Raw genomic sequence first — 288,358 nt, 5'->3', positions numbered from 1 at the left:
TTCTGAGACCAGTAATGTTGAAATAGTGCTTCTGTTCAAATGAAGTGAAATCTAGCCCAAATCTGCTCAAAAGCTTCTCTCTCTGTGAGTTAGAGCTGCTTCATTCAATGTTCAGTGCAAATCTTGCCAAACTGAAAGATGCTTATGTCATATGAAATAAAATGATTTCTGCAATGCAGTGAGACAGTTTTTAATGTGTTAGAAGTTCCCTTTCGAAAGGGAACTCTACACTACGTCAGAATGACGCTTTGGGGGAACGCCTCAGGCGTGACAGGTGTCTGAAATCACTATCAAATCACGGCAATCATAATGACCGGCGACAGCCCGTGAATCATTAACGTGAATGATTAACGTGCGACCTGCAAGTATAAAAGGGAGCCTTGCAAACATGACAAACATCTTTACGTCTTCAGGGACTGTCTGTTTGATATCGCTGGAAAATTCGGCAAAGAAAATGAAACGCACGGAGAAGGCTGAAAGCTTCAGGAAGTGTGCGGATCCGTGCCCAAGGTATTTGACGCCGGGTGATTCACACGAACTGTGCGTTCTCTGTCTGGGCAAAGAGCATGCACAGGCGGCTCTTGAGGGAGCTGTCTGTGCAAACTGTGAGCGTTTTGCTTTGAAAACGCTCCGCTCTCGTCTAGCCTTCTTCTCGAGTGAGGAGGGCTCACCATCTGTACCTCGTGGCTCAGTACCCGCTCGCGCTGAGGCAGAGCGGCGACTCGCGTCATGGGGTTCCCAGAGGGATCTCGCCGATCGTCTTGAGAGGGGTGTTAACCTCTCAGATGATTCGGCGGATGACGAGGGTGAGTTGCAGGTGGATGACGAAGAGGATTTTTCTCCTACTGTTCCTGCAACAGATGCTCTTCAGGACGGGCAGGTGATGGATGAGGAGGAGGTCATTCAGGTGGACCCTGAACCCTCTCAGCCACCCTGCCCCGTGTATGCTGAGCTGCTGGATGTAATGGAACGCGCCACTGACAGGTTGCAACTGCCATGGCGGCGCGTTAGGGGAGAAGTTGTTCGTGGCAGGCTGGACGATCGATTTCTCCCCGGCCATAGACCACCAGCTCAGGCGAGCCTTCCATTTCTTCCTGATCTCCATACTGAGATCGAGAGGGCACGGAAGAACCCATACTCTGCTCGGATCCACCGACATCAGCGGGCTAGTTTCGCTGATGTTGAGGGGATCGGCGAGTATGGGTATATGTCGATGCCGCCCATTGACGAGACGTTTGCGAACCATCTCGTGTCTGGGCGGGCGTCGACACTGAGTGCTCCAGCCCTGCCATCCAAACCGCTCAAGACCACAGCGCGTTTGAATGGCAGAGCATACACGGCAGCGGGTCAGGCCGGTGCTGCCCTGCACACTATGGCGGTGTTGCAGGCGTACCAGGCCGACCTGCTGGGGGATCTCGACCAGGGGGCAGGGCTGTCCCCTGAGGCGGTGGCTGAGCTGCGCCGCACCACAGATCTTGCTCTCCGGGCCACTAAACAGACTGCCGCTTCGATCGGTCGATCGATGGCGGCAATGGTGGCCACGGAGAGGCATCTGTGGTTGAACCTGGCTGGCATCGGGGAGAAAGAGAAGGCCTTTCTCCTTGATGCACCGGTTTCGCCCTCTGAACTTTTTGGCACCTCCGTGGAGGCGGGGGTTGGAAAGTTCAGGGAGGCGAAGGCGCGCTCAGCGGCGTTTAAGACCTGTATACCGCTGAGATCCGGATCCGAGCCCGGACAGGCGGGAGAGCCTGGCCCTTCACGACCTGAGGGCCGTAGACAGGGCCAGAGAGCTAGTGTCGCCTCTCGTGCACCCCCTCCATGTAGGAGCAGGTCACAGAGGAGGCGTGACTCCCGCAGGAAAAAGAAGGATCTGAGGGAGGTGATCCAGTACAAACGATCACAGCGTTAGTGATGGATCATCTCCTGGAGGGCTGTTACTATCCTAGCCCTCTCCTCTTTTTCCCGACTCCCCAGGCGTTTCTTACACCAGGCCTGGGGCTGGGTCTAGGATGAGAACAAGGTTCTGGTGGCCCGCCTCGGCTTGGTTGGTGAGAGCGCCTCTTTCAGGCATGTAAAGTGATGGCCCCCAGGTTCATAGAGAACTCTCTGGCGAGTCTTCACTCTGCACGCCGCAGGTGAACTGGTTGGTTTTTAATATAATTTCTGTGTGTATACTAACACTGATTTGTATTTCTCTACAGACCTTGTTCCCTGTATAGACCTAGGGAGTCATTCTTAGAGGAGCAATGAGGTAAGGTATTGGAACTTCAGGGCCCTGAAGCCCCCCCCCCAGCTTGTGGCTAGAACGATTTAGGGAGAAGCTCAAAAAAAGATTTGACTCCCGTGTGAGTAGGTGATGGCCTTCCTGTCATGACATTTTTATGCGTGGTGGGCCACCACTCATTTCTATGTTAGCCTCAGGGCTTTAAGCCGCCTAGGGGTAGAGTAGTTGGTCTTCCTAAAAAAAAAAACTTTTTTACTTTAGGTTTAGACTGACGCTGGCGCTTCAGTTAGATCTTATGTCCTACCTTTCGGTTTGTGACATTGGTATCCTGAGTACTTCGCTCCCCTGGCAGTAGGTTGAGTGTTTCACAGCCTCTCAATCAAGTAGGCTGTGGCTCCTCTGAGCCCTCAGGTAGATCTATGCTTGTAGGTCGGCCCTAACCCGGGCCGCCTCTGTAGCTGGCCTAGGCTATGTTTGGGATGTTGGAGGCGTTTTGCTAAGTATAGCTGCCGCATTTTATTATGTGTAGGCTTCCTCCCCGAGATTTCAGCCTCCTCCCTTAAATGGGAGTTGTTGGCCAAAGCCCGCCCCTTTCACTGCATTCAGGGGTGATAGAGTAATGCAGGGTGGTAGTTGAGGTATGATCCTTCAGGCGGGTCAGGCTGTCTTTCGCTCTGCGATGTGATAGTTTGCCAGACCCTGCCGAACAGAGCTACTTGTTTTTAGGCCTCTAGAGCTGGCTCCACTCAGCCCATTGAGCTGAACCGCTCGGACGATGGGTGAAAGTTGGTTGGCTTGCAAGCAAGCTCCGCTCCCCCAGGCTGGGCACAGGACAAATCCCTGTCACCCTTTGGAGCCACTTGCAGGCCCGCTCCCTGTCTAACATTTCAGGGGCATATGGTGTTACTCCCCCGCTAACGCAGGGTAGTTTTGAGTAATCCATTCTCAGCTCTGTATTATCTACCTCACACCATGATGGCTCCGGTTGAGCAGGGAGTTCTAACTACATTTCATTCCGGTATTTGAACTCCGCTCCCTTGAAGCCAGAGCATTGCCATGAGCTGATGCCCTTGCACTTAGTAGGTAGGCCCTTAAAGTGGGGCCTCCACTAGGCAGAGTGGCGTATGTTGTACTCCCCTGCTATGAGGGTATTGCTTTTTGCTGAGTACACTGCCTTTGGCAATGTGATTAGGTACCAGGATGCTGTAAGCGCTGTAGTAACAGTTTTTCTGCCTTGAAGGCTGCACAGTTAGGTAGTAGGCCCCAGCAGGCCTCCTTGACTGGGTAACCCCTAAGATAGGGCTCCTAGGCCAGCTCACCTTTGGTGGTTGGCCCTGGTAGTTTGGGCAGAAGACTCACTACCGAGTAGTAGGTCTTAACAGGCCTCCTCGGAGGTGGGTCACAACATTGTGGAGCATACACTAGGTCAAAACTTTAGGAAAGTTTTTTATTAGTATGGTTCCAGCAGTGTTCATTAAAGTAGCAGAAAGACTCGCTATCAGCTAGTAGGCTCGACCGGGCCTCCCTGTTAGGCGAGTCCCCAGCAGCAGTACACATCCAGCTGATTAGACCGTTTCAGGAAGTAGGCCTCTTCAGGCCTCCCTGAAGATGGGCTCCCACATTTTTTGTGGAGATCAGATAGTAGGCTTTACTAGGCCTCCCTGAGGGCTGAATCCCTCATACTGTGGTACTAAGTGGCCCTGAGGTTGAACTATCAGGTAGTAGGCCTCATAAGGCCTCCCTGAAGGCAAAGCCCCATAGACAGTCAACTGGACTGCCAGTATGGCCCACTGTCAGCTGTGGTTTTCAGGTAGTAGGCCTCTCCAGGCCTCCCTGAAAGTAAGCTCCTTCATGTCATGGTTCTCTGGTAGTAGGCCTCACCAGGCCTCCCTGGAGTTGAGTTCCAACATACTTTGAGTTTCCACTTAATGTGGGTTTTCTGGTAATGGGTAGTAGGCCTCTCTAGGCCTCTCTGTAAGCGAACTCCTGTGTACTGTGGTAGGCTTCACTAGGCCTCCCTTAAGTTGAGCTCCCAGGTTTTGTGGTTGTCATGTAGTAGGCCTCTCCAGGCCTCTCTGTAAGTGAACTCCCATGCGCTGTGGTTATCAGGTAGTAGGCCTCACTAGGCCTCCCTGAAGTTGAGCTCCCACATACTGTGGTTATCATGTAGTAGGCCTCTCCAGGCCTCCTTGGAAGGTTAGCTCCCACTTACTGTGTGTTCCACTGAGCATGGTTTTTCAGGTAGTAGGCCTCTCCAGGCCTCTCTGAAAGTGAGCTCTCACGTTTTATGGTTATCAGATAGTAGGCTGCACCAGGCCTCTCTGATGGTGAGCTCCCACATACTGTGGTTGTCAGGTAGTAGGCCTCTCCAGGTCTCCCTGAGTAGTTTCACAGTGGTGCTGGGTTTTGTAAGCTAGTGGCCGCTTACTTTCAGTTTAGCAGACCTTATCAGGCAGCTACCAAAGGTGAGCTTGCGCCCTGGCTCGACTCAAGTTTTTATTCTCTGCTACGGGTTCCCTCCTGGAACCTCTATCTTGCTACAGCCTGGTTGCCTACCAGGTAGATCTAATGCTCCCCTCACTGAGGGTCAGTATGAGTATGTGGTCTCCTGAGTCTGATCAGTCGGTCGTAGGCCTCTCATGAGGCCTCCCAGTTAGATCAGTCCTTAGGCCCTCACAGGCCTCCTTAGTGTTTTGAAACACAAACACTGGGTTGATCCGTGGATCGAGTAGAGAAACTCCCCTCGCTGGCAAGGGTTGTAATGCACTATGCTGAGTCATACTCTCCAGGATATCCCGTCTCTGAGATCCGGTCCGAGTGGTTCACTGCCTGCTTCGCAGTCCCTTGGGTTGGATGCCTTCCTAAAGGCAAGTGTCCAGAGGCTCTGTCTTCGGACAGACAGGAAGTGGCCAGACTATAGTGTCTTGTATGGTGACACCAGGTCAGGCCTGCCTGGTGGCATTTCAGGTGGCACGTTCCCCTGAATAGTGACTGGCTGGGGTTCCCTCAGGTTCCCTAGCCACATTCCCTAGAAGGGACCCCTTCTAAGAAGTTGAAGTGTGGTCCTAGGCCCTTGAGCAGGCCCAGGTAGACCTTTCACTAAAACTATGTTTATGGAGGTTTTTCTGTGGTATCATATAGCTTGGGCTATGACCGTAGGGAGTGCTGTCACTGACAGCCCAGTGTGACCTGAGGGTGAGAGGTTCTAGCGTTTCGTTTGAATTTGCTAGTTCTGTCAGTTGTCACTGCCGCTTGGCAGGCACTCCCCTTAGCATGGTGGCGTTGGTATATCGTTCCCCAAAGCGTCATTCTGACGTAGTGTAGAGTTCCCTTTCGAAAGGGAACGTCTCAGGTTACGGCTGTAACCTATGTTCCCTGAGAACAGGGAACGAGACACTACGTCTTCCTGCCATGCCTCGGGGCCTGCCTGCAACAGTCCCTTCAGACGATAGGATGTTTGTCATGTTTGCAAGGCTCCCTTTTATACTTGCAGGTCGCACGTTAATCATTCACGTTAATGATTCACGGGCTGTCGCCGGTCATTATGATTGCCGTGATTTGATAGTGATTTCAGACACCTGTCACGCCTGAGGCGTTCCCCCAAAGCGTCATTCTGACGTAGTGTCTCGTTCCCTGTTCTCAGGGAACATAGGTTACAGTCGTAACCTGAGACGTTATATGCACAAAAACATATGTTAGGACTTCAATGCTCAAGATTGTCAATTTACAGGTTTCTGAGACCAGTAATGTTAAAATAGTGCTTCTGTTCAAATGAAGTGAAATCTAGCCCAAATCTGCTCAAAAGCTTGTCTCTCTATGAGAGAAAGCTGCTTCATTCAATATTCAGTGCAAATCTTGCCAAACTGAAAGATGCTTATGCCTTATGAAATACAATGTTTTCGCAATGCTGTAAGACAGTTTTTAATGTGTTAGAAGTTATATCCACAAAACCTTATGTTTAGGACTTCAATGCTCAAGATTGTCAGTTTACAGGTTTCTGAGACCAGTAATGTTGAAATAGTGCTTTTGTTCAAATGAAGTGAAATGTAGCACAAATCTGCTCAAAAGCTTGTCTCTCTGTGAGTTGGAGCTGCTTCATTCAATGTTCAGTGCAAATCTTGCCAAACTGAAAGATGCTTATGTCTTATGAAATAAAATGATTTCTGCAATGCAGTGAGACAGTTTTTAATGTGTTAGAAGTTATATGCACAAAAACTTATGTTAGGACTTCAATGCTCAAGATTGTAAGTTTACAGGTTTCTGAGACCAGTAATGTTGAAAAAGTGCTTCTGTTCAAATGAAGTGAAATCTTGCCCAAATCTGCTCAAAAGCTTGTCTCTCTATGAGAGAAAGCTGCTTTATTCAATATTCAGTGCAAATCTTGCCAAACTGAAAGATGCTTATTCCTTATGAAATACAATGTTTTCGCAATGCTGTAAGACAGTTTTTAATGTGTTAGAAGTTATATGCACAAAAACTTATGTAAGGACTTCAATGCTCAAGATTGTCAGTTTACAGGTTTTTGAGACCAGTAATGTTAAAATAGTGCTTCTGTTCAAATGAAGTGAAATCTAGCCCAAATCTGCTCAAAAACTTGTCTCTCTATGAGAGAAAGCTGCTTCATTCAATATTCAGTGCAAATCTTGCCAAACTGAAAGATGCTTATGCCTTATGAAATACAATGTTTTTGCAATGCTGTAAGACAGTTTTTAATGTGTTAGAAGTTATATGCACAAAAACTTATGTTAGGACTTCAATGCTCAAGATTGTCAGTTTACAGGTTTCTGAGACCAGTAATGTTGAAATAGTGCTTCTGTTCAAATGAAGTGAAATCTAGCCCAAATCTGCTCAGAAGCTTCTCTCTCTGTGAGTTAGAGCTGCTTCATTCAATGTTCAGTGCAAATCTTGCCAAACTGAAAGATGCTTATGTCTTATGAAATAAAATGATTTCTGCAATGCAGTGAGACAGTTTTAATGTGTTAGAAGTTATATGCACAAAAACTTATGTTAGGACTTCAATGCTCAAGATTGTAAGTTTACAGGTTTCTGAGACCAGTAATGTTGAAAAAGTGCTTCTGTTCAAATGAAGTGAAATCTTGCCCTAATCTGCTCAAAAGCTTGTCTCTCTATGAGAGAAAGCTGCTTTATTCAATATTCAGTGCAAATCTTGCCAAACTGAAAGATGCTTATTCCTTATGAAATACAATGTTTTCGCAATGCTGTAAGACAGTTTTTAATGTGTTAGAAGTTATATGCACAAAAACTTATGTAAGGACTTCAATGCTCAAGATTGTCAGTTTAAAGGTTTCTGAGACCAGTAATGTTAAAATAGTGCTTCTGTTCAAATGAAGTGAAATCTAGCCCAAATCTGCTCAAAAGCTTGTCTCTCTATGAGAGAAAGCTGCTTCATTCAATATTCAGTGCAAATCTTGCCAAACTGAAAGATGCTTATGCCTTATGAAATACAATGTTTTTGCAATGGTGTAAAGCAGTTTTTAATGTGTTAGAAGTTATATGCACAAAAACTTATGTTAGGACTTCAATGCTCAAGATCAGTTTACAGGTTTCTGAGACCAGTAATGTTGAAATAGTGCTTCTGTTCAAATGAAGTGAAATCTTGCCCAAATCTGCTCAAAAGCTTGTCTCTCTATGAGAGAAAGCTGCTTTATTCAATATTCAGTGCAAATCTTGCCAAACTGAAAGATGCTTATTCCTTATGAAATACAATGTTTTTGCAAATGCTGTAAGACAGTTTTTAATGTGTTAGAAGTTATATGCACAAAAACTTATGTAAGGACTTCAATGCTCAAGATTGTCAGTTTACAGGTTTTTGAGACCAGTAATGTTAAAAAAGTGCTTCTGTTCAAATGAAGTGAAATCTTGCCCAAATCTGCTCAAAAGCTTGTCTCTCTATGAGAGAAAGCTGCTTTATTCAATATTCAGTGCAAATCTTGCCAAACTGAAAGATGCTTATTCCTTATGAAATACAATGTTTTCGCAATGCTGTAAGACAGTTTTTAATGTGTTAGAAGTTATATGCACAAAAACTTATGTAAGGACTTCAATGCTCAAGATTGTCAGTTTACAGGTTTTTGAGACCAGTAATGTTAAAATAGTGCTTCTGTTCAAATGAAGTGAAATCTAGCCCAAATCTGCTCAAAAACTTGTCTCTCTATGAGAGAAAGCTGCTTCATTCAATATTCAGTGCAAATCTTGCCAAACTGAAAGATGCTTATGCCTTATGAAATACAATATTTTTGCAATGCTGTAAGACAGTTTTTAATGTGTTAGAAGTTATATGCACAAAAACTTATGTTAGGACTTCAATGCTCAAGATTGTCAGTTTACAGGTTTCTGAGACCAGTAATGTTGAAATAGTGCTTCTGTTCAAATGAAGTGAAATCTAGCCCAAATCTGCTCAGAAGCTTCTCTCTCTGTGAGTTAGAGCTGCTTCATTCAATGTTCAGTGCAAATCTTGCCAAACTGAAAGATGCTTATGTCTTATGAAATAAAATGATTTCTGCAATGCAGTGAGACAGTTTTAATGTGTTAGAAGTTATATGCACAAAAACTTATGTTAGGACTTCAATGCTCAAGATTGTAAGTTTACAGGTTTCTGAGACCAGTAATGTTGAAAAAGTGCTTCTGTTCAAATGAAGTGAAATCTAGCCCAAATCTGCTCAAAAGCTTGTCTCTCTATGAGAGAAAGCTGCTTTATTCAATATTCAGTGCAAATCTTGCCAAACTGAAAGATGCTTATTCCTTATGAAATACAATGTTTTCGCAATGCTGTAAGACAGTTTTTAATGTGTTAGAAGTTATATGCACAAAAACTTATGTTAGGACTTCAATGCTCAAGATTGTCAGTTTACAGGTTTCTGACACCAGTAATGTTGAAATAGTGCTTCTGTTCAAATGAAGTGAAATCTAGCCCAAATCTGCTCAGAAGCTTCTCTCTCTGTGAGTTAGAGCTGCTTCATTCAATGTTCAGTGCAAATCTTGCCAAACTGAAAGATGCTTATGTCATATGAAATAAAATGATTTCTGCAATGCAGTGAGACAGTTTTTAATGTGTTAGAAGTTATATGCACAAAAACATATGTTAGGACTTCAATGCTCAAGATTGTCAGTTTACAGGTTTCTGAGACCAGTAATGTTAAAATAGTGCTTCTGTTCAAATGAAGTGAAATCTAGCCCAAATCTGCTCAAAAGCTTGTCTCTCCATGAGAGAAAGCTGCTTCATTCAATATTCAGTGCAAATCTTGCCAAACTGAAAGATGCTTATGCCTTATGAAATACAATGTTTTTGCAAATGCTGTAAGACAGTTTTTAATGTGTTAGAAGTTATATCCACAAAACCTTATGTTTAGGACTTCAATGCTCAAGATTGTCAGTTTACAGGTTTCTGAGACCAGTAATGTTGAAATAGTGCTTCTGTTCAAATGAAGTGAAATGTAGCACAAATCTGCTCAAAAGCTTGTCTCTCTGTGAGTTGGAGCTGCTTCATTCAATGTTCAGTGCAAATCTTGCCAAACTGAAAGATGCTTATGTCTTATGAAATAAAATGATTTCTGCAATGCAGTGAGACAGTTTTTAATGTGTTAGAAGTTATATGCACAAAAACTTATGTTAGGACTTCAATGCTCAAGATTGTCAGTTTACAGGTTTCTGAGACCAGTAATGTTGAAATAGTGCTTCTGTTCAAATGAAGTGAAATGTAGCACAAATCTGCTCAAAAGCTTGTCTCTCTGTGAGTTAGAGCTGCTTCATTCAATGTTCGGTGCAAATCTTGCCAAACTGAAAGATGCTTATTTCTTATGAAATAAAATGATTTCTGCAATGCAGTGAGAAAGTTTTTAATGTGTTAGAAGTTATATGCACAAAAACTTATGTTAGGACTTCAATGCTCAAGATTGTCAGTTTACAGGTTTCTGAGACCAGTAATGTTGAAATAGTGCTTCTGTTCAAATGAAGTGAAATCTTGCCCAAATCTGCTTAAAAGCTTGTCTCTCTATGAGAGAAAGCTGCTTTATTCAATATTCAGTGCAAATCTCGCCAAACTGAAAGATGCTTATGCCTTATGAAATACAATGTTTTCGCAATGCTGTAAGACAGTTTTTAATGTGTTAGAAGTTATATGCAAAAAAACTTATGTAAGGACTTCAATGCTCAAGATTGTCAGTTTACAGGTTTCTGAGACCAGTAATGTTAAAATATTGCTTCTGTTCAAATGAAGTGAAATCTAGCCCAAATCTGCTCAAAAACTTGTCTCTCTATGAGAGAAAGCTGCTTCATTCAATATTCAGTGCAAATCTTGCCAAACTGAAAGATGCTTATGCCTCATGAAATACAATGTTTTTGCAATGCTGTAAGACAGTTTTTAATGTGTTAGAAGTTATATGCACAAAAACTTATGTTAGGACTTCAATGCTCAAGATTGTCAGTTTACAGGTTTCTGAGACCAGTAATGTTGAAATAGTGCTTCTGTTCAAATGAAGTGAAATCTAGCCCAAATCTGCTCAAAAGCTTCTCTCTCTGTGAGTTAGAGCTGCTTCATTCAATGTTCAGTGCAAATCTTGCCAAACTGAAAGATGCTTATGTCTTATGAAATAAAATGATTTCTGCAATGCAGTGAGACAGTTTTTAATGTGTTAGAAGATATGCACAAAAACATATGTTAGGACTTCAATGCTCAAGATTGTCAGTTTACAGGTTTCTGAGACCAGTAATGTTGAAATAGTGCTTCTGTTCAAATGAAGTGAAATCTAGCCCAAATCTGCTCAAAAGCTCGTCTCTCTATGAGAGAAAGCTGCTTTATTCAATATTCAGTGCAAATCTTGCCAAACTGAAAGATGCTTATTCCTTATGAAATACAATGTTTTCGCAATGCTGTAAGACAGTTTTTAATGTGTTAGAAGTTATATGCACAAAAACATATGTAAGGACTTCAATGCTCAAGATTGTCAGTTTACAGGTTTCTGAGACCAGTAATGTTAAAATAGTGCTTCTGTTCAAATGAAGTGAAATCTAGCCCAAATCTGCTCAAAAACTTGTCTCTCTATGAGAGAAAGCTGCTTCATTCAATATTCAGTGCAAATCTTTCCAAACTGAAAGATGCTTATGCCTTATGAAATACAATGTTTTTGCAATGCTGTAAGACAGTTTTTAATGTGTTAGAAGTTATATGCACAAAAACTTATGTTAGGACTTCAATGCTCAAGATTGTCAGTTTACAGGTTTCTGAGACCAGTAATGTTGAAATATTGCTTTTGTTCAAATGAAGTGAAATGTAGCACAAATCTGCTCAAAAGCTTGTCTCTCTGTGAGTTGGAGCTGCTTCATTCAATGTTCAGTGCAAATCTTGCCAAACTGAAAGATGCTTATGTCTTATGAAATAAAATGATTTCTGCAATGCAGTGAGACAGTTTTTAATGTGTTAGAAGTTATATGCACAAAAACTTATGTTAGGACTTCAATGCTCAAGATTGTCAGTTTACAGGTTTCTGAGACCAGTAATGTTGAAATAGTGCTTTTGTTCAAATGAAGTGAAATCTTGCCCAAATCTGCTCAAAAGCTTGTCTCTCTATGAGAGAAAGCTGCTTTATTCAATATTCAGTGCAAATCTTACCAAACTGAAAGATGCTTATTCCTTATGAAATACAATGTTTTCGCAATGCTGTAAGACAGTTTTTAATGTGTTAGAAGTTATATGCACAAAAACTTATGTAAGGACTTCAATGCTCAAGATTGTCAGTTTACAGGTTTCTGAGACCAGCAATGTTAAAATAGTGCTTCTGTTCAAATGGGGTGAAATCTAGCCCAAATCTGCTCAAAAACTTGTCTCTCTATGAGAGAAAGCTGCTTCATTCAATATTCAGTGCAAATCTTGCCAAACTGAAAGATGCTTATGTCATATGAAATACAATGTTTTTGCAATGCTGTTAGACAGTTTTTAATGTGTTAGAAGTTATATGCACAAAAACCTATGTTAGGACTTCAATGCTCAAGATTGTCAGTTTACAGGTTTCTGAGACCAGTAATGTTGAAATAGTGCTTCTGTTCAAATGAAGTGAAATCTAGCCCAAATCTGCTCAAAAGCTTCTCTCTCTGTGAGTTAGAGCTGCTTCATTCAATGTTCAGTGCAAATCTTGCCAAACTGAAAGATGCTTATGTCATATGAAATAAAATGATTTCTGCAATGCAGTGAGACAGTTTTTAATGTGTTAGAAGTTATATGCACAAAAACATATGTTAGGACTTCAATGCGCAAGATTGTCAGTTTACAGGTTTCTGAGACCAGTAATGTTAAAATAGTGCTTCTGTTCAAATGAAGTGAAATCTAGCCCAAATCTGCTCAAAAGCTTGTCTCTCTATGAGAGAAAGCTGCTTCATTCAATATTCAGTGCAAATCTTGCCAAACTGAAAGATGCTTATGCCTTATGAAATACAATGTTTTTGCAAATGCTGTAAGACAGTTTTTAATGTGTTACACTGTAAAATGTAATTAGTTGACCTTACTTAAAAAAAGTATGCAAACTCATTGCCTCAAAAAAATTAAGCAAAGTAAGCTTAAGATTAGTGAGTTAGAAAAGCTTGTTTATTTTAAGTGTGCAGTACTAAATCAAGTAGTACCACTAACACGTTTTTTTATGTTCATGTAACTTAATAGACATGCTTCGTGTTAACTTAATTTGTTCATTTAGTGTGGATTGCTTGATATAAATTTAACCCCACTTAGAAATACTAAATACCTACAACTTAACACTTTTAGTTCTGCGCACTCATTTTTCAAGTTCACTTAAATTAAAGAAACCAATTTCCTTGAATGGGTACTTGTTGCAGCTGCCCAGGTTTGGGTCCAACCTGTGTCCTTTTTTCTCTCCCCCATTTCTTATCTATTTTTGCTGTTACTATCTAATAAAGGCAAACACACCACAAACATATACTTTAAAAGAACACTCACTTGGTTGATTCAGCTCCATACAACATTTATTCAATGCACATTCAAGTACAAACAGCAGCTAAACAACAAAATTGTTGTTTGATTTAACTGTAGAAAATGATATGGAAAATATAAAAAATAAAACCACATTTCTGTGAGCTAATAACAGTCTCCCAATATTAAACAGGTAAACACCTGATAACTACAGGACTTCAGTGCATGGAAAAATCAGTGCATTTCTGATAAAAACTGAAAGTACAACAAATACTTTTGTTTACCAAATTGAACAGTCCAAAAATTAAACCAACACAAAGAAAAACATCACTCCTTGGGGTTTGTATTTGTACTACATTAAATTAAAACTATTAAAAGTTTTCCCAAAACACAAATGTAAACTTTGCAAACAGCTCTTTTTTCCACCATTAGCATACCTGCATAACATGGTACAGACTTCAATGGAATTTTTCTTTTTTTTTTAATTGAGATTGTAAATAAGCATGAACAGTTGCATGAAAGCATCAAACTTTCTCTGATAACAGGAGAACATTAATGGCTGCAAAGCTTACAAAGTGCTATCTGACAGCTGACGGCTCTTTACTGTTCTAACCCAGAAGACTGTTCTTCAGAGTTAACAGTTTTGGTGGGAGTTTTTTCTTTCCCAGTCCAAGCATCACAGTCTGAATGAAATTGAGTGTATTTGCCATGCATTTTGGGTAATCCAAATGCAATGCACATGTAAGGCCAAACAACAGACAAACTGCCTGAGGCAAGTTTTTAATATGATCCATGACAATACCTCCCTCCAGAATGATGTGGAGATGGGCTGGAGGTCAACTGAGCTTTGACCCTCATGAGGACTATCTTCACTGACAACTGTCAGCACACCAACAGTGATGCATTCTAGGGCCTCGTCTCTCGTTGTATCCTACAAAGACACACATTCTTCAGCATTGCAATTTATGCGATTCTAAAACATTTATTTTTAGTGTTGTAATGTTATCAGAGAATATGGCTTTAAATATGTTTTCACACTGGATTGTTACAATAAAGCAAACTAAATATATTTGGTATGATTAAACTAAAGCTATGGAGATACAACAAGGTCTATACATTCTTGAACAGCGACACTGACTTTTCAACCTAGACTCCTACTCCTTAGATTTGAAATTAATGAATGTGTATAACGTTTATGTGGAAAATTGTATTTACTGGCTGTTTACATATCTCTCAGATTAGTTGTAGAGGTATTGCTATACAAAATACATCAGTCACTGTACAAAATGTATATTGTATATCGAGCAGATAGAATTACATCTTCTATGTCAACACAGGTATAGTTTTATATTCATGCAGACAAACTTTTTCTTATGTGCAAGTACTTACAGAGCAGGTCTTGTAGAATTCACTGGAGTCATCACAGAGTAAAATGGGAATGCCTTTGAGGACAACAGAGCGAAGTACTGTCACGTCTGGTGTCTAATGATACACAGAGAGAGAATAGGCCAGTTAACAGAGTAATTTGCAAGACACAAGAAGACAGGAAATAAAATAGGCTGGTCTGGATCGGCTCATTTAGAACATGATTGATGAACTATCATAGAGATCAAAAGCAAAATGAACCTACTTACCATCCAGCTCATGTGCTGCATCAGCTCCCTGAGTTTCTGGCCAACAGTTCCCTTCTTTGTTTTGAAGAGTTCGATGAAACGTGGCGTGTACTGGTCCAGAGCCTCAAAAAAGTCTCCCTCAAGATTCTTACTGGCGATTCTATTAAACTCAGCAAACACCTGAAGTAGAGAGAGGGGTGGGTGGGTAGGGATGGAGAGGTGGCGGAAATCTACACCTAATCTACATCTAATACAGAGGTATTAACATTCCAACAAGAGTTTGGATTTCTAGCCACACACCTTGATTTTATTTTTGATTTGCATTATTTTATTGGTTGAGAATCAAAATAGCTTACCTGTCTCTCTGTGAAGAGTGCTGGCCATCGTTCAACCATGGTCTGTACAGCAGGCTCTTTTTTTACAATTTCTTGTCTGCGTAGTGGAAATGATTGGTCCATCATTTGTGAAATGAGAGTGGCATTTGGTTGTTTTTTCTTCATTTCTTCCACCAGAACCATTCTGGCATTTCCAAGACTTGTTTCATCATGTCCTTCAGGTAAGTTAGGAAGGTAGTTTGCTTCACCTCTTTTTGGCCGTTTGAGATTCTTGCTTGAGGATTCTCCCTCTGGGTTGCCTTTACTTCTTTTGCCTCCATTGATTGCTACATCCTCACATCCAGCTTTTCGAAGCTTTGTGCGATAATTGGCCATCTTAAATTTAAGGCTGTTTTTCCAGCCATACCATTTGTGTGGTCCAGGCTCAGCGAGGCAGGGGTATTTGCTAATCAGTGCTTTTGCAACACTGCTGAAGTCATCATCTTCAGGGTAAGCCTTGAAACGGTACATCGTCTCAGCAAGCTTTTCTAGGATGTCATGCTTCATATCTCGTGGTAGAGTCATACGTGTTTCATCTTTCTTAAAGGCAAGATCTGCCTGTCTGAGCCTATACTCAACATCTACTGAGAAATTGGGTATGTCAAATAAGTCTGGCCACTGTTGTCTTAGCGATGGTGATGCTCCTACAGTCGACACGATCTCAGTGTCTTCTGTGCTGCACTCAGTGTCTGATGTTGTGGTGGGTGATGACAATGCATTTAAATGGAGAGTCACAAGAGGGATGATTTTGACTGTAGCTCTTTCAGGTAAATCAGTTATTTCAGTCAAATTGCAGAGGGCATTATTGAAGTCTTGATCTTCATACTGCAGTTTAAAGTCATACTGTAGTGACAGTTTATCCACCAGTTGCACTTTGAATTCTTCAATGGACTGTGGTCTCTTATTTAAAGTCAACTTCCTTATATCATCTTCAGCGATGATGACTCTCAGCAACAACCTCTGGTCCATTTTGATAACCGTTGACTCACTCAGCATAATATGTGCCGTTTAAGTGTGACAAGCTGCTTGTCTCCAACCCTGTAAAGTGAAATCGGGAAAACATCATTTAGTTCAGACAACTGAGTGACAGAGAACGTGGACAAATGGCTACTACAGAGCTCGTATGCTCTAAGATGCTCATTGTACCATGATGTCATGAGTCTGCTGACAAATATTATGTCTGTATTGATCACCACAATCTTTGCTATCTGTCTGAAATCGGGGAGCCCTGAGCACGATCCAACGGAAATAACCATATTAGCACTGTACTTAATGCCATCTATGCAAACAGAAGCTGCTACAAGGACTGTGTTCTGGTAGTTATTCATGAGATAGAGACAGTTCTTCACATTTTCAGGAAATGAAGCAACAATTACAGACTTCACTTTGTTAATTTCAACAGATGGCTTGAAAAAGGAGGTAGCAGCTAAATGGAAGGCTATCATATGCTGGTGTCTGACAGCTAAAGTAAGGGGTAAGTTCTTGAAGTTGTGAATGTGACGCACAACTTTCTTGAAGAACTTGTGTTTGCCTTCAAAACGCATTGTCCACACATCACACAAAGGACCAAAAGTTTGAATTAGTTGAGGGTAGTGCTCAATGTAGTGGTGCTTTGGTCGTAGCTTCTCGTTCGGGAAAACCTTCTGAAATATCTCTCTATGTTCTGCAATCTTGCAGTCAAGAAAGCACACTGACTCCTCTGAGAAGCTTGCAGACACTGACAATTCCACTACATCTTTTAAGTTCATTAAAACCTCCCAGGTTTCATCCCCCTCAGGAATGTGATGACCTATCAGTAGTGGCAGAAGGCGAAGGAGTGTCCAATTTTCATGACTATTTCCTCCAATTGTTCCTTTGGAAGCAAAGTTCTTTGCGATGAGCTGGGGTTGGTTTGTTCTGTCTGAAAATGTATATGGAAACTTTTTAATAGCCACATTCAGGGTTTCAAGTGAGAAGTATCCCTTTGTTATTAGTGTCTTCAAACACAAGGCCAGTTCAACCGGAACAACACCCTCCAGAAGATCATGCAAAAGATCTGGAGGATAACCATTGGCAACATGAAAATGTTCCAAGCTTTCACTAAGTGGGCAGCTTCTTTTAACGCCATATTGTTGAGCCATGGTAGGATCCTGCAATACATCTTGCACCTGTCTATCATGATTTTCTTTTGTTCTTGGTTGAAATGAGCCTGTCCGCACTTCCTTGTGTTGTATTTCTTCCCGTGTGGCCATACAGAATCGGCACATCTGACTTACTGTGAAGCTTTCAAAGAACCCTCCCAAAGAATGGGCAGCTAAATTATCTGCTGCAACAAATAATACTGTGCCTTTTATGCTGGCTCCTAACTGTTCAACATATACACCCTGTTGCTCAAGAAAAACAAGGTCCTGAATAAGTGGGCGGAGAATTTCACCATAACCATGGTCTTTGAGACTGCTGACCTTGAAAAGTACAGCAAGCTGGATGGTATGAAGAGAGGAGCGATATTTAGGGTGTAGATTTCCAAGTACCCAGTAAATGGCACATAGCTTGTGTTTCTTTCTGGAGGTTCCCAAGGGGTTAGCCACCTCAAAATCATCTATGTACAAGTAAAGAGCAATCCTGAATTCTTCCTCTGTCAAGAGAGAATTGTTTTTAAACCGAGAACCATCCCTGTGAGATCTGTATCCTTGTGACAAATTTGTCTCAGGTGACATGGCCTTATCTAAAATGTCTCCATTGTTTAGTAATGTCTGCAGCATTTTTAGTATGGGAATATACACAACTGTCTGCCTGTCATTTTTTAGGACAAACTCAACAGGCGTTACCACTGAGAATTCTTTTGAAATGTATGATGTTCGCTTGCTAGTGGTTGACAATGTCCCCCCAGTAGAAGTGAATTTCAGGAATAAATTATTCTCAGTAAATACTTCAGCTATGTCACTCACTAAAGAGTCCTCAACATCTCCACAATGTTGATTTAGTATTTTTCCAACAGATGTAAGTAACAATGGCTGTGAAAGCACAGAAATTTGGTTGATCTGCTCTATAAGTTCTTGCAGGGCATTTTCAGAGATGTTAAGAATTGATGACATTTTCAGAAAAAGAGCAGCTACATTATGTTCCAACTGACTCTCCAGGTTCTCCACATCTTCAATGAGCTCAGTAACCTCAAACTCAACCTCATCAGTTTCAGGGGCACTATCCTCGGGTGGAATATTTATATGAGGTGAAGGTTCCTCAAGTTCATTATGTGACACAATTTCAGGTTTGAATGCCATCTTATCATGGTCTTGATGTTCTTTGCTTTTATGTGCATTAAAAGTTGAATAAACATTGCTCTGAAAGTTACAGCCTTGATATGGACAAGAAACCTTTAGCTTCAGCTTCAAATGTCTTCGTAAATGGGTAAAAAAGTCAGCTTCAGTGCACGGCTCCACGAAGTCACACAGGTGACAATGGAATGCAGTTTCACCCACGTTCCCTAGGTCCTTTTGAGTGTGCCATGTTGATAAATGGACTTTGAGTGCATTGAAAGATTTAAATGTGCACAGGCATTCCTTATGAAGGCATGATATTGGTGATATTCGAGTGTGGCACCCATGTTTTAAGCGGTAATGCTTAAGTAAGTAGCCCCTCTTTTCAGCACAAAATGTGCAGTACTTACACGTCCACTGCATAGGAAACAGTTTGTCTCTTTGAAAATGGGTATGATGGGCTATAAGTCGAAACCACAGTATCTATAGAGACAGTCCAGAAATACTAATTACATCAAATAATTGAAATTCAAAATATGCACAAAAAATTCTGTATGATGAAATATACTATAATGATGAGTTAATTTTAACACACAAGAAAGATTTCATTTGATTTTTTTTTTTTGCTGTAATCCAATTGCTCTGATGTAAGCATACATTGTACTTTAGCATGCAATAATAATACAGTTATTATTTTAAAATACCTTTTATTGCTGGGACTATTGAATGCTTAAGCCTGGAAGGGGACAAGTAAAAAAAAATACAGCATTTTAACACAACCATAGCTCACCACAACTCACATACAAGTACATGTGAAAACTATAACATAAGCCTATAACCCACAAAGACAGTTCTCAGTATTAAAATGTACATATGTACAAGATGACCTTAAAGAATAATGTAAGCCACTGAGTATGCCAGCAAATACATTCATAACAGGCTATGATAAACGGAGTGTAAAGATCTTTTCAGACAGGGAGACACTCTACTCTTCTGTACCGAGTCTGATCTAGGTACTACACATGGTAACCATGGAAACGGCACGCTACTAATATCGACTAGTGTTAAGTGCGGAGTGTTAAATAAAATAACATTAAGTTAACGTAGTTGACTGTGGTGATATCCCCAATCATATGTCGAAACACAGTGGTAATCCTGTCTTTGATAAAGACAGACTGTTATTGTTGGTAGCTAAAGTTAGCTGATTTAACATAATCCTAACTTTACAGCCTATCTTAAAATAAAATGATACATCCAGACTTGTTCTGATGTTCTGCCTGAGTTATAAACAACAGTAATAAAGCTTAGTAAACTCACAAACCGCCGAGATCAGTTGGTCATCATGCTAGTCAGTACTCGACAAAAGGTATTGGCATGGCAGGTGGGCGCGGGCGCGGGCACGTTCGCATGACGAGCACGCCCGCGACCGTTACACTAAAGTTTTTCCTCAATTTGAACGTGACTAGTCTTTAAAGTTACCTATTTTCAACACCGATGAAGTTTTGGATTGAAAAAATAATGAAGTATTGACCAAGTTTCATCAAAATATAGCCACATTATGTCCATGTTAGTTAGCTAGCGTTAGCCGACATTACTACACACACATCATTACTAGCAAGCATACACTGGCGCTGACTTAACGTACAGAAACAAAACGGTCTGCACAAGGGTAAAATATTTACTCATCAAATGAGTGTGCCAAGCACAAGAATCGCTGTTATGATGAAGATAAACACAAGTGCCGTTGAAGCGATGTTTAGGTCCAGCTCCACCTGGTCAGTTGCGGGCATGATGTGACATATCTGCAAAATTACGAATCCCGCCACGCGAAGACCCGCCCTACGAAGCAGCTTGATTGGTTGGGGTTAGGCATTTCACCTGGAGTGGTTAAGATTGGTCAGGGGATATGACCTGTACAAATCAGGTTACGTTGACTTGTCTAAGCATGGACGCCTGACCAATAGTAGCTATTGAAGGGCGGGGCCATAGTGGTGAACAAATCGCCGTCTAGCATAGAGAGAGGACTGATCTGCGCATGTCCACAGATCATAAACTTACTTTTTCTAAATTAATCTAACTCAAGCAGACTGAGCTGGTGAGATTTTTCAACCTCAAAGTACAAGTAACTTACTAAAAGCAAGTGTTAATAGCAGGTTGATAAAAACTGATTAAAGTCAAATTAATATTTTTAATTAAATACCATGTTTGCATTTACGGTGTAGAAGTTTTATCCACAAAACCTTATGTTTAGGACTTCAATGCTCAAGATTGTCAGTTTACAGGTTTCTGAGACCAGTAGTGTTGAAATAGTGCTTCTGTTCAAATGAAGTGAAATGTAGCACAAATCTGCTCAAAAGCTTGTCTCTCTGTGAGTTGGAGCTGCTTCATTCAATGTTCAGTGCAAATCTTGCCAAACTGAAAGATGCTTATGTCTTATGAAATAAAATGATTTCTGCAATGCAGTGAGACAGTTTTTAATGTGTTAGAAGTTATATGCACAAAAACCTATGTTAGGACTTCAATGCTCAAGATTGTCAGTTTACAGGTTTCTGAGACCAGTAATGTTGAAATAGTGCTTCTGTTCAAGTGAAGTGAAATCTAGCCCAAATCTAATCAAAAGCTTCTCTCTCTGTGAGTTAGAGCTGCTTCATTCAATGTTCAGTGCAAATCTTGCCAAACTGAAAGATGCTTATGTCTTATGAAATAAAATGATTTCTGCAATGCAGTGAGACAGTTTTTAATGTGTTAGAAGTTATATGCACAAAAACTTATGTTAGGACTTCAATGCTCAAGATTGTCAGTTTACAGGTTTCTGAGACCAGTAATGTTAAAATAGTGCTTCTGTTCAAATGAAGTGAAATCTAGCCCAAATCTGCTCAAAAGCTTGTCTCTCTATGAGAGAAAGCCGCTTCATTCAGTATTCAGTGCAAATCTTGCCAAACTGAAAGATGCTTATGCCTTATGAAATACAATGTTTTTGCAATGCTGTAAGACAGTTTTTTATGTGTTAGAAGTTATATGCACAAAAACTTATGTAAGGACTTTGATGCTCAAGATTGTCAGTTTAAAGGTTTCTGAGACCAGTAATGTTAAAATAGTGCTTCTGTTCAAATGAAGTGAAATCTAGCCCAAATCTGCTCAAAAGCTTGTCTCTCTATGAGAGAAAGCTGCTTCATTCAATATTCAGTGCAAATCTTGCCAAACTGAAAGATGCTTATGCCTTATGAAATGCAATGTTTTTGCAATGCTGTAAAGCAGTTTTTAATGTGTTAGAAGTTATATGCACAAAAACTTATGTTAGGACTTCAATGCTCAAGATTGTCAGTTTACAGGTTTCTGGGACCAGTAATGTTGAAATAGTGCTTCTGTTCAAGTGAAGTGAAATCTAGCCCAAATCTGCTCAAAAGCTTGTCTCTCTATGAGAGAAAGCTGCTTTATTCAATGTTCAGTGCAAATCTTGCCAAACTGAAAGATGCTTATGTCTTATGAAATAAAATGATTTCTGCAATGCAGTGAGACAGTTTTTAATGTGTTAGAAGTTATATGCACAAAAACATATGTTAGGACTTCAATGCTCAAGATTGTCAGTTTACAGGTTTCTGAGACCAGTAATGTTAAAATAGTGCTTCTGTTCAAATGAAGTGAAATCTAGCCCAAATCTGCTCAAAAGCTTGTCTCTCTATGAGAGAAAGCTGCTTCATTCAATATTCAGTGCAAATCTTGCCAAACTGAAAGATGCTTATGCCTTATGAAATAAAATGTTTTCGCAATGCTGTAAGACAGTTTTTAATGTGTTAGAAGTTATATGCACAAAAACTTATGTAAGGACTTCAATGCTCAAGATTGTCAGTTTACAGGTTTCTGAGACCAGTAATGTTGAAATAGTGCTTCTAATCAAATGAAGTGAAATCTAGCCCAAATCTGCTCAAAAGCTTCTCTCTCTGTGAGTTAGAGCTGCTTCATTCAATGTTCAGTGCAAATCTTGCCAAACTGAAAGATGCTTATGCCTTATGAAATACAATGTTTTTGCAAATGCTGTAAGACAGTTTTTAATGTGTTAGAAGTTATATGCACAAAACCTTATGTTTAGGACTTCAATGCTCAAGATTGTCAGTTTACAGGTTTCTGAGACCAGTAATGTTGAAATAGTGCTTCTGTTCAAATGAAGTGAAATGTAGCCCAAATCTGCTAAAAAGCTTGTCTCTCTGTGAGTTAGAGCTGCTTCATTCAATGTTCAGTGCAAATCTTGCCAAACTGAAAGATGCTTATGTCTTATGAAATACAATGTTTTTGCAATGCTGTAAAGCAGTTTTTAATGTGTTAGAAGTTATATGCACAAAAACTTATGTTAGGACTTCAATGCTCAAGATTGTCAGTTTACAGGTTTCTGGGACCAGTAATGTTGAAATAGTGCTTCTGTTCAAGTGAAGTGAAATCTAGCCCAAATCTGCTCAAAAGCTTGTCTCTCTATGAGAGAAAGCTGCTTTATTCAATGTTCAGTGCAAATCTTGCCAAACTGAAAGATGCTTATGTCTTATGAAATAAAATGATTTCTGCAATGCAGTGAGACAGTTTTTAATGTGTTAGAAGTTATATGCACAAAAACATATGTTAGGACTTCAATGCTCAAGATTGTCAGTTTACAGGTTTCTGAGACCAGTAATGTTAAAATAGTGCTTCTGTTCAAATGAAGTGAAATCTAGCCCAAATCTGCTCAAAAGCTTGTCTCTCTATGAGAGAAAGCTGCTTCATTCAATATTCAGTGCAAATCTTGCCAAACTGAAAGATGCTTATGCCTTATGAAATACAATGTTTTTGCAAATGCTGTAAGACAGTTTTTAATGTGTTAGAAGTTATATGCACAAAACCTTATGTTTAGGACTTCAATGCTCAAGATTGTCAGTTTACAGGTTTCTGAGACCAGTAATGTTGAAATAGTGCTTCTGTTCAAATGAAGTGAAATGTAGCCCAAATCTGCTCAAAAGCTTGTCTCTCTGTGAGTTAGAGCTGCTTCATTCAATGTTCAGTGCAAATCTTGCCAAACTGAAAGATGCTTATGTCTTATGAAATAAAACGATTTCTGCAATGCAGTGAGACAGTTTTTAATGTGTTAGAAGTTATATGCACAAAAACTTATGTTAGGACTTCAATGCTCAAGATTGTCAGTTTACATGTTTCTGAGACCAGTAATGTTGAAATAGTGCTTCTGTTCAAATGAAGTGAAATCTAGGCCAAATCTGCTCAAAAGCTTGTCTCTCTATGAGAGAAAGCTGCTTCATTCAATATTCAGTGCAAATCTTGCCAAACTGAAAGATGCTTATGCCTTATGAAATAAAATGTTTTCGCAATGCTGTAAGACAGTTTTTAATGTGTTAGAAGTTATATGCACAAAAACTTATGTAAGGACTTCAATGCTCAAGATTGTCAGTTTACAGGTTTCTGAGACCAGTAATGTTGAAATAGTGCTTCTAATCAAATGAAGTGAAATCTAGCCCAAATCTGCTCAAAAGCTTCTCTCTCTGTGAGTTAGAGCTGCTTCATTCAATGTTCAGTGCAAATCTTGCCAAACTGAAAGATGCTTATGCCTTATGAAATACAATGTTTTTGCAAATGCTGTAAGACAGTTTTTAATGTGTTAGAAGTTATATGCACAAAACCTTATGTTTAGGACTTCAATGCTCAAGATTGTCAGTTTACAGGTTTCTGAGACCAGTAATGTTGAAATAGTGCTTCTGTTCAAATGAAGTGAAATGTAGCCCAAATCTGCTCAAAAGCTTGTCTCTCTGTGAGTTAGAGCTGCTTCATTCAATGTTCAGTGCAAATCTTGCCAAACTGAAAGATGCTTATGTCTTATGAAATACAATGTTTTTGCAATGCTGTAAAGCAGTTTTTAATGTGTTAGAAGTTATATGCACAAAAACTTATGTTAGGACTTCAATGCTCAAGATTGTCAGTTTACAGGTTTCTGGGACCAGTAATGTTGAAATAGTGCTTCTGTTCAAGTGAAGTGAAATCTAGCCCAAATCTGCTCAAAAGCTTGTCTCTCTATGAGAGAAAGCTGCTTTATTCAATGTTCAGTGCAAATCTTGCCAAACTGAAAGATGCTTATGTCTTATGAAATAAAATGATTTCTGCAATGCAGTGAGACAGTTTTTAATGTGTTAGAAGTTATATGCACAAAAACATATGTTAGGACTTCAATGCTCAAGATTGTCAGTTTACAGGTTTCTGAGACCAGTAATGTTAAAATAGTGCTTCTGTTCAAATGAAGTGAAATCTAGCCCAAATCTGCTCAAAAGCTTGTCTCTCTATGAGAGAAAGCTGCTTCATTCAATATTCAGTGCAAATCTTGCCAAACTGAAAGATGCTTATGCCTTATGAAATACAATGTTTTCGCAATGCTGTAAGACAGTTTTTAATGTGTTAGAAGTTATATGCACAAAAACTTATGTAAGGACTTCAATGCTCAAGATTGTCAGTTTACAGGTTTCTGAGACCAGTAATGTTGAAATAGTGCTTCTAATCAAATGAAGTGAAATCTAGCCCAAATCTGCTCAAAAGCTTCTCTCTCTGTGAGTTAGAGCTGCTTCATTCAATGTTCAGTGCAAATCTTGCCAAACTGAAAGATGCTTATGTCTTATGAAATAAAATGATTTCTGCAATGCAGTGAGACAGTTTTTAATGTGTTAGAAGTTATATGCACAAAAACATATGTTAGGACTTCAATGCTCAAGATTGTCAGTTTACAGGTTTCTGAGACCAGTAATGTTAAAATAGTGCTTCTGTTCAAATGAAGTGAAATCTAGCCCAAATCTGCTCAAAAGCTTGTCTCTCTATGAGAGAAAGCTGCTACATTCAATATTCAGTGCAAATCTTGCCAAACTGAAAGATGCTTATGCCTTATGAAATACAATGTTTTTGCAAATGCTGTAAGACAGTTTTTAATGTGTTAGAAGTTATATGCACAAAACCTTATGTTTAGGACTTCAATGCTCAAGATTGTCAGTTTACAGGTTTCTGAGACCAGTAATGTTGAAATAGTGCTTCTGTTCAAATGAAGTGAAATGTAGCCCAAATCTGCTCAAAAGCTTGTCTCTCTGTGAGTTAGAGCTGCTTCATTCAATGTTCAGTGCAAATCTTGCCAAACTGAAAGATGCTTATGTCTTATGAAATAAAACGATTTCTGCAATGCAGTGAGACAGTTTTTAATGTGTTAGAAGTTATATGCACAAAAACATATGTTAGGACTTCAATGCTCAAGATTGTCAGTTTACAGGTTTCTGAGACCAGTAATGTTAAAATAGTGCTTCTGTTCAAATGAAGTGAAATCTAGCCCAAATCTGCTCAAAAGCTTGTCTCTCTATGAGAGAAAGCTGCTTCATTCAATATTCAGTGCAAATCTTGCCAAACTGAAAGATGCTTATGCCTTATGAAATACAATGTTTTTGCAATGCTGTAAAGCAGTTTTTAATGTGTTAGAAGTTATATGCACAAAAACTTATGTTAGGACTTCAATGCTCAAGATTGTCAGTTTACAGGTTTCTGGGACCAGTAATGTTGAAATAGTGCTTCTGTTCAAGTGAAGTGAAATCTAGCCCAAATCTGCTCAAAAGCTTGTCTCTCTATGAGAGAAAGCTGCTTTATTCAATGTTCAGTGCAAATCTTGCCAAACTGAAAGATGCTTATGTCTTATGAAATAAAATGATTTCTGCAATGCAGTGAGACAATTTTTAATGTGTTAGAAGTTATATGCACAAAAACATATGTTAGGACTTCAATGCTCAAGATTGTCAGTTTACAGGTTTCTGAGACCAGTAATGTTAAAATAGTGCTTCTGTTCAAATGAAGTGAAATCTAGCCCAAATCTGCTCAAAAGCTTGTCTCTCTATGAGAGAAAGCTGCTTCATTCAATATTCAGTGCAAATCTTGCCAAACTGAAAGATGCTTATGCCTTATGAAATACAATGTTTTCGCAATGCTGTAAGACAGTTTTTAATGTGTTAGAAGTTATATGCACAAAAACTTATGTAAGGACTTCAATGCTCAAGATTGTCAGTTTACAGGTTTCTGAGACCAGTAATGTTGAAATAGTGCTTCTAATCAAATGAAGTGAAATCTAGCCCAAATCTGCTCAAAAGCTTCTCTCTCTGTGAGTTAGAGCTGCTTCATTCAATGTTCAGTGCAAATCTTGCCAAACTGAAAGATGCTTATGTCTTATGAAATAAAATGATTTCTGCAATGCAGTGAGACAGTTTTTAATGTGTTAGAAGTTATATGCACAAAAACATATGTTAGGACTTCAATGCTCAAGATTGTCAGTTTACAGGTTTCTGAGACCAGTAATGTTAAAATAGTGCTTCTGTTCAAATGAAGTGAAATCTAGCCCAAATCTGCTCAAAAGCTTGTCTCTCTATGAGAGAAAGCTGCTACATTCAATATTCAGTGCAAATCTTGCCAAACTGAAAGATGCTTATGCCTTATGAAATACAATGTTTTTGCAAATGCTGTAAGACAGTTTTTAATGTGTTAGAAGTTATATGCACAAAACCTTATGTTTAGGACTTCAATGCTCAAGATTGTCAGTTTACAGGTTTCTGAGACCAGTAATGTTGAAATAGTGCTTCTGTTCAAATGAAGTGAAATGTAGCCCAAATCTGCTCAAAAGCTTGTCTCTCTGTGAGTTAGAGCTGCTTCATTCAATATTCAGTGCAAATCTTGCCAAACTGAAAGATGCTTATGTCTTATGAAATAAAACGTTTTCTGCAATGCAGTGAGACAGTTTTTAATGTGTTAGAAGTTATATGCACAAAAACTTATGTTAGGACTTCAATGCTCAAGATTGTCAGTTTACATGTTTCTGAGACCAGTAATGTTGAAATAGTGCTTCTGTTCAAGTGAAGTGAAATCTAGCCCAAATCTGCTCAAAAGCTTGTCTCTCTATGAGAGAAAGCTGCTTCATTCAATGTTCAGTGCAAATCTTGCCAAACTGAAAGATGCTTATGTCTTATGAAATAAAATGATTTCTGCAATGCAGTGAGACAGTTTTTAATGTGTTAGAAGTTATATGCACAAAAACATATGTTAGGACTTCAATGCTCAAGATTGTCAGTTTGCCCAAATCTGCTCAAAAGCTTGTCTCTCTATGAGAGAAAGCTGCTTTATTCAATATTCAGTGCAAATCTTGCCAAACTGAAAGATGCTTATGCCTTATCCTTATGCCTTTTAGGGGAAGTCGTGGCCTAATGGTTAGAGAGTCGGACTCCCAATCGAAAGGTTGTGAGTTCGAGTCCCGGGCCGGCAGGAATTGTGGGTGGGGGGAGTGCATGTACAGTTCTCTCTCCACCTTCAATACCACGACTTAGGTGCCCTTGAGCAAGGCATTGAACCCCCAACTGCTCCCCGGGCGCTGCAGCATAAATGGCTGCCCACTGCTCCGGGTGTGTGCTCACAGTGTGTGTGTGTGTTCACTGCTCTGTGTGTGTGCATTTCGGATGGGTTAAATGCAGAGCACAAATTCTGAGTATGGGTCACCATACTTGGCTGAATGTCACTTCACTCACTCACTTCACTTATGAAATACAATGTTTTCGCAATGCTGTAAGACAGTTTTTAATGTGTTAGAAGTTATATGCACAAAAACTTATGTAAGGACTTTAAAGGGAAGTCGTGGCCTGGTGGTTAGAGAACCGGACTCCCAATCGAAGGGTTGTGGGTTCGAGTCCCGGGCTGGCAGGAATTGTGGGTGGGGGGGAGTGCATGTACAGTTCTCTCTCCACCTTCAATACCATGACTTAGGTGCCCTTGAGCAAGGCATCGAACCCCCAACTGCTCCCCGGGCGCCGCAGCATAAATGGCTGCCCACTGCTCCGGGTGTGTGTTCACAGTGTGTGTTCACTGCTCTGTGTGTGTGCACTTCGGATGGGTTAAATGCAGAGCACAAATTCTGAGTATGGGTCACCATACTTGGCCGAATGTCACCTCACTTCACTTCACTTCACTTCACTTCAATGCTCAAGATTGTCAGTTTACAGGTTTCTGAGACCAGTAATGTTAAAATAGTGCTTCTGTTCAAATGAAGTGAAATCTAGCCCAAATCTGCTCAAAAACTTGTCTCTCTATGAGAGAAAGCTGCTTCATTTAATATTCAGTGCAAATCTTGGCAAACTGAAAGATGCTTATGCCTTATGAAATACAATGTTTTTGCAATGCTGTAAGACAGTTTTTAATGTGTTAGAAGTTATATGCACAAAAACTTATGTTAGGACTTCAATGCTCAAGATTGTCAGTTTACAGGTTTCTGAGACCAGTAATGTTGAAATAGTGCTTCTGTTCAAATGAAGTGAAATCTAGCCCAAATCTGCTCAAAAGCTTCTCTCTCTGTGAGTTAGAGCTGCTTCATTCAATGTTCAGTGCAAATCTTGCCAAACTGAAAGATGCTTATGTCTTATGAAATAAAATGATTTCTGCAATGCAGTGAGACAGTTTTTAATGTGTTAGAAGTTATATGCACAAAAACTTATGTTAGGACTTCAATGCTCAAGATTGTCAGTTTACAGGTTTCTGAGACCAGTAATGTTAAAATAGTGCTTCTGTTCAAATGAAGTGAAATCTAGCCCACATCTGCTCAAAAGCTTGTCTCTCTATGAGAGAAAGCTGCTTCATTCAATATTCAGTGCAAATCTTGCCAAACTGAAAGATTCTTACGCCTTATGAAATACAATGTTTTTGCAAATGCTGTAAGACAGTTTTTAATGAGTTAGAAGTTATATGCACAAAACCTTATGTTTAGGACTTCAATGTTCAAGATTGTCAGTTTACAGGTTTCTGAGACCAGTAATGTTGAAATAGTGCTTCTCTTCAAATGAAGTAAAATGTAGCCCAAATCTGCTCAAAATCTTAGCTCTCTGTGAGTTAGAGCTGCTTCATTCAATATTCAGTGCAAATCTTGCCAAACTGAAAGATTATTATGCCTTATGAAATACAATGTTTTAGCAATGCTGTAAGACAGTTTTTAATGTGTTAGAAGTTATATGCACAAAAACGTACTCGGTTACTAAACGTAACCTCGGTTCTCTCTAGAAGAGCGAACGAGTACTGCGTCTTAGCTAAGACGCTACGGGAAAAGTCTCTTTTCACGAAATACTGAAGCAAAAAATTATCCTTAATTTTGTATTTTTGTAAAGCGCATTTGCAGCAGTACACAGCCATAGGCGAGACGGCTCGTTCGCTCATTGGCTTGTTCTGCGGCAACTGCACAGCCTATCGAGCGCGGGCTGATGCAACATCAGACCAATAAGGGCGCTTCGCGCCCTTCTTGCCACTTCCCGCCGAAACGGGTGTGGCCCAACCTATAAAAGGAGCTCGAAAAGGCTGACTCACCTGATTTATTTCATCGCCGAAGCGAACCAGAGTGAATCGTGCGCACGGCAGAGAACGCAGTACTCGTTCGCTCTTCTAGAGAGAACCGAGGTTACGTTTAGTAACCGAGTACGTTCTCTTACGAGAGCTCTCTCGTACTGCGTCTTAGCTAAGACGCTACGGGAACCCAATGTAAAACGCCGTGCGCGCAGGGATCACACACCAATAAACCTGAAGCAACGCCCAGGATTTACAGTGCACAGTCACCTGAGGGACTCACAGAGAGTCCAGGACAGAAAAGGGAAAAAGCCCTCCGTCCCATATCTAGCAGCATCCGTAGATGCGGCAATATGACGTCACACAGCCGAGGCAAGGCCTGACCAATGTGGCAATGCGGGTCTTACGCAATACTGCCCATATAACAGTCGGCAGCGCATAGCGCTCGTGAACTCAGAATTCCCCTCAGGGCCCTGATTCGCCTATACCGACAGCAGCCTTGCTTGCAAGGCGGGAACCTCCAGGTTATAGAACCTGATAAATGTAGACGGCGAGGCCCAACCTGCCGCCATACATATATCCTGCAAGGAGATCCCAGTAGACCACGCCCACGACGAGGCGATGCCTCTTGTGGAGTGTGCTCTGACGCCCAACGGGCACTGAAGGCCCCTGGAAGCGTAAGCTAACGCTATGGCGTCAACTATCCATCTGGATAGAGTCTGTCTCGAAACAGCCATTCCCTTGGAACGCCCACCGAACGAGACAAATAGCTGCTCCGTCTGCCGAAAGGCAGCAGAGCGAGACACATAAGCTCTTAAAACCCTGACAGGGCAAAGAAGACTCGAGTCTCCATCCTCCCCTGACACCGGCAGGGCAGACAGGGCAATAACCTGAGCCCGAAACGGTGTGTTGAGGGATTTCGGCACATAACCGTGCCTAGGTTTGAGTATGACTCTTGAGTCATTGGGCCCAAACTCCAAGCACGACTGGCTCACCGAGAGCGCGTGCAAATCACCCACACACTTCACAGAAGCGAGAGCCAACAAGAATACTGTCTTGAACGACAGATGCTGAAGGCTAATCGATTGGATAGGCTTGAAAGGGGGACCTTTCAAGGCCTCCAAAACCGCCGCGAGGTCCCACATAGGGACTGACGGAGGTCTGGGAGGATTCAGCCTCCTAGCTCCTCTGAGGAACCGGATGACTAAATCATTCCTTCCTATTGACTGACCGGACGCCGTTTCAGAAAACGCCGCGATGGCAGCCACACAAACTTTGAGCGTGGATGGGGCTCTGCCCTTATCCAACAGCTCCTGAAGGAAGGAGAGGACCTCCGTCACCTCACAACTAAGGGGTGAATAACCTCGAGCTGTGCACCAGCTGGAGAACACCGACCACTTCGAGGCATACAGACGTCGTGTCGACGGAGCTCTAGCCTGAGTGATGGTATTTAGCACTCTCACTGCGAGATCAGCGGGTAACCATTGAGTGCCCATACATAGAGGGACCACAACTCCGGTTGAGGGTGCCAAATCGAGCCCCTGGCCTGCGAGAGGAGGTCTCTCCTCAATGGTACCGGCCACGGGGCGACATCTGCTAACTGCATCAAATCTGGGAACCATGGTTGGTTCTTCCAAAGAGGTGCTACAAGCAGTATTGAACATCTCGTTTCTCTCACCCGTTCTATCACCTGCGGAAGGAGGGAGACGGGAGGGAACGCATAAAGCGGGCAGCACGGCCATCTCCGTGACAGCGCGCTTTCGTTCTTGGAAAAGAACGCGGGGCAGTGAGCGTCTTCGTGGGACGCAAAGAGGTCCACCTCCGCCATGCCAAATCTCTGCCACAACAGCCGGACTGTTTGCGGGTGTAGAGACCATTCGCCCGTAGGAACATTGCCTCTGGACAGCCTGTCTGGACCCAGATTCTGCAGTCCAGGCACATGCACTGCTCTCAGCGAGCACACGTTGCGCTGAGCCCAAATCAGGAGGCGTTCCGTCAGCCTGCACAGGTTTCGGGACCCGAGACCGACCTGGCGATTTATGTAGGACACCACGGACATGTTGTCCGAACGGACTATGACGTGGTGATCCTTGATATGGGGACAAAAGCGCGTCAGCGCGTTCTCCACTGCCAGCATTTCCAGGCAGTTGATATGATGGAGCTTTTCCCATTCTGACCATAGGCCAAAGGACGGTCTGCCTTCGAGCAGCGCTCCCCATCCCGAAGTGGAGGCGTCCGTCGACACCATTTTCACACACGGGGAAGTCCCCAGGCTTACACCTGATCGGTACCAGCCGTTCGCTGTCCAAGGTGCTAGAGCCGCAACACAGCTCTGATCGACCTTGAAATGCAGCCGGCCAGACGCCCACGCTCTGCGCGGCACCCGAGCCTTCAGCCAGAACTGCAGGGGGCGCATGCGGAGCAGGCCCAGCCGCAGAACCGGAGATGCTGAGGCCATGAAACCCAGCATCTTTTGACAGTGTTTGAGCGACACAGTCGCGCCACAGCGGAAAGAACTCGCTGCACGCTGAATGCCCATCGCGCGCTGTGGTGACAGCCGCGCCGTCATGGAACACGAGTTCAGAACTATACCCAGAAACAGGATCGTCTGACTGGGGTTCAGCGAACTCTTCACCCAATTGACACTGAGGCCGAGCTTCTCGAGGTGATCGAGTAAAACGGCTCTGTGGTCCATGAGCTCCGCTCATGATCGGGCCAGAACCAGCCAGTCGTCCAAATAATTCAGCACTCGTGTGCCTCTGAGTCTAAGAGGAGCGAGCGCTGCATCCATGCACCTCGTAAACGTACGAGGAGCTACGGACAAGCCGAATGGCAGGACTGCAAACTGGTATGCCTGGCCCTCGAAGGCGAATCTCAAATATCGCCTGTGGTTTGACGCTATCTGTATTTGAAAATACGCGTCCTTCAGATCTATTGACATGAACCAGTCCCCTCTGCGAATCTGCGCGAGGAGCTTCCTGGTCGTGAGCATTTTGAAACTGCGTTTCATCAATGCCTGTTCAGCTGTCTTAGATCCAGTATGGGCCGGAGACCCCCGTCTCTCTTGGGCACCAGAAAGTATCTGCTGTACAGCCCCCCCTCGCTTTGAGACACAGGCTCTACAGCCCCTTTGCTCAACAGTTTTGATATTTCGGCCCGAAGTATGTGTGCTACTTCTGTTTTGACCGTAGTTTCGACGCGCGCTGAAAAGCACGGTGGGCGTCGAGAAAACTGTAGCGTGTAGCCTCTCTTTATAATGCCTAGCACCCAATCCGAAACCCCTGGAAGCACTGACCATGCATTTGCATGAATGGCTAAGGGCTGGATGCGAAACGCGCTCTGTTGACTGGGCAACGGCGGCGCTCGAGTGTGCTGCGCATCTGAGGCGGGGAGCGCGCTGATCACAGCGGGCAGATCGCTCTTCCTCGACCCCGTTCCGGCGCTTAACCGACTGGAGGGAGGCTGAGCGGGTCCCGTGGGGCTCGATATATCTGCGAGTAACCGTGGGCTGCATGTGTGCACTTTCACCACTTTAAACTCGCTGTCTGCCTGTGCAGAATGTACGTGCACGGGCCTCGTTTTTACAGAAGCCCCGCGCCGTATGTGACATAGTGTATGTGGGCACTGGGAAGTGGGCACGTTTACTATGCGGCGCGCTCGACCGATCTGTGTCGATCTTATGTGCGCTAGCCCTGTGTGCAGGGCTGTGCTTATATGTGGAGATGGGCACTGGGTAGTGGGCATCGTCACTGCATTTATAGCACCATCGGCCGTGGCCGGACGAGCATGCACGGGTTTCGTTTTTACAGAAACCACATGACGCGTGTGACATAGTAATTGTGGGCACTGAGGGGTGGGCACGTTTACTATGCAGTGTGTGCGACCGACTTGAGTCGACATTATGGGCGCAGGCCCTGTGTGCAGGGCTGTGCTTACATGTGGAGATGGGCACTGAGGAGTGGGCATCGTCACTACATTTATAGCACCATCGGCCGTGGCCGGACGAACGTGCACGGGTTTCGTTTTTACAGAAACCACATGACGCGTGTGACATAGTGATTGTGGGCACTGAGGAGTGGGCACGTCTACTATGTAGTGCGCGTGATCGACTTGAGTCGCTTTTATAGGCGCGAGCCCTGTGTGAAGGGCTGTGCTTATATGCGGAGATGGGCACTGAGCAGTGGGCATCGTCACTACATTTATAGCACCATCGGCCGTGGCCGGGACACCAGAAATTACACCTTTTTCGGGAAATATCTGGGTAGCCGTGATAACGGTTTTCGTGTGCAGGCAAGCGGGCAACCGTACAGGCTTGCGCATTGCAAACAACGCTGAAATAGTCACAATCTCTGGAAACTGAAACAGCGGCGCGCTTAGGTGAGAGCCCGGCCGCAGCGGAACTCGTACACCGGCGCTTCGATGAAGCAGCCATCGTGTGTAGTGCCGACGCAGCGTCATGCAGCATGCGTAGATGGCTTTCCCAGGATGGCTTCGGGGCTCCCGGCCTCACCGTAATCCTCTGCCGCGGTCCCCGCGGCGCGGGACGACGGCCAGTAGAGCGAGAACGGGGGTCTCGAGCTGCGTTGCCGAAGCTGTTGTGATAACGGCTTTTGTGTGCAGGCAAGCGGGCAACTGTGCAGGCTTGCGCATTGCAGAAAACGCTGAGACAGTCACAATTCCTGGAACTGAAACAGCGGCGCGCTTGGGTGAGAGCTCGGCCACAGCGGAACTCGTACACCTGCGCTTCGATGAAGCAGCCATCGTTAGTAGCGCCGACGCAGCGTCACACAGGAGGCTTTAGATGGCAACACCGCTTTTGCCGCCGTCCAGCAGAGGGCGGACAAAGGTGCGTCGCTATCGCCTGTTCCACCGGCGGAAGTGAGTGGTAGTTCCTGTTTTTAGCATCATCAGTGTGGAGAATGCTAGTGAGACAGACGAACGAGTTCGTGCTGAATATGGAGCGTTCCAAGCCTTCGCCACCTCTTCGTGAAGCTCAGGAAGAAATGAGGCGGGCTTTGAGAAGTACGCTCATCCGAAAGGGAAATACCATCCAGCCGGGAACGAGAGGGGGGGGCGCTGGTGCAAACCACTCGCGGCCGAGACTCATCGCGGCCAACACGATCATTCGCCCCGGCTCCTTCTCGATGTCAGCTCGTCTGCTGGGCTTCTGAGCAGAAGGCGCGAGATCCTCGGAGCTCGCCCAGCCCTCACTGCCCGAAGCTAGCAGAGAGCGCGTGTCCTCTTCCCCCGACGCGGCCCTGAGATCGACTTCCTCGGACGACGCGCCGGCAAACAGCGGGCGCTGCCCACCGGGAAGCGATGCAGGGGGGGCCGGTGAAGCAGGGCGAACCGGCGAGCTCGGTTGAGCTGAAGACGGTTCCGGAATCCGCTGGAAGCGATGCTTTTACGGCGCCTCAGCGCAGCGGAGAATGCAGGCTCAGAGAAAAAGGCCAAGCGAGTCCTCAGAGTCACCATGGCAACAGCTCGCAGTGGGGGCATCCGCCGTCAGCGAGCGAGCGCTGCATGATCTTCACCCAGGCAGGAGACACAGATGACGTACCGGTCTCCCTCGCTGAGTGGGGCTCTGACGAGCCGCAGGAAGGCATCTTAAAAAAGACGCGAGCTCTTTTACGAGTGTGTGTCGCAGGGCGAACACACACACACACATAAAGAACAGCTTGTATATAACAGGATTGAAAGGATATAGGCGCCGGATAGCGCAGCAGGAACGGCAATGGAAGGCGGCGATGCCAGCAGCTTCAGAATGGCTCGTCCTGCTGATGTGCTTTCTCAGACGGCGCTTGCTTCCTCCGTGATCCAGCGATGCGTGAGCTTCGCTGAAGAGATGAAAAATCAGGTGAGTCAGCCTTTTCGAGCTCCTTTTATAGGTTGGGCCACACCCGTTTCGGCGGGAAGTGGCAAGAAGGGCGCGAAGCGCCCTTATTGGTCTGATGTTGCATCAGCCCGCGCTCGATAGGCTGTGCAGTTGCCGCAGAACAAGCCAATGAGCGAACGAGCCGTCTCGCCTATGGCTGTGTACTGCTGCAAATGCGCTTTACAAAAATACAAAATTAAGGATAATTTTTTGCTTCAGTATTTCGTGAAAAGAGACTTTTCCAGTAGCGTCTTAGCTAAGACGCAGTACGAGAGAGCTCTCGTAAGAGAACTTATGTTAGGAATTCAATGCTCAAGATTGTCAGTTTACAGGTTTCTGAGACCAGTAATGTTGAAATAGTGCTTCTGTTCAAATGAAGTGAAATCTAGCCCAAATCTGCTCATAAGCTTGTCTCTCTATGAGAGAAAGCTGCTTCATTCAATATTCAGTGCAAATCTTGCCAAACTGAAAGATGCTTATGCCTTATGAAATACAATGTTTTTGCAAATGCTGTAAGACCGTTTTTAATGTGTTAGAAGTTATATGCACAAAACCTTATGTTTAGGACTTCAATGCTCAAGATTGTCAGTTTACAGGTTTCTGAGACCAGTAATGTTGAAATAGTGCTTCTGTTCAAATGAAGTGAAATGTAGCTGAAATCTGCTCAAAAGCTTAGCTCTCTGTGAGTTAGAGCTGCTTCATTCAATATTCAGTGCAAATCTTGCCAAACTGAAAGATTATTATGCCTTATGAAATACAATGTTTTTGCAATGCTGTAAGACAGTTTTTAATGTGTTAGAAGTTATATGCACAAAAACTTATGTTAGGACTTCAATGCTCAAGATTGTCAGTTTACAGGTTTCTGAGACCAGTAATGTTGAAATAGTGCTTCTGTTCAAATGAAGTGAAATCTAGCCCAAATCTGCTCATAAGCTTGTCTCTCTATGAGAGAAAGCTGCTTCATTCAATATTCAGTGCAAAACTTGCCAAACTGAAAGATGCTTATGCCTTATGAAATACAATGTTTTTGCAATTCTGTAAGACAGTTTTTAATGTGTTAGAAGTTAAATGCACAAAAACTTATGTTAGGACTTCAATGCTCAAGATTGTCAGTTTACAGGTTTCTGAGACCAGTAATGTTGAAATAGTGCTTCTGTTCAAATGAAGTGAAATCTAGCCCAAATCTGCTCATAAGCTTGTCTCTCTATGAGAGAAAGCTGCTTCATTCAATATTAAGTGCAAATCTTGCCAAACTAAAACATGCTTATGCCTTATGAAATACAATGTTTTTGCAATGCTGTAAGACAGTTTTTAATGTGTTCTAAGTTATATGCACAAAAACTTATGTTAGGACTTCAATGCTCAAGATTGTCAGTTTACAGGTTTCTGAGACCAGTAATGTTAAAATAGTGCTTCTGTTCAAATGAAGTGAAATCTAGCCCAAATCTGCTCAAAAAATTGTCTCTCTATGAGAGAAAGCTGCTTCATTCAATATTAAGTGCAAATCTTGCCAAACTAAAAGATGCTTATGCCTTATGAAATACAATGTTTTTGCAATGCTGTAAGACAGTTTTTAATGTGTTAGAAGTTATATGCACAAAACCTTATGTTTGGACTTCAATGCTCAAGATTGTCAGTTTACAGGTTTCTGAGACCAGTAATGTTGAAATAGTGCTTCTGTTCAAATGAAGTGAAATCTAGCCCAAATCTGCTCAAAAGCTTCTCTCTCTGTGAGTTAGAGCTGCTTCATTCAATGTTCAGTGCAAATCTTGCCAAACTGAAAGATGCTTATGTCTTATGAAATAAAATGATTTCTGCAATGCAGTGAGACAGTTTTTAATGTGTTAGAAGTTATATGCACAAAAACACATGTTAGGACTTCAATGCTTAAGATTGTCAGTTTACAGGTTTCTGAGACCAGTAATGTTGAAATAGTGCTTCTGTTCAAATGAAGTGAAATCTAGCCCAAATCTGCTCATAAGCTTGTCTCTCTAAGAGAGAAAGCTGCTTCATTCAATATTCAGTGCAAAACTTGCCAAACTGAAAGATGCTTATGCCTTATGAAATACAATGTTTTTGCAATGCTGTAAGACAGTTTTTAATGTGTTAGAAGTTATATGCACAAAAACTTATGTTAGAGCTTCAATGCTCAAGATTGTTTCCTCAGAACGTATTTCATGTGATACAGGGTGGCAGTTTACAGGTTTCTGGGACCACTAATGTTCAAATAGTGCTTCTGTTCAAATGAACTGCAAACTAGCCCAAATCTGCTTAAAACCTTCTCTCTCAATGAGAGAAAGCTGCTTTATTCAATGTTTAGTGCAAAACTTGCCAAACTGAAAGATGCTTATATCTAATGAAATAAAATGTTTTTTTTGCAATGCAGTGAGACAGTTTTTAATGTGTTAGAAGTTATATGTACAAAATCTTATGTTAGAGCTTCAATGCTCAAGATTGTCAGTTTACAGGTTTCTGAGACCACTAATGTTCAAATAGTGCTTCTGTTCAAATGAACTGCAAACTAGCCCAAATCTGCTTAAAACCTTCTCTCTCAATGAGAGAAAGCTGCTTCATTCAATGTTTAGTGCAAAACTTGCCAAACTGAAAGATGCTTATGTCTAATGAAAAATAATGTTTTGACAATGCAGTAAAACAGTTTTTAATGTGTTAGAAGTTATATGCACAAAATCTTATGTTAGAGCTTCAATGCTCAAGATTGTCAGTTAACAGGTTTCTGAGACCACTAATGTTCAAATAGTGCTTCTGTTCAAATGAACTGCAAACTAGCCCAAATCTGCTAGAAAACTGCTTCATTCAATGTTCAGTGCAAAACTTGCCAAACTGAAATATGCTTATGTTTTATCAAATATAATGTTTTTACAATACAGTAAAACAATGTTTAATGTGTTAGATTTTATATGCAAAAAAAATCTTATGTTAGAGCTTCAATGCTCAAGATTGTCAGTTTACAGGTTTCTGAGACCACTAATGTTCAAATAGTGCTTCTGTTCAAATGAACTGCAAACTAGCCCAAATCTGCATAAAACCTTCTCTCTCAATGAGAGCAAGCTGCTTTATTCAATGTTTAGTGCAAAACTTGCCAAACTGAAAGATGCTTATGTCTTATGAAATAAAATGTTTTTTGCAATGCAGTGAGACAGTTTCTAATGTGTTAGAAGTTATATGCACAAAATCTTGTTAGAGCTTCAGTGCTCAAGATTGTCAGTGTACAGGTTTCTGAGACCACTAATGTTCAAATAGTGCTTCTGTTCAAATGAACTGCAAACTAGCCCAAATCTGCTTAAAACCTTCTCTCTCAATGAGAGAAAGCTGCTACATTCAATGTTTAGTGCAAAACTTGCCAAACTGAAAGATGCTTATGTCTTATCAAATATAATGTTTTTTTACAATGCAGCAAAACAGTTTTTAATGTGTTAGAAGTTATATGCACAACATCTTATGTTAGAGCTTCAATGCTCAAGATTGTTTCCTCAGAACGTATTTCATGTGATACAGGGTGGCAGTTTACAGGTTTCTGGGACCACTAATGTTCAAATAGTGCTTCTGTTCAAATGAACTGCAAACTAGCCCAAATCTGCTTAAAACCTTCTCTCTCAATGAGAGAAAGCTGCTTCATTCAATGTTCAGTGCAAAACTTGCCAAACTGAAAGATGCTTATGTCTAATGAAATAAAATGTTCTTTGCAATGCAGTGAGACAGTTTTTAATGTGTTAGAAGTTATATGCACAAAAACTTATGTTAGAGCTTCAATGCTCAAGATTGTCAGTTTACAGTTTTCTGGGACCACTAATGTTCAAATAGTGCTTCTGTTCAAATGAACTGCAAACTAGCCCAAATCTGCTTAAATCCTTCTCTCTCAATGAGAGAAAGCTGCTACATTCAATGTTTAGTGCAAAACTTGCCAAACTGAAAGATGCTTATGTCTTATCAAATATAATGTTTTTTGCAATGCAGTAAGACAGTTTCTAATGTGTTAGAAGTTATATGCACAAAATATTGTTAGAGCTTCAATGCTCAAGATTGTCAGTTTACAGGTTTCTGAGACCTCTAATGTTCAAATAGTGCTTCTGTTCAAATGAACTGCAAACTAGCCCAAATCTGCTTAAAACCTTACTACTGAGAGCACTACTGTTTAGTTAGTGGTTCTTGTGAAACGATGCTAAAACAAGCCCACATATGCAAAACAGCTTATCTCTCAGTGAGAGAATGTAGCTTTTAACAATGTTAACTGCAAAACTTGCCAACATGAAATATCTCTCTGACTAAATAACTAATGTGTTTTTTGCAATGCAGAAAAACGTCCCAAGGTTACGAATGTAACCCTAGTTCCTTGAAGGAACGAGATGCTGCGTCAAGCGCTTTGGGGAACGTCCCTGACGAGACCGACTCTGAATATCGTGTGCAATCCATCCATCGGAAAGGCGTGACGTCACGGGCGGGGTGACGTAGCGACAAGGAAGCTATAAAAGCACGTGCCGTGCAGCTGGCCTCAGCTTCGAGTAGGGAAGCAAGCGCCGGCAGGGGTGCCGGGAGTATGGCTCTGCGACGCAGCGTATCGTTCCTTCAAGGAACTAGGGTTACATTCGTAACCTTGGGACGCTCCTTTTCAGGAACTCGAGCTGCGTCAAGCGCTTTGGGGAACGATGTGCCCACGCTGCCAGACTTCCAAATCCCTGCCTAGTGTGTATCCGAAGAGCACAGCTAAGACGAGAGAACAGAAGAGCCAGGCGTGGCTCGCATGTCAAGATCGTAGAATCGGACAAATGTAGAGGGCGTGGACCACCCCGCAGCGTTGCAGATGTCCAAGAGGGACACACCTGCTGAGAAGGCCTTAGAGGCCCCCATACCCCGAGTAGAGTGAGCCTTGGCCCCCAAAGGAGGGGGAAGACCAGAGGACTCATAGGAGACGTTGATAGCCTCGACTATCCAACGACTAAGGGTTTGCTTGGTGGCAGGAGAACCCTTGTTAGAAGGACCATAGCAAACATGCAATTGGTCGGAATTTCTCCACAGGGCAGCTCTGTGGACGTATGCGTCCAGTGCTCGCACTGGACACATACAGTTTAGCTTCTCTTGGTCTGGCTCCCGAAAGGGAGGAGGACAGAAGGCCTGCAGTATGATAGGTTGTGGTGTAACAGAGGGAATCTTCGGAACATAACCCGCTCGAGGGTATAAGAATGCTTTGGCCATACCAGGGGCAAAGTCTAAGTAGTTAGGGGCCACCAAGGGGCCTAAACCTCTAATACCACAACCAGGCCCCACGGGGGAATACGGGACCGTACTTTAGGTCTCAGCCTCAGTGCACCGTGAAGGAAACGTGTAACTAGGGGGTGTCTACCCACTGGCTGACCATTGAAAGGGACATGGTAAGCAGCTATGGCCGCCACGTACACCTTTAAGGTGGAGTGAGTTAACCCCGCAGAGAGTCTAGCTTGTAGAAACTCCAGAATTGTACCAACTGGGCAGTTAACAGGGTCAAACTGGCGGTCTTTGCACCATGAGGAGAAGAATTTCAACCTCAGGGCGTTTCCTCGTAGAGGGAGCTCTGGATTGGAGGAGGGTCTCAACAACCTCGGTTGAGAGACCGGAAGCTATGAGCTGTGCCCCCTCAGGGGCCACACCCACAAATTCCACAACTCCGGGCGAGGGTGATATATTTGCCCAGCGCCTGAGAGAACAGATCTGTCCTGATCGGAATCTCCCACGGAGAGCCGTCGAGGAGAGATCTGCGAGCCATAATGGGCCCGACCAGAACAGGGCTACTAATAACAGACGGACCCCGTCCCGGCGTACTCTCGCCAGAACTCCCGGGAGCAGAGCAATAGGGGGAAATGCGTACAGACGAAGCCTCGGCCAGGTCTGTACCATAGCGTCCAGTCCCAGAGGAGCTGGATGAACTAGAGAGAAACCGAGGGGACATTGCGATATCTCTTGAGTCGCAAAGAGGTCCAAAAACTCTCCAAATCTACTTCACCACCTCGGGGTGAAGCCCCCCCCGGGCCTCGGCCCCTGTCTCGACAGTATGTCTGCTCCCACAGTCAATCTCCCAGGAATATACACTGCTCCGAACAAGAGGAGTTTGTCCTGGGACCACAGAAGGATCTGGTGTGCCAGCTTGTACAAGGGGCGCGAATGCAGATCTCTCTGGTGACCGATATAAGAAATCGCCAATGTGTTGTAGGTGCGCACCAACACATGGTGACCTCTCAGGTCTGGGAGGAAATATTTCAATGCTCGATGCACAGCTAGAATCTCTAGACAACTGGTATGCCATGCCAGATGGCGACCGCTCCACAGAGCGCGGGCAGGGTGGCCACTCATGACCGCACCCCAACTGGTGAGGGACGCGTCTGTCGCTAGCGTTACACGGCGACAAGGAGCTCCCAGCACCGGGCCCTGATTCAAGAACCAAGGTTTCTTCCATATGTCTAAGGCACGAAGGCATCGCCGCGTGACCTTGATACTTCGTAATGGATTCCCCCTTGGGGAAAATCCCTTGGTCTTGAGCCACCACTGTAGGGGTCTCATGTGCAGGAGGCCAAAAGGTATCACGTTGGACGCAGCTGCCATCAGCCCTAACAATCTCTGGAATTGTTTGACAGTGAGTGACTGGCCTTCTTTGACTCTCTCGACTGATGTGAGGATCGACTCGATCCGAGCAGGAGACAGACGTGCCTGCAACGTGGTCGAATTCCACACTACGCCTAGATAGGTGGTTCTCTGAACTGGAGAAAGTACACTCTTCTTGGCGTTTAGTCTCAAACCCAGCTCCCCCATATGTGCGAGAACGACATCTCGATGTCGAACCGCCATTTGCTCTGATTGAGCTAAAAAATCAACCAATTGTCGATATAGTTCAGAATGCGGATGCCCTGCATACGGAGGGATACCAGAGCCGCATCTACACATTTCGTGAACGTGCGGGGTGAGAGTGTGAGGCCAAAGGGAAGTACTCAATATTGGTAGGCTTTGCCCCCAAAAGCGAACCTCAGAAACTTCCTGTGTTGTGGAAGGATGGATATGGAAGTATGCGTCTTTGAGATCTATTGTGACAAACCAGTCCTCGGATCTGATTTGAGCTACAATCTGTTTGACAGTGAGCATTTTGAACTTCAGTGACATTTCTGTGAGGTTTAGATGACATAAGTCTAGGATCGAACGCAACTCCCCATCCTTCTTTGGAACTATGAAATACCGGCTATAAAACCCGGACTCCCTGTCTAGAGGAGGGACCACCTCGATGGCCTCCTTCCTTCCTTAAAAGGGTATTCACTTTGTTCCATAACCAGAGCCTGCAGGAGGCCGACTATTGTCTTTCTACTGTGCACAGGACCCATTGAGATACATTGGCAGTAGTTTCCACGCTGCTAGCTAATGTACTAAGGGAATCAGTCTCTCGAGACTGATCTCTGGAGTAAGAGGCCCCCGAAGGGGAGGCGAGCATCCCAGCTCCGCTACGCTCAAGGGCGGAAATAACTGAGTAGTGCTCGCTGGAGGCCGCTGCACCCTGAAACTCCGGCAGGGTTGGCAGACCCACCTCCCGAGGGCACTGAGGTGAGACGGGCACCGTGTAATGAGGTGGACACCGCTCTGCCCCAGTAGGGGCTGCCCTCTGTAGTCGTGACCGAAATGCGTCATGTCTTCCTGGCCGTGGACCTCCCAGCCTGAAGTACTCCAATTCGGATTCGGATTAGGCTGAGAAGTCACTGGCCCAGAGCGTTGCTTCAGCCTCTGGTCCCATTTTTCCTTAAGCGGGGAACACGGGCGGCAACGCTCTGTTTGTACGTGGAGGGGGCCCAACAGTCCCTCCAGTACATCTAACTTCATGAGTCAAATAACTGTCATTATATTCCTCAGAATTTAATGAAATCAAACAATCAGACAAGTAAATACGGTCTGGATTGGGATACAATACACATTGAGTGATATATTGAACTTCTCAAAGTTAGATAACAGTCATTAGATTCCTCAGAATCTAATGCAATCCAAATTCCTCAGAATTTAGTGAAATCAAACAATCAGACAAGTAAACACGGTCTAGATTGTGATAAAGTAAACATTGAAGTGATAGAACCAACTCCTGCTTATTAAATGGAGTTAAAATAACCAGACACGCGGTCGGGTATGGAAAAATTCACATCAAAACTGAAAATGATGTAATACACGCGTTGCCTCGAAAGCGCGCAAATAGCTTAGTCACACAAACAATATTAATCCCCTCGAAGATTAAATAGCTGTTCACTAACGCTGCCCATATAATGTTAGGTATAACACTGTTTGTTTTATACTGTGCTTATGCAACTTTATGTTTGTGCAACTACAAGCTCGCCAACGCCCTCCGTGTCAATCTCCTTGGAGAAAGAAAGGCGGAGCGTCAAGCCCGACGCTCGGGGGGAAGAGCCGAAGCTCGGGATTCCAAACCCCGGAATCAGGCAGTTCTGGTGGGTACGGTAGGAGATAAGGACGTGCCCGTCTCCATACCTTCCAGCAGATCGATCTGCGAACCCAACGAATGCCGGCGCGGCTTCGCCTCGGCGAAAGCGGAACCGGCATCGTGAGGAACGCTTGCGAAGGCTCACTTCTCGAAGAGAGCCCTCCGGGATCGAAGCGTCCGCATTGGCATTCGTTCACAATGCGGGCAGTCGGCCCCCTCGAGAGCTGACTCAGCGTGCTTCGATCCCAGGCAAGCCACGCACAAACTGTGTGTATCCCCACGCGTAATGTAGCGAGGGCAGGGAGGAACACACAATCTATAACGTGGCTTGGAATCGCCTTCAATATGTTGGTCTTTGCTTTTACTTTTGGCATATTGAGCTGTTTTAGCGATCTTTTAATGGCTAAGGGACAGACAACAATAAATAGGACCAACGGGACAGACTTTGACATGCACACACAGAGCGCTTGCTGACAGAAGTGAAGCTGAGGCCAGCTGCACGGCACGTGCTTTTATTGCTTCCTGGTCGCTACGTCACCCCGCCTTTCCGATGGACGGATTGCACACGATATTCAGAGTCGGTCTCGTCAGGGACGTTCCCCAAAGCACTTGACGCAGCTCGAGTTCCTGAAAAGGAACTGTTTTTAATGTGTTACATGTTCTATGCACATAAACTTATGTTACAGCTTCAGTGATCAGGATTGTCAGTATATAGCTTCTGAGAGCACTAGTGTTTACTTAGTGGTTCTGGTGAAACGAAGCTAAAACAAGCCTACATATGCAATAGAGCTTATCTCTCAGTGAGAGAATGTAGCTTTTTACAATGTTGACTGCAAAACTTGCCAACATGAAATATCTCTGACTAATGAACTAATTTGTTTTTTTGCAATGCAGAAACACAGTTTTTAAAGTTTTACATGTTCTATGCACATAAACTTATGTTACAGCTTCAGTGCTCAGGATTGTCAGTATAAAGCTGCTGAGAGCACTAATGTTTAACGTGTGAAACGAAGCTAAAACAAGCCCACATATGCAATACAGCTTATCTCTCAGTGAGAGAATGTAGCTTTTTACACTGTTAACTGCAAAACTTGCCAACATGAAAGATCTCTCTGACTAATGAACTAATGTGCTTTTTGCAATGAAGAAACACAGTTTTTAATGTGCTACAAGTTCTATGCACATAAACTTATGTTACAGCTTCAGTGCTCAGGATTGTCAGTATAGATCTACTGAGCACTAATTTTTAGTTAGTGGTTCTGGTGAAACGCGGCTGAAACAAGCCCACATATGCAATACAGCTTATCTCTCAGTGAGAGAATGTAGCTTTTTACATTGTTAACTGCAAAACTTGCCAACATGAAATATCTCTCTGACTAATGAACTAATGCGTTTTTGCAATACAGAAAAACAGTTTTTAATGTGTTACATGTTCTATGCACATAAACTTATGTTACAGCTTCAGTGCTCAGGATTGTCAGTATAGAGCTACTGAGAGCACTTATGTTTAGTTAGTGGTTCTGGTGAAACGATTCTAAAACAAGCCCACATATGCAATACAGCTTATCTCTCAGTGAGAGAATGTAGCTTTTTACCATGTTAAATGCAAAACTTGCCAACATGAAAGATCTCTCTGACTAATGAAGTAATGTGTTTTTTGCAATGCAGAAAAACAGTTTTCTAATGTGTTACACGTTCTATGCACATAAACTTATGTTACAGATTCAGTGCTCAGGATTGTCAGTATAAGAGCTTCTTAGAGCACTATTGTTTAGTTAGTGGTTCTGGTGAAATGAAGCTAAAACAAGCCCACATATGCAATACAGCTTATCTGTCAGTGGGAGAATGTAGCTTTTTACAATGTTAACTGCAAAACCTGCCAACATGAAAGGTCTCTCTGACTAATGAACTAATGTGCTTTCTGCAATGAAGAAACACAGTTTTTAATGTGTTACAAGTTATATGCACATAAACTTAAGTTACAGCTTCAGTGCTCAGGATTGTCAGTATAGAGCTACTGAGAGCACTACTGTTTAGTTAGTAGTTCTGGTGAAACGATGCTAAAACAAGCCCACATATGCAATACAGCTTATCTCTCAGTGAGAGAATGTAGCTTTTTACGATGTTAACTGCAAAACTTGCCAACATGAAATATCTCTGACTAATGAACTAATTTGTTTTTTTGCAATGCAGAAACACAGTTTTTAAAGTTTTACATGTTCTATGCACATAAACTTATGTTACTGCTTCAGTGCTCAGGATTGTCAGTATAAAGCTGCTGAGAGCACTAATGTTTAACGTGTGAAACAAAGCTAAAACAAGCCCACATATGCAATACAGCTTATCTTTCAGTGAGAGAATGTAGCATTTTACAATGTTAACTGCAAAACTTGCCAACATGAAAGATCTCTCTGACTAATGACCTAATGTGATTTTTACAATGAAGAAACACAGTTTTTAATGTTATACAAGTTCTATGCACATAAACTTATGTTACAGCTTCAGTGCTCAGTATTGTCTGTATAGAGCTCCTGAGAGCACTAATGTTTAGTTAGAGGTTCTGGTGAAACGATGCTAAAACAAGCCCACATATGCAATACAGCTTATCTCTCAGTGAGAGAATGTAGCTTTTTACAATGTTAACTGCAAAACTTACGAACATGAAAGATCTCTCTGACTAATGAACTAATGTGCTTTTTGCAATGAAGAAACACAGTTTTTAATGTGTTACAAGTTCTATGCACATAAACTTATGTTACAGCTTCAGTGCTCAGGATTGTCAGTATAGAGCTACTGAGAGCACTAATTTTTAATTAGTGGTTCTGGTGAAACGAGGCTAAAACAAGCCCACATATGCAATACCGCTTATCTCTCAGTGAGAGAATGTAGCTTTTTACAATGTTAACTGCAAAACTTGCCAACATGAAAGATCTCTCTGACTAATGAACTAATGTTTTTTTTGCAATGCAGAAAAACAGTTTTTAATGTGTTACATGTTCTATGCACATAAACTTATGTTACAGCTTCAGTGCTCAGGATTGTCAGTATAAGAGCTTCTTGGAGCACTGTTGTTTAGTTAGTGGTTCTGGTGAAACGAAGCTAAAACAAGCCCACATATCACATCAGACAGTGCACTATAGACCCCCTGAGGAACAGTTCCACCCATTCTCTACCATAGGAGAGGAAGAATTGTATAAACTTGTTAAATCATCTAAACCAACAACATGTATGTTAGACCCTATACCATCTAAGCTCCTAAAAGAGGTGCTTCCAGAAGTCATAGATCCTCTTCTGACTATTATTAATTCCTCATTGTCATTACTATATGTCCCCAAAACCTTCAAACTGGCTGTTATTAAGCCTCTCATCAAAAAACCACAACTTGACCCCAAAGAACTAGTTAATTATAGAGCAATCTCGATTCTCCCTTTTCTGTCCAAGATGCTAGAAAAGGTGGTATCCTCACAATTATATTCCTTCTTAGAGAAAAATGGTATATGTGAGGGTTTCCAGTCAGGATTTAGACCGTATCATAGTACTGAGACTGCTCTCCTTAGAGTTACAAATGATCTGCTCTTATCATCTGATCGTGGGTGTATCTCTCTATTAGTTTTATTGGATCTTAGTGCTGCGTTTGAACCAATTGACCACAACATTCTTTTGCATAGACTTGAACACTTTGTTGGCATCAGTGGAAGTGCATTAGCATGGTTTAAATCATACTTGTATGACCGCCATCAGTTTGTAGCAGTGAATGAAGATGTATCCTATCGATCACAAGTGCAGTATGGAGTACCTCAAGGCTCAGTACTAGGGCCGCTACTCTTCACGCTTTATATGTTACCCTTGGGAGATATCATCAGGAAACATGGTGTTAGCTTTCACTGTTATGCTGATGATACTCAGCTCTATATTTCTTCGCAGCTCGGTGAAACACACCAATTTGAAAAACTAATGGATTGCATAGTCGATATAAAAAACTGGATGACGAGTAATTTCTTACTGCTAAATTCTGAAAAAACAGAGGTGTTAATTATAGGACCTAGAAACTCCGCTTGTAATAACCTAGAACACTGTCTAAGACTTGATGGTTGCTCTGTCAATTCTTCATCATCAGTTAGGAACCTTGGTGTGCTATTTGATCGCAATCTTTCCTTAGAAAGCCACGTTTGTAGCATTTGTAAAACTGCATTTTTCCATCTAAAAAATATATCTAAATTACGGCCTATGCTCTCAATGTCAAATGCAGAAATGTTAATCCATGCATTTATGACCTAAAGGTTAGATTATTGTAATGCTTTATTGGGTGGTTGTTCTGCACGCTTAGTAAACAAACTACAGCTAGTCCAAAATGCAGCAGCAAGAGTTCTTACTAGAACCAGGAAGTATGACCATATTAGCCCGGTCCTGTCAACACTGCACTGGCTCCCTATCAAACATCGTATAGATTTAAAATTTTGCTTATTACTTATAAAGCCCTGAATGGTTTAGCACCTAAGTATTTGAATGAGCTCCTTTTACATTATAATCCTCTACGTCCGCTACGTTCTCAAAACTCAGGCAATTTGATAATACCTAGAATATCAAAATCAACTGCGGGTGGCAGATCCTTTTCCTATTTGGCGCCTAAACTCTGGAATAACCTACCTAACATTGTTCGAGAGGCAGACACACTCTTGCAGTTTAAATCTAGATTAAAGACCCATCTCTTTAACCTGGCATACACATAACATACTAATATGCTTTTAATATCCAAATCCGTTAAAGGATTTTTAGGCTGCATTAATTAGGTAAACCGGAACCGGAAACACTTCCCATAACACCCTATGTACTTGCTACATCATTAGAAGAATGGCATCTATGCTAATATTTGTCTGTTTCTCTCTTGTTCCGAGGTCACCGTGGCCACCAGATCCAGTCTGTGTCCAGATCATAGGGTCACTGCAGTCACCCGGTTCCAGTTCGTATCCAGACCAGATGGTGGATCAGCACCTAGAAAGGACCTCTACATCCCTGAAAGACAGCAGAGACCAGGACAACTAGAGCCCCAGATACAGATCCCCTGTAAAGACCTTGTCTCAGAGGAGCACCAGGACAAGACCACAGGAAACAGATGATTCTTCTGCACAATCTGACTTTGCTGCAGACTGGAATTGAACTACTGGTTTCGTCTGGTCAGAGGAGGACTGGCCCCCCAACTGAGCCTGGTTTATCCCAAGGTTTTTTTCTCAATTCTGTCACCGATGGAGTTTCGGTTCCTTGCCGCTGTCGCCTCTGGCTTGCTTAGTTGGGGACACTTCATCTACAGCGATATTGTTGACTTGATTGCAAATAAATGCACAGACACTATTTAACTGAACAGAGATGACATAACTGAATCCAATGATGAACTGCCTTAAACTATCATTTCGCATTATTGACACTGTTTTCCTAATGAATGTTGTTCAGTTGCTTTGACGCAATGTATTTTGTTTAAAGTGCTATATAAATAAAGGTGACTTTGACTTTGACATATGCAATACAGCTTATCTCTCAGTGAGAGAATGTAGCTTTTTACAATGTTAACTGCAAAACTTGCCAACATGAAAGATCTCTCTGACTAATGAACTAATGTTTTTTTTTTTGCAATGCAGAAAAACAGTTTCTAATGTGTTACATGTTCTATGCACATAAACTTATGTTACAGCTTCAGTACTCAGGATTGTCAGTATAAGAGCTTCTTAGAGCACTATTGTTTAGTTAGTGGTTCTGGTGAAACGAAGCTAAAACAAGCCCACATATCACATCAGACAGTGCACTATAGACCCCCTTAGGAACAGTTCCACTCATTCTCTACCATAGGAGAGGAAGAATTGTATAAACTTGTTAAATCATCTAAACCAACAACATGTATGTTAGACCCTATACCATCTAAGCTCCTAAAAGAGGTGCTTCCAGAAGTCATAGATCCTCTTCTGACTATTATTAATTCCTCATTGTCATTAGGATATGTCCCCAAAACCTTCAAACTGGCTGTTATTAAGCCTCTCATCAAAAAACCACAACTTGACCCCAAAGAACTAGTTAATTATAGAGCAATCTCGAATCTCCCTTTTCTGTCCAAGATACTAGAAAAGGTGGTATCCTCACAATTATATTCCTTCTTAGAGAAAAATGGTATATGTGAGGATTTCCAGTCAGGATTTAGACCGTATCATAGTACTGAGACTGCTCTCCTTAGAGTTACAAATGATCTGCTCTTATCATCTGATCGTGGGTGTATCTCTCTATTAGTTTTATTGGATCTTAGTGCTGCGTTTGACACAATTGACCACAACATTCTTTTGCATAGACTTGAACACTTTGTTGGCATCAGTGGAAGTGCATTAGCATGGTTTAAATCGTACTTATATGACCGCCATCAGTTTGTAGCAGTGAATGAAGATGTATCCTATCGATCACAAGTGCAGTATGGAGTACCTCAAGGCTCAGTACTAGGGCCGCTACTCTTCACGCTTTATATGTTACCCTTGGGAGATATCATCAGGAAACATGGTGTTAGCTTTCACTGTTATGCTGATTATACTCAGCTCTATATTTCTTCGCGGCCCGGTGAAACACACCAATTTGAAAAACGTACTTGGTCACTAACGTAACATCGGTTCTCTCTAGAAGAGGGAACGAGTACTGCGTCTTAGCTAAGACGCTACGGGAAAAGTTTCTTTTCACGAAATACGGAAGCAAAAAATTATCCTTAATTTTGAATTTTTGTAAAGCACATTTGCAGCAGTACACAGCCATAGGCGAGACGGCTGGCTCGCTCATTGGCTGCTTCTGCGGCAAGTGCACAGCCTATCGAGCGCAGGCTGATGCCATATTAGACCAATAAGTGCGCTTCGCGCCCTTCGCGCCCTTCACGCCACTTCCCGCCAAAACGGGTGTGGCCCAACCTTATAAAAGGAGCTCGAAAAGGCTGACTCACCTGATTTATTTCATCGCCGAAGCGAACCAGAGTGAATCGTACGCACGGCAGAGAACGCAGTACTCGTTCCCTCTTCTAGAGAGAACCGAGGTTACGTTAGTAACCGAGTACGTTCTCTTATGAGAGTTCTCTCGTACTGCGTCTTAGCTAAGATGCTACGGGAACCCCATGTAAAACGCCGTGCGCCAAGGGATCACAAACCAATAAACCTGAAGCAACGCCCAGGATTTACAGTGCACAGTCACCCGAGGGACTCACAGAGAGCCCAGGACAGGAGAGGGGGGGAGCCCTCCGTCCCATATCTAGCAGCACCCGTAGATGCGGCAATACAATCATCACACAGTCGAGGCAAGGCCTGACCAATGTGGCAATGCGGGTCTTACGCAATACTGCCCATATAACAGTCGGCAGCGGATAAGGCTCACGAACTCAGAATTCCCATCAGGGCCCTGATTCGGCTATACCGACAGCAGCCTTGCTTGCAAGGCGGGAACCTCCAGGTTATAGAACCTGATAAATGCAGACGGCGAGGCCCAACCTGCCGCCATACATATATCCTGCAAGGAGATCCCAGTAGACCACGCCCACGATTAGGCGACGCCCCTTGTGGAGTGTGCTCTGACACCCAGTGGGCACTGAAGGCCCCTGGAAGCGTAAGCTAACGCTATGGCGTCAACTATCCATCTGGATAGAGTCTGTCTCGAAACAGCCATTCCCTTGGAACGTCCACTGAACGAGACAAACAGCTGCTCAGTCTGTCGAAAGACAGCGGAGTGAGACACATAAGCTCTTAAAACCCTAACAGGGCAAAGAAGACTCGAGTCTCCATCCTCTCCTGACACCGACAGGGCAGAGAGGGCAATAACCTGAGCCTGAAACGGCGTGTTGAGGGACATCGGCACATAACCGTGCCTAGGTTTGAGTATGACCCTTGAGTCATTAGGCCCAAACTTCAAGCACGACAGGCTCACCGAGAGCGCGTGCAGGTCACCCAAACGCTTCACGAGAGCCAACAAGAATACTGTCTTGAACGACAGATGCTGGAGGGTAATCGATTGGATAGGCTCAGAAGGGGGACCCTTCATGGCCTCCAAAAACTGCCGCGAGGTCCCATATAGGGACTGACGGAGGTCTGGGAGGATTCAGCCTCCTAGCTCCTCTAAGGAAGCGGATGACCAAATCGCTCCTTCCTATTGACTGACCGAGCGCTGTTCAGAAAACGCTGCGATGGCCGCCACATAAACTTCGAGCGTGGATGGGGCTCTGCCCTTATCCAACAGCTCCTGTAGGAAGGAGAGAACCTCCGTCACCTCACAACTAAGGGGTGAACATCCCCGAGCCGTGCACCAGCTGGAGAACACCGACCACTTCGAGGCATACAGCCGCCGTGTCGACGGAGCTCTAGCCTGAGTGATGGTATTTAGCACTCCCACTGAGAGATCAGCGGGTAACCGTTGAGCGCCCACACATGGAGGGACCACAACTCCGGTTGAGGGTGCCAAATTAAGCCCCTGGCCTGCGAGAGGAGGTCCCTCCTCAACGGCACTGGCCACGGGGCGATGTCTGCTAACTGCATCAAATCTGGGAACCATGGTTGGTTCTTCCAAAAAGGTGCTACAAGCAGTATTGAACATCTCGTTTCTCTCACCCGTTCCATCACCTGCGGAAGGAGGGAGACGGGAGGGAAAGCACAAAGCGGGCAGCACGGCCATTTCCGTGACAGCGCGCTTTCGTTCTTGGAAAAGAACGCGGGGCAGTGAGCGTTTTCGTGGGACGCGAAGAGGTCCACCTCCGCCCTGCCAAATCTCTCCCACAACAGCCGGACTGTTTGCGGGTGTAGAGACCATTCGCTCGTAGGAACATTGCCTCTGGACAGCCTGAGCCCAAACCAGGAGGCGTTCCGCCAGCCTGTACAGGTTTCGGGACCCAAGACCGCCCTGGCGATTTATGTAGGATACCACAGACATGTTGTCCGAACGGACTAAGACGTGGTGGTCCTTGATTTGGGGACAAAAGCGCATCAGCGCGTTCTCCACTGCCAGCATTTCCAGACAGTTGATATGATGGAGCTTTTCCCGTTCTGACCACAGGCCAAAGGACGGTCTGCCCTCGAGCAGCGCTCCCCATCCCGAAGTGGAGGCGTCCGTCGACACCATCTTCACATTCGGGGAAGTCCCCAGGCTTACACCTGATTGGTACCAGCCGTTTGCTGTCCAGGGTTTCAGGGCTGTGACACAGCTCTGATTGACCTTGAGACGCAGTCGGCCAGACACCCACGCTCTGCGCGGTACCCGCGCCTTCAACCAGAGCTGCAGGGGGCGCATGTGGAGCAAGCCCAGCTGCAGAACCGGAGATGCTGAGGCCATGAGGCCCAGCACCTTCTGACAGTGTTTGAGCGAAACGGTCGCGCCGCAGCGGAAAGAACTCGCTGCGCGCTGAATGCCCAACGCGCGCTGTGGAGACAGCCGCGCCGTCATGGAACACGAGTTCAGAACTATACCCAAAAACAGAATCGTCTGACTGGGGTTCAGCGAACTCTTCGCCCAATTGACACTGAGACCGAGCTTCTCGAGGTGATCGAGTAAAACGGCTCTGTGCTCCACGAGCTCCGCTCGTGATCGAGCCAGAACCAGCCAGTCGTCCAAATAATTCAGCACTCGCATGCCTCTGAGTCTGAGAGGAGCGAGCGCTGCATCCATGCACCTCGTAAACGTACGAGGAGCCACGGACAAGCCGAACGGCATGACTGTAAACTGGTATGCCTGGCCCTCGAAGGCGAATCTCAAATATCGCCTGCGATTTGACGCTATCTGTATTTGAAAATACGCGCCCTTCAGATCTATTGACATGAACCAGTCCCCTCTGCGAATCTGCGCGAGGAGCTTCCTGGTCGTAAGCATTTTGAAACTGCATTTCATCAATGCCTTGTTCGGCTGTCTTAGATCCAGTATGGGCCTTTATAATGCCTAGCACCCAATCCGAAACTCCTGGAAGCGCTGACCATGCATCTGCATGAATGGCTAAGGGCTGGATGCGAAGCGCGCTCTGTTGACTGGGCAACGGCGGCGCTTGGGTGCACTGCACCATGGGCGTTACGCCTGTAGCATTTGAGGCAGGGAGCGCCCTGACCACAGCGGGCAGATCGCTCGTCCTCGACCCCATCCCGGTGCTTAACCGATTGGGGGAGGGCTGAGCGGGTCCCGTGGGACTCGTGATGTCTGCGAGTAACTGTGGGCTGCAATGCACATTTACCACTTTCGAATCGCTGTCTGCCTGGGCAGAGCGTACGTGCACGGGTTTCGTTTTTACAGAAACCACGCGCCGTGTGTGACATAGTGTATGTGGGCACTGAGGAGTGGGCACGTTTACTATGTGGCGTGCTCGACCGATCTGAGTCGATCTTATGTGCGCGAGCCCTGTGTGCAGGGCTGTGCTCACATGCGGAGATGGGCACTGAGGGGTGGGTATCGTCACTACATTTATAGCACCATCGGCCGTGGCCGGATGAACGTGCACGGGTTTCGTTTTTACAGAAACCACATGACGCGCGTGACATAGTAATTGTGGGCACTGAGGAGTGGGCACGTTTACTATGTAGTGCGCGCGATCGACTTGAGTCGCTTTTATGAGCGCGAGCCCTGTGTGAAGGGCTGTGCTTACATCTGGAGATGGGCACTGAGCAGTGGGCATCGTCACTACATTTATAGCACCATCGGCCGTGGCCGGGACAACAGAAATTACACCTTTTCGGGAAATATCTGGGTAGCCGTGATAACGGTTTCTGTGTGCAGGCAAGCGAGCAACTGTACTGGCTTGCGCATTGCAAAAGACGCTGAAACAGTCACAATCTCTGGAACTGAAAACAGCGGCGCACTTAGGTGAGAGTTCGGCCGCGGCAACTCCTACACCGGCGCTTTCCTAGGATGGCTTCGGGGCTCCCGGCCTCACCGTAATCCTCTGCCGCGGTCCCCGCGTCACGGGGCGACGGCCAGTAGAGCGAGAACGGGGGTCTCGAGCTGCGTTGCTGAAGCTGTTGTGATAACGGCTTTTGTGTGCAGGCAAGCGGGCAACTGTGCAGGCTTGCGCGTTGCAGAAAACGCTGAGACAGTCACAATTCCTGGAACTGAAACAGCAGCACGCTTGGGTGAGAGCTCGGCCACAGCGGAACTCGTACACCTGCGCTTCGATGAAGCGTTATGCAGCTGGCTATAGATGGCAACATCGCTTTCGTCCGCCGTCCAGCAGAGGGCGGACAAAGGTGCATCGCTATCGCCTGTTCCACCGGCGGAAGTGACTGGTAGTTCCTGTTTGTAGCATCATCCAGTGTGGAGAATGCTAGTGAGACAGACGAACGAGTTCGCGCTGAATATGGAGCGTTCCAAGCCTTTGCACCTCTTCGTGAAGCTCAGGAAGAAATGAGGCGGGCTTTGAGAAGTACGCTCATCCGAAAGGAACATACCATCCAGCCGGGAACGAGAGGGGGGCGCTGGTGCAGACCACTCGAGGCCGAGACTCATCGCGGCCAACGCGAGCACTCGCCCCGGCTCCTTCTCGATGTCAGTTGTCTGCTGGGCTTCTGAGCAGAAGGCGCGAGATCCTCGGAGCTCGCCCAGCCCTCACTGTCCGAAGCTAGCAGAGAGCGCGTGTCCTCTTCCCCCGACGCGGCCCTGAGATCGACTTCCTCGGACGACGCGGCGGCAAATAGCGGGCGCTGCCCATCGGGAAGCGATGCAGGGGAGGCCGGTGAAGCAGGGCGAACCGGCGAGCTCGGTTGAGCTGAAGACGGTTCCGGAATCCGCTGGAAACGGCGCTTTTACGGCGCCTTCAGCGCAGCGGAGAATGCAGGCTCAGAGAAAAAGGCCAGGCGAGTCCTCAGAGTCACCATGGCAACAGCTCGCAGTGAGGGCATCCGCCGTCAGCGAGCGCGAGCGCTGCATGATCTTCACCCAGGCTGGAGACACAGATGACGTACCGGTCTACCTCGCTGAGTGGGGCTCTGACGAGCCGCAGAAAGGCATCTTAAAAAAGACGCAAGATCTTTTACGAGTGTGAGTCGCAGGGCGAACACACACACACGCATAAAGAACAGCTGGATATAACAGAATTGAAAGGATATAGGCGCCGGACAGCGCAGCAGGAACGGCAGTGGAAGGCGGCGAAGGCCAGCAGCTTCAGAATGGCTCGTCCCGCTGATATGCCTCTCAGACGGCGCTTGCTTCCTTCGTGATCCAGCGATGAGTGAGCTTCGCTGAAGAGATGAAAAATCAGGTAAGTCAGCCTTTTCGAGCTACTTTTATAAGGTTGGGCCACACCCGTTTCGGCGGGAAGTGGCGTGAAGGGCGCGAAGCGCCCTTATTGGTCTGATATGGCATCAGCCTGCGCTCGATTGGCTGTGCACTTGCCGCAGAAGCAGCCAATGAGCGAGCGAGCCGTCTCGCCTATGGCTGTGTACTGCTGCAAATGCGCTTTACAAAATTCAAAATATAAGGATAATTTTTTGCTTCAGTATTTCGTGAAAAGAAACTTTTCCCGTAGCGTCTTAGCTAAGACGCAGTACGAGAAAACTCTCGTAAGAGAACTAATGGATTGCATAGTCGATATAAAAAACTGGATGACGAGTAATTTCTTATATCTAAATTACGGCCTATGCTCTCAATGTCAAATGCAGAAATGTTAATCCATGCATTTATGACCTCAAGGTTAGATTATTGTAATGCTTTATTGGGTGGTTGTTCTGCACGCTTAGTAAACAAACTACAGCTAGTCCAAAATGCAGCAGCAAGAGTTCTTACTAGAACCAGGAAGTATGACCATATTAGCCCGGTCCTATCAACACTTCACTGGCTCCCTATCAAACATCGTATAGATTTTAAAATATTGCTTATTACTTATAAAGCCCTGAATGGTTTAGCACTTCAGTATTTGAATGAGCTCCTTTTACATTATAATCCTCTACGTCCGCTACGTTCTCAAAACTCAGGCAATTTGATAATACCTAGAATATCAAAATCAACTGCGGGTGGCAGATCCTTTTCCTATTTGGCGCCTAAACTCTGGAATAACCTACCTAACATTGTTCGAGAGGCAGACACACTCTTGCAGTTTAAATCTAGATTAAAGACCCATCTCTTTAACCTGGCATACACATAACATACTAATATGCTTTTAATATCCAAATCCGTTAAAGGATTTTTAGGCTGCATTAATTAGGTAAACCGGAACCGGAAACACTTCCCATAACACCCTATGTACTTGCTACATCATTAGAAGAATGGCATCTACGCTAATATTTGTCTGTTTCTCTCTTGTTCCGAGGTCACCGTGGCCACCAGATCCAGTCTGTGTCCAGATCAGAGGGTCACTGCAGTCACCCGGATCCAGTACGTATCCAGACCAGATGGTGGATCAGCACCTAGAAAGGACCTCTACATCCCTGAAAGACAGCGGAGACCAGGACAACTAGAGCCCCAGATACAGATCCCCTGTAAAGACCTTGTCTCAGAGGAGAACCAGGACAAGACCACAGGAAACAGATGATTCTTCTGCACAATCTGACTTTGCTGCAGCCTGGAATTGAACTACTGGTTTCGTCTGGTCAGAGGAGAACTGGCCCCCCAACTGAGCCTAAGGTTTTTTTCTCCATTCTGTCACCGATGGAGTTTCGGTTCCTTGCCGCTGTCGCCTCTGGCTTGCTTAGTTGGGGATACTTCATCTACAGCGATATCGTTGACTTGATTGCAAATAAATTCACAGACACTATTTAACTGAACAGAGATGACATAAGTGAATCCAATGATGAAATGCCTTAAACTATCATTTCGCATTATTGACACTGTTTTCCTAATGAATGTTTTTCAGTTGCTTTGACGCAATGTATTTTGTTTAAAGCGCTATATAAATAAAGGTGACTTTGACTTTGACATATGCAATACAGCTTATCTCTCAGTGAGAGAATGTAGCTTTTTACAATGTTAACTGCAAAACTTGCCAACATGAAAGATCTCTCTGACTAATGAACTCATGTGCTTTTTGCAATGAAGAAACACAGTTTTTAATGTGTTACATGTTCTATGCACATAAACTTATGTTACAGCTTCAGTGCTCAGGATTGTCAGTATAGAGCTACTGAGAGCACTAATGTTTAGTTAGGGGTTCTGGTGAAACGATGCTAAAACAAGCCCACATATGCAATACAGCTTATCTCTCAGTGAGAGAATGTAGCTTTTTACAATGTTAACTGCAAAACTTGCCAACATGAAAGATCTCTCTGACTAATGACCTAATTTGATTTTTGCAATGATGAAACACAGTTTTTAATGTGTTACATGTTCTATGCACATAAATTTATGTTACAGCGTCAGTGCTCAGGATTGTCAGTATAAGAGCTTCTTAGAGCACTATTGTTTAGTTAGTGGTTCTGGTGAAACGAAGCTAAAACAAGCCCACATATGCAATACAGCTTATCTCTCAGTGAGAGAATGTAGCTTATTACAATGTTAACTGGAAAACTTGCCAACTTGAAAGATCTCTCTGACTAATGAACTAATGTGCTTTATGCAAAGAAAAATCAAAGTTTTTAATGTGTTACATGTTCTATGCACATAAACTTATGTTACAGCTTCAGTGCTCAGGAGTGTCAGTATAGAGCTACTGAGAGCACTAATGTTTAGTTAGTGGTTCTGGTGAAACGATGCTAAAACAAGCCCACATATCACATCAGACAGTGCACTATAGACTCCCTGAGGAACAGTTCCACTCAATTCTCTACCATAGGAGAGGTAGAATTGTATAAACTTGTTAAATCATCTAAACCAACAACATGTATGTTAGACCCTATACCATCTAAGCTCCTAAAAGAGGTGCTTCCAGAAGTCATAGATCCTCTTCTGACTATTATTAATTCCTCATTGTCATTAGGATATGTCCCCAAAACCTTCAAACTGGCTGTTATTAAGCCTCTCATCAAAAAAACACAACTTGACCCCAAAGAACTAGTTAATCATAGACCAAACTCGAATCTCCCTTTTCTGTCCAAGATACTAGAAAAGGTGGTATCCTCACAATTATACTCCTTCTTAGAGAAAAATGGTATATGTGAGGATTTCCAGTCAGGATTTAGACCGTATCATAATACTGAGACTGCTCTCCTTAGAGTTACAAATGATCTGCTCTTATCATCTTATTGTGGGTGTATCTCTCTATTAGTTTTATTGGATCTTAGTGCTGCGTTTGACACAATTGACCACAACATTCTTTTGCATAGACTTGAACACTTTGTTGGCATCAGTGGAAGTGCATTAGCATGGTTTAAATCGTACTTATATGACCGTCATCAGTTTGTAGCAGTGAATGAAGATGTATCCTATCGATCACAAGTGCAGTATGGAGTACCTCAAGGCTCAGTACTAGGGCCGCTACTCTTCACGCTTTATATGTTACCCTTGGGAGATATCATCAGGAAACATGGTGTTAGCTTTCACTGTTATGCTGATGATACTCAGCTCTATATTTCTTCGTGGCCTGGTGAAACACACCAATTTGAAAAACTAATGGATTGCATAGTCGATATAAAAAACTGGATGACGAGTAATTTCTTACTGCTAAATTCTGAAAAAACAGAGGTGTTAATTATAGGACGTAAAAACTCTGCTTGTAATAACCTAGAACACTGTCTAAGACTTGATGGTTGCTCTGTCAATTCTTCGTCATCAGTTAGGAACCTAGGTGTGCTATTTGATCGCAATCTTTCCTTAGAAAGCCACGTTTCTAGCATTTGTAAAACTGCATTTTTCCATCTCAAAAATATATCTAAATTACGGCCTATGCTCTCAATGTCAAATGCAGAAATGTTAATCCATGCATTTATGACCTCAAGGTTAGATTATTGTAATGCTTTATTGGGTGGTTGTTCTGCACGCTTAGTAAACAAACTACAGCTAGTCCAAAATGCAGCAGCAATAGTTCTTACTAGAACCAGGAAGTATGACCATATTAGCCCGGTCCTGTCAACACTGCACTGGCTCCCTATCAAACATCGTATAGATTTTAAAATATTGCTTATTACTTATAAAGCCCTGAATGCTTTAGCACCTCAGTATTTGAATGAGCTCCTTTTACATTATAATCCTCTACGTCCGCTACGTTCTCAAAACTCAGGCAATTTGATAATACCTAGAATATCAAAATCAACTGCGGGTGGCAGATCCTTTTCCTATTTGGCGCCTAAACTCTGGAATAACCTACCTAACATTGTTCGGGAGGCAGACACACTCTTGCAGTTTAAATCTAGATTAAAGACCCATCTCTTTAACCTGGCATACACATAACTTACTAATATTTTTTTAATATCCAAATCCGTTAAAGGATTTTTAGGCTGCATTAATTAGGTAAACCGGAACCGGAAACACTTCCCATAACACCCTATGTACTTGCTACATCATTAGAAGAATGGCATCTACGCTAATATTTGTCTGTTTCTCTCTTGTTCCGAGGTCAACGTGGCCACCAGATCCAGTCTGTGTACAGATCAGAGGGTCACTGCAGTCACCCGGATCCAGTACGTATCCAGACCAGATGGTGGATCAGCACCTAGAAAGGACCTCTACATCCCTGAAAGACAGCGGAGACCAGGACAACTAGAGCCCCAGATACAGATCCCCTGTAAAGACCTTGTCTCAGAGGACCACCAGGACAAGACCACAGGAAACAGATGATTCTTCTGCAAAATCTGACTTTGCTGCAGCCTGGAATTGAACTATTGTTTTCGTCTGGTCAGAGGAGAACTGGCCCCCCAACTGAGCCTGGTTTCTCCCAAGGTTTTTTTCTCCATTCTGTCACCGATGGAGTTTCGGTTCCTTGCTGGTGTCGCCTCTGGCTTGCTTAGTTGGGGACACTTCATCTACAGCGATATTGTTGACTTGATTGCAAATAAATGCACAGACACTATTTCACTGAACAGAGATGACATATCTGAATCCAATGATGAACTGCCTTAAACTATCATTTCGCATTATTGACACTGTTTTCCTAATGAATGTTGTTCAGTTGCTTTGACGCAATGTATTTTGTTTAAAGCGCTATATAAATAAAGGTGACTTTGACTTTGACATATGCAATACAGCTTATCTCTCAGTGAGAGAATGTAGCTTTTTACAATGTTAACTGCAAAACTTGCCAACATGAAACATTTCTCTGACTAATGAACTAATGTGTTTTTTGCAATGCAGAAAAACAGTTTTTAATGTGTTACATTTTCTATGCACATAAATTTATGTTACAGCTTTAGTGCTCAGGATTGTCAGTATAGAGCTACTGAGAGCAGTAATGTTTAGTTAGTGGTTCTGGTGAAACGATGCTAAAACAAGCCCACATATGCAAAACAGCTTATCTCTCAGTGAGAGGATGTAGCTTTTTACAATGTTAACTGGAAAAATTAAAAAATTATTGTGGCAAAAATAATTTAAAAAAACAATTATTGGGCAAATCAGCAACTTTTTTTTACCTTGGCAGGGTCCAATCCGATTCCTTCGGGTGAAAGAATAAATCCCAGGAACGGAACCGACCTTGGCGAATAAACGATTTTCAAGCAGCCACTGGAGCACTTGCCTGACGTGTTGGACATGGTCGCACTGGAGCACTCACCCTTCCATGGTGCGGGACGCTCGTCAGTTCGTGTCGGCATTTCCTGTTTGTGCTGCGGGTAAGGGCTCCAATCGACCCCCATCAGAGTTACTCCAGCCAATGCCTGTCCCTTCGAGACCCTGGTCACACATAGCTATGGACTTCGTCACAGGCCTACCTCCATCTAGCGGCAACACAGTAGTCCTTAATGTGGTGGACAGGTTCTCGAAGGCCGCACATTTTATTCCTCTCCCCAAATTGCCCTCAGCGAGGGAGACAGCGACTATTGTCCTGGATCACGTTTTCCGTATTCATGGCCTCTCGGTGAATGTGGTTTCTGACAGGGGTCCCCAATTTGTGTCTAAGTTTTGGGCAGAGTTCTGTTGAAAGGTGGGGGCGACTGTGAGTCTTTCCTCCGGATATCACCCGCAGACAAATTTTACCTGATGAGTCTGAGGAGGCTGGGAATGGAGATAAGACCCCTGTTATTGAGGGTTCTGATGTAAAAAGTCAGTCCCTGTGCCTGAAATGACACCAGGTGGGCTTCCATTGGCAGTGAAATTGAAAATTAGATCTGTTGGTTAAAAAGCAGGAATATGATAATCATATGTTGTGGGAGCTTAAATTAGAGATCGATTGTGAACGAGAGTGTAGGTTAGTTGCTCCACAGCTTTTGTCTGATAATGTTTAGTGACCCCTTTTCCTTTGTCTGGGAGGTCTCAGGTTACATCTGCTTCGACTCCTGTTGATGGAGCAGGGGAAGCAGATTTTGATGTTAGCAGGTATATCAGGTTGGTTCCAAAATTCCATGAAACTGAAGTAGATTCCTATTTCACTACATTTGAATGTGTGGCTGTGAAACTTAGGTGCCAAAAGATATGTGGGCTTTACTCCTACAATGTAATTTGGAGGGGAAAGCCCAGGAAGTTTGTTGTTCTTTGCCTATAGAACAGTCATTAGATTATGACATTGTTAAAATTTGCTGTGCTTAGAGCTTATGAATTGTTACCTGAGGCATACGGCAGAGGTTTCGGCGCTATGTAAAAGTAGCCAAACAAACATTTGTAGAATTTGCCAGAGAGAAGGGGAATCTCTTGTGTCCACATTTGAACAACTTCCAGAGTTAGTTCTGGTGGAAGATTTTAAAGGTTGTTTGCCGGAGAATATTGTTGTGCACTTAAATGAGAAGGTAACTAAGCTGTCGGATGCTGCTGTTATCACAGATGAATTGAGTTCTCACAAGTATGATTCAAAACGTATGGGTGACAAACGTGTTTTTTTAATGCCTTGACCCAGGTCATTTGATTTCTGAGTGCCGGTCTTGGAAGCAGAAAAATTTGTCTAGAGAAGCGAAAAGTGTTGCTTTTGTCAACCCTTCTGAGGTTAGTGAAGGCATGAGTGCTGCTTCAGTGTACCAGCTGTTTTTTCATGTCGGGTTTTGTCTCGTTATCTGCTGATTCTGAGTCAACCCTTTAGGCGCCATAGGTTTTTTGCTAAAACATTCAATATTGACATCTTAATTTCAAAAGGCTATATCTTAAAAGTGATAAAAGCTAGAGACTTTCTGTCAATGTCAAAAATATTAAGGATGACCCAATGTTTATGTAGGGATTACATTTTCCCCATCTTATTTGCATATGACGTCATATGGTGGTGGTCAACTTGAATTATAGAATTTTCATGAAATGTCATGTGTTTAAACAATAAAATGCAGCACTTCTTTCCCCCCAAAATGTCCCTCACCTTCTGTGTGTTGTATTGCACAATAATGAATGCTCAGGTAAGTAGTAAACAAACTGTTAATCATTAGTAATAAATGGTAGAAACAAACCGAATGCATGTAGTGGTTGGGATTTTCAATTTACTACATACAGCAGGCACTCTGATTCCATGTATGGGGCACATAAATATTATTCATATGATTCACATACACAAGTAGACAAGACCTGTTTAGTTCAAAAGCTATGCCCCGTGTCACATCGCCTCTGCTCCTGCTACGAGCAGTGCGGCCAGATCTGCCTCGCGTGCGTGCCGAGTGTGCACTGCCTGGACTACTGTCATTTGTCATTGCGACTCCCCACCCTGCCTCCACGTTGCCCCCTAACTGTCCTATGAATACTACGACCTCGTCTAACATACCCAGTGGCATTAGACAAAGTCTCCACCACAATACTGTCGCCGCGATTGCGGAGAGGCACACGGTCAGAAGACAAAGCTTCATGTCTAGCGTGGTAAAAATCTCCCGCCTTGTTCCCCACAACTCTAACACGCCAGCTAATTTCGCGATGAACACTCCGACCCCGGGAAACATTGTTCACACCACTGACATTGGGCAAAGGACCATCTACATTGGGCAACGGATTCACCGTTTATGCTTCCGAATGCAGATATTCCCCTTCAGAATCAGGGTCCGCGAATAGAAGTCCCAACACTTCTTTGTGGGTTTATTGAAGCTTTATTGATGCCATTAGATAATAATAATAATAATAATAATAATAATAATAATAATAATAATAATAATAATAATAATAATAATCTAATGCCAATACTAGCTGACGTTGACAATATTGCTCTGATAAAATGGCTCACTCTCTCACACTAGCTCCGCTTTTGTTCGCACTGATTCACTGCGCTCTAGCTCGAAGATTTTGTATAGAAGCATGACGTTTTTTTGAGTCAGAGATGAAGTATTACATGTCTGCCATGTGGCAGGGGAGGTTGCATGAAATTTGAGACCCTTTTTGACAAAATCAGCCGTTTTATTCAGGGCCTCATCTTGTCGAGTAAACTCGACCATGGCGCCAAGAGGGTTAAGACCAATTGCAATTCTCTGGGACACAGGTGCCGCCCAGTCTATTATATTGGAGAGCGTATTGCCTTTTTTTGCTGCAACATAAACTGGCTCTGATATTTTAGTACGGGGCATTCAACTGGGATGTGTTGGGTTACCTCTGCACACCGTTTGTCTAACCTCTGATCTTGTTTCAGGAGTTGTTGAGCTCTGAGTGCGTTCAGAGCTGCCTGTGGAGGGAGTTGGTCTCGTGCTGGGTAATGACTTGGCTGGTGGTAAGGTTTTTTCTAGCCCACTGGTTATCGAGAAGCCTGTATCTTCAACGTCTGATGTTGCTAGTTTGTTCCCCTCAGTTTTCCCTGCATGTGTAGTGATGTGTGCTCAGAGCCGGAAGTTTGAGGATGTTATTGACTAGTCTAAATAATTTATGAATTCCCCTTTAGAACTTGAGGGAATGCAAGTTATTCGTTACTGAGTAATTTGAGTCCAGAGTCTGAATTCAATCAAACCAGTGAACCGGGTCCTCTAAGAGTTGGAAGGGAACCGTTGGCGGCTGCCCAAAAGTCTGGAGGAACTGTGTTGATGCAGCAGTTGATCTAGTAGACAAGCCTGAAGCTAGGGTTGTGTTTTTTTTGGGATGATGGTATTTTGATGCATCGGTGGAAGTCTAGTATTTCCAATGAGGCTAGCTGGAATACACTATTTCAGATACTTTTACTCTCTGGTTATTGAAACCAGGTTTTAAAATTGGCAGGTCATAGCAGATCATCTGGGTATTACTAAAACTTTCAAGAGGGTTTCAAGGTATTTCTTCTGGCCGAGTATGAAATCCACAGTTTCAGAATTTTGTCGGTCTTGTTATGTATGTCAGGTGGTGGGGAAGTCTAAAGCAATGATTCTGAGAATGGTAGAACCATTTGAGAGATTGATTCTTGATTGTGTCGGCCCTTTGCAGAGGGCTAAATCGGGCCATCAGTATAATTTGACTATGATGTGTTCGGCGACACAGTTCCCTGAAGCTATTCCCCTGAGATCACTTAAAACCAACATTGTTGCCAGGGAGTTAGTAAGGTTCCTCTGTCTTCTGTTGGCCAAGAATCATACAGACAGATTTGGGGACTAATTTTACCTCCAAGTTGTTTAAAGGCCTATTGACCGAACTTGGGGTAAGACATCAAACCATACCCAGTCACAAGGTGCACTTGAGCAGTTTCACCAAACGCTCAAGTCCATGCTTCATGCATATTGCCTTTCTTCTGGCAAAGACTGGGAGCAAGGGCTGCCTTTGTTAATGTTCGCAGCATGTGAGTCTGTGCAAGAGTCATTAGGGTTTAGCCCAGCTGAACTCGTTTTTGGTCACGCAGTTCGTGGTCCCTTAAAATTGCTCAGTGAGCAGTTGGTCTCTAAACCTTCATTACCAGTGACCGTGCAGGAATATGTCAACTCTTTCCGTGCACGTATTCAGAAGGTTTTGAAGTGGATAAAGAATATCTGGCTGCCGCCCAGGCTAGAATGAAGGTTTGTTATGACCAGAAAAGTGTTTCTCGTAAGTTGCAGTCTGGAGATTCTGTGATGGTTCTACTCACTGTGCCGGGGTCCGCGCTGCAAACTAAGTTGGACCTTACATTGTTGATAGGCAGCTAAGTGAAACTAATTATGTGATCCTAACTCCTGATCGGAGACGAAAGACTCATGTAATTATGTTGAAGGCCTATGTTGCCAGGAATGAGTCAAAGTCATCAAAGTCTGCACATGTTTCTCCTGTTGATATTAATCCAGTTATGCATCTTGTTTTCTTGCCCTTAGCAAGATGGACTGGAAGTGAATGATGCTCAGATGTCATGTACTGGCCTGAAGAAATTCTGAGATTTTAAATAATCTTGAGGTTCATCTTGTACACCTTTTCTATGGTGCAAAGAAGGGATGTTGTTAAGTTGCTTGGAGAACATCCCACATTATTTTCAGATGCACCACAACAAACAACCATGTTAACTCATGATAGGTTGGCTGCTGCCAATTTAACTTTAAACCTGGCCAAATGTGCTTTTGCCAAGGCTGTTGTTACCTATTTAGGCAAAAAGGTTGGGCAGGGATAGGTATGTCCTGGGAGGAAAAAATATCTGCCATTGTTAAATTTCCTATTCCTACAACCAAAAGAGAGCTATGTAGATTCTTGGGGATGACCGGCTACTATAGAGGTTTTTGTTAAAACTTTGCCTCTGTGGTTTCCCCACTTACACTAAGTAGACATTCAAAAGGCCCTTTTTACCGCCGCACGTACCACGTACGCATTTACAGCCTTTGACCGCTGAGTGGCGCTTTAACCACAAGTTATCAAACAAGCGCATCAAAGCACATTTTCGCTAATAGACGTCAGTTTTGCCTCACTGATGTGTTAGATTTGATGGCTTCAGTCAGGGAAAATGAAAGAAAAACACTGTAGTTAAAATATTTTATATATTTAATATCCACAGACGAAAGTTTGGTACTTATGAAGTTATGTGCATTTCTTAGAACAAATTCAAGCAGGATAAATGTCAAGCCTGTGCCTGAGCCTGTGCTTATATTTTCTCTAAGCTACATGGTATTAAACCATATTTTAGATTTGACACATTTAAAAGGTGTGCAGTGTTATTTATATTATATTAATTATGCGTTATATTATTCAAAAGAAATTGTGGTTTACTTTGCATTGGAGCATTAAAAGTGGTAGAATATTTAGGGGGGTAGGCTACATGGATTAATATGCAAAATGTAAATATTTTCATATATTATGCCTATATTTTAATTTATATTTTCAATATAAATATATTTTTTCCTTTAATAAAACAACATGCATTTTTGTTATTCGTTACCTGTCCTTTAACTTATTGGGGAAAAAACATTTGTCTGTAAACTGATTAAGAAATTGTTGCATGTTTAAACATGAAGCACTGTATCATTTCGTTCCCATTATTTATGCCTAACTAGCCTAAATCAAGAAACGAATAAAATTAAACCTGCACGATTAAATCTTTGAAACTCTAATAAATGGACGGATTAATAAACTGTCCTCATGATTAAACTCAAGTTCTCTCATTATAATCAACAAAATACACAAGATGTAAAAAATAGCTTTAGTAATTGACAACTTAAGTGATTTTAAAGGGAGCCTTCTTTACTTGCTTTTAAAGTTTTTAAAATCCCAGATTTTTTTTTATTTTAGAAAATAAAAATCTGATTTATGATTTAAACCGATTTTTAAATCAATATTCAAATGACGAGGAAATTTTACAAAACAAGTTTTAACATAGTTCTTTATCATTCATTTAGCAGTCAAATTTATAACTGCAACAAGATGATTAAAAAACAGTAATGTTATTACATTAATGCTGGAAAGACCTTTATTTTTATGTATTTATTTATTTAATACTAGCCCATCATGCATCTAACCATCCACTCGGCGTTAAGAGCCGTTAAGATTAAAACTGACAGCTCAGCAGTGAGTCAGTGTCATGGACGGAGGACCTGTTAATATATTTTCTAGTCTATATTTCCATCTCGTTATGCTGCTGGTTTAGTTTTTTTTTTTTTTTCTTATAGAACTTATTTGTAAATAGAGCAGACACTTTCTGTGTCTCTACACCAGACACGAGAGTTGCCATCCGTGCCCCACAGCGAAAAGTGTGTCTAAACTTGATGACATCACACTATAGTGTCAAATCATCTGTCAGAACACTTTGTCATAAACAGAACGAGCATCAGTTCACTGATGGGATCGTGTCCAGTGTGTCCATCACTGGGTTCTGCTGTCTTTTGTTGGATCGCTCCACTTGTGTCCGGAGTAGACCTGGCGTTCTTTTTTTTTCATTGTTTTATTTTACAGCCCTGCTTGTTTCAATGTTTTTATTTCAATGTTGCTCTACTTCCTGTTGGCCTTCTGTAGCAAATCGTAGCTCCGTGTAGCTGTTATTTAATTTTTTCTCTAGAATCTTTATCTTACTATCACTCTCTGTTTTTTTAAAAGTGGTAAAATATAACTTAATTCACACCATATTTCTGATATTATCGATCAATCTTATCAGATTAACTTCGATCGTTCACTTTAATTTTATTTCCGTGAGTGCAGTACACCTGCAAAGCGTTAGCACTCGTTAGCTTGTCATTAGTGTTTTCATTCGAACCTATCGCTGTATTCTTTTCTCCTCTCGCTCCAGTTTTTCACAAGTTCATCAAACAACCGCAGTAAGAATTTTCATCAAGCACGGTGAGTAATGGCTTCTCCTATCATTGTTTCTTGCACCTCTTGCCACATGTATAGTTTATCTATCTCTGTCGCTGATGAGGGATTCACATGTGATAAATGCAGGGAAATAGTTAGGCTGACAGAGAAGATTTCAGAATTAGAGACACGCATCCAAACTTTAATTGAGGACAGTAAGAATGTTAGGGCTCTAGATACGGCTTTGGATGCGTCTAGCTCAGAGATTCCTGTACATTGTTCGGTTCCGGAAACAGAGCCCTTGCAGCAGGGCAACTGGGTGACGGTGAGGCAGCGTAGTCGTGGGTCAAAACATCGCTCTTCTGTTCTGATCAAAACATTAAACAGGTTCTCCCCACTCAGTGATGCACCCACTGAGAAACCTGATGAAAGTGCTCTAGTTATTGGTGATTCTATTGTACGGAACGTGAATATAGAGACACAAGCCACCATAGTCAAATGTTTACCGGGAGCCAGAGCACCTGACATCTTGGCAAATTTAAAAGTGCTGGCTAATGCTAAACGTAAATACAGTAAGATTGTTATTCATGCCGTCGCTAATGATGTTCGACTTCGCCAGTCGGAGATCACTAAAAATAACATTAAAGAGGTGTGTGAACTTGCAAGCCTGCTTAAAAGAGATGGTCTTCATCCCTCCTGGGGTGGCGCCACTCTTCTCTCTAGAAATTTGGCAAATAGTCTTAGTGTTTATACTTGACTAACTGGGGCCCAGGTCAGGAAGCAGACAGACTGGCTAAACCGACCGTCTGCTAGCTGCCTCCCGTCACAGAGGTCAGTTAATTCTCAGCACATAGAGACTTTTTCACCTAGATATCACACTATAGAGACTGTGTCTGTTCCCCGAACTAGAAAAAACAAAAAACGTCCAAACCAAGTTAAGATTAACAATTTAATTGAGGTTCAACAAATAAAAAACAGAAGCAATATGGATAAACAAATGATAAAGCTTGGCTTATTGAATATCAGATCCCTTTCTACGAAAACACTTTTTGTAAATAATATGATCACTGATCATAATATAGATGTACTCTGTTTGACAGAAACCTGGCTAAAACCTGATGATTACATTATTTTAAATGAGTCCACCCCCCAAGATTACTGTTATAAACATGAGCCGCGTCTAAGAGGCAAAGGTGGAGGTGTTGCTTCAATTTATAACAACGTTTTCAGGATCTCTCAGAGAGCAGGCTTCAAGTATAACTCATTTGAAGTAATGGTGCTTCATATAACATTATCCAGAGAAACAAATGTTAATGATAAATCCTCTGTTATGTTTGTACTGGCTACTGTATACAGGCCACCAGTGCACCATACAGACTTTATTAAAGAGTTTGGTGATTTTACATCCGAGTTAGTTCTGGCTGCAGATAAAGTCTTAATAGTTGGTGATTTTAATATCCATGTTGATAATGAAAAAGATGCATTGGGATCAGCATTTATAGACATTCTGAACTCTATTGGTGTTAGACATCACGTTTCAGGACCTACTCATTGTCGAAATCATACTCTAGATTTAATACTGTCACATGGAATTGATGTTGATGGTGTTGAAATTATTCAGCCAAGTGATGATATCTCAGATCATTATTTAGTTTTGTGCAAACTTCATATAGCCAAAATTGTAAATTCTACTTCTTGTTACAAGTATGGAAGAACCATCACTTCTAACACAAAAGACTGCTTTTTAAGTTATCTTCCTGATGTATCCAAGTTCCTTAGCATATCCAAAACTTCAGAACTTGATGATGTAACAGAAACTATGGACTCTCTCTTTTCTAGCACTTTAAATACAGTTGCTCCTTTACGCTTAAGGAAGGTTAAGGAAAACAGTTTGACACCATGGTATAATGAGCATACTCGCACCCTAAAGAGAGCAGCCCGAAAAATGGAGCGCAGCTGGAGGAAAACAAAACTAGAGGTATTTCGTATTGCTTGCCGGGAAAGTAACATATCCTACAGAAAAGCATTAAAAACTGCTAGATCTGATTACTTTTCTTCTCTTTTAGAAGAAAACAAACATAACCCCAGGTATTTATTCAATACAGTGGCTAAATTAACGAAAAATAAAGCCTCAACAAGTGTTGACATTTCCCAACATCACAGCAGTAATGACTTTATGAACTACTTTACTTCTAAAATCGATACTATTAGAGATAAAATTGCAACCATTCAGCTGTCAGCTACAGTATCACATCAGACAGTGCACTATAGACCCCCTGAGGAACAGTTCCACTCATTCTCTACTATAGGCGAGGAAGAATTGTATAAACTTGTTAAATCATCTAAACCAACAACATGTATGTGAGACCCTATACCATCTAAGCTCCTAAAAGAGGTGCTTCCAGAAGTCATAGATCCTCTTCTGACTATTATTAATTCCTCATTGTCATTAGGATATGTCCCCGAAACCTTCAAACTGGCTGTTATTAAGCCTCTCATCAAAAAACCACAGCTTGACCCCAAAGAACTAGTTAATTATAGACCAATCTCGAATCTCCCTTTTCTGTCCAAGATACTAGAAAAGGTGGTATCCTCACAATTATATTCCTTCTTAGAGAAAAATGGTATATGTGAGGATTTCCAGTCAGGATTTAGACCGTATCATAGTACTGAGACTGCTCTCCTTAGAGTTACAAATGATCTGCTCTTATCATCTGATCGTGGGTGTATCTCTCTATTAGTTTTATTGGATCTTAGTGCTGCGTTTGACACAATTGACCACAACATTCTTTTGCATAGACTTGAACACTTTGTTGGCATTAATGGAAGTGCATTAGCATGGTTTAAATCGTACTTATATGACCGCCATTAGTTCGTAGCAGTGAATGAAGATGTATCCTATCGATCACAAGTGCAGTATGGAGTACCTCAAGGCTCAGTACTAGGGCCGCTACTCTTCACGCTTTATATGTTACCCTTGGGAGATATCATCAGGAAACATGGTGTTAGCTTTCACTGTTATGCTGATGATACTCAACTCTATATTTCTTCGCAGCCCGGTGAAACACACCAATTTGAAAAACTAATGGATTGCATAGTCGATATAAAAAACTGGATGACGAGTAATTTCTTACTGCTAAATTCTGAAAGAACAGAGGTGTTAATTATAGGACCTAAAAACTCGTAGCTTGTAAAAAAGCTTGTAATAACCTAGAACACTGTCTAAGACTTGATGGTCGCTCTGTCAATTCTTCGTCATCAGTTAGGAACCTAGGTGTGCTATTTGATCGCAATCTTTCCTTAGAAAGCCACGTTTCTAGCATTTGTAAAACTGCGTTTTTCCACCTCAAAAATATATCTAAATTACGGCCTATGCTCTCAATGTCAAATGCAGAAATGTTAATCCATGCTTTTATGACCTCAAGGTTAGATTATTGTAATGCTTTATTGGGTGGTTGTTCTGCACGCTTAGTAAACAAGCTACAGCTAATCCAAAATGCAGCAGCAAGAGTTCTTACTAGAACCAGGAAGTATGACCATATTAGCCCGGTCCTGTCAACACTGCACTGGCTCCCTATCAAGCATCGTATAGATATTAAAAATATTGCTTATTACCAATAAAGCCCTGAATGGTTTAGCACCTCAGTATTTGAATGAGCTCCTTTTACATTATAATCCTCTACGTCCGCTACGTTCTCAAAACTCAAAATCATATCAAAATCAACTGCGGGCGACAGATCCTTTTCCTATTTGGCGCCTAAACTCTGGAATAACCTACCTAACATTGTTCGGGAGGCAGACACACTCTTGCAGTTTAAATCTAGATTAAAGACCCATCTCTTTAACCTGGCATACACATAACATACTAATATGCTTTTATTATCCAAATCCGTTAAAGGATTTTTAGGCTGCATTAATTAGGTAAACTGGAACCGGAAACACTTCCCATAACACCCTATGTACTTGCTACATCATTAGAAGAATGGCATCTATGCTAATATTTGTCTGTTTCTCTCTTGTTCCGAGGTCACCGTGGCCACCAGATCCAGTCTGTGTCCAGATCAGAGGGTCACTGCAGTCACCCGGATCCAGTACGTATCCAGACCAGATGCTGGATCAGCACCTAGAAAGGACCTCTTCATCCCTGAAAGACAGCGGAGACCAGGACAACTAGAGCCCCAGATACAGATCCCCTGTAAAGACCTTGTCTCAGAGGAGCACCAGGACAAGACCACAGGAAACAGATGATTATTCTGCACAATCTGACTTTGCTGCAGCCTGGAATTGAACTACTGGTTTCGTCTGGTCATAGGAGAACTGGCCCCCCAACTGAGCCTGGTTTCTCCCAAGGTTTTTTTCTCCATTCTGTCACCGATGGAGTTTCGGTTCCTTGCCGCTGTTGCCTCTGGCTTGCTTAGTTGGGGACACTTCATCTACAGCGATATCGTTGACTTGATTGCAAATAAATGCACAGACACTATTTAATTGAACAGAGATGACATAACTGAATTCAATGATGAACTGCCTTTAACTATCATTTTTTCATTATTGACACTGTTTTCCTAGTGAATGTTGTTCAGTTGCTTTGACGCAATGTATTTTGTTTAAAGCGCTATATAAATAAAGGTGACTTTGACTTTGACTATTAAATATCTGTATTGACTGCATGGTCATATTATCGAATTATTTACTGCCATGCCACCAACAAAAGTAAAGCTTGGCGAGTCGAGCAACGAGCATTGCTGCAGGTTGATTTTTGCGGATGTGCCATGCTTGTGCTCCCGCGGGCATCTTCATTTCTTCAGGTGGAACGTCTCTCTCACTTACAGCAGAGTCCGTGAGCAGCAACAACTTCCCCTACACGTGCACTGATACCAGAAACTCGCTCCGCCTTCACTCCATGGATAAACTATTTCAGTATGTTTTAAATTTTATGTTCATAACGTAGCATATAAAATAATAATAAAAAAAATAACAGGAGAGTTTCAAAGTGGCTTAAGCTATTTTGTGTAAATTTCACATGCCAAACTAATAAGGTTGTAAGCATTAAATCTTTAATTGCTGCTTTCTGCCGTGAACATTTTGTTTGTGATGAAAATAACAGTACATTTTTGTCAGTTATTTTATCTAAACAGATCGATTAACTTCTTCAAGATTTCAAAATCAGATAGCATGCTGATAATGTAGTAGCACTGTAAGATTACATTTGTATTGAATGCATTATTGCGAAAGCGATTGCGTGTGAATCTGTTTAAATCATTCTTTAACCCGAAAATAATCAGTAAAAGAAACAGACAAACTCTTAACATCCCGCTCCACTCTTGCAGTCATTGTAACCATCTGATCAATCTATAGCTAAATATGTTTAACATTAATTCTTGCTGAATATGCAGTTATATTATGGGCTGTTGGCATAAATTGTACTCGTGATGGAGCTCTCTTGAAGCGAGTGAAAACCCCGACGTTCAACAGTCCTATATAAACCAGTTCAGCAAGTGAAAGCCCCATAAGACACTGTCCATATGAAAGAGCAAGAGATTCACACCTTTATCTCGACCCCCACAAGCCATACATAACTACCCCCAAAAAACCCAACCCCCTCCAGCTGAACTGAATTCGGTCTTTTTTTTGGCTCTGAGGAACGATGTGTTTTCATGTTACTGAGTTGAAACTTGCCTGCACTCAGTAGCACTACTCTCTGTATTCAGTATTTTCTCGCAGCCCATATTATTATTTTCACAAGACCATAATGATAATAACAAATCATCAATTAATAATTAATCATTATTTTACAAAAATCATTATTATTTGTGAACATAGCATTTGCGGAAGGCTTTAAGACCAAGCGGAATCCTCTGTTCCTGCCTCACAGCTCACGGGTCTCCGCTCAGTGAGGCAGTTCCACCGTCTGCGATTTGACTTTACTGAATCAGATTGAGGCGAATACAACTTATTGATCATGAGCCCAACATTTAGCAAGGCTGGAAAACATTCATTCTAACAGAAGGAAGACGTATTTCATTGAGCTAATACTGTTAGAGAGAGAGAGAGAGAGAGATAGAGATAGAGAGAGAAACTAGTCTAGGGCTATTCTTAAACTTGGAGCTCATTATATTGAAGTACAAATCCAAACACCAGAAACGTTATGCATTTTATCAATAATGAAATGCTATGAAAAGTATGCATTTTGTTTTTTCACATGCTGTATGGTTGAAATAATATTTTAGTTCACAACTTTAAGTACTGTTATTTAAAAAAATGCTTTATTGGCTAATGTTTCATAAACCTCCAGCTGTTATGCTCTAAAATCCATGCCATTATTAATTTCACAGTATTTTTACCACCTGAATCACTAATCTTTAAAGTCACAATTCTATAATGGTCAAAATTACTCAGGCCAATGGTATTTTTTAATGACATTATTTTATTATTATTATTATTATTATTATAATTGTAGCCTACATAAATAGGTGAAGCACAACAAATATTCGGATCGTCCCTTATTTATTCCCTTACTTTCTTAAAGAATAAACACATATTTTCTACAAGAATAAACATGATAACATATTATTAATTAATAAAAATAATTTAAGCAATTAAAAAAAAATTTTAAAACTTGAATTTAAATACTATTAAACTAAGTTTAAATTCTCAAGGAGTTTATAAGTAAAAAAGGATAAAATGTCACAGGGCATGTTAAATAGTCTAAATGAACTTGTGTTAATAATATAATTAGAACTAACAATATAATTCGATTTTTTTAAATGAACAATTACTGTATAAAATGGGACAGCAACCTTTATATCAAACATTTTTAAATCGTCCACAGCTGAGCATCGCGGGAGGCTGATTTGCGCCAGAGCGCGTGAAGTGAATGTGATGAACAAAGTCATTTTCAGATGCAATGAAAAAAAAAATAAAACCCTGGATAGCCTATATTAGGCCCAGGCTCTGCTCTGAAGTATAAAATTTTAACAGATTAATCGCCTATTTTCATTTGCTGCATGTCTTCTTTATATTTTATTTTTTAAACACGCTAAAAAATAAAGTTTGTCAAAGGAAAAAATATATAAGTCGTCTATAGTTGCATTTTAATGGATTCATAACCTATTCTCTATTTGCTGCATGTTTTTTTTATTTTAAACACGCTAAAAAATAAATCAGAGTTTGTGAGAGGAAAAATATAAGTCAGGTGTAAGTAGGGATGTGTACCGAAACCCGGTATTAAACTGGCCCCTGGGCTAAATTATGAAAGACCGTAGTATCAGTAAGATCTGACGCTATCGGTTCTGCTTTCGGTACTGGAATAAGGGAAAAAAATTAAATGTACTATGTATTTTTGCTTAATAATGTTGTCGTGCACATCTTATCTCACCAAACATTTCTAATGTGCCATTATATTAAGACGTTTGTCTGTGAGATCTGCGAGATCTCTCATGCGCGTCGCGGAGGCTGTCTGTCAGTCTCACACACACACACACCACAACGAGCGCGGCGCACCCACATGCATTAACTCTACGTAAACTCCTGCTTAATAATAAAGAGTGACGATGGCGAAGAGATTTGCTTAATGTTATCGTGCACATCCAAATGTTTCCATATTCGTGATGTTGCGTATTTGCAGCTAAACTATTATTTATTAGGTAAAATAGGCTTTGTGGTTCATGTGTTTCAGTATCGACGGAAAAAATGTTATAATGAGCAAAAATATGCCACAGTAGACCGCTGCTCAAGCTGAACTGCGCTGTTTACAATTAATATGTGCGCGTGAGGCACCAGCACATAAAACAGCTGAAATATACCATACTCAATTTTTGCTCACACAGTTAAGGCATAATTGGAGACAGTTTGAAAAATCAAGAACAATAGCAGTTAATAAGAATTATTGCTGTTAGTGCGGTCTTAATGCTGGACCGTTCTCATTTCGTTCCTCATATGGAACTTGAAGGATTTTATTTATTTATTTTTGCTATATTTTTAATCTGTGTGTGTGTGTGTGTTCCTATATATATATATATATATATATATACCTAATAATGACTGTTTAATGACAATAGCATGCAGTAAGACTTTGTGTAAAGGTCTTTCTTTTACTGTAGCCTAAGACTATCCCACGTTTTTAAATTAACTCTTACTTTAAATTTTATAATGGTTAAGGATGTTAAAATGTTATAATAGAATGCTATTGATGTTTTACTTGTCCTTTCATCTTAGTTTACAAACCGTCATTTTATTATTACAGTCAGTTCAAAATTCGTCCCTTTGCGCCACCTGGCGGTAGTTAAGATAATTATTTTAACACGCGACTGAATTCAGTTAATGCCACGTTTACACTCCCCATAACCCTCTGGTTTTCCTTTCCCAAATGGCTAATTCGAACCAGAGGTTGATGCGGTGGTCCTTGATGGTGCAGGGATACCATCTGTATCTTTTTCTTTTTCTTTAAGTAAATGGCAATAAATATTATGGATGAACCTGCAAAAACTTGCCATCATCTATTCCCCGCTGTTAAGCTTTAATCAAGGACAATGTATACACATTGTGATACTTCACTATTACACTAGGACAAATTCATGCAGTACTAAGAATACTCATATATATATATATATATATATATATATGAACTAATTAACAAAAATCAGTGTAAAAATGTCCTCTTCACCCCCTTATCTTGCTCCTCACGTGCTGGACATCAGTAATGTATATGCTCTTGCTTTGAATGCAGTACAAGATCCACGTTGATCATTCCTGGTACATTCTTAGTTATCCCTCAAGTGTCTGTAACAATAAAACCCATGGCACCATCTTGTAAGGCAAAATAATGAGTCTTGTAACTCCCTTTATTTCACAAAAAAATGGCATGTTTGTTACTAAATTTAAAAAATAATAACTTTCTGGTATATTGATGTCCCAGATATCATTAATCTGATCAAAAATGTTTGTTTTAAGTAAAAAATATTCCCGATAATTAATAATATGTAGTTTTTCCAAGTGTAAAATAAGCACATGTGAGCCTACCTAGTAAAATTATTTATTTACCAAGAATCTTCAAAACACAATATTCATTATATTCATTTTATTGAAGCATAGACTATAAAGTTGATAAAGTAGCATCAAGACAAATAAGACTCAAGGAAAATAATTATTTATCATCAAAAATACATTAACCTTATATATTAATCAGTTCACACAGATGAGTGATGAAATGTCCTCAAAAGTCACACAATCCCATCCAGTCAACTGTGATACATATCATGTGATGCTTATAAGACATCTGATAATGTTTCATAAAATAATGATTCCTTATCACATCTAAACTGGTTTAATTTCCCCATCATGATCTTCTTCTCTCGTGTTTGGAAACAGTTTGTGGTTGATATCCAGCACTGATGTGGTGTAGCTTTTTCTCAGCCAGAGGATCTCTCAGTCCTAAGGTCCCAGACCTGGTCAAAGTAAAACAATCCAGATGAAGTTGTTTAATGGACCGAGAGCTCAGCTTCTGCGGGATTTTAGCAGTGTGAGCAACTATGACCCTTGTAGAACTGTACACATACCATTCTTCCAGCTGTTTTAAGAACTTTTGAGAAGCTTTTTCTCTGAAGACAATTTACCACATCCTCTTCTTTCACTCCATTCAAGAGCATCACTTGGTCAAAACCCATCATCTGGCTGATGAGATCATCTGTACAAATTAAAATACTGCAATAAAAATTTAATTCTGCAAGAATTAAGAAAAAGTTACAGAGGCAAAGCACTTGCTCATGAGACTCCATTAGCATGTGTAGTTCTCAATGGAATTTTGGCCTTTAGTTGATAGTTTGGTGATTATTGTACCATTAATATCCCTTATGAAAATTAACCATGGTTTTACTACAAATAAAACCAAAAAAACCATGGTTACTATAGTTAAACCATGGTAACCACAAATTAACCATGGTTTTGCTAAATTAACCATAGTTTAACCATGGTATTTGTAGTAAATCTGTGGTTATACAAATGGTAGTCAACACGCCAAAAAACCACGGGTTACTACAGTTTTACTATAATAAAACCATGGTTAATTTTCGTAAGGGATAAATCAAGTCACCTTTATTTATATAGCGCTTTAAACTAAATACATTGCGTCAAAGCAACTGAACAACATTCATTAGGAAAACAGTGTGTCAATAATGCAAAATGACAGTTAAAGGCAGTTCATCATTGAATTCAGTGATGTCATCTCTGTTCAGTTAAATAGTGTCTGTGCATTTATTTGCAATCAAGTCAACGATATCGCTGTAGATGAAGTGACCCCAACTAAGCACGCCAGAGGCAACAGCGGCAAGGAACCAAAACTCCATCGGTGACAGAATGGAGAAAAAAACCTTGGGAGAAACCAGGCTCAGTTGGGGGACCAGTTCTCCTCTGACCAGACGAAACCAGTAGTTCAATTCCAGGCTGCAGCAAAGTCAGATTGTGCAGAAGAATCATCTGTTTCCTGTGGTCTTGTCCTGGTGGTTCTCTGAAACAAGGTCTTTACAGGGGATCTGTATCTGGGGCTCTAGTTGTCCTGGTCTCCACTGTCTTTCAGGGATGTAGAGGTCCTCTCTAGGTGCTGATCCACCATCTGGTCTGGATACATACTGGATCCGGGTGACTGCAGTGACCCTCTGATCTGGATACAGACTGGATCTGGTGACTACGGTGACCTCGGAATAAGAGAGAAACAGACAAATATTAGCGTAGATGCCATTCTTCTAATGATGTAGCAAGTACATCGGGTGTTATGGGAAGTGTTCCCGGTTCCGGTTTACCTAATTTATGCAGCCTAATAATCCTTTAACGGATTTGGATATTAAAAGCATATTAGTATGTTATGTGTAAGCCAGGTTAAAGAAATGGGTCTTTGATCTAAATTTAAACTGCCAGAGTGTGTCTGCCTCCCGAACAATGTTAGGTAGGTTATTTCAGAGTTTAGGCGCCAAATAGGAAAAGGATCTGCCGCCTGCAGTTGATTTTGATATTCTAGGTATTATCAAATTGCCTGAGTTTTGAGAATGTAGCGGACGTAGAGGATTATGTAAAAGTAATATTGTAATATTAATGTAATTAATATAAATATTATAAATATTTATATTATGTAATTAATATAAATATTAATGTAATATTAATGTAAAAGGAGCTCATTCAAATACTGAGGTGCTACACCATTCAGGGCTTTATAAGCAGAGGTGTCAAGTAACAAAGTACAAATACTTTGTTACATTACTTAAGTAGAAATTTGGGGTATCTATACTTTACTTGAGTAATTATTTTTCAGACGACTTTTTACTTCTACTCCTTACATTTACACACAAGTATCTGTACTTTCTACTCCTTACATTTTAAAAATAGCTTTGTTACTGCTATTTCATTTCGGCTTGTTTTCATTCCGGCTTGTCATCATTCAAAAAAAAAAAAAAAAACCTATCCAGATAACTCGCGCCATCCGGATGAAGTAAATTGGATTGTGGTTGGATGAGAAGTATAAACATACACCATTCCGACACCCTATTGGTTTGTACGCGATCCATCGCACCTGCACATGGCATCACATCACACTCCAGCAAGGACATAGCCAGTTTTGGGTTCGTTTATAAAAAAATATTAGAAATTAGGGTTGGGTATGGAACCGGTATCCGATCGCCTCAGAATCAGTCCCCTTAAATTTCATATGAAACCAGCATCAGACCGGTCTCCTTCCGTCTTTCAGCGCGCTCTTCAATCCGTAGACCGCGGCAGAGCAGCGCAAGCACACTTAAACACAAACAGAGGACACAAGGTAACTTTTGTGTTTATCGATAGATTGTTAGAATATCCGTAACTGTGCAGTTCTTTGTCATAAACACGGTTTACAAAAGGTCACGAGGGACGGAGCAGTCGGTTTCTCATCTACTGTAAAGTTTTCGCTTGTCACATCACAGCTGTTTCCTCCAGCGAAAATCTAGCCCTTAACACATATAAACGAACATATACTTTAATTACACTTATTTAAATATACTTAATCTAATCATACGTACTTTATACATACACTACTATGCATGCAAAAGTCTTAGTCACGTTAGTATTTTCACTTAAAAGAATGGTGTTTGGCCAGTTATTTATATATTTTGCTGAAGTGTGTCAGTATAAAATATCAGTTTACATTTCCAAACATTCATTTTGCCGTTGTCAGACTGCTTGTGCATTCAAAATCGCTCTAGATTATTATTACAATTAATGGCAAACTGATATTTCCTTCTGACGCACTACAGCAAAAGATATAAATAACTGGACTGGCCTAAGACTTTTGCATAGTACTGTACTTTACAAACGACATTGTTGCTACTTTATAAAGAATGACCGTAATTCACAGAACAGATTAAAGACAGTGACAGACAGCACTCTTAACTAAACATCAGAGAGATTGTCAGAGATACAGTAGAAACATTATGTGTGGTTTTGTATTAAATAATGACCCAGATTGTGAAATACATTTATTAGCCTTAGATTAAGGGAAGCACAATTTCAGAAATGAGAGCATCCAAGGGGCGTGTGAAAGCTATGGATTTATTTTAAATATTTGTAATGTTTTTTAATGTTATCCATAGATCTTTTGTGGTTCTTTTTTTTTTAAGTATCGGTTCAGGTACCGTTTAGGCGCCAGTACCATTTTAAAAGTATCGAAAAGCACTGGACCCTACTTAAAAGTTATTATTTCTCACTTGCTCATTTACCAAATGGGTGCTTTCTCTTCGTCCTCCACAAATTAAGCTACTGTACTGTAGGTAGTTCGGTAGCGAGAAGTTTTAATAAATTATCGTTTGTGATTGATGACACGATTGACAATGTTGTGATAAGTAGGCTATACCAACTTTGTAACTCCTTACCCCCCCAACACTGGACATAGCAGACATATGTAGCGAATACAGGGGTAACACTTTAGAATACTGTTTCTTACTTGCTACATAACTAATAAGGAATTATTGAAGAACTAACAGATGATTATTCATTAACACTTAACTCACTACTGTTAACTACTAAGGAAGATGTGTTAATTAATCAGTATGTAATATAATTGTATAATTATATTAAGTAACAGTTAGCTAATCAATAACTAATATATTCTGTCATACCTCCTGAAGAACTACTATTAATTATCTATTAGTTAGGGTTCAAGAAAAATAACTATGAAGTAACTACTAATGAAGTAAACTAATAATAACAGTTTTACACAATTACACTGAATTGTGACCCTTTCATATAAATGTTATTAGCAATAGTAGTAGTAGTATGAAAATGCAATATTAATAAATGCAATACATTTTATAGAGGTTTTGCCTATGTAGTGAATTGTTTTGTGAGTGTGTTTTGTAAGAAATCAGCTTCCAACTTACCTTAGTTTTTATATTTTATATACATTATCATTAATTCAATTTCTTTATGTAAGGCAAAGCCTGAGGAAAAGTGATAATACAGGTATCCAATTTGTAATTAATAAAGAATTATAAAATAATTCTGCGGGACTTATTTTGAACCTGAAACATTAGGCCTATTCTAAAGTGAAAATATTGGGAACCCATTAGTAATTAATAAAGAATTATCAGATAATTCTTGAAGAATTACTTAGAATCTGAAACAGTATTCTAAAGTGAAAACATAGGGAACCCATTAGTAATTAATAAAGATTTATCAGATAATTTTGCAGGACTTATTTTGAACCTGAAACATTAGGCCTATTCTAAAGTGAAAATATTGGGAACCCATTAGTAATTAATAAAGAATTATCAGATAATTCTGTAGGAATTACTTAGAACCTGAAACAGTATTCTAAAGTGAAAACATAGGGAACCCATTAGTAATTAATAAAGATTTATCAGATAATTTTGCAGGACTTACTTAGAACCTGAAGAGCCTGTCCTCCAACAAAAAACGACCATATAGGTCGTTTGTGCAAGCACCTTATTACGACCTATATTTACGTTTTAAAGTTAAGCGCCCTCTAGCGGGCGTAAAAATAATGACAGTATCGCGTTGCGTCTGTCGTCATGAAACGACGTATAACGTCATTACCAAACAAAACGCACGTTTATTTAAATGCAATGTGTGGGCTTTTTACACCGATCTCACAGTATTTCCTACATATTTTACTAGGTGGCTTATTTGTTCGAATGACCACACCTAACACCACCCCTAAACCTAACCCTCACAGAAATCATGCTAAATTATGATTTATTGAGCATATACATTTTCGTGCACATCCGTTCCCTGGGATCAAACCCATGATAGCATGATTACCTATCAATGTATAGCGCAATAATCTACCAACTGAGCTACACGAAACGCAAATCAGAGTGCAAATAAAAGAGTACAAAACATTAATATGAAAACGACCTTTTGCCAATAGGGGCGCAATTGTAGTATACGCTCTGATGGGTCGTATTTCAGGGATTTGGATAAAACGACCTATACAGGCGTATTGGTTGGAGGACAGGTTGAACCTGAAACAGAATTCTAAAGTGAACCTATTAGTAAATAATAATAAACTACATCATTTTGACTAAAATCTGTTTATTTCAGATGAAAACATTTCTTAATACAGCATATTTGTATACTGTATACATGTATACTGCCCACATTTTAACTAATTTAACAAACATTTCATAATCAAAAGTTAAACATTTAGAAGCAAACAAAATCCCTATTTCATTTCCATTATAAGCTAATAAGTGGGCTGTAACAAAGTTGCTACTGTAGTAGTACTTTGTACTTGTCCTTTTACTCAAGTAATTTTGAAAATGAATAGGCCTACTTTTTGTTTTTACTGGAGTAATATTTTATTGGGGTATCTGTACTTTTACTCAAGTACTTGATTTGTCGGACACAGCCTGATTATTATAGTGATTATTTATGTATAACTGTTCATTAGTAGTTACTTCATAGTTATTTTTCTTGAACCTTAACTAGTAGATAATTAATAGTAGTTCTTCAGGAGGTATCACCGAATATATTAGTTACTTATTAGCTAACTGTTATTTAACACAATCATACAATTATATTACATACTGATTAGTTAACACATCTTTCTTAGTAGTTAACAGTAGTGAGTTAAGTGTTAATGAATAATCACCTGTTAGTTCTTCAATAATTCCTTATTAGTTATGTAGTAAGTAAGAAACAGTATTCTAAAGTGTTACCAATACAGGAAGCTATCAATCAAGAAGGTATCAGGATTATGAGTTTTCATTTTTAGTTTTTGATTAATCACTTGGATTAATCATTCATTTTGACAGCACTATAATGTTTATTGTATATAAACAACCATACAAGAGTAATTGTTACTAACCCTGCACCAATGTTCCTGTCCATTGCCCTCGCAGATTCCTGCAGCTAAACTTGGATGTACATTTACATTCCATTAAAGGTTATTGATGACATGTCTCTGAAGTTTGACTTTTTGCACCATTACAATACTTTTAGGCAACTAGTCATCATATCTCTAGTTCTTTAATGTATTTGCATTGTACTAAAGTACGTTCATTTTCAACGGGCATATATGTGGCTGAAACATGTAGCCTAGTGTATCCCAAATTTTTCAACATGAACATTTTAATATAACATTATAGTCATTATGGCCTATGGCCTTTAGAAAAATGTTTTTTTGAGGAGGTGGGGTAGTGCACAATGGGCCCCTGTGGCGCAGCCTAAGCTTTTGTTCTTATTGGCATTTTTTTCCCTTACATTACTTTTACTTTTATACTTTATGTAGTTTTTAAACCAGTACTTTTACACTTTTACTTGAGTAAAAACCTTGAGTTGATACTTCAACTTCTACAAAAGTCTTTTTAAACCCTAGTATCTATTCTTCTACTTGAGTAATGAATGCCAATATTTTTAAGTAATAAGCAATATTTTAAATTCTATACGATGTTTGATAGGGAGCCAGTGCAGTGTTGACAGGACCGGGCTAATATGGTCATACTTCCTGGTTCTAGTAAGAACTCTTGCTGCTGCATTTTGCACTAGCTGGAGTTTGTTTACTAGGCGTGCAGAACAACCACCCAATAAAGCATTACAATAATCTAACCTTGAGGTCATAAATGCATGGATTAACGTTTCTGCATTTGACATTGAGAGCATAGGCCGTAATTTAGATATATTTTTGAGATGGAAAAATGCAGTTTTACAAATGCTAGAAACGTGGCTTTTTAAGGAAAGATTGCGATCAAATAGCACACCTAGGTTCCTAACTGATGACGAAGAATTGACAGAGCAACCATCAAGTCTTAGACAGTGTTCTAGGTTATTACAAGCAGAGTTTTTAGGTCCTATAATTAACTACTCTGTTTTCTCAGAATTTAGCAGTAAGAAATTACTCGTCATCCAGTTTTTTATATCGACTATGCATTCCATTAGTTTTTCAAATTGGTGTGTTTCACCGGGCCGCAAAGAAATATAGAGCTGAGTATCATCAGCATAACAGTGAAAGCTAAAACCATGTTTCCTGATGAGATCTCCCAAGGGTAACATATAAAGCGTGAAGAGTAGCGGCCCTAGTACTGAGCCTTGAGGTACTCCATACTGCACTTGTGATCAATATGATACATCTTCATTCACTGCTACGAACTGATGGCGGTCATATAAGTACGATTTAAACCATTCTAATATACTTCCATTAATGCCAACAAAGTGTTCAAGTCTATGCAAAAGAATGTTGTGGTCAATTGTGTCTAACGCAGCACTAAGATCCAATAAAACTAATAGAGAGATACACCCACGATCAGATGATAAGAGCAGATCATTTGTAACTCTAAGGAGAGCAGTCTCAGTACTATGATACGATCTAAATCCTGACTGGAAATCCTCACATATACCATTTTTCTCTAAGAAGGAATATAATTGTGAGGATACCACCTTTTCTATTATCTTGGACAGGACAGGGAGATTCAAGATTGGTCTATAATTAACTAGTTCTTTGGGGTCAAGTTGTGGTTTTTTTTATGAGAGGCTTAATAACAGCCAGTTTGAAGGTTTTGGGGACATATCCTAATGACAATGAGGAATTAATAATAGTCAGAAGAGGATCTATGACTTTTGGAAGCACCTCTTTTAGGAGCTTAGATGGTATAGGGTCTAACAAACATGTTGTTGGTTTAGATGATTTAACAAATTTATACAATTCTTCCTCTCCTATAGTAGAGAATGAGTGGAACTGTTCCTCAGGGGGTCTATAGTGCTCTGTCTGATGCGCTAATGTAGCTGACGGCTGAATGGTTGCAATTTTATCTCTAATAGTATCGATTTTAGAAGTAAAGTAGTTCATAAAGTCATTACTGCTGTGGTGTTGGGAAATGTCAACACTTGTTGAGGCTTTATTGTTCGTTAATTTAGCCACTGTATTGAATAAATACCTGGGGTTGTGTTTTGTTTTCTTCTAAAAGAGAAGAAAAGTAATCGGATCTAGCAATTTTTAATGCTTTTCTGTAGGATAGGTTACTTTCCCGGCAAGCAATACGAAATACCTCTAGTTTTGTTTTCCTCCAGCTGCGCTCCATTTTTCGGGCTGCTCTCTTTAGGGTGCGAGTGTTCTCATTATACCATTGTGTCAGACTGGTTTCCTTAACCTTCCTTAAGCGTAAAGGAGCAAATGTATTTAAAGTGCTAGAAAAGAGAGAGTCCATAGTTTCTGTTACATCATCAAGTTGTTCTGAGGTTTTGGATATGCTAAGGAATTTGGATATATCAGGAAGATAACTTAAAAAGCAGTCTTTTGTGGTAGAAGTGATGGTTCTTCCATACTTGTAACAAGAAGTAGAATTTACAATTTTGGCTATATGAAGTTTGCACAAAACTAAATAATGAACTGAGATATCATCACTTGGCTGCATAATTTCAACACTATCAACATCAATTCCATGTGACAGTATTAAATCTAGAGTATGATTTCGACAATGAGTAGGTCCTGAAACTTGTTGTCTAACCCCAATAGAGTTCAGACTATCTATAAATGCTGATCCCAATGCATTTTTTTCATTATCAACATGGATATTAAAATCACCAACTATTAAAACTTTATCTGCAGCCAGAACTAACTCAGATGTAAAATCACCAAACTCTTTAATAAAGTCTGTATGGTGCCCTGGTGGCCTGTATACAGTAGCCAGTACAAACATAACAGGGGATTTATTATTAACATTTGTTTCTCTGGATAATGTTATATGAAGCACCATTACTTCAAACGGGTTATACTTGAAGCCTGCCCTCTGAGAAATCCTGAAAACGTTGTTATAAATTGAAGCAACACCTCCCCCTTTGCCTTTTAGACGCGGCTCATGTTTATAACAGTAATCTTGGGGGGTGGACTCATTTAAAATAATGTAATTATCAGGTTTTAGCCAGGTTCCTGTCAAACAGAGCACATCTATATTATGATCAGTGTTTGATCATATTATTTACAAAAAGTGTTTTCGTAGAAAGGGATCTGACATTCAATAAGCCAAGCTTTATCATTTGTTTATCCATAATGCATCTGTTTTTTTTTATTCTTGTTTTTATTTTGTTTTTAAATATTCTTTCTGCGGTTGTTTGATGATCTTGAGCGAGAGAGAGGAGAGGAGAAAAGAAAACAGCTATAGGTTCGAATGAAAACGTTAATGACAAGCTAACGAGTGCTAACGCGTTGCAGTGTTGAAGTGCAGTGTGTTTTAACTTCAAATTTAATTTGTTACTTTTGTAAGTGTCATGGCTATCATGATCAGTGTTGGTCATCTTACTTTAAAAAAGTAATTAGTTACAGTTACAAATTACTTCTCCCAAAATGTAATTGAGTTAGTAACTCAGTTAACACATTGTTAAAGTAATTAGTTACTCAGCAAAGTAACTGTGATGTTATTTTTCATGTTCTATAACGCTATTACGTCCTATAACATCTTTAATATATAAGATGTTTATATTAACTGATTGAAGAATAAAAACACTAAATATTTTAGAAAATGTTGTATTTATTTGAACTCAATTGATTGCAGCCTTCCATATGATATGCATAGAAATAAAAACATAAAAAATATATATTGAAAATAAAATTCAAGTGCAAAATTAAAAGGTCCCGTTCTTCATGATCCCATTTTTAAACTTTAGTTAGTGTGTAATGTTGTTGTTAGAGTATAAATAATATTTGTAAAATTCTAAAGCTCAAAGTTCAATGCCAAGCGAGATATTTTATTTAACAGAATTCGCCTACAAAAAACGACCCGTTTGGACTACATCCTTCTAGTTCCTGCAGTAATGACGTCACTAAAACAGTTTTTTGACTAACCTCCACCCACATGAATACACAAAAAAGGGGAGTGACCTTGTTGCGCTCCGACAGAAGTTAATTTCACGCGCGAACTAAGCGTATGATCTCAAAATGTTCAAGTGTCCAACTACGCGCGAATATCGCGATTTATTCGCGCAAGTCGCGTCTGATGTGAACACAGAATTAAATATTCAGTACAGTAACATGTTAGCATGTGTTGATGTGAGGTGGTTCATAAGATTTGAGTTGCTTGAGGCAGACGTGGATAAAGTCTTTTTCCATGGGCATAGCGTGCATGTTACAGAAACATTCTCGCCTTTAATTTCAATTAACGAGGAGTGTTGTGTTACAGCTGGGTATCTGCTAGTGTAGGAATAAAGCGCTCGAGGAGGGTCTTGATCAAATGAGGAGTTTACTGAACATCGAACGAGAATAACAGACAATATACAACACATTAACATCATTAATCACGGACGAGGAAGAACTGAACAGACAGGGTATTTGAGAACACAGGAGGTAATCAGGGAACTGGAGACAGGTGGGGAATAATAAATTAACAAAACGAGAACAGGAAGAAGACCAAATAAAGAAACAGAAAGTTCATAAACGTAACATGTAGTGCCAGTGACCGGTACTTCCAGTCCGAGAACGCCATTATCGCTGACGCCGTCTAGTGTTTAGTGGTTGTCAGAGCGTGCAGTGAGACAGCGTGAGCAGGGCATCGCCCACCCAGCCAATCATCATCGGATTTGCAACGGTGTCAAGCAGCTGATGTGTAGCCACTAGCCAAAGCATGACACCTCGCGCTTTATTCAACCAAATTGTAGTAACGCGACACTTTACATTCTCAGTAAAGATAACGGCGTTGCAACGATGGGAAAAGTAATTAATTAGATTACTCCGTTACTGAAAATTAAACTCTGTTAGTAACGCCGTTATACTTAAACGCCATTACTCCCAACACCATGATTCTACTAAAAATACAACTTACATATTTGAACCTGAAATGAATATAAAATGGATCGAAGGTCTATGGCACGTCACGTGACCGATAGAGTTTAATCATACTAGTTAGCAGCTGTGTTCATTTAGTTAAACGCAATGAAACTCAAAGACAGCCGTGGATGACCGATATAATACAGCGATTAAACATATGGTGCTAATCTGATTAATAAAGAAGACAGAATTTATATTATAATTAAAAGATTATAAAGAGCGTATTTACAACTACACACCCAACCTGTAGCTTGTAAACTGATGGCAAGTATCACAATGTGTTCAGAATGACACTTCTTGAACTTGAATTCATAGTGATAAACATCTCATTCCCTCGTGTCAGAACACTGACACCGAAAGTTTCCCACTGAAAGCAATAAAGGCTGTAGTGCGTCGATATTGCGATGCCGAGGGGCACATTTCACGTCTTCATAGTGGCGCTGGAGGCGCTTCCAATGCAGAAAGACAGTTTTTAATGTGTTAGAAGTTCTATGTACAGAAACTTACTGTAATTCCTCAAATAAAAATCGGTAGTCAAATAACTCGGGGCCTCTTATAGTGGCCGGGGGGGGGTCAACAAGGAAAAATAAAGGCTGGGGGAAAATTTGTGCATCAGAGCCAGATAACGAACATACACGCCCACTGCTGGAGCGTTTCTCGTTCTTGAGTCAAGAACCGGTTGCATTGGTTTTCGGATCACCAGTACACTGAACCGAGAACCGTTTCTGTCAGACGTGTCCGATTCGAGAACTGAGGAGCTGATGATACTGCGCACGCGTGATTCAGCGTGAAGCAGACTGACACAGAGCGCGTCTGAACCGAACTGATTCTTTTGGTGATTGATTCTGAACTGATTCTGTGCTAGTGTTATGATCTCTGTCCACTGGAATGCTTTTAATTTAAAAGCCTGCTTCAAATAAAAGTCTGTTACCTGCTACAGTTCAGGTAAATAAAGGCCCTGGTTTTTATTTGAGGAATTACGGTATGTTAGAGCTTCAATGCTCAGGGTTGTCAGTTTAAACTTCTGAGAGCACTAATGCTTAGTGCTTCTGGTGAAAAGAAGCTAGAACAAGCCCACATATGCTAAAAAGTGTCTCTTTTCATCAGAGAAAGTTGCTTTTTACAATGTTAATTGCAAAACTTGCCAACATGAAAGATCTTTCTAACTTATGAGCTAAAGTGTTTTTTGCAATGCAGAAAGACAGTTTTTAATGTGTTAGAAGTTAAATTCACAGAAACTTATGTTAGCCCTCTGAGGTCTAAGGGGATTTTTGGGGGACTGGAAAAGTTTTGTCATGCCCTGACATTTGTGATTTTATCAGTTGCTTAAAAACATCTAAATAGCTAAAGTCTAATATCACCGTAAAAAGCAAAAACTGAACTATAATAATGTGAGCAGCATGTATGTAAATGATTGTGTTTTTGAGAAAACAATGTTTATGCGTGGTTAGTAGTGGTGTAACGGTACGCAAAAATCACGGTTCGGTACGTACCTCGGTTTTAAAGTCACGGTTCAGTTCATTTTCGGTACAGTAAGGGAAAGAAATGCAAACATTAAACTGCAGGTTGTTTATTACTATAAACTTTTTTTAAAAACTTTTTAATAAAATATATAAAATAAAAAAAGAATAAGAAATAAAATACTGCTGCAAAGTTCTCCACTAAATAAAATACTCTCAGTCTCAAACCAATATCATATAATAAAATATAATGAAAAATATAAATAAATATGATTACAGTGCAGCATTACCAAGCCCAGCTTGTAGGCCTGCTTCACCAGAATCGTGCCTGGCGCGGCGCTGGCGCGCTGCTGCTACTGTAGGTGACATAAAGGGAGACCGCTGACAGACCAGGATATTGCTGTCTTCATGACAGCAATATCTATACTTCATGTTGAGCATAAATTTAAAGCCTACTGATAAAGGACACCGTCAACAGTATTGACGGCAAAATAGACTATGTTTGAAAGGTGCAATATTTGAAAATCGATAATTAATAATTTATTTTTTAAATTACATTTATATCTGAATTTATGTCAACCTATAGGCTTTCAAACATCAAAGTGTCATGAATTAATATGTATTTGTGTACAATATGACATATAAACATATTTTCCTATTCTATTTTGCTTGGAAACGCTTCCAACACGCTTGCGTGTCGCGTGAAAAATAGGCGTCGGTTCTTTTTCTAGCATTATGATTTAAACCAGAGAAAACAAAGGCCTGCATAATGAGCTGAATAATGACCCTTTCAGTCAGGTTTGTGTCTGAGAGGAAAGAGTTACAAGAAAGAATGTGAGGACAAAATAAATCTATATATTTTTATGTTTGTAGTTTATTTAGAATATATTTAATTATCCCAAAAGATAATTCAATATTCACTTGCGAGTGTAGTTAAAATTTTTATAGGAACAATCAAATCTGAGTTTCAAATCTGAATTTTTAGCATCATTGCTCCAGTCACACACTGATTTTCTACAAAAAAAACTTTTTTGTTATTAGTATTAGTATCATCATCATCATTATTATTATTATCATTATTATTAATGTGGAAATGAGCTGAGAATATTTTTTACAGTTTTTTTTTTGATTAATTAAAAGAACAGCATTGTTTGTTCCATTTGTTCCATTTAAATTTATTTGTTACATTTATATTATTTACATCAAGCTTTTGAATGGTATATATGTGTGTATTATGGTGTATATTGTTATTAAAACTTCATAATCTTTCACTTGATAATACATTTAGTCAGGAATTGTAGTTTGGAAAAAGTCTAACTAGTAAAATGTTTACACATGATGTGAAACCTAATACAAGTATATAAATAAATAAAAAGAGACTTACTCATGTTTATGATTTCTGCTGGATAAAGCGCTCCATTCTTTTTTCTGAGGAAATCTCAAATCCTGAGGTAATCATCAGCACATCTTCTTGGGGTGAATTATGTCTTATTCCTCTCATCGTGAAGCAAACAGTAAAATAAAAATAAAAACTTGAAGAACAGTCTCGCTGCTTTGTTTTCTATATGGGCGTATTCAAGCCGTGCGCTTCAAGTGAAACATTATAATCTCAATAGCACGTTCAGTGCATGGGCATGGTCACATTAGATATAATGAAGGGAGACGTGAAAGACAGACATTGCATGGTTTTCATATGGATTTCTTTATCACCGAACATTTGTTTTCGGTTATGTCAAGCTTTCTATAGGTATATCTCGCATGTCTCTTCGTTGAGTATTCACTGAGTTGCAGACAGCACACCTGGTTTGTTGTCTTTATTTTAGGAATGCACAAAGGTTTGTTGTTATTATGTCTGTGTACAAATAAAAGTAGACCCTTGACAACATTCGATTGATGTATTGCTCTTATCTGTGCGATCAAAACTTAAAGTGTAATTTAAGTTCATTTCGGGGTTATCAGGAGAAAATGCCTCATCACATGTATACGCGGCGTTCGACTCCAGAGGGTTAATCAGCTCGCATCATGACCGTTGCGGATTTCACCACCATTGCTGGTGGACCCCGGTTATATAACAATGCCGCTGGTGCATGACTCTCTAGCCGAACATCTCACGCTGAACTCGGCCACGGCCTGGAAGTCACATGTAATCTCTGTGAAAAATTTTACTCGAGCTTCAGGTCAAGCGACTGACACTCTCCACTCGATGATGTTTCTTAACAAGCCTACCAAGCGGGGCTCTTAAGAGCTGGACAAGGGAAAAGGTATCACACCGGAGGCTGTGAAAGAGCTACGGTGGGCAACAAATTTGGCGCTATGTGTTACCAAACACACTGCCCAAAGACTGGACTGTTCTATGGCGGAGAGGTTTACGGTCGAGTGCCACCTTTGGCTTAATCTCACCGATATGTAGAAAAGACAAATCTTTTCTATGGATGCCCCGATTTATGGCAGCGAAGCAGCAATCAGCCGCTTCCGTCAAGTGATTCCTTGCAGACCCAGAGAAACTGAATGGCGTCAGGTGCCGATGGTGCGATCACGTTCAACGATCATCCTCCCACCACGAACGAATCGCCTCACAGGAGAAGCCTTCACCTATGGTACCCCCTCGTAAGGATTGGGTTCCTAGAGCTTATCCACCAACTCGCCAGTGACAACAAAAAGCTAAACTTGAGCTCGACGACAAAGTCTCTCATCCTCAGTCCCCTAACAGCAGTTCCTGATACTTCTGCTGTTCATCAGGGACCGTGACCTCCACTAGAGAGTGCTGTTGGACTGCTAATGTGCATCCAACCCTCTCACCTATGCTCTAACATTGACTGTCTCGCCAAAAGGCGCTTTGAGCAGCATTGGATCGAGCTTTCACTGACTACGTTTACATGCAGCCAATAACCCGTTCAAAACCGGAATATTAGCAATAACCCGGTCGCGCACGGCCATGTAAACACCGGCAAAAACCCGGATATGCTCATATCCCGGTTTTAAAAAACCGGGATATTATACCTGGGGTACCCCTTTTCTAACCCGAATATTTGGTCTTGTAAACGCGTTTCGGCATATCCCCATCAAAATGTGTGTTCTGCGCATGTTCTACTCGCAAGGAATCTTGGTCTTTTGAGTAGAGACAGCGCATAAAAAAAACCCGCGTGCAGTATAGCGGAAGTAAACAAGTCAAGGTTAACATGGCGAGACGCAGCACAGCACCACACTTTTGGAGTGAGGAGGAGACCAATTTCTTTATTAGTGTGGTGAAAACCATGAATATAATGTCTTTTATTGACGGAAACAAAGACTATCGCTATCTGCCCCAAACTATTCATTATCCGCCTGCTGCTGCTGTTGTTGTTGTTGTTGTCTTTGGATACAGGAAGAAGAATCGGAAATGACTCATATTGCGTCTTGTTGTCCGTACGTCCAGACGCTAACCGTACGTCGCCGTTTACATCGGGATATTGGCGACTGATTACACATTCCATGTATACAGGAGTAACTCTCTCTGCTCACGCATGTAAACGGGTAATCCCGAATGTTTCAGAAACCCAAATAGTGACCTTAACCCGACCATAACCCGAATTTTAACAGCTTGTAAACATAGTCACTTTGAGTGCCCCCTCAGACTCCATTTCAGTGGTGGACCATGAATATATAGGTACTTCAGTGGGCTTTTTAAAAAGAAAAGTTCTTCTTGTGGATTTATCCTTCCTCAAGAAAGTTGGGGATTTACAGGCTCTTCTGTTTCACCCTCATGCATGGAATTTGCACCAGGGTTTGTGAAAGTTTTGCTGTGACCAAGGCCTAATTATGTCCCTAAGGTTGCTTCGAACCCTTTTCGCTTTCAACAAGTGGTCTTGGAAGCTTTCTCCCCTGCAGAGAAGGGACTACAAGATCTAAGTCATTGTCCTGTATATGTCTAGATTTATGTTGATTGTACAGCTCCGTGGCGTGAGTCCGACCAGCTATTTATCTGTTTTGGACATAAAAATAGAGGCCATGTTGTCACAAAGCAACACATGTCCCATTGGTTGGTGGAAGCTATATCTTAAGCCTATGAGGCGCGCAGACTTGCTTCACCCAATAAGAGCTCATTCCAAGAGAGCAGTGGCTTCATCACAGGCTTTTCTCAGTGGATCCTCAATGGAGGATATTTGTGCTGTGGCAGGATGGTCCTCACTGAGCACTTCTGTCAAGTTTTACAGTCTGGATGTGAGGATGGTTCTGGCTCCTGGGTTCTCTCCACTTGAGCAAATGCTTTCCTTGGATCCCAGCTATCTCAGGTACGTCAGGCGTTATGGTATAGGATCCCATACGGTGACATCACCACAGCATCAAAGTGACCTATAAGTGGGAACATCTCAGTTACATATGTAACCACAGTTCCCTTAATAGGGAACGAGATGATCCGGTCCCGGCCGTTCCATACCTTGATAGCGTTCCTCAGTTCAAGAGCGAAAATAGTGCGCGGCACCAGTACAGTTGTGCCGATAGACCATAGTATCGTGTATCGACCATAGTCAGAGATATCGGCGTAAGCAGATTTCTCTATCGATAGTCAGGACGAAATTAGGCTCATTGTCCTATTAATGTATTAAATAATAATAATAAAAAAAAATATTAGGCGGCCTATTATAATTTGGCAATCAAACTGCCCAGCTATTACACTTCAGCACTGCATTTCACACACACACACACACACACACACACACACACACACACACACACACACAGAGAATAACATAGGTTTCATAGACAATTGGACGAGCTTTTGGGGCAGACCTGACCTGTTGAAAAGAGATGGTCTTCATCCCTCCTGGGGTGGCGCCACTTTTCTCTCTAGAAATATGGCAAATAGTCTTAGTGTTTATACTTGACTAACTGGGGCCCAGGTCAGGAAGCAGACAGACTGGCTAAACCGACCGTCTGCTAGCTGCCTCACGTCACAGAGGTCAGTTAATTCTCAGCACATAGAGACTCTTTCACCTAGATATTACACTATAGAGACTGTGTCTGTTCCCCGAACTAGAAATACAAAAAACGTCCAAACCAAGTTAAGATTAACAATTTAATTGAGGTACAACATATAAAAACAGATGTAATATGAATAAACAAATGATAAAGCTTGGCTTATTGAATATCAGATCCCTTTCTACGAAAACACTTTTTGTAAATAATATGATCACTGATCATAATCTAGATGTGCTCTGTTTGACAGAAACCTGGCTAAAACCTGATGATTACATTATTTTAAATGAGTCCACCCCCCAAGATTACTGTTATAAACATGAGCTGTGTCTAAAAGGCAAAGGGGGAGGTGTTGCTTCAATTTATAACAACGTTTTCAGGATTTCTCAGAGGGCAGGCTTCAAGTATAACTCATTTGAAGTAATGGTGCTTCATATAACATTATCAAGAGAAACAAATGTTAATAATAAATCCCCTGTTATGTTTGTACTGGCTACTGTATACAGGCCACCATACAGACTTTATTAAAGAGTTTGGTGATTTTACATCGGATTTAGTTCTGGCTGAAGATAAAGTTTTAATAGTTGGTGATTTTAATATCCATGTTGATAATGAAAAAGATGCATTAGGATCAGCATTTATAGACATTCTGAACTCTATTGGGGTTAGACAACACGTTTCAGGACCTACTCATTGTCGAAATCATACTCTAGATTTAATACTGTCACATGGAATTTATGTTGATAGTGTTGAAATTATGCAGCCAAGTGATGATATCTCAAATCATTGTTTAGTTTTGTGCAAACTTCATATAGCCAAAATTGCAAATTCTACTTCTTGTTACAAATATGGAAGAACCATCACTTCTACCACAAAAGACTGCTTTTTAAGTTATCTTCCTGATGTATCCAAATTCCTTAGCATATCCAAAACCTCAGAACAACTTGATGATGTAACAGAAACTACGGACTCTCTTTTCTAGCATTTTAAATACAGTTGCTCCTTTACGCTTAAGGAAGGTTAAGGAAACCAGTATGACACCATGGTATAATGAGCATACTCGCACCCTAAAGAGAGCAGCAGCTGGAGGAAAAAAAAACTAGAGGTATTTCATATTGGGAAAGTAACCTATCCTACAGAAAAGCATTAAAAACTGCTAGATCCGATTACTTCAATTTTAGAATAAAACAAACATAACCCCAGATATTTATTCAATACAGTGGCTAAATTAACGAAAGATAAAGCCTCAACAAGTGTTGACATTTCCTAACATTACAGCAGTAATGACTTTATGAACTACTTTACTTCTAAAATCGATACTATTAGAGAAAAAATTGCAACCATTCAGCCGTCAGCTACAGTATCGCATCAGACAGTGCACAGGGAAGTTGGTTAGAGAGTCGGACTCCCAATCGAAAGGTTGTGAGTTCGAGTCCCGGGCTGGCAGGAATTGTGGGTGGGGGGAGTGCATGTACAGTTCTCTCTCCACCTTCAATACCACGACTTAAGTGCCCTTAAGCAAGGCATCGAACCCCCAACTGCTCCCCGGGCGCCGCAGCATAAATGGCTGCCCACTGCTCCGGGTGTGTGCTCACAGTATGTGTGTGTGTGTGTGTTCACTGCTCTGTGTGTGTGCATTTCGGATGGGTTAAATGCAGAGCACAAATTCTGAGTATGGGTCACCATACTTGGCTGAATGTCACTTCACTTATTATTCACTATAGACCCCCTGAGGAACAGTTCCACTCATTCTCTACTATAGGAGAGGAAGAATTGTATAAACTTGTTAAATCATCTAAACCAACAACATGTATGTTAGACCCTATACCATCTAAGCTCCTAAAAGAGGTGCTTCCAGAAGTCATAGATCCTCTTCTGACTATTATTAATTCCTCATTGTCATTAGGATATGTCCCCAAAATTTCAAACTGGCTGTTATTAAGCCTCTCATCAAAAAACCACAACTTGACCCCAAAGAACTAGTTAATTATAGACCAATCTCGAATCTCCCTGTCCTGTCCAACATACTAGAAAAGGTGGTATACTCACAATTATATTCCTTCTTAGAGAAAAACGGTATATGTGAGGATTTCCAGTCAGGATTTAGATCGTATCATAGTACTGAGACTGCTCTCCTTAGAGTTACAAATTATCTGCTCTTATTATCTGATTGTGGTTGTACCTCTCTATTAGTTTTATTGGATCTTAGTGCTGCGTTTGACACAATTGACCACAACATTCTTTTGCATAGACTTGAACAATTTGTTGGCATTAATGGAAGTGCATTAGCATGGTTTAAATTGTACTTATATGACCGCCATCAGTTCGTAGCAGTGAATGAAGATGTATCATATCGATCACAAGTGCAGTATGGAGTACCTCAAGGCTCAGTACTAGGGCCGCTACTCTTCACGCTTTATATGTTATCTTTGGGAGATATCATCAGGAAACATGGTGTTAGCTTTCACTGTTATGCTGATAATACTCAGTTCTATATTTCTTCGTGGCCCGGTGAAACACACCAATTTGAAAAACGAATGGAATGCATAGTCGATATAAAACACTGGATGACGAGTATTTTCTTACTGCTAAATTCTGAAAAAACAGAGGTGTTAATTATAGGACCTAAAAACTCTGCATGTAATAACCTAGAACACTGTCTAAGACTTGATGGTTGCTCTGTCAATTCTTCATCATCTGTTAGGAACCTAGGTGTGCTATTTGATTGCAATCTTTCCTTAGAAAGCCACGTTTGTAGCATTTGTAAAACTGCAATTTTCCATCTCAAAAATATATCTAAATTACAGCCTATGCTCTCAATGTCAAATGCAGAAATGTTAATCCATGCATTTATGACCTCGAGGTTAGATTATTGTAATGCTTTATTGGGTGGTTGTTCTGCACGCTTAGTAAACAAACTATAGCTAGTACAAAATGCAGCAGCAAGAGTTCTTACTAGAACCAGGAAGTATGACCATATTAGCCCAGTCCTGTCAACACTGCACTGGCTCCCTATCAAACATCATATAGATTTTCAAATATTGCTTATTACTTATAAAGCCCTGAATGGTTTAGCACCTCAGTATTTGAATGAGCTCCTTTTACATTATAATCCTCTACGTCGGCTACGTTCTCAAAACTCAGGCAATTTGATAATACCTAGAATATCAAAATCAACTGCGGTGCGGCAGTTCCTTTTCCTATTTGGCGCCTAAACTCTGGAATAACCTACCTAACATTGTTCGGGAAGCAGACACACTCTTGCAGTTTAAATCTAGATTAAAGACCCATCTCTTTAACTTGGCTTACACATAACATACTAATATGCTTTTAATATCCAAGGCTGCATTAATTAGGTAAACCGGAACCGGGAACACTTCCCATAACACCCAATGTACTTGCTACATCATTAGAAGAATGGCATCTACGCTAATATTAGTTTCTCTCTTATTCTGAGGTCACCGTAGCCACCAGATCTAGTCTGTATCCAGATCAGAGGGTCACTGCAGTCCCCCGGATCCAGTACATATCCAGACCAGATGGTGGATCATCACCTAGAAAGGACCTCTACAGCCCTGAAAGACAGCGAAGAGCAGGACAACTAGAGCCCCAGATACAGATCCCCTGTAAAGACCTTGTCTCAGAGGACCACCAGGACAAGACCACAGGAAACAGATGATTCTTCTGCACAATCTGACTTTGCTGCAGCCTGGAATTGAACTACTGGTTTTGTCTGGTCAGAGGAGAACTGGCCAATGGCACTTCATCTACAGCGATATCGTTGACTTGATTGCAAATAAATGCACAGACACTATTTAAACTGAACAGAGATGACATCACTGAATTTAATGATGAACTGCCTTTAACTGTCATTTTGCATTATTGACACACTGTTTACCTAATGAATGTTGTTCAGTTGCTTTGACGCAATGTTTCATCTCATATCATCTCATCTCATCTCATCTTATCTCATCTTCTTCCGCTTATCCGGGGCCGGGTCGCGGGGGCAGCAGTCTAAGCAGAGAACCCCAGACTTCCCTCTCCCTAGACACTTCCTCCACCTCTTCCGGGAGACATAGTCTCTCCAGCGTGTCCTAGGTCTTCCCCGGGGTCTCCTCCCAGTGGGACGTGCCCGGAACACCTTCCCGGGAAGGCGTCCAGGAGGCATCTGGAACGGATGCCCGAGCCACCTCAGCTGACCCCTCTCGATGTGGAGGAGCAGCGGCTCTACTCTGAGCTCCTCCCGGGTGACTGAGCTTCTCACCCTATCTCTAAGGGATCGCCCAGCCACCCTGCGGAGAAAGCTCATTTCGGCTGCCTGTATCCGGGATCTTGTCCTTTTGGTCATGACCCAAAGCTCATGACCATAGGTGAGAGTAGGAACGTAGATTGACCGGTAAATCGAGAGCTTCGCCTTGCGGCTCAGCTCTTTCTTCACCACGACAGACCGGTACATTGACCGCATTACTGCAGAAGCTGCACCGATACGTCTGTCAATGTCCCGTTCCATCCTTCCCTCACTCGTGAACAAGACCCCAAGATACTTAAACTCCTCCACTTGAGGCAGGAACTCACCACCAACCTGAAGTGGGCAAGGCACCCTTTTCCGACTTTTTTGACGTAATGTATTTTGTTTAAATCGCTATATAAATAAAGGTGACTTGACTTGACACACACACACACGTGCATGTGCGCGAAAGAGGATTAGAGCCTGAAGTTGCAACGCTTTGACTCGGATAACTCATTAAATCCATAAAATGAAAGAGATAGAAAATGAGGAGTTGGTGTCCAACATATTTAATGGCTGGTACATGGCAAAGCGCTCTTCTCATTCATGAGAGATTAAATCTTTCTTGGTGTCACAAATAAAGTAAAGACAAAATAATATCAAGGTGGCAGAGCGAACTTATCAACCATAGTGGTTCTCACGTAGTCCTTCTCTTAAAGACTGATCACTGAACTTATAACGCACTATTTGGTGGTGACGTAGGACTACGTGAGAAGGATGAGTTTGCTCTGCTGCCTTGTTATTATTTTCATGCACTCCTTACTATACTGTGATGCATGCAAAATACATAGTTTTAGCCATTACAAGTCTCCATCCACAAACAGATGTACATCGTCTGCAGATGTAAGGTATTTCATTGCACTTTTACAAGTAATCTGAACGGCCTATATATGTGCAATATTTTAAACGAGCCCTTACTAACTGAGTTTAGTGCCACAGTTAGAATGCATCTCATTCTTGTTTCTATGGCGGTGCGTCGGACTCGTCATGAGGCGCGTGGTCCAGAGCGCTGTATGACTGATGCATCAGTTCAATTCAACATTACTCCAAATATTAACTTACCTGTTTTGAAAACTTTATATTTAGAATGTTCGTTTATGTCCAATTTTAGTTGTTAAACTATTGGACTTTAAATGAAATCTACTATTGATTTTCACCGATGCTGATTTCGCAGAACATTTCGACTGATAACTTTGCGCAGATGCAGCGAATTTATCAAAGGTCACGCGATATGACAGTTGTGTCTGACTATATATGAACTAGCTGTTTTAAATACAGTATTTTTATATTTAATGGTAGTTTATCAGTATGTTTGAAAATATATTTTTTGTTTATTGGTGATTCCATAGGCTCTCTCTCGTGCACCTACGCAGTTTAAAACATCAAATAGTTATGCTATGACAAGAACAAAGAGTCTCTCTCTTGCTCCACCCACTCACAATAATATCGTGTATTGTCGATCTCACGGGCTGACGATATGACGATTTGAAAAATGACCATATCGCCCAACACTAGCACCCAGGTATATGCGTAAGCATGGTTAGGGCGGTGCTAAGCGCTATTTGCTATTTGGCCAATGAAATTGGCGGGATGGTACAGGGCTTCAGACATTCGTCACACCAAAGGTGCTCCCATACAGTGATACATCACGGCAGCATCTCGTTCCATATTCAGGGAACTGTGGTTACAAACGTAACCAACATGTTTTCATTTTTATTTATCAATATTATTTGTTATCATGTTTAGGAACCGTGACATTTTAGTGAAGGGAACAGATCTTAGTTGATAGTGATCAGTGACTAGGCCCACGTTTCAGTGCACATGTGTTCAGAGGATTATTTGCAAAATGTAATAAGAGTAAAAGTCAAGTCAAGTTACCTTTATTTATATAGCACTTTAAACAAAATACATTGGGTCAAAGCAACTGAACAACATTCATTAGGAAAACAGTGTGTCAATAATGCAAAATGACAGTTAAAGGCAGTTCATCATTGAATTCAGTGATGTCATCTCAGTTCAGTTTAAATAGTGTCTGTGCAATCATTTGCAATTAAGTCAACGATATCGCTGTAAATGAAGGTGACCCTAACTAAGCAAGCCAAAGGCGACAGCGGCAAGGAACCAAAACTCCATCGGTGACAGAATGGAGAAAAAATCTTGGGAGAAACGAGGCTCAGTTGGGGGGCCAGTTCTCTTCTGATCAGACCAAACCAGCAGTTCAATTCCAGGCTTCAGCAAAGTCAGATTGTGCAGAAGAATCATCTGTTTCCTTTGGTCTTGTCCCGGTGGTCGTCTGATACAAGGTCTTTACAAGGGATCTGTATCTGGAACTCTAGTTGTCCTGGTCTCCGCTGTCTTTCAGGGCTGTAGAGGTCCTCTCTAGGTGTTGATCCACCATCTGGTCTGGATACGTACTGGATCCAGGTGACTGCAGTGACCCTCTGATCTGGATACAGACTGGATCTGGTGGCTACGGTGACCTCGGAATAAGAGAAAAACCAGACTAATATTAGGGTAGATGCCATTCTTCTAATGATGTAGCAAGTACATCGGGTGTAATGGGAAGTGTTCCTGGTTCACCTAATTAATTTAGGTTAATTAATTAATGCAGCCTAAAAATCCTTTAACGGATTTGGATATTAGAAGCACATTAGAGTGTTATGTGTAAGCCAGGTTCAAGAAATGGGTCTTTAATCTAGATTTAGTTTATCATTGTCAAACTTTGTCCGCAATTGTTAACCTCCGCAATCTGTATTATATTTTAGGGTTTAAAAAAAAAAATCCTTCATCTCCAAATTCAACATGAAGGGGGATGGTCTGCTGCAGAAAACGACATTTGAAAAGACTACACTGTTCTCGACCATTATAGGTATGTGTATAAAACACACAACATTTACCAGAGAGATTCTCTCTTTTTTTTACACACTGAATGGTGATACACTATATATATATATATATATATATATAAGCATCCAAGCAAAAGAAAATGTCTCCCTGTAACAATTAGTATAATTAAAGTAAAAGATTGTCAAAGAGCTTTTCTTGAGCTTTGTTTTTATTATTATTTTGCAGATACTGTGATAACCAACTTCCTGGCAGTAACAGAGTTGGACTTGAGGAATGGAATTGGGAAGCATTTTAAACAAGTAATAAAACCAATAATTAATCATTTCGATTAAGTTTACTTGTTGGTTATTTTATTTGTTAAAATAAGTAAACCAATGAAACTGTAATGAGCAGTCCACTGAGGCGAGCGCAGATGAACCCAAGTGCAGTTTATTTTTAAAGGTGCAATCCAAAATCCAAACAATAAACAAAGACTTGACGAGTTATGAGCAGACTTGACTTGAGCAGACTTGACTCACAGCAGGTACATACATTAATACATGACAAGGCACAATGGCAAAAACATGACTACTTATAACAAACAATACATATCACATGACAAGAACAAACCAATGGGAAATAAGACACATGACTAAGACAACCAATCAGAATATGACACAATAAACAAGAGGAACCAATAGCATGATGACAAGAGGGCAAGGGAAGCATGACACTAACAGCATGAAAAAAACTACAAAATAAAAACACATGAAAACAATGAACAAGAAACAAAACCAAAAACAGGTCTAGGAGGTAATGCGGTCTAGGAGCTAGGGCGGTTGAGGAGCGGACTGTGACTGGAGCACTGATGGCAGGAAATGACGGTAGCTCTGGTAGTGATCCGGAAATGGAAGATGAATCATGTAGCGGGAGTACAGGAGGGAATGAATGGTGGAAAGAAGTAAATCGGAAAAGAAAGAAAACTAATAGTCAAGGATCATTTACGGATAGTGGAAAGGAGGATCAAGTGAGTAGGAAAAACATAGAAGAACATAAAGTGATGATGAAATTTGCAGAATCAGGTATGACGATAAACCCAATTAAACTGACTAAATCCCTAAATAAAGCCTTAGGTGAAATTCATAGTGCAAAGACTCTGAGAGATGGAAACTTAATTATCATGTGTAAGGATGAAAACAAAAGAAGGCTCTAAGTATAACTTTGATGCTTGGACTCTTGGTGTCATGCACTTTGATGAAGACGAAACCTCGGGTTAGAGGAGTAATAACTGGAATTCCTACTGATGTGAATACTGATAAAATTAAAAGTTGCGTTGAAGGGGCGAAGGTAGTTGGAGCAAAACGGCTTCAGTACGTGCAAAATAAAGAAAGAATGGACAGTTTGTCAGTAATGCTTCAGTTCGATGAGTAAAGAATGCCAGAGAGGGTAAAAATAGGATACGTAAGTTATCCAGTAAGACCTTACGTGCCTCCTCCGCTTAGATGCTTCAAGTGCCAGAAATATGGACATGTTAGTGCTGTTTGTAGAGGAAAACAATGCTGTGCGAGATGTGGGGGTGACCATGAATATGGTAAATGTGGTGAAGGAGTGAAGGCTAAATGCTTCAATTGTGGAGGTGAGCATAGTGCTGGCTTTGGGGGATGTAGTGTTCACAAACATGCTGTGAAAATCCAAAATGTGAGAATAACTGAGGGATTAACTTACGCTGAAGCAGCACAAAAAGCAAAACAAAAAGAGCAGACACACAGAGAGGTAAAAGTACAAGAACAGGCTGAAAATACGTTGGTTCTAAGTAAGACAAAAGAGGATTGTTTGGTGATCGGGAAATTGGAATTTGTTTTATTTATGGCTGAAGTGGTAAATTGTTCTGCTCAAACAGAAAGCAGAACAGAGAGAATTAAAATCATAATTAGAGCAGCTGAGAGATACCTGAAAGTAGCAGGTGTTACATTGGAAAAAATAAATGATATGCTAATGACTCAATCAAGTACTCAAACAGTATGTGGAAGTACATAATAATAATGGTTTTAACAATCCTACAATGGAATGCCAGAAGTCTTATTGCAAATGGATCAGAATTTAAAAAGTATATAGACTTATTAGAGGTGAAACCAAACATAATTTGTCTACAAGAAACATGGTTAAAACCTAAATTAAACTTTGTTCTGCAAGGGTATAATATTGTAAGGAAAGATAGAAAGACAGGTAATGGAGGTGGGGTGGCCACTGTTATAAAAAAAAATGAATTAGAATTTAGAGTTATTAATGAGATTGAAGAATATGAATTGGTGGTTATAGAAATATATGCAGAGAAACACAATATTAGATGAATAAATTACTATAATCCTTGTAATAGATTAAGTAAAGATTTAGAAATGTTATAGGATCAGGAAATCATAAAATAATTTGGTGTTGAGATTTTAATGCACATAGCACTTTATGGGGAAGCAGTAAAGATGATCATAATGGGGATGTTGTTGAAGAAATAATAGATCAATGGGTTAGTTTGTATAAATGATGGCAGGAACACAAGAATAGATTTAGTACGTGGTATTGGGTCAGCTATAGATTTAACATTGGTCTCTGAAGGGATAGCTAGTAAATGTGTATGGGATGTTTGGGAAGATAATAATGTGGGTAGTGATCACTACAGTATATAATTGTATGTAAGGTAGGGATGAGGGTAAAAGAACATAATGTGATTTTAGCTCCAAGATGGAGATTTAATCAAGCAAACTGGGAAGCATATAAATATCTAAGTGAGGTAGAATTAACAGCATTAGAACTAAATAAGATGGAAAACATAGATGAATGTATTGGGGAAATATGTAAAGTTCTGTATGAGGTAACTGATAAAATTACTGGAAAACAGGGACAATGTAAGAGGAAAGCAGTTCCTTGGTGGACAGAACAGTGTAGTGATGCTATACATAATAAAGCATTAAGAAAAATTTGAAAAGTCTAATTTATTTGAAGATTTTATTAAATATAAGAAAGCACAAACTGAAGTTAGAAGAATAGTAAGAGGAGCTAAAAAGAAGTACTGGAGAGATTGGTGTACTACAATAGGAGATGATATTGAAGTAAGTGAAGTATGGGGATCAATTAGGAAAATGGGAGGAATTTATAGAAATCAGACTTTTCCTGTTTTAAAAAATGATGAAGGAAGAATAGCCGTGACAGATAATTAAAAAGCTGAAATGTTGGCTAAAGTTTTTGTTAAAGTCCATAGTGATGATAATGTATCAGAGGATATTAAAAAGAGTAGAAATCAGAACAAAAATAAATATCCAGATCTAATGATGAAAAGAAGTCCTGCTGGTGATGCTTTAGACGCAGATTTTATATGGAAAGGATAAATCTAATCCAATTAATTATAGGCCAATATAGGTGCGTTTAAAACATCTCCTATTGCAGCCATGCAGGTAGAAGTTGGGGAAGCTGCTTTACACCTTCGTAGATATTCAATGAGAATGAATTATTGGATTAATTTAAAAGGACATAAAGAATGTCATCCAGTAAAGGGGGTGATTGAAGAATGCTGGGAGCATGGAAATAAAAATATTAAAAGCTTTGGGTGGATTGCTGAAAGGGAAGCAGGAGTAGTTGGTATTGCTGATTGTGATGTTAGTCCAACTGTGATAGTATCCAGAATTCCACCATGGTTTTTTCCTATGCCTATTGTAGATTTTCAGATACAAATAAAAATGAAGAATGAGAAAGCTACCCCTAAGAACAGTATTGTCCAGAAGTATTTGGATCAGATTTATTCATCATGGTTAAATATACACACCTGATGGTTCTAAAGAACCTATCTCTGGTAGAACTGCTGCTGCAGTATACATTCCACAATTTCAAATTAGCATTAGGAAAAGAATAACTGATCATGTATCCGTCTATTCAACTGAATTAATTGCTATGGTGGTAGCCCTTCAGTGGGTAGAGGAGGTAAAACCAAGCTTAGTTGTAATCTGTTCTGACTCCTACGCAGCATTATTTAGTCTTGCAAGTGGATTAAAATCACCAAGGCAAGACATTATATATGAGATTCTTGCAAGTTTGTTAAGAGTAAGTAAAGTAAGCTTGATAAAATTTTTGTGGGTTCCTGCTCATGTGGGAGTGGAGGCTAATGAAGTGGTTGATAAGCTTGCTAAGGAAGCTCTTAAACATACAGAAATAGATATTCAAGTGACTCTGAGCAAAAATGAAGTTAAAGGGAAAATAAAAGAATTCATAAATAACAAATGGCAAGAGGACTGCAACTGTGATAACAAGGGCAGGTTTATGTATAATATTCAACAGAAAGTAAATGGAAATGGAAGAAATGTTTTTAAGAACAGGAAAGAAGATACTATTATTTCACGCATCTGAATAGGGCATACTAGATTAAATCATTCATTGCTTAAAATAGGAAAACATGAATCAGGTAAATTTATTTATTGTAATCAGCCCGAAACTATAGAACACTTATTTATGAAATGTAAAAAATATGGAAAAGAAAGGTTAAAACTCATTAATGAAGGTAAAAACATGGGTGTTGAATCATTCAATATGATAAGTCTTTTGAACGAAAGCACAGAACACAGAAGAATATATGGTGCTATTATAAAATACATTAAAGAAATAGGAATAATTAATAGAATTTAATATATAATTTTTTTTTTTGTCATCTGCTTATCAGTGCTTCACACTCCAGTCCAGTCGGTGGCGGTAAATGCACCAAAAGTTGGTTTGCCATCCGCCATAAAAAGTTAGTAGAAGAAGAAGAAGAAGAAGAAAACCAAAAACAGACCTTACAGAAACGTTCATCTTTTTTTGTTGCACACTGCAAATCCCTGAATGAATGTTCTGAAGTGAAGTCAACTTTAACAGATTTCCCCTGATCAGGGAGTATGGGGAGCAATGAACAATTTGTAGAGACCATGTCAATGGGAACACAGTTCATGCACGGAGCTCACCTCTAATGAGCTGATTATCTGAATCAGGTGAGTTAACTGAACCACCTAACAAATATAGACAAAATTTGCAGAGCAGGTGGTCAAGAGGACTGGAACTGAGAACAGCAGGGGTAGAAGATCTTGTTTCGTCATTTAAGTAATACAATAAAGAAAGAACTGTGAACTTATGCATAATGGAGTCAGTCATAAAAATGAATCAAGGTTTTTCTTTTCTTGTTTTATTTAATTTTATTATAATTTTTTTTTATCATTTAATTGATTTCAGACTTGTCTTTAACTCTTGATTTGTTGTTTTGACATTTAGGAGATACTAAATGGGACATACGCCATAAAGTATGGAATTACATTGAAGTGAAAAACCTGGCCAGTTTTCCTCGACCTGTGCACAACAGAATTCCCAATTTCAAGGTATCCTTAAGGTCAATTACAGGCCTCTCATAGAGTATACCAGGGTTAGTTTGACTGACCCACACACACAGACACATATACAGTGCCGTAGCTGGGCCCCGGTCCAGGTTATACCAATGGGTCCTGTTGGAAATTGTTTAATTTGTATGTTTGCTCTCTTTATTTATTTGTGCTATTTATACAGTGTTTCAGTTTTTTCAGGTTTGTAAGTGTCCAGGTACAGAAAACAAATAATACATGTAAAATAGCCCTGCATAGTCTTCACTGTAAAAAAATAAATATACAGTCAAACCAAAATGTATTCAGACACCTTCAGCATTTCTCACATTATCACAATTTATTTGCGATAGTTTAGAAAATTGTAATAAAATGACAAGAATTTAGAGTTAAACTGACAGAACAAATTAATCTTAATAATGTTAGACAACTTATAGAAAGGTATGTAATGGATTACAATCAACCCAAAATTCAGACAACTATTAGTATGACCATATTTACAAAACTAACAATACTTTGTTGACCAATTACCAAGCAATGCTTAATTAAGTTCAGTCTGTGGTGTAAAAAGGTCGCATGATCAATTCAAGAAAACAAAAAACACTTAAGCAAAATATATAGTCAGGTCAAAGTGTCTGAATCATTTGAGTTTTTCCACGTCTTGTGTTTGAACACTTTAAACCCTTTTGAATGTTTAAATTGGCAAGGCTTAAAATCATGTGCAAATGATATGGTTTTGTTACAATGCGCAGCCCATCAACTGTTCTGAGCATCTTTTTAGGCTGGCATCGGTCAGTTGGTTAAGATTGCCGAGGGGCCCTCTCGGCTGTGGGCCCCTATAATTGTCACCAGTTTTCACCCCACAAGTGACGGCCCTGCATGGAAAGGGGTATTTTTCAATTAAAGACAAAAAAACTAATATATTTATTATTGGCTGCTTTTTATTGGTCATTTTGTGTTTCAAGAATAAGATCCAAGAATTATGCTATTAGTTTATTGAAAAGATAATGTTTTTTCTCTATTTAACAACATTACAATAGTGAAAGATGACTTCCCTTACTGATCACATCTCTTGCGCAGCGGTATGTTGGACTCCATAATCATGTTGTTTGTATTCACCAAAACTTATTTACTGAAGTCAAAACTAATGGAATTGGTGTTAGTGCGAGCGGTGCTTGCTGTGAGGTGGGAGCGACCCTTGAGGCAGTTCACGATTTCTGATTTATTAAACATATACTGCATGAGAGGGGCTGTGATTGGATGATGTATTGGTGATCATTCTCAAGTGATCAGCACTGCTGCTGTTGTATCAGTCAGTGTTTAGATCAACCTAGCAGTCAAAAACTTTCTGTTTAAAATAAATGAAAAGAGACAGAGCATACTATGTTTTTTTTTTCTGTTCTACTGAAATCATATCAAACGATGTCCCCCAATCCAAGGCTACGTTCACACTGCAGGCTGAAACGACCCAATTCCGATTTTTTTGCCCCTATGCGACCTGTATCTGATCTTTTCATGACAGTCTGAACGACACAGATCCGATCTTTTCAAATGCGACCCAGGCCACTTGGGTATGTGGTCCTAAATCCGATACGTATATGATCTTTTGAAATACGACCTCCGTCTGAACGGCCAGGTCACATGTATCCGACCCGTACGTCATTGATACGCTACAAACTTCATAATTCTGCGTTGAAGTAAGCGGGAATGAGAAGATAAACAACAACCATGGCGGATGATGCTGCTTAAATAACTTTAATATTGCTAAACTGTTGACTACACTGTTGTTGACATCCATGTTAAGCTACTTCCGCAAACAACGAGTGACGTCGTTGGCCGTTGAGTACTCTTCTGCGCATGCGGATCACTTCTGGGTCATTTCACGTTCACACAGGAGATCACAAAAGGTCGCATTTAATTGGAAATGTGAACGGCCTTGCAAAAAAATCTAATTTTTAAAAAAAATCGGAATTGAGCATTAAGCTCTGCAGTGTGAACGTAGCCCAAGGTACTTAGCGAATCTGTGTACCAATTTGATGAATATTCAAAATTGTATTTTTTTTATTTTTGACAGCCCTAGTGTGAACGGTGTGTGTGGGGCCCACAGTAGTGTTTAATATCTATTTATATTAGGGATGCAACAATTAACCATGAGCCGGTCAAAAATCGATTCAAATCTGTTAAGATTCAGATCGGTTGATGCCAAACAAATCGCGATACCATTGGAGTAGGAGTTTGTGAATATATCTATGAGGGGAACTGACTGAATTTAGAAAAGTTTACATGGTATTTTCTTTTCATCTTGCTTCTGAACAATGTATATTAAAATAGTGTTCATAAGCTGCTTTGTTTACAGTGGAAACCCAGGAAACTGTATATTATTGCTGTTCATATGCGCCACCTGCTGTCAGAGAGTGAAGCACTTTGGTCAACTTTGTGTTGTTTTTAAATGTGCTTTATAAATAATTAAATGAAATGAAGCTGCATCTCATTTAGCTTGTCTAATGTTTCGTTCAGAAAAATTAAAGTCAGAACATTCTGTTTTTGCTTCAGATTTTGAAATTATACAGTCTAATTTAATTTAGTTTAAAACTACTCATGCTGCATGTATGTTACATCTTTATTTGAAGTGAAGTGAAGTGACATTCAGCCAAGTATGGTGACCCATACTCAGAATTTGTGCTCTGCATTTAATCCATCCGAAATGCACACACACACAGAGCAGTGAACACACACACACACTGTGAGCATACACCCGGAGCAGTGGGCAGCCATTTATGCTGCGGCGCCCGGGGAGCAGTTGGGGGTTCGATGCCTTGCTCAAGGGCACCTAAGTCGTGGTATTGAAGGTGGAGAGAGAACTGTACATGCACTCCCCCCACCCACAATTCCTGCCGGCCCGGGACTCGAACTCACAACCTTTCGATTGGGAGTTCGACTCTCTAACCATTAGGCCACGACTTCCCCTTTTCATGGATCATGGATCATGATTCAAATCCAATGGTTTGCCTCTAATTTTAAATGGAAAGAGAACAGACAAAGCCTTAGTTTGTGTAACTAATTGTTTAAAAAAAAAAAAAGTGAATCTTGAAATCAAATCGGTGAATCATGAATTGAGTCATTGAATCATTACATCCTAGTTCATGTAGTGTTAAGAACTGTGAAAATTCACAGTAACATTTTGACACCCAAAGCGTTTTATTTTGTACATTTTAATTTTAAGTGTGTTCATTTTCAGAGTGTTCAATTCAGTTCTTCTGTCATTTGTGGTATTCATTTTTGGGAGCTCAGTTCTGTCAAAGTTGAGGTCAATGTGAGATACCTCACATTTTGAAATTTGTTTTGAGTTATCCTTTGGTATACTTTCGTACTTCTTTCATATTTTGCTGCTTTTTAAAATATTATAATTATATTAACTATATGAATGAATATAATTTTTATAAGTTGCTTCCTTTTCACTACTGTTGAAAGGGTCACTACTGTTAAAGGGATAGTTCACTCAAAAATGAAAATTGTCATTAAGTTTTTCCAAAGTCATTCCTTGATTACATTTTCTCATGAGCTTTAAAGTACCTCTATTATGCCATTTTTAAGATTTTTAAAGTCTTCTAAAAATTTTTTTACATGCATGCAAGGTCAAAAAACATGTAGTTTTACCTAATTTCGAAATGATTCATAAACGACTAGTGCGAAGCAGTTCAAAGAATCTGTCTTTCTAAACCCCTCCTTTCTGTAAGCACTCCCTGCTGTGATAGGTCAGATGGTGCAGTCCTTTGTGATTGGTCTCAACAATTAACCATAAGTCAGTCAAAAATCGATTACATGCAGAGGTTTTAAGTATAATTCACACCTTTTTTTTCAAAATTTAGCAGTAACAAATTACTCGTCATCCAGTTCTCGACTAAGCATTCCATTAATTTTACAAAATGGTATGTTTCGCCGGGCCGCAGAGTTATATAGAGCTGAGTGTTGTCATCATGGAATAGGGTCTAACATACATGTTGTTGGTTTAAATGTTTTAACGAGTTTATACAATTATTCCTCTCCTGTAGTAGAGAATAAGTGGAATTGTTCCTCAGAGGATCTATAGGGCATTATCTGATGTGATACTGTAGCTGACAGATGCATGGTTACAATTTTACCTCTAATAGTATTGATCTTGTAAGTAAAGTAGTTCATAAAGTCATTACTGCTTTGCTCTTGGGAAATGTCAACACCTGTTGATGCTTTATTTTTCATTTATTTAGCCACTGTATTGAATAAATACCTGGGGTTATGTTTCTTTTCTTCTAAAAGAGAGAAAAAATAATCAGATCTAGTAGTTTTTAATGCTTTTCTGTAAGGTAGCATATTTTCCCGTCAAGTAATAAGAAATGCCTCTAGTTTTCTCCTCTAGCTGCGCTCCATTTTCCGGGCTGCTCTCTTTAAGGTGTGAGTGTGCTCATTATACCATGGTGTCAGACAGTTTTTCTTAATCTTCTTTAACCCTCTGGAGTCGATTAACGCGGATACGCGTTTTGAGTCATTTTCTCCTGATAACCCCGAAAAGAACTTAAATTACACTTTCAGTTTTAATCATACAGATAAGAGCAATACATCAATCGAATCTGTAAAGGGTGTACTTTTTTTTGGATACAGACATAACAAAACTTTATGCACTTATAAAATAAAGATAACAAACAAGGTGTGCTGTCTGCAGCCTTTGTCTGCGCTGATCTTCATTTACAAACACGTCATTAAAATGAACTAACTCCGTGAATACTCAACGAAGAGACATGAGAGAGATATCTATAGAAAGTTTGACATGTCTACTTTTAAACTAAACAAGATATTGCCGCCGAAAACAGATATTCTGTGATAAAGTAATCCATATGAAAACAACGCGATGTCTGTTTTTCATGTCTCCCTGTATTGAAGTCAATGGGAGTTTCATGTTTTGTCTATTATAGTGCCACCAAGAGGCTCAGTCCCAACATATTTTTTATGTGTCCTCAGAGTGAGCCCACACATATGTGTGTCAATTTTGGTGACTCTATAACTCTGAAGCGAATTGAGAGACATATAAAAAAAAACATGTAAAAAATAACTGACACATGACTTTGATTGGATTTTACTACCCCTTACTATCAATATTTTCGCATTTGGGCATTGGTACACAGCTATCAACCTATGTTTTCAAACTTCTGACGGTGGTTTCGTCTTGATCGGACTGGCAGTTTTGAACTGTTTTTCAAACTAGCAGTTTTCAAATGTTTTTTAAGCGCTAAATCACAATGCTACACAAACCTTAAGGAGAAACCTAGCATGTTTGGTATCGTAGGACTCAGCAAGGATTCAGGAGTCTAATTAGTGAAGTCTAGTGAAAATAAGTCAACCACACCCAAAGTTATAAGCATTTGAAAAACAAAATTCACCACTAGGTGGTTTCAAAATTTCTCAGGCTCATTCAGAACATCGTGCTGATGACCCATACCACGTTTCGTAACAATCCGTTCATGCGTTCTTAAAATACAGCATTTTAGCACAAAATAAAAAATGGGCGATGCCTAAAATGGTTGACACGGGAAAATTGGATATCATTCGACTTGACATGACTCACTGAATCTAAAAGGTTTTGTCATTATTGGCCAAACCATTCAGAGGTTATAAGCAAAAATATGCATTTTTCATATCTCCTGACCACTAGGTGGTGCTGTGTCGAAACAAAGCAGGTCGTCTCAGGTCATTATTATTACACACATCAAGTTCGGTCTCAATATGCCAAACCGTTGTTGAGATATAGCCTCACATGCATTTTTGCGTGCTTTTCGTCAAATTTGTTCATGTGTCATTCATGAACGGTTGGATGAATCAACTTGAATTCCATAACTTTTTGCCAGCATGGTCTGAAGATGATCTTAGCAAATTTTCGTGAAAATTGGACCAACCGTCTAGAACGATTTCGAAAAAGTAGGTTTTTCAAACAATTGAAAATAGCGAAAATGAAACCTTGTGAATTTTTTTTTTTTAATTTTGGGGTTCATTCGACTTGGCATGAGCCAAGGATTCAGATTTTTTGGCTTACGGTTCAAAAGTTATTAGCATAAAAACATTTAATCTTTTGACAAGTGGTGGCGCTAGAGAGTTGGAGTCAGAGTCTCTAAACGTGCTGTGGTTAATATTGATATTGTCCTCTATCAGTGTGCCAAATTGCACAACTTTCCTGCAAGCAGTTTTATGGGCTGCCATAGACTTGCGGTGGAAGAAGCAGAGTAAGAAGAAGAATCCTAATGGATACAATAGGTGTCCACGTGCCTTCAGTGCTGGCAAATTTAGGAGCCAAACATGGCATGGAGGACCACACCAAATGCAACAGTGAGCAATTACAGCAATTTTAGGTTGATTGCAATTGAAATGGCTGAAAAATCATAAATGCAACCACTAGTAATATGATTAAATGGCTTATCACTTTTGACCAAGAGGTGGCGCTGTAATCAAATCATTTTGGCGTGTTCTGTGAGAGATGACAATGGCACACACAAAGTTTGGTGTCAATGGCAAAGCATTGCAGCGATACAGGCTGAAGTGTCATTTTGGTATGATGCCTCAAATTCGGTGCTTGTACCCTAATAACCCTAATAACGCCAACAGATATAATATAATAAGAATAATAATAAGAATGAGAACAAAAACAATAATAGGCTTGTTTGAGATAGATCGGCGCTGCACAGACCAACGGCATATGACATCAAATTACCACGAGAGTTATTGGAGAGCAGATGATTCTTTAAGCTTTAGAATTGCTCTCGCAGTACCTTCATGTCAAACGCTGATTGCATGTCTAGCACCAATGCATTTCGGACAAGCCTGCTGGCTCGCCCTGTTCATTGTCAATGACAAAATGTCCGCGCTATTGGTACTGTATTGCGCTACAGGTGACTGTATTGGAGCAAACAGCAACTTAAGTTACAATTCAGTGACATTGGTTCTACACAGTCCATGGCACCCTCTGTCTTTACCTCAAAGGACACTGGCAAACGAGCATCTAGCCAGCCAACTCCAGTCAACAAAACAAATCATCAGCTAACTCAGTGTTTCTCAAACTTTTTCTGCCATTCCCCACTTCGGAGGTAGGAAAAGGATCCGAGCCCCACCTGTCCCCAATCACCCCAACAAAATTGTAATAAACTAGGCTTTAAGATTAACTGTTAAAATGTATTTTATTAACATCAGATTTTAAAAACTTAACATCAAATAACAGCATTAAAAACTTTTAAACAGAGAAAAAGAATGTGCAATTATATTATCACTTTGCATGAAATAAGACTCAAAAGTAGATTAAAAAAATGTGTTTGCATTTAGCCTCTGATAACATCAAATTCAGAAACTGAGAAAATACAAGTGTGGACTGACGTTAACGTTAGTTGTGCTTTGATTCATTTTGTCACTTTGCAAACTCCATGCATATGTATATATATATATATTTAAAATTGAAACGGAGGTGGTAAATTCCTAATAATAATTTAACGTTACATATTTTTTTAGGTATTTTAATAAGATAGCGTTAGATACCTAAAATACGTTGCGAATACAGCTCAACTAAAGGTGTTTGAACAACAAAACACATCCACTTGCACATATTTGACAATCGGAATATGAGATATATCCTGCTATAGCTAACAAATTTGTGAAATTTTAATAAAAAAGGAAATAAAAGCAGATCATCAGTCATTCAGCTCTGACAAGCAATGGATTTTTCTTTTCTTTTTTTTTTTTGGCTGGTGTCGACAAACAATGAAAAATCGTTGTCTGGTTGCCTTTCAGTGTCCTTTTCATCTTTCCGTCAGCTTTCTCCAACCATTCATCCCATCGACTGCGCAAAAAAGTGAACAAACTTGGTAGAGAAAGCCGGTTGGGTAATACCAAGTAGTCAGTGCGGTGGGCGGGGAGGTACATTACAGATTATTTAAATATGATACTATCTTTCTTGCTGGCAAATGAAATTAATAAAGAAAACGAACAAAAGTATTCATTCTGAATATTTCATATTATTTTAATCTGAATTATGTGATGATATTGAGGAAGATGATATTGATTAGTTGGATCTGATTTTTGTGGGGGTCATGACCCCCGTAACCCCCCTGCAAATTACGCGTATGCCTACAGTTAAACTTAAATCCATTACAGCTGTTACAAATTAAAATGAAATGAAAAGTGATGACTGCAGCATTAAATTTAGATCTGCTCAATGTTGAGCCGTGATTTTTCCATGTTTTAACAGTGTTGTGCACAATGACCAATCACACATGAGTCACTGGCCTTCATTCAAGTCTTCGATTTACCTGCGCTCAAAACATTAGCACAGAATCAGTTGTCCAAAAGAACCAGTTTGGTTCAGATGTGCTGTGTTAGTCATAGCAGGCTATCTGTTCGGTAGCTTCACTCTGAATCAAGAATGCGCAGTATCATCAGCTAATCGGTTCTCAAATCGGATGTGTACGAAAGAAACTGTTCTCAGTTCAGTTTACTGTTGATCCAAAAACTGATGGAACCAGTTCTTGACTAGAGAACCGTTCTAACCGGCAAGCTGCACACAAATTCAATTTGTGAATTTGTCATCGTTAACTATAATTACAGTGTATTCCCGGAGAGATTGATCAATTCACGTGCTGTATAAATCCGACTGACAGGACTCTGCACTGCAGTGCGAAAAAACATGGCGGTGCCCATCTCACATTACAGTTCCCTTTCGAAAGGGAACTCTACACTACGTCAGAATGACGCTTTGGGGGGAACGCCTCAGGCATGACAGATGTCTGAAATCACTATCAAATCATGGCAATCATAATGACCGGCGACAGCCCGTGAATCATTAACGTGAATGATTAACGTGCGACCTGCAAGTATAAAAGGGAGCCTTGCAAACATGACAAACATCCTTTCGTCTTCAGGGACTGTCTGTTTGATATCGCTGGAAAAGTCGGCAAAGAAAATGAAACGCACGGAGAAGGCTGAAAGCTTCAGGAAGTGTGCGGATCCGTGCCCAAGGTATTTGACGCCGGGTGATTCACACGAACTGTGCGTTCTCTGTCTGGGCAAAGAGCATGCACAGGCGGCTCTTGAGGGAGCTGTCTGTGCAAACTGTGAGCGTTTTGCTTTGAAAACGCTCCGCTCTCGTCTAGCCTTCTTCTCGAGTGAGGAGGGCTCACCATCTGTACCTCGTGGCTCAGGTCCCGCTCGCGCTGAGGCAGAGCGGCGACTCGCGTCATGGGGTTCCCAGAGGGATCTCGCCGATCGTCTTGAGAGGGGTGTTAACCTCTCAGATGATTCGGCGGATGACGAGGGTGAGTTGCAGGTGGATGACGAAGAGGATTTTTCTCCTACTGTTCCTGCAACAGATGCTCTTCAGGACGGGCAGGTGATGGATGATGAGGAGGTCATTCAGGTGGACCCTGAACCCTCTCAGCCACCCTGCCCCGTGTATGCTGAGCTGCTGGATGTAATGGAACGCGCCACTGACAGGCTGCAACTGCCATGGCGGCGCGTTAGGGGAGAAGTTGTTCGTGGCAGGCTGGACGATCGATTTCTCCCCGGCCATAGACCACCAGCTCAGGCGAGCCTTCCATTTCTTCCTGATCTCCATACTGAGATCGAGAGGGCATGGAAGAACCCATACTCTGCTCAGATCCACCGACATCAGCGGGCTAGTTTCGCTGATGTTGAGGGGATCGGCGAGTATGGGTATGTGTCGATGCCGCCCATTGACGAGACGTTTGCGAACCATCTCGTGTCTGGGCGGGCGTCGACACTGAGTGCTCCAGCCCTGCCATCCAAACCGCTCAAGACCACAGCGCGTTTGAATGGCAGAGCATACACGGCAGCGGGTCAGACCGGTGCTGCCCTGCACACTATGGCGGTGTTGCAGGCGTACCAGGCCGACCTGCTGGGGGATCTCGACCAGGGGGCAGGGCTGTCCCCTGAGGTGGTGGCTGAGCTGCGCCGCACCACAGATCTTGCTCTCCGGGCCACTAAACAGACTGCCGCTTCGATCGGTCGATCGATGGCGGCAATGGTGGCCACGGAGAGGCATCTGTGGTTGAACCTGGCTGGCATCGGGGAGAAAGAGAAGGCCTTTCTCCTTGATGCACCGGTTTCGCCCTCTGAACTTTTTGGCACCTCCGTGGAGGCGGTGGTTGGAAAGTTCAGGGAGGCGAAGGCGCGCTCAGCGGCGTTTAAGACCTGTATACCGCTGAGATCCGGATCCGAGCCCAGACAGGCGGGAGAGCCTGGCCCTTCACGACCTGAGGGCCGTAGACAGGGCCAGAGAGCTAGTGTCGCCTCTCGTGCACCCCCTCCATGTAGGAGCAGGTCACAGAGGAGGCGTGACTCCCTCAGGAAAAAGGATCTGAGGGAGGTGATCCAGTACAAACGATCACAGCGTTAGTGATGGATCATCTCCTGGAGGGCTGTTACTATCCTAGCCCTCTCCTCTTTTTCCCGACTCCCCAGGCGTTTCTTACACCAGGCCTGGGGCTGGGTCTAGGATGAGAACAAGGTTCTGATGGCCCGCCTCAGCTTGGTTGGTGAGAGCGCCTCTTTCAGGCATGTAAAGTGATGGCCCCCAGGTTCATAGAGAACTCTCTGGCGAGTCTTCACTCTGCACGCCGCAGGTGAACTGGTTGGTTTTTAATATAATTTCTGTGTGTATACTAACACTGATTTGTATTTCTCTACAGACCTTGTTCCCTGTATAGACCTAGGGAGTCATTCTTAGAGGAGCAATGAGGTAAGGTATTGGAACTTCAGGGCCCTGAAGCCCCCCCCCCCCCAGCTTGTGGCTAGAACGATTTAGGGAGAAGCTCAAAAAAAGATTTGTCTCCCGTGTGAGTAGGTGATGGCCTTCCTGTCATGACATTTTTATGCGTGGTGGGCCACCACTCATTTCTATGTTAGCCTCAGGGCTTTAAGCCGCCTAGGGGTAGAGTAGTTGGTCTTCCTAAAAAAAAAAAAAAAAAAACTTTTTTACTTTAGGTTTAGACTGACGCTGGCGCTTCAGATAGATCTTATGTCCTACCTTTCGGTTTGTGACATTGGTATCCTGAGTACTTCGCTCCCCTGGCAGTAGGTTGAGTGTTTCACAGCCTCTCAATCAAGTAGGCTGTGGCTCCTCCGAGCCCTCAGGTAGATCGATGCTTGTAGGTCGGCCCTAACCCGGGCCGCCTCTGTAGCTGGCCTAGGCTATGTTTGGGATGTTGGAGGCGTTTTGCTAAGTATAGCTGCCGCATTTTATTATGTGTAGGCTTCCTCCCCGAGATTTCAGCCTCCTCCCTTAAATGGGAGTTGTTGGCCAAAGCCCGCCCCTTTCACTGCATTCAGGGGTGATAGAGTAATGCAGGGTGGTAGTTGAGGTATGATCCTTCAGGCGGGTCAGGCTGTCTTTCGCTCTGCGATGTGATAGTTTGCCAGACCCTGCCGAACAGAGCTACTTGTTTTTAGGCCTCTAGAGCTGGCTCCACTCAGCCCGTTGAGCTGAACCGCTCGGACGATGGGTGAAAGTTGGTTGGCTTGCAAGCAAGCTCCGCTCCCCCAGGCTGGGCACAGGACAAATCCCTGTCACCCTTTGGAGCCACTTGCAGGCCCGCTCCCTGTCTAACATTTCAGGGGCATATGGTGTTACTCCCCCGCTAACGCAGGGTAGTTTTGAGTAATCCATTCTCAGCTCTGTATTATCTACCTCACACCATGATGGCTCCGGTTGAGCAGGGAGTTCTAACTACATTTCATTCCGGTATTTGAACTCCGCTCCCTTGAAGCCAGAGCATTGCCATGAGCTGATGCCCTTGCATTTAGTAGGTAGGCCCTTAAAATGGGGCCTCCACTAGGCAGAGTGGCGTATGTTGTACTCCCCTGCTATGAGGGTATTGCTTTTTGTTGAGTACACTGCCTTTGGCAATGTGATTAGGTACCAGGATGCTGTAAGCGCTGTAGTAACAGTTTTTCTGCCTTGAAGGCTGCACAGTTAGGTAGTAGGCCCCAGCAGGCCTCCTTGACTGGGTAACCCCTAAGATAGGGCTCCTAGGCCAGCTCACCTTTGGTGGTTGGCCCTGGTAGTTTGGGCAGAAGACTCACTACCGAGTAGTAGGTCTTAACAGGCCTCCTCGGAGGTGGGTCACAACTTTGTGGAGCATACACTAGGTCAAAACTTTAGGAAAGTTTTTTATTAGTATGGTTCCAGCAGTGTTCATTAAAGTAGCAGAAAGACTCGCTATCAGCTAGTAGGCTCGACCGGGCCTCCCTGTTAGGCGAGTCCCCAGCAGCAGTACACATCCAGCTGATTAGACCGTTTCAGGAAGTAGGCCCCTTCAGGCCTCCCTGAAGATGGGCTCCCACATTTTTTGTGGAGATCAGGTAGTAGGCTTTACTAGGCCTCCCTGAGGGCTGAATCCCTCATACTGTGGTACTAAGTGGCCCTGAGGTTGAACTATCAGGTAGTAGGCCTCATAAGGCCTCCCTGAAGGCAAAGCCCCATAGACAGTCAACTGGACTGCCAGTCTGGCCCACTGTCAGCTGTGGTTTTCAGGTAGTAGGCCTCTCCAGGCCTCCCTGAAAGTAAGCTCCTTCATGTCATGGTTCTCTGGTAGTAGGCCTCTCCAGGCCTCTCTGAAAGTGAGCTCTCACGTTTTATGGTTATCAGATAGTAGGCTGCACCAGGCCTCTCTGATGGTGAGCTCCCACATACTGTGGTTGTCAGGTAGTAGGCCTCTCCAGGTCTCCCTGAGTAGTTTCACAGTGGTGCTGGGTTTTGTAAGCTAGTGGCCGCTTACTTTCAGTTTAGCAGACCTTATCAGGCAGCTACCAAAGGTGAGCTTGCGCCCTGGCTCGACTCAATTTTTTATTCTCTGCTACGGGTTCCCTCCTGGAACCTCTTTATCTTGCTACAGCCTGGTTGCCTACCAGGTAGATCTAATGCTCCCCTCACTGAGGGTCAGTATGAGTATGTGGTCTCCTGAGTCTGATCAGTCGGTCGTAGGCCTCTCATGAGGCCTCCCAGTTAGATCAGTCCTTAGGCCCTCACAGGCCTCCTTAGTGTTTTGAAACACAAACACTGGGTTGATCCGTGGATTGAGTAGAGAAACTCCCCTCGCTGGCAAGGGTTGTAATGCACTATGCTGAGTCATACTCTCCAGGATATCCCGTCTCTGAGATCCGGTCCGAGTGGTTCACTGCCTGCTTCGCAGTCCCTCGGGTTGGATGCCTTCCTAAAGGCAAGTGTCCAGAGGCTCTGTCTTCGGACAGACAGGAAGTGGCCAGACTATAGTGTCTTGTATGGTGACACCAGGTCAGGCCTGCCTGGTGGCATTTCAGGTGGCACGTTCCCCTGAATAGTGACTGGCTGGGGTTCCCTCAGGTTCCCTAGCCACATTCCCTAGAAGGGACCCCTTCTAAGAAGTTGAAGTTGTGGTCCTAGGCCCTTGAGCAGGCCCAGGTAGACCTTTCACTAAAACTATGTTTATGGAGGTTTTTCTGTGGTATCATATAGCTTGGGCTATGACCGTAGGGAGTGCTGTCACTGACAGCCCAGTGTGACCTGAGGGTGAGTGGTTCTAGCGTTTCATTTGAATTTGCTAGTTCTGTCAGTTGTCACTGCCGCTTGGCAGGCACTCCCCTTAGCATGGTGGCGTAGGTATATCGTTCCCCAAAGCGTCATTCTGATGTAGTGTAGAGTTCCCTTTCGAAAGAGAACGTCTCAGGTTACGACTATAACCTATGTTCCCTGAGAACAGGGAACGAGACACTACGTCTTCCTGCCATGCCTCGGGGCCTGCCTGCAACAGTCCCTTCAGACGATAGGATGTTTGTCATGTTTGCAAGGCTCCCTTTTATACTTGCAGGTCGCACGTTAATCATTCACGTTAATGATTCACGGGCTGTCGCCGGTCATTATGATTGCCGTGATTTGATAGTGATTTCAGACACCTGTCACGCCTGAGGCGTTCCCCCCAAAGCGTCATTCTGACGTAGTGTAGAGTTCCCTGTTCTCAGGGAACATAGGTTACAGTCGTAACCTGAGACGATCGCGTTCAAGATCATTTAGAAAGGTTTTTAAACAACAAAACACACTCATTTACACATTTATAAATTGGAATATCAGATTGTTAATGACATGGTATGCAAGTTTTTAATATTTTAAATAAAATAAGGAAAAACTAAATAAAAGCGATTAATCTGTCATGCATTGTTATTGTAGACGCAGTGTGTCACGAGACAAGCATGACCGCTAGAATATTTTAAACTCACCACTGAAAAGGTTTATTATTGTCCAACTTCCCTGGCAAACCCCTTTGGTCTATAACCCAACAGAATTCTTGAACTGAACATAGTACACAGATTAGATGCATTCATCTTATAAATGATTTCTTTGTTTTATTGATTTTATCATAATTTCTGATGTTTAACAAAATATGTTGATAACATGTTTTTCATCCTCTCTAAGAATTACACGCATGCGTTGTATAATAAGTACATCGGTTCTCAAATTGGACATGTCTGAAATAAACTGTTCTCGTTTCAGTGTACTGGTGAACTGAAAACTGATGCAACCGTTTCTTGACTCGAGAACAAGAATCGGCTCATCGGTTCTCAAATTGGACGTGTCCGAAAGAAAAGGTTCTCGGTTGAGTGTACCGGTGATCTGAAAACCATTATAACCGGTTCTTGACTCAATAGAGAACCTCTCCAGCAGTGGGCGTGTGTGTTCTTTCTTCAGAGCAGCTCAGTCAATGTACTATTTGAGTAAGTTAATTTCTCTGGGATATTGGTTTATTTCAACTCAAAAAGAGAGTGTCAGCCACGTTAAAAGAGTGAATAACTTAAGTAATTTGTGGAGTAATGCTTTTGGAGATGCAAACAGTTTCAAATCAATCAGTCTGATTTGGTGAACTGGTTGAACCAGATGTCCAAGATGGCGCCGCACATGGCTGCTTCAGTGCTTGGCTCTCCAGTGTTTGTACTGTTTTTGTTCGTTTTTCCTGTTTTTTGTTTAACAAACACGATCAGTTTCACCAGGGATGAACTGCTGAACATTCGGCAGAACACACCACATGATATTTTTCCGGATTTCTATTATACAGATGTTTTACTGAACATTGTTATCGGAGGAGCAGCGGCGCTGATCAAGCGCTTCAGGACGCGCAGACGGGAAAAACGAGCAGGAGCGCTCGTCAGACTCAGGAAGCGCGGATTTCGAACGCCGTTGCCTAGCATCCATCTCGCAAATCTCCGCTCTCTACCCAACAAAACAGACGAACTAAGGATTTAAGGATTTCACACACTCTGCTGCTCTGTGTTTCACGGAAACCTGGCTGAATGACGCCATAACGGACAGCGCACTCCATCTGCTGGGCTTTCAGCTGTTCAGAGCGGACCGCTAATCAACGGGGAAATCGCGCGGCGGCGGGACATGCTTTTACATCAATGAACGGTGGTGTACAGATGTAACTGTGTTAAAGAAGATGTGCTGTCCTGATCTAGAAATGCAGTTTGTCAACTGCAAGCCGTTCTATTCGCCGCGGGAGTTTCACTCGTTCATTCTGGTTAGTGTTTACATTCCTCCACAAGTGCATGTGAGCTCAGCTTTACAGAAACTCGCTGATCAGATCACAGACACAGAACAACAACACCCGGACTCCGTTTTAATCATTCTTGGGGACTTTAATAAAGCCAATCTCTCCCGTGAACTGCCAAAATACAGACAGCATGTTACATGTCCCACCAGAGACAGTAATATATTGGATCACTGTTACACCACAATAAAGGATGCATATCACTCTGTTCCACGAGCAGCTTTGGGACGTTCTGATCACTGTCTGGTTCATCTTATACTGACCTACAAGCAGAAACTTAAATCTGCTAAACCCGTAGTAAGGACTGTGAAGAGATGGACCAGCGAAACAGAGCAGGATTTACAATTTTGTTTTGACATCACTGATTGGAGTGTTTTTGAAGCTGCTACCACCGATCTGGACGAACTCACAGAGACTGTAACATCCTATATTAGTTTCTGTGAGGATATATGCATTCCTACCAGGACTTATTTAACATTCAACAATGATAAGCCATGGTTTACAGTAAAACTCAGGCACCTTCGTCAGGCCAAAGAGGATGCCTACAGAAATGGGGACAGGGTCTTGTACAATCAGGCCAGGAACACACTGAACAAAGAGATTAGAGCAGCTAAAAAGACCTACGCTAAAAAGTTGGAAGACCAGTTTACTTCCAACGACTCAACTTCAGTGTGGAGAGGACTGAGAGCCATAATAAACTACAAGACACCATCCCCTTGCCCTGAGGCTAATCAACGACTTGCTAACGACCTGAATGAGTTTTATTGTAGATTTGAAACCCCCAACACCCACTCTGACCATCTCCCTACACAACCATTAACACCTCCTGCAATCACCCTCTCCATACCCCCTGCTCTTCAAATCTGTGAAGATGATGTGCGCCAGGTCTTCAAGAAAAACAAAAGAAGAAAAGCACCAGGCCCAGATGGTGTTACACCAGCCTGTCTGAAAATCTGTGCTGACCAGCTGGCCCCCATTCACAGATCTTCAACAGATCCCTGGAGTTGTGTGAAGTGCCTTCCTGCTTCTAACGCTCCCCCATAATCCCCATTCCAAAGAAACCCAAGATAACAGGACTAAACGACTACAGACCTGTGGCTCTAACGTCTGTCGTCATGAAGTCGTTTGAAAAACTGGTTCTGGCTTATCTGAAGGACATCACTGGATCTTTACTGGACCCCCTGCAGTTTGCTTACTGAGCAAACAGGTCAGTGGATGATGCAATCAACATGGGGTTGCACTTCATCCTGCAACATCTGGACAAAACAGGGACTTATGTGAGTATCCTGTTTGTGGACTTTAGTTCGGCTTTCAACACCATCATCCCAACAACCCTCCAGACCAAACTGACCCAGCTCTCTGTTCCTAGCTCTATCTGTCAGTGGATCACCAGCTTTCTGACAGATAGGCAATAGTTAGTGAGACTGGGGAAATTCATGTCAAACAGCTGCTCCACCAACACTGGTGCCCCTCAGGGATGTGTTCTCTCTCCTCTGCTCTTCTCCCTGTACACCAACGACTGCACCTCTAAAGACCCCTCTGTCAAGCTCCTGAAGTTTGCAGACGACACTACAGTCATCGGCCTCATCCAGGACGGTGATGAGTCTGCTTACAGACAGGAGGTTGAGCAGCTGGCTGTCTGGTGCAGTCTTAACAACCTGGAGCTGAACACGCTCAAAACAGTGGAGATGATTGTGGACTTTAGGAGAACCCCCCCTGCACTTTCCCCACTCACCATCATGAACAGCACTGTGGCTGCAGTGGAGTCATTCAGATTCCTGGGAACCACCATCTCTCAGGACCTGAAGTGGGACAATCACATTGACTCCATTGTGAAAAAAGCCCAACAAAGGTTGTACTTCCTTCGCCAGCTGAGGAAGTTTAACCTGCCACAGGAGCTGCTGAAACAGTTCTACTCAGCCGTCATTGAGACAGTCCTGTGTACTTCAATTACTGTCTGGTTTGGTTCAGCTACAAAATCAGACATTAGAAGACTACAGAGAACTGTTCGGACTGCCGAAAGGATTATTGGTGCTCCTCTGCCCACCCTTCAAGAACTGTATACACCCAGAGTGAGGAAAAGGGCTCAGAAAATCACTCTGGATCCCTCACATCCAAGTCACCCTATCTTTGAACTTTTGCCATCTGGCCGGCGCCTCAGAGCCGCAAATACCAGAACAGCAAGGCACAAGAATAGTTTCTTCCCCCAGGCAATCTACCTCATGAACAGTTAAATGCTCCCCAATTATGCTTATAAATGTGCAATATCCTTATATTTATTTGTTAACCCTCCATCCTAGAACATTCCTGCATCTCACTCAATCCTATTCCATTATCATTTATAACACAATTGTTTATACACTTATTTATTTGCCAATTTGTAATTCTCCTTTTTTTTTGTCTGTGCTTTGTTGTCTCTGTGTACTGGAAGCTTATGTCACTAAAACAAATTCCTTGTATGCGCAAGCATACTTGGCAATAAAGCTCTTTCTGAATTCTGAATACAGTTCACCAAGAAGAATCTGTTAAATCGAAAGATTTGTTCGCAAACTGGACATCACTAGCTGAAACACCAGAGTGGTTTGTTGCTGAGCTGGCTGGGCAGTGAGGGAGTGGCGGAGAGGGAACACTGGGTTGTGACCAGGGTTCTAAATTAACTTTTTTGATCACCAGCCAATGTGGCTGGTAACTTTCTAAAGTTACCAGCCAATCAGAATTTCCACTAGCCATTTTTTTTTCGGTAAAAATAACAAATTATGAGTGCCACTGAATGCATTTGATCATTTTATTAACATTGTTGGCATGAAAAACACATATAAAGTACAATGCATACAACAAAATATACACTGACTCAAATTTAAAATTATTAGTTCCCACCACGAAATTGCTTTTGTTTTTTCTTTCGCGTAACTTACATGTGGCAATCCTGACAAAGCATTACGACATTCTTGTGATCAAACACAAGCCATTCATTACCCGTCCGTCAGCCATTTGGCATTAAATTTTCTTTTCTTTGTTTCTCTGTCCGTAATACAGAGCCCCGCACATCACCTGTAGGAGAAAAAAAAACGGTTTTGCAATCCGTCCCCTCAGTTTATAAACCGTACTCACGAATTCATAAACTTTTCCCTCGGTTTAACAAATCGTGCCCACAAATTCCCAATCCGTGCGCTCAGATTTTGTAAACCGTACCCTCGGTTTTTGAATCCGTACTCACGAATTCATAATCCGTGCGCATGCTTTCGCAATCCGTTCCCACGGATTTGTAAACTGACACGCATTTGTGGCGCCGCCCCTACCGGCAGATTCATTTCTGTTTATTAAACATTATTTTTCATAGTATCCAACGAGACCACGATCAGCATTCATAAAATAGTCTTCTTTTTAGCGTTTATTTTACATTAATCACCAATAGGATAAGATACAGCCGCCTGTGTTTTATGGCCAAAAAAATAACCCTTACGAAAAATAACCATGGTTTTATTATAGTAAAACTGTAGTAAACCATGTTTTTTTGGCGTGTTGACTACCATTTGTATAACCACAGATTTACTACAAATACCATGGTTAAACCATGGTTAATATAGCAAAACCATGGTTAATTTGTGGTTACCATGGTTTAACTATAGTAACCATGGTTTTTTGGTTTCAAATGTAGTAAAACCATGGTTAATTTTCGTAAGGGAAACGCTAAATAATAAACGAAAATAAGGGTAAAAAGCAATACAAAACAAATAATATGCCGGTTATGTTTTCATTCCTTTTCTCTCTAACTGAATGCAATGTTATTTTTGGCCTAATTATTTAATAATAACATTAACAGTGAAGCATGCATCTAACTCCGGCAGGTGGGGTGGGGTGGATGGAGCTTAGTATAATAAAATCACAAAAATAAGTCTTCATGTTAAGAAAGAATTGTACACAAGCATTTCCAAAACTGTCAAAGGTTATTTAGAAATAAAGCAATTCATGAATTATTTTATGAAAAACATTTTTACTGTCTTGTAATCATTTATTTAGCCTACAAATTAAAAATATAAAAATAACTTTATTTTTATCATTATTATATATTATTATACAGGGTATGCATAAGAATCTTTTATCCAAAACAACTTACAAAGGAGGAAAAATAATTACTCCAGAGTCAGTCACAATGGCAGGTTTATTGTAATAATAATAATCAAGTGCTATTATAAGATTATCACAAATTTAACAAGATTTTGATGCACATCTTTCTTATTAAATCTTTGTATTCCACCTCGTACTACACTTGATAGAGAATCACTTAAGACACTTTGCTGTAGACCCATTCCACATAATAATATTCATTAAAACTGTATGTTAACACGTAGGAGCTTGCTGCATGAATCTGTGAGTACGGTTTACAAATCCATGGGAACGGATTGCGAAAGTGTGGGTACAGATTAAAAAACCGAGGGTGCGGTTTACAAAATCTGAGCGCACTGATTGGAAATTCGTGGGCATGGTTTGTTAAACTGAAGGAACGGTTTATGAATTCGTGAGTACGGTTTATAAACTAAGGGGACAGTTTGCAAAACTGTCGCCACAGATTGATTGTTTTTTCTCCTACAGGTGACGTGCGGGGCTCCGTAATATCCTCATCCCCTGCCTCGTTCCTCTTTTCACCCCCAGAAATCTGTCCCAACCACCGCCGCATTTAGTTTAATCTTAATTTTTTTCTTTAATAGCGAACTCCCTCCTCTTTCAGTCTATGTTCCCTGCTCTGGCTCCATTCGTTCTTCTTCCTTGTGTTTTCTGATGGACGCTCTATTCGTTTCCATGTTTTTTCGCGCTGGTTTAACTGCAAACTGCGTGCAGCCAATGGGCGTATGAAACGTCATCACGTAGCATTACAGCACAGTGTTCATGGGAAATGTAGGAAGTGCTGCCAGGGGGATAAATGACCGAGAACAGAGCCTCATGCCATGGATCACCAGCCAAACAGGCTAGTAAGTTTTAATTAACACCCGCCAAAATTAATTTTAACCCGCATTTGGCGGGTTGGCGGGTGTTCATTTAGAACCCTGGTTGTGACTGAAGCCGAGATGGGTGTGTTGGAAACTCAGAAGCGAAGACCAGGAGACTATTGGGTAATCTTCAGCAGAATTCTTTATTGAGAATGCTCTGCGTGGCGCTGTAGTCATCAAAAGTCTAACTAGTCATTAATACATTGTCAGGGCTTAAAGTTCTCCGGCACCGTGCCGGATTTCCGGCGTGCAGCGTTTAATCCTACATTAAAAAAATTAAATCTTGTTGATTATCACTTTTGAGTCCATGCGTTCGCCTACCAATGTATGACATTAACTAACAGTAACTAACATTAGTAGCCAGTCAGAATGTTTTGCTTTTATAAACACGAGACGCGCATAATAGTATTCTATTGCAGAGTCGCAGCCCTGATGAATGGAGAACCGCGACAAAAAGCTGTGAGGCGAAATGGTCAAATATATCCATCTAGCGCGTATTTACATAGAAAAGCTCATTCTAAAGCAGTGGAGCTTTGTAAACAGCTCAGAGTAATCATGTCATCTCCATAAGAATTATATGATTGCCAAACATATTTAAGGGGATTTCTGAAAAGGTCCTGTTCACACATGAGCTGTTAATGATAACTTTACCAGTAATTTACCAGTGAAGACTGTATGTGTGAAAGGGGCTGAACTCTTCCGCTGTGAATTTTAATTGCTTAATGTAATCTGGAAAACAAGTGTGCATTATATCACTAAATCTGTAACGTAAATCATTTATAAACATTTGCCAACACAGAAGATATATCAACCTATGTCTAAATATGCCATTGTATTGTACATCGCGATTTCTGTACATGGCCAAATATTAAAATTTAATGGATCTAAACATTGTTTAATTATGCTGTAAAGTGAAACGTCACCAGGCCGTTGGCGCCCTCTGCAGGTATTTGTTTTAATACGTTAATATACTTAAGTTATGTTCATGTTATATATGTAGGCATATTACATTATGTATTTTAACAGTTGTTCAATACAGTCTTGTAATTTCTTGGTTGTGATGTTTTATTTGAGCCAATTATTATTGCCTCATTGTTAGTTTATATATAAATAGTCATACTAAAGCCTGTTTTTCACTTAAGTCTGTTTTTGTTACAAAAAAAAAAAAAAAAGGATTACTCAATTGTCAAAATAATCAGTAGATTAATTGATTCACAAAAGAATCATTAGTTACAGCCCTAGATTAGTTAAAATATTTCTAAATACAACTGCATTGTTTTACTTTTTGTAATAAAAAGACAAACATTTTATTGAGAACTTCTTAAAAACTCATCTCATTAGCTAAGTGTATTTTTACACCCATAGTGTCGATAAGCGATGATATAGCTCATAATTTTCCAAGTGTATGATACAGCTTTCATTCTTCAGTTCAATCATATATTCATGAAAAAGAAAATCAGTTTGAATGAAGAAAGCAATAACTTTGCCATAGTATCCTTTAAAATGTTAAAGTTGTCACAGTCATTGCATGCTTCGCATGTGCTGCCCCGCCCCCGGAAAAAAGTTCAGGCTCAGGATTTTATTTTGCTTTAACCCCTGCATTGTAGTTTATATACATTTCTAGGAGGAGGGATACATGAAGGTGGAGACCATTTAAACAAAGCATGCAAATGGAATCAGAAAAATGCCAGAGACTGGCATTTTCCCAGCCTTGATCTCATCAGCATAACAGTGTCATTTAAATACAGAGGTGCCTGATGGTATCGCCCATACCTTCACATTATCATAATAACAAAGGCACAGCTGTGCCTTGAGTTTAGCAGGCACCTTTATCTTGGGACCTTGCCCTATAGTCAGGAAGTGCATGAAGACAAAAGCGTCTCAGAAACCTGGGCTGCTTGCCTTGATCATCTCAATGTCATAATCTTAAACTCAAAATGTAAAAACACAAAGTACATACTATTACATTGGAAACTAGATTTTACATAGTAGAAATTTGTAATCCCACAGTCCTCCCATTGAGAGTTCTAATAACTCTCACATAATACAACTTTAAACGCTTAAAAGTTCATTCTTGTAACCTGTGATCGTAACAGGCACACAGCACTTGCTCTGTGTTGATTGTCTGTAGTGACGAATGGCATGTTGACACAGAAAACAAACATGCAGCTTGGGTCTGTGTAGTTCTTATGGGTAATAATCTTTTCTGGCTGGAACTGTCATTTCCCCATGATGGCCATGGGTAAGTTGTTGAATTAAACACTTGATACTGTGGACACATAGTACACCAGTAGTAAAAACAACAGCAGATTTGCTATTTCCTTGATCCACAGCCAGGGTTTACCTAACAGGTTTCCGAACCATGAAGAATTGTCTTCAGTCACTCTGGTGTAATTTTGATGAAAGATCAAGAATGTCTTGTTGAATTTGGTTCGAGTTCTCAGTTGGATCCAGTAATCTGGTGCAGCACTCAGGTCCGATAATGGTGCATGCTCCCTCTTGCATTGCAAGAATGCAATCCAAGGCCACTCTGTTCTGTAAGATCATTATCTTGTGTGTTCGTGTTTGTGATGTTACCCAGGGCCAAAGCTGTATCATTGGCCAGTTTCTGTGCAGAATTTGATAAGCTTATCACTTGATCCAGGGCTTCCATGACACCATAAAATGGGATTAATGTTTCAAGAGTTCTTGACCACCATGTTTGTGCACAAGTGAGTCCTGGAATGCCGCGATCTTCTGTGTTCATGGTAGTGGTGGTGTCATCTGTTGTTAGGGCTGGAGTGGATTTCAAATTTTCTCTGACTGCAGGTAGGGCATAGACTAATATGCATCTGCCATTCAACTTTACCGGTAGCACACTATAGATTGAGTTTCCGCATAGCCAAAACATGCCTGTTGGAGGGGGGATCCTGCACCATTGGTTCACATTAAATAGCTTAGGGAATGATCGAGTTTGCCTAATACATACTTCCACATCCTCATTCTTTTGTCGTGTGGATGATGAAATTTGTCTTCAGTGACATTCCCATTTTAATTATGAAACCACATGCAGCACTGGGAATTTTTCACAAATCTTTAGAGTCTAAGGATAGCTGTTCAACACACCAACTAAATGTCATTGGTAAGAGTAAGTCTGTCATAACAGCTGTGGTTGACGTCAAATTGCAGGACCTTAACCTGTTAGCCAGCACCCCGACGCCCTCGTCCTGAACGCCTTTCAACTTGCACGTGTCAGTGTTTATGAATAGATTAAATGAAACGGGACAAATTTAATCTTGACAATCTATGTATCATTATAAAGATCTAAGCCTCAAGCATCGACGACAGATCGCTGTTTTTCAATGGAAAGCTTATAAAGACTGTATTTGCTACATTTGTGTAAGCAGTACACATAAAAACATGAGCAATGAAAACGCTATACATACCAGATCTGTCATAATAACGACTCATAAACACATCCACAGCTGTAAATCCCGGTTTAGTTAGAAAGGCAAGGGTCCACTGAACGACATCTCATGAAGCACGTTTAGTCCAACGAAGCAATAACGTTGTAATGTGGATCATAATTCTTTTGTTTAAGTTTCAGTTCTTCAGCGACAACTGTTTGTGTCCATTATGGAATACCTCATGCTAAGAAACTGCGTCTTGGTAGTAATAAAACGGCATGATTTTGCAGTGTACAGTGTCACAAACAGAATGAGATGATCCACCGGAAAAAAGAATGAATGAAAGATAGGTGAAAGATAGTATATTTGAATTTTGGCGCTCCCTCATGACACGCTCTGACGCACCTATCAGCTGATGTAGGCGGAACTTATAGCAATTGCCTTTTTCTTTGTTTCTTTTATTTTTCAACAGTTTTTATATATGTTAGAGTGTGTTTTATGTTCAATGTGAATGTATCTGCATGATTACCATCTGTTTGAGTGCAAATCAGCCCAAATCAGCTCGCTATTACTGCATGATCACAGCTATCAAAATGAATGCGTCTATATGAATAGAGAGAGTGGATTATTTACTATATGGTGCATTTGTGTTATTACCATCTGTATAAGTGGCCATCAGCACTTATTTGCAGCGTAATTCATTGTAAATCTAGTAATCTCATGATTTTCTGTAATTGGCAAACAAAGTTAAATCTTGTTTTCTTACTCAAATTATTCTTATTGTATTTTTTTAGTGCTCAAATAAATCACTTATTTGATGTCTAAGTTTCTGTCTAGTGTTTTATAATTGAAAAAAAAAACTATGCAGCGATATGTTTACTGACTAAATAGTTTTTAGAAGCCTTCAATACTATTGGGAAATATATTTTTGTATATTTGGGGGGTCTAGACATAGTCTCATAAAAATATTTGCAGGAGTCTCATTTTTCATGATATCTTATTCAGATTTGAAATAGAAACTTATGAAACATGTGGCTTTCAACCCATTACTTTTCTAGATTGCTCCAGGACTATATTTAAGTGTGGTAAAAAAAATTCAAGGCACTTCAGTGTCTATAACTATTAATATTTTTGAGCATTATCAAATCTGGTTGATAAAAAGTAAAGCCCAAAGGGTCTTCTTTCCAAAGACACCAAAATTATGTTTGTAACACACTGAAGTAGGAAACTGTTACAATTATAAGTTAGGTAGAGCACTTTCAGCTGTGTGTCCCATAATGGGGGGTGCTGGCTAACAGGTTTTAAACCTGGAATGCAACATGGTGAGGCTTGAGGAGCAGTCACGTCATGACATGTGCTTTGGTTAAAAATTCCATTAGTGACAACACCAAATAGAGTGCAGGAATCACAGCCAGAAATGGGGTGTGCTGCCCATGGGATTCCTACTCCTACCGAAGGTGGATGTGGCATGCAAAGTTCTTTCCATAGAACAAGGAGTTTCTTGACCTATTCATCAGCTCTAAGAATATGTTGTTTCTGGAGTCTATACTTTGTGTGATGTCCATGATGATTACTAGTAAGGCAATCTTGATCATGTTGATGGATGACTGAAGTTCCTGTGTGTGGTTCTCGTGTTGTGTATTTAATTTTTCTTTCATTACAGTTGGCTCGGTTGTGGGTCTAGTCGTCTTTTAAAGGTGGTGTCTTCATACACAGGTGAGAAGGTCAGTGCATTTGGGTCTCGGGAGAGCCATCAATTGGTATCTGCACAGAGTAAGAAAGAAAACAAACGACAACAGAGCAGCATTTGTTGTAAAAGACTGCAAAAACTAGGGTTGTATCTTCTGTTTGATTTAAGTCTGCTATTGTTGTTCCTCCTTTCCCTATTTCTTAATTACTGCGACACCTAAAGAATAGTGATTTAAGGATGGACTATTAGGTGGGGGAAGGCCTAAAAGGGAATCTTCACCACAGGATTGGCCCCCGAAGCGTGTTGCATTCGGTTCTTTCCTTGGCTCCTCCCCAAAAGCATACATGGAATCAGTGTAGATATTTGCAATCGATCCTGAAGCTACGGTCCATGCTTCCGGCTTTGCTACCGTTCGGACGTTATAGCTTACTGCTCTGCGCTTTGCATCTTATTTCTGCACTTTTCTCTGATTTTTCTAAGATTTCTACATCAGCAGATCAGCACAGTGGTCAAACAACAGATTTTTGGCACAAACGCTTAAACTAAAGCGTTTAACTCTTTGGGACTGGAATAATACTACAAAAAGAAAACTTTGCCTCCCACTGCCAGCAGCTTACATTCCGGAGACGGGAAAACAACTGCCAACATTCAAAAAGAAGATAGAAAAAATGCCTCCTGTTGGATCTACTTGTTGCATGAACTGTTGCAAACTTCTACAAAGGATTGTGATTCTTGAAACAAAGTAACTTGCTGGACTTCCAAAACAGACGGAACACTTAGCAGACCGTCGCCATGGACCCTCTCAGCATACAGCCGGTGAGTCCCATGAATCTTCTGAATCTCAACAGTTTATACCAAGTGTAGAGGAACAAGCCAAAACTGATCGCCACACTAATCGATGGCACAAACGGGGAGTGAGACCCAAAGGAACACGGGACATCAGATTGTCACGAGTTTCTCGTATTGCTGCCGTAGCTTCCTCTACCCCAGATTTGACTATGACAAGGCTTGTGAATACTGGCATTCAACCACCCCCTATACATCTTGAGAACCGATTTGAAGCATTAATGAATGTGGGTGAGGAATCCCCAAATGTGAATAAACATCTATTGGATCAGCCAGCAGCTAACACTGCTACGCCTTCCTCAAGAAACGGTCTCTGATGTGAACAAAGAACTTCAGAACATTCTGATGAAGCACAAGACTGCAAATTGAATCATCATCCATATGGGGAAGAATGATATTTGGAAAGAGCAGTCAGAATTTCTTAAGAAGGACTTCAGTGAACTCTTTGAAACACTTCGAAGACTCAAAGTTCAGTTGTTCATCAGTGGACCATTCCCAGCAAGGGGAACAAATATGTTTTCACGGTTGCTTGGGCTGAACACATGGCTACAAAGATCTTGTAATATAAAAGGAGTGAATTTCATTGACAACTTCAATCTTTTCTGGGGCCACAGACAATTGTTTAAACCGGATGGCCTCCACCCAAACCAACTTGGTGCTAGAGTGTTTAAGGACGATATCTACTTTTCTCTCCGTCATCCTTCAGCAGAGTGTGTCAATCCATTCAGCACACACACACCGGGTCCGAGTCATCATGTGGTTGACATATCCCACAAGGACACTGATAACACCATGCAGCCAAAACAAGCACTGCTGATAGACACTATCCGGGCTGAGCCCTGCCCACAGAGCTCCTCACAGACTGACTGTGACGTGTCAAAACAGCTACAAGATTCAGCACCCAGGGATGACTTTCTGGAAAACAGCCAGGGAAGCCAGGACAACATATCACAGCCACCAGAGACACAGCCCATCTCACCAGACACATTATCCCTTTCTCCGGCATCTCCACTTCTGTGCTTTTCACAGAAAATTGAGGAATTGGTGTATGCTGGGACTAAACTCTCTCACTCATTTGCTGCAAGCCCGCAGATATCAACAAAAAAACGGCGGGCCCCACAACCACCAAAGCCTGTGGTCCCTGCTCCTGCGAGAGCTCTCCAACCGCTGCCACAACACCAGGGCCCATACTCTTTCTGCTGAAGGTGAACCAAAAACAACTGATAGCAGCTCTCATTGATATGTGTCGGGTCCCCGCTATAATAACAGCAACATTCACAAATGCCTACGGAACAAGCGGGAACCCAGTGTGCCTGTAGCTTTCTCCATTTCAGTTTTATCACATGATAGAAAGTCTAAGGCCATCTCAAGACGAAGGGCAACTCATCTAATCTGCAGCCTATTATGCATCAAACTAAGATTGATGTAAAGACACAAAGCACAGCCATCAAGTTAGCATCTTTAAACATCCGCTCACTAAAAATAAATCATTTCTAATCAATGACTTTATAACCACAAACAATCTGGATTTTATGTTTCTAAACGAAACATGGCTTGAAGACAGCTGCAATGCAACAGTCCTAAATGAAGCAGCCCCTCATAACTTCACTTACATGAGTGACTGCAGGGCTGTTAGGAGAGGTGGGGGTTTAGCTGCTCTATTTATTTACTCTCCAGCCTTTGTTGAAGAACTCACAGAAATGTTATCAATGATTTCCTCAAAGTTAGCTTGTTTTGCTATTGCAGGGGATTTTAATATTCTCATAGATAACGCAGAAAACAAAACTACAAAAGAAATGATAACGGTTCTAAACACTTTTGACTTGACTCAGCATGTGCATGGACCCTCACACAAAGGTGGACACACTCTGGACTTAATCATCAGTAGGGGTCTAAACATTTCATCCATTGTTATTAAGGACATAGTACTATCTGATCACTTCTGTATTTTCTTTGATATTTTGATGTCTGCTACAACTGAATCTAGATCGGTCTCTGTCAGAAGGAGATGCATTAACGAGAACACAAGTGTACTATTTATGGAGGCTATATCTTTAACACAAAGCATTTCTGCAGACTCTGTTCAAGGTCAAGGTCAAGGTCAAATTTATTTATAAAGCACATTTCCAAGCAGTCATTACTGCCACAAAGTGCTGTACAGAAATTCCTACCAAACATAAAAACATACTAATTAATCAAAAAGAGCAATTACATAGGCAACATGTCCCAATAATAATAATAGTAGTTAAAAACACATGTAGACATTTTTACAATCAAACATCACAACGTCACAGCTCGTATTGTATTAAAAGATTTTTCAAAAAGATGAGTCTTTAAAAGCGATTTAAATGACTCAATAGAGCTAGCTTCCTTAATATTAAGGGGAAGAGCATTCCATAGCTTAGGTCCTGCAACAGAAAATGCTCTGTCTCCTCTGGTTCTCAGTCTAGATCTAGGACAGTCTAGAAGTCGCTGGTCATTTGACCTAAGTGCTCTGACTGGGGTGTGCATAGTCAGCAAATCCGCTAAATAAGACGGTGCTAATCCATTTAAAGATTTAAAAACAAATAATAAAATCTTAAACTGGATTCTGAAAGCAACAGGCAACCAGTGGAGGGACGACAGTACCGGAGTAATATGATCAAACCATTTTTTCCCTGTCAACAGGCGAGCGACTGCATTTTGTACTAATTGTAAACGGTGAATAGACGACTGATCTAAGCCATAGTATAAAGAGTTACAGTAGTCCAAGCGATTTGTAATGAGGGCATGTACAACTTTTTCTAGTTGACTTTGCGGCAGGTACAGCTTCACTTTCCCCAACAGTCTAAGCTGAAAAAAGCTTGTTTTAACTACTGAACTAATTTGTTTCTCTAACTTAAAAGAACTATCAATAATGACTCCAAGATTTTTTACAGATGGGCTGTAATTAAGGAGTAATGGGCCTATAGCCCTGTTTAGACCTGAGATATCCGGCTTCCCAAAAATTATAATTTCAGTTTTTTTGTCATTTAAATGTAAAATATTTAGTGACATCCAATCCCTTATTTCACCCAGACAGTTACTCAGTGCTTCAATAGAATTGGTTTTAGAATTTAGAGGTAGATATCTGGACGTCATCAGCAAAGCAGTGAAACGAAATTTTGTGTTTCCGGAAAATTGATCCCAAGGGCAGCATGTACAATGAAAACAGGACTGGGCCCAAGATAGAACCTTGGGGCACCCCACTATTAATTGGAGTTTTCTTAGAGTAAAAAGGTCCGAAATTTACAGAAAAAGATCTGTCAGTTAGATAAGACTCAAACCAGTTCAGAGCTGTGCCTTTGATACCCGCACAGGACTCAAGTCTTGACAGTAAAATCTTATGATCGACCGTATCGAACGCAGCAGTCAAATCTAAAAGCACCAACACAGCAGAGCTACCAGAATCAGAAATTAAGAGGAGATCGTTAAATACTTTTAGAAGTGCGGTTTCTGTACTATGACCTGATTTAAAACCTGATTGAAATTTTTCAAATATATTATTTGATTTAAAGTGCAGTAGAAGTTGCTTATAAACTACTTTTTCTAATATTTTAGACAAAAAAGGCAGCTTGGAAACTGGCCTGTAATTAGACAAGACAGAAGGGTCTAAATTGTGTTTCTTTAGGAGGGGTTGTACAATGGCCTTTTTAAAGGTTACCGTCACAGAACCTGTTAAAAGAGACATATTTATCATATTTAAAATATAAAATCCAACAGTGTCAAATACATCTATAAAAAGCTTTGCAGGAAGGCAGTCCATTGAACAGACAGAAAGTCTTAAACATTGGACCGTCTTTAACAAATCTGAAAGCGATATTGGGATAAAATTTTCAAATCAGATCTGGTGCAGTACAACATGTTAATGCCCTAATACTGGACACCTTATCAGTAAAAAGTTCACAGAATTGGTCACACAAATTGGTGCTAGGAATAATGCCGATGTGTTCAGGAGGGTTAATTATCCTATTTAGTACATTAAAAAGGACTTGGGGTTTATGAAAGTTGTTTCGCACAAGAATCGACATGTACTGGGTCTTTGCAGCTTTAACAGCAGACTGGTATTTGGACAAGCAATTTCTTAAAATCTCCAGAGAAATATAGAGCTTGTCTTTCCTCCATTTCCTCTCAGCACATCTACATTCCCTTCTGAGAGCACGAGTGATGTCATTTTGCCATGGCTCTCTATTTAAATTAGCCTTCTTGCTCTTTAGCGGTGCTACTGAGTCAAGAATTTCAGTACAAGTAGAGTCAAATAAAGCCACCAACTCCTCAATGTCCTTGAATGAAGAAATGTCTCAAGACACTACTGGAGAGGTGTCAAATGCTGCAGCAAATAATGAAGCCGTAGATGAATTAATTATGCGCCGCTGACTCATAGGGAAGCACGACTTGCTTTGAGAGCACGGCAAAGAGACATTAAATAAAACTGGCATATGGTCAGAAATACCTGCATCTGAAATGTCCTTTATGGACACATTTAAATTGTGTGACAGTACCAGATCGAGAGAATGGCCCTTGTTGTGAGTCGGGCCATTCACCGATTGAGTGAGGTTAAAAGAATCCAAAATGTTTAAAAAATCCTTGACCAAAGGCTTAGAAACACAACAAACATGAATATTAAAATCACCAACAATTAAGAAATGATTGTAGGTTAGAGCAATACCAGCCACAAACGCCGAAAAGTCATTAATAAATTCCTTGTTAATTTTTGGAGGGCGTTTAGCAGCTTCTACAAGGCTCGAAATTGCCAACATTTTTGTCGCATATGCTCCTGAAATTTAATGTGCGACCTAAAAATATATTTGGGAGTAACGTTATATACGCGGAGCATATCTGTCCACTAATGACTCGTCCGATTTGCGAACTAATGACTCCTTTGAACCGATTCACTTTAATGAATGCTTAAATCTGATCTGGGTCGAGTTTCCCGATAACAATGTATCTTAGCTCTGAAGAGCGCTCTCAACGTGCAAGGTCATAAACGCTCGCCGCAATTCCATGCGCTTTTCCCAAAAACTTTACTTAACATGAACGCGTGCTGCGTGCTACGTGCTACTTAAGAGTCGCTGTCCATTCGTGAAATTTGTGCTGAAATATAACCTAAGGAATCGTATTCTGAACATTCAACCAAATAATCGTCTTCTGTTGTGAATTAACAACCATAGAAGTCTATAATAAAGCACTGACAAAATGGCTGAACAAAAACACAAGAAAAGATACTTTTCAAAAATATAGAGGCAAATAAAGATGTTATTTTTAATAGATGTAAAGAACACCATAGAAATAAGGAAAAACAAAACATCTGGGAGGACAAGAAATGCCCAATAAAGCATATTTCCCACATTACTCCTTTAATTTTTTTTTTGTTCAATCATTTAATTTAGATGTGTATTTAATTTTTTCTTCCCTTTAATTATTTATGCACCGTATAGTTTCCTGCTTTTTTGTCCTTTGTCGATCACACCTATGTTTTTAATCAGCTGAACAAATACTTAAACTCAAATGGATACCTGGACAATTTTCAATCTGGTTTTCGACCGCATCACAGCACAGAGACACCACTCATTAAGATAATAAATAATATTCGCTTAAATTGTGACTCTGGCAAAATATCGGTGCTGGTATTGCTAGATCTCAGTGCTGTTTTTGACACTGTCGATAATAACATACTACTAGAGAGACTGGAAAACTGGGTCTGGCTTTCTGGGATGGTACTCAAATGGTTCAGATCATACTTAGAAGGGAGAGGCTATTATGTGAGTATAGGAGAGCATAAGACTAAGTGGACGTCCATGACATGCGGAGTCCCACAAGGGTCAATTCTTGCACCGCTCTTGTTTAGCCTGTATATGCTCCCACTAAGTCAAATAATGAGAAAGAACCAAATTGCCTATCACAGCTATGCTGATGAGACCCAGATTTACCTAGCCTTATCTCCAAATGACTACAGCCCCATTGATTCGCTCTGCCAATGCATTGATGAAATTAATAGTTGGATGTGCCAGAACTTTCTTCAGTTAAACGAGGAAAAAACTGAAGTCATTGCATTTGGAAACAAAGATGCAGTGTTCAAGGTGAATGCATACCTTGACTCTAGGGGTCAAACAACTAAAAATCAAGTCAGGAATCTTGGTGTGATTCTGGAGACAGACCTTAGTTTCAGTAGTCATGTCAAAGCAGTAACTAAATCAGCATACTATCATTTAAAAAACATTGCAAGAATTAGATGTTTTGTTTCAAGACTTGGAGTCAAGACTTGGAGAAACTAGTTCATGCCTTCATCACCAGCAGGGTGGACTATTGTAATGGGCTCCTCACCGGCCTTCCCAAAAAGACCATTAGACAGCTGCAGCTCATCCAGAACGCTGCTGCCAGGATTCTGAATAGAACCAGAAAATCTGAGCATATCACCCCAGTCCTCAGGTCCATACACTGGCTTCCAGTTACATTTAGGATTGATTTTAAAGTACTTTTACTCCTATAAGTCACTAAATGACCTAGGACCGAAATATATTTCAGATATGCTCACTGAATATAAGACCACTCAGATCATTAGGATCGAGTCAGTTAGAAATACCAAGGGTTCACACAAAACAAGGGGAGTCCGCCTTTAGTTACTATGCCGCCCGCAGTTGGAATCAGCTTCCAGAAGAGATCAGATGTGCTAAAACACTAGTCACATTTAAATCTAGACTTAAAACTCATCTGTTTAGCTGTGCATTTATTGAATGAGCACTGTGCAATGTCCGAACTGATAGCACTATATTTTCACTGTTTTTTATTTTATGTAAAATCATTTTCTAACTGTTTTAAATTCATTTTAAATAAGTAAATTTTTTAATAATTTTAAAAGTTTTAATCTTTGTTTTCTTGTTATTACTTTTTCTTCATTATTATTTTACTTTCTTTTATGTAAAGCACTTTGAATTACAATTGTGTACGAAATGTGCTATATAAATAAACTTGTCTTGCCTGCATGCTCTAGTTAAGGCTACTAGTTCTGCAGCTTGAGCTGAAAAATTATCTGGAAGATGGCCTGAAGCTACAACTTCAGTGGTGGAAGTTACTGCACAACCTGTTCGTCTGTTACCCTCAATGACTTTAACTGAACCATCAACAAACAACTTCAATTTTGCATTCTCTATGGGAGTTTCTTTTATTTCACTCATAGCTGCGTCTGTAAGCATAACACAATCGTGAGTTATTTCACCTTCATCCTCTAAAAAAAACTTCAGTCATTGCAGACATCATACATGAGGATGGGTTTGTTACTGATGCACACTGTAAAACAATATTCGGGGCTGTGAGGGTTGATAACCAATTTCCCCAACCAGAGGAGGTGACAGAAGTGACTTTTGCTTGATTCATTAGTGCGGACACTGCATGAGGACATCTTAAATTTATAGTCTTTCCTAACACCATTCCTGTTGAAGCCTGAAGAGCTAGATGAACTGCCTGCAGTGTTCTAAGACATGGGCCCATGCCTTGAGCGACTATGTCAAGTTTACCAGAATAGTAATGAATTGGGCGTAAACTGCCCCCATGATCTTGCATTAAACATTTTCATGTACATAAAGCACAAAGGGTTATTAGATTTTGCAATTCCTAATGCTGGTGCTTGACATAGTGCTCTGTTTAAATCATTGAAAGCTTTGTGGAGAATTTATTCCATACAAACAGTATCAGAATCTTTAACCTGGCCTTTCAACAAGTCACAGAGAAGCTGAGCAATTGAGGCATATTCTTCAATCCAAGGTCTACAGTTACTTGCTGTTCCTAAAAATGATCTGAGTGTTTTAATGGTCGTAGGTAGAGGTATGGCTTTGACTGAAGCCGCTCAATCCTGTTTAATAGATCTATTTCCTGCACCAGTTGTTTGACCCAGAAATGTGACTTGGTTTTTAGCAATTTGAGCTTTGTGAAAGCTGCATTTGTGTCCTCTTTTCTGCGAATAGTCCAGCAATGCTGCCAATTCAGTTTGATGGTACCTCGTGATCTGTAGAGGCTACCAAAATATCATTAACATATTGAATCATATTGGACTGTTTGACTGGACATTCTGGGTCACACAAATCATGTCTGATAGCTTGATGGTATAAAGTTGGGGAATTCTGAAATCCCTGAGGCAAACGTGTCCACTGATATTGTTCATAGTCAACCGTAAAAGCTAACCATGTCTGGCTGTCAGAGTGCAAGGGTACAGAAAAGAATCCATTAGACATATCGATTACAGAAAAAACCTTACAATCTAATGGTAAGCCATTACAAATTGTAGATGGATCTGCCACTGGGGGGGGGGGGGGGGGGGTTATCAATGTTTATTGGTGAGTCTCCATGTCCCATTAGATTTCTTGATGGGCCATATGGGTGAGTTACAGGGACTGTTTGTTTTAACTAGCACTCCTTGCTTCAGCAATTTTTCTACAATAGGTTTTATTCCCTGTTTAGCTTCCTTACTGATAGGATATTGTTTGGTAACAGGAGGTGGAGTTCCTGTCAATTTGACTGGTTCTACACCTGTCAAAAAACCACAATCATCCTGGTCTTTAGCCCAAATTGGATGATTCTGTAAGAAAGCATTCTCCGGAGTTATTACATTATTGGTAGAAACTTGTGCTGAGGAAATTACGCTAATAGATTCAGAGGACATGTCTAAAGTCAGAAGTACTTGTCTGAGTAGATCCATGCCTAGAATTGCACCTGTATTTAATAGAGCACATAGCAATTTTGTAGTCAGAGTCTTCGTGCCTAATAGTACCTCTATCGACGGGGTTTCATACAAAACAGAATCTTCACCTATTACACTTGTTAAACAAAGTTTAGTTTTCTTGTATGAGATATTTAAACCTTCAGCCAATTTAATAGGAATTACTGTCATTTCTGCACCTGTATCAAGCAAAAAGTAAATCTCTTTCTCTTGTATGCTACCTTTCACAAAAATTGTCTGTTTTGGGTCCCATGATATTTCCTAGAGTTTTCAAAACACCTTCCCTCAAATCAAAAGTTGTAATAGCAGACTCAAAGGTGTTGAATTCAGATTCAGTTAAAATTTGTGACATCAGCTGTGTGACTTCTGCAAATGACATGTCGTAGAGACGCATTTTGCTGATTAATGCTCTTCTAAATTTAGAAAGATTTGTGCATGCTGAGGGTAGGCTCTGGGACAGTCTCTCTATATCTTTAGGTCCTAGAACTTTGGCAACAGTTTGTACTTGGAGAACAGAGGGGTTGGGAGGAACACTTTCAGTTCCCTCAATTCCCTGAGATCTCCTCCCAGCGCCACATACCTTTACTAACTCTACAGGCACATCAGTTACTGACTGGATGGCTACATCAGTTTTAAAGAAAGTTTGTAAGTCAGGATAAATGTTATCAGCTTGAATAACTTCCACATCAGTTTTTGGGGCAGCTTTGTTGAGGTTCAACTTCTTAGTCAAAGAGTATACTCTAGCTCAGAGCTGGTTCTGTTCCTCTAGTTCTGAGTTACGTTGAGACTGTTGCGTAGCTAGCGCTAAGGCAAATTCTCTGTGGCAGCAGATAATGCCTTTCAAATTATTCTTGTGAATACATGCTTGTAGCAAAGTTCATTGGATGGAAGGAAGAGGACAAAGGGGTCGGCTGGACTGCTGACAGGTTTATTGTAAACAAAAAGAACTAAAAAGTTACAAACACGCAAACGGTGACTCTTATTCTGACACTACAACAATACTTTCGTTTCACTCTTTCCGGTTTCCGTTTCCGGCTTGGGTCAGCAGTCCGTCTCTCTCTCGCTTGCTTCCGACTCTCCTGGCGTTTTATACTCTCTCCACGCCAATTACTAGAACAAGAAACAGGTGGTGATAATTTTTGCCCAAACCACTCACTTACTGCTCGTCTCCTGATTCTCTCTCCCGCTACAGACTTCGCTAAACCACGCCCCCCCTGCCACATACCCCCACCGCCCGACTCAGGCCGGGGAGCCATCCGGCCAGCAGCCACCCCCCCCCCCCCATTTCTGGAGAGGAAGTCGGCCACCGCCATCTGAACACCCCGCCTGTGGATCACCTTGAACTTAAAAGGCTGAAGAGCTAGATACCAACAAGTGATCCGCGCGTTGGTATCCTTCATGCGGTGGAGCCACTACAGTGGAGCGTGGTCCGAACAGAGGGTGAACTCCCGTCCCAGGAGATAATAGCAGAGGGTGAGGACAGCCCATCTGATGGCAAGGCACTCTTTCTCGATGGTGCTGTACTTAGCCTCTCTCTTCGAGAGCTTCCGGCTAATGTACAGCACCGGCCATTCCTCCCCCTCTATCTCCTGGGACAGGACTGCCCCCAGCCCCCTGTCCGACGTGTCTGTCTGCAACAGAAAAGGGAGAGAAAAATCAGGAGAGTGTAACAACGGCCCGCCACACAGAGCAGCCTTGACCTGAGTAAAGGCCTGCTGATACGGCTCCGTCCACTGGACCGTATCTGGCACCTCCTTTTTAGTAAGGTCAATCAAAGGGCAGGTGAGGTCCGAATAATTAGGAATAAACAGTCTATAATATCCCGCCAGCCCCAAGAACTGCCTTACCTCCTTTTTGGTCTTGGGACGTGGGCAGGTCGCAATAGTGGCTGTCTTATCAATTTGGGGACGCACCTGCCCATGCCCCAAGTGGAAGCCCAGATACCTTACTTTCACACGCCCAATCGCACACTTCTTTGGGTTGGCCGTGAGCCCCGCTCCCCTCAGCGACCTCAGGACAGCCCTCAGATGCTGCATATGCCGCTGCCAATCATTACTAAATATAATGATATCATCTAGGTAGGCAGCCACATACGCAGCATGGGGCCGCAGAATCCTGTTCATGAGGCGCTGAAAGGTAGCTGGGGCCCGAACAAGCCAAACGGAAGGGTAACAAATTGGTGTAATCCAAACGGCGTTGTGAAAGCTGTCTTTTCTCTGGACAATGGAGACAAGGGGATCTGCCAATAGCCCTTTGTTAAGTCCAATGTCGAATAAAAGCGAGCCGTGCCTAGCCGATCAAGCAACTCGTCAACCCGCGGCATTGGATACACGTCGAATTTCGACACAGCATTCACCTTGCGGTAATCTACACAGAAACGGACTGAGCCGTCCGTTTTCGGAACTAAAACTATCGGGCTTGCCCAGTTACTATTAGATTCTTCTATTACCCCAATGTCAAGCATAGCGCCTAATTCAGCCTGAACTACTTTTTTCTTGTGCTCAGGTAAACTCTGCCTGCAATTTCGTTAAATCAGTGAGTTGGGATGGCGAGAGGTGATCTTCACTTGGAGCCAGGGCGAGGGATTGTGGTTTGATATTCGCCTCTGGCCCGAGATCATCCTCTCCGCCAATCACCGTTGCCAACATCACTGATTCCTCCTCATTCCATTTTTAAGGAGATTGAGGTGGTAGATCTGACGGGACCGGTTCCTATCGGACCGTATTACCTCATAATCGAGATATCCGACCTGTCGTGCGACCTCAAACGGTCCCTGCCACTTAGCCATTAATTTGGAGCTCGACGTTGGGAGTAATACAAGTACTTTCTCTCCCGGTGCAAATTTGCGTAACCTAGTTCCCCTGTTATACAGCTGGCTCTGGCGGTCCTGGGCTTGTAACAAATTCTCCATTGATAGCCGCCCCAATGTGTGGAGTTTTGTTCTCAAGTCCAGCACATACTGAATTTCGTTTTTTCCCTGAGATGGTCCCTCCTCCCAAGTTTCTCTCAGTACGTCGAGCACCTCCCGGGGCTGGCGTTCATAGAGAAGCTCGAAGGGGGAAAACCACGTGGAGGCTTGTGGGACCTCTCGCACAGCGAATAACAAGGGCTCTAGCCACCTATCCCAATTTTTGGCGTCTTCGTGAACGAACTTACGGATCATGGATTTAAGTGTGCGATTAAATCGTTCGACCAGGCCGTCGGTTTGTGGGTGATAGACGCTAGTTCGAATCGACTTAATGCCCAATAATCCGTACAGTTCGCGTAGCGTACGTGACATAAACGCCGTGCCCTGATCGGTGAGGATTTCTTTTAGAACCCCCACCCGGGAGATAAGACGAAACAGGGCATCCGCAACACTTTTAGCAGAAATGTTGTGGAGGGCCACCGCTTCAGGATATCGTGTTGCATAATCAACTATGACTAATGCAAAGCGATGTCCTCGTGCCGATCGCTCTAATGGCCCGATGAGGTCCATACCAATTCTCTCGAAAGGGACCTGCATTAAGGGAAGAGGGCGCAAAGGTGCTTTTGGGGCGGCCGGTGGGTTTACCAACTGACATTCCGCACAAGACGCGCACCACCTGCGCACGTTGTCATGAATGCCCGGCCAAAAGAAACGGGCGATGAGGCAATTTAGTGTTGCTGCCTGTCCCAAATGGCCCGCCATAGGATTAGAATGAGCCGCATGGAAAAGCAGTTCCCTGCGGCCCTGTGGAATTAACAATTGGGTTGTATTCAATTTTGTCCGTGCGTCTTGGGTCACTCGATACAACTGGTCTTTTAAAATGGCAAAATACGGATAGGAGAGTGGGAGGGCAGGTTGGAGAGACTGGCCATCGATGGCGCGGACCTGTTGAAACGCATGTTTTAGGGTCTCATCCTGAGATGCTCCAAAGAAAAGTCATCACGCTCCGAGAGAATCAGTCTCCCGATTTCGTTCGGTTCCCCTGAAGCAGAACCCAGCGGTTCTGGCTCAGTTTCCCCCCACCTGTACCCGCGCGGTCTCTTTCCGCGCCTTATTTCCCCAAGAGGCATCCGCACATAACGACCCCAATAAAACCGTAAACGCGGGCCAATTCGTTCCCAAGATTATCGGATGCAGGAGGTGGGGACTAACCGCCATCTCCACACTATGCTTTTGTCCCTGGAATTGAATTATAATTGGGACAACCGGATACTCCACCACATCCCCGTGTACGCACCGCACCTTAACCACGCGGCTTGTATCCAATGCTCCCGGTTGAATCAGGCTTTGATGGATTGAGGTTTGGTTACATCCTGAATCCACCAAGCCCTGGGCGGGGCCCTTGGACTCGCTAAATGGCCAGGGTCAGACCCGCCCCGCCCCCGGGCACGAGGAGGGCCGGGTGGACGGGACCTAGGGAGAGGGACAGGGCGAGAGAGAGAGGGGGGAGAGAGGGAAGGAGAGAGTTAGTAGGTGGGGGTGCGCCGACCCCTGGGCACGCCACCATGTGGTCCTCCGCCAGGTGGATGGCCGAGTCCAGCGACATGGGGCGGTGGCACTGGACCCACTCGACCGTCTTTTTGGGAAGCCAAGTGATGAACTGCTCCAGCACCACCAGGTCAACGACATGCTCCACTTCGCTTCCCTCGGCTAGTAGCCACTTGCGGCAGGAGTCCCGGAGCTGTTGGGCCATCGCGAAGGGTCGACCGGCTTCGCCCAAGTCCAGGGACCGGAACCGCTGGCGGTGTTGTTCGGGCGACCGGCCGACCCGCTGGATGACGGCCCTCTTTAGGTCGTCGAAGACCAGGAGGTTCGCCACCGGAAGTTGTTGGGCAGCCACCTGGGCCTCTCCAGATAGCAGGGGAATGAGGCGCACCGGCCACTGCTCTCGGGGCCACCCGCAGGCCTCCGCCAACTTTTCGAATAGCTCCAGGAAGGCCTCCGGATCGTCCTGGGGCCCCATCTTGTGCAGCGTGCGGCCCGCCGGCCTTGACGTGAACCTCCCGATCGATCTAGTTCCGGAACCTCTCGCGGTCCTCCTGCTGGGCCTGGACAATGGCCTGGAAATGCCTCTCCTGATCCGTTCTTAGGTCCAGCTGGGCCTGGTGTTGTTTGCGGTGAAGGACCACGAGGGAGGCGATGATATCCGCAAGCGGCGTGGCAGCCGGACTTTGCATGGCGGCGGCAACGGTCCTACTTCCTCCCGGGTTTCGGCACCAGTGTAGCAAAGTTCGTTGGATGGAAGGAAGAGTACAAAGGGGTCGGCTGGACTGCTGACAGGTTTAATGTAAACAAAAAGAACTAAAAAGTTACAAACACCCAAACGGTGACTCTTATTCTGACACGACAACACTACTTTTGTTTCACTCTTTCCGGTTTCCGTTTCCGACTTGGGTCAGCAGTCCGTCTCTCTCTCGCTTGCTTCCGACTCTCCTGGCGTTTTATACTCTCTCCACGCCAATTACTAGAACAAGAAACAGGTGATGATAATTTTTGCCCAAACCACTCACTCACCGCTCCCTGAATCAGAACCCAGCGGTTCTGGCTCAGTTTCCCCCCACCTGTACCCGCGCGGTCTCCTTCCGCGCCTTATTTCCCCAAGAGGCATCCGCACATAACGACCCCAATAAAACCGTAAACGCGGGCCAATTCGTTCCCAAGATTATCGGATGCAGGAGGTGGGGACTAACCGCCATCTCCACACTATGCTTTTGTCCCTGGAATTGAATTATAATTGGGACAACCGGATACTCCACCACATCCCCGTGTACGCACCGCACCTTAACCACGCGGCTTGTATCCAATGCTCCCGGTTGAATCAGGCTTTGATGGATTGAGGTTTGGTTACATCCTGAATCCACCAAGCCCTGGGCAGGGCCCTTGGACTCGCGAAATGGCCAGGGTCAGACCCGCCCCGCCCCCGGGCACGAGGAGGGCCGGGTGGACGGGACCTAGGGAGAGGGACAGGGCGAGAGAGAGAGGGGGGAGAGAGGGAAGGAGAGAGTTAGTAGGTGGGGGTGCGCCGACCCCTGGGCACGCCACCATGTGGTCCTCCGCCAGGTGGATGGCCGAGTCCAACGACATGGGGCGGTGGCACTGGACCCACTCGACCGTCTTTTTGGGAAGCCAAGTGATGAAGTGCTCCAGCACCACCAGGTCAACGACATGCTCCACTTCGCTTCCCTCGGCTAGTAGCCACTTGCGGCAGGAGTCCCGGAGCTGTTGGGCCATCGCGAAGGGTCGACCGGCTTCGCCCAAGTCCAGGGACCGGAACCGCTGGCGGTGTTGTTCGGGCGACCGGCCGACCCGCTGGATGACGGCCCTCTTTAGGTCGTCGAAGACCAGGAGGTTCGCCACCGGAAGTTGTTGGGCAGCCACCTGGGCCTCTCCAGATAGCAGGGGAATGAGGCGCACCGGCCACTGCTCTCGGGGCCACCCGCAGGCCTCCGCCGACTTTTCGAATAGCTCCAGGAAGGCCTCCGGATCGTCCTGGGGCCCCATCTTGTGCAGCGTGCGGCCCGCCGGCCTTGACGTGAACCTCCCGATCGATCTAGTTCCGGAACCTCTCGCGGTCCTCCTGCTGGGCCTGGACAATGGCCTGGAAATGCCTCTCCTGATCCGTTCTTAGGTCCAGCTGGGCCTGGTGTTGTTTGCGGTGAAGGACCACGAGGGAGGCGATGATATCCGCAAGCGGCGTGGCAGCCGGACTTTGCATGGCGGCGGCAACGGTCCTACTTCCTCCCGGGTTTCGGCACCAGTGTAGCAAAGTTCGTTGGATGGAAGGAAGAGTACAAAGGGGTCGGCTGGACTGCTGACAGGTTTAATGTAAACAAAAAGAACTAAAAAGTTACAAACACCCAAACGGTGACTCTTATTCTGACACGACAACACTACTTTTGTTTCACTCTTTCCGGTTTCCGTTTCCGACTTGGGTCAGCAGTCCGTCTCTCTCTCGCTTGCTTCCGACTCTCCTGGCGTTTTATACTCTCTCCACGCCAATTACTAGAACAAGAAACAGGTGATGATAATTTTTGCCCAAACCACTCACTCACCGCTCCCTGAATCAGAACCCAGCGGTTCTGGCTCAGTTTCCCCCCACCTGTACCCGCGCGGTCTCCTTCCGCGCCTTATTTCCCCAAGAGGCATCCGCACATAACGACCCCAATAAAACCGTAAACGCGGGCCAATTCGTTCCCAAGATTATCGGATGCAGGAGGTGGGGACTAACCGCCATCTCCACACTATGCTTTTGTCCCTGGAATTGAATTATAATTGGGACAACCGGATACTCCACCACATCCCCGTGTACGCACCGCACCTTAACCACGCGGCTTGTATCCAATGCTCCCGGTTGAATCAGGCTTTGATGGATTGAGGTTTGGTTACATCCTGAATCCACCAAGCCCTGGGCAGGGCCCTTGGACTCGCGAAATGGCCAGGGTCAGACCCGCCCCGCCCCCGGGCACGAGGAGGGCCGGGTGGACGGGACCTAGGGAGAGGGACAGGGCGAGAGAGAGAGGGGGGAGAGAGGGAAGGAGAGAGTTAGTAGGTGGGGGTGCGCCGACCCCTGGGCACGCCACCATGTGGTCCTCCGCCAGGTGGATGGCCGAGTCCAACGACATGGGGCGGTGGCACTGGACCCACTCGACCGTCTTTTTGGGAAGCCAAGTGATGAAGTGCTCCAGCACCACCAGGTCAACGACATGCTCCACTTCGCTTCCCTCGGCTAGTAGCCACTTGCGGCAGGAGTCCCGGAGCTGTTGGGCCATCGCGAAGGGTCGACCGGCTTCGCCCAAGTCCAGGGACCGGAACCGCTGGCGGTGTTGTTCGGGCGACCGGCCGACCCGCTGGATGACGGCCCTCTTTAGGTCGTCGAAGACCAGGAGGTTCGCCACCGGAAGTTGTTGGGCAGCCACCTGGGCCTCTCCAGATAGCAGGGGAATGAGGCGCACCGGCCACTGCTCTCGGGGCCACCCGCAGGCCTCCGCCGACTTTTCGAATAGCTCCAGGAAGGCCTCCGGATCGTCCTGGGGCCCCATCTTGTGCAGCGGGCGGCCCGGCGGCCTTGACGCGAACCTCCCGATCGATCTAGTTCCGGAACCTCTCGCGGTCCTCCTGCTGGGCCTGGACAATGGCCTGGAAATGCCTCTCCTGATCCGTTCTTAGGTCCAGCTGGGCCTGGTGTTGTTTGCGGTGAAGGACCACGAGGGAGGCGATGATATCCGCAAGCGGCGTGGCAGCCGGACTTTGCATGGCGGCGGCAACAGTCCTACTTCCTCCCGGGTTTCGGCACCAGTGTAGCAAAGTTCGTTGGATGGAAGGAAGAGTACAAAGGGGTCGGCTGGACTGCTGACAGGTTTATTGTAAACAAAAAGAACTAAAAAGTTACAAACACCCAAACGGTGACTCTTATTCTGACACGACAACACTACTTTCGTTTCACTCTTTCCGGTTTCCGTTTCCGACTTGGGTCAGCAGTCCGTCTCTCTCTCGCTTGCTTCCGACTCTCCTGGCGTTTTATACTCTCTCCACGCCAATTACTAGAACAAGAAACAGGTGATGATAATTTTTGCCCAAACCACTCACTCACCGCTCGTCTCCTGATTCTCTCTCCCACTGCAGACTTCGCTAAACCACGCCCCCCTGCCACAATGCTCCTAGTACCTTTTTACACTCATCTACAGACCAAGACCAGAATTCTTTGAGAACGCTCTGCGTGGCGCTGTAGTCATCAAAAGTCTAACTAGTCATTAATACATTGTAGTTTATATACATTTCTAGGAGGAGGGAAACATGGAGGTGGAGACCATTTAAACAAAGCATGTTTTTTAAAACAACCTTGATCTCATCAGCATAAGTTTCATTTAAATACAGAGGTGCCTGATAGTTTCACCCATACCTTCACATTGTCATAGAAGCAAAGGCACAGCTGTGCCTTGAGTTTAGCAGGCACCTTTATCTTGGGACCTTGCCCTATAGTCAGTAAGTGCATGAAGACAAAAGGTTAATGTCTCAGAAACCTGGGCTGCTTGACTTGATTTTCTCAATGTCATAATCTTAACCTCAAAATGTAAAAACACAAAGTACATACTATTATATTGGAAACTAGATTTAACATTTTAACATTAATTTGTAATCCCACATGTGGAAGCGGAGTAGAGTCTGGAAGTGGTCTGGAAGTGATCTGGAAATGGAGGATGAATTAGATGGTGGGGAAGTTGAAATAATAGTAGATTGCAGCCAGACTTCAGGAACAGACAGTGAGAGAGAGTGCCATCAGGTGAGGAGAGTAAAGGAGTATAAGGTATTGGTGAATGGACATGTGGAATATGATTAGGAAAATGCATAAATATGGAAAGTGTGTGGAAGGTGTGAAACTCAAATGTTGCAATTGCAGAGGGGATCATAGTGCAGGGTATGGTGGTTGTCAGGTAAGAAGAAATGCTATTAAGGTTCAAAATGTTAAGATCACAGAAGGATTAAAGTATGCAGAGACAATCAAGAAAGTTAAATAGTTGCATGCTCGAGAATGCATTAATATCACGGAGGATAAGATGGCATTTGTCACGTTCATTTTAGAAGTAGTAATTCGTTCAGCACAAACAGAGTTGAACTGAAAAAACAAGAATAATCCTAAAAGTGGCAAAAAAGCATTTGAATGTATGAGGAATAACAGTAGAACAGATAAATGAGAAACTGAAGTTGCATGTAACAAACTCCCAGATAGTATCACATTTAGTAAGTGTGCAAGAATCATGGTTAAAACCTAATTTAAGCTTTGTGGTTCAAGGATATGAAGCAGTATGTAAAGATAAGATTAAAGGAAATTGAGGAGTCATAAGACTTGTTAGATTTACCGGGTACAGGGAGATGAAAGTGAACGATATACTGTATATGAATCGGTAGTGACTGATGTAAGAGCAGATAATCAGAATATAAAAGCAATTAATTATCATAATCCCTGTAAAATATTAAATAAAGATCCATTAGAAAATATTGGAATAGACAGAAATTTTAACAGTGTGGTGTGGCAAGTTCAATGCACACAGTACCTTGTGGGGATATAATAATCAATATGGGTATGAAATGGAAGAAATTCTGGATTGTAATAAAACTGGTGTGCTTAAATGATGGGACTATAACAAGATTAGACATTGTCAGATAAAGTAATTCAGTTATACATTTAACAATTGTATCTGATAACTTGGCAAAGGAATGTTATTTGGATGTTTTAGATCAAAGTATTTTTGGAAGTGATCATTATCCTATAAAATGTAGGAATAGGGATGGATGTAGAAGTCCGTCAATTAGAGTAAATCGCTAGATAGAGGTTTAAAGAATCAGATTGGATGAAGTTTAAAGAAGTGTGTGAAAGTAAAATAAGTACAGATTTTACCTTTGAAGATGTAGAGGATGTAAATAATAAAATAAATATGATTATTTGTAGTTCAGCACACAAGATAATAGGAAAAAAAATAAAGGGGAAAGAATGAAAAAGGCCGTACCATGGTGGAGAGAAAAATGTATTAAATAAATTAAAATCATAAACAGGGCTTTAAGAAAAGTAAAATAAATCACATTTGTTTGAAAATTTTATAAATTATGAAAACTCAGGCAGAATTAAGAAAATAAGCATAACTATAAGAAATTATAGGAGACAGTTTTGTGCTGAAATAGGTGTAAATATAGATATAAGTGACATGTGGAATATGATTAGGAAAATGGGTGGGAAGCTAATGAATAAAAGTATTCCAGTTTTAAAAAAAGAAGGTAGGTATATTGTGACTAATGAAAAAAAAAAGCAGAGGAGTTATTCGAAAGCTTTTGTTAAAGTTCATGGTTATAATAATATATCAGAAAGTATGAAGTACAAAGGGAGCACATTTTGAAAGAAAACCCTAATGTGTTGATACATTAAGTACATTCTGGGTGCACATTCGATGCAGATTTTACTATTTATGAATTGAAACGGGTATTACAAGGGATGAAATATACATCTCCGGGAAAAAAATGAAATAAGAAATGAAATGATAAAGCATCTTTCAGATTGTTCAGAATTTTTTTTATAAGATATGGGAATCGGGAGTACTCACTACTTCTTGGAAGCATGGAGTAATAATTCCGATCGCAAATCCTGGAAAGGACCATACAATAGCATCAAATTAAAAAAGTGAAAGTGAAAGTGAAGTGACATTCAGCCAAGTATGGTGACCCATACTCAGAATTTGTGCTCTGCATTTAACCCATCCGAAGTGCACACACACAGAGCAGTGAACACACACACACACACACACTGTGAGCACACACCCGGAGCAGTGGGCAGCCATTTATGCTGCGGCGCCCGGGGAGCAGTTGGGGGTTCGATGCCTTGCTCAAGGGCACCTAAGTCGTGGTATTGAAGGTGGAGAGAGAACTGTACATGCACTCCCCCCACCCACAATTCCTGCCGGCCCGGGACTCGAACTCACAACCTTTCGATTGGGAGTCCGACTCTCTAACCATTAGGCCACGACTTCCCCGTAAATTATAGACCAATTGTGTCAATGTGTAATTTATGTAAAATAATGGAAAAGATGATATACACGATTTAATTATGTAATGGGGAAAAACTTTTGAGCCATTATCAGAGTGGCTTTAGAAATGGGGCGAAATACAATGGACTCTAAGTCTACAATCAGAAATTAGAAAGGCAACAGTGAATAAAGAGGTGTTAGAAGGGGTATTTTCTGATGTGGAAAAGGCCTACGATATGCTTTGGAAAGAGGGATTTTTAATTACATTAGATGATATGGGAATTAAAGGGGAAAATGTACAATTGGATAATAGATTTTTTGTTTAATAGGACTATACACGTAGGGGTAGGAATAAGTTAATCTAGTATATATATATATATTTATATATATTCGACAGTAATGACCCCACAAGGTAGTGTGTGCAGCCCAGAATTATGTAATAGAATTATAAATATAAATATATAAATATTTTTTTAATGGTAGGACAAGGAATTGGTAAATCTTTATATGCAGATGATGGTGCCTTGTGGAAAAGGGGAAGAAATGTTGAGTTTGTAGAGAGAAGTTTGCAGAAAGCAGTTAATTAAGTGGATAAGTTAATAATTGGAGTTTTAGACTCTGTAGAAAAAAAAACTAAAGTGATATATTTCTCAAAAAAGAAATCCCCAAACATCAAATTAAAGCTGTATAGACAAACATTAGAGCAGATAACAGAAATTAGGTTGCGAAATAATAGTGGATCAATATTTGAAACAAAAATATTTCAGTAGTATTCAAATATATACAGATGGGACAAAAAATCCAGACAGTGGGCATACAGCAGCAGCCATATACAGTATATTCCGTAATTTGAGTACAGTATTGTTAAGAGGTTAGTTAATCATGCATCTGTATTCACAACAGAAGTGATGGCAAATCAAAAGGAAGACAATATAATCCTTTGTAATCCGGAAAAAAAATAAGGTAGCCTAATATATATCTTTAGAACAGCATCAGGTTGAATGTTTCTTATTAGGGCTCAAGCCTGGAGGGCGAGAGCCCTATTGTTCTCCTTAGGATTATTATGGCCCGGTGCGAGGACCCTCTTGGAATTACTCCGTTTATTATTAGGGCCCGAGCACTGCAGTGCGAGGACCCTATTGGAATTGCTCTGTTTATTAGGGCCCAAGCACCGAGGTGCGAGGACCCTCTTGTATCTGCTTTGTTTATTATTATTAGGGCCCGAGCACCGATGGTGCGAGGACCCTCTTGGAATTGCTCCGTTTATTATTAGGGCCCGAGCACTGCAGTGCGAGGACCCTATTGGAATTGCTCCGTTTATTAGGGCCCGAGCACTGCAGTGCGAGGACCCTATTGGAATTGCTCCGTTTATTATTAGGGCCCGAGCACTGCAGTGCGAGGACCCTATTGGAATTGCTCCGTTTATTAGGGCCAGAGCACTGCAGTGCGAGGACCCTCTTGGAATTGCTCCGCTTCTTCTTCTTGTTCTTGTTCTTGTTGGGGCCCGAGCACTGCAGTGCGAGGACCCTCTTGTATCTGCTTTGTTTATTATCAGGGCCCGAGCACCGAGGTGCGAGGACCCTCTTGTATCTGCTTTGTTTCTTCTTCTTCTTCTTCTTCTTCTTCTTCTTCTTCTTCTTCTTCTTCTTCTTCTTCTTCTTCTTCTTCTTCTTCTTCTTCTTCTTCTTCTTCTTCTTCTTCTTCTTCTTCTTCTTCTTCTTCTTCTTCTTCTTCTTCTTCTTCCGAATGAATCGCATTTTTGAGGGCTTAAACATGCTCAAAAAGTCATGAAAATTTGCACACGCGTCAAACCTGGTGAAAATTTTCGTCTGATATAGGATTCAGAAGAGGGTGTGGCAAAATGGCTCGACAGCGCCACCTATACTAAGAAAATCAACAGCCTTCCAGCTATGTTTAACGTACATGCACGAAATTTGGCACACATATGTAACACACCAATACCTACAAAAAAGACTCTTGGAGCAAAATTCTAAACCCAACAGGAGGTTGGTTATTTTTAATATTATGAGCAAATTGTGTAATTTTGGTCATTTCCATGTGTTGTATTTTAATGAACTCCTCCTACAGATTTCTTCAAATCAACACCAAATTTGGTATGCCTAATATAAAGGCCTTTGCGATGTTAAATTGCGAAGATCTTGAGTTTTCATTGAAGGGCGTGTCCGTGGCGGCCTGGCGAATTTCGATGATTCGCCATGAAAAATGAAGTTGCTATAACTCAGACATACAATGTCCAATCTGCCCCAAACTTCACATGTTTGATGAGACTCCAAACCTGAACAGATTGACATGCCCATATTCAGTTATAGTCATAGCGCCACCTATTGGCAACAGGAAGTGACCTACTTTACACTGCGACTAACTACTCCTAGAAATTTTATGACATCAATGTCTTTTTTGTGGTCAGTCTAATCTAAAGGCCTGTGCGATGTTAAGTTGTGAAGATCTTGAGTTTTCGTTAAAAGGCGTGTCCATGGCGCCGTGACGAAGTTCGATGTCTCGCCATGGGAATAAAAGATGTTATAACTCAGACATACAATGTCCGATCTTCCCAAACTTCACATGTTAGATAAGACTTCTGCCCTTAACAGATCTACATGCCCATATTCAGTTATAGTCATAGCGCCACCTGCTGGCAACAGGAAGTGACATGGTTTACGCTGCGACAAACTGCTCCTAGAAATCTTTTGACATTAATGTATTTTTTGTGGTCAGTCTAATCTAAAGGCCTGTGCAATGTTAAATTGTGGAGATCTTCAGTTTTTGTTAAAGGGCGTGTCCATGGCGCCATGACAAAATTTGATGTCTCGCCACAGCAAGAGAAGTTGTTGTAACTCAGGCATAAAATGTTCAATCTTCCCCAGACTCCGCATGTTCGATAAGAGTCCTGGCCTGAACACATCTGAAGGCCAATATTCCATTATAATGATAGCGCCACCTGCTGGCAACAGAAAGATTGGCACATATATGGAATAAACATTGATATATTCCACTTATATTTATGAGTTTAAATGCATATTTCTCATCGTTCACCTATTTACTAAAGCCACTCGCTGCCAGTGAGCCCGGGTGCGAGGGCCCGTTCATCGCTGCTTGCAGCTTTAATTCTTCTTCTTCTTCTTCTTCTTCTTCTTCTTCTTCTTCTTCTTCTTCTTCTTCTTCTTCTTCTTCTTCTTCTTCTTCTTCTTCTTCTTCTTCTTCTTCTTCTTCTTCTTCTTCTTCTTCTTCTTCTTCTTCTTCTTCTCCGTCATGAAGCGCATTTTTGAGGGCCTAAACATGCTCCAAAACTCACGAAACTTTGCACACGCATCAGGACCGGCGAACATTTACATCTGATATAGGTTTCAGAAGTGGGTGTGGCAAAATGGCTCGATAGCGCCACCTGGTAAATTTCAACGGAGTATCCCTCAAGCTATGTTTCACGTACATGCATGGAAATCGGTACGCACGTGTAACACACCAATACCTACAAAAAAGTCTCTTGGTACAAAATCCAAAACCCAACAGGAATAAGTTATTTTGAATTTCCTGTATGATTTTTGTGCAGTTTTTGCCGTTTCCATGCTTCGTACTTTGACGAACTCCTCCTACAGTTTTAATCGGATTATCTTCAAATTTGGTGAGGGTCAACATAAGACCTTTGTGACGTTAAATTGCGAAGCTTTTGAGTTTTCATCAAGGGGTGTGTCCCTGGCGGCCTGACAAAGTTTGATGTTTCGCCGTGAAACAGGAAGTCGCTGTAACTCAGGGGAGCAATGTCCGATCTGCCCCAAACTATACACGTGTGATGGGTGTTCTGTCCTGAACAAACACCCATGACCAAATTCAGTTATAGTCATAGCACCACCTGCTGGTAACAGGAAGTGACATGGTTAACACAGTTATGGACTCCTTGCAAAATAATAAAAGGCATCAACAAGGGTTAAATAGGCTGGCAAAATTTTTATAAGCATGCTAATACATGCTAACAACATTTAGCTAAGTGCCAAAGCATGCTACTAATGCAGTGAAAGAGGAAGTTGCTGTAACTCAGGCAAGCAATGTCTGATCTGCCCCAAACTTCACACGTGTTATGGGTGTCCTGTCCTGAACAAACACCCATGACCAAATGCAGTTATAGTCATAGCGCCACCTGCTGGTAACAGGAAGTGACATGGTTAACACAGTTATAGACTCCTAAGAACATATTAAAAAGTGCCAACAAGTGTTAAATAAGCTGGCAACATGCTAGTAACCTACTTATACATGCTAGCAACAATTAGCTAAGTGCTAAAGCATCATATTATTGCAGTGAAAGAGGAAGTTGCTGTAAATCATGCAAGCAATGTCCAATCTGTCCCCAAACTTCACACGTGTGATGGGTGTTCTGTCCTGAACAAACACCCATGACCAAATTCAGTAATAGTCATAGCGCCACCTGCTGGTAACAGGAAGTTACATGGTTAACATTTTTATGGACTCCTAGGAACATATTAAAAAGTGTCAACAAGTGTTAAAAAAGACTGGCAACATGCTAGAAACATACCAATACATGCTAGCAACGCTTAGCTAAATGCTAAAGCATGCTAGTGATGCAGTGAAAAAGGAATTTGCTGTAACTAATGCAAGCAATGTCAGATCTGCCTCAAACTTCAAACGTTTGACAAGAGTCCTGTCTTGAACACATCAACATGCCCATATTTGATTATATTCATAGTGCCACCTGCTGGCAACAGGAAGTGGCATGTTTAACACTGTTATGGACTCCTTGCAAAATAATAAAAGGCATCAACAAGGGTTAAATAGGCTGGCAAAATTTTATAAGCATGCTAATACATGCTAGCAACACTAAGCTATGTGCTAAAGCATGCTACTAATGCAATGAAACAGGAAGTTGCTGTAACTCAGGCAAGCAATGTCCGATCTGCCCCAAGCTTCACACGTGTGATGGGTGTACTGTCCTGAACAAACACCCATGACCAAATTCAGTTATAGTCATAGCGCCACCTGCTGGTAACAGGAAGTGACATGGTTAACACAGTTATGGACTCCTTGCAAAATAATAAAAGGCATCAACAAGGGTTAAATAGGCTGGCAAAATTTTATAAGCATGCTAATACATGCTAGCAACATTTAGCTAAGTGCTAAAGCATGCTACTAATGCAGTGAAACAGGAAGTTGCTGTAACTCAGGCAAGCAATGTCCGATCTGCCCCAAACTTCACACGTGTCATGGGTGTACTGTCCTGAACAAACACCCATGACCAAATGCAGTTATAGTCATAGCGCCACCTGCTGGTAACAGGAAGTGACATGGTTCACACAGTTATGGACTCCTAGGAACATATTAAAAAGTGCCAACAAGTGTTAAATAAGCTGGCAACATGCTAGTAACCTACTAATAAATGCTAGCAACAATTAGCTAAGTGCTAAAGCATCATATTATTGCAGTGAAACAGGAAGTTGCTGTAAATCAGGGAAGCAATGTCAGATCTTCCCCAAACTTCACACGTGTAATAGGTGTTTTGTTCTGAACAAACACCCATGACCAAATTCAGTTATAGCCATAGCGCCACCTGCTGGTAAAAGGAAGTGACAAGGTTAACGCTGTTATGGACTCCTAGGAACAATTTAAAATGTCAAAAAGGGTTAAATATGCTGGCAACCTTCTAGAAGCATACTAAAACATGCTAGCAACACTTAGCTAAGTGCTAAAGCATGCTACTAATGCAGTGAAGCAAAGTCCGATCTGCCCCAAACTTCACACGTTTGACAAGGGTCCTGTCATAAATAAATCAACATGCCCATATTCGGTTATAAACATAGCGCCACCTGCTGGCAACAGGAAGTGTCATTTTAACACTTTTATGCACTATTTGCAACACAGTAAAATATGCCATTGTGTGCTAATGCTAGAAATTTTTTCAAATATTCTAACAACACTTAGTATGTGCAAAACGATGCTATTAATACTATAAAACAGGAAGTTGTTGTAACTCATGCATACAATTCCCCATCTTACCCAAACATCACATGTTTTATAAGAGTACTGGCCTGAACACAACTAAAGGCCAATATTCAATTCTAAGTATAGCGCCGCCTGCTGGCAACAGGAAATGAATTATTTTATACTAACTTAAACATGACTTGTCTGATCTGCCCGAAACTTTGCATGTTTGGTAAAAGTCCTGGCCTGAAGAAATTTACATGTCAATATTCTGTTATAATCATAGCGCCACCTGTTGGCAGCAGGAAATGTGGCACAAATATTTATTATTTTATAAGCATATGGCCCAAAGTTCACTGTTCCTCCTATGGGCACCGGGTGGTGGTGAGCCCGAGTGCGAGGGCCCTTTCATCGCTGCTTGCAGCTTTAATTAGGGCCCGAGCACTGCAGTGCGAGGAGCCTTATTGGAATTGCTCTGTTTATTCTTCTTCTTCTTCTTCTTCTTCTCCATAATGAAGCGCATTTTTGAGGGCCTAAACATGCTCCAAAACTCACGAAACTTTGCACACGCATCAGGACCGGCGAAAATTTACATCTGATACAGGTTTCAGAAGTGGGTGTGGCAAAATGGCTCGATAGCGCCACCTGGTAAATTTCAACGGAGTGTCCCTCGAGCTACGTTTCACGTACATGCATGAAAATCGGTACGCACGTGTAACACACCAATACCTACAAAAAAGTATCTTGGTACAAAATCCAAAACCCAACAGGAAGTAAGTTATTTTGAATTTACTGTACGATTTTTGTGCAGTTTTTGCCGTTTCCATGCCTGGTACTTTGACGAACTCCTCCTACAGTTTTAATCGGATTATCTTCAAATTTGGTGAGGGTCATCATAAGACCTTTTGTGACGTTAAAATGCAAAGCTTTTGAGTTTTCGTCAAGGGGTGTGTCCCTGGCGGCCTGACAAAATTTGATGTTTCGCCGTGAAACAGGAAGTTGCTGTAACTCAGGCGAGCAATGTCCGATCTGCCCCAAACTTCACACGTGTCATGGGTGTTCTGTCCTGAACAAACACTCATGACCAAATTCAGTTATAGCCATAGCGCCACCTGCTGGTAAATGGAAGTGACATTATTAACAAAGTTAAGGACTCCTTGCAAAATAATAAAAGGCATCAACAAGGGTTAAATAGGCTGGCAAAATTTTATAAGCATGCTAATACATGCTAGCAACATTTAGCTAAGTGCTAAAGCATTCTACTAATGCAGTGAAACAGGAAGTTGCTGTAACTCAGGCAAGCAATGTCCGATCTATCCCAAACTTCACACGTGTTATGGGTGTTCTGTCCTGAACAAACACCCATGACCAAATGCAGTTATAGTCATAGCGCCACCTGCTGGTAACAGGAAGTGACATGGTTAACACAGTTATGGACTCCTAGGAACATATTAAAAAGTGCCAACAAGTGTTAAATAAGCTGGCAACATGCTAGTAACCTACTAATACATGCTAGCAACAATTAGCTAAGTGCTAAAGCATCATATTATTGCAGGGAAACAGGAAGTTGCTGTAAATCAGGGAAGCAATGTCCAATCTGTCCCCAAGCAATGTCCAATCTGTCCCCAAACTTCACGTGTGATGGGTGTTCTGTCCTGAACAAACACCCATGACCAAATTCAGTAATAGTCATAGCGCCACCTGCTGGTAACAGGAAGTGACATGGTTAACACAGTTATGGACTCCTAGGAACATATTAAAAAGTGCCAACAAGTGTTAAATAAGCTGGCAACATGCTAGTAACCTACTAATACATGCTAGCAACAATTAGCTAAGTGCTAAAGCATCATATTATTGCAGGGAAACAGGAAGTTGCTGTAAATCAGGCAAGCAATGTCCAATCTGTCCCCAAACTTCACACGTGTGATGGGTGTTCTGTTCTGAACAAACACCCATGACCAAATTCAGTAATAGTCATAGCGCCACCTGCTGGTTACAGGAAGTTATATGGTTTACATTGTTATGGACTCCTAGGAACATATTAAAAAGTGTCAAGAAGGGTAAATATGCTGGCAACCTTCTAGAAGCATACTAAAACATGCTAGCAACTCTTAGCTAAGTGCTAAAGCATGCTAGTGATGCAGTGAAAAAGGAATTTGCTGTAACTCAGGCAAGCAATGTCCGATCTGCCTCAAACTTCAAACATTTGACAAGAGTCCTGTCCTGAACACATCAACATGCCCATATTTAATTATATTCATAGTGCCACCTGCTGGCAACAGGAAGTTGCATGTTTAACACTGTTCTGGACTTCTTGCAAAATAATAAAAGGCATCAACAAGGGTTAAATAGGCTGGCAAAATTTTATAAGCATGCTAATACATGCTAGCAACATTTAGCTAAGTGCTAAAGCATGCTAGTGATGCAGTAAAAAAAGGAATTGCTTTAACTAATGCAAGCAATGTCCGATCTGCCTTAAACTTCAAACGTTTGACAAGAGTCCTGTCCTGAAAACATCAACATGCCCATATTTGATTATATTCATAGTGCCACCTGCTGGCAACAGGAAGTGGCATGTTTAACACTGTTCTGGACTCCTTGCAAAATAATAAAAGGCATCAACAAGGATTAAATAGGCTGGCAAAATTTAATAAGCATGCTAATACATGCTAGCAAAATTTAGCTGAGTGTTAAAGCATTCTACTAAGGCAGTGAAAAAGGAAGTTGCTGTAACTAAGGCAAGCAATGTCCGATCTTCCCCAAACTTCACACGAGTGATAGGTGTTCTGTCCTGAACAAACACCCATGGCCAAATTCAGTTAAAGTCATAGCGCCACCTGCTGGTAACAGGAAATGACAAGGTTAACACTGTTATGGACTCCTAGGAACATATTAAAAAGCATCAACAAGTGTTAAATAGGCTGGCAACATGCTAGATACATACTAATACATCCTAGCAACACTTAGCTAAGGGATAAAGCATGCTACTAATGTAGTGAAAAGGAAGTTGCTGTAACTCAGGCAAGCAATGTCCGATCTTCCCCAAACTTCACACGTGTGATAGGTGTTTTGTTCTGAACAAACGGCCATGACCAAATTCAGTAATAGTCATAGTGCCACCTGCTGGTAACAGGAACTGACAAGGTTAACGCTGTTATGGACTCCTAGGAACAAATTAAAATGTGTCAAAAAGGGTTAAATATGCTGGCAACCTTCTAGAAGCATGCTAAAACATGCTAGCAACACTTAGCTAAGTGCTAAAGCATGCTACTAATGCAGTGAAAAAGGAAGATGCTGTAACTCAGGCAAGCAATGTCCGATCTGTCCCCAAACTTCACACGTGTGATGGGTGTTCTTTCCTGAACAAACACCCATGACCAAATTCAGTAATAGTCATAGCGCCACCTGCTGGTTACAGGAAGTTACATGGTTAACATTGTTATGGACTCCTAGCAACATATTAAAAAGTGTCAACAAGTGTTAAAAAGGCTGGCAACATGCTAGAAACATACCAATACATGCTAGCAACACTTAGCTTAATGTGAAAATGATGCTAGTGATGCAGTGAAAAAGGAATTTGCTGTAACTAATGCAAGCAATGTCCGATCTGCCTCAAACTTCAAACATTTGACAAGAGTCCTGTCCTGAACACATCAACATGCACATATTTAATTATATTCATGGTGCCACCTGCTGGCAACAGCAAGTGGCATGTTTAACACTGTTATGGACTCCTTGCAAAATAATAAAAGGCATCAACAAGGGTTAAATAGGCTGGCAAAATTTAATAAGCATGCTAATACATGCTAGCAACATTTAGCTAAATGCTAAAGGATGCTAGTGATTGGCAAATTTAAAAGTGCTGGCTAATGCTAAACGTAAATACAGTAAGATTGTTATTCATGCCGGCGCTAATGATGTTCGACTTCGCCAGTCGGAGATCACTAAAAATAACATTAAAGAGGTGTGTGAACTTGCAAGCACGATGTCAGACACTGTAATATGCTCTGGTCCCCTCCCTGCTTACCGTGGTGATGAGATGCATAGCAGATTGTCATCACTCAATGGCTGGATGTCTAAGTGGTGCCCACAGAATAACATAGGTTTCATAGAAAATTGGACGAGCTTTTGGGGCAGACCTGACCTGTTTAAAAGAGATGGTCTTCATCCCTCCTGGGGTGGCGCCACTCTTCTCTCTAGAAATATGGCAAATAGTCTTAGTGTTTATACTTGACTAACTGGGGCCCAGGTCAGGAAGCAGACAGACTGGCTAAACCGACCGTCTGCTAGCTGCCTCCCGTCACAGAGGTCAGTTAATTCTCAGCACATAGAGACTCGTTCACCTAGATATCACACTATAGAGACTGTGTCTGTTCCCCGAACTAGAAAATACAAAAAACGTCCAAACCAAGTTAAGATTAACAATTTAATTGAGGTTCAACAAATAAAAAACAGAAGCAATATGGATAAACAAATGATAAAGCTTGGCTTATTGAATATCAGATCCCTTTCTACGAAAACACTTTTTGTAAATAATATGATCACTGATCATAATATAGATGTACTCTGTTTGACAGAAACCTGGCTAAAACCTGATGATTACATTATTTTAAATGAGTCCACCCCCCAAGATTACTGTTATAAACATGAGCCACGTCTAAAAGGCAAAGGTGGAGGTGTTGCTTCAATTTATAACAACGTTTTCAGGATTTCTCAGAGGGCAGGCTTCAAGTATAACTCGTTTGAAGTAATGGTACTTCATATAACATTATCCAAAGAAACAAATGTTAATGATAAATCCCCTGTTATGTTTGTACTGGCTACTGTATACAGACCACCAGGGCACCATACAGACTTTATTAAAGAGTTTGGTTATTTTACATCCGAGTTAGTTCTGGCTGCAGATAAAGTTTTAATAGTTGGTGATTTTAATATCCATGTTGATAATGAAAACGATGCATTGGGATCAGCATTTATAGACATTCTGAACTCTATTGGTGTTAGACAACACGTTTCAGGACCTACTCATTGTCGAAATCATACTCTAGATTTAATACTGTCACATGGAATTGATGTTGATGGTGTTGAAATTATTCAGCCAAGTGATGATATCTCAGATCATTATTTAGTTCTTTGCAAAATTCATATAGCCAAAATTGTAAATTCTACTTCTTGTTACAAGTATGGAAGAACCATCACTTCTAACACAAAAGACTGCTTTTTAAGTTATCTTCCTGATGTATCCAAATTCCTTAGCATATCCAAAACCTCAGAACAACTTGATGATGTAACGGAAACTATGGACTCTCTCTTTTCTAGCACTTTAAATAAAGTTGCTCCTTTACGCTTAAGGAAAGTTAAGGAAAACAGTTTGACACCATGGTATAATGAGCATACTCGCAAACTGCTAGATCCGATTACTTTTCTTCTCTTTTAGAAGAAAACAAACATAACCCCAGGTATTTATTCAATACAGTGGCTAAATTAACGAAAAATAAAGCCTCAACAAGTGTTGACATTTCCCAACACCACAGCAGTAATGAGTTTATGAACTACTTTACTTCTAAAATCGATACTATTAGAGATAAAATTGCAACCATTCAGCCGTCAGCTACAGTATCACATCAGACAGTGCACTATAGACCCCCTGAGGAACAGTTCCACTCATTCTCTACCATAGGAGAGGAAGAATTGTATAAACTTGTTAAATCATCTAAACCAACAACATGTATGTTAGACCCTATACCATCTAAGCTCCTGAAAGAGGTGCTTCCAGAAGTCATAGATCCTCTTCTGACTATTATTAATTCCTCATTGTCATTAGGACATGTCCCCAAAACCTTCAAACTGGCTGTTATTAAGCCTCTCATCAAAAAAACACAACTTGACCCCAAAGAACTAGTTAATTATAGACCAATCTCGAATCTCCCTTTTCTGTCCAAGATACTAGAAAAGGTGGTATCCACACAATTATATTCCTTCTTAGAGAAAAATGGTATATGTGAGGATTTCCAGTCAGGATTTAGACCGTATCATAGTACTGAGACTGCTCTTCTTAGAGTTACAAATGATCTGCTCTTATCATCTGATCGTGGGTGTATCTCTCTATTAGTTTTATTGGATCTTAGTGCTGCGTTTGACACAATTGACCACAACATTCTTTTGCATAGACTTGAATACTTTGTTGGCATCAGTGGAAGTGCATTAGCATGGTTTAAATCGTACTTATATGACCGCCATCAGTTCGTAGCAGTGAATGAAGATGTATCCTATCGATCACAAGTGCAGTATGGAGTACCTCAAGGCTTTTTAAACTTCAAACGTTTGAAAAGAGTCCTGTCTTGAACACATCAACATGCCCATATTTGATTGTTCATAGTGCCACCTGCTGGCAACAGGAAGTGGCATGTTTAACACTGTTATGGACTCCTTGCAAAATAATAAAAGGCATCAACAAGGGTTAAATAGGCTGGCAAAATTTTATAAGCATGCTTATACATGCTAGCAACATTTAGCTAATTGGTAAAGCATGCTACTAATGCAGTGAAACAGGAAGTTGCTGTAACTCAGGCAAGCAGCATCCGATCTGCCCCAAACTTCACACGTGTGATAGGTGTACTGTCCTGAACAAACACCCATGACCAAATTCAGTTATAGTCATAGCGCCACCTGCTGGTAACAGGAAGTGACATGGTTAACACAGTTATGGACTCCTTGCAAAATAATAAAAGGCATCAACAAGGGTTAAATAGGCTGGCAAAATTTTATAAGCATGCTTATACATGCTAGCAACATTTAGCTAATTGGTAAAGCATGCTACTAATGCAGTGAAACAGGAAGTTGCTGTAACTCAGGCAAGCAATGTCTGATCTGCCCCAAACTTCACACGTGTTATGGGTGTTCTGTCCTGAACAAACACCCATGACCAAATGCAGTTACAGTCATAGCGCCACCTGCTGGTAACAGGAAGTGACATGGTTAACACAGTTATGGACTCCTAGGAACATATTAAAAAGTGCCAACAAGTGTTAAATAACCTGGCAACATGCTAGTAACCTACTAATACATGCTAGCAACAACTAGCTAAGTGCTAAAGCATCATATTATTGCAGTGAAACAGGAAGTTGCTGTAAATCAGGCAAGCAATGTCCAATCTTTCCCCAAACTTCACACGTGTAATGGGTGTTCTGTCCTGAGCAAACACCCATGACCAAATTCAGTAATAGTCATAGCGCCACCTGCTGGTTACAGGAAGTTACATGGTTAGCACAGTTATGGACTCCTTGCAAAATAATAAAAGGCATCAACAAGGGTTAAATAGGCTGGCAAAATTTTATAAGCATGCTAATACATGCTAGCAACATTTAGCTAAGTGCTAAAGCATGCTACTAATGCAGTGAAACAGGAAGTTGCTGTAACTCAAGCAAGCAATGTCTGATCTGCCCCAAACTTCAGACGTGTTATGGGTGTTCTGTCCTGAACAAACACCCATGGCCAAATTCAGTTATAGTCATAGCGCCACCTGCTGGTAACAGGAAGTGACAAGGTTAACACTGTTATGGACTCCTAGGAACATATTAAAAAGCATCAACAAGTGTTAAATATGTTGTCAACCTTCTAGAAGCATACTAAAACATGCTAGCAACACTTAGCTAAGTGCTAAAGCATGCTACTAATGCAGTGAAAAAGGAAGATGCTGTAACTCAGGCAAGCAATGTCCGATCTGCCCCAAACTTACCAATGTTTGACAAGGGTCCTGTCATAAATAAATCAACATGCCCATATTCGGTTATAGTCATAGCGCCACCTGCTGGCAACAGGAAGTGTCATTTTTAACACTTTTATGCACTATTTGCAACACAGTAAAATATGCCATTGTGTGCTAATCATGCTAGAAATATTTTCAAACATTCTAGCAACACTTAGTATGTGCAAAACGATGCTATTAATACTATGAAACAGGAAGTTGTTGTAACTCATGCATACAATTCCCCATCTTACCCAAACATCACATGTTTTATAAGAGTACTGGCCTGAACACAACTAAAGGCCTATATTCAATTCTAAGTATAGCGCCGCCTGCTGGCAACAGGAAGTGACCAGGTTAACACTGTTATGGACTCCTAGGAACATATTAAAAAGCATCAACAAGTGTTAAATATGCTGGCAACCTTCTAGAAGCATACTAAAACATGCTAGCAACACTTAGCTAAGTGCTAAAGCATGCTACTAAAGCAGTGAAAAAGGAAGATGCTGTAACTCAGGCAAGCAATGTCCAATCTGTCCCCAAACTTCACACGTGTGATGGGTGTTCTGTCCTGAACAAACACCCATGACCAAATTCAGTAATAGTCATAGCGCCACCTGCTGGTAACAGGAAGTTACATGGTTAACATTGTTATGAACTCCTAGGAACATATTAAAAAGTGTCAAGTGTTAAAAAGGCTGGCAACATGCTAGAAACATACCAATACATGCTAGCAACACTTAGCTAAATGTTAAAGCGTGCTAGTGATGCAGTGAAAAAGGAATTTGCTGTAACTAATGCAAGCAATGTCCGATCTGCCTCAAACTTCAAACGTTTGACAAGAGTCCTGTCCTGAACACATCAACATGCCCATATTTAATTATATTCATAGTGCCACCTGCTGGCAACAGGAAGTGGCATGTTTAACACTGTTATGGACTCCTTGCAAAATAATAAAAGGCATCAACAAGGGTTAAATAGGCTGGCAAAATTTTATAAGCATGCTAATACATGCTAGCAACATTTAGCTAAGTGCTAAAGCATGCTAGTGATGCAGTGAAAAAGGAATTGCTTTAACTAATGCAAGCAATGTCCGATCTGCCTCAAACTTCAAATGTTTGACAAGAGTCCTGTACTGAAAACATCAACATGCCCATATTTGATTACATTCATAGTGCCACCTGCTGGCAACAGGAAGTGGCATGTTTAACACTGTTATGGACTCCTTGCAAAATAATAAAAGGCATCAACAAGGGTTAAATAGGCCGGCAAAATTTAATAAGCATGCTAATACATGCTAGCAAAATTTAGCTGAGTGTTAAAGCATTCTACTAAGGCAGTGAAAAAGGAAGTTGCTGTAACTAAGGCAAGCAATGTCCGATCTTCCCCAAACTTCACACCAGTGATAGGTGTTCTGTCCCGAACAAACACCCATGGCCAAATTCAGTTATAGTCATAGCGCCACCTACTGGTAACAGGAAGTGACAAGGTTAACACTGTTATGGACTCCTAGGAACATAATAAAAAGCATCAACAAGTGTTAAATAAGCTGGCAACATGCTAGATACATACTAAAACATGCTAGCAACACTTAGCTAAGTGCTAAAGCATGCTATTAATGCAGTGAAAAAGGAAGATGCTGTAACTCAGGCAAGCAATGTCCAATCTGTCCCCAAACTTCACACGTGTGATGGGTGTTCTGTCCTGAACAAACACCCATGACCAAATTCAGTAATAGTCATAGCGCCACCTGCTGGTAACAGGAAGTTACATGGTTAACATTGTTATGGACTCCTAGGAACATATTAAAAAGTGTCAAGTGTTAAAAAGGCTGGCAACATGCTAGAAACATACCAATACATGCTAGCAACACTTAGCTAAATGTTAAAGCGTGCTAGTGATGCAGTGAAAAAGGAATTTGCCGTAACTAATGCAAGCAATGTCCGATCTGCCTCAAACTTCAAACGTTTGACAAGAGTCCTGTCCTGAACACATCAACATGCCCATATTTAATTATATTCATAGTGCCACCTGCTGGCAACAGGAAGTGGCATGTTTAACACTGTTATGGACTCCTTGCAAAATAATAAAAGGCATCAACAAGGGTTAAATAGGCCGGCATAATTTAATAAGCATTCTAATACATGCTAGCAAAATTTAGTTGAGTGTTAAAGCATTCTACTAAGGCAGTGAAAAAGGAAGTTGCTGTAACTAAGGCAAGCAATGTCCGATCCTCCCCAAACTTCACACGAGTGATAGGTGCTCTGTCCTGAACAAACACCCATGGCCAAATTCAGTTATAGTCATAGCGCCACCTGCTGGTAACAGGAAGTGACAAGGTTAACACTTTAATATGTTCCTAGGAGTCCATAACAAAGCATCAACAAGTGTTAAATAGGCTGGCAACATGCTAGATACATAGTAATACATCCTAGCAACACTTAGCTAAGAGATAAAGCATGCTACTAATGTAGTGAAAAGGAAGTTGCTGTAACTCAGGCAAGCAATGTCCGATCTTCCCCAAACTTCACACGTGTGATAGGTGTTTTGTTCTGAACAAACGGCCATGACCAAATTCAATAATAGTCATAGTGCCACCTGCTGGTAACAGGAAGTGACAAGGTTAACGCTGTCATGGACTCCTAGGAACAAATTAAAATGTGTCAAAAAGGGTTAAATATGCTGGCAACCTTCTAGAAGCATACTAAAACATGCTAGCAACACTTAGCTAAGTGCTAAAGCATGCTACTAATGCAGTGAAAAAGGAAGAGGCTGTAACTCAGGCCAGCAATGTCCGATCTGCCCCAAACTTCACACGTTTGACAAGGGTCCTGTCATAAATCAACATGCCCATATTCGGTTATAGTCATAGCGCCACCTGCTGGTAACAGGAAGTGTCAGTTTTAACACTTTTATGCACTATTTGCAACACAGTAATATATGCCATTGTGTGCTAATCTTGCTAGAAATATTTTCAAACATTCTAGCAACATTTGGTATGTGCAAAACGATGCTATTAATACTATAAAACAGGAAGTTGTTGTAACGCATTCATACAATTCCCCATCTTACCCAAACATAACATGTTTTATAAGAGTACTGGCCTGAACACAACTAAAGGCCAATATTCAATTCTAAGTATAGCGCCGCCTGCTGGCAACAGAAAATGAATTATTTTATACTAACTTAAAAATTACTTGTCTGATCTGCCCGAAACTTTGCATGTTTGGTAAGAGTCCTGGTCTGAAGAAATTTACATGTCAATATTCTGTTATAATCATAGTGCCACCTGTTGGCAGCAGGAAATGTGGCACAAATTTTTACTATTTTATAAGCGTATGGCCCAACGTTCACTGTTCCTCCTATGGGCACCGGGTGGTGGTTAGCCCGAGTGGGAGGGCCCTTTCATCGCTGCTTGCAGCTTTAATTAGGGCCCGAGCACTGCAGTGCGAGGACCCTATTGGAATTGCTCCGTTTATTAGGGCCCGAGCACCGATGGTGTGAGGACCCTCTTGGAATTGCTCCGTTTATTATTATTATTATTATTAGGGCCTGAGCACCGATGGTGTGAGGACCCTCTTGGAATTGCTCCGTTTATTATTATTATTATTATTATTATTCTCTAAGATGAATCGCATTTTTGAGAGCCTAAACATGCTCGAAAAGTCATGAAACTTTGCACACACCTCAGAACTGGCGAAAATTTACGTCTGATATGGGTTTCAGAAGTGGGTGTGGCAAAATGGCTCGACAGCGCCACCTATACACGTTCAACGGTGTGCGCCTCGAGCTACGTTTCACGTACATGTATGAAAATTGGTATACACATGTATCTCTCCAATACCTACAAAAAAGTCTCTTGGAGCAAAATCCGAAACCCAACAGGAAGTCGGTTATTTTTAATTTTATGATCAAATTTTGTGTCATTTTTGTCATTTCCATGCGTTGTATTTTAACTTTGCTTTGCGATGTTAAATTGCGAAGATTTTGAGTTTTCGTTAAAGGGCGTGTCCATGGCGGCCTGGCGAATTTCGATGATTCGCCATGAAAAATGAAGTTGCTATAACTCAGACATACAATGTCCAATCTGCCCCAAACTTCACATGTTTGATGAGACTCCGAACCTGAACAGATTGACATGCCCATATTCAGTTATAGTCATAGCGCCACCTATTGGCAACAGCAAGTGACATATTTTACACTGTGACAAACTACTCCTTGAAATTTTATGACATCAATGTTATTTTTGTGGTCAGTCTAATCTAAAGACCTGTGTGATGTTTAGTTGTGAAGATCTTGAGTTTCGTTAAGGGGCGTGTCCATGGCGCCGTGACAAAATTCAAAGTCTCGCCATGGGAATAAAAGATGTTATAACTCAGGCATAAAATGTCCGATCTTCCCCAAACTTCACATGTTTGAAAAAAGTCCTGGCCTGAACAGATCTGAAGGCCAATATTCCATCAGGTGTGGCAAAATGGCTCGATAGCGCCACCTATACACTTTCAACGGAGTGCGCCTAGATCTATGTTTCACGTACATGTACAAAAATCGGTACACACATGTAACACACCAATATCTACGAAAAAGTCTCTTGGTACGAAATCCGAATCCAAACCGGAAGTCAGTTATTTAGAATGTTCTCTGCAAAATTGGTGTTGTTTTTGGCATTTTCAGGGGTTGTACTTTAACGAACTCCTCCTAGAGATTTATTCAGATCAACATCAAACTTGGTCAGTTAAATCTAAAGGCCTTTGCGAAGTTAAATTGCGAAGGACTTGAGGTTTCGTTAAAGAGCGTGTCCATGGCGGCCTGACAAATTTCGATGTTTCGCCATGAAAAAGGAAGTTGCTGTAACTCAGACATACAATGTCTAATCTGCCCCAAACTTCACATGTTGGACAAGACTCTTGAGCTGAACAGTTCTACATGCCAATATTCAGTTATAGTCATAGCGCCACCTATTGGCAACAGGAAGTGGAATATTTTACACTGTGACAAACTACTCCTAGAAATTTTATGACATCAATGTTATTTTTGTGGTCAGTCTAATCTAAAGACCTGTGTGATGTTTAGTTGTGAAGATCTTGAGTTTTCGTTAAAGGGCGTGTACATGGCACCGTGACGAAGTTCGATGTGTCGCCATGGGAATAAAAGATGTTATAACTCAGGCTTAAAATGTCCGATCTTGCCCAAACTTCACATGTGTGATAAGGGTCCTGGCCTGAACAGATCCGAAGGCCAATATTCCATTGGGTGTGGCAAAATGGCTCGATAGCGCCACCTATACACTTTCAACTGAGTTCATATACACTTTCAACTGGAGTGCGCCTCAAGCCACGTGTCATGTACATGTACGAAAATCGGTACACATATGAAAGACACCAATAGCTACGAAAAAGTCTCTTGGTACGAAATCCGAATCCCAACACGAAGTCGGTTATTTTGAATTTTCCCTGCAAAATTGGTGTTGTTTTTGCCATTTTCAGGAGTTGTACTTTAACGAACTCCTCCTACAGATTTATTCAGATCAACACCAAACTTTGTCAGTGTAATCTTAAGCCCTTTGCAATGTTAAATTGCGAAGATCTTGAGGTTTCGTTAAAGGGAGTGTCCATGGCGGCCTGACAAATTTCAATGTTTCGCCATTAAAAAGGAAGTTGCTGTAACTCAGACATACAATGTCCAATATGCCCCAAACTTCACATGTTAGATAAGACTTCTGCCCTTAACAGATCTACATGCCCATATTCAGTCATAGTCATAGCGCCACCTGCTGGCAACAGGAAGTGTCATGTTTTACACTGCAAAGAACTACTCCAAGAAATGTTATTACATCAACATTTTATTTTGGTCAGTCTAATCTAAAGGTCTTTACAATTTTAAATTGTGGAGATCTTTAGATTTTGTTAAAGGGCGTGTCCATGGCGCTGTGACAAAATTTGATGTCTCGCCATAGGAAGAGAAGTTGTTGTAACTCAGGCATAAAATGTTCGATATTCCCCAAACTTCACATGTTCGATAAGACTCTTGGCCTGAACACATCTGAAGGCCAATTTTCCATTATAATGATAGCGCCACCTATTGGCAACAGCAAAATTGGTACATATAAATGACTTGGACATATTTCACTTTTTATTTGCGATTTGAAATGCATATTTCTCACCGTTCACCTTTTTACTAAAGCCACACGATGGCGTTGATCCCGGGTGCGAGGGCCCGTTCATCGCTGCTTGCAGCTTTAATTATTATTATTATTAATATTATTATTATTATTCTTCTCCAGAATGAATCGCATTTTGGAGGGCCTAAACATACTCAAAAAGTCATGAAACTTTGCACACACCTCAGAACCGGCGAAAATGTACATCTGATATGGGTTTCAGAAGTGGGTGTGGCAAAATGGCTCGACAGCGCCACCTATACATGTTCAACGGTGTGCGCCTTGAGCTATGTTTCACGTACATGTATGAAAATCGTTACACACATGTAACTCTCCAATACCTACAAAAAAGTCTCTTAGAGCAAAATTCTAAACCCAACAGGAAGTCGGTTATTTTTAATATTATGAGAACATTTTGTGTCATTTTTGCCATTTCCATGAGTTGTATTTTAACGAACTCCTCCTAGAAACTTATTCAGATCAACACCAAATTTGGTATGCCTAATCTAAAGGCCTTTGCGATGTTAAATTGCGAAGATTTTGAGTTTTCGTTAAAGGGCGTGTCCGTGGCGGCCTGGCGAATTTCGATGATTCGCCATGAAAAATGAAGTTGCTATAACTCAGACATACAATGTCCAATGTGCCCAAAACTTCACATGTTTAATAAGACTCCTGACCTGAACATATTTACATGCCCATATTCAGTTATAGTCATAGCGCCACCTATAGGCAACAGGAAGAGACATATTTTACACTTTGACAGACTACTCCTAGAAATTTTTTGACATCAATGTCTTTTTTATGGTCAGTATAATCTAAAGGCCTGTGCAATGTTAAATTGTGAAGATCTTGAGTTTTCGTTAAGGGGCGTGTCCATGGCGCCGTGACACAATTCAAAGTCTCGCCATGGGAATAAAATATGTTATAACTCAGGCATAAAATGTCCGATCTACACCAAACTTCACATGTGTGATAAAAGTCCTGGCCTGAACAGATCTGAAGGCCAAAATTCCATCGGGTGTGGCAAAATGGCTCGATAGCGCCACCTATACACTTTCAACGGAGTGCGCCTCGAGCTATGTTTCACGTACATGTACAAAAATCGGTATACACATGTAACACACCAATACCTACAAAAAAGTCTCTTTGTACGAAATCCGAATCCAAACAGGAAGTCAGTTATTTAGAATGTTCTCTGCAAAATTGGTGTTGTTTTTGGCATTTTCAGGGGTTGTACTTTAACGAACTCCTCCTAGAGATTTATTCAGATCAACATCAAACTTGGTCAGTTAAATCTAAAGGCCTTTGCGAAGTTAAATTGGGAAGATCTTGAGATTTCGTTAAAGGGCGTGTCCATGGCGGCCTGACAAATTTCGATGTTTCGCCATGAAAAAGGAAGTTGCTGTAACTCAGACATACAATGTCCAATCTGCCCCAAACTAAACATGTTAGATAAGACTTCTGCCCTTAACATATCCACATGCCCATATTCAATTATAGTCATAGCACCACCTGCTGGCAACAGGAAGTGAAATGTTTTACGCTGCTACAAACTACTCCTAGAAATCTTTTGACATTAATGTATTTTTTGTGGTCAGTCTAATCTAAAGGCCTGTGCAATGTTAAATTGTGGAGATCTTCAGTTTTTGTTAAAGGGCGTGTCCATGGCGCCATGACAAAATTTGATGTCTCGCCACAGCAAGAGAAGTTGTTGTAACTCAGGCATAAAATGTTCAATCTTCCCCAGACTCCGCATGTTCGATAAGAGTCCTCGCCTGAACACATCTGAAGGCCAATATTCCATTATAATGATAGCGCCACCTGCTGGCAACAGAAAGATTGGCACATATATGGAATAAACATTGATATATTCCACTTATATTTATGAGTTTATATGCATATTTCTCACTGTTCGCCTATTTACTAAAGCCACTCGCTGCCGGTGAGCCCGGGTGCGAGGGCCCGTTCATCGCTGCTTGCAGCTTTAATTAGGGCCCGAGCACCGATGGTGTGAGGACCCTCTTGGAATTGCTCCGTTCATTATTATTATTATTATTATTATTAGGGCCCGAGCACCGATGGTGTGAGGACCCTCTTGGAATTGCTCAGTTTATTATTATTATTATTATTATTATTATTATTATTATTATTCTCTAAGATGAATCGCATTTTTGAGAGCTTAAACATGCTCGAAAAGTCATGAAACTTTGCACACACCTCAGAACTGGCAAAAATTTACGTCTGATATGGGTTTCAGAAGTGGGTGTGGCAAAATGTCTCAACAGCGCCACCTATACACGTTCAACGGTGTGCGCCTCGAGCTACGTTTCACGTACATGTATGAAAATTGGTATACACATGTATCTCTCCAATACCTACAAAAAAGTCTCTTGGAGCAAAATCCGAAACCCAACAGGAAGTTGGTTATTTTTAATTTTATGAGCCAAATTTGTGTCATTTGTGTCATTTCCATGCGTTGTATTTTAACGAACTCCTCCTAGAGATTAATTCAGATCAACACCAAAGTTGGTATGCCTAATCTAAAGGCCTTTGCGATGTTAAATTGCGAAGATTTTGAGTTTTCGTTAAAGGGCGTGTCCGTGGCGGCCTGGCGAATTTCGATGATTCGCCATGAAAAATGAAGTTGCTATAACTCGGACATACAATGTCCAATCTGCCCCAAACTTCACATGTTTGATGAGACTCCGGACCTGAACAGATTGACATGCCCATATTCAGTTATAGTCATAGCGCCACCTATTGGCAACAGGAAGTGACATATTTTACACCGCGACTAACTACTCCTAGAAATTTTATGACATCAATGTCTTTTTTGTGGTCAGTCTAATCTAAAGGCCTGTGCGATGTTAAGTTGTGAAGATCTTGAGTTTTCGTTAAGGGGCGTGTCCATGGCGCCGTGACAAAATTCAAAGTCTCGCCATGGGAATAAAAGATGTTATAACTCAGGCATAAAATGTCCGATCTTCCCTAAACTTCACATGTTTGATAAAAGTCCTGGCCTGAACAGATCTGAAGGCCAATATTCCATCGGGTGTGGCAAAATGGCTCGATAGCGCCACCTGTACACTTTCAACGGAGTGCGCCTCGATCTATGTTTCACGTACATGTACACACATGTAACACACCAATACCTACAAAAAAGTCTCTTGGTACAAAATCCGAATCCCAACAGGAAGTCGATTATTTTGAATTTTCCCTGCAAAATTGGTGTTGTTTTTGCCATTTTCAGTGGTTGTACTTTAACGAACTCCTCCTAGAGATTTATTCAGATGAACACCAAACTTGGTCAGTGTAATCTAAAGCCCTTTGCAATGTTAAGTTGAGAAGATCTTGAGTTTTCGTTAAAAGGCGTGTCCATGGCGCCGTGACGAAGTTCGATGTGTCGCCATGGGAATAAAAGATGTTATAACTCAGGCATAAAATGTCCGATCTTGCCCAAACTTCACATGTGTGATAAGGGTCCTGGCCTGAACAGATCTGAAGGCCAATATTCCATTGGGTGTGGCAAAATGGCTCGATAGCGCCACCTATACACTTTCAACTGAGTGCATATACACTTTCAACGGAGTGCGCCTCAAGCTATGTTTCACGTACATGTACATAAATCGGTACACACATGTACCACACCAATATCTACAAAAAAGTCTCTTGGTACGAAATCCGAATCCCAACAGGAAGTCGGTTATTTAGAATTTTCTCTGCAAAATTGGTGTTGTTTTTGCCATTTTCAGGAGTTGTACTTTAACTAACTACTCCTAGAGATTTATTCAGATCAACATCAAACTTGGCCAATTAAATCTAAAGGCCTTTGCGATGTTAAATGGCGAAGATCTTGAGGTTTCGTTTAAGTGCGTGTCCATGGCGGCCTGACAAATTTCGATGACATCAACATTTTATTTTGGTCAGTCTAATCTAAAGGTCTTTGCAATGTTAAATTGTGGAGATCTTGAATTTTTGTTTAAGGGCGTGTCCATGGCGCTGTGACAAAATTTGATGTCTCGCCACAGCAAGAGAAGTTGTTGTAACTCAGGCATAAAATGTTCAATCTTCCCCAAACTTCACATGATTGATAAGAGTCATGGCCTGAACACATCTGAAGGCCAATATTCCATTATAATGATAGCGCCACCTGCTGGCAACATGAAGATTGGCACATATTAATGACTTTGACATATTGCAATTATGTTTATGACATGAAATGCATATTTCTCACCATTCATCTTTTTACTAAATCAACTCGCTGGCGGTGAGCCCGGGTGCGAGGGCCCGTTCATCGCTGCTTGCAGCTTTAATTAGGGCCCGAGCACCGATGGTGTGAGGACCCTCTTGGAATTGCTCCGTTTATTATTATTATTATTATTATTAGGGCCCGAGCACCGATGGTGTGAGGACCCTCTTGGAATTGCTCCGTTTATTATTATTATTATTATTATTATTATTCTCTAAGATGAATCGCATTTTTGAGAGCCTAAACATGCTCGAAAAGTCATGAAACTTTGCACACACCTCAGAACTGGCGAAAATTTACGTCTGATATGGGTTTCAGAAGTGGGTGTGGCAAAATGGCTCGACAGCGCCACCTATACACGTTCAACGGTGTGCGCCTCGAGCTACGTTTCACGTACATGTATGAAAATTGGTATACACATGTATCTCTCCAATACCTACAAAAAAGTCTCTTGGAGCAAAATCCGAAACCCAACAGGAAGTCGGTTATTTTTAATTTTATGAGCAAATTTTGTGTCATTTTTGTCATTTTCATGCGTCGTATTTTAACGAACTCCTCCTAGAGATTAATTCAGATCAACACCAAAGTTGGTATGCCTAATCTAAAGGCCTTTGCGATGTTAAATTGCGAAGATTTTGAGTTTTCGTTAAAGGGCGTGTCCGTGGCGGCCTGGCGAATTTCGATGATTCGCCATGAAAAATGAAGTTGCTATAACTCAGACATACAATGTCCAATGTGTCCAAAACTTCACATTTTTAATAAGACTCCTGACCTGAACAGATTGACATGCCCATATTCAGTTATAGTCATAGCGCCACCTATAGGCAACAGGAAGTGACATATTTTACACTGCGACTAACTACTCCTAGAAATTTTATGACATCAATGTCTTTTTTGTGGTCAGTCTAATCTAAAGGCCTGTGCGATGTTAAATTGTGAAGATCTTGAGTTTTTGTTAAAAGGCGTGCCCATGGCGCCATGACGAAGTTTGATGTCTCGCCAAGGGAATAAAATATGTTATAACTCAGGCATAAAATGTCCGATCTTCCCCAAACTTCACATGTGTGATAAGAGTCCTGGCCTGAACACATCTGTAGGCCAATATTCCATCGGGTGTGGCAAAATGGCTCGATAGCGCCACCTATACACTTTCAACATAGCGCGCCTCGAGCTCCGTTTCAAGTACATGTACAAAAATCGGTACACACATGTAACACACCAATACCTACAAAAAAGTCTCTTGGTACGAAATCCGAATCCCAACAGGAAGTCGGTTATTTAGAATTTTCTCTGCATAATTGGCGCTGTTTTTGCCATTTTCAGGGGTTGTACTTTAAAGAACTCCTCCTAGAGATTTATTCAGATGAACACCAAACTTGGTCAGTGTAATCTAAAGCCATTTGCGATGTTAAATTGCGAAGGACTTGAGGTTTCGTTAAAGGGCGTGTCCATGGCGGCCTGACAAATTTCGATGTTTCGCCATGAAAAAGGAAGTTGCTGTAACTCAGACATACAATGTCCAATCTGCCCCAAACTTCACATGTTGGATAAGACTTCTGCCCTTAACAGATCTACATGCCCATATTCAGTTATAGTCATAGCGCCACCTATTGGCAACAGGAAGTGACACATTTTACGCTGAGACAAACTACTCCTAGAGATTTTTTGACATTAATGTATTTTTGTGGTCAGTCTAATCTAAAGGCCTGTGTAATGTTAAATTGTGGCAATCTTGAGTTTTTGTTAAAGAGCATGTCCATGGCAAAAATGACAAAATTTGATGTCTCGCCACAGCAAGAGAAGTTGTTGTAACTCAGGCATAAAAATGTTTGATCTTCCCCAAACTTCACATGTTCGATAAGAGTGCAGCCCTGAACACATCTGAAGGCCAATATTCCATTATAATGATAGCGCCATCTGCTGGCAACAGGAAGATTGGCACATATATGGAATAAACATTGATATTTTCTACTTATATTTATGAGTTTAAACGCATATTTCTCACCGTTCACCTATTTACTAAAGCCACTCGCTGCCGGTGAGCCCGGGTGTGAGGGCCCGTTCATCACTGCTTGCAGCTTTAATTATTATTATTCTTCTTCTTCTCTAAGATGAATCGCATTTTTGAGAGCCTAAACATGCTCGAAAAGTCATGAAACTTTGCACACACCTCAGAACTGGCGAAAATTGACGTCTGATATGGGTTTCAGAAGTGGGTGTGGCAAAATGGCTCGACAGCGCCACCTATACACGTTCAATGGTGTGCGCCTCGAGCTACGTTTCACATACATGTATGAAAATCGGTATAGACATGTATCTCTCCAATACCTACAAAAAAGTCTCTTGGAGCAAAATCCGAAACCCAACAGGAAGTCGGTTATTTTTAATTTTATGAGCAAATTTTGTGTCATTTTTGTCATTTCCATGCGTTGTATTTTAACGAACTCCTCCTAGAGATTCATTCATATCAACAACAAAGTTGGTATGCCTAATCTAAAGGCCTTTGCGATGTTAAATTGCTAAGATTTTGAGTTTTCGTTAAAGGGCGTGTCCGTGTCGGCCTGGCGAATTTCGATGATTCGCCATGAAAAATGAAGTTGCTATAACTCAGACATACAATGTCCAATGTACCCAAAACTTCACGTTTAATAAGACTCCTGACCTGAACATATTGACATGCCCATATTCAGTTATAGTCATAGCGCCACCTATAGGCAACAGGAAGTGACATATTTTACACTTCGACAGACTACTCCTAGAAATTTTTGTCATCATCAATGTCTTTTTTATGGTCAGTCTAATCTAAAGGCCTGTGTAATGTTAAATTGTGAAGATCTTGAGTTTTCGTTAAGGGGCGTGTCCATGGCGCCGTGACAAAATTCAAAGTCTCGCCATGGGAATAAAAGATGTTATAACTCAGGCATAAAATGTCCGATCTTGCCCAAACTTCACATGTGTGATAAGGGTCCTGGCCTGAACAGATCTGAAGGCCAATATTCCATTGGGTGTGGCAAAATAGCTCGATAGCGCCACCTATACACTTTCAACTGAGTGCAGATACACTTTCAACGGAGTGCACCTCGAGCTATGTTTCACGTACATGTACAAAAATCGGTACACACATGTACCACACCAATATCTACAAAAAAGTCTCTTGGTACGAAATCCAAATCCCAACAGGAAGTCGGTTATTTAGAATTTTCTCTGCAAAATTGGCGTTGTTTTTGCCATTTTCAGGGGTTGTACTTTAACAAACTCCTCCTAGAGATTTATTCAGATCAACATCAAACTTGGCCAGTTAAATCTAAAGGCCTTTGCGATGTTAAATTGCGAAGATCTTGAGGTTTCGTTAAAGTGCGTGTCCATGGCGGCCTGACAAATTTCGATGTTTCGCCATGAAAAAGGAAGTTGTTGTAACTTAGACATACAATGTCCAATCTGCCCCAAACTTCACATGTTGGATAAGACTCTTGACCTGAACAGATCTAAATGCCAATATTCAGTTATAGCCATAGCGCCACCTACTGGCAACAGGAAGTGACATGTTTTACGTTGTAACAAATTACTCCTAGAAATTTAATGACATCAACATTTTATTTTGGTCAGTCTAATCTAAAGGTCTTTGCAATGTTAAATTGTGGAGATCTTGAATTTTTGTTTAAGGGCGTGTCCATGGCGCTGTGACAAAATTTGATGTCTCGCCACAGCAAGAGAAGTTGTTGTTACTCAGGCATAAAATGTTCAATCTTCCCCAAACTTCACATGATTGATAAGAGTCCTGGCCTGAACACATCTGAAGGCCAATATTCCATTATAATGATAGCGCCACCTGCTGGTAATATGAAGATTGGCACATATTAATGACTTTGACATATTGCAATTATGTTTATGACATGAAATGCATATTTCTCACCGTTCATCTTTTTACTAAATCAACACGCTGGTGGTGAGCCCGGGTGCGAGGGCCCGTTCATCGCTGCTTGCAGCTTTAATTATTATTATTATTCCGCTTCTCCAAAATGAATCGCATTTTTGAGGGCCTAAACATGCTCAAAAAGTCATGAAACTTTGCACACACCTCAGAACTGGCGAAAATTTACGTCTGATATGGGTTTCAGAAGTGGGTGTGTTAAAATGACTCGACAGCGCCACCTATAGACGTTCAACGGTGTGCGCCTCGAGCTATGTTTCACGTACATGCACGAAAATTGGCAGACACATGTAACACACCAATACCTACAAAAAAGACTCTTGGAGCAAAATTCTAAACCCAACAGGAAGTCGGTTATTTTTAATATTATGAGCAAATTTTGTGTAATTTTTGTCATTTCCATGCGTTGTATTTTAACTAACTTCTCCTAGAGATTTATTCAGATCAACACCAAATGTGGCATGCCTGATCTAAAGGCCTTTGCGATGTTAAATTGCGAAGATTTTGAGTTTTCGTCGAAGGGCGTGTCCGTGGCGGCCTGGCGAATTTCGATGATTCGCCATGAAAAATGAAGTTGCTAATACTCAGATATACAATGTCCAATCTGCCCCAAACTTCACATGTTTGATAAGACTCCGAACCTGAACAGATTGACATGCCCATATTCAGTTATAGTCATAGCGCCACCTGCTGGCAACAGGAAGTGACATATTTTACACTGCGACAAACTACCCCTTGAAATTTTATGACATCAATGTCTTTTTTGTAGTCAGTCTAATCTAAAGGCCTGTGCAAAGTTTAGTTGTGAAGATCTTGAGTTTTCGTTAAAGGGCGTGTCCATGTCGCCATGACAAAGTTCGATGTCTCGCCATGGGAATAAAAGATGTTATAACTCATGCATAAAATGTCTGATCTTCCCCAAACTTCACATGTTTGATAAGAGTCCTGGCCTGAACAGATCTGAAGGCCAATATTCCATCGGGTGTGGCAAAATGGCTTGATAGCGCCACCTATACACTTTCAACGGAGTGCCCCTCGAGCTATGTTTCACGTACATGTACGAAAATTGGCACACACATGTAACACACCAATACCTACAAAAAAGACTCTTGGAGCAAAATTCTAAACCCAGCAATTTTTGTCCTTTCCATGCATTATATTTTAACGAACTCCTCCTAGAGATTTATTGAGATCAACACCAAATCTGGTATGCCTAATCTAAAGGCCTTTGCGATGTTAAATTGCGAAGATCTTGAGTTTTCGTTGAAGGGCGTGTCCGTGGCGGCCTGGTGAATTTCAATGATTCACCATGAAAAATAAAGTTGCTATAACTCAGACATAAAATGTCCAATCTGCCCCAAACTTCACATGTTTGAAGGCCAATATTCCATTATAATTATAGTGCCACCTGCTGGCAACAGGAAGATTGGCACATATATGGAATATACTTTGATATATTCCACTTATATTTATGACTTTAAATGCATATTTCATACTGTTCACCTTTTTACTAAAGCCACTCGCTGCCGGTGAGCCCGGTGTGAGGGCCCGTTTATCGCTGCTGGCAGCTTTAATTGAATTATTTATATTTTGTTACCTATCTGAGTTTATTTCTTTCAAAATAGTTTGTTTGTGAAAATTTAATCTAAGTATAGATTTACAGATTTAGTTCTAAAAGAGAAGTATTTCTTTCAGTGACATAAGAGGGGCTTAGATACAACATCTTAGGCATTAGTTTATTGAACCTGCTGCTGCTCCTTACTTAGCTGTTTAAAAAATAAGGTTGGGGTGTTACAATAGTATATATATTTTTATAAGTTGTGTATATAAATGATGGGCTTTATATTTCACTGTATAAAATAGGCTGCGCCATAGACCAACTTAAACCTGGTCTAAAGTCAGGCGCAATGTTTTTTCTTTGTTATTTAAAGAGTGTGTAAGCATAAGTATATATTAAAATAGCAAAAGTGGATTTGGACATGCCCTGAGTGCACCTGTGCCATGCGCTTTACACTTTGCGTTTAGATCGTTAAAATAGGGCCCTAAAACTTCAAGAGTACAAAACAGACACACGCACAACATACTTTTATATGATGCTATATAATAATGTAGTGGCTAAACCATGGTATTGCAGAATCTGCCTTCATAAATTGGATAAAAAGGCTAAACATGGAATATTGGCATAATTGAAAAGTAATAGAAAAAGTTTTTTTTATTATTATTATTTATTTAAATAGGTAAAGTGATCATAATTATTGCATAAAAAATAATTAACATGAAATTCTCTCAAAATGAAAATAAATGACATTTCAGGTGTCTGGTTGCTTTTGACAACAATACAAACAAGACAAGTGTGACTTCCAAAGTGTGCAATTTAGCTTGTTACATTAATTTCTGGCTCATATTTTGATTGTCTGTGAATAGAACACTTTAAACTGAATTTATAACGAAAAGTTTTGCAAGCGAACTCAAGAGTTTCTTCCTAACATGCAATTTTATGTTTAAAAGACGTCTATCAGCAATCTAACCCAGCCCAGACATCTAGGCTAAAACAAGGCTAAATTTGGGCTGTCAGTGAATCATAGCCCAAGAATAGACTAGTCGTCAGTCAGACAGCTATTAAACGACTACATATATACGTGTAATAGACGGTGAATATGGGTCTGAATTTGGGCTGTCAGTGAAAATTTAAGACTCTAACCATAGCCCAATAATAATAAACTAATGAATGCCTACATATATACATCTAATAGGCAACAAAATGTCAATCCATCTAAACAAATTAAATATACAGCTTTTATTAAGAAAAATATATTTCTTAACAACTTGGACAATTTAAGACAATACAAAATAATACAAATATAAAAGAATAAATGACAAAATAAAATGTTATAAATACAATACACATAAATATTGTGATAAAAATCTTGGATTAACAACTTAAGATAATAAAATATAAAAATGAAATATATATATATATATATATATATATATTTTAAATAACTTTTATAAAATGTTTAAGAATTTTTTTTAATAGTCAGGTCAAGTCACCTTTATTTATATAGCAGTTTAAACAAAATACATTGCGTCAAAGCAACTGAACAACATTCATTAGGAAAACAGTGTGTCAATAATGCAAAATGATAGTTAAAGGCAGTTCATCATTGAATTCAGTGATGTCATCTCTGTTCAGTTAAATAGTGTCTGTGCATTTATTTGCAATCAAGTCAACGATATCGCTGTAGATGAAGTGACCCCAACTAAGCAAGCCAGAGGCGACAGCGGCAAGGAACCGAAACTCCATCGGTGACAGAATGGAGAAAAAAAACCTTGGGAGAAACCAGGCTCAGTTGGGGGGCCAGTTCTCCTCTGACCAGACGAAACCAGTAATTCAATTCCAGGCTGCAGCAAAGTCAGATTGTGCAGAAGAATCATCTGTTTCCTGTGGTCTTGTCCTGGTGGTACTCTGAGACAAGGTCTTTACAGGGGATCTGTATCTGGGGCTCTACTTGTCCTGGATTCTGCTGTCTTTCAGGGCAGTAGAGGTCCTTTCTAGGTGCTGATCCACCATCTGGTCTGGATACGTACTGGATCTGGGTGACTGCAGTGACCCTCTGATCTGGAAACAGACTGGATCTGGTGGCTACGGTAAAGAGAGAAACAGACAAATTTTAGCGTAGATGCCATTCTTCTAATGATGTAGCAAGTACATAGGGTGTTATGGGAAGTGTTCCCGGTTCCGGTTTACCTAATTAATGCAGCCTTAAAATCCTTTAACGGATTTGGATATTAAAAGCATATTAGAATGTTGATTTTGATATTCTAGGTATTATCAAATTGCCTGAGTTTTGAGAACGTATCGGACGTAGAGGATTATGATGTAAAAGGAGCTCATTCAAATACTGAGGTGCTTAACCATTCAGGGCTTTATAAGTAATAAGCAATATTTTAAAATCTATACGATGTTTGATAGGGAGCCAGTGCAGTGTTGACAGGACCGGGCTAATATGGTCATACTTCCTGGTTCTAGTAAGAACTCTTGCTGCTGCATTTTGGACTAGCTGTAGTTTGTTTACTAAGCATGCAGAACAACCACCCAATAAAGCATTACAATAATCTAACCTTGAGGTCATAAATGCATGGATTAACATTTCTGTATTTGACATTGAGAGCATAGGCCGTAATTTAGATATATTTTTGAGATGGAAAAATGCAGTTTTACAAATGCTAGAAACTTGAGGTAGTCTCAAGTCTAGTCTCAAGTCTCGTTTATTTTTATAGCCCTTTCTACTACAACGTAGACCAAAGGACTGTACATCTAAAAGCATACAAAAACATACAAAAAACAAAATATGGAATGACAAAGTCAAGAATTAAAAGAAACAGATCAGGAACAGACAAAAAAGATTTCATTTTCGCAATAGTCCTTAACTGATAAAAACAATTTTTACCACATTTTTAACCTGATGGTCAAACATAAGAGCAGAGTCAAAAATTACACCTAAATTTCTTATTTTATAGGTGCATATATATATATATATATACATACATACATATAAATATATATATATATATATATATATAAGCTAAATGTTTTAATTTCATTTTCATCTCGGTTCATTCTTGGTTTAAAAAAATCTTCAGGTACCATATGCAGAGCGAAATGGGAACGGTCCAGCATTTAGCAATAATTAGTATTAACTCTGTTATTATTCTTGATTTTGATTTTTGATTTTGATTCTTTAGAGTTTCAAAGATTTAAGTGTGCCGGTTTAATTTTATTCTTTATTATATTATTATATTAATTTTATTAAGTGTAGTCTTTTTAAGAAGGGGCTGAATAACCACCTGCTTAAAACTTAAAGGAAAAGTGACTGTATAAAGACTGCAATTAACAATAGCAGTAATACAAGGCCCAGTATAATCGAATGTCACAGCCAAAAAATCAAAAGGCAAAACATCCCAACTAGCAGCTGGGCGTTTCAACTTACCAATAATAAGACTAATATACTTAACTGAAACCAAATCAAATTTATCAAACATGCTGACAATTTTTTTTTTTTTTTTTTTTGTAGTATGGAGGTACTCCATTTTGCTTCTTTCTGCTGACCAGCTTTTTGTAGATGCTGATTTCATTTTCCAGCAGGATTTGGCACCTGCCCACACTGCCAAAAGCACCAAATGTTGGTTAAATGACCTGGTGTTGGTGTGCTTGACTGGACGGCAAACTCACCAGACCTGAACCCCATATAGAATATATGGGGTATTGTTAAGAGGAAAATGAGAAACCAAACCAAACAATGACCAAACAATGCAGAGACCAAACAATGCAGATGAGCTGAAGGCAACTGTCAAAGAAACCTGGGCTTCCATGCCACCTCAGCAGTGCCTAAAACTGATCACCTCCATGCCATGCCGAATTGATGCTGTAATTAAAGCAAAAGGAGCCCCTACCAAGTAGTGAGTAAATGTACAGTAAATGAACATACTTTCCAGAAGGCCAACAATTCACTGAAAATATATTTTTATTATTATTATTATTATTATTTTTTTTTTTTTAATTGCTCTTATGAAGTATTCTAATTTGTTGAGATTGTGATTTGGTGGGTTTTTATTAAATGTGAGCCTAAATCATCACAATGAAAATAACCAAAACTTAAACTACTTCAGTCTGTTTGCATTGAATTTATTTAATACAAAAGTTTCACAATTTGAGTAGAATTACTGAAATAAATGAACTTTTTCACGACATTCTAATTAATTGAAGCACCTGTACTTGTACAATGACAAAGATATTCTATTCAATTAGCTCATGCTCTCTGTATCTAACAAGCCATTGTTCAGTCATAAATTCAATATAATAATTAAAATAAATTGACTTTGTCAAAGATATGAGTTTTAGTTAGGAAATGTTGAGATTTTTTTTGTTTGTTTTACCATTGCTGCCTGGATCTTTTCAATTTCCAACCGCATTTCCAGATGTTGAAACTTCTTTTCAGTTTCTCCAATTCTTCATGTGTGTTCACTTCATATATTAATATGGAATAACCTTTGTCAAATCTGTTTGTTCTATCGTTTGCTCTTTTGCCTCTTCTTGCTCAGTTTAAAAATTGCCTGCATTTATAAATACATACAAATGATAAAACTTACTCTTATTATATTTTGCAATTAAACACAGATGATATTTACAAGACCAAGTAGGCATCACCTTTATTGTTTTTTTGTTTGCCCGCTGCTCTCTGACAGGTAAACTCTCTCATGTAAAAACTAAATTCAAAACACAACACAGATCTCCGCTAACTCTCATGTCTTGGGTTACAAGTAGTAAAATAATTAAAATCTAAAATAATGCTAATTTAAATGTTTAAATGGCTTACTTGCATTTGATAAGAAGCTGAATGGGCGAAAATTACATGTAAATAATTTTAAGGCTGTTCATATTATGTTCATCGCTGGTCTGATATAGGATATAAGTCTATAGCCAAACTGTTAAATTAGAGATTGCCTCGATTTCGCCAGGTGAGCTAAAAGTAGACTACACGTAGCCACAATTTAGCTATGTAGACCATGTCATGAAATTATGCTTATATCTTTGTAGATATTATTGACACTGTGAACATGATGGGATATCAATCATCTCAAGTGCTGCTTGTCGAAAAACTACAGTGAATCAGTTTTGACCAGTGTTTGGCGAAAATTACTTTTAAAAGTAATGCATTACAATATTGCATTACTCCCTAAAAATGTTACTAATTATGTTACATAGTTACTTTTTATGGAAAGTAATGCATTACATTACTTTGGTGTTACTTTCAGGTTACTTTTGAGCAGGGCTTGATTGTTTTAATATTAGAAGTTATATTTATAGCAAATGTGAAAGCCCTTTCACACCAAAAAGTGTGATGAATAAACCTCAGGCTGAAGGAAACCAGTAGAACGCAAGAGACGAAGGTTCAACAGTCTTCAGCATTAAGAAAAGTTATTTTATCTAAAGTCATTTTTGCTTATTAGTATGGTTGAACTGGATCATCAAAGGTCAGCAGCAAAGACACTGGTTACTAAAATGGGATTAGATAAATCTTTGTTATTTAACATTTAATTATTGCAGGTTTGCTTCACATTCTGAGTTTGCATTTCACTGTTTAAATTCATTTTGATGAATGCTAAATCATGAATTAATGTGTCCTCTGACCAGACGAAACCAGCAGTTTCACTTTGCAGCTACACTTTTATTTTGTTTGGGCACACTTCAAGGTGTCACTGTGACCTCAAAGCCTACCCCTCTCCTACTCTGGCTCAGTTATGGTCCTCCTCATTACCCTAATGTATGTACTAGGAAATTTAGAAATAAATAAATGTAGAAATTTTAATGAATATGTAAATAAATGCTTAAATGTAGAAAAAAAATGTAGAAATGTGTGTTTGTGTTTGAAATGGAGTTGCCTACTTAATGGCATTTCAGGGAAAGAATGATATGAAACAAAAAAAATAAAATAATTGCCAACAATAAACTGTTTTGTACTTAATAAAGCAACTCAAATATTTTAACACACATCTGTTATATAAGGATTCTGTGGACTCTTGTTTTAGGAAGCAGCTTATGCCTGTTATAGGCCTCTAGAGCGGCACAAGTTTAGATCCAACAGTGATTAAAGTGAATCCAGACAGATCCACTTAAGTGATATTTATCCACTGCTGTCCCCAATTTTAGGGTGCACTGAAGGCATGTGGAAAGGTGCCACTGCTAGACATCTTCACCAAAGCGGCTGTGGTCAAAGTAGCTCCTGATAAACCACTAGAGGGGGTTAGACTAGCTTCTTTGCAGGTATTTTGTTCAGATTGCTTGCTGTCAACTACAGACCACATTTTCAAATGTACATCGTCAGCCTGTTTGGTATTCTGCATTGTATGTATAATTTAACTAAATTTAATTTTATAACATAATCACATTTTATGTTTTGAATACAGGCCAGAAAAACATTGCTTGTTCCAACCCCTCGGCTAAAAACTGGATTATTTAATAGGATAGCTACACCAAAAGGTGCAACCAAAAAAGAACTTCATGTTTGTTCTACGTCTCAGGTGAAGTTATCTATATTCAGATGATGGGTTGTGCGTCTGCAGTCCTTTACATCTGTTTGAGTTTAAATTCTTTGTGCTTAAGGGTGTTAAAGAGATGAGTGTCCCAGTCGGTTTAGATGACAAAGTTCAGGTGGATCTTGTCGTAGTTGGATCAGTGGCTGTATCTAGTAAAGGTAAGTTCTACATATTAAGACAACTTGAGAATTGCATCTTCTCTTAATGAATTGATGCTATCTAATGTCTATAGGCTACAGAATTGGAAAAGGTGAAGGTTTTGCAGACCTGGAATATGCTATGATGGCATGCATGGGAGCTGTTTGCGAATCCACTGTGGTAGTCACTATTGTTCATGATTGCCAGGTTAGTAATATGTTATGTAATAACTCTCCGGTTTTACTCATAGTGGTGAATCCAATGAAAAATGTCAAGTTTTAAACCTTTAAATGATAATTAATAAATAATTAATATTAAAGAATATGTACAGTCGTGGCCAAAAGTTTTGAGAATTACATAAATATTGGAAATTGGAAAAGTTGCTGCTTAAGTTTTTATATTAGCAATTTGCATATACTCCAGAATGTTATGAAGAGTGATCAGATGAATTGCATAGTCCTTCTTTGCCATGCAAATTAACTTAATCCCAAAAAAAACCTTTCCACTGCATTTCATTGCATAGGGGACTAAGCCCTTTTTGGTCTGTTTTCTCTATTTTTACATTTCGGCTTATAAACCATATGTAATGATGATGGACCACCATGAATTTGGTATCGATGGATTCAGAAGACCCTAAGCTACCATAAGCATGCATGCAATATGATTATAAAGGAAGTATGAGTGAAAAATTGTACAATAAACTAGAGAATTTCAAAAACAAAAATGAGATTTTTGTCATTTATAACTGAAAATCCTACCTCAGACAACAAAAGTGAAAAGTTTTTGACCCAAAAATATATGTTTCAAACCCTTTGCTTGACAGAAATGGGTTAATGTTCAAGGAAATGTGTAAAGAACAATTCAATAATTAACTTTTTTTACAAACAGTCCTAGGCATGCCAGTGAGCAAAGCAAGGCCTCTCCAGGAAGTTGCAGAGGGGCACCTGGCATGCCCCACACTGCCAGGGGGTCTTGTTGTACACTTTGCTTGCCTTGCATTGCTCACAGTACTTTCTGACATCTGCAGGCTTGTGTGCAGGGTTTACTGGGTCTGCATCCTGCATCAGAGCAAATACACAATAAAACTGGAAGCTTTTTTTTTGTCAAAATTCAATGTAGAAAAAATAACTCCTATAAACTCATGTAACCCTATGAAACTCCACTGTACACTAAAAACACATTTCACCTCTCTTGACCTGAGCAGTTTACTTAGTTGAGTAAGTCAGTCTATTGAAACAAATTTCACACCACTCTTGAACTGAGTTTACAGGGAAATAGTAGTATAGTACACTAAAACGAATATTTCATGCCTCAATCGCTATCTGACTAAAAATCCAAAACATATACATACTCAAGATGTATGATATAATAAATTATAATGATAAAGAGGTTATTTGAAGTTACATACCAGTCCTCAAATGGATCTTCCCCATCCTGGTAAAATACTTCGTCATCTGTGTAAAAGCTGTCTGCTCCAGATTTCTCCTCGTCACTTTCCAGTAATTGTTCCAGAGCTTGTTCTGCCGTAAATCTTTTACTGCTTGCCATTTTGATAAAACAATTCTGTAATAATGCTAGATCTCTCTCGAATTTATCTCTTTGTGCTCGCTAACACTCCGATCGCTTTCTGCTTTCTCCACCTCATGCTGATTCTCCGATCGGTTATTGATTACACCTGGCTGCCAGTCTTTTACTATAGTCCAGCCCATGGTCCAGCCAGCTTTTACAAGGCTACTGCAGAGCTACAGAGTCATCTGAATGGCTAGAATAAATCATGGTAACCTTCCTCTGATTGGGTTAGAAAAATATTCCTCCCAGCGGCAATTTTTACATTGGTTGTTGCGTGTTGAATCTGCCTAACATAATCGTTTTCATTGGCCTGTTTACGTAGTGGTATTGCGCAATAAGGGAAGCGTGTTTAATATACAAAAAGACCGCATCTCTCTAGCATTAATAGTTTTTGAGATAACTACACATTTGTAAAAGTATGCCATTTTGGGCGGTACCGCCCAATCCGTCCCCAGAGGGTTAAAGGAGCTGCTGAGATCATTTCAGTAATCGTCTTGTTAACTCAGGTGAGAATGTTGACGAGCACAAGGCTGGAGATCATTATGTCAGGCTGATTGGGTTAGAATGGCAGACTTGACATGTTAAAAGGAGGGTGATGCTTGAAATCATTGTTCTTCCATTGTTAACCATGTTGACCTGCAAAGAAACCCGTGCAGCCATCATTGCGTTGCATAAAAATGGCTTCACAGGCAAGGATATTGTGGCTACTAAGATTGCAACTAAATCAACAATTTATAGGATCATCAAGATATTCAAGGAAAGACATTCAATTCTTGTAAAGAAGACTTCAGGGCGTCCAAGAAATACCAGCAAGCACCAGGATCGTCTCCTAAAGAGGATTCAGCTGTGGGATCGGAGTGCCACCAGTGCAGAGCTTGCTCAGGAATGGCACTAGGCAGGTGTGAGCGCATCTGCACGCACAGTGAGGGGAAGACTTTTGGAAGATGGCCTGGTGTCAAGAAGGGCAGCAAAGAAACCACTTCTCTCCAAAAAAACATCAGGGACATATTGATCTTCTGCAGAAAGTATAGTGAATGGACTGCTGAGGACTGGGGCAAAGTCATATTCTCTGATGAAGCCCCTTTCCGATTGTTTGGGGCATCTGGAAAAAGGCTTGTCCGGAGAAGAAAAGGTGAGCGCTACCATCAGTCCTGTGTCATGCCAACAGTAAAGCATCCTGACGCTATTCATGTGTGGGGTTGCTTCTCATCCAAGGGACTGGGCTCACTCACAATTCTGCCCAAAAATAAAGCCATGAATAAAGAATGGTACCAAAACACCCTCCAACAGCAACTTCTTCCAACAATCCAACAACAGTTTGGTGAAGAACAATGCATTTTCCACCATGATGGAGCACCGTGCCATAAGGCAAAAGTGATAACTAAGTGGTTTGGGGACCAGAATGTTGAAATTTGGGTCCATGGCCTTGAAACTCCCCAGATCTTAATCCCATTGAGAACTTGTGGTCAATCCTCAAGAGGCGGGGGGACAAACAAAAACCCACTAATTCTGACAAACTCCAAGAAGTGATTCTGAAAGAATGGGTTGCTATCAGTCAGGATTTGGCCCAGAAGTTGATTGAGAGCATGCCCAGTCGAATTGCAGAGGTCCTGAAAAAGAAGGGCCAACACTGCAAATACTGACTCTTTGCATAATGTCATGTAATTGTCAATAAAAGCCTTTGAAACGTATGAAGTGCTTGTAATTATATTTCAGTACATCACAGAAACAACTGAAACAAAGATCTAAAAGCAGTTTAGCAGCAAACTTTTTGAAAACTAATATTTATGTAATTCTCAAAACTTTTGGCCACGACTGTATAACTCCTAAAAGATCTCCAGTTTACCAGAAAAGCTTAGGATTTATTTTAAAGTGTTGTAAGATTTTTCTGGATTTGAATAAACCTTTGTCCCACTACAACAGTTTCAGATTAATAGTTTGAGATAAACATTGTAATAATTCTCAATTTTACTGTTAAACCAAAGCAGACTAAACTATTTCTTAAGTTTTTACGATTCAAATGGATTTGTTTGAAATACATTGTTGAAATAAGAAGGTATTAATGATAGATAGATTTTTAATAAAGTGTTGTCGTGCTGAGGCTAATTCGTGCTTCCATATATTTGCTCTGGATGGTTACTTGGGTGGGCATAGCAGTTGTTTGGCTAATTTACTGAATTGTGCCTGCCTGAATAAAAATAGAGCCAACCACCATATCTCTACACTGTTACATTTACATTGAATCATTTAGCAGACTCTTTTATCCAAAGTGACTTACAAATGAGAACAATAGAAACAATCAGACCAACAAGAGAACAACAACAGTATACAAGTGCCATGACAAGTCTCAGTTAGTCTAGTACAGAACACGTAGCCAGGTTGTTGTTGTTTTTTTTCTAAAGAATATGGTAGACATAAGTGCTGGCGAAAAAGATGTCTTCAGATGTCATTCCACCCGCTGGGCACAGTCCAGGAAAAGATCCTTGAGAGTGATTTTAAACCTCTTTGAGAAGGCACCACAAGGCATCGGTCAATTGCAGAGTGCAAACTTCTGGAGGGCACATAAAATTGAACTAGTGAGTTTAGTTATGTTGGTGCCGTGCCAGTGGTCGTCTTGTAGTCAAGCATCAGTACCTTGAATTTAATGCGAGCGGCTACTGGTAGCCAGTGTAACCTGATGAGGAGAGGAGTACATGAGCTTGTTTTTGGCTCATTTAATACAACCCTCGCTGCTGCTTTCTGGATTAGTTGCAGAGATTCGATAGCACATGCAGGAATGCCCGCCAGGAGAGCATTACAATAGTCCAGTCTGGAGAGAACAAGAGCTTGGACAAGAAGTTCGGTGGCTTGCTCTGACAGGAAGGGTCTAATCTTCCTAATGTTGCATAAGGCAACCAGCAGCAGTTCTGTCTAAGTAATGTTGAGCTGAAGGTGATGGTCATTCATCCAGCTAGAAATGTCACTCAGACAGGCTGAAATGTGAGCAACTACCGTCGGGTCATCAGGTTGGAATGAGAAGGAGAATTGAGTGTCATCAGCATAGCAGTGATAAGAAAAGCCATGCTTCTGAATGACAGATCCTAATAATGTCATATAGATGGAGAATAGAAGTGGTCAAGTACTGAACCTTGAGGAACCCCAGTAGCAAGTTATTGTGACTTAGAAACTTCACCCCTCCAAGACACCCTGAAGGATCTATCAGAGTGGTAGGAGTTAAACCACAGTAGTGTGCTTCCAGAGATGTCCATCTTTCTGAGGGTGGACAGGAGAATCTGGTGATTAACGGTGTCAAAAGCAGCAGACAGGTCCAGCAAGATAAGTACTGAGGATTTTGAAGCTGCTCTTGCCAGTTGCAGGGCTTCAGTAACCAAGAGCGTAGCAGTCTCAGTTGATTTGTCGCTTTTGAAGCCAGATTGGTTGCTGTCCAGGAGGTTGTTCTGTACAAGGAATATAGAGAGCTGGTTGAACACGGCTCGCTCAAGTGTCTTGCAATGAATTTAAGAAGGGATACTAGTCTGTAGTTCTCTAGAAGTGCTGGATTTAGAGATGGTTTCTTAAGCAGTGGGCTTACCCGAGCCTGCTTCAATGCTAAGGGAAATGTTCCAGAGTGAAGAGAGGAGTTGATAATGTGAGAAAGTGAAGGTATGACTGAAGAAGAAATCGCTTGGAGGCGAGTGGGGAACAGATCAATTGTAGAAGTAGTAGGATGATTGGACAGGATAAGTTTGGAAACGTCCGTCTCTGAGAGTGGAGAGAAGGAGTAGAGAGAGTGTGCATTAGTCATTGTGAAGTGATCCTCAGTAAGAGGTGTGGAGAATTGGTCACTGATGGTTCTTGTCTTATTTGTGAAGAAAACTGCAAAGACGTCAGCTGTAAGAGGCGATGGAGGAGGAGGTGGAGGCAGATTAAGAAGAGGAGAAAGTTTTGAAGAGTGTCCAAGCATCACAACAGTTCTTAATTTCGTTGTGGCAGTATGATGTTTTAGCGGTGAAGACATTTCCAGAGAAGGAAGAGAGGAGAGACTAATACACACTGAGATCAGTAGAGTTTCTTTATGCCATTTCCTCTCTGCAGCCCTGAGTTTAGAGCGATGTCAGTTAGTTAGCAGAGATCAGTTCCTCATTATCCGTGCTGAAGCTGAGATGGTTCACCAGCTTAAGTGAAAGTTAACGTGCCTAGCGTTTTCGACTCATAAATTACACGTCACACCCTGATGTCACGTGTCTTTACAGGACCTTTATGGGTTGTGTGTGAATGTGAGCACATATTCCGGGTAATCACTGGCAGTGTGAAAGTGCAAAATCTAGTGACCTGGGAACAAATGCCGGAATACATTACCCGTGTATTTTCCAGAATCGCAGTGTGAAAGGGGCTTAAGTGGGGAGAACCTGTGTAATGTTTTGATCAGAACAGAAGAGTGCTGTTTTGATCCGCGACTATGCTGCCTCACTGTCACCCAGTTGCCATGCTGCGGTGGCTCTGTTACCGGAACCAAACAATGTATAGGACTCCCTGAGCTAGACGCATCCAATGCCATATCTAGAGCCCTCACATTCTTACGGTCCTCAATTAAAATTTGGATGCATGTCTCTAATTCTGAAATCTTCTCTTTCTGCCTAACTATTTCCCTGCATTTTTCACATGTGAATCCCTCATCACCGACATAAATAGATAAACTATACATCTGGCAAGCGGTGCAAATAACAATAGCAGGAGAAGCAATTACTCACCGTGCTTGATGAAAGATTCTTACCACAGTTGTTTGAACTTGTGAAAAAACGGAGAGAGAGAGTAGCGAGAAAGAGGAGAGAGAAAACCGTTATAGGCATGAATGGAAATTCTAATCACAAACTAACATGTGCTAACGCGATGCAGATTTTGTCACTTTAAAAAACAGAAAGTGATAGTAAGATGTCAATGTCAATGTCACCTTTATTTATATAGCGCTTTAAACAAAATACATTGTGTCAAAGCAACTGAACAACATTCATTAGGAAAACAGTGTCAATAATGCAAAAATGAGAGTTAAAGGCAGTTCATCATTGGATTCAGTTATGTCATCTCTGTTCAGTTAAATAGTGTCTGTGCATTTATTTGCAATCAAGTCAACGATATCGCTGTAGATGAAGTGTCCCCAACTAAGCAAGCCAGAGGCGACAGCGGCAAGGAACCGAAACTCCATCGGTGACAGAATGGAGAAAAAAACCTTGGGAGAAACCAGGCTCAGTTGGGGGGCCAGTTCTCCTCTGACCAGACGAAACCAGTAGTTCAATTCCAGGCTGCAGCAAAGTCAGATTGTGCAGAAGAATCATCTGTTTCCTGTGGTCTTGTCCTGGTGCTCCTCTGAGACAAGGTCTTTACAGGGGATCTGTATCTGGGGCTCTAGTTGTCCTGGTCTCCGCTGTCTTTCAGGGATGTAGAGATCCTTTCTAGGTGCTGATCCACCATCTGGTCTGGATACGTACTGGATACGGGTGACTGCAGTGACCCTCTGATCTGAACACAGACTGGATCTGGTGGCCACGGTGACCTCGGAACAAGAGAGAAACAGACAAATATTAGCGTAGATGCCATTCTTCTAATGATGTAGCAAGTACATAGGTTGTTATGGGAAGTGTTTCCGGTTCCGGTTTACCTAATTAATGCAGCCTAAAAATCCTTTAACGGATTTGGATAATAAAAGCATAGTATGTTATGTGTATGCCAGGTTAAAGAGATGGGTCTTTAATCTAGATTTAAACTGCAAGAGTGTGTCTGCCTCCCGAACAATGTTAGGTAGGTTATTCCAGAGTTTGGGCGCCAAATAGGAAAAGGATCTGCCGCCTGCAGTTGATTTTGATATTCTAGGTATTATCAAATTGCCTGAGTTTTGAGAACGTAGCGGACGTAGAGGATTATAATGTAAAAGGAGCTCATTCAAATACTGAGGTGCTAAACCATTCAGGGCTTTATAAGTAATAAGCAATATTTTAAAATCTATGCGATGCTTGATAGGGAGCCAGTGCAGTGTTGACAGGACCGGGCTAATATGGTCATACTTCCTGGTTCTAGTAAGAACTCTTTTGGACTAGCTGTAGTTTGTTTACTAAGCGTGCAGAACAACCACCCAATAAAGCATTACAATAATCTAACCTTGCGGTCATAAATGCATGGATTAACATTTCTGCATTTGACATTGAGAGCATAGGCCGTAATTTAGATATATTTTTGAGATGGAAATATGCAGTTTTACAAATGCTAGAAACGTGGCTTTCTAAGGAAAGATTGCGATCAAGTAGCACACCTAGGTTCCTAACTGATGATGAAGAATTGACAGAGCAACCATCAAGTCTTAGACAGTGTTCCAGGTTATTACAAGCAGAGTTTTTAGGTCCTATAATTAACACCTCTGTTTTTTCAGAATTTAGCAGTAAGAAATTACTCGTCATCCAGTTTTTTATATCGACTATGCAATCCATTAGTTTTTCAAATTGGTGTGTTTCACCGGGCTGCGAAGAAATATAGGGCTGAGTATCATCAGCATAACAGTGAAAGCTAACACCATGTTTCCTGATGATATCTCCCAAGGGTAACATATAAAGCGTGAAGAGTAGCGGCCCTAGTACTGAGCCTTGAGGTACTCCATACTGCACTTGTGATCGATAGGATACATCTTCATTCACTGCTACGAACTGATGGCGGTCATATAAGTACGATTTAAACCATGCTAATGCACTTCCACTGATGCCAACAAAGTATTCAAGTCTATGCAAAAGAATGTTGTGGTCAATTGTGTCAAACGCAGCACTAAGATCCAATAAAACTAATAGAGAGATACACCCACGATCAGATGATAAGAGCAGATCATTTGTAACTCTAAGAAGAGCAGTCTCAGTACTATGATACGGTCTAAATCCTGACTGGAAATCCTCACATATACCATTTTTCTCTAAGAAGGAATATAATTGTTAGGATACCACATTTTCTAGTATCTTGGACAGAAAAGGGAGATTCGAGATTGGTCTATAATTAACTAGTTCTTTGGGGTCAAGTTGTGGTTTTTTGATGAGAGGCTTAATAACAGCCAGTTTGAAGGTTTTGGGGACATGTCCTAATGACAATGAGGAATTAATAATAGTCAGAAGAGGATCTATGACTTCTGGAAGCACCACTTTCAGGAGCTTAGATGGTATAGGGTCTAACATACATGTTGTTGGTTTAGATGATTTAACAAGTTTATACAATTCTTCCTCTCCTATAGTAGAGAATGAGTGGAACTGTTCCTCAGGGGATCTATAGTGCACTGTCTGATGTGATACTGTAGCTGACGGCTGAATGGTTGCAATTTTATCTCTAATAGTATCGATTTTAGAAGTAAAGTAGTTCATAAAGTCATTACTGCTGTGGTGTTGGGAAATGTCAACACTTGTTGAGGCTTTATTTTTCGTTAATTTAGCCACTGTATTGAATAAATACCTGGGGTTATGTTTGTTTTCTTCTAAAAGAGAAGAAAAGTAATCGGATCTAGCAGTTTTTAATGCTTTTCTGTAGGATATGTTACTTTCCCGCCAAGCAATACGAAATACCTCTAGTTTTGTTTTCCTCCAGCTGCGCTCCATTTTTCGGGCTGCTCTCTTTAGGGTGCGAGTATGCTCATTATACCATGGTGTCAAACGGTTTTCCTTAACCTTCCTTAAGCGTAAAGGAGCAACTTTATTTAAAGTGCTAGAAAAGAGAGAGTCCATAGTTTCTGTTACATCATCAAGTTGTTCTGAGGTTTTGGATATGCTAAGGAATTTGGATACATCAGGAAGATAACTTAAAAAGCAGTCTTTTGTGTTAGAAGTGATGGTTCTTCCATACTAGTAACAAGAAGTAGAATTTACAATTTTGGCTATATGAATTTTGCAAAGAACTAAATAATGATCTGAGATATCATCACTTGGCTGAATAATTTCAACACCATCAACATCAATTCCATGTGACAGTATTAAATCTAGAGTATGATTTCGACAATGAGTAGGTCCTGAAACGTGTTGTCTAACACCAATAGAGTTCAGAATGTCTATAAATGCTGATCCCAATGCATCGTTTTCATTATCAACATGGATATTAAAATCACCAACTATTAAAACTTTATCTCCAGCCAGAACTAACTCGGATGTAAAATCACCAAACTCTTTAATAAAGTCTGTATGGTGCCCTGGTGGCCTGTATACAGTAGCCAGTACAAACATAACAGAGGATTTATCATTAACATTTGTTTCTTTGGATAATGTTATATGAAGTACTATTACTTCAAATGAGTTATACTTGAAGCCTGCCCTCTGAGAAATCCTGAAAACGTTGTTATAAATTGAAGCAACACCTCCACCTTTGCCTTTTAGACGTGGCTCATGTTTATAACAGTAATCTTGGGGGGTGGACTCATTTAAAATAATGTAATCATCAGGTTTTAGCCAGGTTTCTGTCAAACAGAGTACATCTATATTATGATCAGTGATCATATTATTTACAAAAAGTGTTTTCGTAGAAAGGGATCTGATATTCAATAAGCCAAGCTTTATCATTTGTTTATCCATATTGCTTCTGTTTTTTATTTGTTGAACCTCAATTAAATTGTTAATCTTAACTTGGTTTGGACGTTTTTTCTATTTTCTAGTTCGGGGAACAGACACAGTCTCTATAGTGTGATATCTAGGTGAAAAAGTCTCTATGTGCTAAGAATTAACTGACCTCTGTGACGGGAGGCAGCTAGCAGACGGTTGGTTTAGCCAGTCTGTCTGCTTCCTGACCTGGGCCCCAGTTAGTCAAGTATAAACACTAAGACTATTTGCCATATTTCTAGAGAGAAGAGTGGCGCCACCCCAGGAGGGGTGAAGACCATCTCTTTTAAACAGGTCAGGTCTGCCCCAAAAGCTCGTCCAATTGTCTATGAAACCTATGTTATTCTGTGGGCACCACTTAGACATCCAGCCATTTAGTGATGACAATCTGCTATGCATCTCATCACCACGGTAAGCAGGGAGGGGACCAGAGCATATTACAGTGTCTGACATCGTGCTTGCAAGTTCACACACCTCTTTAATGTTATTTTTAGTGGTCTCCGACTGGCGAAGTCGAACATCATTAGCGCCGGCATGAATAACAATCTTACTGTATTTACGTTTAGCATTAGCCAGCACTTTTAAATTTACCAAGATGTCAGGCGCTCTGGCTCCCGGTAAACATTTGACTATGGTGGCTGGTGTCTCTATATTCACGTTCCGTACAATAGAATCACCAATAACTAGAGCACTTTCATCAGGTTTCTCAGTGGGTGCATCACTGAGTGGGGAGAACCTGTTTAATGTTTTGATCGGAACAGAAGAGCGGTGTTTTGACCCACGACTACGCTGCCTCACCGTCACCCAGTTGCCCTGCTGCTGGGGCTCTGTTTCCGGAACCGAACAATGTACAGGAATCCCTGAGCTAGACGCATCCAAAGCCGTATCTAGAGCCCTAACATTCTTACTGTCCTCAATTAAAGTTTGGATGCGTGTCTCTAATTCTGAAATCTTCTCTGTCAGCCTAACTATTTCCCTGCATTTATCACATGTGAATCCCTCATCAGCGACAGAGATAGATAAACTGTACATGTGGCAAGAGGTGCAAGAAACAATGATAGGAGAAGCCATTACTCACCGTGCTTGATGAAAATTCTTACTGCGGTTGTTTGATGAACTTGTGAAAAACTGGAGCGAGGGAGAGGAGAAAAGAAAACAGCGATAGGTTCGAATGAAAACGCTAATGACAAGCTAACGAGTGCTAACGCTTTGCAGGTGTACTGCACTCACGTAAATAAAATAAAAGTGAACGATCAAAGTTAATCTGATAAGATTGATCGATAATATCAGAAATATGGTGTGAATTAAGTTATATTTTACCACTTTAAAAAACAGAGAGTGATAGTAAGATAAAGATTCTAGAGAAAAAAATAAAATAAAAACAGCTACACGGAGCTACAATTTGCTACAGAAGGCCAACAGGAAGTAGAGAAAACACTGTCCAACAGCCAAAAGATAAAGATAAAGATAAAGATTCTACAGCAAAACAAAGCTACCGTCACAAAACAGAACAAGGCAAACTGGAAGCTGGAACACTGTCCAATAGCATCACCCGCAGGTCACAAAAAAATAGTTGAAAAAATTATGAAAATGATAAAACACACAATGCATAACATTGTATTATTATTTTTTTTTCTTTAAATTGTAGCCGCACTGGTTTGTACATAATAATTAACTCAAATGAAATATAGGGAATTTGAATAATTAATCAGGAATATGATTAATATATATATCTCATATGACAGTTACATTAAAATTATTGAAGATGAAAAATAGCTCAATTGCATATATCAATAACTCATTACAAGGCACTGTAATTTACTCATTAATATGTCAATATTCCATTCTTCATATCAATTATAAGTGATATCTCTTACTGTAAATTACCGCAAATCAAACAGTGGTTTGTCCAGCAAATGGCCGTAAGATTAACTTTTCAATTTTCAATAAAGTTATCACTTCTTATAATTCAAGGAAAAATATTCTCTGGTCATGAAAACATTATCCTATCATTATGAAATTTAGTTACTAAAAGTAAAAGCTTGTAGCTAAAGATCAGACATTTCATTGACTCGTAATGTGAGGCTTAGACAGAGGCAATCATGAATATATATTGGTTTTTAATAATTGAACTAATAATACATCAAACTACAAATCACACAGAGTAAATACGTGTACGACAATATAGATAGTAAACTTTGTACAAGACATAACTGAATCCAAATGAGGGGGAGAGAGAGAGAGAGAGAGAATGAGTGAGAGAGGATGGGATAGAGTTAGGCATGATCACAGAATCACGCGCTCAGTAATGCAAACTCACAGACAGTAACCCTTGAAAGACAACAACGAATCAAATCACCTTGAAAAGGTAATGGACAAACTTTAAGCAGCATTTAAATCTCCATAGAGAATGATACTTGCATGTGGTCTCTTTGTGATTGGGCAAAGCAATGTTTCAGAATTCGTCTTCCTCGTGTGGAGAGGCGAATAGGTGAATAAACTTAGTAATGAAAAGAAACAAAAACAACGGAGATGAAAGCTACGGAGGTGAAAGCTCCCGAAGGAGCCATGAGCAGGCTGTTCTCTCAGCCGCCGTGCTGAGAGGGACCAGACAGGGACAAGAGGAGACGAGAAGAGCGTAAGAGCGCATAAGAGCCAAGAGAGTAAGAGAGGGAGGAACTTCCTGGGTCAGTCCTTATAGCTCGACTGGTTCAAGCCTCTGTTCGCGTGAACAACCAATGAACGTCCGCTATCTGAAGCGGGAAAAAGTTCCTTTGTCTCTGGGGAAACGCCCACTCTAATAAGTTCTGGCTTATCAGATTCCAGCAGTGATATTCTAGCAAGTTCGTAATTCCAGATTGATACATTTTACACACCTTTCATATAGGTGGATAGTTGGGTCACAACATGACAATTCCAAAGATACCAAAAATTACATATATAACTGATAGAAACACGACGTTACATTCATATGCAGAATTACACACATTTAAAGATTAACACAGATACTCCAATTTTTGATTATGGAAAACATCTAATGCACCAAAAAGCAATACTTAATACATTTAGAATACATTGAGAAAAGGTGCCAGTAAGCTGGCTTTTTCCTGTCCTGTTTGTTAGGTCATAAAGTTTTACGACCTGCTAAGGGGGTAGGGTTACAACTCATGATTCTATTTGAGAACATTAAAATTAGGAGAAACATTTCCCATTTACAAAGCAGCAATTTATAATCCTCGCCTAACAAGGATTAACCATTTTATGCAAAACACAAACCTATTCAAAATACATATTAAGGGCTTACATTAAGAGCATAAAGAAAAGTTTGTTTGTGTATGTGTGCTTATGTGTGTGTGTGTGTGTCTCTTGTGGAATGTGTTTCGTTTCTCCTTTGAGGCTCGCACGTGACTGTGGAATGTCTTGTCGTAAATAATTTAAATCCAGCCAGGCTGGTGCCAGGCATTTAGTTTAGAGAGTTGGGTTTGTATGCCTGAATTCAAAATCTACAAGCTTTGGGTTTGCATTGTTTTAGATTCAACAAACCATGATTCATTAGTTCAGAACCCATGAATCGATGACCTGCATATCCATTACATCCCCCTTTTCCGTCGGATGAAGTCCCTGTATGGACATCATCGGACGGCAATCATCAGGATGGGCAGTTGACAGGTGAATCATGATGGTCAGGTGGTTCCTGGAGCTGAGGATTCAGCTTGATGAGGTTCGGTGTTGTCTTTGACTTGGCACCCCCTTTCCGGGGATTCCATCGGAGACCTCCAGCCACGGCTGTCGTGAGTTTGGCTGTAGAGGTTTGCGTCTCGTTGAGTCTCCTGTATAGGATGAAGGTCAGGCCAAGGGTCAGGGTGTGACCAATGACAGTGGAGATGCACCGTGCAGTGTCGGCAGCAGTCCAGGCTCGGACCGCAGATGACGGGTTCAGAACGGGCTGTCAGGCGGTGCTTGGAGGGCTGTGTCGACGGGAGTAATGTCAATGTGTTGGGTGGCACCTTTCAGTACTTGTTCAAGCAGGTTGACACGGGTGGCAGTGTCATGCTGGTCGTAGGTCAGTGTAGCTGTGCGCACAGGAGTGTTGACGAGCCATCTGTCACCTACAATCTCTGCTTTCGTTTCTGTGACTTGTGTACGAGGCTTGGCTTCGGCAGGGCAGCGTGTGTCGCTTACCAGGGGTTGCAACCCGCAGATTCCTTCAGTGTTGTGTCTGAGGAAGGGTTTGCTAAGGCAGAGATAATGAATGTCTTTGGTCAAAGTACACATGTGCAGGTTTGGGGCCATGTACAGCTGTGTGTCGCTGTCGTGGTAAGCCACCACATCGGGAATGTGTGTCTTGGTGTGGGTGTTGATGGGTTGGTTCAGGAGCACATTCACTTCTCTCTGTTTGGGATTGACGTGCCGTAGGATGGCGCTATCCAGAGAGTTGCCCAGGTGTATTTGTAGCAGGTCAGCTGGCGTGGTGATGGCGTAAGCCAGCACAGTTAGCACAAGGCTTAAGGGTGTCATGTATGGTGGGGTTTTACCCGTGGTTAGGCTGAAAAGGTGTAGACAACGGAGCCAGCGTAAGCGTTTCTGAGGTAGGCAGTTTAGCTAGTAAAGTTCTTATGCTGTGTGTAACCACTTCAACCTTGAATGAGGGTGGGTGGGTTGGGAGTGATCACAGCCTGTTGTTTAGTGCGCCAGTTTGGGCAAGGGTGTCAGTTTGATCTTTTTAAGTCCTTGTCTAGACCTGGTAGCTTCGAGTGTCTTTTACCTCCCAGTACACAGTCACATTGTGTGTTTTTGTGATGTTATCACATTGCTGGAACAGGTGTTGGTGTTTGACTGGCTTGTTGTTTGCAGTTTTGAAACCATTCTGTTTACAGCATGGAAGATGGCACACGAAACTGAGTCTAGCATAGTTAGAGTCTGTACAAGCTTTGTTCAAACAGATGTTGAATTCAGCTGGTGAGACGGCATAGTCGAACACCTGTTGAAGGTGAACTGACGGTTGCCAAGTGTGACAGCGGCACCTGTTGATTCAGTTTCCTGTAGTCAATGGTGGGTCGCCCCTCGCAGTTAGTTTTGAGAGCGGGCCAGATGGAGGCTCAGTAGGTGCTATTGCGTGGACGGATGACACCTTTCTCAAGCATAGATTCAATGATCTCCTGCACTGTTTCATGTGAGGCGATGGGAATCTTGTACTGTTTGACAGAAGTGGGAGGAGCATTACTGTGCGTAGGTATGTGCACCGTGTGTAGGTTGGTAAGACCACAGTCTAAAGAGTCCTTGGCACAGGATTCTTTGAGCTTATATAGAACTTGTCTGAGTCTTTGGCGAGCTGTATCGCTCTGAAGTGCATGAGCGTCTTGTAGAATTTGCTGCACTTGAGATTGAAAACCTGTGTAAGGCTCCTCCGTGGGTGTGTCATCAGTCAGTTTGGCATTGAGAGGTGTAGCAGCTTCATCAGTCTCACTGATGTTCTGGTGGGAGACTGTGTATACTGCGAGGTGTTGGTCATCTGTCAGATTCATTCTGCACACCTGGTCTTTGCTCACCGACATGACAGATGTGATGGCGGCAAATTTGAAGGGTGCAGTAAACAATGTGTTTGTACTCCCTTCGGGTATCAGTGCAGGTGGAATGGGCTCAATGACAGGTAGTACAAGTTCAAAGTCATTAAAGTCATGGCTCACTAGCCATCCCAGCCGGTAGGCCTTGGAAATGTTAATGTCAGTTGCCATGCAGTTGTTGCACAGGATGTAGACTTTACAAGATGTCACTTCAGTGAGGGGTGTGGCTTCAAGTGTGAGTCAGAGTTCTACACATTCAGGTGAGGATTGGAAGAAACCCAGCATGTGGTTTAAGGTTTGACCACATTGCAGGTTGAGCCGAACAGCGACCCCTTTGGTGTAAGCTGGTACCACCGTACCTTGTTCATTGACTAAGGTGCAGATGCTTGAACTTGAGCTTGAGCTTTTGCCTGTCGGGGCTGTGTACCCATGGCTGGCTGCTGGGGTTCCCGTGACCTCTGTGACCTGGCAGTCTGGCTCTGTTGGAGTTCCCGTTACCTCTGTGACCTGACAGTCTGGCTCTGGCAACCTGTGTGGCTGGAGGGAAAGAGGTTCTCGCACTTGAGCAAAATTTTTTAGCTGTTTGAAGTTCAGTAAAGGGTCAAAGTGGTCTAGCAGGTCTTTGCCAATGAGAAATGCATGAGTGTTCATTGCTGAGACATAAATAGGATTTACTAGACTCATCGGACCGATTGTCAGGTGAATGGAAGCAACCTGTTCAAACTGGATGTCATTCTGGCTGTACGACTGTACATTCAGTTCACAAGTTTGAGGTGTAAGAGTTTGATCTTGTCTCTTAGCTTCAAATTGGAGTCTTTTGAAAAGGTAATGAGAGCACCGTAAGGTTTAATCCTGTGTCGATCAGGTCTTCCATGCTCACTCCTTTTCGGCCAACCCCTTTTTGACAAGGCTGCCCAGGACTGTTGGCATCAGGGCAGGTGTGACGATCGATGGGTGGTTAGGACCTGTCTTGTGTAGCTCGCTGCGAAAGCAGGTAGTCAAAGCAGCATTTTCTGGTACCTTGTGTTTGTGGTAGCTGTCAGCTGTGGAGCTTGGGTAATGCTGTCACCTTGTGATGTGACAGTTAGCTCTGTGGTCTGTGGATGACGAGCAGTGTTCTGGGTGCTTGGCTCATACAGATGGCAGTTAGACAGGGTGTTGGTTTCAGTTCTTATGCTTAGACATAAGATGTCTGGTTCATCTTCCTTGTCTTCCTTGTGAGTTTTCATGTAAAGAAGCTCTTTCAGCACCCCCAGGATCTCTGCTGTCTCAGACGTGGCTGCCCTGTGTTTTTCTGATGTGGGCTCAGGATTGAGTTTACCAGTGTCATGTCGAGAGTGGTTCCACTGCCGGCTGTCGGGGCTTTGTGTCCTGGACGGTGGGGATCGGCTCTTTTTGGGTCGATGGGGGGCCCTGAGAAACTCTGTGGTGTGCGTTTCTCCAATCCAGCCACTCTGTAATCTGTGAGATTGTTTCAGTTCTGTGTGAACAGTGTCAAGTTCATCTTGGAGCTTGTCTCTCTGCAGAGTAAGCTTATTGATTTTTAGCTCGGGCCACTTGCAAGTGTGTTTTGCAGGCCCAGGTTTTAGAGTCTCTTTCTTTCAGTTCAGTCTCTGCTCTTTTTAGGAGAGCGTCACCTTGCTGGAGTTTTGTGTTGAGTTCTTTTCTGGCTTCTCTCTCCAGCTGTTCTCTTTGATCTGTGTCGAGGCGAAGATCTTGCAGGGCATTGTGAAGTCTTTCTACTTCTTTCTGTAGCTCTGGATCTGTGTCGTCCTCTCTCTCGCGCTGGTTTTGGGTCTCGAGGAGAAGCTGATTAAGGCGACTCTGGGTTCGGGCCTGGTCCGTTCAGGCCTCCTCTGCTTGAAGCTTAAGCGTTGCTGCTTGCTGTTCAAGGTCGATGTTGCTCCGTTTGCTGAGCCGTGCCTGGGCGACGAGAATGTGAACTAGGCTTCCGAGGATCCTGGCGAGTTCTTTGTAGTAGTCGCTTTGGGTTGGATCGTGTGCCATCAGTTTATCTAGCTCGGTGTCTAGTTGCTCTGGGTGCTGCAGGTTACTGGCGTCCTTGGGCAGGAAGGGGGTCGTCACTGCTTTCAACCATGTCGAGAGGTGGCCCCCGTGGAATGCTGGACTGGATGACTGGAACATCCTGACTCACTGTCGGTGAGAGAAGCACAGCACACACACAAAAAGACCAATGCAAGTTCGTTCTAAGGTTAACGAGCTATATTCATACGGGCTGTGCCGTTTATGAGAATTTTGGAGCTAACTGATGCAAACAGTCAGACAGTTCAGTAGCCAATTAACTTGGGTCAACGAAGGACCTGAAATGGAGATTTGACAGGCAGTAGCCTAGCGGGTCGCGTGATGACACCAGCTGCTGGTTGTCGCTCTACTATTTAGCTTATTTGGTGGCTCTCACAGGTTACTGTCTCTATGTGAAATGAAAGAAACAAATCACAACAGAACAGAGGATAGAAAAAGATCAAAGTGAAACACAACACTTGAAATTAGATAAAAACATTAGTAACACGATGTGTTAGTGAGAACAAGGAGGCCTAATGGTGCGTTCACACCAGACGCTGTGATGAAACAGTGATTTCAATGTTAAGTCAATGCAAAGACGCGAATAGACAACCTGCGGCGCGTTTCGCACGAATGAGGTGGCGCGAATGGCGCGATTCGCGCGAATGACGCAGCGCGAGTTGAGCGTTTCGGGCGTTTGACGCGCAAGTTGAAAAATCTGAACTTAGGCGAAATTTCGCACCGCGTTAACCAATCAGGAGCTTGCTCTAGTAGTGACGTGATTAGCGAGCAGAGGGAAAATCCGAGACAACAATGGAGGACAAAGTTATCATCGCTGTGTGTGCATACCCGGAGCTGTATGATACCACTTCATATTTTTATAGAAACAGGAATAAAAAGGATCTTGCTTGGAAGAAAGTGAGTGAGGAGGTCGGACAATCTGGTAAGTTGTAAAAAATGCTCTTTACTCAATTTGAGCTATATATACATATTGAGTCGATGTGTTTATTCAGAGGAAGTGTGCAGAAAGAAGTGGAAGGGTCTGAGGGACACATATTTAAAAGAGAGGAGAAAGGAGACAGAGAAGAGGAGTGGGTCAGCAGCAGGGTCAGGGAAAAAGTGGAAGTACTCTGCGGTCCTGTCTTTCCTCGACCCCTTCGTCTCCCCACGGGAGACTAGCGGGAATATGGAAAGTGGGGATGAGGAGAATCAGAACGCAGGGTACGAGCACCCCAAGGAGCAGGGCGAGACAGAAGCAGCAGAGACAGGAGGTGTGTTGACAAGCAACTCAACAGGGCATATACTTTGTTGTTTTATGATGAAAAGTCTAAATTAATTTCTCTCTGGTGTAATGTGTGTAATGATATTAATATTTATGTATATAATAATATTAATATTTAATTTTGTCATGACAGAGCCGACTGGTTCTTTTGATGGCAGTGAGCCTGGGTCCCCTCTGCCAGAACCTGCTGCTGCTTCTGCTTCCCCTGCCGGCCCTTCAACATCTGCTGCTGTACCCACAGGTGTGTACAGGCAATAATGACCATGTTTACATGCATATTATATTTACAGTAAGCACTCATAACCTCACATTGATGGTTTGTGAATGAGTTTAATCATTTTTTGCCTTCTCATTGTACTAAATGTGATATCATTTGATACAGCACCATCAAGAAGAAGAGCTCAGAGAAGGCATAGGGAGCAGCCATCGGAGGTGGAGCAGCAGCTCCTAGAAGCTCTCCGGACCCGTCCTGTAGCTCCAGCGCCGCCTCCACGCTCAGAGGATGAGCTCTTCCTCTTGAGTCTGGTCCCTTCCCTGCAGAGGTTGCCGCCTCAGTCGAAAGAATTCGTCAAATTCCAAATACATAAAATAATTTATGAAAGCAGCACAGTTGTGCTTAATGTGGAACAATTGGAGCCTCAAGATTAGTTTTTAAAAAGAGGCAGCAATTTCTGCTGGGAATGAACCAGACTTTCTCTCCTTTCTCCTCTCTTCACTTTGGCCCTCACTTCCTTTTTATTCCTGCATGTAAATAGTTGTAAATGTTCTTTGTATATAGTTTATATAATTGTTTTTTATTTGATTTTATTTATTTTGTATAAATATATGTTCTATACAATGACCAAAGGTTTTGGTGTGTTATTTTGTGCACAACATAGTAAATCATATTTGTTAAATAAAAATATTATTTATATTTTAAGACTAGAATACTTATGGCAAACATTTGTACATGCATTCTAATTATATCCTATTGCAAATACACTCACAATAGTATAGTAAAAATAGTTATTTGTGATTAGACAAGTGTTGTGGTATATAAATGATGATATATAATAAATATTGAAAATGATGAAAGATTTACAAGAGTAAAGTATGAAAAAAAGCAATATTTACAAGAGAGGTTAAAAAGATTATTTCTAATATATAAAGGGTGTGAATCAAAAGAAAATTTCACATGCCACTCTTCCCTCTTCCAATCAACAACTTTTTTTATTCCTGCATGTAAATAGTATATATATATATATATATATATATATATATATTAATAGATTAATTGAATAAAGACCAAAGATTAGATTTACCCCAATTGAATTATATTTTATCTTGAACCACTAAAGAGACATCAGAGCCAGCGGCAAATGTCAGAAGGTAGGGCCGAGGTGAGGCTGCTCTCGGCGGATACATGAGCTCTGAGCTCCCGCTGATCGCATGGACCTCGTCTCCGAAATCGGCAAAACACATTTTTAAATAGACGCTATTTTTATAAATAAACCACATATTTGAGTTTAAAACAACTACATTCTCGTCTGAAATACTTTTAAAACTACATTTCATGACACGATAACAGCAATATTTAGTAAATTATCCGAATAAAAATGGAGGTTGAAATCACAATGCTGGGTGAACCCAAGCAAATTCGCGTCTGTTGTGAAGTGAATTTCCCGCGCGAATTAAGCGAATTTCACGCGCGAATTAAGCGAATTTCACGCGCGAATGAAGCTAATGAACTCAAAATGTTCAAGCGTCCAACTACGCGCGAATAGCACGATTTATTCTCGCAATTATTGGTGTGAACACAGCATAAGCCTACTGCTAGGTTTTAAGATAGGGCCAACAGGTGAGTGGGGCTATCTGAGTAGGAAACCTAGAAATATGGTGTGGCTTGAAGCAGCAAATGGGTCAAACACTTAAAACATATCCGGGGGAATATCTAATATTCTGTGGCTTATAATAAGTGGATGGGTTTTATCACATTTTGTTCACCTGGGTGAATTGAAGTCATTCAGGTGGAAAACAGTGGCTTGGTCAACCTCTCCGGCGCTCCCCAAACACTCAACCGCAGTGTCCCCGGCCCTCGGTTACTCTGGCCTTGCGCCATCTCAAACAGCTTGTGACTTTTAACACAACCTGGCAACACCAAGCACTGCAAAATTGGGCTGTTCCCTAGAACCCTCTCTTAAAACAGAGTGGCCCCCGTTTTAGGCTTTGGATTAGGTACTGGTCCCAGAGATTGCGTTGTGTGTGTCGGCTGGACTACCGTTGGAGTGCCAAATTGCTGATGTCTCCACTGCGTGCCGCAACGGACAGAGATAAGAGGAACCGAGTTTCACTCACAGCCAGTGTCGGTAACGCTGGTCGGCCCCCTTGCTCACTGGAAACCTGAGATGACTGTCCAATCACCAAGGGAGTTCTACAATCAAATACACAAAGGATGAACAAAAGAAACTTGAAGTTAATTAAGGTTTGGTTTGTTTAACATCAACTGAGTAAATATATATGTAGAAATGAGAGTTAACAGCTTTACCTAATAATGATAAAACAAAAAGGGAATTATGATAATGATGGTAATTATCAAAAATAACCTGAGCCAAAAGAGAGAATAAAAATCAAAATAACATAAGACATGAATGAAACACGGGAGAAGAAGTAGCTGGTTTTCACCACAAGGGGGTGTACTCCCTCTCTGTGCTTAACCTGGTGAGCAGAAAACTTAATTCAAATTAAAAATTCAAAACTGGTTTAAATTGAAATTTAAAATAAGCATGTAAGAAAAATCTAAAGGAAAATTGGAATAATATTTTCTAATAACCAATGATAACAGTAAGGTATCATTAATAATTATGAAGTTAATCAAAAAGGGGTAAAAGTGGAAATATGCAATTCAAAACAGAATTGAAAAGAGAGCAAAGAAAGCTGAGAGCTGTGAGTCGATTTAACAGGAGACTGCCACTAGATGGCTTACTTCCTTCTAAGTGGGTCAATCAGTGGTTGACCTGAAACATCTAGATTTCCACTATTAAACAATTACATTTTAATTCAAATCATGTTTGAACCAAACTCAAAGTAAATGTAAACAGTCAAAGGAAGGAAAAACCTGAAATAATATTCGCACGAACAAAGCTGTAAATGCAAATAATTGAGAATTTAGACATCTAATTCAATAAAACACAAGGGAATAGAGATTTAGCAGTGAGCGAATTATCTGAAACGGCCACGAGATGGCGTAATTGCACTCATGCAGGCTGACATCAGTGTCTTCCGGGCTGATGTGTCTCTTTGTGATTGCCAGACCAGCGTGCGTGTGAGCAGCGTGAGCGTGGCCTGTAGCTAGGCGTGTTCTTTCATGTCTTCCGGGCTGCTTCGGAATCGCGCGGTATAATTGAAAGGTTCAACAAAGCAATGTTTCAGAATTCGTCTTACTCGTGTGGAGATGCAAATAGGTGAATAAACTTAGTAATGAAAAGAAACGAAAACAACGGAGATGAAAGCTATGGAGGTGAAAGCTCCCGAAGGAGCCATGAGCAGGCTGTTCTCTCAGCCGCTGTGCTGAGAGGGACCAGACAGGGACAAGAGGAGACGAGAAGAGCGTAAGAGCCAAGAGAGTAAGAGAGGGAGGAACTTCCTGGGTCAGTTCTTATAGCTCGACTGGTTCACGCCTCTGTTCACGTGAACAATCAATGAACGTCCGCGATCTGAAGCGGGAAAAAGTTCCTTTGTCTCTGGGGAAACACCCACTCTAATAAGTTCTGGTTTATCAGATTTCAGCAGTGATATTCTAGCAAGTTCGTAATTCCAGATTAATACATTTTACACACCTTTCATATAGGTGGATAGTTGGGTCACAACATGACAATTCCAAAGATACCAAAAATTACATATATAACTGATAGAAACAAGACGTTACATTCATATGCAGCATTACACACATTTAAAGATTAACACACGATACAATTGTAGATACTCCAATTTTTGATTATGGAAAACATCTAATGCACCAAAAAGCAATACTTAATACATTTAGAATACATTGAGAAAAGGTGCCAGTGAGCTGGCTTTTTCCTGTCTTGTTTGTTAGGTCATAAAGTTTTACGACCTGCTAAGGGGGTAGGGTTACAACTCATGATTCTATTCGAGAACATTAAAATTAGGAGAAACATTTCCCATTTACAAAGCAGCAATTTATAATCCTCGCCTAACAAGGATTAACCATTTTATGCAAAACACAAACCTATTCAAAATACATATTATTAAGGGCTTACATAAAGAGCATAAAGAAAAGTTTGTTTGTGTGTGTGTGCTTATGTGTGTGTGTGTCTTGTGGAATGTGTTTCGTTTCTCCTTTGAGGCTCGCACGTGACTGTGGAATGTCTTGTCGTAAATAATTTAAATGCAGCCAGGCTGGCGCCAGGCATTTAGTTTAGAGAGTTGGGTTTATATGCCTGAATTCAAAATCTACAAGCTTTGGGTTTGCATTGTTTTTAGATTCAACGAACCATGATTCATTAGTTCAGAACCCATGAATCGATGACCTGCATATCCGTTACAAATTCATACGTTTTTTTTTTTTTTTTTTTGATTTTCATAAATTTAAGACTTCGCGTTCAATTGCATTATGCATGTGAAAAAAAAAGCTCTCCTGATAACTTGCTCTCCTGCAGAGGGAATCCTCCATTTTGTGAAAGGGTCACAGAGTACAGCTGACACAGATAAGTGTGACTGAAGATAATCATTTGTCACAAAATTAATAAAATTCATAAATTTACATGGATTTGTTCAGGGTTTTTTTTTTTTTTTTTTTTTTTCTCGGTGGAAGTGAGAGTTCTAGAAATTAGTTGATGGCGAGCCCCCACGCAACTGGACACTCAGTAGACTGAATAAGCTTTTCATCATGAAACTACAGCTTTTCTGCCTATACGAGGTGGGATCTCAGCTTACTTGTTTTTTTTTTTTTTTTTATCTTCACCGTTGAAGTTATGGGAAAATTCTCTTCTGGACTAAGGGACCTACAGGTGCTGGTCATATAATTACAATATCATCAAAAAGTTGATTTGTTTCACTAATTCCATTCAAAAAGTGAAACTTGTATATTATATTTATTCATTACACACAGACTGATACTTCAAATGTTTATTTCTTTTAATTTTGATGTTTATAACTGACAACTAAGGAAAATCCAAAATTCAATATCTCAGAAAATGAGAATATTGTGAAAAGGTTCAATATTGAAGACACCTGGTGCCCCACTCTAATCACTTAATTAACTCAAAACCTGCAAAGCCTTTAAATGGTCTCTCAGTCTAGTTCTGTAGGCTACACCATCAGGGGGAAGACTGCTGAATTGACAGTTGTCCAAAAGACGACCATTGACACCTTGCACAAGGAGGGCAAGACTCAAAAGGTCATTGCAAAAGAGGCTGGCTGTTCACAGAGATCTGTGTCCAAGCACATTAATTGTGAAACAAAACTCATTCAGGGAAGTTGTGGCCTAATGGTTAGAGAGTCGGACTCGCAATCGGAAGGTTGTGAGTTCGAGTCTCGGTGCCGGCAGGAATTGTAGGTGGGGGGAGTGCATGTACAGTGCTCTCTCCACCCTCAATACCATGACTTAGGTGCCCTTGAGCAAGGCATCGAACCCCCAACTGCTCCCCGGGCGTCGCAGCATAAATGGCTGCCCACTGCTCCGGGTGTGTTTTCACAGTGTGTGTGTGTGTTCACTGCTCTGTGTGTGTGCACTTCAGATGGGTTAAATGCAGAGCATGAATTCTGAGTATGGGTCACCATACTTGGCTGAATGTCACTTCACTTCACTTTTTTCAAAAATGTGGGGGAGATTCACAAAGAGTGGACTGCAGCTGGAGTCAGTGCTTCAAGAACCACTATACAAAGACATATGCAAGACATATGTTTCAACTGTCGCATTCTTTGTGTCAAGCCACTCTTGAACAACAGACAATGTCAGAAGTGTCTCGCTTCAAAAAGGACTGGACTGCTGCGGAGTAGTCCAAAGTTATGTGCTCTGAAGAAAGTAAATTTCGCATTTCCTTTGGATATCAGGGTCCCAGAGTCTGGAGTAAGAGAGTAGAGGCACACAATCCACGTTTCTTGAGGTCCAGTGCAAAGTTTCCACAGTCAGTGATGGTTTGCGGTGCCATGTCATCTGCTGGTGTTGGTCCACTGTGTTTTCTGAGGTCCAAGGTCAACACAGCCGTATACCAGGAAGTTTTAGAGCACTTCATGCTTCCTGCTGCTGACCAACTTTATGGAGATGCATATTTCATTTTCCAACAGTACTTGGCCCCAGCACACAGTGCTAAAGCTTCCAGTACCTGGTTTAAAGACCATGGTATCCCTGTTCTTAATTGGCCAGCAAACTCCCCTGACCTTAACCCAATAGAAAAAATATGGGGTATTGTGAAGGGGAAGATGCGATATGCCAGACCTAACAATGCAGAAGAGCTGAAGGCCACTATAGGAGCAACCTGGGCTCTCATAACACCTGAGCAGTGCGACAGACTGATCGACTCCATGCCACGCCCCATTGCTGCAGTAATTATTGTATTATTGTATTATTGCAGTAAAAGTATTGAGTGCTGTCCATGCTCAAACTTTTCATTTTTATACTTTTTAGCTGGCCAAGATTTCTAAAAATAATTTCTTTGTATTGGTCTTAATTTATATTCTAGTTTTCTGAGATGCTGAATTTGGGATTTTCATTAGTTGTCAGTTATAATCATGAAAGTTAAAAGAAATAAAAATTTGAAATATATCAGTCTATGTATAATGAATGAATATAATATACAAGTTTCACTTTTTGAATGGAATTAAATAAATCAACTTTTTGATAGTATTCTAATTATATGACCAGTACCTGTATATATTTTAATTTTTTTGCCCAACCACGTGGCGTGGATTTAATGTTGAACTGTTTTTTTTTGCTGTTTCTCTGACTGTTTTAAGTTAAAGAGACTAAAGATAAGGGACTATTTGATTTGACACCGTTTAACTGTGGAATAAACTGAGACATCATTGGATTGGGTCTTTATTGACTTTGTGAAACTTAATTGATTTACATTGTGATTTTTGTGAGTTACAAATTTCATGAAAGGGGAAGAGTAACTGAACTGATCTTACATAATTAGATATATTATAAATATATTTAGTGTGTTTACGAGGTGCACCTGCAGGGTTTGTATTTGTTGTACAATCTGACATTTGTAGACTGTGATACCGGTATATTGTTTTCTCTTTTTCTTTTATACAACTCTGTGTGTGTGTGTGTGTGTGTGTGTGTGTGTATATATATATATATATACAGTGGGGATCGAAAGTTTGGGCACCCCAGGTAAAAAATTTTATTAATGTGCATAAAGACGCCAAGAAAAGATGGAAAAATCTCCAAAAGGCGTAAAATGACAGATTAGACATCCTTATAATAAGTCAAAAAAAAAATAGATTTTATTTCCATCATTTACACTTTAAAAATAACAGAAAACAAAAAAATGGTGTCTGCAAAAGTTTGGGCACCCTGCAGAGTTAATACCTTGTACTGCCCCCTTTGGCAAGTATCACAGCTTGTAAACACTTTTTGTAACTAGCCAAGAGTCTTTCAATTCTTGTTTGAGGTATCTTTGCCCATACTTCCTTACAAAAGTCTTCCAGTTCTTTGAGATTTCTGGGCTGTCTGTCACGCACTGCTCTTTTAAGGTCTATACATAGATTTTCAATTATGTTGAGGTCAGGAGATTGTGAAGGCCATGGCAAAACCTTTAGTTTATGTCTCTTGATGTAATCCACCATGGATTTTGAGGTGTGTTTAGGATCATTATCCATTTGTAGAAGCCATCCTCTCTTTAACTTCAGCTTTTTCACAGATGGCATCAAGTTAGCATCCAAAATTTGCTGAAATTTTATTGAATCCATTTTTCCTTCTACTCGTGAAATGTTCCCTGTGCCACTGGCTGCAATACAACCCCAAAACCTGATCGATCCACCCCCATACTTAACAGTTGGACAGAGGTTCTTTTCATTAGATTCTGTGCCCTTTCTTCTCCAAACATACCTTTGCTCATTCCGGCCCAAAGATTCTATTTTAACCTCATCGGTCCACAGAACTTGTTTCCAAAATGCATCAGGCTTGTCTATATGTTCATTTGCAAACTTCAAACGCTGATTTTTGTGGACGTGGAAGAGGTTTTCTTCTGATGACTCTTCCATGAAGTCCATATTTGTACAAGTATCTCTTTATAGTGGAATAGTGTACCACAACTCCAGTGTCTGCCAGATCTTTCTGGAAGGATCGTGCAGTCAAACGTGGGTTTTGACTTACTTTTCTCACAATCCTGCGAGCCGTTCTGTCTGATATTTTTCTTGGTCTTCCAGATCTTGCTTTAACTTCCACTGTTCCTGATGACTGCCATTTCTTAATAACATTCGGAACAGAGGATATTGGCATCTGAAAACGCTTTGCTATCTTTTTATAGCCTTCTCCTGCTTTGTGAGCCTCAACTATTTTCAGTTTCAGTTTTCTAGACAACTGCTTAGAAGAACCCATGGTGCTGATTGTTGGGGCAAGGTCAGATGAGTCTGGGCATTTAAAACCTTTGAGATTGACATCACCTGGTCTATCCAGACGATGATTGAGCACAATCCATGACACTGTCAAGTCCTAGCTTGCCAAAGGGGGCAGTACAAGGTATTAACTCTGCAGGGTGCCCAAACTTTTGCAGCGACCATTTTTTTGTTTTCTGTTATTTTTAAAGTGTAAATGATGGAAATAAAATCTAACTTTTTATGACTTATTATAAGGATGTCTAATCTGTCATTTGATGCCTTTTGGAGATTTTTCCATCTTTTCTTGGCGTCTTTATGCACATTAATAAAAAATTTTACCTGGGGTGCCCAAACTTTCGCTCCCCACTGTGTGTGTGTGTGTATATATATATATATATATATATATATATATATATAGAGAGAGAGAGAGAGAGAGAGGAAAAGAAAACACAATACTTTATTGGCTCAAGCCTTTATTTACATGCTCCATAGTCAAACCTAACTGGTCCAAATAACATCCCTAGATGCATTTACAAAAAACAATACAACAAAAATATTTTTTTTCATACTGAATCTGAGTTTCTGGCAACTGAGCCTGACTACGAAGGCTCCCAGAAAAGAGTAGTAGAGCGTACTATGATGGTAAATCCACACAGTAATATCACACCATCTACCGTAATGAGTCAGGCATCTTTCCTCCAAAATCTAATAATTCTTTTTTTTTATATATATATATATTTTATTTACATTTTCAAATTAAACGGACAAACAAACAAGGCTCAGATACAGCTATTGCCAGTTGTTTACAGTCTTAGTACAGCAGTAGGAGGAAAGGTTGTTAATACAGGAACACAATTAGTTGTGTTGTATTTTAGCTTTTTCAAAATGAGTTAAGAAAGGGTTCCAAGAACGGAAAAATGTGTCCATTTGACTGGTGCGGAGTTTCTCCATTTGTATTATGGATACCATGTCAGTGATCCATACCTGAAAGGAAGGAGGAGTGGAAGACTTCCATTCCTTCAATATCAGTCTCTTAGCAACTATCAATCCCAGTTCCAATGGTTGCCGCATAATAGTTGGAATTGTCCTTGTTACTTGTGAGCAGCCAAAAATAGCAAGTCCAGGCTCGGGCTGAAGGGGCCTCTGATATGCTTTGGAGTACCAGCCAAATATTTTAGACCAAAAATTTACCAATGAAGAGCAGGCCCAAAAAGCATGGGACAGTGTACCCTCTGACATATTACATCTGTCACACACTGGGGAGACTGATGGATATATTCTATGTAATCTGACTTTCGAATAATGTAAACGATGGACAATCTTAAATTGAATTAACTGGTGTCTGCTGTTTATAGAGCAGGAATGAATATTAGACAAACAGGTGTTCCACATGGATTCAGATAGTTCCACACCTAACTCTTCTTTCCAAGTATCTCTAGTTTTCACAGTGTGCGCAGCAATACAGTCATCAAATAGATGTACAATTTTCGAAATACGACGCTTGGAGAAAGGAGGTCTCTTACAAATATCATAAATTTCATGCTCCAGGGATAGGGTAGATTTTGAAAATCTTCAATTTTTGATTGGATGTAATGTCTAACCTGCAAATACTGAAACAAATGGGAATTAGAGAGATTATATTTTCCTTTCAGTTGGTTGAATGATGCAAATTTACCGTCAATGTACAGATTGTTAACTGAGACCAAGCCCTTCTTTCTCCAGTCATGGTATGATATGTCATGCCAGGGAGGCAGAAAACAATGGTTAAAACATATAGGTGTTTTTACTGATGTATTTGAAAGTGTGAAAGTGACGTGACATTCAGCCAAGTATGGTGACCCATACTCAGAATTTGTGCTCTGCATTTAACCCATCCGAAGTGCACACACACAGAGCAGTGTACACACACACACACTGTGAGCACACACCCGGAGCAGTGGGCAGCCATTTGTGCTGCGGCGCCCGGGGAGCAGTTGGGGGTTCGATGCCTTGCTCAAGAGCACCTAAGTCGTGGTATTGAAGGTGGAGAGAGAACTGTACATGCACTCCCCCCACCCACAATTCCTGCCGGCCCGGGACTCGAACTCACCACCTTTCGATTGGGAGTCCGACTCTCTAACCATTAGGCCACGACTTCCCCCAGTTGGTAGTTTTAGAAAGCACCTAACCTGGTTTAAAATTTTTTACTGACTGTTTTACCACAAATTATAAATTCTTATAGGACTCTGGCTTTTCGAACTTGGAAAATAACATAGCTGGCAATGAAGAATTATTCACAGAGTTGGCCTCCATCTTAAGCCACAAAAGGGGTTGTAAGCGTCTGATTATCCAGGGATCCCTGTTGCCAGAACATTAATGCCCTAACATTGGCAGCCCAGTAATAGTGTTTAAATACAGGCAAGTCCAACCCTCCCTCTAACCTAGACTTCTGCAAGTGTGCCTTCGAAATTCTGGCATTTTTGCCATTCCAAATGTAAGACAAGATAATGGAGTCCAAGTCTTTAAAGAAGGCTGCAGTGAGATAAATGGGGAGATTTTGACATAAGTATAAAAATTTGGGAAGGGAGATCATTTTAATTGAGTTTATGCGTCCAATCATTGATAAGGGAAGAATTTTCCAACATTCAATATTTTGTTTTAATTTTGAAATAAATTCTGCGAAATTTAATTTAAATATTAGTTTTGGATCCTTAGGTATAGTCAAACCAAGGTAGGTGAAATGATCATTAACTATTTTGAATGGAATACTTTGTAAAAAAAAAACCTGGTGAATAAGTACTAGAAAGAGGCACAAACTCACTCTTTCACAAGTTAATCGTGTACCCTGATATTCTACCAAAAGACTCTATCAACTCAAGAAGAGGGGGAACTGATTTTTCAGCATTGTATAAATACAATATTATGTCATCAGCATATAAACTGATAAGCGTTTCCCCTCCTCCAACCTGAAGCCCCTTGACCTGTGGGTGCTCTCTTATTGTTACAGCGAGCGGCTCCAGTGCAATAGCAAAGAGCGCCGGAGACGATGGACAGCCTTGCTGAACCGAGCGTTGCAAAAAAAAAGAGGCTGACCGATCACCATTCGTCAGAACAGAACAGCACGGTTCTACATATATCAGTTTCACCCATGAGATAAAAGTTTCCCCGAATCCAAACCTGCGCAGTGACTCAAACATATAAGGCCACTCGGCCTGATCAAAAGCTTTATGTGCGTCAAGGGACAAAATAGAAGCTCCTTTAATACAACTAAAATCAGAGTAAATAGTATTGAGTAGCCGCCTGACATTAGAAAAAGAGAGTCTGCCGGGAATAAACCCTGTCTGGTCAAGATGGATGATAGAAGCCAAATATTTGTTCTAGTAGCCAGGATTTTAGTTATTACTTTGCGATCAAATTTTTGAAGGGCAATTGGCCTAAAGTTTGCAGGGTCAGTTTAGTCTCTGCCCTTTTTTAAATTAAAGAAATTTTTGTTTCATAAAGGGTTTTTGGCAGTTTTCCATTACTTTTATAGAATTCTGCGCAGTAACCATCGGGCCCAGCAGCCTTGCCTAATTGAAATGACTTTATGGCATTGATGACTTCCTGCAGCGTAAAGTCTGAATCAAGACATTTCGTAGCAGTGTCGCTCAATTTGGGCAATGATATAGAGTCAAAGAAATCATTCAGATTAGATTGCGAAACATTGTGTTTGGAAGAGTAAAGCTCAGAATAGAATTCCCTGAAACGACGGTTTATGTCAGCAGGATTGGTTAGAAGAATGCCTGTTTTAGACTTAATACCACAAATTTCTCTTGAAGCCTGGGCACCTTTAAGCTGTTGCGATAATAGTTTACCGGGTTTATCCCCAAGCTTAAAATTGTGTTTCTGTCTTAATTTCAAAAGTAAGTTCTTAACTTGGCCACTCATAATATCATTGTATTCATATTTAAGCTTCAATATCTCTTTGTAGTGATCCGGTGATTTAGAATTTTGGTAAATTCTTTCCAAACTAGGAAGAGTGTTGCTAATTTCAAACAGTCTCCTCTCTCTCTCCTTTTTAATGGCTGAGGTGTAGGAGATTATATCCCCACGCAAAACGACTTTTAATGTTTCCCATAGGGTCAAGTCAGACACTTTACCATTATCATTTAATTCTATAAAGTCTTTCAATTTAGAGGTTATATTCTTAACAAAGTTGTCATCGCTTAGAAGGTTTGGGTTAAAACGCCAACAATAAGTCTGTTTTGGGAGGGAAATATTTAGTGATATTGCTAAGGGGCTGTGGTCAGAGATCAAAATATTATGATATTTGGAATTGGTGATTTGAGAAATAAGGTTAGAGCTAGTCAAAAAATAATCAATCCTACTGTAGGATTTGTGAACATTTGAGTAGAATGAATACTCTTTGCTTGTAGGATGCTGAATCCTCAAAATATCTACTAGAAGCTTTACAGATGCAATTTCAGGTGCTGGTCGTGTAGATAATCTATCTAAGAAAGGATCTATATAGCAATTAAAATCCCTGGCTATTATTATGTTTGAGTCACTGTCGTCTGGAAGCAGAACAAAAACCTTTCTGAAAAAATTGGGCTCGTCCGTGTTCGGACCATATATATTAATCAGGGTTAATGAGAACGAGTTTATAATGCCAGAGACCAATAAATATCTACCAAGAGGGTCATTGTTAACAGAAGTTATCTGAAATGGGATATTTTTTCGAAACAATATTGCCACACCACGGGCATGCGAGGTAAATGGTGATTGATATATCTGAGCCACCCAATTACATTTTAACCTATGTTGCGTAGCTGTTCTGATATGGGTCTCTTGTAAAAAAATTATATCCGCAGAAAGAGATTTCAGGTGTTTAAAAACTTCCCCTTTTTGATTGCACTACCAAGCCCTTTCATGTTCCATGAAATCAGTTGTAAATCTCTGCCTCCTACATGTATTTTACCTTGTACTTAAGTCATTTTGAAAAAAAAAAATACAATTGCTGCTGCAATACCGAATACAAGTGAGTAAAACATGTGCATCTGAGCCGAACAAGAACAACAACACAGTACCACAACCACCCCCACTCCCTCACTACTGCGTCCCCCGAACTTGACACGTATCTTCCCCTCTTGGTCAAAACAGGAGCTGCTGGACAAATAGTAGGCCGACCCAAGTAGCGCCCTCCACCACAATGTAAATATAATTTTGAAAAATTGAAAGCTAGTACCACATTTGAAAAACAAAGTAAAATACGCCTTTAAAATAAATTGTCCTGCGCCCTGGTGTATCAATAATTGTCATGGTTCTGGACAGTCACTTGTTGACACGCAGGTCGAAAAATGGTCAACAGTGTGTGGCACATTTAGCACAGAAGAACGAACACGCTCACCTTAAGTAGAAAGTAAAAATGTTCATCACGTTCTTTAACCATCTGCCGAAGCGCTACGTTCCTTCAATGAACGAGCCGCTTCAGCTGCCGCTGGATCATTGAGAACCTCGGGAATATTTTCCTCCTCATCCCAGTACACATGAAGCCTGGCCAGGTAGCGCAGGTGATGTTTAACTCCTCCGTCTGTCAGGACTTTCATCACGTCTCGGAAGGCACGGCGCTGGCTCATCACTTCGTTGGTATAATCAGGGGAAATTAAAACTTTGTTTCCCTTGTACTCCATTGATTGCGTCCTGCTGAGGCGTAGAATCTGCTCCTTCACCTGAAAATTATGAATGCGAGCCATGATGGTGCGCGGTTTGCCACCCGCCGCTGATTTGGGTTGCAGAGAGAGATGCGCACGATTTCACTGGATGTGGAAAGTGCTGTTTACCCAGCAGTTCAGGAATAAGTTTGGAAACAAAATCAGTTGGTTCTGAATCCTCTTTTATACCAACAATCTTGATGATGTGTCTGCGGGACCGTGCTTCTAAATCCAGTAGTTTGGTTTGAAGCTGGCTGGAGTACTTTGTTAGTAATGTTGTGGTCAATAGTGTTGAACGCAGCACTAAGATCCTATAGCACTATTTAGGGGAATGTACAGATATGAAGACCAGGAGTCAGAGATGCGTTCAATTAAAGAAACATTTACTGAAGAACATGGTTGGCAGTTCCATCAGCAGAAGTCAGCTTCAGTACTCTCAATGGAGTTTGTAGGCCGATCTGTGTACAATTCAAAATGCCTGGCCTTGTGACTCTAGGAGAAGGAATACACTCAACATGTGTTCACACCTGTTACTCTTAAAAGGTTAGTTCACCCAAAAATGAAAATTATCTCATTAATGACTCATCCTCATGTCGTTCCAAACCCGTAAGACCTCCGTTCATCTTCGGAACACAGTTTAAGATATTTTAGATTTGGGCAGAGAGCTTTCTGTCCCTCCATTGAAAATGTATGTACTGTATACCGTCCATGTCCAGAAAGGTAATAAAAACATCAAAGTAGTCCATGTGACATCAGAGGGTCAGTTAGAATTTGTTGAAGCATCGAAAATACATTTTGGTACAAAAATAACAAAAACTACGACTTTATTCAGCATTGTCTTCTCTTCTGGGTATGTTGCGAGTGTGTTCATAACACTGCAGTGTAGTAATGTCCGGTTCACGAACGAATCATTCGATTTAACCAGTTTTTCTTGAACCAGTTCATCAAATCGAACTGAATCATTTGAAATGGTTCGCATCTCCAATAAGCGTTAATCCACAATTTACTTAAGCTGTTAACTTTTTTAACGTGGCTGACACTCCCTCAGAGTTAAAATAAACCAATATCCTGGAGAAATGAATTTACTCAAACAGTACACTGACTGAACTACTGTGAAGAGAGAACTGAAGATGAACACTGAGCCGAGCCAGATAATGAATGAAAGATTGACTCATTCTCGAGTCAAGAACCAGTTGCATCGGTTTTAATGACATTTTAATTTTTGCGTGAACTAACCCTTTTACTCTTACCACTTCTAAAAGGATATATATATATATATATATATATATATATATATATATATATATATATATATATATATATATATATATATATATATATGTGTGTGTGTATATATATGTGTGTATATATATATATATATATATATATATATATATATATATATATATATATGTATATATATGTGTATATATATGTATATATAAACCAATATACAAAACCAATAAAGAATGCATATATATATATATACATAAGGATATGATAAGTGCAGGGCATCCTCTCCTCAACTTATAGAGAGATACAACAACAATCAGATGATAAAAGCAGGTAATTTTTAACTCTAAGGAGAGCAGTCTCAGTACTCAGTTGACATTGAAGAGTGATGCTGAGGCTTTGATCGGAAGCGCCTAGTATGTGCAGCGTTCACATGCGCATCCGTAGACTAGTGCAAATTAATTCTACCATGTTTTAAATTGGAAGGATGTTTTATCATCACTAACATGTTTTAACAACATATTTCTATCAGGTCTTAGCATTTTTACAGCATGTCTTAGCAAGTCACCAGCAGTACATTCTTAGTAAATTTTAGCACATGTTTTACACAAACCACACTGATAGTTACAACCAAACATTACACCAAGTATAGGATTCTGAATCACGTTTCAGTAAGGGCCTGGGTACGCTGCAATAGCTGTGGGAAACATGAATTCTGCTCTCTACCAGAAAATTCTAAATGAGAATGTCTGGTCTTCAGTCTGTAAGCTAAAGCTCTCACATGCTATATATATATATATATATAATTTTTTTTTTTTTTTTTTTTCTTCATATTTTTCACATCAACCTGATTTCTCTGTTTAGGTTGTGGACATTCCTGAGGAGCTCATTGAAAGTCATGACCTCACAGTTGACTTTATTCTAACACCAACAAGAATCATCAAAACTGAATGCACACACCCCAAACCACAAGGCATCATTTGGTCAAAGGTATCTATATCTACATTGTCTTAAAATTATGTGAAATGTACAGTGGGGAAAACATTTATGTGATCCCCTACTGATTTTGTAAGTTTCCCCACTTACAAAGAAATTAAAGGTCTGTATTTTTTTACGGTAGCTTAATTTTATATAGAGACAATAGAGACAGAATATCAACCAAAAAAATAAAATAAAAAAAAAGGTCTGAAATTGATTTGCATTTCAGTCAGTGAAATAAGTATTTGATCCTCTACCAACCAGCAAGAATTTTGGCTCCCACAGACTGGTTATGTGCCTATGTGGAACACAGATTATTCCTGCCACTATAAGAAATTACTCCTAATGCCAGATTATAAGGTGTATAAAACACCTGTCCTCACAATCTGTATCTTCCATTTCAACCTCTTCCGCCACCATGGGCAAGACCAAATAGCTGTTAAAGGATGTCAGAGACAACATTGTAGAGCTGCACAAGGCTTGGATGGACTAAAAAACCATCAGCAATAAGCTTGGTGAGGAGGAGATAACTGTGAGCTGGATTATTTAGAAATAGAAGAAATACAAAACAACCATCAGTCAGCCTGGGTCTGAAGCAAGGTCTTGCCTCATGGGGTAAGGATGATAATGAAAGGTGAGTAATCAGCCCCAAACTACACAGGAGTAGCTTGTTAACGATTTAAAGACAGTTGGGACCACAGTCAAGTCAAGTCACCTTTATTTATATAGCGCTTTAAACAAAATACATTGCATCAAAGCAACTGAACAACATTCATTAGGAAAACAGTGTGTCAATAATGCAAAATGACAGTTAAAGGCAGTTCATCATTGAATTCAGTGATGTCATCTCTGTTCAGTTTAAATAGTCTCTGTGCATTTATTTGCAATCAAGTCAACGATATCGCTGTAGATGAAGTGACCCCAACTAAGCAAGCCAGAGGCGACAGCGGCAAGGAACTGAAACTCCATCGGTGACAGAATGGAGTAAAAAACCTTGGGAGAAACCAGGCTCAGTTGGGGGGCCAGTTCTCCTCTGACCAGATGAAACCAGCAGTTCAATTCCAGGCTGCAGCAAAGTCAGATTGTGCAGAAGAATCATCTGTTTCTTGTGGTCTTGTCCTGGTGGTCGTCTGAGACAAGGTCTTTACAGGGGATCTGTATCTGGGGCTCTAGTTGTCCTGGTCTCCGCTGTCTTTCAGGGATGTAGAGGTCCTTTATGGGTGCTGATCCACCATCTGATCTGGATACAGACTGGATCTGGTGGCTATAGTGACCTCGGAATAAGAGAGAAACAGACTAATATTAGTGTAGATGCCATTCTTCTAATGATGTAGCAAGTACATCGGGTGTTGTGGGAAGTGTTCCCGGTTCCGGTCTACCTAATTAATGCAGACTAAAAATCCTTTAACGGATTTGGATATTAAAAGCATATTAGTATGTTATGTGTAAGCCAGGTTAAAGAGATGGGTCTTTAATCTAGATTTAAACTGCAAGAGTGTGTCTGCATAACAGTGAAAGCTAACACCATGTTTCCTGATGATATCTCCCGTGTGTAAAACATAAAGTGTGAAGAGTAGCGGCCCAAGTACTCCATACTGCACTTGTGATCGATATGATACCTCTTCATTCACTGCTACGAACTGATGGCGGTCATATAAGTACGATTTAAACCATGCTAATACACTTCCATTAATTCCAACAAAGTGTTCAAGTCCATGCAAAAGAATGTTGTGGTCAATTGTGTCAAATGCAGCACTAAGATCCAATAGAACTTTTAGAGAGATACAACCACGATCAGATGGTAAGAGCAGGTCATTTGTAACTCTAAGGAGAGCAGTCTCAGTACTATGATATGGTCTAAATCCTGACTGGAAATCCTCACATATACCATTTTTCTCTAAGAAGGAATATAATTGTGAGGATACCACCTTTCTAGTATCTTGGACAGAAAGGGGAGATTCGAGATTGGTCTATAATTAACTAGTTCTATAGGGTCAAGTTGTAGTTTTTTGATGAGAGGTTTAAAAACCGCCAGTTTGAATGTTTTGGGGACATATCCTAATGACAATGAGGAATTAATAATAGTCAGAAGAGGATTTATGACTTCTGGAAGCACCTCTTTTAGGAGTTTAGATGATATAGGGTCTAACATACATGTTGTTGGTTTAGATGATTTAACACAGTGGTTTTCAACCTGTGGGCCGCGGCCTCCTAGTGGGTCGCGGTGGTAGTGGGCCGACAATTACTATTAAAAAAAATAATATTGTTAACATATGTAAAAATTTCTAAGTCATAACATAATAACATCATTTCATACATGTAATTAAATAACAAAAATACCTATTAAACTGTAACTGTTGTTTTCTGTTCATTGCCAGTTCATTCTAGGTCTGTGCGATTAATTGAAATCGTCATAAAATCGCGATTTGAGTGTGCACGATTTCTAAATAGCTTTATAGCACAATTTTCCGCGGCCCGACCTCCCGCAGTATGCTATCTGATCAATGCAACGCGCCTAGCGCGAGAACAGAAAAGACTGTGGGCATATGCCTACGTAACTCCAGGTTCACACACTGTCTGTGATGCGTCTTTTTTCCGAGCCCATGTTAACGGATCTGAGCGTTCACACTGCACGCGGTAAAATAAAAATGTGCAAAAATTAATATCTAGCACATGAGCATTTAGAGAGTTGTGAGTGCACAGGACGCAGTTTTAGTGAGTGGAGACAGGTTTAACGTTGGTTTTGTGACAGAGCAAAGGAATTCCGCGTGGAGCAGAGAGATTCGTGCTCGCGCATTATTTTAATGTGTTTTCGCGTTACAATAAATCGCGTTCTGTACTGCATACACATACTGTTACGCACTGCAGACGGAGTACATGTGAACCTGTATAATGTATAACAAATCTATTTCAACACCTGAGGCACCGCTACAATTAATGGGCTCTATGAACAATGCATGGCAAAAAAGGAAAAAAAAATTCCCTGCACACAGGATTTATTAATATTTTTGCCATAAGTCTATACCTTTTTTTTTACACCTTTACTTAGTGATTATTTTGACTAATGTCTGTTCTGGAAATATGTTTCAAATTCATCCTGAATGCTTTCATGACTTTAAAGCGTTTGTGTTTGTCAAAATCTTGATTAAAATCGAAATCGTAAAATTGATCAAAGAAATCGCAATAGTTTTTTTTTTTTTTTTTTTCATATCGCACAGTCCTAGTTCATCCAATAAAAACAATTAACAATCTAGCTTCTGAGTACTAAGTTATTAATCCAACAATAGCGGGGCCAGTTAATTTTTTTTTTTTTGCAGTGGGCCTCGCAAACATATGTGTTTGGTTGTGTGGGCCGCGAGATGAAAAAGGTTGGGAACCACTGATTTAACAAGTTTATACAATTCCTATGGTAGAGAATGGGTGTAACTGTTCCTCAGGGGTTCTATAGTGCACTGTCTGATGCGATACTCTAGCTGACGGCTGAATGGTCACCAAGCAAAACATTGGTAACCCAATATGCTGTAGAGGTGGAAACATTATGCTTTGGGGCTGTTTTTCTGCTAAGGGTACAGGTAGAATTCACTGCACTGACTGGCAAATGGATGGGGGTAATGTACTGTAAAATCTTGGACAAGAACCTCTTTCCCTCAGCCAGAACACTGAAGTTGGGTCATGGATGGGTCTTCCTGCATGGCAATGACCCAAAACATACTGCCAAGGCAACAGAGTGGCTTAAGAAGAACATTAAAGGGTTAGTTCACCCAAAAATGAAAATTGTCATTAATGACTCACCCTCATGTCATTCCAAACCCATAAGACCTCCATTCATCTTTGGAAAACAGTTTCAGATATTTTAGATTTAGTCCGAGAGCTTTCTGTCCCTCCATTGAAAACATATGTACGGTATACTGTCCATGTCCAGAAAGGTAATAAACCATCATCAAAGTAGTCCATGTGACATCAGAGGGTCCGTTAGAATTTTTTGAAGCATCGAAAATACATTTTGCTCCAAAAATAACAAAAACTACGACTTTATTCAGCATTGTCTTCTCTTCCGGGTCTGTTGTGTTCACACGTTCACAACACTGCAGTGTAGTGATGTCCGGTTCGCGAACAAATCATTTGATTTAACTGGTTCTTCTTGAACCAGTTCACCAAATCGAACTGAATTGTTTGAAACCGTTAGCATCTCCAATAAGCATTAATCCACAAATTACTTAAGCTGTTAACTTTTTTAATGTGGCTGACACTCCCTTTGAGTCAAAATAAAACCAATACTGAAGGTGAACACCGAGCCGAGCCAGATAACGAGCGAAAGATTGACTCATTCTCGAGTCAAGAACCGGTTGCATTTCTGGACATGGACAGTATACTGTACATATATTTTCAATGGAGGGACCGAAAGCTCTCAGACTAAATCTAAAATCTTTAACTGTGTTCCGAAGATGAACAGAGGTCTAACGGGTTTGGAACGACATTAAAGACATAATTTTCATTTTTGAGTGAACTTACCCTTTAAGGTCATGGAGTGGCCTAGCCAGTCTCCAGACATCAGTCCTATAGAAAATGTGGAAAGAGCTGAAACTTCAAGTTTCCAAACGACAGCCAAGAAACGTAAAGAGGGGTGGATCAAAATCCTCCTGAGATGTGTGCAAACATGGTGACCAACTACAAAATACATCAAAATACATCTTACCTCTATGCTTGCCAACAAGGGTTTCTACACCAAGTACTAAGTCATTTTTTTCTTGGGGATCAAATACCTTTTTTACTCACTGAAATGCAAATCAATTTCTAACCATATGTTAAAATAAACCTACCATAAATATTACAGAGCCTTCATTTCTTTCTAAGTGGGCAAACTTACAAAATCAGCTGGGGATAGAATAAATATTTTCCCCACTGTGAATTCATGAGAACGTGATAAAATGTTGTGTTGACGTCAAATTAACTCACTGGAATTCAATTCAATTCAAGTTTATTTGTATAGTGCTTTTTACGATACAAATCAGAGAGGATCCAGGGCTGCTTGTCTCCAAAAATTTGATTGATGAGGGTCATAAAAGTCATCTGTTCTGGACACCTGTTTGTACACCCCCCTCCCCTCCCTGTACAGCCAGTGACCTCAATATGAACTTATGAACCAAGGAGGAATTTCGGAGGGAGGGAGAAGTTGTGGGAAGCTATGTGCTTTTTTTAAACTTTGAAAAGGGGCGAAATCATGAAAATGGTGTGAGGGAAGATGTAAGAGTCATCTGTAAGTATCTCATGTATTCTGTGTTTATGTGATTCACTGCACAAGGATCGTAGGTGGTGGGCGTGTCCACCGGCGTTTGGGCGGAAGTGATAGTGGCTTATATGTTTTGCTTCACTTTCACCTGGGATAATCAATGGGAGTTTGACACAGAGAGGGAGTGAGCCTGAGAGCGAAGACTTTTCTGTTGACCGCACTTTCACATGCACGCAGCACTTTATTACTTGGTAACTGCAGTACCAGTTGTATTTTTACATGTTGAAGTAGCCTACAATAAACGTTTTGAAAGGATCATCGATTGGAACTGAGTTTGTGCGCGTCGCAGTGTTTACAGTCTCTCAGGCGTTAGTCTCTCGCGACTGCAAGATTTCCCCTTTTTTTTCATTGCCTAGTCTACAGCCGCTACATTAAGTCAACAGAAAATCTTTTAAACCAGAGTGTTGTTCTACGTAAACGAACTGTTCATCACGGATTCCGCGGATCATAACGGAACACTTTGGAGGTCAGAGGAAACACAGAAGCTACCGGCCACAATCAATACAGCAACAGAAGCGGTATGTACTAAAACTACGTCAATTTGTGCTGTGCCAGTTGTTTGTTTGAACACGGTATAAAGAGGCTGCTGCCGCTCGTCCATTGGGGACGCATTGTTGCTTGCTGGTGTTTATTGTTGGTCTTTGAATGTGGTTTATGACGCAGCAGTTGATTTATTGGTGGATGGATTGACGGATTGAACTGCGTGGATTCTTTGAAGAGTTGTGGTATATTGGGAAATGGCAACAAGTGAATCAAAATCAAATTCAGATGTCAATGGTTCAGAGATGGATGAAAAAAGGAGAGAAATCAAACTCACTGCAAAAGCTTTGGTGAACAAAATTGAAACATTACAAAAGGAACGTAGGAAAAAGGTTCATCAAATTAAAACTCTAATACAGACAATAAAAGATCTTATGCAAAAAGATGATAATGCCTCACAAGTGCGTTCTCATTTGGAGAAAATGAGTCAAATGGTGGATGAAACTACTACGTTACATGAATCTGTAATTCCCATACTTCCTGAAGAGGAATAAGAAAGACAAAAGGAATGGTTTGTGAATGTACTAAAATGTCACAAAGGATTTATGGAGGATGTAAAAGGATGGCTTTCTGAAATTGGGACACAAACAAGCCGGACCATTGCTCACAATGCCACAAAGGATGCACGAATGGAATCGATGCACAAGTTGGATGAACCTCATAATGATAAGGAGTCTGATGTTTCAATTCACGCTGAGCAAAGTGTTCAAGCCCCTGAAGCAAATGATAATATAGAGCCCAGTGATAGCGTGTCAAACATTGGGAGTAAATGCTCTAGCATTGGGCAGAGCTCGAATGGAAAAAGGTCAATTGTCTCAACAACATCATCAGCACGCATTACAGCAGAGGCAGACATGGCTGCTCTCATTGTGAGACAAAAATTATTAAAAGACAAACATTCATTAGAAGAGCAAGAGGAGCAGCTAAGAAAAAAACGGGAAGAGTTTGATCTTGAAGTAGAAATAGCTGCATCAGCGGCCAAAGTGAATGTGCTGAGAGGCTCAAGAGGGTCTCGTGTTTCAAGTAAACTATCTGTGAAGTCCAATGGCATGAATTCTTATCAAGAAAGGGGACAAAAGAAAACTGAATCACTAAGTGCTGATGCAAAATCATTTGTGCCTGATACAAATATTTCTGTGCTAGGACAGCTCAATCCACGTGTCTTGGGTACAAAACCTCAAGTGGAAAATGTCATTCAACCACCTCGACCCACATCGTCTAGACGCCCAGAAGTCATGGGACATCAAGATACAGTACAATCACGTCCACTGTTTCAGCACAGGAGTCAACAATTGGCAACACAGGTAACAAGTCACAGTGATCAAAGTCAAATAAGTACGGTGTTGGAAAAACAAAATGAGATAACTGCTTTATTGGTTCAGCAACAGTCTCGTTCATTGTTGCCTAAAAGAGATATTCAGATTTTTGATGGTGATCCTTTGCAATACCATACCTTTATCAGGGCTTTTGAGCATAGCATTGAAGAGAAGTCTGACAATCCTAAAGACTGTTTGTACTTCCTTGAACAGTATGTGAGGGGGTATCCAAGGGAGCTCGTCAGAAGCTGTCAGCATATGGCACATGACAGAGGATATGCCAAGGCTAAGGCTTTGCTGCAAGAGCATTTTGGTAATGCACAGAAAATTGCTTCAGCCTACATGGAAAAGGCTCTTTCTTGGACACCAATAAAATCTGAAGATGTGAAATCTCTACAGGCATATGGTATTTTTCTACGAGGATGCTGTAACACCATGGAGGATGTTGAATATATGGAAGAGTTGAACATGCCTACCACTATGCTGACCATTGTAAAAAAGCTACCCTATAAACATAGGGATAGATGGAGATCTGTGGCTTGTGAGTTGCAGGAAAGGAGTGGCCGGAGAGCTACATTTGGAGATATTGTCAACTTCATTGAAAGACAAGTGAAGATTGCAAGTGATCCGCTATTTGGGGATATACAGGATTTACCATCAACAACAGCAAACAAGGATATAAGGAAATCTAGGTTTGAGCCTAGTTCTAGAGTAAAGAGGAGTAGCTTTGCTACCACCATCTCAACAGTGGAAAGGAAAGTTGAACCTAGAATAAAAACTGAAGAGGGAAGTTCAGCTGGTATGAAGGCTTGTATGTTTTGTGGAGGTGGGCACACATTGGATCTGTGCCACCAGTTGGAAAGGATGGTGCATAATGAGAAGATTACTTTCTTAAAGAAACATGGTGTGTGCTTTGGCTGTTTGTGCATTGGGCACATGAGCCGAGACTGTAGGAAGCGTCTCTCATGCAAAGTGTGCAGTCTGAAGCATCCTACTGCACTCAACATTTACCCAAAAGAGAAAGAAATTAATTTAGTGCAAGTCAAAGGAGAATCTGAGACAGCAGTGGGCAGTGCTCTGATCTCCGTTCAATCCAGTGGTCTCACTGGGGCCGGTGACCCAGACTACGCTCCCCATAGTTCCAGTACAAGTTAAGCCTAGGAAAGGACATAAAGTGTTGATTAACTATGCCTTCTTGGATCCTGGGAGCTCAGCGTCATTCTGCACAGAGCGGCTGATGAACAAGCTTAATGTCAGGGGACGAAGAACTGGTATTCTCCTACGGACTATGGGTCAGGAGAAGTTCGTTGGAAGCCATATTGTCTCAGGTTTGGAAGTGGCTGAATTAGATAGCGGTTGTTTTTGTGAACTGCCTGATATTTATACGCAGAAAACCATGCCAGTTCATCGAGGTAATATTCCTCGCCAGCCAGACCTCCAACGATGGCCATATCTGAAGCATGTCCAGTTAAGGGAGATTGACTCAGATGTTGACCTCCTGATTGGATGCAATGTCCCTCGAGCACTGGAGCCATGGCAAGTCGTTCGAAGCACGGGGGGGCCCATATGCAGTCAAAACGATGCTGGACTGTAAATGGACCTCTTAGAGGTGTTGAAAGTAGAGAAATTACTTGTGGACAGCCAGACGTCACTGTCAATAGGATCTCTATTGCAATCCTTAATGATTTGTGGAAGCAGCAGCTAAAGGCAGATTTTCCTGAGTGTCATCAGGATGAGCAGATGGGGTTATCAAGAGAAGACTGTCAGTTCATGGAGCTTGTTACAAAATCTGTCAAGCTGGTGGATGGTCACTATAGTGTTGGCTTACCTTTAAGAAAAGGGGATGTAAATATGCCAAACAATAGAAGAGTTGACGAACAGCGTGCTATGAGCCTCACAAGGAGGTTTGAAAAGGATGCTCCATTTCATTCTGATTACACGACATTTATGAATGATATCATCTCCAAGGGCAATGCAGAGAAGGTGCCAATTGAAAATCTGGATCGGAGCGACAGCAGGGTATGGTATATACCACATCATGGTGTATATCACCCAAAGAAACGAAAGATCAGGGTGGTTTTCGACTGCGCAGCTACATTCCAGGGAACATCTTTGAATGCTCAGCTCCTACAGGGACCCGATCTTACCAGCATGTTAATCGGAGTCATGACCAGATTCCGAAAGGAGCCTGTTGTGCTCATGGCAGACATCGAGGCTATGTTTCACCAAGTCAGAGTGCCAGCTGAGGATTCAGATCTGTTGAGGTTTCTCTGGTGGCCGGATGGAGACCATAAACAGAACTTGGTGGAGCACAGAATGGTTGCGCATCTGTTTGGAGCCACATCTTCGCCAAGTTGTGCAAACTTTGCTCTCAGAAAGTGTGCAGAAGATAACCGGGAGCAATTCAGTTCCAAAGCAATTGAAACGGTAATGCACAATTTCTATGTGGACGATTGCCTAACATCAGTGGCTTCTGAGGAGGAGGCGATAGCACTCTACCAGGACCTCCGTGCCCTTTGTTTGAAAGGGGGCTTTCAGCTCATGAAGTGGATCAGTAACAGACGTGCTGTGCTGGCAGCCATACCTACAATAGAGAGAGCAAAAGAGGTTAAGGATTTGGATTTGGACAATGACATGCTTCCTGTAGAAAGAGCATTGGGCGTACAGTGGTGTGTTCAGTCCGACACTTTTAAGTTCAAAATCCTCATCAAGGATCGACCCTTAACCAGAAGAGGGATCCTCTCCACAGTCAGTTCAATCTATGACCCCTTAGGAATTTTGGCACCTGTGGTTTTATCTGCCAAAAAGATTCTTCAAGACTTGTGCAGAAAGGATCTAGGTTGGGATGACCTTATACCAGATTTGTCTGCACAGGAGTGGAGAAGTTGGTTGAAGGAGCTCTGGCAGCTTGAAAGGTTTGAAATTGACAGATGCTTAAAATCAATGGATTTTGGGGAAGTGATTTCTGCTCAGTTACATCACTTTGCGGATGCATGTGAGAGTGGCTATGGAACAGTGACTTATCTTTTATTAAACAACATAGACAGACAAGTTCACTGTGCTTTCATAATGGGTAAAGCCAGAGTGGCTCCATTAAAGCCAATTACCATCCCTCGTATGGAGTTGACAGCTGCCATGGTTGCAGGTCGAATGGATGAGCTGTGGAGGAAGGAGCTGCAGATGCGACTTCAGGACTCAATTTTTTGGACTGATAGTACTTCCGTACTGAAGTACATCAGCAATGAGACCTCAAGGTTTCGTACGTTTGTAGCCAATCGGGTTTCAAAGATACTGAGTGTATCAAACCCATCTCAGTGGAGATATGTTAACACCACAAGCAATCCTGCTGATTTGGCCTCCAGAGGAGTAAAGGTGACATCACTCCTGAGAAACAACATATGGGTGTCTGGACCTCAGTTCCTTGTTGGGCCTGAGGAGGGGTGGCCTGAAAACCCAGATGGCTCTGTGAGAATCCCAACAGATGACCCTGAGGTTAAGATGGGCTTGATTGTGAATGCCGTGCAGGCTGAAGAAAGGATTGATGCAGTCACTCGCTTGATTAACTACTTCTCCTCTTGGACCCGTCTGAAGAAGGCGGTTGGTTGGTTCCTTAAGCTGAAGAGTCTACTACCATACTTCAGTCAGAAGAGAAAGCAATTGAGCGTGACTCTTGCTCATTCTGGCTTGGATAAGGACCAACAGGAAAAAAAAATAGCAAGAGAGAGGAAGATTATCAAGGCTCAGACTGGCAGTGGTCTTCTTTCAGTTGAGGAACTCAGAAGAGCTGAGATGGAGATTATTAAGTTCTGTCAGAGAAGGAGGTTTCCAGGAGAATTTAACAGCTTGCAAAAGGGAGAAAGTGTGAAAAGGACTAGTCACATTTACAAGCTCAACCCAATACTTGTAGATGGTGTTTTGAGAGTCGGAGGACGACTTAGTAGAGCAGCTATGCCGGAAGAAGCTAAGCATCCTGCCATATTGGCAAAAGATTTACATATTTCGGATGTAATTCTTCAGTACATACATCAAGAGGTGGGACATAGTGGTCGTAACCACATGCTAGCTAGTCTGCGCCAAAAATACTGGATCCCTGGGGTCAGTGGGGCTATAAGGAAAACCCTGTCGAAATGTATTGTCTGTCGACGACTCCATGCAGCTCCAGGGCGGCAGCAGATGGCAGATTTACCTCGTGACAGAGTTTCTCCAGATGAACCGCCATTCACTCGGGTTGGAGTTGATTACTTCGGACCTTTTGAAGTTAAGCGAGGAAGGAGTACATTGAAGAGGTATGGGGTTCTTTTCACATGCCTTTCCATAAGAGCGATCCACATTGAAGTTGCGTCATCCTTGGATACAGATTCTTTTATTAATGCTCTTCGACGCTTTACAGCAAGACATGGACAAGTATTGGAACTGCGCTCAGACAATGGAACCAACTTTGTTGGAGCAGAGAGAGAATTGAGACAGGCAATGGAAGGTTGGAATCATGCTCTAATTAATAACACCCTCCTTCAGAAAGGAATCAAGTGGATTTTCAATCCCCCTACAGGATCGCATCATGGAGGGGTTTGGGAAAGGTTGATAAGGTCTGTAAGGAAGGTCCTGAATTCCACCCTGAGGTTGCAGACCCTTGATGAGGAGAGTCTTCACACAGTTCTCTGTGAAGCAGAAGCCATTATCAACAGTCGTCCTATTACCAAGGCATCCACTGATCCCAATGATTTGGAACCTTTAACCCCTAACCATCTGTTGCTGCTCAAGACTATGCCATCTTTGCCGCCGGGTCAGTTCAAAAGGGAGGACATCTATGCTCGTCGCAGATGGAAACAAGTTCAATATATATCTGACTTGTTTTGGAAACGTTGGATTAAGGAATACTTGCCTCTTCTTCAGGAGCGTCAGAAGTGGTCTGGTGTCAAGCGCAACTTCCTTACTGGAGATATTGTACTCATAGTTGACGACTCAGCACCTCGCAACTCATGGCTTACAGGAAGGATTGTGCAAACTACCCCTGACCAAAGAGGTCTTGTCCGTCAAGTGCGAATTAGGACGAAGACCAGTTATTTGGACAGGCCTATTACCAAGATTTGCCTTCTACAGGAAGCAGAGGATCCACAAGGATCCAGCTGACCTTTGAACTTTGACTTTAACCTTGACACTGACTAAGTGATTGTTAAGATCACTCCTTACAAAGACTAAGGACTTTGTTTCTTCCTTTTGTTTGGCCTAAGGAAGAAATGACACTTTCAAATGGACTGCCTTATCTTGTTTTTTATTGATTGATCTCTTACATAATGTGCAGTTGTATAATTATTGTGTTAAAATAATTAGGGGCCGGAATGTAAGAGTCATCTGTAAGTATCTCATGTATTCTGTGTTTATGTGATTCACTGCACAAGGATCGTAGGTGGTGGGCGTGTCCACCGGCGTTTGGGCGGAAGTGATAGTGGCTTATATGTTTTGCTTCACTTTCACCTGGGATAATCAATGGGAGTTTGACACAGAGAGGGAGTGAGCCTGAGAGCGAAGACTTTTCTGTTGACCGCACTTTCACATGCACGCAGCACTTTATTACTTGGTAACTGCAGTACCAGTTGTATTTTTACATGTTGAAGTAGCCTACAATAAACGTTTTGAAAGGATCATCGATTGGAACTGAGTTTGTGCGCGTCGCAGTGTTTACAGTCTCTCAGGCGTTAGTCTCTCGCGGCTGCAAGATTTCCCCTTTTTTTTCATTGCCTAGTCTACAGCCGCTACAGAAGATTTTATTAAGGTTTTAAATAAACAGTGTATTTCAAGAAAAAGGTTATAAACGCATAGCAGCAATGGAAACAATGTAATGATCGTTTTCGTAGTTGGAAAAGTGTAAAAATGTTGTTAAAGTTGTTACAAATGAAATAAAACTAGGTTACTGGTTATTTATCTGATACAACCAAACGAGTCAAAACTATCAGATATGTTTTCGTTAAGCAATACGTGAAAAAGATGTGAGAGCTTGTAGCATTACAATTTAAAAATGGTGTTTTGTTACCAGTTAGAAAATAAAGAAAACTAGGTAATAGAGTTTTAGCATTTGTACCTTACCTCAAACTGAAAAAAAGAAACGAATGTAAAGCAGCGATACAAACCAAGAAAGTAGGCCTTTGTCACGTCGGGTGAAAAGTTAAAACAAAAGAAAAAAGATGGTAGACATTACGCGGATCTAAAATAAAATACACCAGACCCCGTCTTTAAAACACCAGCACAAGATACTTGTCAAAACTATGTTGTACTTTACCACTAACTAAAATTTTACTGACAAGAGTTAAACAAAAGAAAAAAAAAGATCTCACAGCAAAGTGTTATGACGTCTCCGGTAACGTTAGCTCGACTCAAACAAAAAAAAAAGAAGCGAACGTAAAGCAATGTTATAAACCAAGAAAGTAGGCGTTTGTCACGTCGGGTGAAAAGTTAAAACAAAAGAAAAAAATAGGTAACTTAGGCATTTACGCGGATCTAAAAGAAAATACATCAGACAAGATACTTGTCAAATCTATGCAGTACTTTACCACTAACTACAATTTTAAAAAGCGAGACTGTTAGACGAAAGAAAAAAAAAGATCCTCCGGCAGAGTTGTGAAGCGTCCGTAAAACAACCTACCACCACTGCAAACACAGTTAGAATGAGGCTCGGGAATGCTCTGGAAAAAAACCACGCCTCCAGCGCTAGAGAGGGCAGGGCAGGAGGCGTGATAGTAGCATTAAATAGATTTAAACGTTACAATAATTAAACTAAGTAGTTTTTAATAAATAGACATCAGTCCTTAATTAGTGAAAACTTTATATCCGTTTAAACATATGGTCAATTTTTACTTTTTAAATGATGTAGACCTATACGATTTTTATTTACTTTTAGGCTAGTCTTAAAAAAAAAAAAAAAAAAAACATAGTTGAAAAAGCGTTATTTGTTTTTAATGTGTTAAGTTAATTACTTTAATCTATGACTAGTCTAAATTTAGACTATCTCCGTCGATATATTTTTTATTTTTGTCAAGCTTAATTTCTCAAGCTATGTCAATTAACACACACACACACACACACTTTCCTTCTGTCAAGCTTGTGTCACGTTATCTAGTAAATAATCCAGACGTCATCTCGGTCATCTCAAGCACCGAAACCCGAATGTGTCGGTGTCTGTGTGATTACAGGCGTCTACATATCAGTTAGACATCAAACGGTTGTAAAAACATCTAACAGGTTTTGAAATGCTTGTAACTGGCTTGTGAAACTAACTAATTTCAAAGGGTGTTTTATATATATATATATATATATATATATATATATATATAGGATTTTTATTTTTATTATTTTTATTTTTATATCATTTTTATTCACAATTTTATTGCTATATTAAATGCTTCTGTAAGTTGTAATCTTGTCATATCTTTTACATTTTATTAAAATAGGTTCAACTGTTTCACAATATCGCATTTAACACAAAGTCCAGACACATGTATTTCATCTTATAAATAATGACTGATTAAGTGCAATGTGTCCAATTCTATGGCGAGATCTTCTCTTCTATTCCCAAAAAATTCTCCATTCATTTCCAACTGGTCTTTGAATATTATATAAATGCTGGCATTTATTCTAACCAACCCATTTAATTTGACACGTATCATTTTATTTTTATTTATTTTTAATTAGACCCTTTATTTCTAATTTACTCATTGGAGTATTAAATAAGATGTCTGAAATTTTAATGGTCCACTTTTATCTGGTCCACTACTTTCATTAACTATATGTGTGGGTATCCATACAAAATAAATCTTTGTTATTGCTTGTATTCTGAACAAACTCTGTAAAATGTCTGACAAAATGCTTTGTCTAGTAGAAGCTTCACCACTCTTTAAACTTGATAGTACTGAAAATGAGTCTGAACATATGACTACTTTAGGTATATTAATGTGTTCAACCCCACTGAAGAGCCAAAAATATGACAATCATTTCTGTAGTATAAACGGACGGATGATTAGATGTACTTTCTGGTATTCTATGCTCTTTATTTTTAATCTAAACAAAAAACCTTGATGTTTTATTTTATTTTAATAAGCCACTCACACTTACTTTAGTAGCCTTAATCATCGAATATGTCTTTTATTTTGTTCATATTAACTTCTGGCACGAAATTCTAGATTCATAAATGTATGTTTTTCAAAATTCCCCCCCACGTTTAGTGGCGTTTAAAGAGGAATTTGTGATGTATTTGGGGGCGTTAAAAGGCATGAAAAGTCCCAAAGCAAGACTTTTGTATCCTTCATTAGAGGACTTTGGTTTCTTAATGTGAAATCTGTTACCCCCCACTACATTTTCTTTATCATTATATTTTTATTTTTTCTTAAGTGTTGTTTTATTTATTTTACATTTATTTTGTTTTATGATGTACAGAGTGTGAACAAAAATTGAGTGTAATCTCAGACCGTATTTGTAAATCTACCAGTAATATACGTCTTTGTTTTAAATGTTTAAAGCATCGAATAAAATATAAAAAACACACACTAACACTTCCCCAACCACCCTAATAACGTTGGTCGCAAAGGTTTAAATGTATGTTAAAAGAATTAAACAAAGTAATGTTTTTAATAACAACACATCAGTTCTCATTCGATGAAAACTTTCTACCTGGTTTTAATATTAGACAGATGTTTTTACTATAAAATTAGGTTTACCTATACGATTTAATTTTTTCATCTCAACAAAATTCCTTGTTGGAAAAAGTGTTGTTTTATTTAATTTAAATAAAACGGGGGAAAATAAGTCACTCACACACACTTTAGTAGTCTAAACCCTTGAATACGTCTTTTATGTTGTCAATATTAACTTCTATCATTGCTATATCATTGCTATATCAATTAAAACATGCGTTTAGGCAAACACAAATATTAAACAGGAATGAATGTGATATGTCAAGATGGGCTTTTCTTGCCAAAGAAACTTTTACAACATTACAGGAAAGGCTAAATATTTCATCTCTAGTAGTGCGTAGAAACGCGTCTGGTGTCTTTGTGTTTACTTTCACGATCATGTCAGCGAAGATTGTAAAACATCTAAAGGTTTTTGGAGGGGGGTTTGCAACTCAACTGTAATCTAATTAGTTTTCCGGGGTTCTGGTGTTGTAAATGGTGTGCTGCTGGTCAGCTAAAGTAAAAAAATTGTTTGTGTATTCCGTGATCAAAGGGATGACAATTTCAACTTTATGACTTGGGATCGCAAGGTTAGCTGAAAGTTCATTTACTGGTCAAAAGGATGTCTTTTAACAAGTCAGACCATAGAAAAATGTAGTTTAATTCAAATTAATTTAGTTTTGTTTTAGTTACATTTATAATTTTTATTAAACCATAGAGCTTTCAACCTCAACATAGACGTACTGAGAATGCAAACAAGTACACAAACACAAACATACAATCATAAACAAACACACACACACCCACACACAGATACAAATGTAGACATACAGAAAACATGAACATGTAACCAAACAAATACAAATATACACTCAAACAGGTACATAAATACACAAACAAACAAACAAAATAGGTCACAAACACGAAAATACCTATATTAGATTGAAAATGAGTTGTCATAAGTTTTCTTTGAAACCAAAAGTGTTTGTTGCGACAAATGTCTCACAGAACTTATACAATAGATTAGATGGCCTTTATCACTTTCCAAATGGTGTTGTTAACCATGATGTTTAAAATAGTTTAAAAAGTATTATTTTTTAGCTTTCATGTAGGATTCATGTCAGCACTCAAATGTTTTTAGCAAGAGTCCAGAGACAGATGAAAATAGATGCGTGAAGAAAAAAATTTAAGAGTTTTTTTAATGACAGACTAGTTGGTTTAGATTGTTTAAAACAACTGAGTTTATGCATTTCTCTTGAATGTGTGTACGGTAACTGTTGCATACATGAAGCAGAAGAAATACATAAACGCATTGTGGTTGATGTTAAACAATAAAAAATATATTATTTATATATCATAACTTACTTTCTTTTCAAAACACAATAAACATTCTTATGACTTTTTAACTGCGAACAACCGGTTTGGTTGGAAAATAAAAAATAAATAAAAACATATTGGGTTTCCTAGTTAGATTGCTTATAGTTTGTAGTATAATCACATATATAAGCTAAAACATTTTTCTTAAGTTTTTGTTTTAACGTTTAGCTGTAACTGAGACCTTGGGGGGAATTATTTTACACACAGTTTTGGGGAAGTTACTATGAACTTTGCAATAGGTTATAGATCACAAATGAACCTATTTAAAATCTAAAAGGTTGCGCAACTATATAAATTTCTTTAAAAAAAGTAATGTAACTGATAACATTTGATTACATGTTTATGACTTGTAATGTTTTTAACCGTTAATCTTTTGAAACATGTAAACAGGACGGGTTAACATTAGAGCGCTAAACAGCTAATGACCGTCAGACTTTTCAAAATCCTTCATCACTTAAATTAGGATTGTGATCATGATTTCATTTTAAAGCACAACCACCACAAAATCAGATTTGCTTGGAGATTAAATACATAGAGTAGTTAGAGTTAGTTAAGGGGGTTTACGAAATATATCAATTAAATCTGTACGTGTGTGACAAAAAAAAAACAGATGTAACATTTTCATAATTAACCGCAATTTAATTATTTTTTCTGTGACTGTAACTGATTACATTTTATTTTTGTAATCAAATGATATAATTTAGCTATATGTAACTAGTTGACCCTAACACTGCTTATGCATTCTGACAATAATAGATTGTGAAAGTGTTCATTATCCTCTTTACTTTAAAAATGCGGACAGTGTCGCTTAACACTAGTTTGGCAAACAAGGGTTTGCTCTTAAAACAACAACCAGACCCCGACTTGAAAGCACCGTGACAAGTATAGCCATTGCAGAAATTTATTATAGAGATGTAGTAAGATAAACTCTGGATGCACGATTGACTGACTTATGACATGTTTACCATATTATTACAAGGCCCTGCTTACCTAGTTTTATAATGAAATATGTCTGTAAAATAAACAAACATACACACAATCTCCAGAACGGGGTCTGATGATGGGTCTTCATCATTTCCTGATGAAGACAGACTGGATATTCAGACCACAGCAGCAGGACACGATTGTCTTTTTCTAAAGATAAAGACAATTATTTGGTTTCAGGACACACGAATCCTAATGGTTCACAAGATAACATAACAACGGTTGCTCCATTACAGCATAGCCAACCCTATTTTAGCCTGTTTTAGCACATGTACAGTATATCGTATTATTCTTGAATATAGTCGTTTAGTCTAAATATGTGTTAACAGTTATTTATTGTTATTATATGTATTATATGTTTTTGTTTTACAAAGGGGTTCAATTTAATACATTTAACTAATACCTCATTCAAGCTACGTAGATCTTCAGGTCAGGGAACTACAATACCCATAATACACCTTTGCAAAGATTTCTACACTGTTTGTGAAGTATACGCTCCTTCCATGTTGTGATGTTACAAATCTCTTTTTTTGTGATCTGTTTTACTGATGCAAAGTCCGATTCACTTCTGAAAATGATTCATTTGGACAGTTTGGTTCAATGAACCGATTCATAGGGCCCTTAAGTCATTTTCGCAGTTATGTCAGTACACATTTTTCTTTCTTCTAACAACTCAAGAGTCATTTTATTTCCGTGAATCATCTAAATAAATGTATTGTGTGAACACATATTGGTGATCATTATCATCTGTTCATTTAAGTTAATGCTGAATCATCTAAATAAAGTTAACTGTGTGAACACATATTGGTGGTTATTGTATTTTGCTCATTTAAGTTAGTGATGTTTGTGTTCGCAGTTTTAGGCACAGTGCCTCTGTCATTTGTTTAGCTTAAACATCGGTTTTTAGTCAGTTACAAAGGTGTCAGGCATTAAATTTTTGTATTTTTAACTAACCTAATTATGACAGAGTTACAGGTTTCAGGTGTTTTTGGTGAGTGTAAGCGGTGAAAACTTAAATGTGACCATCGAGTAACGTTAGCTACTCAAACGAAGACAAATTGTGTAAGTGTTCATTAAGATGTCGAAATGAAAATAAGCGTACAAATATCCATAATGACAATAAGTACAATATACCCTAAAGACACAATAGCCCCTGCTAAGTACACCTAAAATTTGTTAGAGTGGTGAGATATTTACGTTTACCTTTATTCATTTAGCAGACGCTTTTATCCAAAACGACTTACAGATGAGGACGGTGGAAGCAATCAAAACAACAAAAAGAGCAATGATATATAAGTGTTATAACAAGTCTCAGTTAGGTTAACACAGTACACGAAGCATGGGCTTTTAAATAATATAATAAATAAAAAGAAAACAGATTGAATAAAAAAGAATAGAGCAAGTTAGAGAACTTTACACACACATATAAATAGATATAAACCGCAATGTTTTTCATAGCGTTACACTTTGAAACCAGAACGATATGTTTCCATGATTTTGTTAGCTCTTTCTGTTTGAATCTGTTTACCGTAGTTTTCACCATCCTAATTGCAATGGTTTGGTCTTGCGCTTAGGGCCTATACGACTCGTTTTCCCAGTTTTTGGTCTCGTGTAAGTGGGTCTCTTTGTTCATACAAAGCAATATTTCTGTGAATTTGGGTATTAAAATATTGCTTTAAACATCGTCTTCATTCGAGACGTTTACTTAACATCATTATATTATCCTAGTTTATATCAGATATAAGATATGTTGCTTATTATTATCCAGCCTCTTAATCATAAACCAAAATATCACGGCCGACTCGAGTGATAATCTTGATCATCTTGGGCGGAGCCATCTTGGGCGTGACCAATGTTTATGACTTCCTGATGACAATCCCCCACATCGTGTACATCATACAAGGGGTTGAGGGTGGGTCCAATCACTAAAACCAACAAAGACTACTACGCTACAGTTGCCTGCTGTGAACAATAAACTATACAATAAATCTATAAACCGGAAATTCATTGTGAATTAAAACATTACATCCGCATTCGGCGACAAAGTTCTATATCGATTAGGGCCAAAGTTTATGCCTTGGAAAGAATCGAATTCAAAGACCATGGAGGGTAAATGGAGCGGCGCTGTTGAGGTCGAAAAACTGGAGTGCGCCGCGGGAAACACATGTTCTGTAAAAGACATTATCGACCCTGTTTTTAAACTACACTACAGAGGACAGATGATCGGTCTGATGCAAAAGATCATCACGGCGGAATGCAACCCAAATCCCGATTGTACGGGCGATAGCAAGCGGGAAAAAAATCTCAGAAGCCAAATGAAACTTGTAAGAAGTCTGAAATATACATGGCCTGATTTGACGAGCATATTTTTAACTGGGATGGACCCGGTGTATGTTTCTGCACGTAAAATTCTGGAAGTGATGTCTGAATGTGAGGATGAGATGGACGTTAATGACATTCTCTATCTGTTTACATCTGTAACAGATCAATGTGTGCTGTTGGCTTCCAAAAATTATGATTCTATGACCTGTGAAATTGTTGCATCGTTTGTTGATTTTATATTGGAGCAAAACATGTTAATCTGCAGAGATTTTCTATTCTGGTTAGATTCCCTGTAATGTCATGTTTGTTTTTAATGACAATTTGATCATTTTCTTCACTACATCGATGTATATTTAACAATATAGTGTTGAAATAAAAGATTGATCCACTTCACTCGCTATTCTGTTCTCTGAGTTCAGAAACTTTTTGGTTTGTTTGTTAACAATTCAATAATAATAAGCAACATATCTTATATCTGATATAAACTAGGATAATATAATGATGTTAAGTAAACGTCTCGAATGAAGACGATGTTTAAAGCAATATTTTAATACCCAAATTCACAGAAATATTGCTTTGTATGAACAAAGAGACCCACTTACACGAGACCAAAAACTGGGAAAACGAGTCGTATAGGCCCTAAGCGCAAGACCAAACCATTGCAATTAGGATGGTGAAAACTACGGTAAACAGATTCAAACAGAAAGAGCTAACAAAATCATGGAAACATATCGTTCTGGTTTCAAAGTGTAACGCTATGAAAAACATTGCGGTTTATATCTATTTATATGTGTGTGTGTAAAGTTCTCTAACTTGCTCTATCCTTTTTTATTCAATCTGTTTTCTTTTTATTTATTATATTATTTAAAAGCCCATGCTTCGTGTACTGTGTTAACCTAACTGAGACTTGTTATAACACTTATATATCATTGCTCTTTTTGTTGTTTAGATTGCTTCCACCGTCCTCATCTGTAAGTCGCTTTGGATAAAAGCGTCTGCTAAATGAATAAAGGTAAACGTAAATATCTCACCACTCTAACAAATTTTAGGTGTACTTAGCGGGGGCTATTGTGTCTTTAGGGTATATTGTACTTATTGTCATTATGGATATTTGTACGCTTAGTTTGAGTAGCTAACGTTACTCGACGGTCACATTTAAGTTTTCACCGCTTACACTCACCAAAAACACCTGAAACCTGTAACTCTGTCATAATTAGGTTAGTTAAAAATACAAAAATTTAATGCCTGACACCTTTGTAACTGACTAAAAACCGATGTTTAAGCTAAACAAATGACAGAGGCACTGTACCTAAAACTGCGAACACAAACATCACTAACTTAAATGAGCAAAATACAATAACCACCAATATGTGTTCACACAGTTAATTTATTTAGATGATTCAGCATTAACTTAAATGAACAGATGATAATGATCACCAATATGTGTTCACACAATACATTTATTTAGATGATTCACGGAAATAAAAAGACTCTTGAGTTGTTAGAAGAAAGAAAAATGTGTACTGACATAACTGCGAAATTGACTTAAGGGCCCTATGAATCGGTTCATTGGACCAAACTGTCCAAATGAATCATTTTCAGAAGTGAATCGGACTTTGCATCAGTAAAACAGATCACAAAAAAAGAGATTTGTAACATCACAACATGGAAGGAGCGTATACTTCACAAACAGTGTAGAAATCTTTGCAAAGGTGTATGATGGGTATTGTAGTTCCCTGACCTGAAGATCTACGTAGCTTGAATGAGGTATTAGTTAAATGTATTAAATTGAACCCCTTTGTAAAACAAAAACATATAATACATATAATAACAATAAATAACTGTTAACACATATTTAGACTAAACGACTATATTCAAGAATAATACGATATACTGTACATGTGCTAAAACAGGCTAAAATAGGGTTGGCTATGCTGTAATGGAGCAACCGTTGTTATGTTATCTTGTGAACCATTAGGAATCGTGTGTCCTGAAACCAAATAATTGTCTTTATCTTTAGAAAAAGACAATCGTGTCCTGCTGCTGTGGTCTGAATATCCAGTCTGTCTTCATCAGGAAATGATGAAGACCCATCATCAGACCCCGTTCTGGAGATTGTGTGTATGTTTGTTTATTTTACAGACATATTTCATTATAAAACTAGGTAAGCAGGGCCTTGTAATAATATGGTAAACATGTCATAAGTCGGTCAATCGTGCATCCAGAGTTTATCTTACTAGATCTCTATAATAAATTTCTGCAATGGCTATACTTGTCACGGTGCTTTCAAGTCGGTGTCTGGTGGTTGTTTTAAGAGCAAACCCTTGTTTGCCAAACTAGTGTTAAGCGACACTGTCCGCATTTTTAAAGTTAAAGAGGATAATGAACACTTTCACAATCTATTATTGTCAGAATGCATAAGCAGTGTTAGGGTCAACTAGTTACATATAGCTAAATTATATCATTTGATTACAAAAATAAAATGTAATCAGTTACAGTCACAGAAAAAATAATTAAATTCCAGTTAATTATGAAAATGTTACATCTGAATATTTTTTCACACACGTACAGATTTAATTGATATATTTCGTAAACCCCCTTAACTACCTCTAACTACTCTATGTATTTAATCTCCAAGCAAATCTGATTTTGTGGTGGTTGTGCTTTAAAATGAAATCACGATCACAATCCTAATTTAAGTGATGAAGGATTTTGAAAAGTCTGATGGTCATTAGCTGTTGAGCGCTCTAATGTTAACCCGTCCTGTTTACATGTTTCAAAAGATTAACGGTTAAAAACATTACAAGTCATAAACATGTAATCAAATGTTATCAGTTACATTACTTTTTTTAAAGAAATTTATATAGTTGCGCAACCTTTTAGATTTTAAATAGGTTCATTTGTGATCTATAACCTATTGCAAAGTTCATAGTAACTTCCCCAAAACTGTGCGTAAAATAATTCCCCCCAAGGTCTTAGTTACAGCTAAACGTTAAAACAAAAACTTAAGGTCTTTGTTGACAGTTTTGTGAGGAATGTGTGTGAAAACCGCGTGGTTTGAAAGAAAAATGTTTTAGCTTATATATGTGATTTTACTACAAACTATAAGCAATCTAACTAAGAAACCTAATATGTTTTTATTTGTTTTTTATTTTCCAACCAAACCGGTTGTTCGCAGTTAAAAAGTCATAAGAATGTTTATTGTGTTTTGAAAAGAAAGTAAGTTATGATATATAAATAATATATTTTTATTGTTTAACATCAACCACAATGCGTTTATGTATTTCTTCTGCTTCATGTATGCAACAGTTACCGTACACACATTCAAGAGAAATGCATAAACTCAGTTGTTTTAAACAATCTAAACCAACTAGTCTGTCATTAAAAAACTCTTAAATTTTTTTCTTCACGCATCTATTTTCATCTGTCTCTGGACTCTTGCTAAAAACATTTGAGTGCTGACATGAATCCTACATGAAAGCTAAAAAATAATACTTTTTAAACTATTTTAAAAAACATCATGGTTAACAACACCATTTGGAAAGTGATAAAGGCCATCTAATCTATTGTATAAAGTTCTGTGAGACATTTGTCGCAACAAACACTTTTGGTTTCAAAGAAAACTTATGACAACTCATTTTCAATCTAATATAGGTATTTTCGTGTTTGTGACCTATTTTGTTTGTTTGTTTGTGTATTTATGTACCTGTTTGAGTGTATTTTTGTATTTGTTTGGTTACATGTTCATGTTTTCTGTATGTCTACATTTGTATCTGTGTGTGTGTGTGTGTGTGTGTGTGTGTTTGTTTATGATTGTATGGTTGTGTTTGTGTACTTGTTTGCATTCTCAGTACGTCTATGTTGAAGTTGAAAGATCTATGGGTTAATAAAAATTATAAATGTAACTAAAACAAAACTAAATTAATTTTAATTAAACTACATTTTTCTATGGTCTGACTTGTTAAAAGATTTCACATCCTTTTGACCAGTAAATGAACTTTCAGCTAACCTTGCGATCCCAAGTCATAAAGTTGAAATTGTCATCCCTTTGATCACGGAATACACAAACAATTTTTTACTTTAGCTGACCAGCAGCACACCATTTACAACACCAGAACCCCGGAAAACTAATTAGATTACAGTTGAGTTGCAAACCCCCCTCCAAAAACCTTTAGATGTTTTACAATCTTCGCTGACATGATCGTGAAAGTAAACACAAAGACACCAGACGCGTTTCTACGCACTACTAGAGATGAAATATTTAGCCTTTCCTGTAATGTTGTAAAAGTTTCTTTGGCAAGAAAAGCCCATCTTGACATATCACATTCATTCCTGTTTAATATTTGTGTTTGCCTAAACGCATGTTTTAATTGATATAGCAATGATATAGCAATGATAGAAGTTAATATTGACAACATAAAAGACGTATTCAAGGGTTTAGACTACTAAAGTATGTGTGAGTGACTTATTAAAATTAAATAAAACAACACTTTTTCCAACAAGGAATTTTGTTGAGATGAAAAAATTAAATCGTATAGGTAAACCTAATTTTATAGTAAAAACATCGGTTTAATATTAAAACCAGGTAGAATGTTTTCATCGAATGAGAACTGATGTGTTGTTATTAAAAACATTACTTTGTTTAATTCTTTTAACATACATTTAAACCTTTGCGACCAACGTTATTAGGGTGGTTGGGGAAGTGTTAGTGTGTGTTTTTTATTTTTTATTCGATGCTTTAAACATTAAAAACATAAAGACGTACATTATTGGTAGATTTACAAATACGGTCTGAGATTACACTCAATTTTTGTTCACACTCTGTACATCATAAAACAAAATAAATGTAAAATAAATAAAACAACACTTAAGAAAAAATAAAAATATAATGATAAAGAAAATGTAGTGGGGAGTAACAGATTTTCACATTAAGAAACCAAAGTCCTCTAATGAAGAATACAAAAGTCTTGGTTTGGGACTTTTCATGCCTTTTAACGCCCCCAAATACATCACAAATTCCTCTTTAAATGCCACTAAACGTGGGGTAATTTTGAAAAACATACATTTATGAATCTAGAATTTCGAGCCAGAAGTTAATATGAACAAAATAAAAGACATATTCGATGATTAAGGCTACTAAAGTAAGTGTGAGTGGCTTATTAAAATAAAATAAAACATCAAGGTCTTTTGTTTAGATTAAAAATAAAGAGCATAGAATACCAGAAAGTACATCTAATCATCCGTCCGTTTATACTACAGAAATGATTGTCATATTTTTGGCTCTTCAGTGGGGTTGAACACATTAATATACCTAAAGTAATGTTCAGACTCATTTTCAGTACTATCAAGTTTAAAGAGTGGTGAAGCTTCTACTAGACAAAGCATTTTGTCAGGCATTTTACAGAGTTTGTTCAGAATACAAGCAATAACAAAGATTTATTTTGTATGGATACCCACACATATAGTTAATGAAAGTAGTGGACCAGATAAAAGTGGACCATTAAAATGTCAGACATCTTATTTAATACTCCAATGAGTAAATTAGAAATAAAAGGTCTAATTAAAAATAAATAAAAATAAAAAGATACGTGTCAAATTAAATGGGTTGGTTAGAATAAAGGCCAGCATTTATATAATATTCAAAGACCAGTTGGAAATGAAAGGAGAATTTTTGGGAATAGAAGAGAAGATCTCGCCATAGAATTGGACACATTGCACTTAATCAGTCATTATTTATAAGATGAAATACATGTGTCTGGACTTTGTGTTAAATGCGATATTGTGAGACAGTTGAACCTATTTTAATAAAATGTAAAAGATATGACAACGAAAGATTACAACTTACAGAAGCATTTAATATAGCAATAAATCAGATCTCATTTTAGATTTTGTTAAATAAAGATGTGGCTATAGAAATGTTTCACAGAATAAGCATGGGGGAAGGAAAGTATGTGTGTGTGTGTGTGTGTGTGTTTTATATATATATATATATATATAAAACACCCTTTGAAATTAGTTAGTTTCACAAGCCAGTTACAAGCATTTCAAAACCTGTTAGATGTTTTTACAACCGCTTGATGTCTAACTGATATGTAGACGCCTGTAATCACACAGACACCGACACATTCGGGTTTCGGTGCTTGAGATGACCGAGATGACGTCTGGTTTATTTACTAGATAACGCGACACAAGCTTGACAGAAGGAAAGTGTGTGTGTGTGTGTGTGTGTGTGTGTTAATTGACATAGCTTGAGAAATTAAGCTTGACAAAAATAAAAGATATATCGACGGAGATAGTCTAGATTTAGACTAGTCATAGATTAAAGTAATTAACTTAACACATTAAAAACAAATAACACTTTTTCAACTATGTTTTTTTTATTTTTTATTTTTTTAAGACTAGCCTAAAAGTAAAAAAAAATCGTATAGGCCTACATTATTTAAAAAGTAAAAATTGACCATATGTTTAAACGGATATAAAGTTTTCACTAATTAAGGACTGATGTCTATTTATTAAAAACTACTTAGTTTAAGTATTGTAACATTTAAATCTATTTAATGCTGCTATCACGCCTCCTGCCCGGCCCTCTCTAGCGCTGGAGGCGTGGTTTTTTTCCCCGGAGCATTCCGAACCTCATTCTGAGTGTGTCTTCGTGCTGTGAGGTTGTTTTACGGACGCTTCGCAACTCTTGTCAGTAAGAGGGTCTCGCTTTTTAAAATTGTAATTAGTGGTAAAGTACTGCATAGATTTGACAAGTATCTTGTCTGGTGTATTTTATTTTAGATCCGCGTAATGCCTACCTCTTTTCTTTTGTTTTAACTTTTTCTAACATCGTGACAAAACTCCTACTTTTCTGGTTTGTATCGCTGCTTTACATTCGTTTCTTTTTTTCAGTTTGAGGTAAGGTACAAATGCTAAAATTCTATTACCTAGTTTTCTTTATTTTCTAACTGGTAACAAAACACCATTTTTAAATTGTAATGCTACAAGCTCTCACATCTTTTTCACATATTGCTTAACGAAAACATATCTGATAGTTTTGACTCGTTTGGTTGTTTCAGATAAATAACCAGTAACCTAGTTTTATTTCATTTGTAACAACTTTAACAACGTTTTTACACTTTTCCAACTACGAAAACGATCATTACATTGTTTCCATTGCTGCTATGCGTTTATAACCTTTTTCTTGAAATACACTGTCCCTTTTCAAAGTTTAAAAAAAGCACATAGCTTCCCACAACTTCTCCCTCCCTCCGAAATTCCTCATTGGTTCATAAGTTCATATTGAGGTCACTGGCTGTACAGGGAGGGGAGGGGGGTGTACAAACAGGTGTCCAGAACAGATGACTTTTATGACCCTCATCAATCAAATTTTTGGAGACAAGCAGCCCTGGATCCTCTCTCAAATCATTGCAAAGCAACTTTACAGAAAATGAAGTTTCTACAATATTTAGTTGTAGCTTATCAGTGTTGATTGTCAGTTTATGAGTATGACAGAAATTTTCAGAAAAATTAATACAATACGTAGTCAAACAGATGACGAACAACACTATTAACAGCAATTATAATATGATGCAATCACACTTTTGCAATATTGTTAGTTCTGTATGTTGTTTTAGGGTTAGCGTCATCTGAGGTCCTCTCAGGGGTTTGCATCATGTCTTCTCAGGTGTTCTTGATCCAGACTGTAGCTTGTGTAAATCCTAGTTAACCCATGGCAAAACAGAGAAACAAATAGAGACATAATTAGCATAGCAGCTGTTCCTGGTTTTATTTTTTTATTTTTTTATTTTTTTTAAGCGCTATATAGATAAAGGTGACTTCCAACCAAGTAAAATTAATTAGTTTAACCTAAGCTAAAGAATAATAATGTGCATTTGATCAGATACAACTGCAGTAACAAATTATGAGATGCATTATTCGAATGCTAAACGAAATAGATGTGTTTTCAATTTAGATTTAAACAGAGAGAGTGTATTGAACCACGAACATCATCAGGAAGGCTATTCAAGAGTTTGGGAGCCAAATGTGAAAAAGCTCTACCTCCTTTAGTGGAGTTTGCTATCCTAGGAACTAACAAAAGTCCACATTTGTGACCTAAGAGAGCTTGATGGGCCATTTAGGGCCTTATAGGCAAGTAATAACAAATTGTAAGTGATACGGAACTTAATAGGTAGCCAGTGCAGAGACTGTAAATTTGGGGTAATATGATCATATTTTCTTGACCTGGTAAGGACTCTCTACCTGCTGCATTTCGGACTACCTCTAGCTTGTTTATTGAAGATGCAGGACAACCACCTGGAATGTGATATGTCATGGCCACAAGATTTTTGTCGAGATAAGGACATCCTTGTGTTGTGGCCACGCAATGTGGAGTCATTGCCTCGAGACCCTATGTTGAGAGAACCACATCTATTTCTTGTGGCCATGCCTAAACAAACCTGCGTGACACCATAGAAGCCTGTGATTATCAGAGATGGATACAAAATTAACCATCCCACAGGCTTGTAAATTCAATAACAGATTGTGTCTTTTTATTTAATATTTGTACATTATTATTATTAAACTATAATAAAATAGTATTATAACTGGTTTAGGGATATTTTATATTTAATTTTGTTAAATATATCTCCTTTCAATTTGTGTATGGCTTTACCTAATTAATGTTCTGTATAATTAATTTGTAACCAAACCATTTTGCAAATACTATAAAATACAGCCAATAAATTTTTGACTTTATGATTGTATTTACCCCCCTTGTGTGACGATAAATAAGCATTTTTGTTTACCAAAAATGAATGATTAATTCCTAAACTGGCTCCGTATGCAAAAATATAAATCCATTTAAATGACAACAGCATTTGATCTAAAGGTTTAAAACCAACAGTTAAAATCTCTACATTTTCTGATTATGCCTTTATCGTTTTTATATACAGTACTGAATCCATATTTTTGATTGGTTTAATCAAGGTAATTTTTCGTAAATTGAAACTGAAACTAAAACTACAACTGTTGGTTAACAAAAAAGAATCGAAATTAATAAAATTAAATGAAAATAACAACAGTAACTGAAAAATGTCGGCTGTCCCTGTCCGCGTACCTATTTTCCTCATCAGGAGGCAGAGCCAACCAAGCCACTAAGCCAGAGCCGGCCCTAGACCTTTGGGGGCCCTAAGCAAAATTCGGTTGGAGGCCCCTTTGACCGTTTTAAGTAAGGCCTAAAGAAAAGCAATGACTACCTTACTATACTGTACATATTATATCTACTATGTTATTTTTAAATTTTTTAGTCTATTAAATTGTTTAAATTATTCTATGCTGTATGTTAATTATCTTTTTTACGCTGCTGGTCCTGAGTAAGTATTTTGTTCTAGTTGAGTTCCATGTTTGATGTCTAAAAGGAAAATTATGATACCACTGAGCTGAATGGCAGTGCAGTTCAACGAACACACACTGATGAACTTGCTGAATAAGAAGACTGATAAAGTGATTTTCACTGACCTTCAAAGAAACATTTTTAATTGACACCAGAGTTTAAGAGGCACAAACTTTGCCATCGAAAAGGGTGTGTCTGCCACGGGCTGTCCACAGGCTGCGCTCCAGACTGACCACACATCGTGACATGTTACATTTCTTAAATAAAAATTGAAAAAAGAAATGATCGCGGCCGAAAAAATTATCGAGCTCATAGTGCGATTAATTGATTTATCGAATATCACGACAGGCCTACTGTTTCTTTTTACATCATTAAATTAAAGTTTACGGAAACTCGGTTTTCCTTGTCAATCATTCTCCATTCATAAACATTATTCAAAAAGGGCGCGTCTCGTGCACGGTAAAACTCTCGCCAATATATCATATGATATATTTACATTATAATGCTTGATCTCTAGATAAAAGGCTGTGGATTTGCATAAAATGACTTTATTTTGTGTATTTGTATTTTATGTTTGTTGCGGTTTTTAAACGACTCGCTACCGTCTGCCTGTTAGATCACACACATCACAAGGACTATGAATCGGCATCAAACGCACAATAACTGGAATTAAAAACTGTGAAGAAACAAATGAACAATAAACTGTTGGACAGATATACATTAGGATTTGTGCGCTCGACATTTCTTCGCTTTGTGCCATGAACTTTTAAATGCCCACTTGAGAAGCGCAGCGCTGCACACTGTGACTCCATGTTGCTTTGAGCACATCATTCTGCACAAATATGGATTTTAATAGTTCTATTGAAATATTACCTAATTCTTATTATTGTTACTATTAATCTTGTTTGTGGTGTTTTAATAAATAGAACATTTAAATGTTCTATTTATTATTATATATAATATTTTATTTAAATGTTATTCTATTTGCTCGATTTCATTTAAATTATATAGGCTGTTGTTTGTGCCTCTTAAACTCTGGTGTCAATTAAAAATGTTTCTTTGGAGGTCAGTGAAAATCACTTTATCAGTCTTCTTATTCAGCAAGTTCATCAGTGTGTGTTCGTTGAACTGCACTGCCATTCAGCTCAGTGGTATCATAATTTTCCTTTTAGACATCAAACATGGAACTCAACTCAAGAACTCAAGGTCTTTTATTGTCATTCTGTACATGTTGCCACATAAGAACAAAATACTTACTCAGGACCAGCAGCGTAAAAAAGATAATTAACATACAGCACAGAATAATTTAAACATAATTTAATAGACTAAAAAATGTAAAAATAACATAGTAGATATAATATGTACAGTATAGTAAGGTAGTCATTGCTTTTCTTTAGGCCTTACTTAAAACGGTCAAAGGGGCCTCCAACCGAATTTTGCTTAGGGCCCCCAAAGGTCTAGGGTCTAGGGTCAATTTCCTGCGGACTGTCGCAGGAAATAATTTTTTTGAGACTGCTCTGTTCGTGCGCGTACAGCAGCGCATGCGTGAGATGAATGTTGAGACGCAAGTCAAGTAGGCATATTACCTGCACGCGGACGGGGTGCGAGGCTGTCCGCGATCCTCCCGATGATGAAAATTACGTAATACGGACGGCAGAAGTATACTTTGACCTTCACAAATAAGCTCTCATTCTGTTGCAGGAAATCTGACCTTTAGTTGTTTAGGGAAATACCTGTATAATGCTCACGTGAGCTGGACGGCTATTCACAGAGAATGCGTTTTTGCATTTAAAAAAAACAAGAGGCAGAAAATGAAATGAAAAAAAAAAAAAAGCTATCAAAATTAATTTGAAACATTAATTTGGGCCATAGCTGTGGTTTGCGGCCAGGTGTAGGTTGTATCAGTGGGCCCTGTTTGAAATTATTTAATTTGTATTTTCGTTCTGTTTATTTATTTGCTGAGGGGGGATGGGTATGGTGTGTTGGTTTGTTTGGGTGGGCGATATGGCAAATTATTATTATTATTATTATTATTATTATTGTTTTAATCATGATTTTATCATGATTGTTTGTCATGTTGGTTTTTCTATTTTGCAAGCTGTTTGAGCATTACAGCCAAACTAATATCCCTATAAAAAAGACAAACCTTGTTACATTAAACTAACAAAATATTAAAAAGTATGGTGGATATTTAGGCCAAAGTGGGAGAAGATAAAAATCTTTGTCATTATTTTATCTTCGTTATAAAAAAATAAAGATAGAACACAGATACACATTACAAATACACATAACACAAATAAAAATAAACTGTTTTATTTTCAGGTACAATGGCATTTAGCAGAAGCATTCAAAATATTTAATGAACAAGTAAAATAAAACAATATACAATAAGACTAATAAAGCAACAGTTTTAAAGTATTTCAGTCAGGAGTACTGATTGATTTTTCTCTTTGTTTTTTGGGTTTTATTAACATTAAAGGAATAATTAATTTACATTACATTTATTCATTTAGCAGACGCTTTTATCCAAAGCGACTTACAGATGAGGACAGTGGAAGCAATCAAAAACACAAAAAGAGCAATGATATATAAGTGCTATAACAAGTCTCAGTTAGGTTAACACAGTACACCTAACATGGGATTTTAAATAATATAATATAAAGAAAACAGATAGAATAAAAAAAGAATAGAGCAAGCTAGTGTTATAGGTCTTTACACATACACACACACACACACACATACAATTGCATAATTAATGAAAATAAAATAGAATATTTTTAAGATTAGAAAGGTAGTTAGAATTTTTTTAAAGAATAGAATTAGAATAGTGAGTGTTAAAGTTAGAGGGTCAAATAAAGATGGAAGAGATGTGTTTTAAGCCGATTCTTGAAGATGGCTAAGGACTCAGCTGTCCGGATAGAGTTGGGGAGGTCATTCCACCAGGAGGGAATATTTAATTTAAAAGTCCGTAAAAGTGACTTTGTGCTTCTTTGGGATGGCACAATCAAGCGACGTTCACTTGCAGAACGCAAGCTTCTAGAGGGCACATAAGTCTGAAGTAACAAATTTAGGTAAATGGGTGCAGAGCCAGTGGTAGTTTTGTAGGCAAACATCAATGCCTTGAATTTTATACGAGCAGCTATTGGAAGCCAGTGCAAATTGATAAACAGAGGTGTGACATGTATTCTTTTTGGCTCATTAAAAATTAATCTTGCTGCCACGTTCTGAATTAATTGTAAAGGTTTGATAGAATTGGCTGGAAGACCTGCCAAGAGGGCATTGCAATAGTCCAGCCTGGACAGAACAAGAGCTTGAACAAGGAGTTGTGCAGCATGTTCCGAAAGAAAGGGCTTGATCTTCTTGATTTTGAATAAAGCAAATCTGCAGGATCGGACAGTTTTAGCAATGTGGTCTGAGAAAGTCAGCTGATCATCAATCATAACTCCAAGGCTTCTAGCTGTTTTTGAAGGAGTTGTGGTTGATGTGCCTAACTTGATGGGGAAATTGTGATGAAACGATTGGTTTGCTGGAATCACAAGCAGTTCTGTCTTGGCAAGGTTGAGTTGAAGGTGATGGTCCATCATCCAGGAAGAAATGTCTGTTAGACAAGCTGAGATGCGAATAGCTACCGTCGGATCATCAGGATGGAATGAGAGGTAGAGTTGAGTGTCATCAGCATAGCAGTGGTATGAAAAGCCATGTTTCTGAATGACAGAACCTAATGATGCCATGTAGACAGAAAAGAGAAGTGGTCCAAGAACTGAGCCCTGAGGCACACATTATGATTTATTTTATAAATCATTACATTACTGATTAATTTTATAGTCTCAAGCATTCCGAAATTGCACACAAGAAAATGTTACTTAAAACAAGGATCAGTTTTTGTAAGGGTTGTGATGTCCACGTGCTTTTGTTGAATAAATTATAGAGGCTAGCATTTATATCACAAAAAAGTGCCCAAAAATGAAAGATTAAGTGGATATTTGAATTAAATTAATTAAACGGAACATTTAAACTGTAAGATAATATTAAGGCAGATGAGGCGGTGATACTGTATTACTATCACTGACATTAAAACACGTTATTAATTTAATGTTATCAAAATCCAAAAAAAGTTTTAACAGGATTATAAAAGTAGCCTACCTAAAAGTGATGCACGGCCTCATCTTGGGCTTTTTTCTTTTCTTTATCTCGGTGCCGGAATACTGTTGTCTTTTCTTGGGCAAAGTTGTCCATCAGTTCTGATCATTTGTTGTCAGTCACAAACATGAGGTGAGAACTAGCGAGCGCGCGCGGATGCAGGAATGGAGCGTCACATCCCAGCCAACATTTCCATGTGGGCCCCATGTGGGTTTTTGGTGGGCTGTCAGTTGGGCCCTGCATGGGCAACCCAAATGGGACCTGTACATTTTTGTCCATCTTGGGCCCCGTGTGTGTTAACCCATAGGGGCCCATGATGGTTCCATAGTGGGCTCCAAGTGGGGCCCATGTGGGTGTTCATTAGAGGGGTTCCCAAATGGGTTCTAATAACTGGGGCCAAGGTAGGCCACATACAAAACCCTTATGGGGCCCAGATGGGTGATTACACTGGACCCACAAATGGCCCTTATATGGGGTTTTAGTGGGACCACAGTGGGTCAGAACTGGGCCCCATTTATATTTCTTTATTAATTCCTCTGGATAAAGTTAATGTGCTAATATGCAATAAAACTCTAAATTAAATGTTTTATTTACCTAAAAAATTGGTGCTTAATACATTTTAAATTACATGTTAAACTATTTCAAATGTGAAGAAAATTACTTCAACTCAGAATCTCTAAATCACATTTTTTATTGGGTAAAACAAAATAAAACAAAACAGGATAAAAACTGGATAAAAATACGGTAACACTTTCTATGAAGCCCATATTTATAATACATTATAAGGGTACTCTAAAGGCATTATAATGAATGCATAATGCATTATAAAAAAAACGTATAATATGTTATATCAACTCATGAATAATCATAACAATTATAATACATCATAATACAATACATAATATAATTAATCATGGTTATAAGTTTAAGAGTATGATTATTTATTAAACAATGAACACCATATTAAATCTACTTAATTTACAGTATAATGGACTGTATCATATCTTGACATTGTTTATTTAAGATCTGCACAGTATCTTATTACAGCTTGTGAGTGGTTAGATGTTGAGTGTTACTTGACTGTTTCCTTTGGAGCTAATGTTAATTGATGTGAGCTTAATACTCTTAACTGAAAAAACAATGCAATCTTTTATATGGTTACCTTTTATTTTGATGGTCACCTTAATCAATCGATTATAAGCAGCTTTGCCACTACATCCCAACTAACTCTCATTAGAGTATTAGTATGCTCAAGAATGGAGAATCTAGTGTGGTAGAATAAGTTGACGTACTTGCAAAGACACCTATGTCAGTTTATCTGTTGGTTGACCATCAAAATAAAGTGTTAGCATATATTTACAGTAGCAGACATAGTAATACTCCAATGACCGCTAGTTGATATAGTTGCAGAGTTACCCAACAGCTGTCTAAGGGGTACCATCAAAATAATCAAACTGATATTACAATAAAAATAGTTCAAAGCAAATGTGTTATATTACACATTCATCTGATATGATATCTGATCTTATGGCTGTTTGAGTGAATTTTTTTTTTTTTAATTATTATTATTATTACTACTACTACTTATAAGTTGTCTTTGACCACTTTAAGTAGCATCGGAAAAATGGCAAGATATGAGACTTATAATACATTATAACTATGAGAAATATAATCTATTGTAAAAGTTGATGCAACGTGTTCATTGTGTTATAAATAATCATACTCTTAAAAGCTATAACCACAAATAAGTAAATATATTAAACCTGTTCTTATGAATATTCAAGAGATGATCCAACATATAAGTTGTATTATAATGCATTCCTTATAATGCTTTAAGAATACCCTTATAATGTATAATATGGGCTTCATAGAAAGTGTTAATACAAAAATACTTGAACAGAACAGGATGAAATGGTATTATTCCTGGGCCTGTGCAGACTTCTCAGCTTCATACCTAAAAAAAAAAACAGTAAAGAAAAACAGAAAAGGAAATTATTTTAAAATACTACTAAAACATTTACAAAATCATTAAAAAGCATGCGTGGTTATAATTAAGTTGTGCCAGCACTTCATATTTTTGGTCTGAGGAGAATGATTGGAGAGTTGGTGAAGTGTCCTGGTGAATTGCTATCATTAAGCATCGCAGCAATGAGCACTGGAGCTAGTCTACAGGCAGCAGTGCACAATAACGACACATATTTTTTACTGTCATTTCACTAGTTCACGCTTACATATAATTAGCTGAGGTATGGTATGCGTATTTGGCGTGCTGTCCGGGGAAGGGCTCCGAGCTCGGGAATGGCCCGAACCTAGAGTACCCCCCCTTCCCCGTCTATTTATAAAGTGAACTCAAAGTGAGGAGATGGGGTGGAGGAGGGATGCTGATAAACCGTCAATGGATAGAGGTAAGTCAGCGATATTTATACATGGGATTGATTACTTGATTATGGTCCACCTGTGTCGATTAGGCTAAGTATCTGACGCGCTCCTCCCAAATCTTGTTAATAAAAACATAATTTCACTAGTTCACGCTTACATATAATTAGCTGAGGTATGGTATGCGTATTTGGCGTGCTGTCCCGGGAAGGGCTCCGAGCTAGGGAATGGCCCGAATCTAGAGTACCCCCCAAAAAGCAAATGTACAAGAGGACAGCCGACAGTTCAAAGAACGCCCCCCAAAAATAGCATAGAGTACTGGCGGGGGCTGATATTGATTTTCTGAGAAGTTGTCTCGTTGGCAGGCCGGAATGGCCTATGTACTCCGGTGGGAGCGACTTAGGCGTTGGAAGAGTAGGCCCGGTAGGGCTCGAGCCGATGCTCAACGGGAGCTTGTGGCGTTGGAACAGTGAGCCCTACCGGCCGATGAGGAGGAGCAGCGTGGTTGTGGTGCCCGACCGGGAAGACCCGAGTTGCCTCAACCGGAATAGGTCACGGTGTCGGCGTACGGGCCCTACTGGCTGATAGCCCCTGCTATTCAGTGGGCGAAGGGCCTAATGCTGACCGAGAGGGCCCATGAAGCCTCCGACCGGAGATTGAGACTCAGGATGACGGACGTCTTGGTTCTCTCGGTTTGGCAGATAAAAAGCTTTGGGCTGGCCGACAAGGAGGACTCTGGCGACATCAGAAGGGAGATCCCGACTCACGGCATCGGATGGATGAGACTCGCTTGTGGCCAGCAAGTATAGACCCGACCGGGAGAACTCACGCATCAGACGGGTAAGCCTCGCCGGACGGGGAGAGTGGAAAGGAAAACCCGACTGGGAGGACTCTCGCGGCATCCGATTGGGCATTAAACTCAGAACATCGAACGGGTAAGCCTCGCTAGGCGGGGTTAAAAGATGTGAGGATAGCTGAGAGTTTTTTTTTTTTTTTGAAGAATTTGGCGAGAGGTCGAGACCCGTAGCATCGGATGGTTAAGCCTCGCCTACCGTCAAATGGAAGGGTAAGTAGCGTGGCCGAGAGACTCTTACCGACGTTCGAAGGGAGCACACGTATCAAACGGGTTAAGTCTCACCGACTGTAGAGTGGAAAGGTAAAGGTTGTCTGTCCAGGAGGCTCTCGCCGGCGTCCGAAGGGAGCACACGCATCGAACGGGTAAGCCTCGCTGACCATAGAAAAGGAAAAGGTAAGGTTGTCTAACCGGGAGGCTCTTGCAGGCGTCCGAAGGGAGCACACGCATCGAACGGGTAAGCCTCTCCAGATGGGGGACAGAAAAGGTAACATTAAGTGGCTAGGAGGCTCTCGCCAGCATCCGACGGGGACTTACTGTTCCCGGAAACAACTGGGTAAGCCTCACAGGCCATAGGATGGAAAAGGTAAGTTTGTGTGGCCATGAGGCTCTCGTCGACGTCTTATGGGAGTTCGCTACTCACGGCATGAGACGGGTAAGCCTCGACGACCTTAGGAAGGAAGGAGGGTTTGTTTGTGTGTGTGGTACTTGCGACATCGGTCGTCTTGCTTATTGGGTAGATCGGTTTTGCGACCTAGACCACGTGGAATGGAAGTGGTTGTCTGGCCAGGAGGCTCTCGCCAGCGAACGATGGGAGCACTCGCATCGAACGGGTAAGCCTCGCTGGCCAAAGGATGGAAAAGGTCAGGTTGTCTAGCCGGGAGGCTCTGACCGACGCCCGATAGGAGCTTAGCTCCAGGAATCGAATGGGTAAACCTCTCTGGCTGAAGGACGGAAAAGGTCGTCTAGCCGGGAGGCTTTCACCTACGTCCGAAAGGAGTGTGAGCTCCTGGCAACAAACAGGTAAGCCTTGCTGGCCGCAGAATGGAAATTGTGAGGTTGTCTGGCCGGGAGGCTCTCGTCAGCATCCGATGGGAGCTCGAGCTTCTGGCATCAAAGAGAGAAGCTTCGCCGGCCATAGGATAGAAAAGGTAAGGTTATCTGGCCGGGAGGCTTTTTTTAAAATATATTTATTTATTTATTTTTTACATTTGTGACACTGGATGGGTAGTCTCTCCGGCCATCAGAGGGAAAATTGAGATTGTTTTATCGGCGAAGCACCCGTTGGTGTTCTGCAAAAGCTTAATTTGCTGTATTGGATGGGTATGTCTTGCCATGGGAGGGAAAATTTGTTTTAGCTGCGATTGTACTCGTTGGTGTTCAATAGGTAAGTGTCGCTGACTGAAAGAATTTTTTTTTTTTTAATCTGCATTAATCGTGTAAGCTTCGCTGGTGGTCGGATGGAAAGTCCAAGACTGCTTAAGCGGGAAAGCTCTTGCAGCATCTGACAGTAGTTTAATACTCGCGATGTCATACGAGTAAGCTTTGCTGATAGTTGAACGGAGAAGGCAAAGGTTGGCTCAACCGGGAGCACTCTTGCAGCGCCTGACAGGGAGTTCAATACTAAGGATGATTTGGTTGTCTATGAGGGTAGACGCTGTGAGGCTTACTTGAATAATTTTTTTAGCAAATCCAATGAGCTGCTTCCGATAATGAGTCAGAAAAATCTTGGTGCAGTCATTGTATTCGAAATTAAGCGTGCAAATATAAATTGGATTTCCTGTGCCAGTGTACCCCGAATAGGTGCCATGAATCAGCGATGTGGTCATTGCCAAATCGTCATATTGTCAGCACGTGAGATCGATGGTACATATCGACGATGTAATCGTGCATGTGTGGAGTAAGTGAAAGATTCTTTATTCTTGTCTGAGCTTACTATTTGCCATTTTAACCATGCGGGTGCACGAAAAAGAGCCTATGGAATCACCAATAATCGAAAAATATACTTTCGGACATACTGATAAACTGGCATTAAATATAAAATACTATATTTAAAACAGCTAGTTCATGTAGTCAGCACTACTGTCATCTCGCTTGTCCTGTGACAAAAAAATTTTTTTTTTTTTTTTTGCATCTGCGCACGGAAGTTATCAGTCTAAATGTTCTGCAAAATCAGTCAATGGTGCAAAAACGATAGTAGTTTTCATTTAAAGTCCAACGATTTAACCCTAATATGGACGTAAACGAACGCCTTAAATATAAGGTATTCAAGAACAGGTAAGTTCATATGTTTGGCGTGAGTTCGGTTGAACTGATGCCTTGGTCATACGCGCTCCAGACCACATGCCTCATGATGGGACCGACGCGCCGCCCGGAAAACAAGAATGAGATGCGTTCTTACGTAACTGTGGCATTAAACTCCGTTAGTGAGAGCTCGTTTAAAATATGGCACGTATCGAATTACCTGTTAAATTACGATGGAATACCTTATATCTGCAAACGATGTATGTCTATTTGTGGATGGAGACTTCTTCGCCGCCTACAGGCTCACATCATCCTTTGAGAGAAATGTTGATTGGCGGATGCATGTCATACCTTTTAAGCGGAGGTGATGTCGAATTTTTGCGCGGGAGCAGAGACTGCTGCGGCAGAGGGGAGATACGGGAAAGGCTCCTGCGAGAGCAGACACTGCTGCGGCAGTGGGGAGATACGGGAAAGGCTCCTGCGGGAGCAGACACTGCTGTGGCAGTGAGGAGATACGGGAAAGGCTCCTGCTGGAGCAGACACTGCTGCGGCAGTGAGGAAATACGGGAAAGGCTCCTGCGGGAGCATACACTGCTGCGGTAGTGAGGAGATACAGGAAAGGCTCCTGTGGGAGCAGACACTGCTGCGGCAGTGAGGAAATACAGAAAAGGCTCCTGCGGGAGCAGACACTGCTGCGGCAGTGAGGAGATACGGAAAAGGCTCCTGCGGGAGCAGACACTGCTGCAGCAGTGAGGAGATACAGGAAAGGCTCCTGCGGGAGCAGACACTGCTGCGGCAGTGAGGAGATACGGAAAAGGCTCCTGCGGGAGCAGACACTGCAGCAGCAGTGGGGAGATGTGGAAAACAGAGAAGTAAAGGGGAGCATGAGAAGAGGAGGATAGAGATAGCTGCTTGGGCCACCTGCGGAGCTTGCTTCGGCTGCTGTAGATGTTGGCTGCGGGAAGAGTAAAAAGGGTTAGTAACATTTGATGGGGCAAGCTAAAAATGAATGGGTAGCCTACTGTGTTGCCAGCTTAGCAATTGGTTGTCTGATTTGACAATTCCTCAAGCCTTGTCCACATTATTATGTTCCTGTTGGAAAAGCATCTTTCCTCTCATTTGGCCTCCGGCCTTTTTAGACGGTCTCCAATAAAAATGTTTCTGCTCATGATTCTTTCTGACTAGATACATGATCAACATTTGTCCACGAGCTGACACATCGACGTTTACCGTTCAGGAATCGGAATCGTTTTCCTGATATAAATTACTAAACTGTCGACCAATGTTTTATCGAAACATTGGTCAAATATCGAAGCCAGAGTCTTTAGAATTTCAATTGATGCACGGTTTATCCAGATCAAGTAAGAGAGTGATGTTTAACGTGCTGTGGAAGTGAAACGATAATAAACTGGGGCCGTTGGCGATGCTTGCAAGCAAATGGGTTAATAGCAGTTATGTGCTATTCGCTTCCAAGTGGTTTCTAAAGATATTTACTTGCCTGTTTTTCGTATTACGGTCCTAAAAAGGCAACAGAAATTTTACTCACACTTGCTATCCTGCATCAAAACATGAGAGCGGTTGCGTTTTAGATGAATTTTGAATGATCACGCCAGTGAATGGTGAAATAGGTCCCTTAATAAATTGGTCCTGCCAGAGTAATTGCATGAAAATTAAATTTTAAAATTAAATTTATGCACTTAGCAGACGCTTTTATCCAAAGCAACTTACAGTACATTCAGGCAATGGATTTTTTTTCTACTTTTATTTTTTACCTATCATGGAACTTATGTATCATTTCAGTGAGGTTTAAACGTGCTCGGTAAGGCGAATATAATGTCTTGGACATTTCAGTGTGGATGAAGACTCTGGAAATAATGCCTTGGCTTCGTGGTTAAAAGTGGCATCGTCATCCGAAGGAACTACGTTTGTGTCTGTCTTCCAAATCTATGCGAACACCACACTCCAGATCAGCAGGTGGCGGTAATGCACCTTTACGCTGGTTTGCCAAAACCGCCATAAAACAATAGTAGAAGAAGACCAACTGGTGAGAACTGGGGTGCGGCCCAGGCTCGTTGGAAGCCTGATGCTGCAATCCAGTGCACAAGGACTGGTCAACTTTGTCTTTGTCATCTAGAAATAGAAGGCATCATGCTAGCTATATGTCGTTTTATTAACAAAGTTCGGGAGGAGCACGATCAGATAATCATCCAATTTGGCACAGGTGCATCTCGTTTAGCTAATCATCTTAACTAGCACACAAGTGTATATATATATATATATCCAGTCTTCCTACCTCCTGTCCCACGACAGTTTTTCGGCATCCACTCGTCTGCTAGATGTCGGAACTCAAACCTTTCCCTTCGGACAACGAGCTAGAAGCTCCCCAGCAAGCCACCGGCTCTAAAGCACCTTCCTCTGCCGGCCCCAAGGCATCTCCTCCTCAGCCCGGATGCAGCGCCGAGCCCCAGGCCTCAGCGTGCGGGGGAAGACGAACAAGGCCCCGATACGCACACCTAAGCTGCGAAGTCTCCGTTCACCTCCACCATCGAGACAGCCAGTTCAATCACCATCATCATCATATGTATTGGCTTCACCATCCATTCCACCCTTTGGAAATGGACCGTTGCAGGATTGAGACAAGCGCTGTCAAATTCAGAAGTTCGGTTTTCTCGTAATATGAGCAAAGCTCATCTCTATTAGCTTTATAGCACACTAGGAAATAATTCACCTACCTCCAAAAAGGTAACCAAAGCCCACAGGTCTAAACAACGTGTCTCATTAATGTCATCATCTTCCAGCTCAAGTTCCGGCTCCCCCCAAGCGTCAGGACATAGCAGATCATCAGCAGGTCGGGTTCACGCCCCAAATTCGGCCGCTCCTCCCATTGCACTGCCTCCCTCTTCACAACCTATCTCTGCAGCTCCTTCAGCTGCCTCCGCTAGCCGCTCAAGCTCAGCCTCCTTACTTTTACCCCACCACTTTTTCTTTTCCCCACCAATGGCCAGCAGCCCCATTTGCAGACACCCAAGCTGGGAATCCTCAGCCAGCAACACAGGCAGGCTGGCCTCCTTCCTCATTTCCATTTTCCTCTTCCTCTCCTTACGGGCTTCCCCAAGCACCAGGGTTCAATCCATGCATGAGGATGCCTCCGCAAACAGGTACGACCCCTCCCTCATTTCCGCCTTTCTCCCTCTATCCTTATCCCTACGGGCCGACCCTAGCTCCAGGGGATAATCCGTGCGTGAGGATGCCTCCGCAAATGGTTATGGCCCCTCCCCATCTTCCTTCCAACTCTTCTTCCCAAGCTAAACCGCAGTATACTCTATTCACAGCAACCCCTCTACATACTCCACCAAATGCCGCCGCTATGGAACCACCCCCCATGCCCAGTTCCATCAAATCACATATTCTCGCAGGTGCAGATGTTGATCTCTCCTCTCTCTGCTCCCTCCGGCTGATTCCTACCGACAAATAGATTGCGGAGATTTCTCAGTGACTTTGACTATCATTTTTATCACTGAGATTTCTCAGTGACTTTGACTTTGACTGCCTTTAACTATCATTTTTGCATTATTGACACTGTTTTCCTAATGAATGTTGTTCAGTTGCTTTGACGCAATGTATATTGTTTAAAGCACTATATAAATAAAGGTGACATTGACATTGACTTTGACTCCCAGTTCATCCTGCCCCCTTTCTTTTTCCAAATTCACGATCGCATTTAGCTGCTATACGGAGGTAATCTGCTCTGCTTTTCCCTATAGACGGTGCAAACTTGCAAAATAGTTGCGGAACTCGCGCTGTCTTATGGCGGAACCCATTTTTACACGTACCACAAGCTATTTTCAGCCAAATGTGCAGTAAGTGTAGCCCAGTGGAATCAATGCCCCTATTGGGGCGCCCTGGATGCTGGTCTTCACAGCCGCGTATTTTTTAGTTGTCGACTAAGCTGTTTAGTTATCTATTTATCTATAATCTGAATACACTCGTCTACTACTCGTCTGTCTAGTCACTCTCAATGCTCTCAAGTCGGGATTTGGTAAATTCTCTCCCCAACGTGACGTGATGCAATGCATTGTGGGGGAAGGGAAACCGCTGTAAGATAGTACCTACTTTTTCGTATTATATTCCGTTTTGTGATACCCAACAACATAAAATACAATGGAAAACAGTTTAAATGTTTATTACCACCAAGCAAATTGCACAAAATCGTTAAAAAATTAACCCTGCAACACGGCCTTTAAGAGGGTATAAAAAAACGAATACAAAATGCTCCATTTGCATCGGACGCCATCTTGGCAACCCCAGCAAAAGTGTCTAAACTGAAGGATTTTTCCGAATGACATCGTCAGGTGAAAGGTCATTGTGGATAATTTTATTATATGGTGAAATTATTATTTAATCTTATACTAATAGTTAGATTGGGGAGGAATTCATAAAAGGGTGTTTAATAAAAAATGTATAAAGAAATTGCCTTGACAAAAGCGCACTTTGGGCATCAAGGGGAAAAGGGGCAGGTGCTCAAGCAGGTGCTTTTCTCATCAGGAAGTGATTCATTTTAGCCCATGGACAGCCAATAGCGAGACAGCTTAATATAATCTTTTGTTCTCCCTGTTGCCTCCAGCAGCTTTTGGTCTGGATGCTCTAGTTCATATACTTGGCTGAGGACATGCTTGTTTTACTTTTCCATAAGTCAGTCTGATTCCATCAGTCCTGGCTAGTGTATGGGAAGACTACATTCGTCATCTGTTAGTGGCACCACGATGACCATCCTGAGTTTGGTTCTCTGATCTTGTATACCTGTGATGGAAGAGTCCATTTTTAATGTGAAGATTACCTTTGAAGTGTAGAATATTTGCAGTCTGGTACAGGGAACAGTATTTGGACCTAGTTTACTGCCAGTAAACTACCAGTCTGTTGAGTGATGAGGTTTTTATGAGTGTATTTTTTTTTTCCTCTGGAGGCACAGTCCTCTGCACTCTTAAAGTGTTTGTGAAATCATTTTATGTTAAGCACAAGTTTGATAGGGTTCCCATCACATCACCTACCATTTCAGCATCAAGTAAACCTCTATCCCTGAATAGGGAATGAGATTCTTCATTATGAGGCACAGTTACTGAAACAGCATCTCATTTCCTATTCAGGAAAACAAGATTATATTATAAGAGACATTTTGTTGGGTCTTACAATTTACAATGAGAAATACCTTATTATTATTAATGATAATAACTTACTAATGCTTTCAGTTACATACAGAAATACTGAAGAAAATACCAATTCTGAAGAAACTAAGAACACTGGAGCAGGAAGCTGGGAAAGATGTTGCTTTAAAGACAACACTGGATGAAGAAGATCAAACTAAGAAATCCAAAGAGCTTAAATGGCAGCCTAATTGTCATCCAAATGCTGAGCTATAATTTGAATATTTAGCTTCTAAAGATAACAGGTGTGCTGGATTTGAGTGCAAATTTCCTAAAAGTTCTGTCACCACTATGTCCCTGAGTAACATTCCAACTGGGTTAAGTGTGAGTTGAGCTGAGTGAGTGTGCTTGGTCAGAGAACAGGAAGCTGTTCCTCTGAGAATCAGCTGGAAGGGGACAAAGCCCAGAGCGTTCCTGCTATTCTTTGATGACACAGTTGCAGAGCATGATCTCACCACTTCTCAAAAGCTCTCCATTAATGGCCACACCCTACACAATGAATGTGTCAACAGTATACCAAAGAGAGAATACCAAACAGGCTGGTAAAAGGCTCCATGCTCCTATAGAGGAGAATGTATTTAATCCAGCATTCTCATCTGTACACCATTCTAAACGAATTAAAATTTCTAAATCTTTTTTTGTTTTTTTGTTATCTATCTGTCTTTTATGCTTGCATTTGGTTAACTCTCATGTAAGAAATATAAGAAATAAGAATCCTTTTAAAAAAAACACATCATGAAAATGTTTGTTCTGCTCATGTCTGAGAATAATAAAATGTTTTTTTTTTAAATTATTATATATTTCTTGTTCAGATATGCTGTTTATAAATGGGCATATTTTATTATACCAGCTCTAATGTCTATGAATGTTGTAATATTGTATAATTTTTTTTTTTTTTTGTAAAAACTACCAGCAACAGCCAGCCCTACAAATAAACAACAACAATATAAATGACAATATATGAAAATATAAGTCTCCTGATAAATTTACATTAGATTGCATTACCTAGACTTTTTTTTTTTGTAAATGCCAATGCTGCTGCCTTTTTGTGTGTGTGCTGTAATAATTTGTAGAAACTTATTAAATAATTGTAAGAATCCATTAAATAAGCAAAGCTGCGGTTTCCAATAACAGAGCTCTTAGTCTTAATATTTATATTTTTATTAAATATAATAATAATCAACCTAATTTTCTACGTAAATATAACCAGCATTACGGGGGATCATGCAGAGGTGTGTTATAAAATGTTCGGTATAAATAAAATTAGTTTTACATTATATATAGGCTACATTATACTCTAAGATTTGAAACACCAGTAGCCTTTTAATAAATACTCTTATTTAATACTCATTAATAATACTCAAAGATTTCAAACACCAGCGACAGCATGAAACATCGCTAGAAAAAAGAAATCTAATAAAAATGAACTTTTTTTTTTTTTTTTTTTCTAAAAAATAAATAAAAATTCCGTTAGGTTAGTTAGGTTACTTTATTCATACCCGCAGGTAAATTTGTCTTGCAGTAAAATGATAGTAACAACCACCCATAACACAAATTCAAAAACACATTTAAAAATATGACACAACGAATAACAAAAATATGATACAAGAAACATTATATAAATTCTCCAAGACTCCCCCATCCTACAGCTTATTTAACACCGTTAAAACAGCAAAACAAGCTGTTTTTATATCACTTTGTTTTACACCCTGGGATTAAAAACCTCTGTCTAGAGGGAAGAAGCTGAAACTCACTATACGGTGCCGGAAGGTCACATCTTCTGTTCACGTAGTTTTGTTGTGGCCACGACTAGTGGGAACGTGATGTCGTGACCACGAGATATTAATTTGGTAACGTCATATTTAAATCGTGAGAACGTGATATTCTCGGCCACAATTCCTTTGTCGAGGTTACAACACCCTTATGTCGTGGCCTCCAGATGCTATGTTGAGGGAACGACATCCATTTCTCCTGGCCATGACTTCTTAGGGAACAACATAACTCGTGGCCACGAGTTTAATGCGTAAAAAAAAAAAAAAACCTGCGAGACCATAGCAACCCTGGATTATTAGAGATGGATTGATTAATATTTTATTTTGAATTAAAAAATTATATTATTATAGAAATTATTTCATTATTAAATTATTATAACAATAGGTCTTCCTACCGGGCTAGCTGCGATCGTCAGCATTCAAAGCAAGTGTATTATGTTACATCAAGTGCATAATGTAAATGACCTATAAGAAATATTTTTTTAATCCATTCTACAGTCTTGTATGTCCATTAACTGATATTTTATATTATTGTTATTTTTAATTTCTGCAGAATTCAGTCAGCAAGCGTGCACTGAACAAAACATGTTTCAGTGATGACTCACCTGAACGCCTCTGCTTGGCCGTTGTGTTCATAAAATCAGCAGAATTGTGTGTGATTAGATATATACACGCGCAGCGCTTTAAAACAAGTAGCCTACAGTTTTTCTCGATTGCTAACAAAATTCAATAAACAATTCACCATTTTCTCACAAGTATGAACACAATCTCAAAACTACACACTAAATTGTGCAATATTCAAACTTACAGGTCAAACTCAAACATTTTAGTCAAAAACATATTCTCTTTTGTCTAAATATAATCTTTGGCCTCAGATCACACACAAAGCTGCCACATACACTTACTATTTTTCTGCTTAGAGAACACTAGATCCTTTCAAAAACTAGACAAAAACCTACTTTTGAGATACAGGAAACATCTTGCAAGCCAATGTCTGTTACATCATGCAGAATAAAGCAGTGCAGATACACTGAAAATCAGCAATAAACTAAGAAAAGTTTACTTTTGATTACACCTATGTAAAGAGATCTTACAATAGATGAAACGCACTAGAAGAGAAAAGTACAAAAACCAAACAGAATATACATTAAACACACATTGGAATATCCTTTCAGTTACTGTACAGCAATAAATAATTCTGCATCCTCTGCCAAGTTACATTACAGTTTTGCTAATATCCTTATTTGTTATAGCAGTTTCTTAGTCTCCTAAAAAAAATATTTTGTCTGCCTCAGACCTGCACAAATACATGTAAGAAGTACTTTGTTACAATTCAATTCAGCCGTAACAAGTTTGAGAATGTGGTACAATATTTACAGTACAAAGAATAGTGAAAGTTATCTTATCTGAAATACTGCTACTATGTACTATAATTGTGTAATGTGTCGGTAGTGTAAAACCCTTAGATGATCCTGCAGGCCAGCTCTCCTTATGATCATTCCAAGCACAAGAACATGGTCAAACATAATGCTTTATGTTTCATCAGCAACAAATGACCTTTGACCTCATTCCCTTCAATTTTCTTTTCTCCTCCCGTTCCTCTTTGTCTGCCACTTCCAGGATTCATTTTCCAAAACACATAATCACTTGTGCTCCTGTTTATATCATGAGATTCTGCCTGCTGTGTCATCAGTTTTGCTATTGAATATTCACACATGGATAAATGTGGGATTTTGTGTTCATTATGTGATTCTTAAGGTAGCTACATTGTGTGTTAGTGTTTTCTAAATGAAGACATGGTCAATGGAGTTTTGCAGAAAACACTGAGCAAATTGGAGTGGGTGTGGGAAAAAAAGTGAAATGTGTTAAGAGTTTTGAGAAATGTGTCTATTTCAAGAACTGTATGAATGGTTTGGAAAATTGTGCTAAACGAATCAGTTACAGTGAGTTAGTAATTGAGAAAAACTGTAACATGAAATATAGTGCAATATGTGCATAATAATGGCAATCAACACTTTTAATTTTACATTGATTTTAATTTCTTCCAATGACCAGTATGAATAATAAACAACTGATACAATTATCCACCCCATAAATATAAAGTATTAACAAACTTTGATGCAATAAATAGGGTATAATTTAACTACCATAGTACGATGCATTGTTGTGGAAACGAACTACTAGCTAGTCACGACTAGCTAGTAGTAGCTACTAGTTCCCGAAACCATGGTACCTGTGTCTCAGATCCATAGTTCAAACTACATTGGTTTGAGCCGTCGTTCTTCTTCTTCGATCTAATGGCTGACTGGAGCCATGAGCACATACCGCCATCTACAGTAATTTGGTTTTATTTTCTCTTTTTTTCGTCTCGAATTACGCTTTTGAAATGTTACATAGGAGTCGAGTAATAACGAATCATTCATTTGTTCTGGAATACATTATATACACACACAGAGTTAAAAATTTGCTCTTTTCTGATCCCAATGTCAATAATTTCACAATTTCATATAAATACTATTTCTTATTTAATATTGATAGGCTACTTAACCGCAATTCAAGTCAAGTCACCTTTATTTAATAGCGCTTTAAAAAAATACATTGCGTCAAAGCAACTGAACAACATTCATTAGGAAAACAGTGTCAATAATGCAAAATGACAGTTAAAGGCAGTTTATCATTGAATTCAGTAAAGTGTCATCTCTGTTCAGTTTAAATAGTGTCTGTGCATTAATTTGCAATCAAGTCAACGATATTGCTGTAGATGAAGTGACCCCAGCTAAGCAAGCTCAGAATAGAGAAAAAAAACCTTGGGAGAAACCAGGCTCAGTTGGGGGGCCAGTTCTCCTCTGACCAGACAAAACCAGTAGTTCAATTCCAGGCTGCAACAAGTCAGATTGTGCAGAAGAATCATCTGTTTCCTGTGGTCTTGTCCTGGTGGTCGTCTGAGACAAGGTCTACAGGGGATCTGTATCTGGGGCTCTAGATGTCCTGGTCTCCCCTGTCTTTCAGGGATGGTAGAGGTCCTTTCTAGGTGCCGATCCACCATCTGGTCTGGATACGTACTGGATCCGGGTAACTGCAGTGACCCTCTCAACTGGATACAGACTGGATCTGGTGGCTACGGTGACCTCGGAATAACAGAGAAACAGACTAATATTAGCGTAGATGCCATTCTTCTAATGATATAGCGAGTACATCGGGTGTTATGGGAAGTGTTCCCGGTTCAGGTTTACCTAATTAATGCAGCCTTAATGGATTTGGATATTAGATTTAAACTGCAAGAGTGTGTCTGCCTCCCGAACAATGTTACGTAGGTTATTTTTAGGCGCCAAATAGGAGAAGGATCTGCCGCCCGCAGTTGATTTTGATATTCTAGGTATTATCAAATTGCCTGAGTTTTGAGAACGCAGCAGACGTGGAGGATTATAATGTAACAGGAGCTCATTCAAATACTGAGGTGCTAAACCATTCAGGGCTTTATAGGTAATAAGCAACATTTTAAAATCTATACAATGTTTGAATTTCAATGTTTTGAATTTCTTTTTTCAATTGAAAAAAAGATGGGTCTTGAAAAACGGATGTACTGTTGTGGACACATGATGCTTATTTTGCTCATTTTTTCTTATTTAAATCTCCTTGCCATTCAGCCATGTGTTAATGAAAATGACACGAAACCCAAAGCATGAAATTGCAGTTCTTTTGGAGGAGGTGGAAAATAATAAATTCCAGCTATTTTCATAGCTGAAAAAATACTGCATTACAAATACTGACAAAAATAAAACCTGTGCTGAAATCACTCAAAAAATAAGTGATGCTGGCTAAGGATACAAACAAAGCCCAGGAACAAGTGGAGGGACTTCACAAGTGTGACAAAACGGAGGTCTGCGGCATGTAAGAGGGAAGCAAACAAGACTGATGGGGCATCAGTTCAGTTCCTCGTGTCCCTACAGAGGAAGATAAAGTTTGTGTGAGAAACGTACATGTGTATATATATATATATATAGAGAGAGAGAGAGAGAGAGAGAGAGAGAGAGGGAGAGAGAGAGAGGGGGGGGGGATATAGACACACACAGTATACACACTGTTTGCAAAAAAATTTATTTTTTATGTTTTTAAGTGTTCATTTAATGCATATCAGCAAATAAACCAAATATTTAACAGAAACAAATGGTTTAAACTGCAATGGTGGCTAGATGCTGCACAGGTGTCAGGAGGTATGGGCAAAGGCAAAGAGGATATCCCCTGTCTCCCAGGACCCAGCTATCACCAAAGCCATGCACCCTCTTCAGCCACCTGGCAAACTGAAGGAGGTGGTGGGTGATGGCCTGATGGGTGGGTGATGGAACTGATATCCTCTTCGCCAATACCTCCTGACACCTATGCAGCATCCAGCCTACATTGCAGTTAAACCATTTGTTTAATCTGACATAACAGCTGTTAAATTTTTGGTTTATTTGCTGATATACATTAAAGGGTTAGTTAACCCAGATAGCAAAAGTTTAAGTTTAAGATATTTTAGATTTAGTCCGAGAGCTCTTAGTCCCTCCATTGAAGCTGTGTGTACGGTATACTGTCCATGTCCATAAAGGTAAGAAAAACATCATCAAAGTAGTCCATGTGACATCAGAGGGTCAGTTAGAATTTTTTGAAGCATCGAAAATACTTTTTGATCCAAAAATAGCAAAAACGACGACTTTATTCAGCATTGTCTTCTCTTCCGTGTCTGTTGTGTGAGAGAGTTCAAAACAAAGCAGTCTGGATATCCGGTTCGCAAATGAATCATTCAGTTTACCAAATTGAACTGAATCGTTTTAAACGGGTTCGCATCTCTAATACGCATTAATCCACAAATGACTTAAGCTGTTAACTTTTTTATGTGGCTGACACTCCCTCTGAGTTCAAACAAACCAATATCCCTGAGTAATTCATTCACTCAAACAATACACTGACTGAACTGCTGTGAAGAGAGAACTGAAGATGAACACCGAGCTGAGCCAGATAAGAAGAATCGAGGAGCTGATGATACTGCGCATGTGTGATTCGGTGTGAAGCAGACTGACACACAGAGCGTCTGAACCGAACTGATTCTTTTGGTGATTGATTCTGAACTAATTTTGTGCTAATGTTATGAGCATGGGTAAACCGAAGACTTGAATCAAGGGCAATCATCGCAAATGACGCCATTACGTCGAGCGCAAAAGAACCGGTGAACCGTTTTCTTCAACCGATTTATTGAATCGAACTGTCCGAAAGAACTACTGGTGATCCGAAAACCGATGCAACCGGTTCTTGACTCGTGAACGAGTCAGTCTTTTGTTCTTTATCTGGCTTGGCTCGGTGTTCATCTTCAGTTCTCTCTTCACAGCAGTTCAGTCAGTGTACTGTTTGAGTACATGAATTACTCCAGGATTTTGGTTTGTTTGACCTCAGAGGGAGTGTCAGCCACATTAAAAAAGTTAACAGCTTAAGTCATTTGTGGATTAATGCGTATTAGAGATGCGAACTGTTTAAAACGATTCAGTTCGATTTGGTGAACTGAATGATTCGTTCGCGAACCGGATATCCAGACTGCTTTGTTTTGAACTCTCTCACACAACAGACACGGAAGAGAAGACAATGCTGAATAAAGTCGTCGTTTTTGCTATTTTTCAAATTTTTTATTTATTATTATTCAAAATATTCTAACTGACCCTCTGATGTCACATGGACCACTTTGATGATGTTTTCCTTACCTTTCTGGACATGGACAGTATACCGTACACACAGCTTCAATGGAGGGACTGAGAGCTCTTGGACTAAGTCTAAAATATCTTAAACTGTGTTCCAAAGATAAACGGAGGTCTCACGGATTTGGAACAACATGAGGGTAAGTTATTAATTACATGATTTTGCTATCTGGGTGAACTAACCCTTTAAATAAACACTTAAACACACACACACACACACACACACATTTTTACAAAAAGTGTATACTGTCTCTCTCTCTATATACTTTCAATCACACACAAACACATATGTAGAGAGTATTCTATTTTATAATTCTATAAAAACAACAAAACACTCACTTATTTATAAATTTGTTACTTTATGTGGGTACATTCATTTACTATAAAAATACTGTGATTTGAGTGTTAACATTTAATATAAGGGAAAACTTCTAACACAGTTTTACCAATATTGTTATATGAGAAAAATGTCTTTTGGAATATTTTTACAAAGATAACTCACTTGACAAACTCGCCGTTTCTTCGCACAAACAATACGATGTCCAATCGGCATGATTGATGCTTTCAGAGGGCACTTTGGAGGGAGAATAATCGCGAGGACCACGCTGCTATATAGTTTCAAACTGTATTTGTAATAATAATAAAGGCGGCGAATAATGTAAACAACTTAAACCACAACTTTAAGTCTTTTAATTCACTCAAAGTGGATGGTGAAATCTTCTTAAGTAATAGGACATAGGGTCGAAAACTCTTAATAGAACACAGCCCAGGTAAGGCGCAATCAATGACGTCGACACAGCAAACTAACAGCAAACTATGCCTCTAACCACAGGGGGAGAGCTGTCGTTCCAACGACACAAGTTTTCGAATGTTCGATTGAACTATGGTTTCGGGAAGCACCGGATCGTTGAACTACGTTGGTAACGACGAAACTTGCGACCATAGTTGGCTTAACGATGCTTTTGGGAAACGCACACACCCCTGGTTGAGCTGCACTAGAGAAGCCTACGGGTGTTATCACTATGTCGGAGACACTAGTTTACTAGTTCACTAGTTGCCTAAGGCAGACAAACTTGGTTACAATCACTGGGGTTTAAATCGCGCTCAAATTAATTTGATTTTGATGCAATATTAACACACACTGGCCCAGTGTTACATGCTTAGTTAGACTTATGTCAATGTCAATGTCACCTTTATTTATATTGCGCTTTAAACAAAATACATTGCGTCAAAGCAACTGAACAACATTCATTAGGAAAACAGTGTCAATAATGCAAAAATGATAGTTAAAGGCAGTTCATCATTGGATTCAGTTATGTCATCTCTGTTCAGTTAAATAGTGTCTGTGCATTTATTTGCAATCAAGTCAACGATATCGCTGTAGATGAAGTGTCCCCAACTAAGCAAGCCAGAGGCGACAGCGGCAAGGAACCAAAACTCCATCGGTGACAGAATGGAGAAAAAAACCTTGGGAGAAACCAGGCTCAGTTGGGGGGCCAGTTCTCCTCTGACCAGACGAAACCAGTAGTTCAATTCCAGGCTGCAGCAAAGTCAGATTGTGCAGAAGAATCATCTGTTTCCTGGTGCTCCTCTGAGACAAGGTCTTTACAGGGGATCTGTATCTGGGGCTCTAGTTGTCCTGGTCTCCACTGTCTTTCAGGGATATAGAGGTCCTTTCTAAGTGTTGATCCAGCATCTGGTCTGGATACGTACTGGATCCGGGTGACTGCAGTGACCCTCTGATCTGGACACAGACTGGATCTGGTGGCCACGTTGACCTCGGAACAAGAGAGAAACAGACAAATATTAGCGTAGATGCCATTCTTCTAATGATGTAGCAAGTACATAGGGTGTTATGGGAAGTGTTTCCGGTTCCGGTTTACCTAATTAATGCAGCCTAAAAATCCTTTAACGGATTTGGATAATAAAAGCATATTAGTATGTTATGTGTATGCCAGGTTAAAGAGATGGGTCTTTAATCTAGATTTAAACTGCAAGAGTGTGTCTGCCTCCTGAACAATGTTAGGTAGGTTATTCCAGAGTTTGGGCGCCAAATAGGAAAAGGATCTGCCGCCTGCAGTTGATTTTGATATTCTAGGTATTATCAAATTGCCTGAGTTTTGAGAACGTAGAGGACGTAGAGGATTATAATGTAAAAGGAGCTCATTCAAATACTGAGGTGCTAAACCATTCAGGGCTTTATAAGTAATAAGCAATATTTTAAAATCTATGCGGTGCTTGATAGGGAGCCAGTGCAGTGTTGACAGGACCGGGCTAATATGGTCATACTTCCTGGTTCTAGTAAGAACTCTTGCTGCTGCATTTTGGACTAGCTGTAGTTTGTTTACTAAGCGTGCAGAACAACCACCCACTAAAGCATTACAATAATCTAACCTTTAGGTCATAAATGCATGGATTAACATTTCTGCATTTGACATTGAGAGCATAGCCGTAATTTAGATATATTTTTGAGATGGAAAAATGCAGTTTTACAAATGCTAGAAACGTGGCTTTCTAAGGAAAGATTGCGATCAAATAGCACACCAAGGTTCCTTACTGATGACGAAGAATTGACAGAGCAACCATCAAGTCTTAGACAGTGTTCTAGGTTATTACAAGCAGAGTTTTTAGGTCCTATAATTAACACCTCTGTTTTTTCGGAATTTAGCAGTAAGAAATTACTCGTCATCCAGTTTTTTATATCGACTATGCAATCCATTAGTTTTTCAAATTGGTGTGTTTCACCGGGCTGCGAAGAAATATAGAGCTGAGTATCATCAGCATAACAGTGAAAGCTAACACCATGTTTCCTGATGATATCTCCCAAGGGTAACATATAAAGCGTGAAGAGTAGCGGCCCTAATACTGAGCCTTGAGGTACTCCATACTGCACTTGTGATCGATAGGATACATCTTCATTCACTGCTACGAACTGATGGCGGTCATATAAGTACGATTTAAACCATGCTAATGCACTTCCACTGATGCCAACAAAGTGTTCAAATCTATGCAAAAGAATGTTGTGGTCAATTGTGTCAAACGCAGCACTAAGATCCAATAAAACTGATAGAGAGATACACCCACGATCAGATGATAAGAGCAGATCATTTGTAACTCTAAGGAGAGCAGTCTCAGTACTATGATACGGTCTAAATCCTGACTGGAAATCCTCACATATACCATTTTTCTCTAAGAAGGAATATAATTGTGTGGATACCACCTTTTCTAGTATCTTGGACAGAAAAGGGAGATTCGAGATTGGTCTATAATTAACTAGTTCTTTGGGGTCAAGTTGTGGTTTTTTGATGAGAGGCTTAATAACAGCCAGTTTGAAGGTTTTGGGGACATACCCTAATGACAATGAGGAATTAATAATAGTCAGAAGAGGATCTATGACTTCTGGAAGCACCTCTTTTAGGAGCTTAGATGGTATAGGGTCTAACATACATGTTGTTGGTTTAGATGATTTAACAAGTTTATACAATTCTTCCTCTCCTATGGTAGAGAATGAGTGGAACTGTTCCTCAGGGGGTCTATAGTGCAGTGTCTGATGTGATACTGTAGCTGACGGCTGAATGGTTGCAATTTTATCTCTAATAGTATCGATTTTAGAAGTAAAGTAGTTCATAAAGTAGTTCAACACCACTGCTGTGGTGTTGGGAAATGTCAACACTTGTTGAGGCTTTATTTTTCGTTAATTTAGCCACTGTATTGAATAAATACCTGGGGTTATGTTTGTTTTCTTCTAAAAGAGAAGAAAAGTAATCGGATCTAGCAGTTTTTAATGCTTTTCTGTAGGATATGTTACTTTCCCGCCAAGCAATACGAAATACCTCTAGTTTTGTTTTCCTCCAGCTGCGCTCCATTTTTCGGTCTGCTCTCTTTAGGGTGCGAGTATGCTCATTATACCATGGTGTCAAACTGTTTTCCTTAACCTTCCTTAAGCGTAAAGGAGCAACTTTATTTAAAGTGCTAGAAAAGAGAGAGTCCATAGTTTCTGTTACATCATCAAGTTGTTCTGAGGTTTTGGATATGCTAAGGAATTTGGATACATCAGGAAGATAACTTAAAAAGCAGTCTTTTGTGTTAGAAGTGATGGTTCTTCCATACTTGTAACAAGAAGTAGAATTTACAATTTTGGCTATATGAATTTTGCAAAGAACTAAATAATGATCTGAGATATCATCACTTGGCTGAATAATTTCAACACCATCAACATCAATTCCATGTGACAGTATTAAATCTAGAGTATGATTTCGACAATGAGTAGGTCCTGAAACGTGTTGTCTAACACCAATAGAGTTCAGAATGTCTATAAATGCTGATCCCAATGCATCGTTTTCATTATCAACATGGATATTAAAATCACCAACTATTAAAACTTTATCTGCAGCCAGAACTAACTCGGATGTAAAATCACCAAACACTTTAATAAGGTCTGTATGGTGCCCTGGTGGCCTGTATACAGTAGCCAGTACAAACATAACAGGGGATTTATCATTAACATTTGTTTCTTTGGATAATGTTATATGAAGTACCATTACTTCAAACGAGTTATACTTGTAGCCTGCCCTCTGAGAAATCCTGAAAACGTTGTTATAAATTGAAGCAACACCTCCACCTTAGACGTGGCTCATTTTTATAACAGTAATCTTGGGGGGTGGACTCATTTAAAATAATGTAATCATCAGGTTTTAGCCAGGTTTCTGTCAAACAGAGTACATCTATATTATGATCAGTGATCATATTATTTACAAAAAGTGTTTTCGTAGAAAGGGATCTGATATTCAATAAGCCAAGCTTTATCATTTGTTTATCCATATTGCTTCTGTTTTTTATTTGTTGAACCTCAATTAAATTGTTAATCTTAACTTGGTTTGGACGTTTTTTGTATTTTCTAGTTCGGGGAACAGACACAGTCTCTATAGTGTGATATCTAGGTGAAAGAGTCTCTATGTGCTGAGAATTAACTGACCTCTGTGACGGGAGGCAGCTAGCAGACGGTCGGTTTAGCCAGTCTGTCTGCTTCCTGACCTGGGCCCCAGTTAGTCAAGTATAAACACTAAGACTATTTGCCATATTTCTAGAGAGAAGAGTGGCGCCACCCCAGGAGGGATGAAGACCATCTCTTTTACACAGGTCAGGTCTGCCCCAAAAGCTCGTCCAATTGTCTATGAAACCTATGTTATTCTGTGGGCACCACTTAGACATCCAGCCATTGAGTGATGACAATCTGCTATGCATCTCATCACCACGGTAAGCAGGGAGGGGACCAGAGCATATTACAGTGTCTGACATCGTGCTTGCAAGTTCACACACCTCTTTAATGTTATTTTTAGTGATCTCCGACTGGCGAAGTCGAACATCATTAGCGCCGGCATGAATAACAATCTTACTGTATTTACGTTTAGCATTAGCCAGCACTTTTAAATTTGCCAAGATGTCAGGCGCTCTGGCTCCCGGTAAACATTTGACCATGGTGGCTGGTGTCTCTATATTCACGTTCCGTACAATAGAATCACCAATAACTAGAGCACTTTCATCAGGTTTCTCACTGGGTGCATCACTGAGTGGGGAGAACCTGTTTAATGTTTTGATCGGAAAAGAAGAGCGGTGTTTTGACCCACGACTACGCTGCCTCACCGTCACCCAGTTGCCCTGCTGCTGGGGCTCTGTTTCCGGAACCGAACAATGTACAGGAATCCCTGAGCTAGACGCATCCAAAGCCGTATCTGGAGCCCTAACATTCTTACTGTCCTCAATTAAAGTTTGGATGCGTGTCTGTAATTCTAAAATCTTCTCTGTCAGCCTAACTATTTCCCTGCATTTATTACATGTCTCTCAATCCCTCATCAGCGACAGAGATAGATAAACTGTACATGTGGCAAGAGGTGCAAGTAACAATGACGGGAGAAGCCATTACTCACCGTGCTTGATGAAATATTCTTACTGCACCCTTATTCTTATATCACCCTGGAGCCCAAGACCGGTTTCCCACTGAAGCTAAGCAGGGCTGAGCCTGGTCAGTACCTGGATGGGAGACTAACTAGGTTGAAAAACTAGGTTGCTGCTGGAAGAGGTGCTAGTGAGGCCGCAGGGGGTGCTCACCCTGTGGTCTGTGTGGGTCCTAGCGCCCCAGTGTAGTGATGGGGATACTATACTGTCAACAAGCACCGTCCTTCGGATGAGACGTTAAACCGAGGTCCTGACTCTCTGTGGTCATTTAAAAAAAAAATCCCAGGATGTCTTTCGAAAAGAGTAGAGGTGTGATCTCGGCATCCTGGCTAAATTCACCCATTGGCCTCTGACCATCATGGCCTCCTAACAATCCCCATATCTGCTGATTGGCTTCATCACTCTGTCTTCTCTCCACCAGTAAGCTGGTGTGTGGTGGGCGTTCTGGCGCACTATGGCTGCCATCGCATCATCCAGGTGGATGCTGCACACTGGTGGTGGATGAGGAGATACCCCCAGACTATGTAAAGCGCTTTGAGTGCCTAGAAAAGCGCTATATAAATGTAATGAATTATTAATTATTACTGCGGTTGTTTGATGAACTTGTGAAAAACTGGAGCGAGGGAGAGAAAACTTATAATCTGGTGTTTAATTAAAGTTATGTGTTTTTTACATTGATAAGATATAAAGAGCGCTGGTCACTTTAAGAGTAAAGAACGGACAGTGACGTTGACGCTAGAATGTTTTGGCACAGTTCAGTGATGTGAGTGCTGAGTTGATGGAGTTCAGTAAGGTTGATGAGAACAATAAAAAGTAAAATAAGTTTAAGTACGAGTCCTCTTTACAGACATTACAATTGGCGACGAGGATGGCTGAAGAATTCCCCGCGCTGTCGCTATCTTCTCCGAGCCCCTTTTTGCCCCATCCTGGCGAACCTACGGTCCCATGGGAGCAGTGGAAAAAGTCGTTTGAAACATACCTGTTAGCAATGGGCCTCAATGACGTCCCGACGAAGCGGAAAATGGCTATACTCCTCCATTGTCTTGGTGCCGAAGGACAGCGTGTATTTCGCACACTCGGAGATGAGGACGATTATGCCGCTGCGATTACACTGTTAGATCGACACTTTGAAAAAAAACAGAGTGTCCTGTTAAAACGGCTGCAGTTCCGGCAGCGCAGACAGCGCCCTGGTGAGTCGATTGCTCAATATGTCGCTGACTTGAGAGGACTGGCAAAACCGTGCTGTTTTGGTGTTTTATCTGATGAGATGATACGAGATCAGTTGATTGAAAAAACAACCAATACACTCGTTCGGGAGCGGCTGTTATTGGAAAGCTGTAATTCTGGCCTCTCAAATTGAGTCTGCTGCACAGTGTGCTGCTAAATTAAATACATCACACGAATCAAGTGTAAGCAGTGGGGACATGATACAAGAATGCACACAAGTTTACAGGGCAGAGGCAGATGTATCTTCAAGTGCAGACATACAATATGCACGTCCTCAAGTTAATCGGCGATGTGAAATTGTGGGTCCACTAGACACCCATCATGTGCCCCTAACTGCCCTGCATGGGGACAAACATGCCGACGCTGTCAAAAACTGAACCACTTTGCAAAATGTTGTCGGTCAGCCCCAGTTCAAGCTCCTACTCAACGAAACCCACGTGTTAACAATACAACACCTGCCATTATTCATTCAATAAATACCAATTCAGCAGGGTTTTCTACATGCGTTGTTACTATAGCAGATTCCTGTATTTCACTGCTACTGGACACAGGGGCTAAAGTCTCACTACTCAATATGGCTACTTATGAATGTTTCCTGACACACTTGCCTCTTCAGCCACCTTCTCTGAATCTGTTAGGATATGGAAGTTCTGCAACTGATGTTATCGGCCTTGTACATGCGCCTGTCCAGTATGGCAACAAGGTCCTGCCCGACTTCCCTTTTCACATTACACACCATGGCAACAATATCCTTGGATTGGCCCTGTTTATTAGTCTGGGCTTTTCTCTGCTGGACAATAAGGGGGCTCAAGTTCTTACTGTCAGCTGTCCCTGGCAACATGAATGGCCAATATTGTTTGAAGGCCTTGGCTGCCTAGCTGCGTTCACTCATCAGCCTCTTTGGGATCCTACAGTTAAACCAGTCATTCAGCCACTTCGCTGCATTCCGCTGGCATTGCGTTTGGAAGTCACAGCAGAACTTGTGAAACTGCAAGCAGAGGGCATCTTCGAACCTGTCGATGCCTCCCCATAGGTGTCTAATCTGACAGTGGCTAAGAAAAAATCTGGCGGACTAAGAGTTTGTGTGGATTTAAGGTCCGTCAACAAAGCAGTAATCCCAGATCGCTACCCTCTGCCATCAATCGAAGAGCTGACTACACACTTTCATGGCTCGACAATTTTTTCCAAACTCGACCTCCGTCAAGGCTATCTCCAGGTTCCCCTCCACCCTGAAAGGAGAAATCTTACTGCATTCGTTACGCACTCTGGCGTATTTCGTTACACAAGGATGCCTTTTGGACTCAGCTCGGCCCCAAGTTGTTTTCAAAAAATCATGTCCACTATACTGGCTGGTGTCCCTGGCACTGCCATCTGATGACGTCATTGTCCATGCCCCAAATGCAGTGATTCATGAACAGCGCTTAAGGGCTGTTTTTGCTGCACTCAGTCAACACAATTTGACACTTAACATGGAGAAATGCTTATTTGCAGTACCAGAGGTTGACTTTGTTGGTTTTCATGTTTCAGCCGAGGGCCTGTCGCCATTGCACTCCAATATTGAGGCTATACATCAGGTGCCGGAGCCTTAATCCGTAGCACAGGTTGCATCGTTTCTGGGGATGACAACATACTATATGCGTTTTCTACCTCAGTACTCCACAATTACATACCCTCTCCGCCAACTGCTCAAAAAGGATGCTCCATGGACCTGGTCTTCAGCCTGTTCTGATGCTGTGCACACGTTTAAGGAGCTGTTGACAAGGCCACCTGTCTTGGCACACTTCAGTATTGACTGCCTCACACTGGTCACTTGTGATGCTTCAGCTACTGCTGCTGGCGCTGTTCTTTCACAACTCCAGAATGGCATCGAACGGCCAGTGGCTTTTGCCTCTCGTGCATTCAGCCTGACCGAACAAAAGTACTCCACTGGAGAGAGGGAGGCTCTGGCTTGTGTATGGGCCTGCGAGCGCTGGCATGCCTACCTTTATGGCCGAAAATTTACCCTTCGGACTGATCACCAAGCCCTCAGTGCACTTATGTCTCCTTTAGGGTCCGGTCACAAACCACCGCGCAAGTACCGTTGTACTGACCGCCTCCAGCAGTATGAATTTACAATACAATACACCACAGGCAGAGATAATGTGGTGGCCGATTTGCTGTCTCGTTCTGTGTCATCGACCATTGCCTTCTGTCAGGTGGCTGAGGACGGGGATCTTATTCATTTAGTGCATGCACCCCTGACAGCCTTTGTGTCCTTGGAGGAACTCACAGCGGAGTCTGCTGCTGATTCCATACTATCTGCGGTCCGTGAGTATGTCCTGAATGGCTGGCCAACTCAAGTGGCAACAGATATCCAGCCATATGCCAGAGTGAAACACGAATTGTCTTGCTGGAATGACACATGCTTGGCTCATGGACACTGCGCCATTATTCCTGCTAGACTCAGAGGACGAGTGCTGACCATGGCTCATGAGGGCCATCTCGGCATAGTCAAACTAAAGCAGCACTGTAGGGATCTAGTATCGTGGCCGGGGTTGGACAAAGACATTGAACAGCTTGTTCGGGATTGTGCTCCATGTCTTGTAAGCGGGAAAACAGGCTCACCAGTTCCGCCGCCACTAGGGTCTTTGCCCTGGCTAACTCGACCCTGGGACCACATTCAGCTGGACATCTGTGGGGTACTCCATGACGTGCCTCATCATTTGCG

At 40.6% G+C, this 288,358-nt stretch overlaps 1 protein-coding gene across 2 annotated transcripts; it reads left to right on the top strand.

Annotated features, from left to right (window-relative positions):
- The first annotated feature begins 107,506 nt into the window (after positions 1-107,506).
- mthfsd (methenyltetrahydrofolate synthetase domain containing) lies at positions 107,507-271,579 on the top strand. Of its 2 annotated transcripts, XM_059564782.1 has the most exons (8): positions 107,507-107,641; positions 107,745-107,848; positions 190,314-190,427; positions 190,571-190,684; positions 190,767-190,857; positions 190,932-191,044; positions 226,176-226,301; positions 271,017-271,579. In XM_059564782.1, exons 1-8 carry the CDS (start codon positions 107,614-107,616, stop codon positions 271,185-271,187), a joined length of 861 nt encoding a protein of 286 aa, XP_059420765.1. In that variant the 5' UTR covers positions 107,507-107,613; the 3' UTR covers positions 271,188-271,579. The 2 variants fall into 2 exon arrangements, with proteins under 2 accessions (XP_059420765.1, XP_059420766.1); XM_059564783.1 differs by lacking the exon at positions 226,176-226,301.
- The last annotated feature ends 16,779 nt before the right edge of the window (positions 271,580-288,358 follow it).

This window comes from Carassius carassius, chromosome 13 (assembly GCF_963082965.1).
Source record: "Carassius carassius chromosome 13, fCarCar2.1, whole genome shotgun sequence".
Classification (NCBI taxonomy): Eukaryota; Metazoa; Chordata; class Actinopteri; order Cypriniformes; family Cyprinidae; genus Carassius; species Carassius carassius.
Note: the sequence above shows the minus strand (reverse complement) of the source record. Positions and strands in the feature narration are given on the sequence as shown.

What these genes read in the sequence shown, in the direction of transcription:
- mthfsd (XM_059564782.1), top strand. Translation starts at nt 107,614, where the DNA reads ATGGAGTCAGTCATAAAAATGAATCAAG. An exon ending in ACAGAATTCCCAATTTCAAG is followed by an intron (nt 107,849 to 190,313) that starts GTATCCTTAAGG and finishes CCCCAATTTTAG; the next exon opens with GGTGCACTGAAGGCATGTGG. An exon ending in TTAGACTAGCTTCTTTGCAG is followed by an intron (nt 190,428 to 190,570) that starts GTATTTTGTTCA and finishes TTTTGAATACAG; the next exon opens with GCCAGAAAAACATTGCTTGT.